The 275,057-nt window shown below is 42.7% G+C and overlaps 1 protein-coding gene across 1 annotated transcript; it reads right to left on the bottom strand.

The window, feature by feature from the left end:
* Nucleotides 1-63,244: 63,244 nt before the first annotated feature.
* On the bottom strand, nt 63,245-246,969 carry dok4 (docking protein 4). The gene is made up of 8 exons (XM_034183934.1): nt 246,807-246,969; nt 157,216-157,323; nt 139,433-139,547; nt 88,335-88,454; nt 76,928-77,117; nt 72,072-72,210; nt 64,213-64,330; nt 63,245-63,767 (listed from the first exon to the last, which is right to left on the bottom strand). The coding sequence occupies exons 1-8, from the start codon at nt 246,870-246,872 to the stop codon at nt 63,622-63,624; spliced, it is 1,002 nt and encodes a 333-aa protein (XP_034039825.1). The 5' UTR covers nt 246,873-246,969; the 3' UTR covers nt 63,245-63,621.
* Between the last annotated feature and the right edge of the window lie 28,088 nt (nt 246,970-275,057).

The following is a 275,057-nucleotide window of genomic DNA, read 5'->3' as shown; positions in this document are numbered from 1 at the left end:
TCCTCATTTGTTTTGTTGTGCATTTTCGATTTTTAAGACATATTGCTTTAAGTTTTCTGTCTTGACCGTTTGATGTCTTCATTGGTCTACCAGTATGTTTGCCTTTAACAACCTTCCCATGTTGTTTGTATTTGGTCCAGAGTTTAGACACAGCTGACTGTGAACAACCAACATCTTTTGCAACATTGCGTGATGATTTACCCTCTTTTAAGAGTTTGATAATCCTCTCCTTTGTTTCAATTGACATCTCTCGTGTTGGAGCCATGATTCATGTTAGTCCACTTGGTGCAACAGCTCTCCAAGGTGTGATCACTCCTTTTTAGATGCAGACTAACGAGTTAGTTTTGGGGATGAAAATTTACAGGGTGATTCCATAATTTATTCCTCAGAATTGAGTGAGTCCATATTTTTTTCCCCTCTGCTTGGTCTAAAAAAGTAACCGTTACTGACTGCCACAATTTTTTTTTCTTGATTTCTTATAGTGTTTCTTAAAGCCAGAAAGTTGCCATGTGAAATGACTTTAGTTTTGTGTCATGTCTGTGATCTGCTTTTTTTCTACAAAATTAAACAACTGAATGAACATCCTCAGAGGCCGGTGATTCCATAATTTTTGCCAGGGGTTGTAACAGAAAGCTCGAACGTGGTTGAACACTAAGATTTCCGAGCTTTCAGAGGTCTGGAAGGCAGCACTCGCAGCGTGTCTGGGGACTTTGTTCAGTGCAGGATGTCCGCTGTGCGAGCAGCTAAACGGGCGCTGAGGACGGAGATAAAGCGGTGGGTCGCGGCTCTGAGTGAGGCCAAGAAACAGCGGCAGTCACTGGTAGTCTCACAGAAGGTAAAACTTCACAGACCAAGACGGAAATAAAGAATCTTTGACGGATCCACGACAGCACCAAACGTCTGAGGCTGAACTCGCGTTTCTGTCACTGCAGAGTCCGAACTAGAAGTCACTCAAACAACACGAACAGCACCTGTATGGCTGGTTTTGTGTGTCCACAGCCGCGCCGAACACGATGTATTGTGTCTCTGACGCGGGGCCACATTGAAGTAAGTTCTACCAGCCGTTTATTAAATATAAATGAAGGTGAAACTAAATCGTACTCATTTTAAAGTGGAATCAGGTCTGCAGCTGAAAAGGAAGGCGGGGACCAGCAACGAGTTCCTCTATTTCATTGGCTGAGAGCTCTTTTCATTGAACGCTTTGATTGGCTCACACAGGTTCAAGCTCGTTATTGGTCACCGCAGTCTTGCTTGAGGTCGGGCGCTAAAGTAGTAAAATATGACGCAATTTTTCTACATCTGGGGACAGACGAGGGCTGTCCCCATCAAAAACATGTCACTTTCTCTGACGTTTTGGCAAATTACACTGCAAACAAAGTGAAAATGCGGTGGAAACAGACGTTGTTGTGGTTTGGTTATGACCCGGAGCTCAAATGTGTCGAGGCACTTGTGCAGGCGAGAGAATGAAGCTCCTCTGGCTAGGTGTGTAGGCTAATGCCGCGTTCAGACTGGATGACACACGAGTGACTGCGGCAACAGGTTGCCATGTAATCCCTATGGAAGGACGCGTTGTGGCGCCACAAAAGTCCAAGCCACGCAATGGACGCGAATGAAGCGATTTGAGCGATTGGCGCGTTGTGGCACGATTATCGCATCGCATTGCATCGCGTCGCGTCGCCCTCTTACCCAAGTTGAAAAATCTGAACTTTTTCATCTTGTCGTGCCGCGATGACCAATCAGGGACTGGATATCAATCAATTCAATCAATTTTATTTATATAGCGCCAAATCACAACAAACAGTTGCCCCCAAGGCGCTTTTATATTGTAAGGCAAGGCCATACAATAATTACGTAAAAAAAACCCCAACGGTCAAAACGACCCCCTGTGAGCAAGCACTTGGCGACAGTGAGAAGGAAAAACTCCCTTTTAACAGGAAGAAACCTCCAGCAGAACCAGGCTCAGGGAGGGGCAGTCTTCTGCTGGGACTGGTTGGGCTGAGGAGGAGAACCAGGAAAAAGACATGCTGTGGAGGGGAGCAGAGATCAATCACTAATGATTAAATGCAGAGTTGTGCATACAGAGCAAAAGAGAAAGAAACACTCAGTGCATCATGGGAACCCCCCGCAGTCTAAGTCTATAGCAGCATAACTAAGGGATGGTCAGGGTCACCTGATCCAGCCCTAACTATAAGTTTTAGCAAAAAGGAAAGTTTTAAGCCTAATCTTAAAAGTAGAGAGGGTGTCTGTTTCCCTGATCTGAATTGGGAGCTGGTTCCACAGGAGAGGAGCCTGAAAGCTGAAGGCTCTGCCTCCCATTCTACTCTTACAAACCCTAGGAACTACAAGTAAGCCTGCAGTCTGAGAGCGAAGCGCTCTATTGGGGTGATATGGTACTATGAGGTCCCTAAGATAAGATGGGACCTGATTATTCAAAACCTTATAAGTAAGAAGAAGAATTTTAAATTCTATTCTAGAATTAACAGGAAGCCAATGAAGAGAGGCCAATATGGGTGAGATATGCTCTCTCCTTCTAGTCCCCGCTAGTACTCTAGCTGCAGCATTTTGAATTAACTGAAGGCTTTTCAGGGAACTTTTAGGACAACCTGATAATAATGAATTACAATAGTCCAGCCTAGAGGAAATAAATGCATGAATTAGTTTTTCAGCATCACTCTGAGACAAGACCTTTCTAATTTTAGAGATATTGCGTAAATGCAAAAAAGCAGTCCTACATATTTGTTTAATATGCGCATTGAATGACATATCCTGATCAAAAATGACTCCAAGATTTCTCACAGTATTACTAGAGGTCAGGGTAATGCCATCCAGAGTAAGGATCTGGTTAGACACCATATTTCTAAGATTTGTGGGGCCAAGTACAATAACTTCAGTTTTATCTGAGTTGCCTTGTCCCGGGTACACGAAGAGGAGGTCAAAACTGCACTGTCGGATCCACCGGAGCCCATCCTGCCTGAGTCCACTATCGTGGCCACCCTCACCTGGGACGTGGAGAAGATCGTCCGGGAGGCCCTGGCACGAAGCCCGGACCCGGGAACTGGACCAAGAAACAAACTATACGTCCCACCAGAGGCCAGGGCTGCGGTCCTGGACTTCTGTCACGGTTCCAAGCTCGCCTGTCATCCGGGGGTGCGAAGGACCGTGGCAGTTGTCCGGCAGCGCTTCTGGTGGGCGTCTATGGAGGCCGACATCCGGGAGTACATCCAGGCCTGCACCACCTGTGCCAGGGGCAAGGCTGACCACAGGAAGTCCCAAGGTCTGCTCCAACCGCTTCCTGTGCCTCATCGCCCCTGGTCCCACATCGGCCTGGATTTTGTCACGGGTCTCCTACTGTCCCAGGGCAACACCACCATCCTCACGATAGTGGACCGATTCTCCAAGGCGGCCCACTTCGTGGCCCTCCCGAAGCTCCCTACGGCCCAGGAGACAGCAGACCTCCTGGTCCACCACGTCGTCCATCTGCATGGGATCCCCACTGATGTAGTCTCGGATCGTGGTCCCCAGTTTTCCTCTCATGTCTGGAGGAGTTTCTGCAGGGAACTGGGGGCCACCGTGAGCCTCTCGTCCGGGTACCATCCACAGACGAACGGACAGCCAGAGCGGGCCAACCAGGAGCTGGAACAGACCCTCCACTGTGTGACATCCGCGCACACGACGGCCTGGAGCAACCACCTGGACTGGATCGAGTATGCGCATAACAGTCAGGTGTCTTCTGCTACCGGCCTCTCCCCATTTGAGGTGTGTTTGGGGTACCAGCCCCCATTATTTCCCGTGGTGGAGGGAGAGGTCGGTGTGCCCTCGGTCCGGGCCCACCTTCGGAGGTGCCGTTGGGTGTGGGGCACTGCCCGTTCTGCCTTGTTGAAGGCCCGGACGAGGGCCAAGACCCATGCAGACCGCCGGCGGTCCCCGGCCCCTGCATACCAGCCCGGGCAGGAGGTGTGGTTGTCAACGAAGAACATCCCACTGCAGGTACAGTCACCGAAATTGATGGACAGGTTCATCGGACCATTTCGCATTCTCAAGGTCCTTAGCCCTGCCGCAGTGAAGCTCCAGCTCCAAGCTGCGGATCCACCCGGTGTTCCACATCTCCAGAATCAAACCGTACCACACCTCACCCCTCTGTGCTCCCGGTCCGGCGCCGCCTCCTGCCCGGTTCATTGAAGGGGAGCCGGCTTGGACAGTGCGCCAGCTCCTGGACGTCTGTCGAATGGGCCGGGGGTTCCAATATCTGGTGGACTGGGAGGGGTATGGACCCGAAGAACGCGTAACAATGAAAATTTAAGCAATGCTGTCTAATAATACTGCCTAAGGGAAACATGTATAAAGTGAATAAAATTGGTCCTAGCACAGAACCTTGTGGAACTCCATAATTAACCTTAGTCTGTGAAGAAGATTCCCCATTTACATGAACAAATTGTAATTTATTAGATAAATATGATTCAACCCACCGCAGCGCAGTGCCTTTAATACCTATGGCATGCTCTAATCTCTGTAATAAAATTTTATGGTCAACAGTATCAAAAGCAGCAACTGAGGTCTAACAGAACAAGCACAGAGATGAGTCCACTGTCTGAGGCCATAAGAAGATCATTTGTAACCTTCACTAATGCTGTTTCTGTACTATGATGAATTCTAAAACCTGACTGAAACTCTTCAAATAGACCATTCCTCTGCAGATGATCAGTTAGCTGTTTTACAACTACCCTTTCAAGAATTTCAAACCTGATATAATGATAGTATACTTTTCATGTAGGTTAAGTTTCTGATAATAATTAGTTAACTTTATTACTGAAAAGGGATAAGATAGCTAGATTATTCTTGATTTATTAATGGGGTCATAGCCTTGTACCTTTGATGTATCTCATATTTGAGACCAATTTGACTATTAATATGGTAATTAGTTAAATTTATTACAGAATAAGGAAAAATAGTTGAATTGTTCTTGATTTATTAATGGGGATTGTAGACTGTACCTTTCTTGTACATGGCAAGTTTCAGATGAGTATGACTAATATTATGGTACGATCTAAAGGTCTTTCGATGAGTAATGTGGAATATTAAACTTCTGGGTCTTGGTTGTGGTGGAGACACACACACACACACACACACACATATATATATACACATATATGTTGTGTGTTGGGGGGTTTGGCTGGACATTTGGGTGCTGTTTTCTTTTCTTTGCTCTCTAGGTGGTATGCAAACTGTTTTTTTCTGTGGAGAAGGTGCTGGCGGAAGAGTCCTTCACCCTCATCAGAACTATTGGCTGCACCTGTGGAGGATGTTCACGTGCACGCCTAACAACTTGCAGCACCTGTGGATGATGCTCACGTGCAGACTTAAAGACTTTCAGCTGAAGCAGATAATGAGATGGCCTTCTGCATTTAAGCCATGAGTGATTTGAGCAGAATTGCCGGGAACTCGACCTTGTGATGTTCGGTTGTGAGACGCTGAGGACCGCGCCAGAGTTTGACACATCGTGCCTGTGAAGGAGGACGGGTGAGGGACACATCAATCAATCAATCAACTTTTTTCTTGTATAGCGCCAAATCACAACAAACAGTTGCCCCAAGGCGCTCCACATTGCAAGGCAAGGCCATACAATAATTATGAAACACAGTCTACGTCTAAAGCAACATAACCAAGGGATGGTCCAGGGTCACCCGATCCAGCCCTAACTATAAGCCTTAGCGAAAAGGAAAGTTTTAAGCCTAATCTTAAAAGTAGAGAGGGTATCTGTCTCCCTGATCTGAATTGGGAGCTGGTTCCACAGGAGAGGAGCCTGAAAGCTGAAGGCTCTGCCTCCCATTCTACTCTTACAAACCCTAGGAACTACAAGTAAGCCCGCAGTCTGAGAGCGAAGCGCTCTAATGGGGTAATATGGTACTATGAGGTCCCTAAGATAAGATGGGACCTGATTATTCAAAACCTTATAAGTAAGAAGAAGAATTTTAAATTCTATTCTAGCATTAACAGGAAGCCAATGAAGAGAGGCCAATATGGGTGAGATATGCTCTCTCCTTCTAGTCCCCATCAGTACTCTAGCTGCAGCATTTTGAATTAACTGAAGGCTTTTTAGGGAACTTTTAGGACAACCTGATAATAATGAATTACAATAGTCCAGCCTAGAGGAAATAAATGCATGAATTAGTTTTTCAGCATCACTCTGAGACAAGACCTTTCTGATTTTAGAGATATTGCGTAAATGCAAAAAGGCAGTCCTACATATTTGTTTAATATGCGCTTTGAATGACATATCCTGATCAAAAATAACTCCAAGATTTCTCACAGTATTACTAGAGATCAGGGAAATGCCATCCAGAGTAACGATCTGGTTAGACACCATGCTTCTAAGATTTGTGGGGCCAAGTACAATAACTTCAGTTTTATCTGAGTTTAAAAGCAGGAAATTAGAGGTCATCCATGTCTTTATGTCTGTAAGACAATCCTGCAGTTTAGCTAATTGGTGCGTATCCTCTGGCTTCATGGATAGATAAAGCTGGGTATCATCTGCGTAACAATGAAAATTTAAGCAATACCGTCTAATAATACTGCCCAAGGGAAGCATGTATAAAGTGAATAAAATTGGTCCTAGCACAGAACCTTGTGGAACTCCATAATTAACTTTAGTCTGTGAAGAAGATTCCCCATTTACATGAACAAACTGTAATCTATTAGACAAATATGATTCAAACCACCGCAGCGCAATGCCTTTAATACCTATGACATGCTCTAATCTCTGTAATAAAATTTTATGGTCAACAGTATCAAAAGCAGCACTGAGGTCCAACAGAACAAGCACAGAGATAAGTCCACTGTCCGAAGCCATAAGAAGATCATTTGTAACCTTCACTAATGCTGTTTCTGTACTATGATGAATTCTAAAACCTGACTGAAACTCTTCAAATAGACCATTCCTCTGCAGGTGATCAGTTAGCTGTTTTACAACTACCCTCTCAAGAATCTTTGAGAGAAAAGGAAGGTTGGAGATTGGCCTATAATTAGCTAAGATAGCTGGGTCAAGTGATGGCTTTTTAAGTAATGGTTTAATTACTGCCACCTTAAAGGCCTGTGGTACATAACCAACTAACAAAGATAGATTGATCATATTTAAGATTGAAGCATTAAATAATGGTAGGACTTCCTTGAGCAGCCTGGCAGGAATGGGGTCTAATAAGCATGTTGATGGTTTGGATGAAGTAACTAATGAAAATAACTCAGACAGAACAATCGGAGAGAAAGAGTCTAACCAAATACCGGCATCACTGAAAGCAGCCAAAGATAACGATACATCTTTGGGATGGTTATGAGTAATTTTTTCTCTAATAGTCAAAATTTTGTTAGCAAAGAAAGTCATGAAGTCATTACTAGTTAAAGTTAATGGAATACTCAGCTCAATAGAGCTCTGACTCTTTGTCAGCCTGGCTACAGTGCTGAAAAGAAACCTGGGGTTGTTCTTATTTTCTTCAATTAGTGATGAGTAGAAAGATGTCCTAGCTTCACGAAGGGCTTTCTTATAGAGCAACAAACTCTTTTTCCAGGCTAAGTGAAGATCTTCTAAATTAGTGAGACGCCATTTCCTCTCCAACTTACGGGTTATCTGCTTTAAGCTACGAGTTTGTGAGTTATACCACGGAGTCAGACACTTCTGATTTAAAGCTCTCTTTTTCAGAGGAGCTACAGCATCCAAAGTTGTCTTCAATGAGGATGTAAAACTATTGACAAGATACTCTAACTCCCTTACAGAGTTTAGGTAGCTACTCTGCTCTGTGTTGGTATATGACATTAGAGAACATAAAGAAGGAATCATATCCTTAAACCTAGTTACAGCGCTTTCTGAAAGACTTCTAGTGTAATGAAACTTATTCCCCACTGCAGGGTAGTCCATCAGGGTAAATGTAAATGTTATTAAAAAATGATCAGACAAAAGGGAGTTTTCAGGGAATACTGTTAAGTCTTCTATTTCCATACCATAAGTCAGAACAAGATCTAAAATATGATTAAAGTGGTGGGTGGACTCATTTACTTTTTGAGCAAAGCCGATAGAGTCTAATAATAGATTAAATGCAGTGTTGAGGCTGTCATTCTCAGCATCTGTGTGGATGTTAAAATCGCCCACTATAATTATCTTATCTGAGCTAAGCACTAAGTCAGACAAAAGGTCTGAAAATTCACAGAGAAACTCACAGTAACGACCAGGTGGACGATAGATAATAACAAATAAAACTGGTTTTTGGGACTTCCAATTTGGATGGACAAGACTAAGATACAAGCTTTCAAATGAATTAAAGCTCTGTCTAGGTTTTTGATTAATTAATAAGCTGGAATGGAAGATTGCTGCTAATCCTCCGCCCCGGCCCGTGCTACGAGCATTCTGACAGTTAGTGTGACTCGGGGGTGTTGACTCATTTAAACTAACATATTCATCCTGCTGTAACCAAGTTTCTGTTAGGCAGAATAAATCAATACGTTGATCAATTATTATATCATTTACCAACAGGGACTTAGAAGAAAGAGACCTAATGTTTAATAGACCACATTTAACTGTTTTAGTCTGTGGTGCAATTGAAGGTGCTATATTATTTTTTCTTTTTGAATTTTTATGCTTAAATAGATTTTTGCTAGTTATTGGTGGTCTGGGAGCAGGCACCGTCTCTACGGGGATGGGGTAATAGGGGGATGGCAGGGGGAGAGAAGCTGCAGAGAGGTGTATAAGACCACAGCTCTGCCTCCTGGTCCCAACGCTAGACAGTCACAGTTTGGAGGATCCCAAAAAATTGGCCAGATTTCTAGAAATGAGAGCTGCTCCCTCTAAAGTGGGATGGATGCCGTCTCTCCTAACAAGACCAGGTTTTCCCCAGAAGCTTTGCCAATTATCAATGAAGCCCACCTCATTTTTTGGACACCACTCAGACAGCCAGCAATTCAAGGAGAACATGCGGCTAAACATGTCACTCCCGGTCTGATTGGGGAGGGGCCCAGAGAAAACAACAGAGTCCGACATTGTTTTTGCAAAGTTACACACCGATTCAATGTTAATTTTAGTGACCTCCGATTGGCGTAACCGAGTGTCATTACTGCCGACGTGAATTACAATCTTACCAAATTTACGCTTAGCCTTAGCCAGCAATTTCAAATGTCCTTCGATGTCGCCTGCTCTGGCCCCCGGAAGACAATTGACAATGGTTGCTGGTGTCGCTAACTTCACATTTCTCAAAACAGAGTCGCCAATAACCAGAGTTTGATCCTCGGCGAGTGTATCGTCGAGTGGGGAAAAACGGTTAGAGATGTGAACGGGTTGACGGTGTACACGGGGCTTCTGTTTAGGGCTACGTTTCCTCCTCACAGTCACCCAGTCAGCCTGCCTTCCCGACTGCACGGGGTCTGCCAGGGGGGAACTAACGGCGGCTAAGCTACCTTGGTCCGCACCGACTACAGGGGCCTGGCTAGCTGTAGAATTTTCCACGGTGCGGAGCCGAGCCTCCAATTCGCCCAGCCTGGCCTCCAAAGCTACGAATAAGCTGCACTTATTACATGTACCGTTACTGCTAAAAGAGGCCGAGGAATAACTAAACATTTCACACCCAGAGCAGAAAAGTACGGGAGAGACAGGAGAAGCCGCCATGCTAAAACGGCTAAGAGCTAGTAGCTACGCTAAGCTAGCGGATTCCCAAACAGGGAATCCGACACTAGACAGGCTGTGGAGCAGCACAGGTAACGCACGACAACAGTGCTAAAATAAAATAAAAATCCACTAGACAGGCTGTGGAGCAGCACAGGTAACGCACAACAACAGTGCTAAAAAATAAAATAAAATAAAAATAAAAATCCACTGGACAGGCTGTGGAGCAGCACAGGCAACGCACGACAACAGTGCTAAAACAAAATAAAAATCCACTAGACAGGCTGTGGAGCAGCACAGGTAACGCACGACAACAGTGCTAAAATAAAATAAAAATCCACTAGACAGGCTGTGGAGCAGCACAGGTAACGCACAACAACAGTGCTAAAAAATAAAATAAAATAAAATAAAAATCCACTGGACAGGCTGTGGAGCAGCACAGGTAACGCACAACAACAGTGCTAAAAAATAAAATAAAAATAAAAATCCACTGGACAGGCTGTGGAGCAGCACAGGCAACGCACGACAACAGTGCTAAAACAAAATAAAAATCCACTAGACAGGCTGTGGAGCAGCACAGGTAACGCACAACAACAGTGCTAAAACAAAATAAAAATCCACTAGACAGGCTGTGGAGCAGCACAGGTAACGCACAACAACAGTGCTAAAACAAAATAAAAATCCACTAGACAGGCTGTGGAGCAGCACAGGTAACGCACGACAACAGTGCTAAAACAAAATAAAAATCCACTAGACAGGCTGTGGAGCAGCACAGGTAACGCACAACAACAGTGCTAAAACAAAATAAAAATCCACTGGACAGGCTGTGGAGCAGCACAGGTAACGCACAACAACAGTGCTAAAACAAAATAAAAATCCACTAGACAGGCTGTGGAGCAGCACAGGTAACGCACAACAACAGTGCTAAAACAAAATAAAAATCCACTAGACAGGCTGTGGAGCAGCACAGGTAACGCACGACAACAGTGCTAAAACAAAATAAAAATCCACTAGACAGGCTGTGGAGCAGCACAGGTAACGCACAACAACAGTGCTAAAACAAAATAAAAATCCACTGGACAGGCTGTGGAGCAGCACAGGTAACGCACAACAACAGTGCTAAAAAATAAAATAAAATAAAAATAAAAATCCACTGGACAGGCTGTGGAGCAGCACAGGCAACGCACGACAACAGTGCTAAAACAAAATAAAAATCCACTAGACAGGCTGTGGAGCAGCACAGGTAACGCACGACAACAGCGCTAAATAAAAATCCACTGGACAGGCTGTGGAGCAGCACAGGTAACGCACGACAACAGCGCCCAAAAAAATAAAATAAAAATCAAAATCCACTGGACAGGCTGTGGAGCAGCACAGGTAACGCACGACAACAGTGCTAAAAAAAAATAAATAAATAAATAAATAAAATAAAATAATAAAATAAAAATCCACTGGACAGGCTGCGGAGCAGCACAGGTAACACACGACAACAGTGGTAAAAAATAAAATAAAAATCCACTAGACAGGCTGTGGAGCAGCACAGGTAACACACGACAACAGTGCCAAAAAAATAAAATCAAAATCAAAATCCACTGGACAGGCTGTGGAGCAGCACAGGCAACGCACGACAACAGTGCTAAAACAAAATAAAAATCCACTAGACAGGCTGTGGAGCAGCACAGGTAACGCACGACAACAGTGCTAAAATAAAATAAAAATCCACTAGACAGGCTGTGGAGCAGCACAGGTAACGCACAACAACAGTGCTAAAAAATAAAATAAAATAAAAATAAAAATCCACTGGACAGGCTGTGGAGCAGCACAGGTAACGCACAACAACAGTGCTAAAAAAATAAAATAAAAATAAAAATCCACTGGACAGGCTGTGGAGCAGCACAGGCAACGCACGACAACAGTGCTAAAACAAAATAAAAATCCACTAGACAGGCTGTGGAGCAGCACAGGTAACGCACGACAACAGCGCTAAATAAAAATCCACTGGACAGGCTGTGGAGCAGCACAGGTAACGCACGACAACAGCGCCCAAAAAAATAAAATAAAAATCAAAATCCACTGGACAGGCTGTGGAGCAGCACAGGTAACGCACGACAACAGTGGTAAAAAATAAAATAAAAATCCACTGGACAGGCTGTGGAGCAGCACAGGTAACGCACGACAACAGTGCTAAAAAATAAAATAAAAATCCACTGGACAGGCTGTGGAGCAGCACAGGTAACGCACGACAACAGTGCTAAAAAAAAAAAATAAATAAAATAAAATAATAAAATAAAAATCCACTGGACAGGCTGCGGAGCAGCACAGGTAACACACGACAACAGTGGTAAAAAAATAAAATAAAAATCCACTGGACAGGCTGTGGAACAGCACAGGTAACGCACGACAACAGTGCTAAAAAATAAAATAAAAATCCACTGAACAGGCTGTGGAGCAGCACAGGTAACACACGACAACAGTGCTAAAAATAAAATAAAAATCCACTGGACAGGCTGTGGAGCAGCACAGGTAACACACGACAACAGTGGTAAAAAATAAAATAAAAATCCACTGGACAGGCTGTGGAGCAGCACAGGTAACGCACGACAACAGTGCTAAAAAATAAAATAAAAATCCACCGGACAGGCTGTGGAGCAGCACAGGTAACGCACGACAACAGTGCTAAAATAAAATAAAAATCCACTAGGCAGGCTGTGGAGCAGCACGACAACAGTGCTAAAAAATAAAATAAAAACGAAAGCGTTAGCAAGCTAGTTAGCTTGCCAACGCTGATGAAGGTTAGCTGATAAAAGAGCTCCGTCGCGATGCTTCGACCGTTAGAGGTCTTCTTTAGGCGTTGGAGCACGGTGAAAAAGTAAAAAAAAGTAAAAAAGTCTTGAAAAAGACTGTTAATTCAAAGAACTCAAACAGCTCAGTTCAAACAGCTAACAGATACAGCAGAACACCGCTGTGCTCCGGAACCAGAAAAAAGCACACCTCTGATGTGTGCTGACACATGCTGTCAGCACACATCAGAGGTGATTATCGTCTGAATAATCGTTAATAGTAATTTGGCGTTTTGTTACGCAGTATATTTGAACATTGATGAGAATTGTGCAGTTTGCGTCTCACTGCCGTGGCGTACGGATTGATGATCCTCCACCTGTTGTGAGAAGCTGCTCATTTACATAAGGCTTAAATTCAGACCTGAATGTGTTGCTGATAGTGTGTGCCTCTGAAGGATATTTGTTGTAGCTCTGACTTACCTCACCTTTTCCGTCCTTCACCTTCCTGTCGTATTCACCTGGGGGGTGTTTGGCAGTGAATCTGAGTCCAGAAGTGCCGGGCTTTGATCCATTTGGGCGCTGGAGAGCGCGCCGTCCTTCACCTTGCCAAGACAGCTGACTATTTATGTTGTACACGGATTATTGCACATGAGGGGGAATAAATTTGTTTCTTGGAACCGCTTTCTGGTTATTTAGCGCTGGGCCATTGTCAGATGCTGGTTCGGTTCTCTGACCCGCGTCAGCACATAACAATATACACATATATATATGTGTGTGTGTGTGTGTGTATTCAATCTCATATTACAGAAGGTATTTTTTTTGTAGAACCCTGCTGGCAGCACTTTAGTATACAGTGGATTGTGGTGTCATTGTTGGCACTATCCATTTTTCAATAGCCAATGAACTGTAGTCGGTGGTGATAGATACACTTGTCTACAGTACCTCCTTTGAAATATCTATCAAGTCCCAAAGCTCCAGTGTCATAAAACAAATTTTCAGTGGTCGAGTGACACAAACAGGGTCCAGTTGGTATTGGAAACTGTTTCAGGTGAGAAAAATCTGATATCTGATCAATTGAGAACTTGAAAAGTACATTACTTAACCCTCTGGGGTCCAAGGGCATTATTGGACAGTTCACTTTCCTGACATAAATGTTTTATTATTGCTGTTAACAGCTCTCCCTGCATCCCACAATCAAGTTTTATGTCTCTTTTTTTCAGGACAACCTGTGCTTTCATAATATATATGCTATAGTTGTGTTTTATAAGTGTATTAAAGGTTTACAATCAGAAATAAGAAAGGAAAAAGTAAACGTAAAATAATTTTCCACCCACATTTATTCAAAACACACAGCAAACTATAATAAACAACTGTTTTGACACTTTATAAAGGTATTTGAGGTCTTGTGTGAAAAACTGTACAAGAAAAAGGTTCAAACAAACACAAATGCACATTTTGAACAATAAATACAAAATGGTCTATGCGTTTTTTTTGTCTTCCTCACAAAGCAATTTCTGTCTGCTATTGCACAAAGGTTACATCACAAACTTCCACTTCTACTGTGTTTTGGAGTGTTCTGTGCTGCTCCTAAAGCAGCTTTAATTCACACTTTGGACTATACTTTGGCTTCTGACAGTCTGAGGAGCGGCCCTCCCCTTGCTCCATTGATATGGTAAACAGTGCTTTATGCCGAGAAAGAAACAGAGTTATCCAGTAACATTCACATGCAAACTAGTGGAGCAATCCTGATAGTTACACACTCCTTGTTTGAGCACGTGAGATTGTCATCAGAGGCTCTCCGTCTGCTTTCACTGATTGCTGTGCGTAATGGCGCAGGGCGCATTGGAGCATTGGATATGTACTCATTGGAGCACCAAGGGGGCTATTCAAACAGGCCAACTAGTAACATATCACTCCTGAAAATGATCTTTGGCTATTCACGTGAGGTAAATCTGCCCTACGATTGGATTTTAGAAAACCATGTGATGGTGAACCAATTCCGATTGGACACTCACATTGCACACGTCATCACACAGCATCTATGAGGAGTACAAAGATGGCTGATGGCTGGCTCGAAAGTCCACTGAGTTAACTTTTCAGCAAAAAAAGTAAGTTTCTATCTCATATCATTAAAAAGTTATTTATAATTTAGTAAAACTTGGTCTAGCCTAGTCTCTTAACCTTTCAAAATTAACCAAATTAACATACCATAAACCACCACACTATTGATATTACCAAATTTACTGAGAACATAAAACCTTTTGGATTTTGAAAATCCTTGATGGAGGGCCCATCAGCAAGAACCTGGTGGCCTGGCTTGCCACAAAGCCTGGTCGGGCACAGCCAAAAAAGGCAACATGGACTTTCCATCTCCATTCTGTGGGCTTACCATTGGGGTCGAGTGCGCTGTCCCATGGATGGCAGTGAACCTCGATGGGCGCGGGTTTGGTCTGTCGCTGGCGACAATATGTGTCCAGGTCTTACAGCACATACTGTTCCCAGGGACAATATGTGTCCAGTGTGTTACTACATACAATCCACTGCCCCAAAGACAATATGTGCCATGAACATTGGTACATATTGTCATGATATGCTGCAACAGTTGTGAGAGCGAGAGAGCAAGTGTGTGAGAGAGAGAAGTCATAATAATTTTGTATTTTATTAATTTCTGTATATAGATGGCTTTGTAGCCATTTTTAAGTATTTGTTTTTATTGTTGTTGTTGTTTGTGTTTCTGTGTTGTCATGGGGACCACAATGGAAATAAGTCTGTACTTTTTCATGCCATCCTCGGCAAGTACATATATGTATATTGTCATTGTTATTTCATATCATGTATTTTGCCAAATCAATCAATCAATCAGAGAGAGAGAGACAGAGAGAGAGAGGGGAAGAAAACTGTGACTGAGTAGGTGCCTTGACACTTGCACGAATTAGACCCGTGCACCTCATGCGTTAAAGCTGCTTTGGATTTGCACGTAAATCTGTGGATCAGTGCAAGAACTGTCAGCACAGCATGAACCCCCGTGTGATTGTTCCACCGGCAACAACCCAAATCATCCTCGTCTGCTCGTACACAACAATATAATATCGAGCACGCTTAATAGAACTTCACAGCAAAAAGCACCTGTTTAAATGTGTGCTGTCACTGGCAGTGGCTATGTAATGTATTTCTCATTTGGAATTGTTCCAGCTGTTGCTTTTTGTTCACTCCAAAGGCTACGATACCGAATATAAAACGAGTATTATAGAAATATATAAATCAGAAGGCAACGTATAGGAGGATTTCCTCACACGTGTCATCGCTCCAAAACAGGCCACAGCCCAGCTCACGCGGAATCTGTCATTCTAACACATGAATGACAAAATTGCACCACCTCATTGGTCCTCAAGTCTCACTTTGGGGATTCCCTCACCGTGCGACTGTCATTTTCTGTTCAACTGCACTTTGGCAAACCCATGATGAGGAAGGGAGGGGCACGAGAGGACTCAGCAACTGCACGCAACGCAAGGTGACTATTTCATCTGAAATTGTCACCGTACTTATGCACAGTGTGAGGTTTCAGGGTCGCTGGCTTGCCGTGTTCTGTCACCGCCATCAGTAGAAGAAGCAGCATCAGTGCTGGCATTTTTGTTATTGTTGAGCCAATATCACCTGAGCGCTTTGAATAATTCACCAACATCTGAGTGCGAAAAGTCATACTGAAACGATGTGGTGTTCTGCAGCCTGCTGCACAGGATCATCTCCACATTATGCATCGCCAGTCAGTACAGGATGGACTGTACTGACTGGCGATGTACTGCTTTACTCGGCCCTGTGCGCACTAGTCGCGAAAAGTCCTGACGCCGTTGAGAGGGCTTGCAAGAAAATAAATGTAACACTTTTCATGAGCTCACAGCAATAAATCGAATCAAACATGGTGTGCACCCACGGGAAGCCTACTTTTTAGACCTCCATGCGGGGCCTGCCCACGTCGTGGGTTAGTGGTCGACATGCAACAGTCTCCGCCGATGGGGTTGCTGGAGACTGGTTTTCGAAGTTAGCTGAAATGCTAATACGCTAATAAAAAAGTTAGTTTCGCTAATTAGCGGTTAGTGAAATTGTGCCCACCACTGCTTAGAATGCAGTTAGACTGCTTTCAGACTGCACTTCGACCGCCTTTCAAGCTTTTTCCACCTTGAACGCACCTCAAGAGTTGGGTGCATGTGCTCTACATTTGGGCTGCCCTTGCGAACAAACCCGACTGTTTGGAATGCACTCAGATAGCTGTCGGAGGTTTTCAAATGCACCTCAACTTTGTCCGTCATTGGGGTTCATTCAGCCTGTAGTGTGACGTGTGTAACACCACTCACCACCGAATGTGCTCAGCTGGTATTATCCTGCTGTTATGTGAATAGAGGCTGTGGCGACTGCACCAAGTGATCAAAAGCTGTAAATAATAATAAAATTGCTAATAAAATAATAATAAATGATAATAAAAAAAGCCCGGTGTGGCTCCATGGAGGAGAAAAAAATACAACAGAAACAAAACTGTGAACAGGACACTCACCCGTTGTAGAGTGATTTCCCACAAGCTGAAATATGTAGTGCCCAGTGGTCCACAGAATCTAAGAGGTCCTGGTTCTCAGAAATGACCAGTATTCATTCACTTCTGTGCACATGGGCTCCTGTTGTGGTCCTCTATATAAAAAATAAAGCTAATCTTAGCTGAAGCGGACAGATGTGTACAGCCCACTGATCATGCATGTTGGCTGTTGAACCGCAGATGCTGGACTCCCTTGACCACTTTTACAAGTGCTGTTCGTTTCCAGTCATCTCTGCTATTTTGGCATGCTACCAGGGCAGCGCATGCATGTCTCCCATGAAGAATGTCAAATCCTCATCTTTGTCTCCAAACACTCACAATGTAGTTTTGTCCATTGTCAACCCCTCACAAAGTTCTCTCACGATTCTTGCACATTATGAGTTAAGGGCATATCTTCAGAAGGCTTCCTGATGCCCATAATGGGTCTGGAAGTGTGTGGGACTGTGTGGTGAGGATTTTTGTTGCCTCGCCAACTTTGAATTTTTCAAAACTCAGTCTAAATGTTTGCATATGTCACGTAAATACTCGCAATTTCCCTTACAAGTGGCCCATCGCAAGCAGTCACAGCCCAGTGGGATTGCACCCTAAGCAGTGAGCACCCTAAGCATAGCTGTACGGTGGGAAGGCCAACATCCTGTACAGCTGATATTGGCCTCTTAGTAACTGTTAGTCTAATATGCATCATCCCTGGTTTTATTATCAAAATGGCATGGGCGGTTTCGCCAGTGTCTTTCCAGTCTGATGTTGAAGGTATTGAGTTTCTCTGTAGATGGAACTTCTTTAGGTAGCCTCTTCCACTCATTATCCACATTATCTGCCTGCTTCAACCTGCCATCGTTTCTCTAAGTGCAGGAAGTGTCCTCAAGTTCAAGTATCTTGTTTCAAAGAAATCTTCTCAATGCTATTTAGAGTCCCCACATAGAAATTTACAAATTTGTACCATGTATAGGGTTCTAGCCACGGTGGGCGGCGCCAGGTGGCCCCACCTGGTACTGCTTTCAAAGAAATCTTCTCAATGTTATTTAGAGTCCCCACATAGAAATTTACAAATTTGTACCATGTATAGGGTTCTAGCCACGGTGGGCAGTGCCAGGCGGCCCCGCCTGGTACTGCAAATTTCCACCCAGCTCTCGGGTTCAAATTGGCTGTGCCATCCAGCACAGAATTTCTGAAAAATGAACAGAAATGTTGCTGAAAATGTACCAATTTGATTGTATTTCAAGCTTATAGTGTCATAGTTTTGCGATTTTGAAACAATAATTAAAGTAATAAGAAAATATTTCTCATTTTCTTCATATCAAATTGCAATCAGCAGAGATCAGAAGTCAGCGCTTTCTGTGGCCACAGAGCTGAGAAGGACAGCAGCTGAAAACAGTCTCTGCTCCACTCTTAACTGAAGAAAAAAAAAAAAACTCTGCCATGAAAATTCTACATTAAATAATCCAGAGGTCTTTCTGTATCTGATGATACATTCGGAAATTTAGAGTTTATTTTACAGTTGAAAGGCTTCACGTTTCCAAAAACCTCAGAATTTCATAAACAGCAGACGCCTGAGTGATCGCAGTGGGAGGGGGAGACAGACAGAAAGAGTGAGAGAGAGCAGAGGAGGAGGAGGGGTGAAGAGGAGGAGGGGCACAACATCAGTGAAAGAGGAAAGTGGAAAAGTGATTCACAAAGTTTTTCATTTAAAAGAGCAGGTTTGACAAATCATTCCAGGTTCAGCTCTTGTTCAAACAAGGCAATTAGGTGTTATATTGTGTAAAAGTACACTCAAGTAATCTCACTCAAACATGTTGCAAAACAACAATAAAAAACAAAACTGTCAGGATGACACAAAAACTGCCTGTTTCACTGGATTAAAAACTACTGTGTCATTTTTGAAGAGAGAAAATGCTATGGCCATTAAATATTAATGTGTTTTTAACATTTTCAATGTTATTTAATGTATTAACTTATTTAACTTATTAACTTAGACTTTGACAGAAACATGCAAAATCTTCTCAATTTGATCTTACAAATATTATAACATAAATTAATAAAATAATTTTTTATTATTCTTGCTTTCAGTGGATCTAAAACCACCCCGAATTAGTTAAAATAAGGCTTGCCAATAATGTTTTAGTAGTATAAAACCCTACAGCTTTGGGGGGCCACTGGTCCAAGGGGCCCACAACTCCCAAAGCTATGAGCCATGATCACAATTTACCCAGCACTAAATAGGTCTGAGCTAGAACCCTGATCATGTCCCCTCTCAGTTGACAAAACAAAAAAGTGAGCAAGTTCAATATCTGCAGCCTTTCCTCATACGATAAATCTTGGAGTCCTAGAACCAATTTTGTGTCACACCACTAGCACCGATAAACTGACGAGCACTGTCAAAAACAAAACAAAACAAAAAAACAATTGTGAACACAAACTGCCCTCACAACTACACTTAACTAAAAAGTGGGCCAATTTACCGAGAGGTATTGACCAGTGGTGGGCACAGTTCTGCTAATCCGCTAACTATCGAACCTAATGTTTTCATTATCGGATTAGCTTTTCAGATAACTTTGAAAACCATTAGCAGACTATCTTCCGATAAATTTTGGTCCAGGTGTGGTGAACAAAGCTTAACAGTTACAAACATGTATGAAGTCTGAAATCAAAGATTTGAGTACTTGTTAAATGTTTTATAGTAGATGTACAGTTCTATCCTCATCAGAAATAGGAAAACTGGTTCTAGGAGAAACCGCTCTATCTTCTGCAAGCAAAGGAGAACTGGTCACAGAAAAGAAAAGAAAAGAAAAGAAAAGAAAAGAAAAAAAAACCAAAAGAAAAAAGATAATTTCTCTTGACTCCATACTGATTCACTAGCAATATCACCCAAGTCATCCAGAGACATACAGTTTTAACTTATGGTTAAAATTTTAATCAAACTAATTTCAGACAAATTATTTAAATTAACATCATGTCTAAAGTTTTATAAAGTGAAAATATCAGATTTATGTTTTAGTTTTAAAGTAATGCACTAATTTTGAAGGTTTTAGTGTGGACATGCTGTGTCCAGGTGCATTATGGGTAACCTCAGTACATTCACGACAGAAGAAATGCATTTGAGATCAGGCTCCACACGGATACAGCATTAAACCCTTTGTATATTGTGCCTAAAACTCTTGTGAATATATTCTCTTGGCTTATAGACGTTTATTGTGTTTTATGTAAAAATGCCAGAAGAAGCCCAGGTTGCTTCTCCATTAATTTCAATTGGAATCATTGTGAGCTGCAATCACACCCTGTTTGCTCTTTAGAGTCCTGCTTATGTCAAACAATGTCTCTCGTCTTTGTTCCAGAGTAATATATATGAAATTTAGTTTGCGTTTGCGACACGGATTATCCGGAATATTTGTTTTGGCAAGTTTTCACAGTCTCTCCTGCCATCTACTGGCCAGTAGTGTTCATGACAGTATGAGCGTCTGGTGTTCTATGAGTTTTCTATTTATTTTGACCCAGTTATATCAGACGGTTGTCTAATCACAACTTGACTTTTTGGCTTTTGCAAATGGCTATTTTTTTTTACAAATAAAAAAGGTATATTTTACAAAAGCACATTTATATATAAACACAAACACCTCACATTAACGTGTTGGTTTTTACATAAAATGAATGAGTCAACCAGTTAGTGTTAGCAGAGGTTCATTTACCCATAATCCCTTTGGCATCTGTGTTTGTTACAAAACTTCAGAATTAGTGCATTATTTAAAATGAAAACATATGTGTTATATTTTAACTTTGTACAAATGACAGAATTGACATTAATGGAGTTATTCTTTTCGGATTAATTTGATGATTTTCAATCAAAACCAGAAGTCAAAACTGCTTTATTTTCCAAGACCTCTGCCTCTGTGGCATTGCTGTATTCTGTTAAGGAATAATGGCTTGTTTTGTGTGTGTAGAGTTGAGCTTAGCTTCTCTCAATTGCTTCACTGCTGCAAAATATGTAGTAAACAGGAGCTTCCAGCAGGGTGCACAAAGGCAGAAGTCCTGACCCATTGTTTGGGTCTGTGGTCATCTTTGACGCTACCAGAAGCGATCGGGGTGTTAAAACTCAAAATCAGCTTGTTAGTAGTTGGCTGCAAGTGTACCGGAAGCAATATTAATGAAAGTTATCAGTCATCGGTTAGCTGTAGCTTCCAATAAATTTTTGGGTGGTTTATCAGTTTAGGTTTATAAAAGATAACTTTTCAGTTAGCTGATTAGCTGTCATTGAAGCTAACTTTTTGGTTAGCTGTGCCCACCACTGGTATTGACATAGTGCCCTTGCAAGTATACTTAGGAAGTAAACTTGAGATTTATTTTGATAATTTTTAAATTTGTTTAGCCAGGGTTGCAGTTCCACTCTGAGCTACTGGTGGTGGTCAGACGACTTTACCTTCTCTTGACAGGAGAGTCCATCTCTCTGTCCAGCCTGGGATGGAAGCTTCAGTGGAGCCGTGGTCAGCACTCCTACCTCACAAAAACAAGGTGTGGGTTCGGTTTGAGTTTGCGGAGTCCTTCCACCAGCAAAACCTGCAGGTTAGGTTCTCCACTTGGATTCACTGTGGATATGTTCACCCAGTTCAATCCCAAACGCCCACATAAGGGTGATTCTTAGACTATGGGCACTTACGTCCTTTGATCATATTGTATGAAAAACAGAAAAAAGGGGAAATTTCACACTTTCATAGTTATCTTTACAATGAAAGTGTGTTAAGAAATTTGTTCTAGTAGTCTATGATGACTTTTTCACCTTTTTTCAGCATCATTATGGGTGATTCTTAGAGTACGGGCACTTATGTCCTTGAATGAAAAACAGAAAAAGGGGAAATTTCACACTTTTATAGTTATCTTTACAATGAAAGTGTGTTAAGAAATTTGTTCTAGTAGTCTATGATGACTTTTTCACCTTTTTTCAGCATCATTATATGCACATATTGCCGTTTTGTGCTTGTCCCACACCCAGACTTTTGATCTTCAATGATAAAAATGAATGGTAAAGAAACATTTTTTGTAATGTTTTAAAATATCTCTGAATAAAATATCAGTAAAATAATCAAAACATAATTGGGGTATTCAATGTCATACAACTGTGATTTTTTTAAACAAAATGTAGTTGTCCCACACTACTGCCGTAATTTCCACAACACTGTAATGTCCCTAAACAGTTTGTATGAAAGATTGTTTGGGTAGTTTCTATGGAGATAAACAGTGACATCAGAGCACATGTATATAGCGCCAAATCACAACAGTTGCCCCAAGGCGCTTTATATTGTAAGGCAATGGTGTGGTGGAAATTACATTTACAAGGCCAATAGTGCCCATAGTTAAAGAATCACCCATAAACCACCTTAATAAGAATACAAGTAGAATTTGATATATTTTATCTGAGCATTGAACTGTGAATCCTTATTTACATGTCAGTAGTTCAGTGTTGAACTGAGAGAAATTTTGTGGTTCAGTGTTACCAGTTTGGACCACCAGTGTTTTGAATAATAACTACATCACTGACATGGTGTCACTGTTGCCCTGACAGTGTGAAAGACCAAAGTTCACATCAACAGACTGAGAGCAACACAGTTAAGTCAGAAATGATCTTTATTTTTCTCCAAAACATGCACTTTGTGGGAAGTCTAAATAGATGAAAACACTAAAGTGAACGATGGGGTACAATCACGAGCACAGGCCAAAATAATCTGCTGCTCTCAAGTCCAAGGGGTTGAAAAGTTGTAAACTGTCACTTCAGTTCCATGCTGTTCTCACAAACAGAGACATGGAAATGTCACTGAAGAATGAGAACAGTTAAAAGAACAGCTGAGAAAGACAGCCGTCATTCCAGACGGTCACTCAACCGTCATTCATGAAGATCATTCAAAATGATCACTCGATAGTCATTCCAGCCAATCACTCAACCGTCATTCAAGAGGATCATTCAAAATGATCACTCAGCAGTCATTCTAGAGTAGGGGTGGCCAAGTTTGGTCCTCGAGAGCCACCTTCCTGACACTCTTAGTTGTCTCCCTGCTCCAACACACCTGAATCCAATGAAAGACATTGGATTCAGGTGTGTTGGAGCAGGGAGACAACTAAGAGTGTCAGGAAGGTGGCTCTCGAGGACCGAACTTGGCCATCCCTGTTCTAGAGGATCACTAAAGTCATTCCAGAGGATCATTCATGATGATCACTCAACGGTCATTCGAGACGATCAATCAACCGTCATTCCAGACAATCATTCAAAGCGATCACTCAGTGGTCATTTGAGACGATCAATCAACCGTCATTCGAGACGATCAATCAACCGTCATTCGAGACGATCAATCAACCGTCATTCGAGATGATCATTCAACCGCCATTCAAGACAATTTGGAGTTACTGATAAGTTCAGGTGAAGCGGCTGCTTCAGAAAAATGGAGTACCACGTCAAATGAGCCACAGCGTTCAAACCGGTGACAGTTTTATAAATAAAAAAGAAAGTATGGCACATGAAGGAAGGAAGAAACGTTTAATAAGTCTAAGGCCAAAGACTCTGTGAGTCAGTGAAGAAGACGATGATGTGAGAGAGAAAACTGACCCACCTTTCGTCAAAAAAGTGACAGCTGCCAATCAAAATCGACTATGTCACTAAGCCCCGCCCCCTCTATGACGTCATAGCCAATCAGAATTGATGACGTCACTATGTCCCGCCCCTAAGCCCCTCCCCTAGTCCCGCCTCCAAGCCCCGCCCCTTATGACGTCACAGCCAATCATAATCGATGACGTCACTATGTCCCGCCCCTAAGCCCCGCCCCTAGTCCCACATCCAAGCCCCCGCCCCTTATGACATCACATCCAATCAGAGTCGATGACGTCAGTATGTCCCGCCCCTGGCTCCTCCCCTAGTCCCGCCCCTGGCTCCTCCCCTAGCCCCACCCCCCCAAGCTCCTCCCCTAACCCCGGCCAAGCACCGCCTCCAAGCCATACCTCCCCTCCCACCCAGGGTCTAATATTTTAATGTCATTTTATTTCATGAATTAAAGAATGATTAAAATACCTAGATCTTTTTAATGTATTAAAGAATTAACTAATTCTGAAATAATTAAACATAAATCAGTGTCTATTATTTAATGCCCCTTTAATATTTTTAATTCTTAAATTATTACGTTTCCTTTTGTTTTTTAATTCGTAAATTAAAGAAGGGAAACAAATAGCCGTCTCTCGGCTGTAAGTCTTTGCAGCAAGACGGTCAAATACCCACGCATAGAGCCGCTCGCGGAAACACGGCTGTAAAACCTGTTGCAGACGCTAACTGTGTCTGTGTGAGTGCGTGTGTGTGTGTGTGGCGGGACACCCGCTGAGCGGAGATGCTGCCCCGAGGTGATGAACCCGAAGAACAATAAACAATGCTCCTTATCACTCACGCCAGATGTTTTCTTTTAAGATATTAGCCGATCGATCATGGGGCGCGGGACACCCGCTGATCGGAGATGCCGCCCCGAGGTGATGAAGGCGGAAAAAAAACAAAGTTTCTTCTCCGTCACTCCCGGCAGGGTGGCTGGGTGTCAGGCCAGATGGTATTTTTAGAGCAAAAGGTGCCAGTAAGTGTTTTTCACAAAAAACCTTGTTTGAAAAACAATTTACCCTTTTCAACAATATTATAGGAAAGAACACAGGCTGTATAAGGTTTAGAATATGTGCTTTATTACATTCATTAAAGTCACACACAGAGAAAAAAGCAATTGTTCATGTTTATTAAACACAGCATACATGAAGGAAAACATTAAGAAAAAAGGTACTTGTTCCAGTTACCTGAAGAAAAAAGCATATGTTCATGGTTATTAAACACAAATTTGGTCCACTTACATGAAGAAAAAAGCATACGTCCATGTTTATTAAAGGGTAACCATCAGGCTGTCGTGGTAAATTAGCTGATAGATGATTATTATGTCTCCAGCTGCGTATAATAAACTCAAGTCTGCTCAAAGCCACTTTTTTAAGGCAACAAGTTCGCATATTTTTTTGTAAAGTCAACTTATTATATTTTACACATTTTGGGATTCAAACATCAAATCCTTATCTCAACACTTCACGGTGACGTTCACATGCCAGCAGCTTGGATGTTAAGTCCTAAATCTAAACATTTTCTTTGCTCACTTGTATCACTGCAAGTTCCTGCTTTACCACCTCATTCTGACCAAGAAACATCTGAAGTGGGTCAAAAAATAACTGAAACTGTTCTTGAAAGCAGCTTTCTCCTGGTTAGTTTTTAATACACCCTGAAGACATCAAGATTCTCTGATCAGATTTCTTGGGAGACTTTCCAAAAGGGAGACATCTATTGTTTTAATATGAAAATCAGCCATCAGCATTTTATGTCAAGTGTTCCCTGAAAATCACAGATAACTGAATGACGGAGAACTGAAGCAACAACTTTGAAGTTTCAAATAAAACAGGGTTCATCAGCATTTTCTGGTTTATCAGAATCTGAATCAGAACAGCTTTTAATGGCCAAGTATCCACAGAATACATGGAATTTGACTTTGGTTTGAGCCGCACTCTCTCTGTACACTGTAAATGCATGCAAACATACAAACGAATTAAGTTAACCAGACTCAGTTTTCAAGCTGTAGCTTCAAGAAAATTAAGTTGACCTGAATATAATGAATGAACAAAACTATTTTGAGAATTAAGCCGTCACTTGCTGGATGCTCACAGTAAATACATTACTGTAATTTATTTTTTTCAGTACAGCAAAATAAACAAGTTACTGTAATCTAGATTTTAAGTGTATTTGAGTACTGCACACTCGCAATAATTAAGGTAATCAAATCTGCTTCAAGACAACATAAATTACTTTGTAAGGCAGCAAGTTTGCATTTTTTGATTATTTTCATTTTTAGTAAAGTCATCTTATTATTTTTTACAGTGTATGGCATGTAGAAATACCCTAAACAGCGAATAATCCGCAGTAAAAAATTGTACAACGTGTTTTTAAAAACCGCTTGTAATAATGAACAAACTAGTTTAGCTAACAACTGCTACAGAAAGGTGAACATTTATTAAAATGAATCTGAAATACACGAGTTGACCAACATCAGGAGGGTAAGAGTTCTAATGTTAAAACTCACTGTTGTTACTCCGCTGTTTTATGATTTGTAAAAAGCTGCACCAGGCACTTGAAAGTTGCACATTTCCGACCAATTCTGTCAAAAACATTAACAGCCTGTGAGCCGACACACTGCTGTCAGTGTGACAAGAGGAAAGTGTGTCATGTAGAATCTGTGCATTTGTTCAGAGCGTATAATTATAAATCTCATGTCCTTTTAACGTGGATAAAGATTTAAATGCGGTTGTTTTGCAGAAGTTCCACTGAAAACACACAGAAGCTGTAATTTTTACAATTCACACGCCGTATCTGTGATAGAAACAGTCGGTGGTCATTTATTGAGAAATCTAACTGGCGGAGGGTTTTACGCTTTAAACGCTTATTTGGTTGTGAAAAGCTCCACAAAAACTTCTACTTTTCGAGCTGATGCTGGCTGTTTGCATAAATTTTTGGCTGAGTGGGGAAACGTCTGACATTATATAGCCAATATGTTTTTTTTCTTACTTTATGGACCTTTAAAAACTTTAGTCATATTACTAAATCACTGTTTTTCTTTTTTTCTTACCTCATGAAGGCGACTCTCTCTCTCTCCGGCTCCCCGTGTCGTCTAATAACCCTCTGGGCTTCATTTGTCTTCTTCTTCTCGTTAAACCAGAATAAACTTTTTATGCATCGCAATTATTCTCTGTCAAAAACATTCATTAATATCAGTCCAAAATATCCTCGAACCTCCGGGCATCTTGCAGGAGCGACGGTCACGTCTCGCCACAAACTGAAAGAAAAGATGCGACTTATTAAATATTTAGCCTACACTTTAAAAAAAAAACGTCATGATGTGATTTTTTTCTTCTTACCGTGTAACACGAGTCCGTCCCCGCGGCGCCCTGTTGACGGTTCGACAGACCTCCGTCGGTTAGAACACACCAGCTCCGCGTTATTAACCTGTATTTTTAATATAAATGAGATTTCAGAGGGTTTACTATCTCTGCTGCTGTGTCTGGGGGAAAAAACTTGATTAAACAGCGTTAAATAAACTCCTAACAGAATATCCACAAACTGTAACACAGACCATACTTATTAATGAAATATTTACACTTTAAAAAGTTTTGAGCTGATTTTCTTACGTCATAAAGGAGAGTCTGTCCCTGGCCTGTCGTGTCTCTAAATGATCCTCTGGGGTTAATTTGTCAGGCCGAATTCTTCTGCTCCATCAGAATAAACTTTTCTCACCGTGGGGCTCTATATCTAACAAAAAAACATCATTTAAAAATGTTTTTACCGCCGAGGATCTTTTTAAAAAAAAAAAAACAGAAGCATTTCTATCAAAAGATTACTTAATTCACTTGCCGTGAAAGACTTTCGCACTCTGAAGAAAAAGAAAACTTCATTCCGAGAGAATGAACGTCTGCTCCGGTCAGCGGCTGGAATGAAGGAAAAACACTGCAGCAGGAGGCGGGACAGAAAACTGGACCAGCCTCCAAAACAAGCTCATTACCCACAGGTATCAGGTTTTATGGTGGACCCAAAAAACACACGTAATCATCGATCAGGGGATTTAACCTGACACCTCGGACCGAGGGACACAGCAGGACCTCAAAAATATTGCTTCAAACGGGACCTGTGACGCTGGCCCGGTTTGTCAAAAGAGGTGCGCTAAACACCCCAAATACACACACACAGGCACACACTTTTAAGAGCAAATATCCCCAGTGAAATAAACTAATGCAGGATGTGGTTGATGGTTGCCTTCTTAGGTGTGAAACCAGACTGCTGTGGTTGCTGAATGGCAAGTAACTGGAAGTGAATCCTGTTATGAAAATCCTTGCATGCATGTACATTTCAAACACCAGTTGGTTTACAGTTGACTGGAGAATCAGTCACAAGAACTCTGGCACCTGAAATGATAAACATTCAAATTGGAGGTTCAGCTTTATAGAAAAGCTTCAAGTAATCAGTCCAATGAGACAGTATAAGCGGTACCTATCAGGGCCAAGCCGCCATCTACCACTCCTGCAGTTGGACATGGTACAGGTTTGTTTGGAGGAATAAAGTGTTTTGATTCCTCTGTAAGCAAACTGGGGAGTCAGTAGCCCACAGATGAGTCTCCTGATCTAAGATTCCTCTGACAAATGTCTCCCTATCTACTCTCAGGGCAATCATAGCCTGTTTTACAGCTTCCATGACCCCTCAGAGTGACATTCAGAGTGCCCTCAGATATGAAACACCTTCTCCTGTGGACACTAGCAACTGCAGTACAATCCTCAGCAACTTTCACTATCTGAACAAGGAAAAACTCCTACAATTCATTGGCATCACCTATTTCAGTCCATGTTTGCAAGTGGTCTAGCCAGATTCCTTGTAGATTTGAGAGAGAGAATCTTGAATCCTTGGCATATTTAATCTTGAGCACTGAGCACACAGGAGTCTACAAGACTTCAAGTGAACCCTCAAGGAAACCACAAAATCTGTAGTTAGAACTCACAAAATGGGCACTTCTGTAGACCCCACAGTTCTGCAGAAGTCTCCAGAATTATTCCATGAGAAATGGTTAATGGACTGCATTTATATAGCGCTTTTCCATCTGCATCAGATGCTCAAAGCACTTTACAATAATGCCTCACATTCACCCCAATGTCAGGGTGCTGCCACACAATGCGCTGCACATAAAAAGTCTCGCTCATTGAGGCATCACGGAACGCAGACTGAGACAACTAACATAACACAAAGAGAATGTTTGAGTGTAATCCTCAGCTTCAAAATATGCTCACTGACAGGTGTGACATCGAACACCATTGGAAGGAAGACACTGGGCTGCCACAGCAGCTGCCACTGGCTCAGTATGCTAACCATGTTGGTGAAGAAACGAAAAGGTGTACCCACCCACTGAGATCTGGCCATTTCAAGGTTGCAGCTGAGGCAGCACAGAAGCTCCACTGGAACAAAACCAAAATGTTTGCCAATCATTTCTCTATAACAGAACATCAATAAAGTCTTGGTATTTTTTAATAAATGATCTATAATTCTTCAAGGCACTTGGCGAATGTGGCCAGAGACTGATGTCTGATGTCATTACTACAGTGTTGATTTTAAACTGCATTTTTATGTTGATATTATTCAACTGTCCAACATAGTTAAATCACTGTATCTTGGTTTTAATAGATGTTTACAACTGGATTGTGCAACACAGGAAAAAGAAATGACATATCACAATCAACAGTGATCTTCCAGGCCACCAGGATCTTGCGATTAGCAACAAGTCAAGTTTATATGTCTTTATTTTATGTTACAGTCATTGTGCATGTAGGAACATGCCCACATGGTAAAAGATAGGAGGTTGACTGGTCCTCGCCTGAATCTATCAGAACCCAAAATTTCAGAACTGAATATGCAGCAGTTTTTACAGAGTTAGGGAAATTTCACGGCCCAACTGAGAAACTGAATGGGGCTGCAAGGCAGGCACAGGAGTGTGTGTATGTCTTTGCAACAGTATATTATTAATCAGATCAGACGACAAATGTGTATATGTGTGTGTGTGGGGGGGGGGGGTTGAAACATTATCTAGTGCTGATAATTAAGCCTTTTAACTTTTGCACTTTTAAAGGTGTACTAACTGGAACTATTTAAATGAATCAATGAACAGTGCAAAGATGTGTGACTTAATCATGCAATCGCTGAATGAACGTTGCCTCTAATACAGCTCCGGGAAGCTGTTGACATCGACAATGAATTCAATTCAAGTCATGTATAGAGCACCACATCAAAATAATACATGTAGTGGCTGCTCCAACACACCACAAACTAAGACATAAACCTTACCCACCCGCTGAGCAAATACACAAGCAACAATTAATTGATCTTGTATGTGGTGCACTACTTCGTTGACTTCATGGTCAGTGAGGTAAGAACACCAAGTCAGCATCTGCTGATAGAGATTCAGTGTTTTTTCACAAGAAAAATATAGCATAAACAACATTTTTAACCTTTGTCCTCTGCCTTTCCACACACAGAGTGAAACTAGCGCAGCATACACTAGTTTCACACCCTCCACCTCCCTTCATCTCTCACTTTCACATGAATTTTCTGAAAAGCACAGTGTCTTACTTTCCTCTCCTGGGTAGAAAAGGTTTAGCCCTCTCTTTCACCCTTTTCCGTTTATGATCTCATTTGACTGTTTAAAGTTTTGACTTGAAGAAAATGTTTCATCTCTCAGTTTCAAATGGTCTGCAACAGAGAGGACTATGTTCTGTTCATATGTGTGGCGCAAAGAGAGAGAACATCATTATCATTATCTACTCCCTAAACTACTCACGCACACACACAAACATGCAGAAAAACCTCCATCTGTCAGGCAAATTTTGTATTCTTTATTTCCTTTTGGATTAAGAAGAAATTAGGATTAGTAGAGGAAAGATAACCAATGGGAGTTTTGCAGCTTGAAACCAAAAGTGTCCTGCAAAACAATTAAAATAATTTCAGTAGCTACACTTTGCACTACTTAAACTGAACAAAATGCATTTGTGTGTTCTCTGGTTACTCTGAAATCATAACTAATTTGCTGCTGCTGTTCTTTGCTGTAAATGCAAACTCCATACTCACCACTCCATCTGTTTCAGGTTAAGGCTCCCAGCAGTTCAGTAGGTATAAACTGTTTGCTTTCCTAAAAGGATTTCTTTTGATTATTTACATGTTTCAGGTGGAGCACAATGGATTTTACCATTTCCTGGTGGGCTAAAGCAAACCTTACCATGGCTGTGAGTCACAATGGGGTCAGACTATTAGCTAGTGCTTCATGTACGTCTGTGCAACAAATGGTTGAATTTTGGGCGACCTCTTTGTAAGACTAATGCAGCAATAATCTTTATAGAACGTTAAGATGAGGACTTTCATTGCTTTGTTCCGAAACGACTGAAGGAAAGGCTGAGTTTTAACAGCAGTGCAAATAAAAGAACATGAAAATAAAGCAGTATGGACTTTAGAGCTGGAACAATTCAGCAATTAACTGTCTACAAACAGAAAAAAAATGATGTGGCTAATTTATTAAGGAAAATTTGTCAACTTTGTACTGCTATGCTTTCTCAAAAATTACTTTCCTTTTATCTGTATTCAACATTTTTTAACTGAACTGGTTTGATTTTGTGACAGCTGATGATATGTTTTTTGGTGCTTTCTTGGCAATTCATACATTTTACAAAAAAAGATGATTTTACATCGAACATAACTTAATTGCAGCCCTATTATTATTTTCTCGGACCAGCAGCATTGTGTTACATATTGTACCTATTACTGGACTGATACAAATAATGCTGTGGAAATGTTGGGCTTTACTTTAGACAGCAAGAGGTTCACAGAAACCCAAACTGAGGAAGGGTTCCAAGGGCCCCCCAACCACCGCACCCACATCACAAGCACATTAGTGCCGCCTCACCCACACATCACTGACAACTTCACCTACACAACACACTGCAATCACAGCAAAAGGCCAACAGGAAATCAAGATGTCTGAAAAATGGGCTGGAGCTTCAGAAGGAGAGAAACACAATCGGAAGCCAGTGGGGGTTTGAGTGGGAGAGGCTGTGGAAGTGGAGGCTTCAAAGACTCCTATCAGCTGACGGAAGATTGGTGTATGTGTGTGTGTCTGCTTGCAGACACACACACACACACACACCTGTAAATTTAAATGGGCACCTTCGCTTTTTGCAAACTTGTTCCATAGTTTCCAGATTACAAGTCTCTTTTTTTTTTTTAAACTAGTTTGGGAGGTCCTGCAACCTATACTCCAGTGCGACTTTTACTCGTATACCAAAAAAAGGAAAAAAAAAAAAAGAAAATCACTCACTTGTCTTCAACCGCTTACTCCAATTAGGGGCTCCAAGATGGGATCGTTGGGGGGTGGAGCCTATACCAGCAGTAACAGGGCGTGCGGCAGGGGGCACCCTGGATAGGACGCCAGTCTGTCGCAGGGCCATATATAGACAGACACACACATTAACATTCGCACGAACACCTACGAACAATTTAAAGTTTCCAATCTACGTAACCTACATGTCTGGATGTGGGAGGAAGCCGGATCACCCAGAGGGAACCCATGCAAACACGGGGAGAACATACACACTCCACAGGTGGGACTCAATCTGTGACCTTCTTGCTGTGAGGCAAGGTTCTGCTAACCACTAATCCACTGTGCTGCCCCCCCAAAAAATCAAGCATTTATTATTACTAATATTAATTATTATAATAACTATTTATATGAGGCACTATACAAAAACTCCAATAATGAAAGAACAAATACCGATGACAAAAAGTACAGGGCACAAAATTTACAAAAAATAAAAAAATTAAAGAGCAGATAATACAAATAAAAAGGTGTGGTTTATTTTCTGAAAATACGCTACACCTGTGAATCGGTGAATGTACTTCCAATGTTTGCACACGCATTTATGTGTGGGAGGGAATTTGTTAACACCCCATTTACACAAAGTCCACGACCCAGTTGCGATTGAAATACGGCCTCTGCTCGCTGTCACTCTCACTAGTGTTGCAGGCTGGTCGCAATGGGGTCTCCATGGTCAGAAAAAAGATCTACCTTGGTGGCCATCACTCCCCATCAGACTCCAACAGGTCCGTGGGCTCTCTGAAATAGACCATCAGCAGCCGGACCACATGGAGTGTCACCTTAGCATCCTGCGAGAACCATCTGAACATCTTTGTCAGCAGTTTTGCTCGAAAGTATTCCACAATAGCTCTTCATATTCTTCCACGGTGAGTTCCAGGAGACGCAGCGCATGAAGGTTTGTGAGAAGCTCAAAACGAGAATAGGTGCCCCTCTTTTGGCTGAATTTTGACTTTTAAGGGGTGAACTTTCCGTTTATGTAGTGACGGAGTTGCTGATTGATGAAAGTAAGCCCTTATTTTAATAAATGTTATAATTAATCATGTAAGTCTCTTTTTTTCCATAGAATTTGTATTGCTGCACCTTAGTTAACTACATCATTTCAATAGGCTATATGTTGTATAGAATAAAGAATACGCATTAAAATTGCTAATCAAGGTTATAGTAAAGACACTGCTTAATCGGCTGTCATGAATACTGACAAGGTATCATAAAGGTAATGGTCGAAGTGAGGATTTGTAAATGTTGCCTCAAACGTCCACGCAGTAATTCAGATATGGCGAAACAAGTGAATGATATAAAATATGTAGAGCTTTGTAATTCAATAAATATTTTTGCTTTGTTGAGGGTACTAGAAATATTTTTAGATATTTTAGCTTGAACATGTTTTATGTGAGGGACAATATTTAAACGCGTGCATACGCGATAAAACTTTAAAGGTATGATCGGGAGGCCGCTCTCAACACATCCGGTCCGTTTTCAGGCAAAAAAAACATTAAAAAATTTTAGGATCAAAGATTAACACAAGCCGTGACAATTTTTAAACGCGTCCACACGCGGTAAAACTTTAAAGGTATGATCGGGAGAGCGTTCTCAACACACCAGAAGCATTTTTTCACAAAAAAACGCGCATAAAAAATTCAAGGTCAAAGGTCAACGCTTCTTTCTGCGCTTAATAACGACATTTTAAATTATCCAAACGCGGTAAAACTTTAAAGGTATGATCGGAAGGCCGCTCTCACACATCCAACCCATTTTCAGGTGAAAAAAAAATTTAAAAAATTTAGGATCAAAGATTAACACTTCTTTCTGTACTTAATAACAATGTTTTAAAGTGTGCAAACGTGATAAAACTTTAAAAGGTATGATCGGGAGGTTGTCCCAAGACAGGGGTTACATTTTCACGTGAAAAAACATAAAAAAAAAATTAGGATCAAAGGTTAACACAAGCTGTCACAGCATTTAAAAGTGTGCGAAGGTCCTTGTAGCTGGATACAGGAGGTATTACCCCTTTTCTTAAGGCAATTACGATATCTTTTCACAAAATCAGAAACCAGATCATCGTTTGCGATAGTATTTTCTGTGTATAAAGACAGCACATCTTGGTATGACGCCCCGGTGGCGCTGATATATATTTAATACACGCAGTGACCTTTATTTTATTTGTAAATATTCACAAAACGGAAACATGGAAATAGAAATGGGAAAAAATATGAGTATGTACATATGTATGTACGGATATATTTAAATCTCTTTGGTGTTAAAGATATGTAGATGTTTTGTTCATGTGGTTTCTGACATGTCTGGAATAAGACAGGCTGAAGCCGGGAAAACTAATTCTCCTGTGAGTAGCGTTTTATTCTTTTAGTGCAACTATTAAAAGGTCCACTATTTCTGTATTATCCGTCATGACTTTGCTATCCATCCACTTTTTTTCATAGTATGGGACCACTACACGCGCGGGTCTGGGGATATTTGCTCTTAAAAGTGTGTGCCTGTGTGTGTGTATTTGGGGTGTTTAGCGCAAAAGGTCGCACCTCTTTTGACAAACCGTACCAGCGTCACAGATCCCGTTTGAAGCAATATTTTTATGAGGTCCTGCTGTGTCCCTGGGTCCGAGGTGTCAGGTTAAATCCCCTGATCGATGATTACGTGTGTTTTTTGGGTCCACCATAAAACCTGATACCTGTGGGTAATGAGCTTGTTTTGGAGGCTGGTCCAGTTTTCTGTCCCGCCTCCTGCTGCAGTGTTTTTCCTTCATTCCAGCCGCTGACCGGAGCAGACGTTCATTCTCTCGGGATGAAGTTTTCTTTTTCTTCAGAGTGCGAAAGTCTTTCACGGCAAGTGAATTAAGTAATCTTTTGATAGAAATGCTTCTGTTTTTTTTTTTTTTAAAAGATCCTCGGCGGTAAAAACATTTTTAAATGATGTTTTTTTGTTAGATATAGAGCCCCACGGTGAGAAAAGTTTATTCTGATGGAGCAGAAGAATTCGGCCTGACAAATTAACCCCCGAGGATCATTTAGAGACACGACAGGCCAGGGACAGACTCTCCTTTATGACGTAAGAAAATCAGCTCATAACTTTTTAAAGTGTAAATATTTCATTAATAAGTATGGTCTGTGTTACAGTTTGTGGATATTCTGTTAGGAGTTTATTTAACGCTGTTTAATCAAGTTTTTTCCCCCAGACACAGCAGCAGAGATAGTAAACCCTCTGAAATCTCATTTATATTAAAAATACAGGTTAATAACGCGGAGCTGGTGTGTTCTAACCGACGGAGGTCTGTCGAACCGTCAACAGGGCGCCGCGGGGACGGACTCGTGTTACACGGTAAGAAGAAAAAAATCACATCATGACGTTTTTTTTTTTAAAGTGTAGGCTAAATATTTAATAAGTCGCATCTTTTCTTTCAGTTTGTGGCGAGACGTGACCGTCGCTCCTGCAAGATGCCCGGAGGTTCGAGGATATTTTGGACTGATATTAATGAATGTTTTTGACAGAGAATAATTGCGATGCATAAAAAGTTTATTCTGGTTTAACGAGAAGAAGAAGACAAATGAAGCCCAGAGGGTTATTAGACGACACGGGGAGCCGGAGAGAGAGAGAGTCGCCTTCATGAGGTAAGAAAAAAAGAAAAACAGTGATTTAGTAATATGACTAAAGTTTTTAAAGGTCCATGAAGTAAGAAAAAAAAACATAATGTCAGACGTTTCCCCACTCAGCCAAAAATTTATGCAAACAGTCAGCATCAGCTCGAAAAGTAGAAGTTTTTGTGGAGCTTTTCACAACCAAATAAGCGTTTAAAGCGTAAAACCCTCCGCCAGTTAGATTTCTCAATAAATGACCACCGACTGTTTCTATCACAGATACGGCGTGTGAATTGTAAAAATTACAGCTTCTGTGTGTTTTCAGTGGAACTTCTGCAAAACAACCGCATTTAAATCTTTATCCACGTTAAAACGACTTGAGATTTATAATTATACGCTCTGAACAAATGCACAGATTCTACATGACACACTTTCCTCTTGTCACACTGACAGCAGTGTGTCGGCTCACAGGCTGTTAATGTTTTTGACAGAATTGGTCGGAAATGTGCAACTTTCAAGTGCCTGGTGCAGCTTTTTACAAATCATAAAACAGCGGAGTAACAACAGCGAGTTTTAACATTAGAACTCTTACCCTCCTGATGTTGGTCAACTCGTGTATTTCAGATTCATTTTAATAAATGTTCACCTTTCTGTAGCAGTTGTTAGCTAAACTAGTTTGTTCATAATTACAAGCGGTTTTTAAAAACACGTACAATTTTTACTGCGGATTATTCGCTGTTTAGGGTATTTCTACATGCCATACACTGTAAAAAATAATAAGATGACTTTACTAAAAATGCAAACTTGCTCCCTTACAAAGTAATTTATGTTGTCTTGAAGCAGATTTGATTACCTTAATTATTGCGAGTGTGCAGTACTCAAATACACTTAAAATCTAGATTACAGTAACTTGTTTATTTTGCTGTACTGAAAAAATTAAATTACAGTAATGTATTTACTGTGAGCATCCAGCAAGTGACGGCTTAATTCTCAAAATAGTTTTGTTCATTCATTATATTCAGGTCAACTTAATTTTCTTGAAGCTACAGCTTGAAAACTGAGTCTGGTTAACTTAATTCGTTTGTATGTTAGCATGCATTTACAGTGTACAGAGAGAGTGCGGCTCAAACCAAAGTCAAATTCCATGTATTCTGTGGATACTTGGCCATTAAAAGCTGTTCTGATTCAGATTCTGATAAACCAGAAAATGCTGATGAACCCTGTTTTATTTGAAACTTCAAAGTTGTTGCTTCAGTTCTCCGTCATTCAGTTATCTGTGATTTTCAGGGAACACTTGACATAAAATGCTGACGGCTGATTTTCATATTAAAACAATACATGTCTCCCTTTTGGAAAGTCTCCCAAGAAATCTGATCAGAGAATCTTGATGTCTTCAGGGTGTATTAAAAACTAACCAGGAGAAAGCTGCTTTCAAGAACAGTTTCAGTTATTTTTTGACCCACTTCAGATGTTTCTTGGTCAGAATGAGGTGGTAAAGCAGGAACTTGCAGTGATACAAGTGAGCAAAGAAAATGTTTAGATTTAGGACTTAACATCCAAGCTGCTGGCATGTGAACGTCACCGTGAAGTGTTGAGATAAGGATTTGATGTTTGAATCCCAAAATGTGTAAAATATAATAAGTTGACTTTACAAAAAAATATGCGAACTTGTTGCCTTAAAAAAGTGGCTTTGAGCAGACTTGAGTTTATTATACGCAGCTGGAGACATAATAATCATCTATCAGCTAATTTACCACGACAGCCTGATGGTTACCCTTTAATAAACATGGACGTATGCTTTTTTCTTCATGTAAGTGGACCAAATTTGTGTTTAATAACCATGAACATATGCTTTTTTCTTCAGGCAACTGGAACAAGTACCTTTTTTCTTAATGTTTTCCTTCATGTATGCTGTGTTTAATAAACATGAACAATTGCTTTTTTCTCTGTGTGTGACTTTAATGAATGTAATAAAGCACATATTCTAAACCTTATACAGCCTGTGTTCTTTCCTATAATATTGTTGAAAAGGGTAAATTGTTTTTCAAACGAGGTTTTTTGTGAAAAACACTTACTGGCACCTTTTGCTCTAAAAATACCATCTGGCCTGACACCCAGCCACCCTGCCGGGAGTGACGGAGAAGAAACTTTGTTTTTTTTCCGCCTTCATCACCTCGGGGCGGCATCTCCGATCAGCGGGTGTCCCGCCACACACACACACACGCACACACGCACACACACACACACGCACTCACACAGACACAGTTAGCGTCTGCAACAGGTTTTACAGCCGTGTTTCCGCGAGCGGCTCTATGCGTGGGTATTTGACCGTCTTGCTGCAAAGACTTACAGCCGAGAGACGGCTATTTGTTTCCCTTCTTTAATTTACGAATTAAAAAACAAAAGGAAACGTAATAATTTAAGAATTAAAAATATTAAAGGGGCATTAAATAATAGACACTGATTTATGTTTAATTATTTCAGAATTAGTTAATTCTTTAATACATTAAAAAGATCTAGGTATTTTAAATCATTCTTTAATTCATGAAATAAAATGACATTAAAATATTAGACCCTGGGTGGGAGGGGAGGTATGGCTTGGAGGCGGTGCTTGGCCGGGGTTAGGGGAGGAGCTTGGGGGGGTGGGGCTAGGGGAGGAGCCAGGGGCGGAACTAGGGGAGGAGCCGGGGGCGGGGCTTAGGGGCGGGACATACTGATGTCATCGACTCTGATTGGATGTGACGTCATAAGGGGGCGGGGCTTAGGGGGCATAGTGACGTCATCGATTATGATTGGCTGTGACGTCACAAGGGGCGGGGCTTAGGGGCGGGACATAGTGACGTCATCAATTCTGATCGGATATGACGTCATATAGGGGGCGGGGCTTAGTGACGTAGTCGATTTTGATTGCCAGCTGTCACTTTTTTGACGAAAGGTGGGTCAGTTTTCTCTCTGATGTGGTAAACATGTACTTGTTGAATCAGTCAGTGACTGTTTGGCCACATCATAACGTACAAAAACACCACAAGTTCCTGCACTGAACGCGTCCCAGTGATCTCTTTCATCAAAAACACTTTCACCACACACTCACACACACCAAATTAAATAAATAACCATATGTACAAAGCTGAAATGCACTGACACACAACATAATGTACAGCCCTGTCACGTCACATGACACAGAAAACATGAGTTCCACATGGATTCCCTCAGTGACCTGGTTACCTCAGATCAACATAGAATCCAGATAAAAGGTATAAAGGTGATGATTACAACATCTGAGAACCCCATCACTCAAACTGCACCGTCACCTGTCCATCCCCGCATGCTGCTCCTGCTCTTTCTTCTTGTTAGTGCACACACCTGTCTTTCTGAAAACTCTTTAGGCTGAAGAGGGAAGTTTGAAGTTATGGAAAAACTTAATGGCCACACTCATTCACAGCAGACTGTTTAACATCAGCCCTGCATTAGTGAAGCTACAACCCCAAACCTGTATCAAGTGGGGAAAAAAGACAAATAGTGATTCTTACATTTACTTTGACTTCTGTTTCACTGCAGACAGCATGAAGCCAAGATATTTCATGTGTTTTTCTGGTCATTTCATTTGTTAATATTCAGCCATGCCTGCATTGAAGACCTACAGCCAAACAACCAAAACAGTGATAAAAGTGAGCCACGGGAGAAAAAAAAAAAAAAAAAAACTGGAATTTTTTGGCAAGGGCCGAAAGCCTGAAGCCCCTGGCAGGGGGATCTGTGGGTTCTCCCCAGGAAAAAAATTGAAATCTTCAATGATCTCAGATGCATTCTGTTGGATTTGCAGGTCTACGAGGTCTATTAGACCTGACGGCGATCTGCACTTCGAGGCGGCAGCGTCTCGCCGTTTCAAGTTGAAAACTTCCACATTTCAGGCTCTGTTGACCCAGTAAGTCGTCAGAGAACAGAGAACTTTCAGAAGAAGTCGGCATGAGGAGTTTATTCGGACATTCCATTGTTAACGGACATTTTGTAATGAAAGAACGTGTGGGCAGAGTTGCATGTCGGGCTGGACCCGACCGCGGGGGGTCACGACAGGAAAAACACCTCCGTTGGAAACCTTAACGGGCAAGTTGGAACATGCCCAAGCTGTTAAACAATTTCTCAGTTACTCACTTGTTGAAAGCCATCAAAAGCCGCCTGAATTTTACAAATGGTTTTCAACACGGAAGTGTTTTTCCTGTCGCGGTGCACACAGATTCGCCGAGTCGTCACGGAAACGACTCGGCGAATTTGCGCGCACGTCTTTCATTACAAAATGTCCTTAAACAGTGGAATGTCCGCATAAAGTCCTCATGCCGGCCTCTTCTGAATCTTCTCTGTTCTCTCACGACGTCCTGGGTGAATTAAGCCTTAAATTAGGATGTTTTCAGGTCGAAACAGGCCGACGACGGTGCCTGGAAGCGCTGCACGACGTCCTGCTCTGTGGGAAGTCCTTACACAGACAGAAACACCCCATAATCTCTCATCAGCCGTTAAACTTTTCACCGAAAACCAGCATAATTTCTTGAATAGTGTCCACTCGGATATTCCTCACAGGTCCAGAAAAAATTTTGATAAAGCAACGCACGCCGTCTCGAGCAGCGTGTGAAACAAAGGAATTCAGCCGAGAGGGCGGGACCACATCTCACTCAAGGCCTGCCCACAGGGAAATGACGTCACTGACACGCGTGAAAAAAACTCACGCATGCGCACAAGGGTTCAAGCATGATTGGTGTAATCGCACGTCATTCAAATCCATATAGTTTTTTTTTTTAAATAAAAAGGTAGGATACTTTTCTGATAGACCTCGTATTTACCCACCAAAAAAATCTCCCGCAAAAAATAACTTTTTGTGGGGTCACATCTTTTTGCACAACTTGTATTGTTCTACCTGTCTTTAATCCAAAAAAACATACATTGTGGCTCAGAAAAGTACACAGTAAAGGAAAAGACAATTCAAAGAACTCAAAAATAATAATTCAAATGAAACAATAGAAGTATTGTTGGCACATTAATGCATCAACTAGTTAAACCTTTACTCACTTCTGAGTTTTCCTAGTTTTAGCAGGAGCTTTGGAGCTATTGATGATCTTTCTTTTCAAATTCTTGGCCACCTTATGTACAGATGTCTGGGTTTCCAGTTGGTTTCCCTGGGACAATCCCAGCTCCTGCCTGCATTCATCTTTCTTTTCTTTGGCTTTTGCCTATTTCTTTTTAAAAATACATATATTTTACAATGGTTGGAGTGGTGGGTTTTGTCTGTCTGTATTTTGTTTGTTTTTGGTGGTTGGTTTTATGTTCCCTGCATTCTCTTGTCCTTTGTCTGGGGTGCTTGGTGTTGGGTCTGTCTTACCTTAAAAAAACAAACAACAACAACAAAAAAAAAAACAACAAAAAACACCATTCTTATCTTTTTCCTTTAACCACTGCCATCTAAACTTGTTCTTCATGCTGTTACCACAACACAGGCTGTTCCCTCTTTTCAAAATTGTGAAATCTGCCATTATGTTTCAGATTTTTTTCACCCCAAAACTTCATAAAGCAAGACTGTGTCCAGAAGAACCATAAAGTACATATTTAGCAGGCTTCATTTTGCATGGAAGCAATTTCAAATAAATTCCTCCCAGATAGATTTTGAAACATAAGAACAAAGATTTACTGGAGTACTAGCTTTTCTGTATAAACGATGACTAAAAAACGTCAGGTCACTGTTCTGGTCCTTTTGCTCGACCCAGTGCCATTTTCTGGTTAACTATAAATCATCTTGTGCAGCAGAACAATATTTCATCAATTTGATTTGTAGTTTCAGTATGGTGCGCAGTTCATGGTAAAATCTGTAATGGCATCACCCACTGGCTGCTGTGTGGACATGTGGCGGTGCATAACAATCCTCCTGTCTTGGTTTCAGCGCACACCAAGCCAGATTATTCTGTCGTAACGGATCAGACACCTCTGTTGCAGTAGACATGCTGAGTGAAACTCTTGTTGGATTTAATGTTGTATGTCAACGGCGTTAGCACTTTTAGCAGCTGTCCGTAGCTTCACCTGTTAGCTCCACTTAAGGTATGATTACTGGAAAAGATAGGCAGCTCATAAATTTTCATGTCTACAACAAAGCAAACTGTTAGGAGAACCAAGGTCCTCAAACACACGAATTCAGGTTAGGTAGTTTGGACTTCAGAGGCGTGTTCGAGCATCTTTCGACACACACAGAGCCAGGCACGTGCCATCCCTTTATGCATTAATGAGTTCTGATTTTCTGATTGGCTGAGAAATGTACATAATGCCAGAAGTATCCTATGAAAAAAATCTTGCAGCCAGCAAAACAAAAATAACCCTTCTACTTCTTCTTTTGAGTTTATTGGCAGCTTGCAAACCAACACGGTGCATTACTGCCACCGTTTGACGTGGAACATGAATGGATTCTGACGTATGTTATCAAAAACAAACCGGAAACGTTCACCACGTAAGTAAAAACTCAGATTTACGTGAATTTCTAGACAACTTTCATCACTGTACAAACAGCTGGGACACTGAAGCATTTACCACTTTTTAATATTGCCATTCCTTCTCACAAGATGTCAGGTGTTATTTTGTCACATTCTTCCTGCAAATGTCTTAAGGTATGCAACAGTACGGGATCCTTGTTGCATTTTCATTTCAAAATTCTTCACATTCTCTAGAGGAAGGGCAGGATTGCAGGCTGGCCAGTCCAGTGCCCTTACCCTCCTCTTCTGCAGCCATGCCTTTGTTACATGTGCAGAATGTGGTTTTTCACTGTATTGTTGAAAAATGCTTGGTCTTGAAGGCAGCATATGTTGCTATAAAATCACATTGTACTTTTCTGCATTAATGCTGCCATCACAGAGTGTAAATGACTTTTGCCAACAGCACTGACACAACCCCAGACCATGACGGACCCTGGCTTTTGGACTTGTAGCTGATAACAGCCTGGATGGTCCTTTTCATCATTAGATCAGGGACCACAGGTCTTAAGGCGCCTTCACACATAACATGAATGAGGCAGAATCAGGCTGAATAGGGGAAAATGCCAAACCTTGTGATATGGTCAGGGGGGACAGACGGTCAGATCGCCATGTATGGATGCTGTACGACCACAGTGACAGGTGTGATACTGCATCTGCACTGGTATGTGCGCTTACAACAGCAGAAGCAATTATATGATATACAAATGTTTATAAATCGAAGAAAATGTATAAGGACAAAATAATGAGAGACTATAGAACAATATAAGAACAATGAATACCATTGAGATGTAAGACAATCATGTAACTGGTAATGATGTTTAATTGATGCATGATGACTTGATGCTGGGATGGCGTCCGTGTTGGAATTGAGGAAACAAATGGATTTCTTTTTGTCTGTTAAAATATTTAGTTCTTGTTATAAGGAGCAGAGAACACAAGAATTATCATCCTTCTGTCCTTCTGTGCTCCGACCCACTGCTTCGTTGGTTCATTGCTTCACTGGTTTTCGCATCTTAAACCCTCTCAAAACGATTTAAAACGTCAATTGTGAGTTACTTTTGTGTGGATTAAAGTCACTAACTGGGACTCTTGCTGCGAGCAAGAAAGGAGAAGCGTCCTCCATTCCGTTCGCACAGCTCCAAACGCTGCGCCGCTCTCTGCTGAGTCAAGTTAGAGTCTGATCGGAATGAATAACTTCAAATTGAGTCACCATTTTAAATCAAATGACATCTTTCCAAACTTTGTAACAGACCACAAACTACAACAGACTAAAAAGTTTTTTTTTTCCTCCTAAAATGAGATGTCCTGCGTTCTTTATGAATTACACTGATGCTGACGTGGAGCACAGCCGGTGTAACAGTATATCTTTCCCCCCTGGATATCTCAAACCCCGACAGGCGACATTCCTACAGGGCAGCAATGATTAACCCAAACTTCGATAAGGCCCAATCATGAGAGAGCAACCTTTAAACCCGACACTTAATGGATGTTTTAAGGTCCCAGATGAAGCAGTTTGATTGATGGTAAATTATATTGCTATTCTTTCTGTATGTATCTATAGCTATCTACAATAGTAATATTTCCTATTCTGAAGTATCTTTAAATCCCCCTTCCAAATATATGGACCTGATTGACAACCTGAAATATGTGATGTGATGGAAAATTGTTGTGTGGGCCGCCAGAAGAGGAGGTACTGCTGGCGGCCCTGCGGGCTTCAGGCACAAGAGGGTGCTGCCGCCACGGACACAGCCGGGAGTGACAGCTGTCACTCATTATTTCCTGACAGCTGTCACTCATTCATGCTTCATCATCTCACTCCATAAAACCCAGACGTCATCTCCACCTCGTCGCCGAGATATCGTACTTCTATGGAGGTAACCTTCTCAGCCTGCAGATTCAGATAAGTGGTTAAACAGACGCTGCACGAGTGTGTGTTAGAGGTGGAGGTGGCATTCCCACCGTAGTTGTTACTGGGTGTACACACACCCACACTTGACTGTCTTTGCTCTTCGCCAGCAGTACCAGATCCGACAGTCGGGGACGGTGATCACCTGGGAATACGGGACTTGGCGGCTCCAGTATTCACCAGGTTCGGTGGCGGCGGAAATCGTGTGGTTCCGGCTCTTCTCAGGACAGACGTCTTCTATCCTCGAGCCTGCCCACACGTCACCTTTGTGGATTGACTGTTATCAGATTCTGAGATTGTCTGTATATTCGTTGTGCACCTTCACAACATTAAATTGTTACTTTTTGGCTCATCTATTGACCGTTCATTTGCGCCCCCTGTTGTGGGTCCGTGTCACTACACTTTCACAACAGAAAATACTCCAATTTAGTTTTGCATAAAATAATCACAGTATATGTATAGAACACACAGTATCATACCATCTTGATTTATAAAGCACTTTACTACAACCAAAGCTGACCCAATGTGCTGTACACTAAAACATACAGTTAAAACATATATTTAAACAAGTTAATAAATAAATATAGGGCACGCACACACAAACACATACACAATAATATGTTTAAGAAACATAATGAAAATGAAGGCCCTATAGTGTCTGACACCTTTCTCAAATCTCTTTTGTGGCAGATAGGAATCAACAGAATAATACAAATATAGCATGAAATTGACAAGTATGTTGATTTGAAACACTGTGATTCTCAATGGACGAGCAGCTCAACAGGGGAAAGAATTAACAAAGATGTCATAAAAATATCAATAAATCATTTTATCCACTAGGGCTATAATCTGAAGTTTGACTGAATTTAGGTGGCATTTGACCTCAACTGAAACACTGAAGGTCAAGGTCAATCATTTATCCCAGGTAATGGCATATAAGCAAGTCCTATCACTATGTGTATGCCAAATTTCAACCAGGAAAGTTATTTAGTTGAATTTAGTGTTTGACCTTCCTGTGACCTTGACCTTGAGCCTTTTGTGTATTGAAAGGTACCTTACTAGGGCTGCTATATGTGACCAGGAAAGTTGTTTAGTTGAATTTAGTGTTTGACATTCCTGTGACCTTGACCTTTGACATTGAGCTTGGTCCTTTTGTGTACTGAAAGGTACCTTGCTAGGGCTGCTATCTGTGAAGTTGCAAGAGTCTGTGATGTAAACTGTGTGCTGCACAGTGAGTTAAAGGTGAAAAATGTAATGATTACAAAAAACAAAACAAAACAAAAAAACCCAAACATACATATTGAAACATTTTGCAAAACTTCGTTTTGGCAAAATTTGGGGGGCGGGCGGGGGGATATCCAGGGTAGGGGGTGAAGATATCCTAGGACAACTCACCCCCCCCAAGGGGGGTATCCTAGGATAAGATAAACTGTTACACCGGCTGTAAGAGCTCAGCTCAGAGGTATGGAGTTGGATTTGTGCCATTAATGTCTGAAAGGAAATGCTTTTGAGAAAAATTACAGATTTTATTTTGTTCAGAGATCAAGGATCCAGTGACCATTTTCATATTTATTTACTTCTCAATAAGTGCTTTGTCAAGGCACTTCCAGGCCAGACGGGATAAATAATCCTCCAATGTTTCCTGAGTCTTTACATTGGATGCACCTTCTAAACCTACAAAGGGAGTTGTTGAGGAACTATCCTAACCAGGTGCCTGAACCACAGCACCTGTCTCCTTTAAACATGAAGGAGCAACAGTTCTACTTTGTGATCTGCAGTGAGTTTCTAATGCTTAGGGTGTGTCCAGTACCTTTATGAAGGAGACCAATTTCAGCTGTGTGTAATCTGAATGTTTCAGTCATGACCCACTGATCCTGACTTCCCAAGAACCAAGCAGAACTTCATCAATCACACGGCAACCATAGCAGCTGTGACTTCAGAGTCTGTCTGCGACAGGGTGACAAGATCCAACAGCCACTAAGACTGAGCACGGTCAAACAAGGACAGGATCACCCAGAACAGGTACCTGACACTGCATGCGCGCGCGCACACACACACACACACACAAACACACACACACACACACACACACCTTGAGTGACAAGTGGTCACATGCCTTCTCCAAACCACAAAGAACATTTAGACTGGAAGAGCAAGTTTCTCTGAGTTGAATATGAGTCTCTTCTCCAGCTTTTGATAGACTGTTGCAAAGATAATTTCAGGGGACCTGCAGCCAGGTTTAGTCCAGACAGGTGTTGCCACATAAAAAGAAGACAGAAAGAAGTCCTGTGTAGGTCCAGAGGCTCTGCTGCTTAACCCTGGATATTGTACCATGAAGCTGATACGACTCTACGACTCCTCCTGGAGGGAATGTTTGTGCATTGCAGGTAACTTCACCATCTGAGGCTGGTACCCACTCACAGCTGGTGGACTGAGACATGGCAGATAAAGTGACAGGTGTGAGGAAATTTGTTCCCCTTGTTCTGTTAACTTTGGGATGTTTTTTCAGCATTTTTTGCACTTCTATTGTCCATGGAAGGACATGAAAACAAATTAAAGCAAATGTCAACAAAAATAAACAACAATACAGTGTGCAGATCCAGAAAGTAACAAGGCAACTTTGTACCCAGTAGCCCCACAGGACTGAGGTCTTAGAAATGAGGAATCTCTGAAAGTCAAGGTCATACAGCCATTATCATATTGCTGCTGTCTAAGGAATCATGAATGGACTAAGTCAGGGGCAGTGATGCCGGTAACGCGTTACTCTAATCTGACCACTTTTTTTAGTAACGAGTAATCTAACGCGTTAATCTTTCCAAATCAGTAATCAGATTAAAGTTACTTCTCCATGTCACTGTGCGTTACTATTATTTTTCATTGTGGGTCGATAGCAGCATTAAACTTGGTCCGTGGGCAGGAGGTTGGGGTTCGACTGAACTGCACACTTTAAGCGAGCTGTGAGCTTTTCATCCGTGTTTTTTTTGCAGCTGCTCGACTTGTCCTCACCTCTTAAAGCGCGGTGATCAGCATACCTGCACTGAGCTTTACAAAGACATTTTTATACTTTTTTCCTCCTTTATTTAGAATTCTGAGCTGAGCCGCTCTGTATCTGGTCATTAAAAACAGCTGATCCTCCACGATGTGTCAACAACTAACACTATTTTCCACTCAAATGCACCTAAACTCTCTTTCTGAGGACCACATGATGTGAAAACGCAATAAAACTTTCTTACCTGTAAATCTGGTCATGTTTTCTGCATAAATAAATGTTATCCATTCTTTGTGCTCAAACGCCAAAGCAGGGGCGAATCCAGATGGAATGGGGGCATGGGGCAAGGATGTGCCCCCCCAACACCCCTAGATTAAAGGTCCAGTTTTGAAGCCGTTTTTTACTACAACTACTAATATTGCTTAAAATAATAATAATTTCGACAAGTAAAATGTTTAGAGAGAATTTAAATGTTAGAAAAATGTTAGAATTTAATAGTTACATTTATAAAAAATGTAGGTTCGAAATTGCAAGTTTTACTGTTACAGTGCTGTCAACAGTTAAATATGAGGTCAAGAAAGAGGTCTTTATTTTACTTTTTATAAAACAAGTATTTATTTTCATTGAAGTCAAGAAAGGGTGACTATAAAGTGAATTTTGGCAAAACAGGTATCATTGTCATGTTGAGGTGGCAGAGGGTTGTTGTCGACAGCTGGGAAAGTAACTAAAAAGTAACTAGTAATCTAACTTAGTTACTTTTACAATTGAGTAATCAGTAAAGTAACTAAGTTACTTTTTCAAGGAGTAATCAGTAATCAGTAATTGGATTACTTTTTCAAAGTAACTGTGGCAACACTGGTCAGGGGTCACTAATCCTTGCTCCGGGACGTCACCTGCCCTGCTCCTGGAGGTCACCAGGTTTTTCATGTCTACATGCTGCAGCCACAACTCATTAGTCCTTTTTCCACATTCACCATTGACAAAAATGACAAACACACCAAAAATACACCCACATACATCAAAACACACGCAAACACATCATCCAGGACCAACAGAGTCAAACAAATAACAAAAATCCTGAGTTGCAGCTCGTGTGTGTGTGTGTGTGTGTGTGTGTTGTACTGCAGTGATGGCAGTCCTGTTCTCCAAAGTTCAGTTGTTGTTGCCACATTTTTCAGATAATCTGAAAATTTTCAAGAACAGTAAGAAAACTAACGCCGACGCGGAGGTTTTCTGATTTTTACAGATGGAGGCGACATTTTCCTATAAATTACCACAGAGGAGCCCCTGGGTGGGGCTCATGGTTTTGTCATGTCCTGCTGTTTTCTGCGCCCCTTTCTTCACCCAAAAACGTTGATGAAACTTTTATTTAGCCAGTCATAAAAACAAGATTCCCATCAAATGGACTCTAAACTTTTCTCAAAGTAAAGTGCTTTTGTGGGTCCAGGTGCCAGCTTTGTGCTTGGCCCCCCATCAGTCCACCCACTTTCCTCATTTCTTCCACCAGAAGGGACTTTAGTGTCACAATAAACCCTAAACCTCTGCCAGGAAAGGTCTTGTATACATCTTTAGCTTCTGGGATCAACTGGTGAAATTATCAAAAGTGATCATCAGTTATCAAGATGTTCCACAGTGAAGCCGTATGAGTGCGTGGAGGACCGTAGTCTTATGTTTCCATTTGCAACTCTTACAGAACAAAATAACTGAAACAATCTGAAAACACTGGAACACGGTCCTTCCATGAAAATGCTCTTAAGACCGATGTCCATTGCCATGATGTGGAGGATTTAATTTCAGACGCTGGTGCAAGAAGAACTTAAATCACAAAATAACATTTCTGAACAAAAGTTCTGAAAAGTTCTGTCAAAGTTTTCAAAACATGCTACAATTTTTTTTTAAAAAGTGGCATAGTAAGGTGTATGTTGCTGTTCCTGCGTAATTTTTGCATCAAAATACCTAGACTTGAGTACATTTTGCATCAAAATACCTGGACCTGTGTACTTTTTGCATCAAAATACCTGGACCTGTGTACATTTTGCATCAAAATACCTAGACTTGAGTACATTTTGCATCAAAATACCTAGACATGAGTACATTTTGCATCAAAATACCTGGACCTGTGTACTTTTTGCATCAAAATACTTAGACTTGAGTACATTTTGCATCAAAATACCTAGACTTGAGTACATTTTGCATCAAAATACCTGGATCTGCGTACTTTTTGCATCAAAATACCTTGACTTTAATTTTAATTTAACCTTTACTTAAAAAGGTTAGGCCCATTGAGATTAAGATCTCTTTTGCAAGGGAGACCTGGGTAATTATAAAGTTTCCAATTCACCTAACCTGCATGTCTTTCAATTTGGGTATGTTTTGCTTTGATATACCTGGACATGGGTACTTTTTGCATCAAAATACCTGGACTTGCTTGCTTTTGTAACAAACTGTCTGGACGTAGGTACAACCCCAGTTCCAATGAAGTTGGGACATTGTGTGAAACGTAAATTAAAAACAGAATACAATGATTTGCAAATCTTCCTCAACCTATATTCAATTGAATACACCACAAAGACAAGATATTTAAGGTTCAAACTGATAGACTTTATTGTTTTTGTGCAAATATTTGCTCATTTTGAAATGGATGCCTGCAACATGTTTCAAAAAAGTTGGGACACGGGCAAACAAAAGACTGGGAAAGTTGATGAATGCTCAAAGAACACCTAATTGGAAACAGGTGAGTATCATGATTGGGTATCAAAGGAGCATCCCCAAAAGGCTCAGCCGTTCACAAGCAAAGATGGGGTGAGGATCACCACTTTTTGAACTGCATGAAAAAAATAGCCCAACAATTTAAGAGCAATGTTTCTCAATGTTCAATTGCAAGGAATTTAGGGATTCCATCATCTACAGTCCATAATATAATCAGAAGATTCAGAAAATCTGGAGAACTTTCTACACATAAGCAGCAAGGACGAAAACTGACATTGACTCAGGCGGCACTGCATTAAAAACTGACATCATTGTTTAAAGGATCTTACCGTGTGGGCTCAGGAACACTTCAGAAAACTATTGTCATTTAACACAGTTCATCGCTACATCTACAAGTGCAAGTTAAAACTCTACCATGCAAAGCGAAAACCATACATCAACAACATCCAGAAACACCGCCACCTTCTCTGGGCCCGCGCTCATTTGAAATGGACAGACGCAAAGTGGAAAAGTGTGCTGTGGTCTGATGAGTCCACATTTCAAATTGTTTTTGGAAATCATGGACGTTGTGTCCTCCGGACAAAAGAGGAAAAGACCATCCAGGTTGTTACCAGCGCAAAGTTCAAAAGCCAGCATCTGTGATGGTATGGGGGTGTGTTAGTGCCCATGGCATGAGTAACTCACACATCTGTGATGGAACCATCAATGCTGAAAGGTACATCCACGTTTTGGAGCTACACATGCTGCCATCCAAGCAACATCTTTTTCAGGGTCGTCCCTGCTTATTTCAGCAAGACAATGCCAAGCCACATTCTGCACATGTTACAACAGCGTGGCTTCATAGTAAAAGAGTAAGGGTACTAGACTGGCCTACATGCAGTCCAGACCTGTCACCCATAGAAAATGTGTGGTGCATTATGAAGCGCAAAATACAACAACGGAGACCCCAGACTGTTGAACAACTGAAGTCGTACATCAAGCAAGAATGGGAAAGAATTCCGCCTACAAAGCTTCAATAATTAGTGTCCTCAGTTCCCAAACGCTTATTGAGTGTTGTTAGAAGGAAAGGTGATGTAACACTAGGGATGGGTCTTGATAAGATTTTATCGGTATCGAGTCTTAAAGTAAATAAATGTGAAATTGGTCACTGGAACCTTAAATTGCGGACATAATAAACTCTACATGGTGGATCCTTGATCTCTATAGACATAAATAGAAATAAACAAAATCAAAAGCATTTAATTTCAGACATTACTGGCATGAATGTTTTTCCGTACATCTGAGCTGAGCTCTTGCAGCTGGCTGTGCTGCATGTCAGGATTTAATTCATAAAGAATGCAGGACATCTCTTTTTGGGAGGAAAAAACGTTTTAGTCTATTGTAGTTTACCGTCTGTATTACAATGTTTGGAAAGAGGCGTCATTTTATTTAAGGCGGCAATTCGCTTTGAAGTTATTAATTCCGACTGGACTCTGTCTCAGCAGAGAGCCGCGCAGCATTTGGAGCTGAGCCAACGGAACGGAGGATGATTCTCGTTTCTTGACCATAAGACAAGAGTCCCGGTTAGTGACTTTAGTCCACACAAAAGTGACTCACAATTAACATATTTTAATGGCTTTGAGAGGGGTTAAGAAGTGGACTTGCCGCTTCTGAAGAGCAGTGAATCAAAGAACCCACGAGCCAGCAGATTGAAGCATTGCTTCATTAGTTCACGCTTCGAAGCGGTGTCGCACTGCAGAAGTGGTTGATTACAAGCCGCTGCAGGGTCTGCAATCAACACAGAGAAATTACCATTTCCCCCCCAAAAAACACCCTCAAAAACAACGGCCACTCTGAAGGACCAATAAGGGAATCGTTAAGCAAAAAAGGCAATTGATGTTGGTGGATCGAATCATTTCTTAACGATACCCAAAAAGAACTGGTTCTCGATACCCAACACAATGGTAAACATACCACTGTCCCAGCTTTTTTGAAACGTGTTGCAGGCATCCATGTCAAAATGAGCAAATGCACAAAACAATTAAAGTTCATCAGTTTGAACACTGAATATCTTGTCTTTGTGGTGTATTCAATTGAATATAGGTTGAAGAGGATTTGCAAATCGTATTCTGTTTTTATTTACATTTTACACAATGTCCCAACTTCAGTGGAATTGGGGTTGTACTTTTTGCATCAAAATACTTGGATGTGGTTATTTTTGTGACAAAATACCTGGATTTGGTTATGTATTGTGACAAAATATCTGGACTTGGGTACTTTTTGCAACAAAACATCTGGAGCTGGGCACTTTTTGCAACAAAATATTTGATCTTCGGTACATTTGTGATAAAAAACCTGGACTTAGGTACTTTTTGCATCAAAATTCCTGGACTTGAGGACTTTTACCACACAAGGCCTTTTATTACTCGTTTTTGTTTGTCAGTTTCGCTGTGTACCTGCCTTGCATGGTTTCATTTTATGCAGAAATATTCCATTAACTCCAATATTACTTATTAAAGTCCAAAATCACTCAGTTAAATCAGAAATTACTGTCCTACATAAAAGAAAACTGAACTTTACCAGTGTCTTTCATGTCATATGTCCCTCATTCTGGAAAGTCCTCCTGCTCAGAAGATTTGCACGAACATCATTTCAGATCAGAAATATACCAACAGAACAAGTGGTATATAACCACTTGTTCTGTTGGTATATATTTTAAATGAACATTTTGATAGCTTGTCACATCACTCATGCTAGCATTTTGATTGGTCACATGTGAACTTAGGAACTTCTTGCTCAAGAATTATTGACTCGAGTTTTTTCTTCATTCACTAATAACAGTATACTGGACTGAGTACTTGTGTTTGGAATTTTTTGGTAGGAAATTATGCTCTGGCCATTATATATTACAGTATGCCAATTCATTTTCTTCAAAAATGTGCCTTTAAGTACTTCTTGCAACCAGGTCTTCAGTTATAGCTTTCATTTGACTGTTCAAACTGACTCAGAACTTCAAATCCAGGAACTAAAAATTCACATCAGTTGTTACCAAAACATAGGGCATGGATCCAGGTGTGGATATACAGTAAAATTAATGTGTTCATCATGTCTGTCAGTTGTTATTTGTGCACGGGTCACTGATAGCACAGTTCACGTGGAGGTGGTGCTGTTATAAAAGTAGAGAGATGGAACGCCAACTTGTGATCTCGGGGGCTGAAGTTGTGCTGCACATGCGCAAGAGGACTTGGGGTTTTTCACTTCCGGTCTCTTGCTCTACAGCCAGCACTTCATTCATAGGTATTATAAACTCCAATATTCTGCTGGGAATTGAAGGTTAAAGGTTTTGATCAATTAATCTGAATAATTTACAGAGCCTTAGATTTTGTAGCTGCCCCGATTATCGCTCACAAAGTCACGCTGCTCTCAAAATGAAATGCATCGTCTTGCTGCAAAGGTTTGCAAACAACCGGTTAGGTTGAAAGATCAACATATAACCCACATATCCCACATGTCTGGAACTATTCAGATAAAATATATCTTATATAAAATATAGATCTTGCAGTCGATTAGCAACAAGACAAGCTTTAAGACGGTTAAAGTCAATTTTATTCAGTCAGCAAAGGGAAGAGGATCACGTCACCCTTTTATATGTTTTTTTTATGTGATTTCATATCCAAAAGACTATCTTATCTTCTTGTCTATTATTTTCTTGTCTGAAACTTCTTGCTAAATTTGTTGTCGTCTTCACTTCGACAGGGATACAGTTGCTATTTATTTTAATTTATTGAAAACGTATTGTTCTCTGTTCAGTTTGTACTTATTTTATCTTATTGGTATCCCAGTGTAAACTGTATGTATATATAAACACTTACTGCTCCTGATGAGATTATACTGTCTTTGCAATCTGTACATGTTTAATCGAGCTCCTCAGTGTTGTCAAGTTTTAGCCTCACATGGACCACAATGGAAATAAGCATTTGTTTTGTGCCATCAGTGTATCATCGATATATTCACCTTTCTGTGTTTACTGTATACTGAAATACTGACGATTTTTGTTTTACTTTAAATACTATTTTATCTAAGGGAACAAGGCTGTCCACATTGCCAGACTGAGAACTGCTGGACTCAGCATCCAACAGTTTGGTAAACACCCGCCGTGCCAGCCACATGGTCAGCTGGTGGTCTCCGGTGACAGCTGTCAGCCGCATCATCTTGTCAGCTGCCATCTGTTAGAATGCTGCCTGTGAGGCCTCACGGTTGATCTCAGATATCCTGGATGTCTTCATGATGCAAGAACTAGCAATGTGTACAGTTCTGAAACTACAAAACTTTTATATCAATTTAAATATAAATTAAATATCATACAAAACTGCTGGGCTTGCTGGTGATTTTCTAGTTTTGGCAGAAGAGCCGGATACTCGTTTCAGATGAGTATCCGGTACGGATAAAGCATTTTTGACGAGCACGAGCGTGATACAAATAAAACTTGTCAATATCTGTGCTCGTGCTCAAGGAAAATCCTGATTGGCTAACTGACTGTCTTCACGCTCTGTGATTGGCCAGTCACTCACAGCGCCCGCCCCTCCCTACACAGACATGTCTCTGCAGCCTCCACACGCACGCACGCGCACACACACACACACACACACACACACACACACACACACACACACACACACACACACACACACACACACACACACACACACACACACACACACACAGGATCTGCTCTCTCTCTCTGCTTGGCTTGACTCAAGCTCACGTTACTGCTCTCTTCGGCATTCCTTAGGTTTTCTTCAATTCGCATCTTTTTCGGTTTGTATGATATTATTTAAAGTTACTTGGTGAACTTGTTTCATATCGTACGCGGTGCATTTGACAGGACAGAGCTGAAAAGGGCTCATGTTGTGTTGTTCACTGCCTCCACTCCGGTCGGGCTTTTTTTTTTTTTTTTTTTTTTAAACTATTTTTTGGTGGCTGGTGCTTTTGAGAAGAATATACAGTGAACAAGGCTGACATATTATTTCCCTGTTTGCCATCACTGGATGTTTGCTTGAATCACCAAGTTCACACAGATTATTAAAAAATAAACAGTCTTCGAACAACCTCTCTCTCTCCCTCTCACTCAGTCACACACACATGCACATGGACACACAAACATGCACAGGCACCTTAATCAACATTGTTTAATTCTGTGTGGAAAAAAAAAAATCGAAAAAACCGCCGCGACGCGCGAAGCCTCTGCTCCTCTTTCCATGACAAAAACTCCTGTTACAGTGGAATGTGCCGTTCATTTCCAAACTGGACGCTGTGTTTTATCCGGGACGTCATCTGACTAGCACAGGAATTGTGAGAAGACGTGGACATCAGCACTTTTTCGGCACATTGAGACAGACGTGCGGAGGAATTCCGCGTGTCGCGGCAGTGCCGCATGGCGCACAGCAACGCCGTGATGAAGCCTCACGGGACATGTTCTGGCATGTCCAGGCACATCCACAATTTCTCAGATAATCACTCGATGGAAAAACCACCGACAGCTGTCTGAACGCCATCTCAAAGCCGTCCTGTGAGACCAAAACGGAGGTTTTCCTTTGTCTCGCTCCATCAGCAAATGTCCAAACTTGCCCTGTGACACGCTGAAACAGAGGTGTTCCTTTATATCGCTTCCAAAGCGAATCGGTCTTTACGCGCGAAGCCTCCGCGCGGCTTTCCATGACAAAATCTCTTGTTAAAAGTGAAATCTGCCGGAAAATGGCTGATGTCCAGCTCTTGTGATAACCAGATAAAGTGCACACGACGGTCTCGGATCCACAGAGCCATCCGTTTAGAAATGATCCGGTGGTTTGTGGCTCTCGATGGCGGCACGGAGCGCGGCGTGCTGAGCGTCCATAAAGCCATCCTTAAAGCTGTAGTAACAGTCCTTATTCTCTGTGAAGCCCGTAAAATTTTCACCGTAAGCCAGATAAATTTTTCTAATGGTTTCCAGCTGCCAATCTCTAACAGTTTCTGAAACAATTCTGATGGAAAAAAGCCCAAATCATTCCGCCATTTCCTGACAATGAAAATCCGCCGAGGGGGCTGGACCACTCCTCACTCAAAGCCTGCTCACAGGCAAATGATGCAACTGACAGGCGTGGAAAAACTCACGCATGCGCACGAGGGTTCAAGCTTGTCTGACCCAATCACACGTGATTCAAATCCATGTTTTTTGAAAAAAAATAATAAGGTCGGATACTTTTCTAATAGACCTCGTACACTTAAGAATATTCATGTTCTGAGTTATTAAAAAAACTTGTTCTGTAAATAGTCCTCTTACTTTGTGATCAAAATCATTGATTTGAATCTAAATTTTAAGGCTGTCCTGTAAATAGTTCCTTTACTATTGTGATCAAAAACATTGAATCTCAATTCTGCGGCTTTTCTGTAAATATTCATTCATACATACATTCATTCTTATTTTTGTGATCAAAATCATTGATTTGAATCTCAATTTTGAGGCTGTTCTGTAAATAGTTTTCAAATAAACAATAAATATAGCAACTTCTGATCAATCCATATCAATTTCAGGCTTAAAATAATGTACAAATTTAAGCACTGCCCATTTCCGACTAAACCACGCCCACTTCTGGTTTAAGCACCGCCCACTCCGAGTACAGATACAGATAATTTAGATGGTTGAACAGATACAGATACAGATAGTGGTGTACTCACTCATCCCTAAAAGAAACTGAAGACAGGTTGTCAGGTCCTTCATGATGCCTCTCATATTTTCTTTGATTTCTGTGGACTGAAATAAATTATGCATATTTCATCGTACTGACTGTGTGATACCTCAGTGATATCAACATAGTTTATGACTGAAAATAAAATGTGAATTGTTCTTAACAATAAGTTTTGTCGTTCAGCAAAATAACATGGTTCTTCTTGAACAATACAAGGATCTCCAAGGTTGATGCCAGCCAGTATTTCTTTGAAATCCTGGGAAAAAATCAGAAATTGCTGCAGTGAGGCTGGCAACCTTCTGATATCACACATGTTGCCGTTGGACTGACTCCCCCCCCCACCATATATATATATATATATATTGAGGTCATTATCGCCGACAATTTTGTTCCTCCCCTTAACGCTGCGGTTTTTTTTTTTTTTTTTTAGCCTTTTATGACTGTTGCTCGTTGCCTTTTATTTTGAAAGCGTCAGTCGGGGGCGAGCTTATGCTGCTGCTTCCTGCTGATAGCTGAGTTCACACAGAAAACGACATGAGGATTGAGAAACGTACAGGCTACGCAATGCACAACAACACAAAATGCAGGAAGACGCCGAACTTTTGAATGGACATTTTCGGTACAAAGTTCTACAGGATCAGGCCCGGATCCAGACCGGCCTGGACCGATGCATTGTTTTTACGCATCGTTCGTCATCGGTCATCGCCCCTCAGCCCCAACCAGTCCCAGCGGAGGACTGCCCCTCCCTGAGCCTGGTTCTGCTGGAGGTTTCTTCCTGTTAAAAGGGAGTTTTTCCTTCCCACTGTGGCCAAGTGCTTGCTCACAGGGGGTCGTTTTGACCGTTGGGGTTTTACATAATTATTGTATGGCCTTGCCTTACAATATAAAGCGCCTTGGGGCAACTGTTTGTTGTGATTTGGCGCTATATATAAAAAAAAAATTGATTGATTGATTGATCGGTAAAAAAAAAAAAAAAATCTTGAATAATCTTGAATAGCCGAATGTGTCCCCGCGGTGAACACAGCTTTTCGGTGGTTTTCATGTCAACCTATAGTCCGTAAATGATACAGATTTTTCTGAGTTTCAGAGTCATACGGACGTACAAATAAAGTCGGATATTCAGGGTTTGGTCTGTAATAAACTATTTCTGCAGCGCGGCTCCACTTTGAAACCATGAACCATTGAAGCAATGCTTCGATCCAGTAGCTCGTTGGTTCTTTGATTCACTGCTCTTCAGAAACGGCAAGCCGCTTCTTAACCCCTCGCAAAGCCATTAAAATATCGTCAGTCACTTTTGTGTGGATTAAAGTCACTAACTGGGACTCTTGTCTTGTTGCTGTCAAGAAACGAGAATCGTCCTCCGTTCCGTGTTCACACAGCTCGAAACGCTGCGCAGCTGAGACAGAGTCCGGTCGGAATTAATAACTTCAAAATGAATCGCCGCTTTAAATAAAATGACACCTCTTTCCAAATGTTAATACAGACAAGAAACTACAATCGACTAAAACTTTTTTTTTTCCGTCCAAAATGAAACGTGCTGTATTTTCTTTTCAAATTACATCCTGAAGTGAAGCACAGCAGCTGTAAGAGCTCAGCTCAGATATATGGAAACACATTCATGCCAATATCTGAAAGGAAATGCTTTTGACAAAAACTACAGATTTTGTTTATTCCTATTTATGTCCAGAGATCAAGGATTCACCATGTAGAGTTCATTATGTACAAAGTTTAAGGATCCAGTGAACAAATTCATATTTATTTACTTTAAGACTCAATAAAATGTTCAATTTCAATTCAGTTTAATCGGCTTATAAAGTGCCAAATCACAACAAAATCTAAATATACTAAAACAAATACATCACAATTGTACACATATCAAATTGTGGTATGTGTACAATTGTGACGTGTTTGTTTTAGTACATTTAGTCATGGACATGAATATTGTTATTTTGATATGAAACAGGATAACAAATGACCTGCCAGTGGTTTTATATTTGATTTCATTAGTGTGTTTCAGTTGAAATTTACATTTTCAAATTTATGCAATGTTCATTTACATTTTCAAATAAAACTATGCTTTTAAGCGTCTTTTGAATTCATTTTTGGGTTTCACATATACCATGCGATTAATCATGATTAATCACAGAAAGTCATTGAGTTAATGCGATTAAGATTTTTTATGTTTGCCCACCCCTAATATATATATATACAGTAGTGTTCAGAATAATAGTAGTGCCATGTGACTAAAAAAGATTAATCCAGGTTTTGAGTATATTTCTTATTGTTACATGGGAAACAAGGTACCAGTAGATTCAGTAGATTCTCACAAATCCAACAAGACCAAGCATTCATGATATGTATACTCATAAGACTATGAAATTGGGCTATTAGTAAAAAAAAAGTAGAAAAGGGGGTGTTCACAATAATAGTAGCATCTGCTGTTGACGCTACAAACTCAAAACTATTATGTTCAAACTGCTTTTTTAGCAATCCTGTGAATCACTAAACTAGTATTTAGTTGTATAACCACAGTTTTTCATGATTTCTTCACATCTGGGAGGCATTCATTTTGTTGGTTTGGAACCAAGATTTTGCTTGTTTACTAGTGTGCTTGGGGTCATTGTCTTGTTGAAACACCCATTTCAAGGGCATGTCCTCTTCAGCATAAGGCAACATGACCTCTTCAAGTATTTTGACATATCCAAACTGATCCATGATACCTGGTATGCGATATATAGGCCCAACACCATAGTAGGAGAAACATGCCCATATCATGATGCTTGCACCACCATGCTTCACTGTCTTCACTGTGAACTGTGGCTTGAATTCAGAGTTTGGGGGTCACCTCACAAACTGTCTGCGGCCCTTGGACCCAAAAATAATTTTACTCTCATCACGCCACAAAATATTCCTCCATTTCTCTTTAGGCCAGTTGATGTGTTCTTTGGCAAATTGTAACCTCTTCTGCACATGTCTTTTATTTAACAGAGGGACTTTGCGGGGGATTCTTGCAAATAAATTAGCTTCACACAGGCGTCTTCTAACTGTCACAGCACTTACAGGTAACTCCAGACTGTCTTTGATCATCCTGGAGCTGATCAATGGGTGAGCCTTTGCCATTCTGGTTATTCTTCTATCCATTTTCATGGTTGTTTTCTGTTTTTTTTTTTGGTTGGTTTCTGGTTTTACTCAAAACCTGGATTAATCTTTTTAGTCACATAGCACTACTATTATTCTGAATGAACACTACTGTGTGTGTGTGTGTGTATATATATATATATATATATATATATATATACGAGGGCTGTCAAAGTATAGGTCCTTTTTATTTTTTTTCAAAAACTATATGGATTTCATTCATATGTTTTTACGTCAGACATGCTTGAACCCTCGTGCACATGCGTGAGTTTTTCCACGCCTGTCGGTGACGTCATTCGCCTGTGAGCACTCCTTGTGGGAGGAGTCGTCCAGCCCCTCGTCGGAATTCCTTTGTCTGAGAAGTTGCTGAGAGACTGGCGCTTTGTTTGATCAAAATTTTTTCTAAACCTGTGAGACACATCGAAGTGGACACGGTTCGAAAAATTAAGCTGGTTTTCAGTGAAAATTTTAACGGCTGATGAGAGATTTTGAGGTGATTCTGTCGCTTTAAGGACTTCCCACGGTGCGAGACGTCGCTCAGCGCTCTCAGCCGCCGTCGTCAGCCTGTTCAAGCTGAAAACCTCCACATTTCAGGCTCTATTGATCCAGGACGTTGTGAGAGAACAGAGAAGTTTCAGAAGAAGTCGGTTTCAGCATTTTATCCGGATATTCCACTGTTAAAGGAGATTTTTTTAATGAAAGACGTGCGGACGGGTCCGCGCGTCGGGACGCAGCCACCGCGACGCTCCGCCACAGGAAAAACACCTCTGTTGAAAGCCTTAAGGACAAGTTGGAACATGTCCTGCCTGTTAAACAATTTCTCATATACTCACTCCACTGAAAGCCATCAAAAGCCGCCTGGATTTTACAAATGGTTATCAACACGGAGGTGTTTTTCCTGTGCCGCCGCACCGCGTCGGTTGCGTCCCGACGCGCGGATCCGTCCGCACGTCTTTCATTAAAAAAATCTCCTTTAACAGTGGAATATCCGGATAAAATGCTGAAACCGACTTCTTCTGAAACTTCTTTGTTCTCTCACGACGTCCTGGATCAATAGAGCCTGAAATGTGGAGGTTTTCAGCTTGAACAGGCTGACGACGGCGGCTGAGAGCGCTGAGCGACGTCTCGCACCGTGGGAAGTCCTTAAAGCGACAGAATCACCTCAAAATCTCTCATCAGCCGTTAAAATTTTCACTGAAAACCAGCTTAATTTTTCGAACCGTGTCCACTTCGATGTGTCTCACAGGTTTAGAAAAAATTTTGATCAAACAACGCGCCAGTCTCTCAGCAACTTCTCAGACAAAGGAATTCCGACGAGGGGCTGGACGACTCCTCCCACAAGGAGTGCTCACAGGCGAATGACGTCACCGACAGGCGTGGAAAAACTCACGCATGCGCACGAGGGTTCAAGCATGTCTGACGTAAAAACATATGAATGAAATCCATATAGTTTTTGAAAAAAATAAAAAGGACCGTTACTTTATTGACAGCCCTTGTATATATATATATAATTTTTTTCAGGCCGTAATTTTTTTTCCAAAATAGAGTTTATTTATGTTTGAGAGGTCACTCTCCCATTTTTGAGGTGCAAATATGCAGATATGACTCAAGAAAATATTTTATATTTAGTTGTAACTTTGTGGAAGAGCCTAAACAGTTGTCATGTGGTAAATGCTCCAAGTGTTATTACTTCAAAGGAATACTATGATTATTTTATGGTGTTTGGTTTTTATTGATTGTCAATTTTAGATGACTTTTACCGTGCTATTTATGAGTTTTATACTGTTATATTTATGAGTTTTATGATGATGCTTTTTTAAAATGATGAATGATGTGTACTTTTATTGTATTTTTATATGTTTTTTTGAATAATTAATGATTATTGACCGTGATTTTCCGCCACAGTTGCTGACAGTCTGCATGCTCTTATCAATATTAGCAAGCTTTGACCTGAATATGATTTAAGATCAACAACTTCATTCAAGTTACACTCTGAACATACTTTGAGGGGATAACTTGCTGAAGCCACAGCAGAAAATGCAAGAAAACACACAGAAACTGTCCTTCACAAGCGCATCTGGTGTTATTGCCGGCAGACGACCTGAAGTGAATTACCCCAACTCTCGCGGCTGAGTGGCTGAAATCTCGAGATCTTGAGTTGACATTCCATCTCTCTATGTCTATGGTGCTGTTAAGGCAGCATGCATCCCAAGTCGCGTCAGCAGTCCTGTACTTAATAACGAATTACCAATCATAGTTTTGGCCACACCGAACGAGTGTCACATGGGTAAGAAAGTCATGCCAGAAAAAAAAGACAGAGTCCCACCGTGTGCTACATACGAGGTCTGTTAGAAAAGTATCCGACCTTTTTATTTTTTTCAAAAACTATATGGATTTGAATCATGTGCGCTTGTATCGGACAAGCTTGAACCTTCGTGCGCATGTGTGAGTTTTTTCACGCCTGTCGGTTGCGTCATTCGCCTGTGGGCAGGCTTTGAGTGAGCAATGTTCCACCCCCCTCATTGGATTTTTATTGTTTAGGAATGGCGGAGTGACTGCCGCTTTGTTCCATGAAAATTTTTTCAGAAACTCTGCCAGACAGCCAGATGGAAACCATTTGGAAGATTCAGATGGCTTTCGGTGAAGATTCTATCGGTATCACACAGATTAAGGACTATTAAAACTGGATTAAAAACCGCCCATGGCAGCAGAGGGCGCACCGCGCCCCGAGCGGCCATCGACAGGCTGGAACGAGCAGATCACTTCCAAATTTAAGGCTCTGTTGATGCAGGACGTCGTGTGACTAGCAGAGAAGTTTCAGAAGAGGTCGGGATCAGCACTTTATTGGCACATTCCACTGTTAAAGGAGATTTTGTAATGAAAGACGTGTGGACAGATTCGCGCGTCGGGAGGCAGCCGCTCATGGCGCTGGACAAACAACACCTCCGTGTTGGAAGTCTCACAGGAGAAGTTGGAACATGCCCAGCTGTTAAACAATTTCTCGGATACTCACTCAACTGAAAAGCCACCGAAAACCATCTGAATCTTACGAATGGTTTCCAACACGGAGGCGTGAAATCCTCCGCACGTCTTTCATTACAAAATCTCCTCTAACTGTGGAATGTGCCGCAAAAGTGCTATGTCCAGCTCTCTTGCCATTTCTGTGGTAGTCACACGATGTCCCGGATCAACACAGCGTTCAGTTTAGAAATGATCTGGTCGTTGCAGCCTGTCGATGACCGCTCAGTGTGCCGCGCGCCCTCCGCCGCTGTGGGCCGTCTTTAAAAAGGTTTTAACACTCCTTAATCTGTGTGACGCCGACAGAATCTTCACCGAAATCCATCTGAATCTTTCAAATGGTTTCCAACTGGCTGTCTCTAACAGTTTCTGAAAAAAATTTCATGGAGCAAAGCGGCAGCCTCTCAGCCATTTCCCTGACAATAAAAATCCGACGAGGGGGGTGGACCAGTGCTCACTCAAAGCCTGCCCACAGGTGAATGACACAACCGACAGGCGTGAAAAAACTCACGCATGCGCACGAAGGTTCAAGCTTGTCTGATGCAAGCGCACATGATTCAAATCCATATCGTTTTTGAAAAAAATAAAAAGGTCGGATAGTTTTCTCACAGACCTCGTATGTGAGCTTAAAACGTTCCCCTTGACACAAACTTAGACAGAAATACATATATCTGAAAAATCCAGAAGGATACATGTAGTTGTCAGGCAACATCTGGGCCGCTATTTATTACTACCAGACAGGTTCCAGGGTAACTAACTAGTACAGTATATCTACAGTGATTAAATCCTTACTTGGGTCTTCTCAGGAGGATGAAGAGTGCAAGGGTCGACTTTCACAGCTGGAGTGTGGGAAGGTCATTCATCGCCCTCTTCTGTTGTATTCCAGGAACTGCACTAAATTAAGGAAGTCCGATATTAATTTTCCAAAAGATCTTCCTACTTTGTGCTTTCAGGAAAGTCTGTGACGCCAGTAGTCCCACTGCTAAAAGTGTTCATGAGCTGCAAAACAAACGGGAAGAGAGTGTGTTTGTTCCAGTTTGGGTTGTATGCGCTTGCATGCATGTCATGTGTGTCACTGTCCAGGATAGGTGGGGTTGTGCGATGGAGAATGTGTGGCTATGTGCGGCTGAGAATGTGCATGTGTGTTTGTCAGTGGAAGCATGGCGTGGCGGTCAGTGGGCAGGCGGGTGGACAGCAGATCGTCTTCAGCCGCGTCACCTGGAGGAGAAGCAGAAACTCGTCACCACACATCTGCAGTGATCAAAGGACACAATAAAGTACGAAAAGCCACTTAAACATCACAAGTAAAAAACCAGCAGCTAGCTGAGCGATGATCTGAATATCTGTGGTCTTCCTGAACCAGTCCCTGAAACCGTCTCTGAGTCCAGCTCTCAGTGACTTTGTTCTGCATTGCTGCTGCCACCATTTTCTTTGTCAGCCAACTTTGATTTGATTATACGGCGTTAAGCTAAAGACATCCAGGTCACACATAAAACCAGGTCACCAAAACAGGCAAATGCCTTATACACAACCTGAATGAGTGTCGCGTTACTTTGATAAACTAACAGAAAACTGAGTTGTTGACAGTGTGTTGTGGTGCAGCTGGAACAAAAGTAGAGACCCTGATACAGGAATAGTTTTTAAGGGTTGCTCTGTGACCTACCATTTCCAGAATCCATGCTGGCCTGGTTCCCGGTGATGTGGTGCCAGTAGGCTGATCGGGGCAGGATGGCGGTGGGGGTGCAGGGATACGAACCAGTCTCAGAGCCCTGAGACATTAACTGGAAGCAACAAAGCCAGCGTTTAGACCATCGTCATTTATATGCTGGTATTTGCCTCTAAACCTCAACAACACTGACATGTACTGACAGGAAGCCATCAGCTCAGCCTCTTTGAATGCTGACGATGTCCAGTAAGCAGGAGTTGTATGTTTCACCATCATCACCAAGTACATTGTTGTGTTTTTGACAACTTTGTCTTCAAATCAACAGCATGAAACAGAGAAGTTGTCGAGTTGTCCTTCAGTCTGCTGGAAGCAAGCCAACCTTGAGGGGTTAAAAATGCAAAAAATGTATTTTAAATGTCTTCAAAAGTGGACCTTTACTCTAATGATCCGAGGAATTTCAAGAACCCCTTTATTTTTTGTGGAGACTGCTACCTGATTGGCCAGTAAGAAGGTCATATCACATCCACTGTTCATCAGAAACAGGACTGGTGTTGAAGTGGTGTGAGATGTTTTTAAAACTTTCGCTATGGCAGCTCTGTGCGTGTGCTGCATCACACTCTGTGCTTCTGAAACAGAGCGAGACTGATGCACACCGTTTATGATCTGTGTGAATAAATTAGGCTTGTTGCATATTTTAAGAGCATTAAATTGTTTTTAAAACCTGCATGCAGTGACGCAGCAGCAACCAGGAGTTTTTTCTAACCACTGACACTGAGTTTATAAAATGAAGCAGAATGAATGCGCACTTCTTTGGTGACTTGGTTGTAATCTGGCTGAATTTATCCTTTTTACACTTTGTGTTAATCGAGGGGTTACTCAGGGAGAATAATGAGGAGTCTTGCTCGCACTGTGAGGGAGCGTCAGCTTTGACATTTTGGCCATGTGGTTAGTTTCTTGGAGGGGCTGGAGATGGTGGTTGCCATCCATGACCCAAGGTGGTTCCATGGGCACACCTGGGCACATGATCGATAAAAAAGCCATCATTTGCCATCGTTATAATGGCTGAAATGTTTTGGTGTTCAGGTTCCACTCTGACCTGCACAGCACAGTGAATGTGTGTCCGTGCACACAGGTGTCTTCGCTGTGATCATGGGAACAGCGCTACTCCAACACATTACAAATAACAGATTACAAAAAACTTTATGTAAAAGTGTGCAATCGAGACATTAAGATGAAATAAGTGCTGAAGCTGCGTGTCCTCTGAGCAGCTTTGTCACGGCCCAGCAGAGGGACAAGTAGTGCAAAACAACTGAGAAAGACAAAGAATCCTGAGCAGACAGGACTGCCCAAATCACTTAAAAAAACAAAACAAAACAGCAAGATCACTAATACAAATACAAATTAGCAAGCAATTTCGAAGGTGGAAATGTTTGTAATTGTACCTCTGTGCATCACCACAGTGGAGCCGAAATTAAACCATCTATATCAACTCAATCAACTTTTTTTTTTATATAGCGCCAAATCACAACAAACAGTTGCCCCAAGGCGCTTTATATTGTAAGGCAAGGCCATACAGTAATTATGAAAAACCCCAACGGTCAAAACGACCCCCTGTGAGCAAGCACTTGGCTACAGTGGGAAGGAAAAACTCCCTTTTAACAGGAAGAAACCTCCAGCAGAACCAGGCTCAGGGAGGGGCAGTCTTCTGCTGGGACTGGTTGGGGCTGAGGGAGAGAACCAGGAAAAAGACATGCTGTGGAGGGGAGCAGAGATCGATCACTAATGATTAAATGCAGAGTGGTGCATACAGAGCAAAAAGAGAAAGAAACAGTGCATCATGGGAACCCCCCAGCAGTCTACGTCTATAGCAGCATAACTAAGGGATGGTTCAGGGTCACCCGATCCAGCCCTAACTATAAGCTTTAGCAAAAAGGAAAGTTTTAAGCCTAATCTTAAAAGTAGAGAGGGTGTCTGTCTCCCTGATCTGAATTGGGAGCTGGTTCCACAGGAGAGGAGCCTGAAAGCTGAAGGCTCTGCCTCCCATTCTACTCTTACAAACCCTAGGAACTACAAGTAAGCCTGCAGTCTGAGAGCGAAGCGCTCTATTGGGGTGATATGGTACTACGAGGTCCCTAAGATAAGATGGGACCTGATTATTCAAAACCTTATAAGTAAGAAGAAGAATTTTAAATTCTATTCTAGAATTAACAGGAAGCCAATGAAGAGAGGCCAACACGGGTGAGATATGCTCTCTCCTGCTAGTCCCCGTCAGTACTCTAGCTGCAGCATTTTGAATTAACTGAAGGCTTTTTAGGGAACTTTTAGGACAACCTGATAATAATGAATTACAATAGTCCAGCCTAGATGAAATAAATGCATGAATTAGTTTTTCAGCATCACTCTGAGACAAGACCTTTCTGATTTTAGAGATATTGCGTAAATGCAAAAAGGCAGTCCTCCTACATATTTGTTTAATATGCGCTTTGAATGACATATCCTGATCAAAAATGACTCCAAGATTTCTCACAGTATCACTAGAGGTCAGGGAAATGCCATCCAGAGTAAAGATCTGGTTAGACACCATGCTTCTAAGATTTGTGGGGCCAAGTACAATAACTTCAGTTTTATCTGAGTTTAAAAGCAGGAAATTAGAGGTCATCCATGTCTTTATGTCTGTAAGACAATCCTGCAGTTTAGCTAATTGGTGTGTGTCCTCTGGCTTCATGGATAGATAAAGCTGGGTATCATCTGCGTAACAATGAAAATTTAAGCAATACCGTCTAATAATACTGCCTAAGGGAAGCATGTATAAAGTGAATAAAATTGGTCCTAGCACAGAACCTTGTGGAACTCCATAATTAACTTTAGTCTGTGAAGAAGATTCCCCATTTACATGAACAAACTGTAATCTATTAGACAAATATGATTCAAACCACCGCAGCGCAGTGCCTTTAATACCTATGACATGCTCTAATCTCTGTAATAAAATTTTATGGTCAACAGTATCAAAAGCAGCACTGAGGTCCAACAGAACAAGCACAGAGATAAGTCCACTGTCCAAAGCCATAAGAAGATCATTTGTAACCTTCACTAATGCTGTTTCTGTACTATGATGAATTCTAAAACCTGACTGAACCTCTTCAAATAGACCATTCCTCTGCAGGTGATCAGTTAGCTGTTTTACAACTACCCTCTCAAGAATCTTTGAGAGAAAAGGAAGGTTGGAGATTGGCCTATAATTAGCTAAGATAGCTGGGTCAAGTGATGGCTTTTTAAGTAATGGTTTAATTACTGCCACCTTAAAAGCCTGTGGTACATAGCCAACTAACAAAGATAAGTTGATCATATTTAAGATTGAAGCATTAAATAATGGTAGGACTTCCTTGAACAGCCTGGCAGGAATGGGGTCTAATAAAAATGTTGATGGTTTGGATGAAGTAACTAATGAAAATAACTCAGACAGAACAATTGGAGAGAAAGAGTCTAACCAAATACCGGCATCACTGAAAGCAGCCAAAGATAACGATACATCTTTGGGATGGTTATGAGTAATTTTTTCTCTAATAGTCAAAATTTTGTTAGCAAAGAAAGTCATGAAGTCATTACTAGTTAAAGTTAATGGAATACTCAGCTCAATAGAGCTCTGACTCTTTGTCAGCCTGGCTACAGTGCTGAAAAGAAACCTGGGGTTGTTCTTATTTTCTTCAATTAGTGATGAGTAGAAAGATGTCCTAGCTTTACGGAGGGCTTTTTTATAGAGCAACAAACTCTTTTTCCAGGCTAAGTGAAGATCTTCTAAATTAGTGAGACGCCATTTCCTCTCCAACTTACGGGTTATCTGCTTTAAGCTATGAGTTTGTGAGTTATACCACGGAGTCAGACACTTCTGATTTAAAGCTCTCTTTTTCAGAGGAGCTACAGCATCCAAAGTTGTCTTCAATGAGGATGTAAAACTATTGACGAGATACTCTAACTCCCTTACAGAGTTTAGGTAGCTACTCTGCTCTGTGTTGGTATATGACATTAGAGAACATAAAGAAGGAATCATATTCTTAAACCTAGTTACAGCTCTTTCTGAAAGACTTCTAGTGTAATGAAACTTATTCCCCACTGCAGGGTAGTCCATCAGGGTAAATGTAAATGTTATTAAAAAATGATCAGACAGAAGGGAGTTTTCAGGGAATACTGTTAAGTCTTCTATTTCCATACCATAAGTCAAAACAAGATCTAAGATATGATTAAAGTGGTGGGTGGACTCATTTACTTTTTGAGCAAAGCCAATAGAGTCTAATAATAGATTAAATGCAGTGTTGAGGCTGTCATTCTCAGCATCTGTGTGGATGTTAAAATCGCCCACTATAATTATCTTATCTGAGCTAAGCACTAAGTCAGACAGAAGGTCTGAAAATTCACAGAGAAACTCACAGTAACGACCAGGTGGACGATAGATAATAACAAATAAAACTGGTTTTTGGGACTTCCAATTTGGATGGAAAAGACTAAGAGACAAGCTTTCAAATGAATTAAAGCCCTGTCTAGGTTTTTGATTAATTAATAAGCTGGAATGGAAGATTGCTGCTAATCCTCCGCCCCGGCCCGTGCTACGAGCATTCTGACAGTTAGTGTGACTCGGGGGTGTTGACTCATTTAAACTAACATATTCATCCTGCTGTAACCAGGTTTCTGTTAGGCAGAATAAATCAATACGTTGATCAATTATTATATCATTTACCAACAGGGACTTAGAAGAGAGAGACCTAATGTTTAATAGACCACATTTAACTGTTTTAGTCTGTGGTGCAGTTGAAGGTGCTATATTATTTTTTCTTTTTGAATTTTTTTGCTTAAATAGATTTTTGCTGGTTATTGGTGGTCTGGGAGCAGGCACCGTCTCTACAGGGATGGGGTAATGAGGGGATGGCAGGGGGAGAGAAGCTGCAGAGAGGTGTATAAGACCACAGCTCTGCCTCCTGGTCCCAACGCTAGACAGTCACAGTTTGGAGGATCCAAGAAAATTGGCCAGATTTCTAGAAATGAGAGCTGCTCCATCTAAAGTGGGATGGATGCCGTCTCTCCTAACAAGACCAGGTTTTCCCCAGAAGCTTTGCCAATTATCTATGAAGCCCACCTCATTTTTTGGACACCACTCAGACAGCCAGCAATTCAAGGAGAACATGCGGCTAAACATGTCACTCCCGGTCCGATTGGGGAGGGGCCCAGAGAAAACAACAGAGTCCGACATTGTTTTTGCAAAGTTACACACCAATTTAATGTTAATTTTAGTGACCTCCGATTGGCGTAACCGAGTGTCATTACTGCCGACGTGAATTACAATCTTACCAAATTTACGCTTAGCCTTAGCCAGCAATTTCAAATTTCCTTCAATGTCGCCTGCTCTGGCCCCCGGAAGACAACTGACAATGGTTGCTGGTGTCGCTAACCTCACATTTCTCAAAACAGAGTCGCCAATAACCAGAGTTTGATCCTCGGCGAGTGTATCGTCGAGTGGGGAAAAACGGTTAGAGATGTGAACGGGTTGACGGTGTACACGGGGCTTCTGTTTAGGGCTACGCTTCCTCCTCACAGTCACCCAGTCAGCCTGCTTTCCCGACTGCCCGGGATCTGCCAGGGGGGAACTAACGGCGGCTAAGCCACCTTGGTCCGCACCGACTACAGGGGCCTGGCTAGCTGTAGAATTTTCCACGGTGCGGAGCCGAGTCTCCAATTCGCCCAGCCTGGCCTCCAAAGCTACAAATAAGCTGCACTTATTACAAGTACCGTTACTGCTAAAGGAGGCCGAGGAACAACTAAACATTTCACAACCAGAGCAGAAAAGTGCGGGAGAGACAGGAGAAGCCGCCATGCTAAATCGGCTAAGAGCTAGTAGCTACGCAACCTAGCGGATTCCTAAAAACACGCAAAGTGAATAATGTGTAAATAATTTAGAGGTGATTCAGCAGAAGGACTGCTTTAGTTAAGGCACCAGACAGGCCATGAAGCAGCACAAGTAATGCACGGCAACAGCGAACGCACGACAACGGTGCAAAAATAAAAAAAAAAATCCACTAGACAGGCTGTGGAGCAGCACAGGTAACGCACGACAACAGTGCTAAAAAATAAAATAAAAATCCACTGGACAGGCTGTGGAGCAGCACAGGTAACGCATGACAACGGTGCTAAAATAAAATAAAAATCCACTAGACAGGCTGTGGAGCAGCACAGGTAACGCACGACAACAGTGCCAAAAAAATAAAATAAAAATCCACTGGACAGGCTGTGGAGCAGCACAGGTAACGCACGACAACAGTGCTAAAATAAAATAAAAATCGACTAGACAGGCTGTGGAGCAGCACAGGTAACGCACGACAACAGTGCTAAAAATAAAATAAAAATCGACTAGACAGGCTGTGGAGCAGCACAGGTAACGCACGACAACGGTGCTAAAATAAAATAAAAAATCCACTAGACAGGCTGTGGAGCAGCACAGGTAACGCACGACAACGGTGCTAAAATAAAATAAAAATCCACTAGACAGGCTGTGGAGCAGCACAGGTAACGCACGACAACAGTGCCAAAACAATAAAATAAAAATCCACTGGACAGGCTGTGGAGCAGCACAGGTAACGCACGACAACAGTGCCAAAACAATAAAATAAAAATCCACTGGACAGGCTGTGGAGCAGCACAGGTAACGCACGACAACAGTGCTAAAATAAAATAAAAATCGACTAGACAGGCTGTGGAGCAGCACAGGTAACGCACGACAACGGTGCTAAAATAAAATAAAAAATCCACTAGACAGGCTGTGGAGCAGCACAGGTAACGCACGACAACGGTGCTAAAATAAAATAAAAAATCCACTAGACAGGCTGTGGAGCAGCACAGGTAACGCACGACAACAGTGCTAAAAAATAAAATAAAAATAAAAACGAAAGCGTTAGCAAGCTAGTTAGCTTGCCAACGCTGATGAAAGTTAGCTGATAAAAGTGCTCCGTCACGACGTTTCGACCGTTAGAGGTCTTCTTTAGGCATTGGAGCACGGTGAAAAAGTAAAAAAAAAAGTAAAAAAGTCTTGAAAAAGACTGTTAGTTCAAAAGACTGTTAGTTCATCTATATGTGAGTGGATAAACTGTGCATTGTGACGCCTTTGTCTGTTGTCACTGCTCGATGATGGAGTGGCACCAAGAAGACTTTACAGAGAAGATAAGTCTAGACTCATGTCTCCCTGCACCAGAATGAAAGTTCAAAGCCTACACTACAAGAATGTCTTCATTGTTTCATTTCAGCTCTGCTGCAGTGGCTCACAAAAACAAAATTACAAAAACAAAGTCACAATCCAAATACTTATGGCCCTGACTGTGTGTGTTGCATTTTTCCCCTCATGATTCTGTGAAGGCTCTCAGTTGTCCAGGTGGTTTCCATAGTAGAGAAGCTTGAATCTTCGACTGGACTGGGTTGCTTGACGCGTGGACGTTTCGCTTCTAATCGTAGAAGCTTCCTCAGCTAAAATTCTCTAGCTTCTACGAAATGTCCTCGCGTCAAGCAACTCAGTCCAGTTGAAGATTCAAGCTTCTCTACTTTCCCCTCATGAACAAAATGAAGTAAGCAAGACAAAAGCACGGGCAAGACAGACAGCAGCAGCTGCACTGCTGTGGACATCTATCAGCTGAGACACTGTGACAGAGATGAGTCGGACCCGAACACAGGCCTAATGAGGCCAGTGGACGTTAAACACACAGACACACAAATCCATAAGTCAGTGACCACTGATGTGCTGCCACGTCTCACCCTCTGGGTGTGTGTGTGTGAGAGAGACATGTGAGCACACAGAAGAAGCAGCAGCAGCAGCTTCTCACCCTGCTGCTTTTCTCCAGCTCCAGCAGGACTTTTTTGTGGTGCTCAGCGATGGCCAGTGTGGAGGAGTGAACCCTCTGGTAGATCTGCTCTCCCTCTCGGGTCTGGAAGGTGTAGAGTCCTTCACCACTGTCACACATCCTGCACACAACAGGAAGTCCACATCAGTGTGAGTGTGGCTTGGACTGGACATAAATACAAGATATAAAACATTGAATCCCAGTCACTGATGCTGGAATTTGAAATGCTCATCCTTTTTTAAACTTAATTTTTATTTACTATTTATCAACAACAGTGTGATGTATACATTTCTGTATCTGTGTACATTTAAATGTACATAAAATGTTAAATGTAAACTCCCAAACATTCAAAGAAAGGGGGGGACGACCCCAGATAATATCGTTGCTTAGCAACTGCAACACAACGTTTAAAAAAAACATGCAATATGTATCAAGAAAGGGTGATAATATGACATGTGTATAGACGGAGCAAAAAGAAAGGATCAGACAGGGACCACAAAGTAACCCTCTCACTCCAAGAAGGATCTGCACCAAGAATCAGCAGGCTTGATGTCTTTAATCTTGTACAAGCAAATACGAAATAAATTTACTAAATTAATCTGACAATAGAAGCAAATGGTCCAGGTGAGTCGCATCAACACAACATACCAGAGACAAACTGACAAAAACCGACAAGGTTAACCAAAGCCACACCTCATCTGGCAGAGACACCTCATCCACAGGCCCTGACCGTCTTTTCTGGAGTATAGTCATAGTTTTTTGCTAGTTTGGGAGGTCCAATATACAACCCCAATTCCATTGAAGTTGGGACATTGAGTAAAATGTAAATAAAAACAGAGTACAATGATTTGCAAATCCTCTTCAACCTATATTCAATTGAATACACCACAAAGACAAGATTTTTCAAAAAAGCCGGGACAGGGGCAACAAAAGACTGGGAAAGTTGATGAATGCTCAAAGAACACCTGTTTAGAACATTCCACAGGTGAACAGGTTATTTTGAAACAGGTGAGTGTTCATGATTGGGTATAAAAGGAGCATCCCCAAAAGGCTCAGCCATTCACAAGCAAAGATGGGGCTAGGATCACCACTTTGTGAACGTGTGTGAAAAAATAGTCCAACAGTTTAAGAACAATGTTTCTCAATGTTCAATTGCAAGGAATTTAGGGATTCCATCATCTACAGTCCATAATATAATCAGAAGATTCAGAGAATCTGGGGAACTTTCTACACGTGAGCGGCAAGGCTGAAAACCAACAATGAATGCCCGTGACCTTCGATCCCTCAGGCGGCACTGCTTTAAAAACCAACATCATTGTGTAAAGGATCTTACTGCGTGGGCTCATGAACACTTCAGAAAACCATTGTAGTTACCACTGTTAAGTCAAAGGAATTGACTGTAGACCTCCGAGACAGGACTGTCTCAAGGCACAAATCTGGTGAAGGGTACAGAAACATTTCTGCTCCTCTGAAGGGCCCACTCAGCACAGTGGTCTCCATCAACCATAAACTGAAGAAGTTCAGATCCACCAGGACTCTTCCTTGCCAACCGTCTAAACTGAGCAATCAGGGGAGAAGGGCCTTAATCAGGGAGGTGACCAAGAACTCGATCGTCACTCTGTCAGAGCTCCAGCATTCCTCTGTGGAGAGAGGAGAAACTTCCAGAAGGACAACCATCTCTGCAGCAATTCACCAATCAGGCCTGTATGGTAGAGTGGCCAAACAGAAGCCACACCTTAGTAAAAGGCACATGGCAGCCTGCCTGGAGTTTGCCAAAAGACACCTGAAGGACTCTCAGAGCATGAGAAACAAAATTCTCTGGTCTTACTGGACAACGATTGAACTCTTTGGCGTGAATGCCAGGCATCATGTTTGGACAAAACCAGGCGCCATCCCTACAGTGAAGCATGGTGGTGGCAGCATCATGCTGTGGGGATGATTTTCAGCAGCAGGAACTGGGAGACTAGTCAGGATTGAGGGAAATATGAATGCAGCAATGTACAGAGACATCCTGGATGAAAACCTGCTCCTGAGTGCTCTTGACCTCAGACTGGGGGATGACAGTTCATCTTTCAGCAGGACAATGACCCTAAGCACACAGCCAAGATATCAAAGAATGGCTTCAGGACAACTCTGTGAATGTCCTTGAGGGGTCCAGCCAGAGCCCAGACCTGAATCTGACTGAACATCTCTGGAGAGATCTGAAAATGGCTGTGCACCGTCGCTCCCCATCCAACCTGATGGAGCTTGAAAGGTGCTGCAAAGAGGAATGGGCAAAACTGCCCAAAGATAGGTGCACCAAGCTTGGGCATCATATTCTAGAAGACCTGAGGCTGTAATTGCTGCCAAAGGTGCATCAACAAAGTATTGAGCAAAGGGTGTGAATACTCATGTACATTTGATTTCTTAGTATTTTATTTTTAATAAATGAGCAAAAATTAGGGAAAATAAATTGTTTTCATGTTGTCATTATGGGGTGTTGTGAGTAGAATTTTGAGAAAAATGCATTTACTCCATTCTGGAATAAGCCTGTAAAATAAAATGTGGAAAAAGTGATATGCTGTGAATACTTTCTGGTTGTACCGCATGTTTTTCTCCTCAAAAGGCATTTTTTTGACATGTGCGACTTACACAAGTGTGAAGAATCCTCTGGAAAATATTTCACTGTTCTGCGCATGTGTGGACTATTGTGCACTGTGGTCTTGTCAGTGCCCAGCTGGGTTACTTTCCTGTTTTTGTTATAATGGTCAGCTAGTGTCTTTTGCTGTTGCTTTGCTTGTGTGCTGCCTTTTGTCTGTGGTGTTCGCATCAGTGGCTTTGATCTGTGGTTTAAACATTTCTTTGTTGCTTCGTTACCTCGTGAGTTTTTATTTCCAGCATTAACCGGCCTTTATTACACCTTTATAGCAGCTGCTAATTAGCCTGGAACTTTAAAAAGGGGACGTCACCTCCACTGAGGCTGTCAATAGGAGGTCAGGTTTGGGACCATGTGCTGGGGTTGCAAGTTGCTACATCCACTATATTACAGAACCACCTTGAGTCCTGGATGGCAACCACCCAGGCAGACAACAGGTCATTTCCCACCTCTCCCTCTGCCACAAGCAGGTGAAATGTGGGGGTCTCCTTAGTCTTTTCCAGCTACTGGAGTCCCCAAAACTGTCTAGATAAGTAAATGTCTCCACAAGTTCAACACTCTACATTTCTGATGGCCTAATCCAGGAAGGCATTGAAACCCTGAATCCATGACAAGCACAAATCCAGACACTGTAATTCCTTACTCAGCTATTTAAGTGCTGTAGGAGCTCCACCAATTCTGAAAAGATTACTGCAGTTGTGAAGTCGAGGTCAGCAAGCCTTTCCTTGCCAACAAAAGCACCAAAGTCACTGGTTTCCACAACCTGATCCAACATTCAATGCATGCAAGTGACAAAAATGTAGGAACCAGAACTCAGCCCTGCGGAACACCAGAATTCACTGATAAGAAGCCAGCGTCTACTCAGGCGTCACACAGCACTCACTGGCATTGGCCAGCAATGCTATGCAGATGGTTGTTAGGGATCACACAAATTCTCAGGATATCCCAATGAGCAGCCCAGGTCAAAACAAATGCTTTCATCAATCAGCACAGGCTGCATTCAATCAGGTTGGAAGGAGTTGATGGTTGACTTCTTGGGTGTGGAGCCAGACTGCTCCTGTGTTCTGTAATGCTGCTGTAGTTGTCATCCAGGCAATCATTTTTTTCCTTTCCAGTGTGAGAAGATAACTTCTGCTCAGTCAGCTGGGATGACACCTGTCTCCTAGATTGGAATAAAGTTTGTTTGCAATGCCAAGAGAACATCAATACAAGTAGTCAAGTTGAAAGAAGTCAGATTTAAGGGCCAGGAACTGGAAGAGCTTGTAGGACTATGACCCCAGACAGACAAGATCAAACCATGTTTTGAAAAATCAGAATCCTTGAACCCACCTTTCTCACTGTTATGATCATCATCCTACAGACGATGAATTTTGGGAAACATCACCCCACGTGTCTATGCCTTCACATCCAGCAGTCCAGTCCAAGTTATACTGGGATGGTGCCATCTGCCATCAAACCACCACAGATGGAGACCACAGACCACAGGAGTTCATCCCTTCTCAGAAAACTCCTTATGCCCCCAAAACAAATTAAACTGCCATTAACAACAGACCCCCCGTGTGTGCAAGTCTCTTTCAGCCGAGTGTGCCAGTGATGGAGTGCAACAGTTCTGCTTTCAGACACGCAAAGAAGACTGATTGTTTGACTGACTGACTGACTGACTGACTGTGTTGCAAAAATCACATCACCTTCATCCTCAGTCTGCATTATGTCACGTAAAGCACCTTTAGCTCAGAACACACAGACAGCACACTATTCCAAACTCATACACTGAGTCAAAATGATTCATTCCTCAGACATGAAAACCAGAGAATCCACGAAACCAAGCGATGTAACGTATCGACTGACTGGAGCACGGCCTCATGGGACGTCTGTGATGAACTCCATTTAAAAATATACAGAGGTGAGACAGGACATCCAACCTACAGCCAGGGGGCGCTCACACACACACAAGCGCATGTGCAGACACAGACACACAGAAACAGAAACACAAGTACACGTGCACACACACACACACACACACACACACACACACACACACACACATAAGCACACACACACACGTGCGCACAGATACACACAAACACACACACAATCAGACACATGCATACAGACACACACTGATCTGACCAATACTGGACAAAGGTCCCCTGTCAACCTTCCTCTGCTTCTCACAGTCACATGACCTCAGTTCTGGACTCACCGTCCAGCTTCAAACGTGAATCGGGTGGCATCACGTCCGTAGCGCCGCAGGGAGCAGAGTGGCCAGGTGACCAGCTTGGTACGTGGGTTGTGAATGTCCCATAAGTAGATGTTCTCATGGGTGATCTGCATCATGCACTCCCCGTAGATGTCCAGGTTGGGACAGGGGAGGATGAAGACGTTAAAACGCTCTGAGGAGAGACGGAAAGGAACAAGAGGAGATAATCTCAGTCACAGATGTACAAAGACTCAGGGTAAAGAGCTCACAAAAAACTGAATTTGATCCTTTGATCCACCTGGGGTAGATTGTGCTGCACTGGCTTTCCTTAGTTAGCTTCTCTGAAAACCTGTAACATATTTTCTGAGTTTCCTATTGTGAAGCTGTCTGTGTGTGGGGTTTATTAGTTTTTGGGGTTGATGTTATCTGTGTGTGTGCCTGCATGATGTGGTGTGTCCGTCTCCTTATGCACTTGTCTCCCCTGTCCCTGCGTGAGCACCTGTTTAATCCTGCTGTGTGTGTTCACCTGCGATTGCCCCGCCATCTGTTTGTCTTTTCTCCTCCGTGTGACCTCTGTCTTTGTCTGGGGTTTTATGAATGATTTGGGCTGTGTAGTTAGCATTTGGAGTTATGGAATTCTTGGTTTTATTCTTTGTGTTTTTGTTTACTTTCCTCTGGGGTTTTTCGTATGTTGAGTCCTCTGTCCATGGGTTTTAGTTATTTGGTAGTTATGTTTATTTCTTGTCAGTGGTTCTTTGGTACTTATGTTTATTCATGTCTGGTCAGTGTTATTTTCCATCTTCCTGCGTTGTTTGAAAAGTTATCAGTTATCTTGAGGTCATGCTTCCTTATGTCATGTCCATTTCTCTCCTCATATTTCCTGCCACTTCCGTTCCGTGACTAATTTGCACCTGCACCTTGTTCTATTTTTAGTACTTAAGTCGCTCTGGTTTTGCTTGCTGTTTGAGGGTTGATTACACATTGTTGCGTCAAGTTCCTTTTGTCTGTGGTTCCTGATAAGTCTGTCCTGGTTAGTACCTGCTTAGTTTTGTCTCACTTTTTGCCAGACCTTCTCCTCACCGTCTCACCTGTTGATTTCCTTCTCTCCCATGTATTGTATGGACTTATTGTATTTTTTTCTTGTTCCCTTCTCAGCACTTTTGTTTGTGGATTTTGTCACCGTTTGGACATTAAAGTTTGGATTTTTTGTACACTCTTCTCTTGTGTTTAACTGCCTTGCATATTGGGGTATTATTTAGTCCTTGCTCCCTCAGCCATAACACTTCCCACCATATTCTAAACCAAACAGATGTCTGTATTCTACTCTGCACAATCATCCCATAAGTGGGTCCAAGTGAGCCATGTGTCCCAGAGTGGAGGAGTCAATGTTTTCTTTTCAGACTTTGCATAAAGTCCAGACATCCTGCAAATGTTCAGTTCTGTAGTCATGTAATGCAAGAATGCACCATGCATGGGCTGTACATATACTGTGAATCCACCCGCGTGTTTTAAAGAGAAAGAGAGAGAGAGAAATGGCACTGGACTTTTGACCAGGTTTTTCAGCAGTCTCTTCCTGCTGCCAATCAGAAAACAGACCATGGAAATAGAGACCTGGAATGGACGTGCGCGTCTCAATCTATTAGCATCGCTCAGGACAGGAAGGCACCATTACTAAGGGTGGAGATGTGCCGATCATCAATAATAAACTGACCACTTTTTTTGCACTAGCATCGCTAATTCTTAACAGATTTTAATAAATGTAGGCTTGTTTTAAAGCCCTTTGAAAGCTCTTTCCAATGAACCTATGCATATGTGGGTGAAAAAAAAATTATGTAAAATGCAGAAATTTGGGGAAATTATGACAAACTGTGCTGCTTTTCTTGCTCTATTGTCACTATTTGTTAACAGATTTTAATAAAAGTAGGCTTGTTTTAAAGCCCTTTAATTGTTCTTTCTAATGAACCCATACATGTTTGGGTAGAAAAAAAATGTTGCCATTCTGTTCACTTACTGTGATGTTTTTTCCTGTCATAATAATTCTCGATGGATTTTTATAAATGAAGCCTTGTACGTTGTATTCAAGCTGATTAAAAGCTCTAACGAACCCATACATGCCTGGATAAAAAATCCTTATGTATTAAAATATAAATCTGAAGTATGCGTTGCCATTGTGCTCATTTACCTTGCTGCTTTTTCCACTGTAATATTATTGCTAGTCTTTTAATGACAACAACATATTTTTACTAACATTTTATTACAAGTAGATATAAAGCCATTCAGAATTTATGACTTTTGACCCTCAGTCCGGGTAAAAAGTACCTCCTCCATCCCCTCCAACCACACTGTTAAAATTTAAATGCCGCCTGTGACCACCATGTACATATCATATTAAACAACTGCAAGTATATATATATACATAAATATATTTAAATATTTTTGTTTCCGTATTTGTATACATGTGAACGCAGCTTAATGAAAGAACTTATGGCGTTGAGTCATAGTCTCAGTATATCGATATTATCAACATATTATTGATATTATCGACATAACGACTTTAAAATAGACATTTGTTTTACATAATTACATTAAGGCTCTTGTACAGTTCATTTTAGTATTCGAGAATTTGTTTTGTAGTTGGTGCAGTAGATGGTGAAGCACTGGCTGCCTTTTTTCCTCTTATTTCACTTCTGTTTAACAGGTGCCTTAACTGGCTCAAGGCGCTCTCTCCACCCTTAGTAATGGCTGCCATGCAGCACGCCGCTAGACACGTGACATCCATTCCAGGCCTGACTCCACCTTGTTTTTGGTCAACACACCCATGGGAGCACAGATGAGAAAAAAACAGCATTCAGTGTATACTACCAATAACACTTGCCCTGTGATCAGCACTAGATTGACAGGTCCGCTACAGTTCCTGTAAGACCTTTACAGTAAATCTGTGGAAAGGCAAAACACAAAAATTTGTTTGATTATGGGGGTTTTGGGATGGATTTGATTACTGGTGTTCCATGTCTGTTCTGCTGTATTCACCCTGTGCTGCTTCTCTGTTTGTCTGCACACTTGCATCTCATTCAATAATCACTTACCTGTTTCCCAGTCAGTCAGTGGTGGGCACAGTTCAGCTAATCCGATAACAGATAATTATTGAAGATAATGTTTTTGCTAGCAGATTAGCTTTTCAGATAATGTTAAAACCATCATCGGACCAATTATCTTCCGATAAATTTAGTTCAGATAACTTTCAGCCCGATAACATTTTTTTTTTTTTTTTTGCTGGTAAAGTGAGCAAAGTTTCACGGTCAATAATGTTTGTAAACCCTAAAATCAAACATTTTAGTCTGTTGTGTGTTTGTAGCAGACTGGCTGCCTGTCGCTTGCTGATGACGTAATCATCAAGCGCAAAATGTGATTGGCTGGTCGATGCAGGGAGTATTGTAGGTTGTGTAGTTCAGGTTCACTTTGGACATTACAGTGAGTCGTCCACTCGACACCAAAACAAAACCGACTAATTTTAACATTATTTTATTTTAGCTCTTTGTGGCTGACAGTATAATTTAATTGCCAAGGCCCGTGAGGGAGAGGAGCCATGGTCAGGCATGTCAACTGTCCGCATGTCCAGAATGCGACATGGATGAGCCGTACATGCACCTCCATGAGATCCCATTTGAGATTCACAAAGGAGATATTTTAATATGCAATGTCTGTGGCACACATTCATCTTGTGAACTACACGTGAACATTGTGCAATCAAACCAAAAGCACCATGCATCCCTGTGAGTCAATGCTTCCCACATCCACGAGGCACTGCGCACACATCTCACCGGGGTGTTATATTCATAATAAACCTTAGATTACAGACACACTGTCATGCTGTCTCATGGGTGACATAATGTATATGAAATATTATGATCGTCATAGCTGTATCACCACGTATGTAAGCACTGCATCACATTAGCACACCATGGTGAGTCAAAGGTTCTGTGTGGCACGCCACAGTGCAGCTATTTGGTGTGTCACAGCTGTGAAACACATATTGTGACATATACACCATCTACCTCTGTACAAGCCATGACGGTGGACCTGCATCGGCAAGTCATCAAGACATAAATAAAAATAAAAACTCACCTTTGTATCACCTCCAGGTGCATCTCACAGTGCAGGGAGAACACCAGCCAGGAGCTGCAGCCTATAAGGAACTCCCTCTCAAACCGGCTGCGTCGTGAGCTGACAACATCAGCTCACAAAACCCTCGTCCACCGCGGAATATATATCCCATATGATGCACAGCCCCTCAGTGTGCCCTGAATTATAACATCGCAGTGCTGTGTCCGTTCGCACAGTGCAGGGGTCTGTCATTTCTGGGACACACATGTTCATTCTGCTGGCACAGAGTCCCGCTGACAGGTATGTATGAGGAGGGAGTGAGGGAGGGAGGCAGTGAGTGGGTGGGTGAGTGATTGACTGACGGAATGCGTTTTACAGCTTTGACACATATGACATGAATCCAGTCCGTACATTGATTATTTTTTGATATCCGGTATCACCAGGTCTTGTGCAAAACACAGACACAGTGCTGGCCCACACCCTCCTCTCCCCATGTTTGCCATCCAGACTTTTAGACATCAGATGGCAATCAACTGCATTCATCCAGCAGTTGGACTGCTTGAAAGCCAAACATCAACAACATCCAGAAACGCCGCCGCCTTCTCTGGGCCGGAGCTCATTTGAAATGGACAGACACAAAGTGGAAAAGTGTGCTGTGGTCTGATGACTCCACATTTCAAATTATTTTTATTTTTTCATGGATGTCGTTTTCTCTGGACAAAAGAGGAAAAAGACCATCCACATTGTTACCAGCACAAAGTTCAAAAGTCACCATCTGTGATGGTATGGGTGTGTGTTAGTGCCCATGGCATGGGAAACTTACACATCTGTGATGGCACCATCAATGATGAAAGGTACATCCAGGTGTTGGAGCAACACATGCTGCCATCCAAGCAACGTCTTTTTCAGGGACATCCCCGCTTATTTCAGCAAGACAATGCCAAGCCACATTCTGCACATGTTACAACAGCGTGGCTTTGTAGTAAAAGAGTGCTGGTACTAGACTGGCCTGCCTGCAGTCCAGACCTGTCACCCATTGAAAATGTGTGGCACATTATGAAGTGCAAAATATGACAACGGAGACCCCCGACTGTTGAACAACTAAAGTTGCACATCAAGTAAGAATGGGAAAGAATTCCACCTACAAAGCTTCAACAGTTGTCCTCAGTTCCCAAACGCTTATTTGAGTGTTGTTAGAAGGAAAGGTGATGTAACACAGTGGTAAATATACCACTGTCCCAGCTTTATTGAAACGTGTTGCAGGCATCCATTTCAAAATGAGCAAATATTTGCACAAAAACAATAAAGTTCATCAGTTTGAACATGAAATATCAATCAATCAATCAACTTTTTTTTTATATAGCGCCAAATCACAACAAACAGTTGCCCCAAGGCGCTAATATCTTGTCTTTGTGGTGTATTCAATTGAATATAGGTTGAAGAGGATTAGCAGATCATTGTACTCTGTTTTTATTTACATTTTACACAACGTCCCAACTTCATTGGAATTGGGGTTGCATTCCCTTCAGGATGAATAAAGTTGATCTTATTCTTATTCAGAGCCAATGCCACACAAGAAAAATCTGAATTTTGAATCTGAATGTGCCTGATTGCCACAGGTAGGAATGACCTCCTGTGGCATTCTGTGGTGCACCTCGGTGGTCTCAGTCTGTGGCTGAAGGTGCTCTGACAGGATGTCAGTGTGGCATGCAGGGGGTGAGAGGTGTTGTCCCAGATGCTGAACAGATTTCTCAACATCCTCCTTTCTGACACCTCCGCCACAGACTCGAGTTCAACTCCCAGGACAAAGGTTTCCCGATGAGCTTGTTGAGTCTGTTTGTGTCAGCTGCCTTCAGCCTGCTGCCCCAGCACACTACAGCGTAGACCACACTGGAGACCACCGAGAGATACAACATCTGCAACATATACTCAACAAAAATATAAACGCAACACTTTTGGTTTTGCTCCCATTTTGTATGAGATGAACTCAAAGATCTAAAACTTTTTCCACATACACAATGTCACCATTTCCCTCAAATATTGTTCACAAACCAGTCTAAATCTGTGATAGTGAGCACTTCTCCTTTGCTGAGATAATCCATCCCACCTCACAGGTGTGCCATATCAGGATGCTGATTAGACACCATGATTAGTGCACAGGTGTGCCTTAGACTGCCCACAATAAAAGGCCACTCTGAAAGGTGCAGTTTTGTTTTATTGGGGGGGGGATACCAGTCAGTATCTGGTGTGACCACCATTTGCCTCATGCAGTGCAACACATCTCCTTCGCATCATCCGTGAAGAGAACTCCTCTCCAACGTGCCACCGCCAGCGAATGTGAGCATGTGCCCACTCAAGTCGGTTACGACGACGAACTGGAGTCAGGTCGAGACCCCGATGAGGACGACGAGCATGCAGATGAGCTTCCCTGAGACGGTTTCTGACAGTTTGTGCAAAAATTCTTTGGTTATGCAAACCGATTGTTCCAGCAGCTGTCCGAGTGGCTGGTCTCAGACGATCTTGGAGGTGAACATGCTGGATGTGGAGGTCGTGGGCTGGTGTGGTTACACGTGGTCTGCGGTTGTGAGGCTGGTTGGATGTACTGCCAAATTCTCTGAAACAACTTTGGTGACGGCTTATGGTAGAGACATGAACATTCAATACACGAGCAACAGCTCTGGTTGACATTCCTGCTGTCAGCATGCCAACTGCACGCTCCCTCAAATCTTGCGACATCTGTGGCATTGTGCTGTGTGATAAAACTGCACCTTTCAGAGTGGCCTTTTATTGTGGGCAGTCTAAGGCACACCTGTGCACTAATCATGGTGTCTAATTAGCATCTTGGTATGGCACACCTGTGAGGTGGGATGGATTATCTCAGCAAAGGAGAAGTGCTCACTATCACAGATTTAGACTGGTTTGTGAACAATATTTGAGAGAAATGGTGATATTGTGTATGTGGAAAAAGTTTTAGATCTTTGAGTTCATCTCATACAAAATGGGAGCAAAACCAAAAGTGTTGCGTTTATATTTTTGTTGAGTATATATTTGCAGACACTGAAAGATCTGAGACTCCTGAGGAAGTACAGTTGGCTTTGGCCTTTCTTATAAACAGCATCTGTGTTTACCATCTAGGGCTGAAACGATTAGTCGAGTAATTTGAATAATTCGATTACAAAAAATGTTTGAGGCAAATTCTGTGCCTCGAAGCTTCGTTTAACGTTGTAGTACATATGCCAGGCCTGTGTGTGGTGCTGTAATGTCCCCAGAAAAACAAACAGAAGAAGCAGAGCAAGCGCTAATCAAATTAGCACAAAAGCTACAGATTTCCAACACGACAAACAGAGGGAGCTAAAGCTTTTTAGGAAAAAGACGGTCCACGCTGATCATCTAAAATAGCTTACTGTGCATTTAAAGCAAAGCAGTGAGTGTTTTTTTTTTTTCGTCCACTGGCCGCTCTACGTGCAGCGTCCGGCTGCTGCCTCTCTCAGCCCGTTGTGAGCGGCTCAGCTCTGCCCTCACACAGCTCCGTCCCGGCCACAGACAGTCTCTGGAAGAAGTCCACTCTTTCTTCTGTGTGACTCGCAATGAGTGTTTCGCTTTTTAATTTTCGCTTTTTTGGGCAACACACAATGCTTCACAAACATGGGAACTCAAATAAAATAATAAAATAATAAAAAAACAGTGACTGCGAGGCTGCATGTTCAACCTCCAGCTGAAAATGAAATGCATTGGTTGAATTGCAGAGAGAGTGTTAAAAAGAAATCCATGCAGGGACCCAGTCTACCACCTTAATAAATAAATAAATGAATAAAAATGGTTAAATTTTACAAGTTGGGGAAAACAAAAAACAGCCACAACCCATCCCCATTTCAGCAAAATGTCAAGACTTTGGCCCGACAGGAAAGATCCAAAACTTGTAAAGATGTGAAAAAATAATTACGCAGGAAAACAGAAAGGGATACACTAAATTTGATAATCTCTGTGATGACGCAGTGACATTGTGCCATTACTTAGGGAGAACCCTGGACTGTAAATGTTTTAAAACGCAAAAGTACTTTTTATCCGATTACTCAATTAATCGCCAAAATAATCGATAGAATACTCAATTACTAAAATAATCGATAGCTGCAGCCCTATTACCATCTAGTCCCATTTTTTTTATGTATGTGGACACCCAGGTAGTTGTAATAATCCACAATGTCCACCTCAGTTCCACTGATGGTAACTGATTTCGGACAGGTCTTCCATCTTCTGAAGTCCACCACCAGCTCCTTCGTCTTAGATAAGTTGAGCTGCAGGTGGTTCAGTCCACACTCAAATGTGTTTACCCATATTTTCTGGCCTGGTACTGCCTCTAAATGTGGGTTCTACATATTTTCTGGCCTGGTATTGACTCTAAATGTGGGTTATACATATTTTCTGGCCTGGTATTGACTCTAAATGTGGGTTATACATATTTTCTGGCCTGGTACTGCCTCTAAATGTGGGTTATACATATTTTCTGGCCTGGTACTGCCTCTAAATGTGAGTTATACATATTCTCTGGCCTGGTACTGACTCTAAATGTAGGTTATACAGTAGTGTTCAGAATAATAGTAGTGCTATGTGACTAAAAAGATTAATCCAGGTTTTGAGTATATTTCTTATTGTTACATGGGAAACAAGGTACCAGTAGATTCAGTAGATTCTCACAAATCCAACAAGACCAAGCATTCATGATATGCACACTCTTAAGGCTATGAAATTTGGCTATTAGTAAAAAATAGAAAAGGGGTTGTTCACAATAACAGTAGCATCTGCTGTTGACGCTACAAACTCAAAACTATTATGTTCAAACTGCTTTTTTAGCAATCCTGTGAATCACTAAACTAGTATTTAGTTGTATAACCACAGTTTTTCATGATTTCTTCACATCTGCGAGGCATTAATTTTGTTGGTTTGGAACCAAGATTTTGCTTGTTTACTAGTGTGCTTGGGGTCATTGTCTTGTTGAAACACCCATTTCAAGGGCATGTCCTCTTCAGCATAAGGCAACATGACCTCTTCAAGTATTTTGACATATCCAAACTGATCCAGGAGAAACATGCCCATATCATGATGCTTGCACCACCATGCTTCACTGTCTTCACTGTGAACTGTGGCTTGAATTCAGAGTTTGGGGGTCGTCTCACAAACTGTCTGTGGCCCTTGGACCCAAAAAGAACAATTTTACTCTCATCAGTCCACAAAATATTCCTCCATTTCTCTTTAGGCCAGCTGATGTGTTCTTTGGCAAATTGTAACCTCTTCTGCACGTGTCTTTTATTTAACAAAGGGACTCTGCAGGGGATTCTTGTAAATAAATTAGCTTCACACAGGCGTCTTCTAACTGTCACAGCACTTACAGGTAACTCCAGACTGACTTTGATCATCCTGGAGCTGATCAATGGGTGAGCCTTTGCCATTCTGGTTACTATTCTATCCATTTTTATGGTTGTTTTCCGTTTTCTTCCACACCTCTCTGTTTTTTGTCCATTTTAAAGCATTGGAGAACATTGTAGATGAACAGCCTATAATTGTTTGCACCTGCGTATAAGTTTTCCCCTCTCCAATCAACTTTTTAATCAAACTACGCTGTTCTTCTGAACAATGTCTTGAACATCTCATTTTCCTCAGGCTTTCAAAGAGAAAAGCATGTTCAATGGGTGCTGGCTTCATCCTTACATAGGGGACACCTGATTCACACCTGTTTTTTCCACAAAATTGACAAACTCACTGACTGAATGCCACACTACTATTATTGTGAACACCCCCTTTTCTACTTTTTTTTTTTACTAATAGCCCGATTTCATAGCCTTAAGAGTGTGCATATCATGAATGTTTGTTCTTGTTGGATTTGTGAGAATCTACTGAATCTACTGGTACCTTGTTTCCCATGTAACAATAAGAAATATACTCAAAACCTGGATTAATCTTTTTAGTCACATAGCACTACTATTATTCTGAACACTACGTATTTTCTGGCCTGGTACTGACTCTAAATGTGGGTTACATGTATTTTCTGGCCTGGTAATGACTCTAAATGTGGGTTATACATATTTTCTGGCATGGTACCGACTCTAAATGTGGGTTATACATATACTCAACAAAAATATAAACGCAACACTTTTGGTTTTGCTCCCATTTTGTATGAGATGAAGTCAAAGATCTAAAACTTTTCCACATACACAATATCACCATTTCCCTTAAATATTGTTCACAAACCAGTCTAAATCTGTGATAGTGAGCACTTCTCCTTTGTTGAGATAATCCATCCCACCTCACAGGTGTGCCATACCAAGATGCTGATTAGACACCATGAATAGTGCACAGGTGTGCCTTAGACTGCCCACAGTAAAAGGCCACTCTGAAAGCTGCAGTTTTATCACACAGCACAATGCCACAGATGTCGCAAGATTTGAGGGAGCGTGCAATTGGCATGCTGACAGCAGGAATGTCAACCAGAGCTGTTGCTCGTGTATTGAATGTTCATTTCTCTACCATAAGCCGTCTCCAAAGGCGTTTCAGAGAATTTGGCAGTACATCCAACCAGCCTCACAACCGCAGACCACGTGTAACCACACCAGCCCAGGACCTCCACATCCAGCATGTTCACCTCCAAGATCATCTGAGACCAGCCACTCGGACAGCTGCTGAAACAATCGGTTTGGATAACCAAAGAATTTCTGCACAAACTGTCAGAAACCGTCTCAGGGAAGCTTATCTGCATGCTCGTCATCCTCATCGGGGTCTCGACCTGACTCCAGTTCATCGTCGTAACCGACTTGAGTGGGCAAATGCTCACATTCGCTGGTGTTTGGCACGTTGGAGAGGTGTTCTCTTCACGGATGATGCAAAGGAGAAGTGTTGCACTGCATGAGGCAAATGGTGGTCACACCAGATACTGACTGGTATCCCCCCCCCTCATGAAACAAAACTGCACCTTTCAGAGGGGCCTTTTACTGTGGGCAGTCTAAGGCACACCTGTGCACTAATCATGGTGTCTAATCAGCATCTTGATATGGCACACCTGTGAGGTGGGATGGATTATCTCAGCAAAGGAGAAGTGCTCACTATCACAGATTTAGACTGGTTTGTGAACAATATTTGAGGGAAATGGTGATATTGTGTATGTGGAAAACGTTTTAGATCTTTGAGCTCATCTCATACAAAATGGGAGCAAAACCAAAAGTGTTGCGTTTATATTTTTGTTGAGTGTATTTTCTGGCATGGTACTCAAAATGTGGAGTACTGCTATTTTCTGGATCCGAGTATATGTAATCACCTGTATGTTCACACTGCACTCCAGCAGCCAGGAGATCAGGCTCACCCATACTGATGTCATTGAGTCGTGTTCCCAGACACTCAATTGACAGCGTCTTGAACCAATCCTCTGCCTCCAGCTCTATAGGAAGAAAGAGACAGACAGAGAATCATTTATCAGCAAGATGAGACGTAGCTGTATTTCTACCATTGTGTGTTGTGTGTTCTGTAATTGTTGACGAAACACCTGTAAAACATTTGTGGCACTGGAGGAGCAACAATGTTTTGGATAAAGAGAATTTCACAGTCTGTAGTCCAGGATTTAAGAGGATCAGGTTGTGGTTGTTTGTTAGGGTTCTCGAAAAGGTCACATCAACCTTGATTCCTCCACAGCAGCTCCCAGGAAAGTCCAAACTTCCACTCAGGGCTTTGCTGATCACTTTCAGAGATCTGCAGTGCTGCCACAGTTACTTTGAAAAAGTAATCCAATTACTGATTACTGATTACTCCTTGAAAATGTAACTTAGTTACTTTACTGATTACTCAATTGTAAAAGTAACTAAGTTAGATTACTAGTCAGTTTTTTAGTTACTTTCCCCAGCTGCCGACAACAACCCTCTGCCACCTCAACATGACAGTGATACTTGTTTTGCCAAAACTCAGTTTATAGTCACCCTTTCTTGACTTCAATGAAAATACTTGTTTGATTAACAGTAAAATAAAGACCTTTCTTGACCTCATATTTAACTGTTGACAGCACTGTAACAGTAAAACTTGCAATTTCTAACCTACATTGTTTATAAATGTAACTATTAAATTCTTTCTAACATTTTTCCAACATTTAAATTCTCTCTAAACATTTTACTTGTCGAAATTATTATTAATATAAGTAGTATTAATACACTCAACAAAAATATAAATGCAACACTTTTGGTTTTGCTCCCATTTTGTATGAGATGAACTCAAAGATCTAAAACTTTTTCCACATACACAATATCACCATTTCCCTCAAATATTGTTCACAAACCAGTCTAAATCTGTGATAGTGAGCACTTCTCCTTTGCTGAGATAATTCATCCCACCTCACAGGTGTGCCATATCAAGATGCTGATTAGACACCATGATTAGTGCACAGGTGTGCCTTAGACTGCCCACAATAAAAGGCCACTCTGAAAGGTGCAGTTTTATCACACAGCACAATGCCACAGATGTCGCAAGATTTGAGGGAGCGTGCAATTGGCATGCTGACAACAGGAATGTCAACCAGAGCTGTTGCTCTGTGCACTGAATGTTCATTTCTCTACCATAAGCCGTCTCCAAAGGCGTTTCAGAGAATTTGGCAGTATATCCAACCAGCCTCACAACCACAGACCACGTGTAACCACACCAGCCCAGGACCTCCACATCCAGCATGTTCACCTCCAAGATCGTCTGAGACCAGCCACTCGGACAGCTGCTGAAACAATCGGTTTGCATAACCAAAGAATTTCTGCACAAACTGACAGAAACCGTCTCAGGGAAGCTCATCTGCATGCTCGTCGTCCTCATCGGGGTCTCGACCTGACTCCAGTTCGTCGTCGTAACTGACTTGAGTGGGCAAATGCTCACATTCGCTGGCGTTTGGCACGTTGGAGAGGTGTTCTCTTCACGGATGAATCCCAGTTCACACTGTCCAGGGCAGATGGCAGACAGCGTGTGTGGCGTCATGTGGGTGAGCGGTTTTCTGATGTCAATGTTGTGGATCGAGTGGCCCATGGTGGCGGTGGGGTTATGGTATGGGCAGGCGTCTGTTATGGACGAAGAACACAGGTGCATTTTATTGATGGCATTTTGAATGCACAGAGATACTGTGACGAGATCCTGAGGCCCATTGTTGTGCCATACATCCAAGAACATCACCTCATGTTGCAGCAGGATAATGCACGGCCCCATGTTGCAAGGATCTGTACACAATTCTTGGAAGCTGAAAATGTCCCAGTTCTTGCATGGCCGGCATACTCACCGGACATGTCACCCATTGAGCATGTTTGGGATGCTCTGGACCGGCGTATACGACAGCGTGTACCAGTTCCTGCCAATATCCAGCAACTTCGCACAGCCATTGAAGAGGAGTGGACCAACATTCCACAGGCCACAATTGACAACCTGATCAACTCTATGCGAAGGAGATGTGTTGCACTGCATGAGGCAAATGGTGGTCACACCAGATACTGACTGGTATCCCCCCCAATAAAACAAAACTGCACCTTTCAGAGTGGCCTTTTATTGTGGACAGTCTAAGGCACACCTGTGCACTAATCATGGTGTCTAATCAGCATCTTGGTATGGCACACCTGTGAGGTGGGATGGATTATGTCAGCAAAGGAGAAGTGCTCACTATCACAGATTTAGACTGGTTTGTGAACAGTATTTGAGGGAAATGGTGATATTGTGTATGTGGAAAAAGTTTTAGATCTTTGAGTTCATCTCATACAAAATGGGAGCAAAACCAAAAGTGTTGCGTTTATATTTTTGTTGAGTGTAGTTGTAGTAAAAAAAAAAGGCTTCAAAACTGGACCTTTAATCTAGGGGTGTTGTGGGGGGGGGCACATCCTTGCCCCATGCCCCCATTCCATCTGGATTCACCCCTGCTTTGGCGTTTGAGCACAAAAAATGGATAACATTTATTTATGCAGAAAACATGACCAGATTTACAGGTAAGAAAGTTTTATTGCGTTTTCACATCATGTGGTCCTCAGAAAGAGAGTTTAGGTGCATTTGAGTGGAAAATAGTGTTAGTTGTTGACGTGTCGCGGAGGATCAGCTGTTTTTAGCTAGCAGACATGGAGCGGCTCAGCTCAGAATTCTAAATAAAGGAGAAAAAGCATAAAAATGTCTTTGTAAAGCTCAGTGCAGGTGTGCTGTTGTCACCGTGCTTTAAGAGGTGAGGATGAGTCGTAGCTGCTGCAGAAAACGGGGGATGAAAAGCTCACAGCTCGCTTAAAGTGGGCAGTTCAGTCGAACTCTGACCCCCTGCCCACGGACCAAGTTTAATGCTGCTATCGACCCACGTGCAAAAATAATAGTCACGCACAGTGACTTGGACAAGTAACTTTAATCTGATTACTGATTTGGAAAGATTAACGCGTTAGATTACTCGTTACTAAAAAAAGTGGTTAGATTAGAGTAACGGCATCACTGGAGATCTGCATGGTCAGACGGCTCCTGCACGAGGTCTTATGATTCAGATCAAAGGTTCAAGCTTCAAGAAAACTTTATTTTTCCCTGAGAGGAAATTCAAGTGTCACAGAGCAGTAAAAACAATATCAGCGCAGTGCAGACGAGCAACAGTGCAGTAGAACACATTATGCTTTTTCCTTTTCCTGTCCTTCTGCCTTCACAGATCATGAAACAAAACAAATTTTAAAATCAGTTACAAGAGCAGAGATGCATATATAAATATACATGTATATACAGTTGTATGCAAAAGTTTGGGCACCCCTGATAATTTTCACGATTTTCCTTTATAAATCATTTGTTGTCTGGATCAGAAATTTCAGTTAAATATATCATATAGCAGAGGAACACACTGATATTTCAGAAGAGAAATGAAGTTTCTAGTATTTACAGAAAGTGTGCAATAATTATTTAAATAAAATTAGGCAGGTGCATAAATTTGGGCAGCCTTGTCATTTTATTGATTTGAAAACATTTACCACTAATTACTGGAACACAAAATTGGTTTGGTAAGCTCACTGACCCTTGACCTCCTTTCACAGGTGAATCCAATCATGGGAAAGGGTATTTAAGATGGCTATTTGCAAATGTTTCCCCTCTTTGCATCTCTTCTAATGAGTGGCAACATGGGAGCCTCTAAACAACTCTCAAATGACCTGAAAACAAAGACTGTTCAACAACATGGTTTAGGGGAAGGATGCAAAAAGCTATCTCAGAGATTTCAGCTGTCAGTTTCCACTGTGAGGAACATAGTGAGGAAATGGAAGACCACAGGCACAGTACTAGTTAAGGTCCAAAGTGGCAGGCCAAAAAATCTCAGATAAGCTGAAGCGAAGGATGGTGAGAACAGTCATAGTCAACCCACAGACCTGCTCCACAGACCTACAACATGAGCTTTCTGCAGATAGTGTCTGTGCATCGTTCAACTATACAGTGCAATTTGCACAAGGAGATGCTGAAATGCAGAGGAAGCCTTTTCTGCATATGAGGTCTATTAGAAAAGTATCTGACCTTATTATTTTTTTTCAAAAACCATATGGATTTGAATCACGTGTGATTGCGTCAGACAAGCTTGAACCCTCGTGCGCATGCGTGAGTTTTTCCACGCCTGTCAGTTGCGTCATTCGCCTGTGAGCAGGCTTTGAGTGAGGAGTGGTCCAGCCCCCTCATCGTTGTTTCATTGCCAGGAAATGGCGGAATGATTTGGGCTTTTTTTCCCATCAGAATTTTTTCAGAAACTGTTAGAGACTGGCAGCTGGAAACCATTAGAAAAATTTATCTGGCTTTCGGTGAAAATGTTACGGGCTTGGTAAGGTAAATTTGGTAAGATTGTAATTCACGTCGGCAGTAATGACACCTGGTTACGCCAATCAGAGGTCACTAAAATTAACATTAAATCGGTGTGTAACTTTGCAAAAACAATGTCGGACTCTGTAGTTTTCTCTGGGCCCCTCCCCAATCGGACCGGGAGTGACATGTTTAGCCGCCTGTTCTCCTTGAATTGCTGGCTGTCTGAGTGGTGTCCAAAAAATGAGGTGGGCTTCATAGATAATTGGCAAAGCTTCTGGGGAAAACCTGGTCTTGTTAGGAGAGACGGCATCCATCCCACTTTGGATGGAGCAGCTCTCATTTCTAGAAATCTGGCCAATTTTCTTAAATCCTCCAAACCGTGACTATCCAGGGTTGGGACCAGGAAGCAGAGTTGTAGTCTTACACACCTCTCTGCAGCTTCTCTCCCCCTGCCATCCCCTCATTACCCCATCCCCGTAGAGACGGTGCCTGCTCCCAGACCACCAACAACCAGCAAAAATCTATTTAAGCATAAAAATTCAAAAAGAAAAAATAATATAGCACCTTCAACTGCACCACAGACTAAAACAGTTAAATGTGGTCTATTAAACATTAGGTCTCTCTCTTCTAAGTCCCTGTTGGTAAATGATATAATAATTGATCAACATATTGATTTATTCTGCCTAACAGAAACCTGGTTACAGCAGGATGAATATGTTAGTTTAAATGAGTCAACACCCCCGAGTCACACTAACTGTCAGAATGCTCGTAGCACGGGCCGAGGAGGAGGATTAGCAGCAATCTTCCATTCCAGCTTATTAATTAATCAAAAACCCAGACAGAGCTTTAATTCATTTGAAAGCTTGTCTCTTAGTCTTGTCCATCCAAATTGGAAGTCCCAAAAACCAGTTTTATTTGTTATTATCTATCGTCCACCTGGTCGTTACTGTGAGTTTCTCTGTGAATTTTCAGACCTTTTGTCTGACTTAGTGCTTAGCTCAGATAAGATAATTATAGTGGGCGATTTTAACATCCACACAGATGCTGAGAATGACAGCCTCAACACTGCATTTAATCTATTATTAGACTCTATTGGCTTTGCTCAAAAAGTAAATGAGTCCACCCACCACTTTAATCATATCTTAGATCTTGTTCTGACTTATGGTATGGAAATAGAAGACTTAACAGTATTCCCTGAAAACTCCCTTCTGTCTGATCATTTCTTAATAACATTTACATTTACTCTGATGGACTACCCAGCAGTGGGGAATAAGTTTCATCACACTAGAAGTCTTTCAGAAAGCGCTGTAACTAGGTTTAAGGATATGATTCCTTCTTTATGTTCTCTAATGCCATATACCAACACAGTGCAGAGTAGCTACCTAAACTCTGTAAGGGAGATAGAGTATCTCGTCAATAGTTTTACATCCTCATTGAAGACAACTTTGGATGCTGTAGCTCCTCTGAAAAAGAGAGCTTTAAATCAGAAGTGCCTGACTCCGTGGTATAACTCACAAACTCGCAGCTTAAAGCAGATAACCCGTAAGTTGGAGAGGAAATGGCGTCTCACTAATTTAGAAGATCTTCACTTAGCCTGGAAAAAGAGTCTGTTCATGACTTTCTTTGCTAACAAAATTTTAACTATTAGAGAAAAAATTACTCATAACCATCCCAAAGACGTATCGTTATCTTTGGCTGCTTTCAGTGATGCCGGTATTTGGTTAGACTCTTTCTCCCCGATTGTTCTGTCTGAGTTATTTTCATTAGTTACTTCATCCAAACCATCAACATGTTTATTAGACCCCATTCCTACCAGGCTGATCAAGGAAGCCCTACCATTATTTAATGCTTCGATCTTAAATATGATCAATCTATCTTTGTTAGTTGGCTATGTACCACAGGCTTTTAAGGTGGCAGTAATTAAACCATTACTTAAAAAGTCATCACTTGACCCAGCTATCTTAGCTAATTATAGGCCAATCTCCAACCTTCCTTTTCTCTCAAAAATTCTTGAAAGGGTAGTTGTAAAACAGCTAACTGATCATCTGCAGAGGAATGGTCTATTTGAAGAGTTTCAGTCAGGTTTTAGAATTCATCATAGTACAGAAACAGCATTAGTGAAGGTTACAAATGATCTTCTTATGGCCTCGGACAGTGGACTCGTCTCTGTCCTTGTTCTGTTGGACCTCAGTGCTGCTTTTGATACTGTTGACCATAAAATTTTATTACAGAGATTAGAGCATTCCATAGGTATTAAAGGCACTGCGCTGCGGTGGTTTGAATCATATTTGTCTAATAGATTACAATTTGTTCATGTAAATGGGGAATCTTCTTCACAGACTAAAGTTAATTATGGAGTTCCACAAGGTTCTGTGCTAGGACCAATTTTATTCACTTTATACATGCTTCCCTTAGGCAGTATTATTAGACGGTATTGCTTAAATTTTCATTGTTACGCAGATGATACCCAGCTTTATCTATCCATGAAGCCAGAGGACACACACCAATTAGCTAAACTGCAGGATTGTCTTACAGACATAAAGACATGGATGACCTCTAATTTCCTGCTTTTAAACTCAGATAAAACTGAAGTTATTGTACTTGGCCCCACAAATCTTAGAAACATGGTGTCTAACCAGATCCTTACTCTGGATGGCATTACCCTGACCTCTAGTAATACTGTGAGAAATCTTGGAGTCATTTTTGATCAGGATATGTCATTCAAAGCGCATATTAAACAAATATGTAGGACTGCTTTTTTGCATTTACGCAATATCTCTAAAATCAGAAAGGTCTTGTCTCAGAGTGATGCTGAAAAACTAATTCATGCATTTATTTCCTCTAGGCTGGACTATTGTAATTCATTATTATCAGGTTGTCCTAAAAGTTCCCTAAAAAGCCTTCAGTTAATTCAAAATGCTGCAGCTAGAGTACTGACGGGGACTAGAAGGAGAGAGCATATCTCACCCATATTGGCCTCTCTTCATTGGCTTCCTGTTAATTCTAGAATAGAATTTAAAATTCTTCTTCTTACTTATAAGGTTTTGAATAATCAGGTCCCATCTTATCTTAGGGACCTCGTAGTACCATATCACCCCAATAGAGCGCTTCGCTCTCAGACTGCAGGCTTACTTGTAGTTCCTAGGGTTTGTAAGAGTAGAATGGGAGGCAGAGCCTTCAGCTTTCAGGCTCCTCTCCTGTGGAACCAGCTCCCAATTCAGATCAGGGAGACAGACACCCTCTCTACTTTTAAGATTAGGCTTAAAACTTTCCTTTTTGCTAAAGCTTATAGTTAGGGCTGGATCAGGTGACCCTGAACCATCCCTTAGTTATGCTGCTATAGACGTAAACTGCTGGGGGGTTCCCATGATGCACTGTTTCTTTCTCTTTTTGCTCTGTATGCACCACTCTGCATTTAATCATTAGTGATCGATCTCTGCTCCCCTCCACAGCATGTCTTTTTCCTGGTTCTCTCCCTCAGCCCCAACCAGTCCCAGCAGAAGACTGCCCCTCCCTGAGCCTGGTTCTGCTGGAGGTTTCTTCCTGTTAAAAGGGAGTTTTTCCTTCCCACTGTAGCCAAGTGCTTGCTCACAGGGGGTCGTTTTGACCGTTGGGGTTTTACATAATTATTGTATGGCCTTGCCTTACAATATAAAGCGCCTTGGGGCAACTGTTTGTTGTGATTTGGCGCTATATAAAAAAATTGATTGATTGATTGATTGATTGGTAGAGAATAAGGAGTGTTACTGTCACTTTAAGGACAGCCCCCAGCGGCTGTGGGGTGCGCCGCGCTCCGAAGCCACCATCGACAGGCTGAACGACCATTTCATTTCTAAACGGATGGCTGTCTGGATCCGTGACCATCGTGTGCCATTTCTCTGGTTATCACAAGAGCTGGACATCAACCATTTTCCGACAGATTTCACTTTTAACAAGAGATTTTGTCATGGAAAGCCGAGCGGAGGCTTCGCTCGTCACGATGGATTCGCTAATGGAGCGAGACAAAGCTACCTCCGTTTTGGTCTCACAGGACGGCTTTGAGATGGCATTCAGACAGCTGTCGGTGAATTTTCCATCGAGTGATTATCCGAGAAATTGTGGATGTGCCTGGACATGCCAGAACATGTCCCGTGAGGTTTCATCACGGCGTTGCTGTACGCCATGCGGCACCGCTGCAATGCGCGGAATTCCTCCGCACGTCTGTCTCAATGTGCCGAAAAACTGCTGATGTCCACGTCTTTTCACAATTCCTGTGCTAGTCAGACGACGTCCCGGATAAAACACAGTGTCCAGTTTGGAAATGAATGGCACATTCCACTGTTACAGGAGTTTTTGTCATGGAAAGAGGAGCGGAGGCTTCGCGCGTTGCGTCGGTGCCGCATGGCACACAGCAATGCCTTGATGAAGCCTCACGGGACATGTTCTGGCATGTCCAGGCACATCCACAATTTCTCTGATAATCACTCGATGGAAAAACCACCGACAGCTGTCTGAACGCCATCTCAAAGCCGTCCTGTGACACCAAAACGGAGGTGGTTTTGTCTCGCTCCAGTCGCGAATCTATCGTGACGCACGAAGCCTCCGTTCGGCTTTCCATGACAAAATCTCTTGTTAAAAGTGAAATCTGCTGGAAAATGGTTGATGTCCAGCTCTTGTGATAACCACAGAAATGGCACACGATGGTCACGGATCCAGACAGCCATCCGTTTAGAAATGAAATGGTCGTTCAGCCTGTCGATGGTGGCTTCGGAGCGCGGCACGCCCCACAGCTGCTGGGGGCCATCCTTAAAGCGACAGTAACACTCCTTATTTTCTACCAAGCCCGTAACATTTTCACCGAAAGCCAGATAAATTTTTCTAATGGTTTCCAGCTGCCAGTCTCTAACAGTTTCTGAAAAAATTCTGATGGAAAAAAAGCCCAAATCATTCCGCCATTTCCTGACAATGAAAATCCGACGAGGGGGCTGGACCACTCCTCACTCAAAGCCTGCTCACAGGCGAATGATGCAACCGACAGGCGTGGAAAAACTCACGCATGCGCACGAGGGTTCAAGCTTGTCTGACGCAATCACACGTGATTCAAATCCATATGGTTTTTGAAAAAAATAATAAGGTTGGATACTTTTCTAATAGACCTCGTACATGCCACAAACAGAGTCCCTTGAGGTATGCTAAATCACATTTGGACAAGCCAGCTTCATTTTGGAATAAGGTGCTGTGGACTGATGAAACGGAGTTATTTGGACATGACAAGGAGTGGCATCCATGGTAGAAAAAGAACACAGCATTCCTAGAAAAACACTTGTTACCTGCAGTAAAACTTGGAGGTGGTTCCATCATGCTGTGGGGCTGTGTGGCCAGTGCAGGTACTAGGAAAGTTGCATTAAAATCCCCAGAAATAATCATCAGTGTTTCAGGGTGCTTTGCTTGCAGCCTTGCTGTGACTGTGTGAATTTTCTGACATGCAGTGGCTGCGTCCACTCTCGGGGGGATGTAAACACAGATGGTGATCATGTGACTAAGCTCCCTCTGTAGATAGTATAGCCACATGCTAACAGCTAGCAGCTCGAGGTCTTGACAGCACAAGACCGTCTTTACAGTGATATTCCTGGGATACACCAGTGGTTAACATGCATAATGAGTACCCCACCTTTGCTTTTTCTGCATGCTTTAGTGTCTCTGTTGGCTCTCAACAGTTTCAGTATATGAGTGAGTGTGTGTGTGTATATGTGTGTGCATACGAGTATGTGTGTGTACATGTATAAGTGTATATGTCTGTGTGTGTACATATGAGTTTATGTACAGTATGTGTTGAGGGGATTTGTGTGCACTTTGTTGACATTGGGGAGTAGTGGTTTTCGCATCTGGGTATCCTGGGGGGCAAAGTTTGTCCTCCTCTGTGCCCTGCAGCTTAGACAGTGGAGCCTGTATTGTGAAGGCAGCCACTGGAATGCTGGGAAAAGAGTCTGAGGGGGTTTGTGAATAATGTGACCTGCTGGTCTGTGTGTCTGCTGCCTGCAGATGTTGGGGAGAGTCGTGACAGTCTTGATGACTTTGGAGCAGACAGTAGACAGTAGAGCCGCCACTGTCTGGGCAAGGAGAAGGGGGATACAAAATTATCTCAATATACAAAATGTGGCTCACAACTTTAAGAAAAGATACTTTACATCCACTTCATCTAAAACCTCCACAGGAAGGAGACAGGAGTCAAACCTCTGACTTCGGTGAAATGGGTCTGTGTCCTGTGGAGAAGGTTTGTGTCTTGTGGAGGAGGTTTGTGTCCTGTGGAGAAGGTGTTACTCCTGCTGTGGAGGTCTGTGCCCTGTGGAGAAGGTCTGGGTCTTGTGGAGGAGGTTTGTGTCCTGTGGAGAAGGTCTGGGTCTTGTGGAGGAGGTCTGTGTCCTGTGGAGAAGGTGTGACTCCTGCTGTGGAGGTTTGTGTCCTGTGGAGGAGGTCTGTGTCTTGTGGAGGAGGTTTGTGTCTTGTGGAGAAGGTGTGACTCCTGCTGTGGAGAAGGTCTGTGCCCTGTGGAGGAGGTTTTGTGTCCTGTGGAGAAGGTCTGTGCCCTGTGGAGGAGGTTTTGTGTCCTGTGGAGAAGGTCTGTGCCCTGTGGAGGAGGTTTTGTGTCCTGTGGAGAAGGTCTGTGTCTTGTGGAGGAGGTTTTGTGTCCTGTGGAGAAGGTCTGTGTCTTGTGGAGGAGGTTTTGTGTCCTGTGGAGAAGGTCTGTGTCTTGTGGAGGAGGTTTTGTGTCCTGTGGAGAAGGTCTGTGTCTTGTGGAGGAGGTTTTGTGTCCTGTGGAGAAGGTCTGTGTCTTGTGGAGGAGGTTTTGTGTCCTGTGGAGAAGGTCTGTGTCTTGTGGAGGAGGTTTGTGTCCTGTGGAGAAGGTCTGTGCCCTGTGGAGAAGGTCTGTGCCCTGTGGAGAAGGTCTGTGCCCTGTGGAGAAGGTCTGTGTCCTGTGGAGGAGGTTTGTGTCCTGTGGAGAAGGTGTGACTCCTGCTGTGGAGGTCTTGGCCCTGTGGAGGAAGTCTGTTTCTTGTGGAGGAGATTTGTGTCTTGTGGAGAAGGTGTGCCTCCTGCTGTGGAGGTCTGTGCCCTGTGGAGGAGGTTTGTGTCCTGTGGATAAGATGTGACTCCTGCTGTGGAGGTCTGTGCCCTGTGGAGGAGGTCTGTGTCTTGTGGAGGAGGTTTGTCTCCTGTGGAGAAGGTGTGACTCCTGCTGTGGAGGTCTGTGTCCTGTGGAGAAGGTGTGACTCCTGCTGTGGAGGTTTGTGCCCTGTGGAGGAGGTTTGTGTCCTGTGGAGAAGGTCTGTGTCCTGTGGAGAAGGTCTGTGTCTTGCAGAGGAGGTTTGTGTCCTGTGGAGAAGGTCTGTGTCTTGCAGAGGAGGTTTGTGTCCTGTGGAAAAGGTGTGACTCCTGCTGTGGAGGTTTGTGTCCTGTGGAGGAGGTTTGTGTTCTGTGGAGAAGGTGTGACTCCTGCTGTGGAGGTTTGTGCCCTGTGGAGGAGGTTTGTGTCCTGTGGAGAAGGTCTGTGTCTTGTGGCAGAGGTTTGTAAGTAATTAAGTAAGTAATGTTTATTTATATAGCACCTTTCACAGACAAGGAAAGTCACAAGGTGCTTCACAAAAGACACATAGATAAAAATTCTGAGAATAAAAGACAATGTACATCACAATAAAATAACTCTAAGACACACACAGTGGTCATAAAACAGACCTCTCACTACTAAGGATTGAATGCCTGGAGAAAGAGAAGGATTATAAGTTTGCTCTTAAAAACATCGACAGAGTCCAGCGAACAAAGAGACAAAGGGAGATCATTCCAGAGCCTCGGTGCAACGGCCTGGAAAGAGCGATCTCCTCGGGTCTTAAAGTGGGTACGAGGGACCCTCAGAAGGTTCTGATCCACTGACCTCAGGCTCCGAGCGGGAGAGTCGGGACATAACAGGTCTCTAATGTAGGAGGGAGCCTGGCCATGCAAAGCTCTAAAAGTCAACACTAGGATCTTAAAATGAAAACGCAACGACACTGGGAGCCAATGAAGAGACTTTAAAATAGGAGAGATATGAGTCCTTCTGCTTGAGCGAGACAGCAGCCTTGCTGCAGAATTTTGGACCTGCTGCAGGCGGGACAGCTCCTTTTTGTTCAGACAGGAAAACAAACTGTTGCAGTAGTCCAAACGAGAAGATACAAAAGCATGAATAATAAACTCAAGATCATCTTTTGAAACAACTGATCTGCATTTGGAAATCTTCCTCAGCTGGTCAAAACAGTTTTTGGTTAGCTGCTTGGAATGATGCTCAAATTACATTTCTTTATCAAAGATAACACCTAGGTTTCTCAGGCTAGATTTTGCAGATGAGCTCAAAAGACCTAAATACTGTTTAATCCCCGGACTGACATCATCGGGGGCAACCACCAGCACCTCGGTTTTATCCGAATTTAACTGCAGCGAATTTGCACCGAGCCATTGTTTAATTTTCTTAAGGCAGTTCAGTAGAGTCCACTTTCTGGATCTCAGGGGCTTTAAATGAGCAGTAAATTTGGATGTCATCAGCAAATAAATGATAAGAAACATCAACGAACTCCTGGATAATCTTTCCCAAGGGGAAAACATACAGCAAAAACAAAATTGGCCCCAAAACAGAACTCTGGGGTACACCACACGTCAAACTGGCAGAGTCAGAAATGATCTGATTTGCAGTGACACTAAAGCTACGACCTGACAATTAAGAGATGAACCACGCTAGAACAGTCCCTGACAAACCAACCGAATTGCATAGTCTTGTTTGCAGGATTTTATGATCGACAGTGTCAAATGCGGAGGAGAGGTCTAATAGGACTAGAACGGTGCATTTTCCACAATCCACACACATCAAAATATCACTAGATACTTTGAGTAGGGCAGTTTCCGTAGAGTGATGCCTGCAGAAACCAGACTGATAGGTGTCAAACATGTTGGAAGTCACTAAGAAGGAAATTAGCTGATCATAAACCACCTTCTCCAAGACTTTGGACAGGAATGGAAGTTTGGAGATAGGTCAGAAGTTTTTCAGATCAGAAGGGTCCAGATTAGACTTTTTGAGAAGTGGTTCCACAAATGCATGTTTAAAAGAGCTGGGAAAAACACCAGAAGACGGAGACATTTATCAACTTGGTAACCGAGGGGCCAATGACAAACACATTAACAAGGAGTCTACACGGTAGAACATCAAAAGGACATAGAGAGGACTTCATCCTGGTTATCAAAGCTGAGATATCAGCCTGTGTTACAGGATTAAAAGAGGACCATGTACGAGGAGCAGGCTCAACAACATCAGGAACACCGTATGTGTGCAAAGGGAGATTAGCTTTGATGTCCTGAATTTTGCAGACAAAAAACTTAAGGAAACCATTGCTGTCAGCTTTTCAGGATACAGGTGTTAATGGAGCAACAGGACACACAATAGAGTTGATAGTGTCAAACAGCACCTGGGTTTTTTTCTTATTTAAGATGATAAGCTGATGAAAATATTCAGATCTGGCATTTTTTTTTATCATTTCATTTAAAGAGGACATAAGTTCCCTGAGGTGCAACCTATGGACCTCAAGTTTAGAAGACTTCCACAAACACTCAGTTTTCCAACATAGTCGCTTCAAATCTCGGATGCAGTCATTAAGCCAAGGATTTATGGTCTTCTTAGTCACCAAGTTGGATTTAAAAGGTGCGACCTCATCCAAAATGGATTCACAATGACCGCTGAAAGTGTGAAGAAAGCTGTCCACATTATGACACTCCATGAACAGCTTAGAGTCAAACCTGGCTGAGAAACCAGCTACAGTGTTCTCAGTGATGATGCGCCTCTGAGACCTAATCTCAGATCGCGCAGGCTCAGGAGTGAAAGAAAAATCAAATAAAACACACCAATGGTCGCTCATGTGAACATCCTCTATACAGAGGTTGGCAACATTAAGGCCAAGAGAGAAAACCAAGTCAAGAGTGTGACCTTTCTGATGTGTGGGAACAGAAACATGCTGCTCAAAATTAAAAGTCTCAGTCAATGTTAAAAGTTCCGTTGCAGTAGAAGAAGTGCTGTCATCAACATGAATATTAAAATCACCAATAATTAAAATGTTTTCCAACTTTATTACTGATGATAAAAAGTCACTAAAATCCTTTAAAAATACAGCAGCGTGTCCAGGAGGGTGATAAATCAGCACACAATAAAGAGAGTCAGCAGAACCAACTTTAAACACCTGTGACTCAAAGGAGGGGAAGGTTTGAGTGTTCATCACTTTGCAAGTGAAGATGCTCCTGAAGACCACCGCGAGACCACCTCCTCGACGAGAGGGGCAGGGTATCCCAAAAACAGAGCATTCATCAGGAGTTCATTTAAATGAATAAACTCCCCTTCTCTCTGAGATGTCTCTGTGAGGAACAAAAAAATCCAAGTTATGCCTGATAAAAAGTTCATTCAGGGAAAAAGATTTGTTTGCAATTGAGCGCACATTCAACAGACCCATCCGAGACGAGGGTGACGTCACAGTCTTCACATCGGCCGGGCACAGCGGGATTGGATGAAGACACGAGACGTGGCTATGCGGTCTCCATTCACATCTGGAAGCCACACGACGGCCGACAGGTGCAGACACTAGAAGACACAAAGGTGAAACTCTCCAGCAGTCCCAACTCCAGCATCCCACTGGCTCCGGAACACCGGCCACGAAGACCGCGGCAGAGGGCAACGAGGATGCACCGACACCACAGCGTGACTCGAGGAGAGGAATCGGCCATAAACACCGGTGATCCAGCATGGCGGTCCGCAGGCGCAAAACCCGTCTGCGCCTCACTTGGACGCCAGATCGGACGCGTCGTTTCATCTGCCTCTTCCTCCTGCCCGGAGCTCGAAACAGCAGCAAGCACTCGGGTGAGTCCGGTGGAAAGATAAACGGTGGAGGAAAAGTTTGACTGTACTTTCCCCAGTCACTAAAAAAGGACTCCATCGACTCTTTTATGGCCAAAAGAGAGCCACGATCGTAACTCCGGAGAGCAGAGACGTGGCCATAAGATACTTGAACTGTTATGACTACATTCAACATAAAAATAAACAATAACAATCTATGAAGGAGGACGAGAGCAGTGGCATTGCCTAGCACAGGCGCCATCTTGTCACCCCAACCTGTGCCCTGTGGAGGAGGTTTGTGTTCTGTGGAGAAGGTCTGTGCCTTGTGGAGGAGGTTTGTGTTCTGTGGAGAAGGTCTGTGCCTTGTGGAGGAGGTTTGTGTCCTGTGGAGAAGGTCTGTGCCTTGTGGAGGAGGTTTGTGTCCTGTGGAGAAGGTGTGACTCCTGCTGTGGAGGTCTGTGCCCTGTGGAGGAGGTTTGTGTCCTGTGGAGAAGGTCTGTGCCCTGTGGAGGAGGTTTGTGTCCTGTGGAGAAGGTGTGACTCCTGCTGTGGAGGTCTGTGCCCTGTGAAGGAGGTTTGTGTCCGGTGGTGGGGTTCTGCGCTGTGGAGGAGGTGTGACTCCTGCTGTGGAGGTTTGTGCCCTGTGGAGGAGGTTTTGTGTCCTGTGGAGAAGGTGTGACTCCTGCTGTGGAGGTTTGTGCCCTGTGGAGAAGGTGTGACTCCTGCTGTGGAGGTTTGTGCCCTGTGGAGAAGGTGTGACTCCTGCTGTGGAGGTTTGTGCCCTGTGGAGAAGGTGTGACTCCTGCTGTGGAGGTTTGTGCCCTGTGGAGAAGGTGTGACTCCTGCTGTGGAGGTTTGTGCCCTGTGGAGAAGGTGTGACTCCTGCTGTGGAGGTTTGTGCCCTGTGGAGGAGGTTTGTGTCCTGTGGAGAAGGTCTGTGCCTTGTGGAGGAGGTTTGTGTCCTGTGGAGAAGGTCTGTGCCTTGTGGAGGAGGTTTGTGTCCTGTGGAGAAGGTGTGACTCCTGCTGTGGAGGTCTGTGCCCTGTGAAGGAGGTTTGTGTCCTGTGGATAAGGTCTGTGTCCTGTGGAGGAGGACTGTGTCCGGTGGTGGGGTTCTGCGCTGTGGAGGAGGTGTGACTCCTGCTGTGGAGGTCTGTGCCCTGTGGAGGAGGTTTGTGTCCTGTGGAGAAGGTCTGTGTCTTGTGGAGGAGGTTTGTGTCCTGTGGAGAAGGTCTGTGTGTTGTGGAGGAGGTTTGTGTCCTGTGGAGAAGGTGTGACTCCTGCTGTGGAGGTTTGTGCCCTGTGGAGAAGGTGTGACTCCTGCTGTGGAGGTTTGTGCCCTGTGGAGAAGGTGTGACTCCTGCTGTGGAGGTTTGTGCCCTGTGGAGAAGGTGTGACTCCTGCTGTGGAGGTTTGTGCCCTGTGGAGAAGGTGTGACTCCTGCTGTGGAGGTTTGTGCCCTGTGGAGAAGGTGTGACTCCTGCTGTGGAGGTTTGTGCCCTGTGGAGAAGGTGTGACTCCTGCTGTGGAGGTTTGTGCCCTGTGGAGGAGGTTTGTGTCCTGTGGAGAAGGTCTGTGCCTTGTGGAGGAGGTTTGTGTCCTGTGGAGAAGGTCTGTGCCTTGTGGAGGAGGTTTGTGTCCTGTGGAGAAGGTGTGACTCCTGCTGTGGAGGTCTGTGCCCTGTGGAGGAGGTTTGTGTCCTGTGGAGAAGGTCTGTGCCCTGTGGAGGAGGTTTGTGTCCTGTGGAGAAGGTGTGACTCCTGCTGTGGAGGTCTGTGCCCTGTGAAGGAGGTTTGTGTCCGGTGGTGGGGTTCTGCGCTTTGGAGGAGGTGTGACTCCTGCTGTGGAGGTTTGTGCCCTGTGGAGGAGGTTTTGTGTCCTGTGGAGAAGGTGTGACTCCTGCTGTGGAGGTTTGTGCCCTGTGGAGAAGGTGTGACTCCTGCTGTGGAGGTTTGTGCCCTGTGGAGAAGGTGTGACTCCTGCTGTGGAGGTTTGTGCCCTGTGGAGGAGGTTTGTGTCCTGTGGAGAAGGTCTGTGCCTTGTGGAGGAGGTTTGTGTCCTGTGGAGAAGGTCTGTGCCTTGTGGAGGAGGTTTGTGTCCTGTGGAGAAGGTGTGACTCCTGCTGTGGAGGTCTGTGCCCTGTGAAGGAGGTTTGTGTCCTGTGGATAAGGTCTGTGTCCTGTGGAGGAGGACTGTGTCCGGTGGTGGGGTTCTGCGCTGTGGAGGAGGTGTGACTCCTGCTGTGGAGGTCTGTGCCCTGTGGAGGAGGTTTGTGTCCTGTGGAGAAGGTCTGTGTCTTGTGGAGGAGGTTTGTGTCCTGTGGAGAAGGTCTGTGTGTTGTGGAGGAGGTTTGTGTCCTGTGGAGAAGGTGTGACTCCTGCTGTGGAGGTTTGTGCCCTGTGGAGGAGGTTTGTGTCCTGTGGAGAAGGTCTGTGTGTTGTGGAGGAGGTTTGTGTCCTGTGGAGGAGTTTTGTGTCCTGTGGAGAAGATGTGACTCCTGCTGTAGAGGTCTGTGCCCTGTGGAGGAGGTTTGTGTCCTGTGGAGAAGGTGTGACTCCTGCTGTGGAGGTCTGTGTCCTGTGGAGAAGGTCTGTGCCCTGTGGAGGAGGACTGTGTCTGGTGGTGGGGTTCTGCGCTGTGGAGGAGGCGTGACTCCTGCTGTGGAGGTCTGTGCCCTGTGGAGGAGGTTTGTGTCCTGTGGAGGAGGTTTGTGTCCTGTGGAGAAGGTGTGACTCCTGCTGTGGAGGTCTGTGCCCTGTGGAGGAGGTTTGTGTCCTGTGGAGAAGGTGTGACTCCTGCTGTGGAGGTCTGTGCCCTGTGAAAGAGGTTTGTGTCCTGTGGAGAAGGTGTGACTCCTGCTGTGGTGGTCTGTGCCCTGTGAAGGAGGTTTGTGTCCTGTGGATAAGGTCTGTGTCCTGTGGAGAAGGTCTGTGCCCTGTGGAGGAGGACTGTGTCCGGTGGTGGGGTTCTGCGCTGTGGAGGAGGTGTGACTCCTGCTGTGGAGGTCTGTGCCCTGTGAAAGAGGTTTGTGTCCTGTGGAGAAGGTGTGACTCCTGCTGTGGTGGTCTGTGCCCTGTGAAGGAGGTTTGTGTCCTGTGGATAAGGTCTGTGTCCTGTGGAGAAGGTCTGTGCCCTGTGGAGGAGGACTGTGTCCGGTGGTGGGGTTCTGCGCTGTGGAGAAGGTGTGACTCCTGCTGTGGAGGTCTGTGCCCTGTGGAGGATGTTTTGTGTCCTGTGGAGAAGGTGTGACTCCTGCTGTGGAGGTTTGTGTCCTGTGGAGAAGGTCTGTGTCTTGTGGAGGAGGTTTGTGTCGTGTGGAGAAGGTCTGTGTCTTGTGGAGGAGGTTTGTGTCGTGTGGAGAAGGTCTGTGTCTTGTGGAGGAGGTTTGTGTCCTGTGGAGAAGGTGTGACTCCTGCTGTAGAGGTTTGTTTCCTGTGGAGGAGGTTTGTGTCCTGTGGAGAAGGTGTGACTCCTGCTGTGGAGGTCTGTGCCCTGTGGAGAAGGTCTGTGCCCTGTGGAGGAGGACTGTGTCCTGTGGTGGGGTTCTGCTCTGTGGAGGAGGTGTGACTCCTGCTGTGGAGGTTTGTGCCCTGTGGAGGAGGTTTGTGTCCTGTGGAGAAGGTCTGTGTCTTGTGGAGGAGGTTTGTGTCCTGTGGAGAAGGTGTGACTCCTGCTGTGAAGGTTTGTGCCCTGTGGAGGAGGTTTGTGTCCTGTGGAGACGGTCTGTGTCTTGTGGAGGAGGTTTGTGTCCTGTGGAGAAGGTGTGACTCCTGCTGTGGAGGTTTGTGCCCTGTGGAGGAGGTTTGTGTCCTGTGGAGAAGGTCTGTGTCTTGTGGAGGAGGTTTGTGTCCTGTGGAGAAGGTCTGTGTCTTGTGGAGGAGGTTTGTGTCCTGTGGAGAAGGTGTGACTCCTGCTGTGAAGGTTTGTGCCCTGTGGAGGAGGTTTGTGTCCTGTGGAGAAGGTCTGTGCCCTGTGGAGGAGGTTTGTGTCCTGTGGAGAAGGTCTGTGTCTTGTGGAGAAGGTCTGTGTCTTGTGGAGGAGGTTTGTGTCCTGTGGAGAAGGTGTGACTCCTGCTGTGGAGGTTTGTGTCCTGTGGAGGAGGTTTGTGTCCTGTGGAGAAGGTCTGTGTGTTGTGGAGGAGGTTTGTGTCCTGTGGAGAAGGTGTGACTCCTGCTGTGGAGGTCTGTGCCCTGTGGAGGAAGTTTGTGTCCTGTGGAGAAGGTCTGTGTGTTGTGGAGGAGGACTGTGTCCGGTGGTGGGGTTCTGCGCTGTGGAGAAGGTGTGACGCCTGCTGTGGAGGTCTGTGCCCTGTGAAGGAGGTTTGTGTCCTGTGGATAAGGTCTGTGTCCTGTGGAGAAGGTCTGTGTCCTGTGGAGAAGGTGTGACTCCTGCTGTGGAGGTCTGTGCCCTGTGGAGGATGTTTTGTGTCCTGTGGAGAAGGTGTGACTCCTGCTGTGGAGGTTTGTGCCCTGTGGAGGAGGTTTGTGTCCTGTGGAGAAGGTCTGTGTCTTGTGGAGGAGGTTTGTGTCGTGTGGAGAAGATCTGTGTCTTGTGGAGGAGGTTTGTGTTGTGTGGAGAAGGTCTGTGTCTTGTGGAGGAGGTTTGTGTCCTGTGGAGAAGGTGTGACTCCTGCTGTAGAGGTTTGTGTCCTGTGGAGGAGGTTTGTGTCCTGTGGAGAAGGTGTGACTCCTGCTGTGGAGGTTTGTGCCCTGTGGAGGAGGTTTGTGTCCTGTGGAGAAGGTCTGTGTCTTGTGGAGGAGGTTTGTGTCCTGTGGAGAAGGTGTGACTCCTGCTGTGAAGGTTTGTGCCCTGTGGAGGAGGTTTGTGTCCTGTGGAGAAGGTCTGTATCTTGTGGAGGAGGTTTGTGTCCTGTGGAGAGGGTGTGACTCCTGCTGTGAAGGTCTGTGTCTTGTGGAGGAGGTTTGTGTCCTGTGGAGAAGGTGTGACTCCTGCTGTGAAGGTTTGTGCCCTGTGGAGGAGGTTTGTGTCCTGTGGAGAAGGTCTGTGTCTTGTGGAGAAGGTCTGTGTGTTGTGGAGGAGGTTTGTGTCCTGTGGAGAAGGTCTGTCCCCTGTGGAGGAGGTTTGTGTCCTGTGGAGAAGGTGTGACTCCTGCTGTGGAGGTCTGTCCCCTGTGGAGGAGGTTTGTGTCCTGTGGAGAAGGTGTGACTCCTGCTGTGGAGGTCTGTCCCCTGTGGAGGAGGTTTGTGTCCTGTGGAGAAGGTGTGACTCCTGCTGTGGAGGTCTGTGCCCTGTGGAGGAGGTTTGTGTCCTGTGGAGAAGGTGTGACTCCTGCTGTGGAGGTCTGTCCCCTGTGGAGGAGGTTTGTGTCCTGTGGAGAAGGTGTGACTCCTGCTGTGGAGGTCTGTCCCCTGTGGAGGAGGTTTGTGTCCTGTGGAGAAGGTGTGACTCCTGCTGTGGAGGTCTGTCCCCTGTGGAGGAGGTTTGTGTCCTGTGGAGAAGGTGTGACTCCTGCTGTGGAGGTCTGTCCCCTGTGGAGGAGGTTTGTGTCCTGTGGAGAAGGTGTGACTCCTGCTGTGGAGGTCTGTGCCCTGTGGAGGAGGTTTGTGTCCTGTGGAGAAGGTCTGTGTGTTGTGGAGGAGGTTTGTGTCCTGTGGAGAAGGTGTGACTCCTGCTGTGGAGGTCTGTGCCCTGTGGAGAAGGTGTGACTCCTGCTGTGGAGGTCTGTGCCCTGTGGAGGAGGTTTGTGTCCTCTGGAGAAGGTCTGTGCCTTGTGGAGGAGGTTTGTGTCCTGTGGAGAAGGTGTGACTCCTGCTGTGGAGGTTTGTGTTTGTGTCCTGTGGAGAAGGTCTGACTCCTGCTGTGGAGGTCTGTGCCCTGTGGAGGAGGTTTGTGTGCTGTGGAGAAGGTGTGACTCCTGCTGTGGAGGTCTGTGCCCTGTGGAGGAGGTTTGTGTCCTGTGGAGAAGGTATGACTCCTGCTGTGGAGGTCTGTGCCCTGTGGAGGAGGTTTTGTGTCCTGTGGATAAGGTCTGTGTCTTGTGGAGGAGGTTTTGTGTCCCGTGGATAAGGTCTGTGTCTTGTGGAGGAGGTTTGTGTCCTGTGGAGGACGACTGTGTCCTGTGGTGGGGTTCTGCGCTGTGGAGAAGGTGTGACTCCTGCTGTGAGGTCTGTGCCCTGTGGAGGAGGTTTTGTGTCCTGTGGATAAGGTCTGTGTCTTGTGGAGGAGGTTTTGTGCCCTGTGGAGGAGGACTGTGTCCTGTGGTGGGGTTCTGCGCTGTGGAGAAGGTGTGACTCCTGCTGTGAGGTCTGTCTCCCGTGGTGGTGGTGGGGGTGTTATAGAATTCTTATAAATTCATATGGTTGTTCATTTCTTCATATGAAATGACTAAACTAGCAGCTAAACAGTGCTGTTCTCAGGCACCAACTTAATGTATTGTCTGCAACTGTGGAAAGTCCTTGCTCTTGCTGACAGACAAAGTGTTTCTATCCAATCCCATCCAGTTTATTTATAGAGCATATTTAAAAACAACAAAGTTGACCAAAGTGCTGTACAATGACATAAAAAAAAATAAAAAAAATAGATTGGCAACAATAAAAGTTTTTAAAAACAATAAAATCATCAACCCTCTAGTCAAAAGCCAAAGAAAACAAGTATGTTTTAAGATGAGATTTAAAAACTAGAGGTGACTCCGCCTGCCTGATACAGAGAGGCAGGTCATTCCACAATCTGGGACCAACAACAGAAAAAGCTCTACACATCTACGTTTGAGCTTTGTCTGAGGAACTACACGCAAAGCTTGATCTCGTGACCTAAGAGAACGTGATGAGGAATAAGACACGAGCAGGTCAGACAGATACCGTGGAGCAAGATCATTAAGACATTTAAAAACAAACAGTGAAGGGAAAAAAGAATGGGCGAAACATGGTCATACCTCCGGGATCCAGTCAAAAGACGGGCTGCAGCATTCTGGACCAGCTGCAGCCGTGCAAGTGAGGCCTGGCTAATACCAGCGTACAGTGCATTACAATAATCCAGCCGAGTCATAACAAAAGCATGGATTAAAATTTATCATATTTATCTAATAGATTACAATTTGTTCATGTAAATGGGGAATCTTCTTCACAGACTAAGGTTAATTATGGAGTTCCACAAGGTTCTGTGCTAGGACCAATTTTATTCACTTTATACATGCTTCCCTTAGGCAGTATTATTAGACGGCATTGCTTAAATTTTCATTGTTACGTAGATGATACCCAGCTTTATCTATCCATGAAGCCAGAGGACACACACCAATTAGCTAAACTGCAGGATTGTCTTACAGACATAAGGACATGGATGACCTCTAATTTCCTGCTTTTAAACTCAGATAAAACTGAAGTTATTGTACTTGGCCCCACAAATCTTAGAAACATGGTGTCTAACCAGATCCTAACTCTGGATGGCATTACCCTGACCTCTAGTAATACTGTGAGAAATCTTGGAGTAATTTTTGATCAGGATATGTCATTCAAAGCGCATATTAAACAAATATGTAAGACTGCTTTTTTGCATTTACGCAATATCTCTAAAATTAGAAAGGTCTTGTCTCAGAGTGATGCTGAAAAACTAATTCATGTATTTATTTCCTCTAGGCTGGACTATTGTAATTCATTATTATCAGGTTGTCCTAAAAGTTCCCTGAAAGGCCTTCAGTTAATTCAAAATGCTGCAGCTAGAGTACTGACGCGGACTAGAAGGAGAGAGCATATCTCACCCATATTGGCCTCTCTTCATTGGCTTCCTGTTAATTCTAGAATAGAATTTAAAATTCTTCTTCTTACTTATAAGGTTTTGAATAATCAGGTCCCTTCTTATCTTAGGGACCTCATAGTACCATATCACCCCAATAGAGCACTTCGCTCTCAGACTGCAGGCTTACTTGTAGTTCCTAGGGTTTGTAAGAGTAGAATGGGAGGCAGAGCCTTCAGCTTTCAGGCTCCTCTCCTGTGGAACCAGCTCCCAATTCGGATCAGGGAGACAGACACCCTCTCTACTTTTAAGATTAGGCTTAAAACTTTCCTTTTTGCTAAAGCTTATAGTTAGGGCTGGATCAGGTGACCCTGAACCATCCCTTAGTTATGCTGCTATAGACTTAGACTGCTGGGGGGTTCCCATAATGCACTGAGTGTTTCTTTCTCTTTTTGCTCTGTATGCACCACTCTGCATTTAATCATTAGTGATTGATCTCTGCTCCCCTCCACAGCATGTCTTTTTCCTGGTTCTCTCCCTCAGCCCCAACCAGTCCCAGCAGAAGACTGCCCCTCCCTGAGCCTGGTTCTGCTGGAGGTTTCTTCCTGTTAAAAAGGAGTTTTTCCTTCCCACTGTCGCCAAGTTCTTGCTCACAGGGGGTCGTTTTGACCATTGGGGTTTTTACGTAATTATTGTATGGCCTTGCCTTACAATATAAAGCGCCTTGGGGCAACTGTTTGTTGTGATTTGGCGGTATATAAATAAAATTGATTGATTGATTGATTAAAATCTCCAAGTGATGCCTTGAAAGTGAGGACTTAATCTTAGCTAGCTGCCTCAGATGAAAGAAACTTGCCTTCACAACAGCACTGATTTGTTTATCAAGCTTAAAATCTTTATCCATTCTCACACCAAGGTTGCAAACCATAGATTTAATACATTGTGTCAATGGCCCAAGGTTTATTGAACCACAACTACCTGATTTACTTGGCCCGACCAGAAGAACTTCAGTTTTCTTTTCATTAAAGAGTAGGAAGTTTGCAGACATCCAGTCTTTAATGTTCTCAATGCACTCCAGAAGATGATTGGCACCAAAAGCATTCTCACACTTTAAGGGCACATAGATTTGACTGTCAGTGAAATGACACCCCAAATCTACGAAAAACTGATCCCAGCGGAAGCAAATACAATGAAAAAAGAAGTGGGCCAAGAATGGACCCTTGTGGTACACCACAAGACAGAGGAGCTGTGGAGGAAACAAAATCTCCAAGTCTTACACAAAAACTCCTATCCGTTAAGTAGGATCTGAACCATTCTGGAGCATAGCCCTGAATGCCGACCACATTCTTAAGGCAATCCAGGAGGATCTCATGATCCACTGTGTCGAACGCAGCAGTCAGATCCAACAACACCAAAACAACAGTGTGACTAGAATTAGTGGACACCAACATGTCATTAAAAACACTCATCAAAGCTGACTCAGTACTATGAAAATTCTTAAAACCAGATTGAAAGACCTCAGGGATCTCATCTCATCCTGGACCAACAGTCCTTTAACATTTTAGAGGAACTTTGCAGCTTATCCTTTTTCCATTTTCGCTCAGCTCTCCTGCACTCGCGTCTTGCAGCACGAGTAGATTAATTTAGCCAGGGCTCAGAACAGGGTCTGGGGCGTCTCATTTTAAATGGAGCCACACGATCGAGAATAGACTCACAGGTAGAGTCAAAGCGTAAGAAAAATTGTTCAACATCACAATCAAAGTAAGAATGGTCCCTGACCAACGGAGAATCGTTAAAAGCCACAGAGAACTGGGCAGCAGTGGTTGAATTAATTACACAACAGCGGCGCGCAGGAGCGCACGGTTTGACAGTGTTGCATAAATAAGGCACGTTATAAAGAACTGCAGCATGGTCAGAAAATACAGCATCACAGACTTCTAAATTACACACGGAAATACCATAAGTTAAAACAAGGTCCAGTGTATGTCCATGTACTTGTGTGGGTCCAGAAACACACTGCACAAAGTTAAAAAAGTCAATAAGCTCCAAAAAGACTGACCATAGGATTATCAGCACAACATACATGAACATTAAAATCACCCACAATCAAAATACGATCAAACAGGCATGATTTTGGCCAAGAAGTTAGAAAAGTCATTTAAGAAGTCTTTGTTGTATTTAGGTGGCCTATAAACAACGGCACACAACACGGGAGGATCAGCAGTCAGAACAAATGCGTTTAGCTCAAAGCTTGATGCTGTAAATGTTGAAGCAAAAGCATTCTGTTTCTACCACAGAATGTTCTGTTCTGATAAACTTGTGTTGACAGTTTCTGGAGACACATTAATCGCTGTGCTTTTCATTCAAGCTGTTAACTGATGTCCCTGTTATTCTGCCTTTAACCGCCTTGTGAAACTCACATGTTGCGCTTTCCCCAGAGCTCAGTGTCTGTAATCACACCCCTTGGGGCGAGTCATACTCCCTGGGCATAAATGTTGCTGGAAACTGTGCGATGGAGCTTCACCCTCACACAGACCCCATACTCTGTGCGACGGTGTGAGCCTTCAAGTTCTTGAATAAAATGATGAAAGACCTTTGGTAGACTTAAGTGTTTATTTCACCGTGATCAACAGGACAGGAGACAATTTCCTCCACAATAATTTGATGTCAAAAGTGGGATGGATTGGAGATTCGTTGGTGCCTCCCAGCCTTGGACGTGGTCGGCCACAGGGACAAAAATTCCTCCTGGACCTTGACAAAGTTCAGAGACGACAGACTGGAAAGATTAGGGAGGTCTCGACTGATCTTGGCTCCATCCAACAAACTCAAAATTACCTGTGACTCAGTGAGGTTTTCATGTCGTTGCCAACTGTGGATGATCTCCTACACTACTTTAAATCCTAGTGAAGTAGGAGTAGTACAAAACTACCCTTTTGTACTAAACAAAAGGGTAGTGTCAGATCTGCGCCAAGATACTCTCGTATTGCAGGTGGCATCTGGTCCAGCTCTCCATCACAAGAGTCCGACCCTCAAGCCCCCACGGGTATTACCTGGCAGGGTTGATCAAAGGCTGTTTAAGCTGGTGGCGAGAAGATTCGTCTAGCTGCTCACTACCTCCATCTGGACGTCCATCCCACTGACGCTGGACTCGCACCCCGACCGAATAGACCTGGGGCCAGGATACAAGCCGGCCACGCCCGTTGACGGCAGCTCTCCTCTAAAGGATTGGGGCACTTGGTAGTTGCTAGATTTAGGTTTTTATTGATCTATACAGCGGATCCCAGGGATGCGTTAATTTCATTAAACTAGACCATCCCTTCAGAACTATTTGCTGTTAAACACCTAGTCACCTTAATTTTTACACCCTGAGAAGATTTAACCTTTGTAGCTAAACAAAAGGTCAATAGTCGGAAAAATCCGTTATTGTTTATCTGACCAAGAAGTAGGTTTGATTGGTGTTTCAAAATGAGGCATAGATATTTAGAAAAATATATGGAAAAAAATAAAAAAGTAAAAAAACAAAACAAAACAAAAACTTGTGTTTTAGCATAAAACACGGTGGAGTAAGGGTCAAAGTAAGGGAAATGAAAACCAGATACAGACCAGTCCATAGAAGTCTTACCGATGTAGACAATTAAATCTCTATAATGGAAATAATGGAAAAGTATGGAAAATCATGAAAAAGGGAACATGAAAAAGGGGTTAAGGAAAGAAAAAGGGTAAAGTGAAATGTATGCATCAATGTGACCCTAATATAATAAAATATTTGAAACACGGGGGGAATTTTAAGTTCTACCACATGCACACTTTTGGCTGGGAAAATAAATGAAGCAAAATATACTCCTAAAACCTCCTCCACCCTCCCGCTGCAGCAGTTAAAAAACCCCGCCCCACCAACACCCCCGGGCACAGGGAGAGCATGCAGGCTCTGTGAAGGAGAAGGAAGGGTAACTCAAAATAAAAAGAATCAACAACAACAAAAACTTCTTAATGACAATTTTGAACTAAATCTAGTACGTGCACACAGCAAGTTCGGTGCTAATGGCATGTACTCTGTACACTGCAAATAAATGATAACTCAAAAACAAGAAACACTATTGTCTTGTTACTCCCCGTATCAAATGAGCATATCACTTGGACGAAGAGGTTAAAATATGGTTAACTTTTATACACCAGGTTAGTGGAAAAACCAGGTGTGTTTTGCTTATTCAATATACCACACTCAGCCACGGCTTCGAGAATGAAAGTGAGTCAAGCTCTTATTCTCAAACAAACATTCCATGATTGTGAGCTTTAAGTGCTTTTTGATGTGTGTGTGTGTGGGGGGGGGGGGGGGGGGGGGGGGGAATGAAAAACCTTACAATTATTCCTGTTACATATAAGCAAAATGCAACCAAAAACATTTAAATGTCATCCTATAAAGCTCAGACCCCCTGGTGTGTTTGAGAGGAGCATTTCTGTCTAAAAATCACCAAAATTACACCAAACCAGAAACTGCAAGAGCTTAAGTTATTGTCATGTTTTTAAATTTCCTACTGTTCCTGAACCAATCAGGAGCATCAAACACTTTGATCAGGGAAAAATAACTTTAAGCTTAAAATCATATTTCATCAAAATAACATCATCTATGCCTACATACATGTGCATATGAACGTACACACACCCGCACATGCACATATACGTGTACATACACACACACAGACGTTGAAGAAAGCTTCAAAGCTTTCATCTGCCAACTCGTCCTCCCCCCTCCTCCTCCTTTTGCCCCCCACTGCTTCAGTAAAAACTGCAGAGACCGTCTTATCGGTCTGTTTTGGGACAATGTGTGATAATATGCACTCCAGGTAGAGAAGCAGGTTATGAATTCCTATAAACGGGGCGGGGGTGTTGTACTTTATGTCAAATCAATGTGAAATTGTCAAAAAATAGGCCCTTCTCCTGAGAAAATATTATGGAATCTACCACAGATGAGATTAAACGTGAAGAAGCCAAAAAATATAGAGCTCCTGGTTCAAGCATTAATACAGAAATGTATAACAGAATTTAAAACAAATCTGATTATACTGTGTTTTTGACTGACAAGATAAAACCCTCATGAGATGGTAAAAAATCACTTCTCTGTGAATGAAACAACAACAAAAAACAAAACACAAAAACAAAAAAAACCAGGAGACTGCAGCTACGAGCACAGGGGTGGACAATCACGTGCCATGAAGGGCTGAGACACTGCAGGTTTTCCTTACTGCCAACCTACCGCATTTCATTAATGATCAGGTGTCTCAGCAGATGATTTCATTGATGATCAGGTGTTTATGTTCAGGGGAGAAGCTCATCAGCAAATCCACCTGCTGAGGTGATTATTTGCAAGGAAAGCCTGCACAGTCTTGTTGCCCACCTCTGTACTAGCAAGAAACAAGCTTCGGGGTAAACTCAACTCCCCTGGAATGACCTCATGTTAATCCCAGAGCTCCTGCTTGCCTCAAGGGTGATATTTTGTTTCTGTGTTCCGAGACTACTTTAAATCTGAAGTAACCCTGCAGGTAGCCGCAGAAGGACACCAAGTCAATAAAAGGAATTGCAACTATGGAAAATGAATGTAACATGCCTAGGATGTAACATTAGTGGAGGAGGGAAACAAAATGATGACCAGCAATGACATAATGCTATGTACGTGTTAACCACTAGATGACAGCAAAACCTTATATATGATAGCTTTAAAGAGGTTTTCATGTTCTTGAAGTGGCTTTCTGTTTAGGCCAAGAATTACAGAGATAATGTTTGTATGCATGATTGTACTGATATCAGCTCCTTGCTACTTCAGCATTACTAAAATCACAGAAGTTTTGACGTGTCAAAGGCTGCAGAACAAAAACTATTTCTTTTGAAAATACAGGCTAATGTAAGTAAATGTGTCAGACTGTCAGTACCAAGGGCGTAGGTTTGGTCTCAGCTTTGGTAGGGACAATACCACACACCCCACCCGGCCCCCCTGCTCACCACCATCACCCCCTAACCCACTCATACCATTAGACGCACAAGTACAGCATAATACATAACATATGACGACATAATGCTGAATAATTTAACACTTTATTTACAATATTAAGTGTGTAGGCAAACAAAGAAATAGCTTAAATAACAAAATTGCACCCAAAATCACGAATCTATTCTATAGGCCTACACCTGAGAGAACAAGACAACAAAAAAAAATACTTGTGGAGCTAACCAAAAAAAAAAAAAAAAAAAAGTTTTTGCAAACAAGATGTATAATCTATTCTCTTCATCAATAATGCAGGTGTAGGTATCTGGCAACCTAATTTGCCAAAAAAAAAAAGGGATTTCCAATGATATATATGGTGTATTACGGTAAACGTAAGCCTGTGATGTCATAACTGTTATATGGCTGGGGGGCCTGGCTGCCTTTTTGTTTCTGTCCTTTGTTTCTCCTTCCAGGTGGCTTGCATTTGGGACTGAGTGGCTGTGTTGCTGAGGTTATCAGGACCTCACCCTGATCACCTGCGGCTCGTCAGGACTCACAGCTGTGGTGCATCTATATGGATTGGAACATGGTGGCATTTAAGACTGGAGTATACAGTGTGTATTTGCCAGAGACTCGACCTTGTGACCAGACGGGTGAGATCGTCGTCTCGGGAGCCATCTCATCATCAGTGGATGCAGAGAACGTCCAGGGTTTGATGCACAGTCTGTGAAAGAGGAGGGGGTGAGGTCTCACGCTCGTCAGCACACTTCCTGAGGTACGTTAGATTTGTGACTAACATTTATACAGTCAGTAAATGTGGTGTCCCTCACACCTTTTTATATTGAGCTGTATGTTAGTCATGTATCGGCTTCCACTGCAGTGGAGTTTTGTGAACTGGATGTTCCATGCCTGCAGGTTGGGAAGTTGATTAGTAATCAAGCCAGGACGTGTTTGCTGTTTGTACACCTTTAAGTGTTCTCTCTGTGTGTAGAGTGTGGACTCACATAATGGTTCCTTCTTTCACAGACTCGGTTTGTTGCGGCCACCTGGGGGGTGTCGGCGGGGTCCTTGGGTCCGAACAGCTTCTGGCTCCGGACCGTTAGCGCTGCTGGGAGCGCACCACGCCAGACCGCACTTTGTTATTTTTGTATCACTGTTATGTATTAAATTCAGTTAGCCTTTGTACCGTGCTCTGCTTATTTCATACTGGGTCCTTCAAACGCTGGTCGGTTCTCCGAGCTGCGTCCGACACATAACAATAACGCAGAGGAAAAACACGGAAGTTTCACACTAGTGCGCCGCTGATTCTCATTACCGTAAGTTCTCATGTAAGCCCTCACTCTGAAAAATTTCAACACTGACAGCAAGCCAAGAACCCGTGCTTTCCAACAGTGTGCTATATGTTGCATATATTACAGTAAAGTGCGTTCGGTGACTTTTGAAACGAGGGAAAAGTATGAAAAAGAGCGCAAAAGTGACAGAAAAGTACAGAGACAGACAGCAAACATAAATGTAGTATTTTTTGAGGAAAAGGCAGGATGTTAGTGTCATTTGTGAAGGTGTGTGTGCGTGTTTGTGTGGGTGTGCAGTTTATTTTAAGTGTGGCGCACAGCATTGTTCGCAACTCCTCCCCCCCGCCCTTCTTGTTTTTCTGCACCGGAGCAGTATTGCCAGATATGAAATATGAAACTATCATACCAAAACCTCAAAATTATCGTATTTTGGGAGAAATTATCGTACACAAACAAAACGCATACAACGTAGCTATTTTAGCGTTTTTTTTTTTAATTTACAAAGAATTTTATGTCACATTTTTAAACAGTAATTATATTAATGGGGAAACTATGGCACAAAAAGAACGCAAATGCACAAGCAAATGCACTACCAGACTGTGAAGTAACACAAACATGTGTTAATTACCAGACTAGAAAGAGTCGAATTCAACCTCGAGGTCGCTGTCGTCATCCGATGCCATGGCCACTTGTGCAGATTTTGTTGAACACAGAAAAAATGTTGACACCTCCATAAGGAACTTGAACTTTTTTTTATTTTTCTTGTATATCTCTTTGCTCTTGTGTTTTGTTCGTTTGTTATTGCCTTTGTTGAAATACAGTTTCAAAAAAAAAAAAAAAAAAGATGTTGGTTGGGGAATCTTCCTGTCCTGTCCTGCAGAGATTGGATGGGAACTCATTACTTTGTATGGGGAGGGGGCGGGCTTTCAAATGACTGTCCCGGCAGCCCAAAGCCAGCAGCAGCCCTGTGTGTGGTGTGTCTTTGATGCCGCCTGAGTGCAACGCCTGCAAAATGATTCTTGGGTGTCAGAGAGAGATGCGTGTTTGGGCAACCAACTGAAATTATTGTACATATTGGGTTTTTTCCCATTATAGATCGCACATCGTACAGATGGCAAAACTATCGTACAAATACGATAATTATCGTACATCTGGCAACACTGCACCGGAGCCACCCATCCTCTGCGCTCCAGGACCTCCCACTTTACAAATTAAGCACTGCCTGCCACGAGATGCGCTTTGTTTACGTCCATGTGAGAAGAACGTGAGCCAATGAAATTGCAACATGGTAACCCTGTCATTCTGGCATGTCGAAAACACAAAATGTGACGACTAAAATTATAGTATCGAGTTCGCAAAAAAATTGTGAATGATTTTGTTATATAAACAAAAATGCTAAATATTGGTAGGGACTATTTTGCCATCCCAAAATATTGGTTGTGACTTGTCCCTATGGTCCATATGCAAACCTACGCCCCTGGTCAGTACAAATAGTTACTTTACGATGAATCTTTCCACTGGCCTTGGGTAGGAAGAAAACCAGTGCAAAAATAAAAAAAACATCTTTATGGAAATTATTTAGATATTTGGCATTACTCTTATAGTGACTGACTCATCTCAAAGTCAGTGAAGAAACCTACGGATCTGTTTATTCCATTAGGGTGGCTGCTCAGGATATCTAATGATGAGTGCTTCACTGTTTGTAAGATTTCTAATCTTGTTGCTATTTCTTCTTCTCTTTTGGTTATGTGTACCTCTAACCACTTGTGTGTGAACAGGCAAGGCAGATATCAAATAGGTCATCATGATGAACAGAATCATCTCTAGTATAGAGCAGTCATATCGATTACATGAAACATAGAAATGACAGTTGTTGTGTATGGTCCATATTACTACATTCCACACCTACAAGCCCAATTGCCACACCTTGGGCAGCCCTTATGGTGGATGAATTAACCATGTTTCTTATGAATAACAGAACTCAGGTGGAATATTATTTTAATTGGGCAAAATCTGTACAGATCAATTTATTTCAATATACTTTGTTTATCCACCGCCAAATCACAACAAAGCTGCCTCAAGGCACTTCACACAAGTAAGGTCCAACCTTACCAACCCAGGGAGCAAGCACACAGGTGACAACTGTAAGGGAAAACTCCCTCTGATGATACTGAGGAAGAAACCTCAAGCGGACCAGACTCAAAGAGGTGACCCGCTGCTTAGGGCATTCTAACAATTAGAAGGTTTTATGAGAGGGAGAATAGATGCATCTTAAGTCTAGACTTGAAAGTCTCTACAGAATCTGACTGTTTTATTGATGAAGGGAGATCATTCCACAAAACAGGTTCCCAATAAGAGACGGCTCTGTGGCCTGCAGACAGTTAACTGAAATGGGCAATTCCAGAAATTTCACTGGAATCGCAACTTGGCCAATGGGATAATGTCTCACCATTACCCCTCTTTGATTCCACAAGCACTGATGTGCATTCAGATAGTTTGATTTGGTTCCTCTGAGCTATACTTGGGTCATGTAAAATAATGGCGGAGGCTGCTTGTGGCTCTAATACAGATTGGAGCAACCATACAGCAAAAATGAAAACAACAAGTTATACAGTGAGGAAAATAAGGAAATTGCGATAGACTTGCATGTCCACTGTGAGAGACATAATCTAAAAAAAAAAATCCGGAAATCACAATGTATGATTTTTTAATAATTTATTTGTATGTTACTGCTGCAAATAAGTATTTGAACACCTGTGAAAGTCAATGTTAACATTTGGTACAGTAGCCTTTGTTTACAATTACAGAGGTCAAGCATTTCCTGTAGTTTTTTTTTTTTTACCAGGTTTGCACACACTGCAGCAGGGATTTTGGTCCACTCCTCCATACAGATCTTCTCTAGATCTTTCAGGTTTGGAGTTTCAGCTGCCTCCAAAGATTTTCTATTGAGTTCAGGTCTGGAGACTGGCCAGGCCACTCCAGGACCTTGAAATGCTTCTTACGGAGTCCCTCATTAGTTGTCCTGGCTGTGTGTTTGGGGTCATTGTCATGCTGGAAGACCCAGCCATGATCCAGCTTCAATGCTCTTACTGAGGGAAGGAGGTTGTTTGCCAAAATGTCGCAATACATGACCCCATCCATCCTCCCTTCAATACGGTGCAGTTATCCTGTCCCCTTTGCAGAAGAGCACCGCCAGAGTATGATGTTTCCACCTCCATGCTTCACGGTTGGGATGGTTTTCTTGGGGCTGTTCTCATCCACTAAACATGGTAAGTGGAGTTGATTCCAAAAAGCTCTATTCTGGTCTCATATGACCACATGACCTTCTCCCATGCCTCCTCTGGATCATCCAGATGGTCACTGGTGAACTTCAAATGGGTCTGGACATGTGCTGGCTTGAGCAGGGGGACCTTGCTGCCCTGCAGGATTTTAAACCATGACAGCATCATGTGTTACTAATGTAATCTTTGTGACTGTGGTCCCAGCTCTCTTCAGGTCATTGACCAGGTCCTCCTGTGTAGTTCTGAGCTTTCTCAGAATCATCCTTACCCCACAAAGTGAGATCTTGCATGGAATCTCAGACCGAGGGAGATTGACAGTCATCTTGTGTTCCTCCACTTTCTAATAAATAATCATAACAGTTGTTGTATTCTACCAAGCTGCTTGCCTGTTGTCCTGTAGTCCATCCCAGCTTTGTGCAGGTCTACAGTTTTGTCCCTGGTGTCCCTTGACAGCTCTTTGGTCTTGGCTATGGTGGACAGGTTGGAGTGTGATTGATTGTGTGAACCGGTGTCTTTTATACAAGTAACAAGTTCAAACAGGTGCAGTTAATACAGGTAAAGAGTGCAGAAAAGAGGGCTTCTTAAAGAAAAATTAACAGGTCTGTGTGAGCCAGAATTTTTGCTGGTTGGGAGGGGCTCAAATACTTATTTGCAGTAGTAACATACAAATAAATAATTTAAAAAATCATACATTGTGATTTCCGGATTTTTTTCAGACCCCTCCATGATTTCTAAGTGGGAGAACTTGCAAAATCGCAAGGTGTTCAAATACTTATTTTCCTTACTGTATATTATACCTTGGAATGGGTACTGAAGAATATAACTGCATTTTCTGCTACTAATTCTTGTGATCATATTGTGTTCATGTATGCTTGCACTGTCCAGATGAACATGTTTAGACTCATATTAGTATAATATCCACTCTATTAGATTTAGGCCTTCTTTGTAAGAGCACATTATGTGCTTAAGATATTGTACTCGTCATTCTACTTTTGACTAATCGCGGGAGTATTGAAACTGCTTATGCGGCCTGTTTAGTATCAGTAGAATGTCTAGAGAAGATGTAGCCTGTCTATATCGTTGCTGTAAAACCAAGTGATGGACCGCAGGCACGTCTGTGCGCACCAGCCTGCTGACATTTAAGACATATGTTATGGCCGGAGATAATCTCACGAAGTGTGTTTATGCCCACATATAGAGTTGTTTTGCAGATTCTCACGGGAACAAAGGAGGAAGCCTGAAGAATGTGGCCGTGGCCTGTCCTGTACAGGCCAGTCAGGGACGGGTGTGATAAAGACACTTGAGGGAAGTGATGTGCTAGTAACCTCTCCTCCCAAGTTAGTCGTCTGGCCACACAACGCAAGGAGAGAAGAATTCGCAGAAGCAGATGGTTCTCACCAACCTTTTGGACCAATGAGAGGAGGGGACAACACCTCAAGAATAGATGAATCATTGTTAGAGCAGGTTATTTAAGTGGATCATAGATAGCATGGGGCACTCTTCTTCTTATCTCTTGCTGAGCGCTAAAGCTATGTCAGGGCTGAGAAGAGGATCCACAGAGCTCTGTGTAAGACTTATGCATATACGCTGATTGACTTTACTACTCAATATTGTTTTAAATAAAACTGTTCTGAACGATAAATCAGGCAGGGTGCAATCTGAACAGACTCTTTTGTCTCGTGGGTTTTTTGTTTCCACCTTCCCTGGGATCAACGGACACGCGGTGACTGGTGGATGAGATCAAGGGTTTTGGGGGACCAGTCTCCAACAGTCCGCACTTCCTACATTAGTCCAACTGAAATTGACAGCTCTCTCCCTGCGGACAGATGTCAGTGTGTTGGGAATGACTGACAGGCCTAACGCAACTGTACAAATGCCTAGCTGCTGGGGATATTCCTGTCCCACCAATATGGGCTGGGAATGTGGTATGCATAGTTGCCTCTGCATACCTGAGGGTTGGTGTGGCAGGTGCCATCTCTCTGATGTGGTCCCAACTATCAAAATTTACACTAATCTCTCTCATCACACTGGCAACCCTTGAGGACATAGGACAGAAACCAAATGAATTAGTAATGTAAAATGAATAATAGGATCAACATTCCCCATGTATGGAGTCGCAGACACTGGTCCTCCATGTTAACGAATTGCCCATAGAACTTGAAAGCTCATGGCCCAGTCACACGATGATTCCTGAACGAAGGGAAAAAAGGAAAAAAGTCACAAATCATCAAGAAAAGGTGGACAAATCAGCTTTGACTTTCTCCTTCACCGAATAGCGTGCGAATCAAGAGCGCAAAAGGAACGAAAGAGGAACAAAAAGAGACCAAAGCTAGCACTGATCTCCATGCTTTAAACAAAACGCACCTGGTGCCACTGATGGAGCAGAGTGTGTTGGCATCCTGCTCTGCTTTCCAGGACTTAGCACTGGGATGGAGCTCTGTAGTGCCTGAGTCCTGGAGAAGCTTTCAAACAGAAGCGTGCGAGCCGACCCACTGTGGAGATCTGTGCGCACATCGGTGGATCCACCTGCTCTTGTTGCTCGTCCAGAACAACAGAGGGATCATCTCCTTCATCATCAGAATCCTCACTGTCTGGTTCAGACTGACGACATGCTGCGCGCTGCATCTTGCTCCAATTAAAAAAAAACAACAAAAAAACAACAAAAAAAAAACAAAAACGCTGATGTGCCATGGTGCTCTGCTGTACACTGTATTACCTTGCTAAGCCACATATATTGATTTATAACAGAAAACTGTTAAAAGGGGGAATAAATATAAGTGTAAAGATGATTGACTATATCAGAGCAGTAAATTGCTCAGTCCGTGTGAACTCCGCACATCAACTCCCCATGTGCGGTTATTTGCACAAGATGCAGCTGATCCACAATGTGAATTCTGCCTTCCAGAACAGCTCTTACATAATTATCTGAATCATCTACCTGTTGCCACATGTACAGAAGGGCTGGATTGTCATTCCTACACTCATATCGTTATATTTAATAAAAAAATAAGTGCACGCAGGAGGTGATCGCTGCTGCCGCCGCTGCATTCAAGCATCGTCGGAAACTACAAAACTTTTTTGTTTCAAATTCAGCAGTTTCTTATGGAAGGAGCGTGGTCTTCATTTTATTTTTGGTAAAATAATTCATTGTATTCACACAAAAGATTAATTCTGGCCTATATAAGGTGCCTGAGCCCAGTGAAGCTGACCCCCCCACCCACATAAAAAAAATACAAACAAACAAGCTGAGTTTGTCCTGTAATTTCCGACAGTTCATGAATGGAGCGGCAGCAGCAGCGCTCAAAAACTGGCTTCTGTGCTGCGTGAAAACATTGACCTGGTCAAACAGTCAAACTAAACGCTAACGTAACAAAAACTAAGCAAAACGACAACAAATAAACTGACAAGAATTACAGCAAAATGAAATATGGATGAATTGAGGTTTTCTGTGGCATTCGTTAAAATTTTTTTGACAGTTTAAAAATCCTGATGAAGCGCCAGCTGCAGGAATGAAGCTGCACAAAGGTTAAACAATTTAATTTAATTTAATTAGTTTATAATGCGCCAAATCACAGCAAAAGCTGTCTCAAGGCGCCTTACATAAAACCAGTCAACATAAAATTGAATAAATAATTAAAAATGAATAAAAAATTCAAATACATAAATAAAAACAGAAGTAAAAGAATAAAACAAATAAAAATAAAAACTATCCATAAGAAAGAGAATAAAAATAGGTTTTGAGTCTTGACTTAAAAATGTCCACAGACTCAGACTGCCTCACGGTCACAGGAAGACTGTTCCACAGGGTGGGTGCACGATACGAAAAGGCTCTTTGACCTGCTGACTTCTTCACCCTGGGAACACAGAGAAGTCCTGCATCCTGCGACCGCAAAGCCCGGGTCGGCACGTAGAGTTCCACCAGATCACCCAGATAAGATGGCGCCAGTCCATGAACAATGCCAACGAAAGTCCAGATTTCTTGTTTCCTTTGGACTTTGTTGCCCTTCATTAAGTGCCATTAACCACACTAGTGGATGCAACAGTGCAGACATTAAAACCTGAACTACAGCTGCTCTGGATAATGATCATACAAAATGTTGGCTCTAGATTTAATACAAGCAGAACAAGGGGGTACCTGTGCTGTAATAGGTGGTACCTATTGTATGTGGGTGCCAGATGTTTCCCTGGGGCAAGTCATGCTCTCTGGGCATAAATGTTTGTGGTAAATGCACAAACCCCCATACTCTGTGCGATGGTGTGAGCCTTCAAGTTCTTGGATAAAATGATGAAAGCTATCGGTAGACTTAAATGTCTATTTCACCATGTTCAACAAGACAGGAGTCCATTTCCATGTGTGTGCCTTGTGGAGATAGTGTGACTCGAGTGGAGGAGAGAGGAGGACCTCCTCCTCCTCCTTAGCAAGCGGAGCAGGACTGTCCAGACTCCCACCGAAAAAGTTACCATAGTATAAAATTAAAACTCCACACACAAAAAAATAAGCAATAATAAATTCAGGGGAAAAAAGTCTCATGCCATTCAAAAGATGACAAATTTAAAATGTTCAGTGTTTTTTTTTCTTTTTAAAACAGTGTCAGTCTGATTGTGAAAGGAAAAAGATCCTGAACTGAATCTGTGAAGTATGAGATTCAAACATTTTGAATGAGACCACTCGCTCACTCATTTTCAATCGCTTATCTGAAACTGGGTCACGGGGCAATAGCTCCAGCAGGGCACCCCAAACTTCATTTTCCTGGGCCACATTAACCACCTCTGACTGGGGGATACTGAGACGTCCTCAGGCCAGTGTGGAGATATAATCTCTCCACACAGTCCTGGGTCTTCACCAAGGTCTCCTCCCAGTTGGACATGCCTGGAATACCTCCCTAGGGAGGCGGTCAGATGCCCGATCCACCTCAGCTGGCTGCTCTCAACGCGACGGAACAATGGCTCTACTCCAAGCTCCTCACGGATGACCAAGCTTCTCACATTATCTTTAAGGGACACATCAGCCACCTTCCTGACGAAATACATTTTGGCCGCTTGATCTAGTTCTTTGATTCATGACCCAACCGTCATGACCATAGGTGAGATTAGGAACAAAGACTGACCAGCAGATTGAGAGCTTCACCTTTTGGCTCAGCTCCGTGTTCATCATAGTACAGTAGAGTAGAGCAAATGCAATACCGTCCCTGCAGCACCGATTCTCCAGCAAATCTCATGCTGCATTATCCCGTCACTCGTGAACAAGACTCTGAGGTACTTCAACTCCTTCACTTGGGGCAAGACCTCATTCCCTACCCAGAGTAGGCAATCCATTGGTTTCCTGCTGAGAACCATGGCCTCAGATTTAAAGGTGCTGATCCTCATTCCAGCCACTTCACACTCGGCTGAGAACTGATCCAGTGAGTGCTGGAGGTCACAGGCTGATGAAGCCAACAGGACCACATCATCTGCAAAAAGCAGTGATGAGACCCTGAGCCCACCAAACTGAAGACCCTCCTCCCTCCATCTATGCCTCGATATCCTGTCCATGAATATCACTAACAGGATTGGTGACAAGGCGCAGCCCTGGTGGAGGCCAACCCCCACCAGAAACGAGTCTGACTTACTGCCAAGCACCCAAACACGCTTTGTGAGTACAGAGATTGGATGGCCCTGAGAAGGGACCCCTTCACTTCATATTCTCGCAGCACCTCCCACAGTATCTCTCAGGGTACCCGATCATATTCCTTCTCCAAGTCCACAAAACTCATGTAGACTGGATGAGCATACTCCCAGGCCCCCTCCAGGTCAGTTCTTCCATGACCAAGATGGAACGCAAATTGTTTCTCTTCAATCCGAGGTTCGACTATCGGCTGAACTCTCCTTTCCAGCACCCTGGAGTAGACTTTACCAGGGAGGCTGAGTAGTAATCACACTATTCAGCCTCCCTGATAAAGTCTATTGGCACACACTCTCTGGTCCTCTTTTTTTAAATATGGGGACCACCACCCCAGTTTGCCACTCCTTAGGCACTGTCCCAGACCTCAACCAATGTTGAAGAGATGTCTCATCCAAGACAGTCCCTTCACACCTTCTTCAGCATTTCTAGACGGATCTCATCAACCCCGGTCCTTGCCACTGCGGAGTTGTTTGAAGACCTCAGTGACTTCCACCAGGGAAATGGATGATGATCGTCCATCAGCTTCCAGTTCTGGCCCTACTATAGAGGGCGCTCCAGTCTGATGCAGGAGTTCCTCAAAGTGTTCCTTCCAGCATCCCCTTACCTCCTCATTTGAGGTAAACAGAGTCCTATCCTTACTGTAGACAGCTTAGATGGTTCCCCGTTTTCCTCTCCTGAGGTGCCTTATGGTCCGCCAGAAGCACCTTGGTGCCGACCCAAAGCTCTTCTCCATGGTTACTCTGAACTCCTCTCACACCGGCTGCTTTGCCTCCCCCGCAACTGCCTCTAGAGCCCTCCAGGATAACATATCCTGGAAGGACTCCTTCTTCAGTTGGACAGCTTTCCTGACCACCCAGCCCAGTCTCACATTTTTTTTCGTGCTCCCATCAAGAAATGAATCAAATTTTCGTGACGGGGTTTTTTTTTTTTTTTTAACTCACTATTACTAACTCTACTCCTTCCCCCAACCCTAACCTTAACCACCCCGACCCCTGCTTCACTTTTAATTCCGTGCAGCCATCATGGAATGTATTAGAATGAATTTGTGCTGCCGTGACGAAAATGAGGCGCTTTTCGTGACAATATCACGAACCAATAGATTAATGTATATTTCATGCTGCTGAATCATGATGTGCCGTGAGACTGGGTTGGACCACCAGTGTCTATCACAGTGTTTGACGGCTTCCGCTCCTTGAGGCACCTAAGACCTTCAGGTCACAGCTCCCCACTGCGGCTTCAAACAATGGAAGCTTTGTGTTGGACGGCGAGGCGGCGTGCCACAAAAACGGTCGGACACCAAATGCAGACTCACAGATATGACGTGGGAATAAAAGGATGATTTTATCATAGAAGCAGGCAAGGGTACGGTATACAAGTAGTCAGGCAGCAATGCAAAAGTACAGACAAGGGGCAGGCAAAAACACAGTCAAAAACATGCAGGTTTCAGAAATATGTAAATCTGAGGCACAAAAAGAGGACTATCCAAATTTACCCCCCCCCCCCCCCCCCCCAAAAAAAAGATCCATGTGAGAGCCAGAAACATAAAATCTCCTTGATACCAAAAAGACTGGTGAAAAGAACAAAATGAGGGGAAAAAACAAAAATTGGCAAAAAGCACAAACTTGTATGGTGAATGAGCACAGAGCAGGGTGGAAACACAAACTGATAAATACCATGTGTACCATGTGATGAGATGGCACTGAACACGTTTCCAGCAGTGCTGTTGCTGATTCTGCTGACCTAGAGCTTACCGGCAGCGAAGAAGCCATGGTGACTCCTTCAGAAGTCTCGGTAGGAGAATGAAGCATGGACTGTGGTGAAAGTTCCAGAGGCAATGGCTTGGTGGGAGCAATTGGCAGCGCCACGGGTAACGTTGCAGGTGCCGCTGGAGATTCTTGTGGTGTGCAGGCCAGCAAACAGTCTGCTGATACGGCTGTTGAACATTCAGGTGGGTGTGCCACTGAGGATTTCTGTGGCGTGCATGCTGGCGAGGAATCTGCTGCAAAATTTCCTGGTGGGCGTGCCGCTGTTGTTCCTTGTGGCATGCACACAGCTGAGCATGGTGACGGTCTAACTTTTCCTGATGGCTTGGCGAGCGGCATTTCAGATGGGAGTGGATCTGATGATCCTGGAGGCTTCACCACCGTCAACGTGTCAGGCAACACAAGAAATCCGGCTTCTGTGGGCGTGGAGTTCATGGGGGCTGTGCGTGGCGGCTGTTTGTGTTCGGGGCTTGCAAGGACCCGGCACCGAAGTTGGGAGTTGCGTAGTTGGCGTTGAAGTGACGTATGGCAGCAAAGGCGGTCCCTCAGCTCAGTGCTGCACTGCTGGCTTTCTGGCTGCCGAGTGCCACGTGCTGGTGTATGCGGAGGAGGTGTGGCCAGTGTGGTTTCTGGAGGCTGTTGAGGGGCCGGTGGTGGAATGGGAGACCGCTGCATAGGACAGAGTAATAGTTTGAAGTTCTGCGGCACAGGCTGCAATTATGTCAGACTCATACAAAAAATCCATGTGGTCCTCGACACACAGAGATACTTAAACTGCATTTTAATGTCTATAAGTTGAGGAAAGGTGAAAAAAAAAAAAACATCTGGTTCGGACAGTAGGGTCCAGTCAAGAGTTGCCAGTACCGGCTGCCTGTCAAGATGATTTGTACAGCCTTGATATTCAAAAAACAAGTCCTGTATGTTGAACAAGAATGTGGCTGCTTTCTGGAGCCCTGGTTCCTCTGACAATGCGTCATCCTCGACGTCTATCCAGCTGGACTCGCTGTCGGCGCACGGGTGTTCGGCCAGCCGGGTGCCTCATGCAGTCAGGGAGTCTCTTCGCCATGTACAGGTTGTCCAGGTCTTCCAAATCTGGGAAGAGGTCATAAAGCCAGGTGTTTGCATCGACCAGATCCCATGCTTGGTCCAGATAATCAAACTTAGCACACAAAGAAAAATGTGAGGTCCAAAAAAAATCTCTTTGATCATGTAAAAGTCCTGAGTCATACTGGAAAAATCCAAGGCAGGATTTGAGTCCACAGTGCCATGTCATGGCCAGTTTGTTCTGTCTGACCGTTTTTGTGGCATGCCGCCACAACAACGGTCAGACACCGAATGCAGACTCACAGACATGAGGTGGGAATAAAAGGATGACTTTATTGTAGAAGTAGGCAAGGGTACGGTACACAGATAGTCAGGCAGCAATGCAAAAGTACAGACAATGGGCAGACAAAAACGCAGTCAAAAAGCAAGTAGGTTTCCAGAAACATGGAGAGACTAATAACCAGGGCTGAGGCAGAGACAAAATCCGAGGCACAAAAAGAGTTTGAAGCACGGCAAAGAAAAAACAGGACTTGGACAAGAAGGCTGGAATGACAGATACAAGAACTAACAAAGTGGCAGGGAAGTAAGGGACTGTGAGGGCTGAAATAACAGGTGGTGTAATTAGTGGAACAAGACGCAGGTGTTAGTGAAGGTTCTGGAAGGAGGTGTGGTCCGGTGAAGAAAAGAAGGGAGAAGAAAGTCAAGAGAGTGGAGTGAGATAAAAGCAAAACAAACTGGGGCAAGATAACTAAGTAACAGAAAAACCAATGGTGCAAAATGTGACATGCTCGACAAATAATTAACGTGAACAAAACCAAAGGAGAAAAACTAGGAAATGATAATCTAATCTAAAAACGAATCTAAAAAGCGGGAAACAAGAAGACCAATGATAATAATCGAACCTAGAACAGAACTGATACTGATTAAAGTATAAAAGTAAATACAATAACCAATAATAAGATGACAACATAAACTATGACTACACTGAAATGAATGAACCGAACGACAAAACCAGAGACAACAGAAATATGCAATCAATAATAAAACAAAGTAACTGATAAACAGAGAATGCAATAAATCACAAACAGAACATAATCAGATAAGAAACACTGAAGATAAATAATAACCAAGACCTGTGACTAAAGCATAATGCAACAAATGTGAAAAACTAAACTAAGACTGAACACAAAGTGAATTATAACAAAGTAAAACTCATGACTACCAGAACACAACCAGATAATAAGACACAGAAGATAAATAAGAAACAAAACCAGAGAATTATGTAACACGAATCAATCAAAACAAACAGGCAAAAAGCTAGGAGAATACAAAATATATACGAGGTCTGTTAGAAAACTATCCGACCTTTTTATTTTTTGCAAAAACCATATGGATTTGAATCACGTGTGATTGCATCAGCCAAGCTTGAACCTTCGTGCGCATGCGTGAGTTTTTTCACGCCTGTCGGTTGCGTCATTCGCCTGTGAGCAGGCTTTGTGTGAGCAGTGGTCCACCCCTCTCGTCGGATTTGTATTGCGAATAAAATGTCTGAACGATTTGGAGCTTTGCTGCATCAAATTTTTCCAGAAACTGTGAGAGACCTCCAGGTGGACACCATTCGGAAAATTCAGATGGCTTTCAGGGACGATTTTATGGGGATTACACAGATTGAGTAGTGCTCCAGCCGGTTTAAAGACCGCCCACAGCGGCTGAGAGCGTGGCACACTCCGAGCGCCAATCGACAGGCTGAAACCCCCGCTGAAACAACCAGATCATTTCCAAAGTGAAGGCTTTGTTGATCCGGGACATCGTCTGACTTCCACAGAAATGGCAGAAGTCGTGGACATCAGCACTTTTTCGGCACATTCCACTGTTACAGGAGTTTTTGTCATGGAAAGAGAAGCGGAGGGATGCGCCACGGAGCTGCTCATGGTGCGGGACAAAAGCACCTCCGTGTTGGTCTCACAGGATGGCTTTCAGACGGCTTTCGGTGGCTTTTCAGTCGTGTGACTATCCGAGAATTTGTGGAAGAGCTGGACATGCCAGAACATGTCCTGTGAGGCTTCATCACGGCATTGCTTTGCGCCATGCGGCTCCGTCCCGACGCGCAAATTTCTCTGCTCCTCTTTCCATGACAAAAACTCCTGTAACAGTGGAATGTGCCGTTCATTTCCAAACTGAACGCTGTGTTGATCCGGGACATTGTCTGACTACCACAGAAATTGCAGAAGACGTGGACATCAGCACTTTTTCGGCACATTGAGATAGACGTGCGGAGAAATTCGCGCATCGGGACGGAGCCGCATGGCGCAAAGCAACGCCGTGATGAAGCCTCACATGTTCTGGCATGTCCAGCTCATCCACAATTTCTCGGATAGTCACACGACTGAAAAGCCACTGAAAGCCGTCTGAAAGCCATCTGAAAGCCGACCTGTGAGACCAACACGGAGGTGCTTTTGTCCCGCGCCATGAGCGGCCCCCGTGGCGCATCCCTCTGCTTCTCTTTCCATGAAAAAAACTCCTGTTAACAGTGGAATGTGCCGAAAAAGTGCTGATGTCCACGTCTTCTGCCATTTCTGTGGAAGTCAAACGATGTCCCGGATCAACAAAGCCTTCACTTTGGAAATGATCTGGTTGTTTCAGCGTGGTTTCAGGCTGTCGATCGGCACTCGGAGTGCGCCGTGCTCTCAGCTGCTGTGGGCGGTCTTTAAACCGGCTGGAGCACTCCTTAATCCGTGTAATCCCCATAAAATCGTCCCTGAAAGCATCTGAATTTTCCGAATGGTGTCCACCTGGAGGTCTCTCACAGTTTCTGGAAAAATTTGATGCAGCAAAGCTCCAAATCGTTCAGACATTTTATTCGCAATAAAAATCCGACGAGAGGGGTGGACCACTCCTCACACAAAGCCTGCTCACAGGTGAATGACGCAACCAACAGGTGTGAAAAAACTTACACATGCGCACGAAGGTTCAAGCTTGGCTGATGCAATCACACGTGATTCAAATCCATATGGTTTTTGCAAAAAATAAAAAGGTCGGATAGTTTTCTAACAGACCTCATATATTTAAAATATAGCAAGTGTCACCAACCCTGTTCTTGAAGAGCCCCTGGCGTGCAAGTTTTCCACATCTACCTACTCAAGTCAAACCTGATTTTTTAAAAGTGGTGTTTTCCAGCTATTGATTGGCTGAGCATACCTGATAGAGTTAATTGCCTGGAAGTGGAACAGGGAGAGTTAGAAAACATGCAGGGCAGGGGCCCTCCAGGAACAGGGCTAGGTACAGCTGAAATATACTGTATTTGCTGTCTTTCTGATGCCTGATTCTGTTTTTTCTCTCTGAAGTTCGGCTCCATCCAGAGATGGGTGTGGTGTCTTCTTCTGCAACCCTCACATCCAGTGCACCGGCAAAATTTCCTCTATGTTCGTTTTGTGAATTGTTTTGTAATTTGTGTTAGTAGCATGGCCCAAGCAGAGGGTCACCCCTTTGAGTCTGGTCTGCTTGAGGTTTCTTCATCAAATCATCAGAGAGAGTTTTTCCTTACCACTGTCACCTGTGAATTGAATTGAAAACTGTACTGAAAATTGATTTATTTTGTGAGCCTTTTTATGCTTTTGGTTTCAATTATCTCATTTTTATTTGCCAGAAATTGTCGTTTATTTTTGTATTCCATATGTTACTGTATGTTAGTGGTGTTTTTTACTTGGATTTGTTATTGACAGAAAATATATAAAAAATGTCACTGTAGAGCAGAGGTCTCAAACCGGTTCCAGAAAGGGCCGAGGGGGGCAGGTTTTCTGTGCAACCACCCACTCCAGCAGGTGATTTCACTGATTAACATCACTTTGAGCAGGTGAAATCAGTTAATCAGTGAAATCACCTGCTGGAGTGGGTGGTTGCACAGAAAGCCTGCACCCTCTCGGCCCTTTCTGGAACCGTTTTGAGACCTCTGCTGTAGAGTAACAAAAAGGTTTACTGAAAACTTTATGGCTAGTATTTCCCAACACAGATGTTTAAAACTATATGATCAAGTTTTATAGTTTTCTTTGTGTTTTCTTTTTCTTTTAAAAGAGAAGTAAATGTATATTGTAAATGTATACACCTAGGTACCCTCAGAAGCCCTGAGGAGAGTTGCATAGGTAGAGCTGATGCATGAAGTTGCTGTACTGAAAATTAATTCATTTTGTGCAGACTGACCGTCAAAATAAACCTGCTCCACTGACAAGAACCCCCTGGTTACCATCCGATACATCTACACAACAACGCAGAAAGTATCTTTGTCCTCCTCTATATGAATGAATTTATTTGAATGAATGAATTTTTTTTTATTCGCCACACAGATGAACAACAATAAAGACAAGAACCAAACATAAAAAAAGAACAACTTACAGAGAACCTGTGTGGTCGAAAGCGTGAAGGCAGAAGCAAAGCTTATAAATACCCTCCCCTTATAAAAAATAAAGTATGTATACATACATATAAATATATAACAATAGAAAACAAATGTGTGAACAATGTAACTTAATCAATCAATAAAATTTTAAAACACAACCAAACAAGCAATAGTGCACAATCCCAAGCACAACGACAAAAATGGAAAACCTCATTCTTAAAGCTGTAACAGGTAAATATATTCTTTTTGTAAAGCCTTTTAAAGCCAACTAATGTACCAAGTATTTTAATATCATCAGGACAATTATTCCAAATATTAACACCCCTAATGGAAACACAATGACTTTTTACAGTAGTTTGGATCTTGAATTTCTAACTAACTAACTAACTAATAATGTTCCTCTCAAACTGTAGCCAGAGTTCCTCATTTTAAACAGATCCTGAACATGTTGTGACTTTATACATTTGTATTGTGATGTAATCAATCAAGTCCCAGAACTTTAAAATTTGTAAACAAGCAAATAATGGATTTGTTGGCTCACGATATGGTTTATTACTGATAATTCTTATAGCTTTCTTTTGCAACAGAAATATTGGATTAGTATTAGTTTTATATGTATTTCCTCAAACCTGAAAATCAACAATAAGGATAATATTAAAGCAAACAGAGCTCTGGTATTGGAATAGCATCGGTATCGGGAGATATCCAAATTCAGGTATCGAGATTGGATTGTAAGTGAAAAAATGTGGATCGTGAAATCCCTTTTACTGGTTGCACATGTAGCGGTTGTACTCTCTTTTGCCTTTTGTGCCTCTGTTGTGACTCCTCCCCTTCGCTCCCCTCGGGACTCTCTGGCATGGGAGGCTGACACTCTGACCAGTTAGCTAAAAACCTGTGTTCTAGCCTGAGTGGCCAGAGTATCCTTTAGCTGTCGGGGAAGTGAGGCATAGTGACTAACGGCTGAGTGGATCCTTGTTATTTGATTGGTGGCTTGTATGTCAGATGACATGGATTATTCATACCATTTGCCATTGTGTTTCAATGACCGTGCAATAGTCTTTTTGAGCGTGCAATTTTGGTGTTATATGAAATGTGCTATTGCATTCCCTGACCACCATGCATGCTCACTTTAACAGGGCGGTGGTAAGCTAAACATAGCAGAGTTTGTTTAGCCCGATAACCAGCCCTCAACTGGGCCAGATACTGGCCTCTCTCTGCTAGCCTGTGATTGGTTGGCGGCCAAGACGCTGACGTCGGCCCATGCATCACCCTCACATTGATGTGGCACAAGCGCTGCTCTCCTATTGGTCATTTAGGAGAGGGAATTCCAGCGCTGCTCTCCTATTGGTCATATAGGAGTGGGAAATCTCAATCCAAAATGGAGGTCAGTATCTGGCCCAATTCATAGCCGGGCCGGTTGTCGGGCTACGTTTGTTTTGCTGGCGGACGATGATTTCAAGGAGCTACTTGACGCTGCTAATTCTTCTAACACACACACGCACACACATAAAAACAAATCCACAAAGACGTAAGCCGTCTGGAGGTATGAAGAGCTGTCAGGATAAAGGTAGGATGAAAAGCTGGAAAAACTGACAATTTTTCGCTGGAGAGAGGAAGTCAGTGGATGGCATCACGGACTACTGAGAACAATTTTGGACTCGTATTTAAAGTTCGTGTTGGATTGTTAAGCACCAGTGAGGAACACCAAAATGTAAGTCCCTTTTCTGTTGTTTATAATTTTTTAAAATATCAAATGATAAGGATCTATTTTCACCGTTATGTAAAACAAATAATGAATGTTTTTCCATTCTTTCATTGGAACGAATATTTATTTTGGTGAAAGATGGAACGTACCATTCAACTTGGCTTTGCCTCGTTGAATGGTATGTTCCATCTTTCACCTAAATATTTATACCACTGAACTCATAAACATTCATTATCCATCCATCCGTCCATCCATTTTCTTCCGCTTCATCTGAGGTCAGGTCGCGGGGGCAGCAGCTCAAGCAAAGCCGCCCAGACCTCCTGATCTACACACACCTCCCCCAGCTCCTCCGGGGGAACCCCGAGGCTTTCCCAAGCCAGCTGTGAGACATAGTCCCTCCAGCGTGTCCTGGGTCTTCCCCGGGGCCTCCTCCCGATGGGACATGCCCGAAACACCTCTCCAACAAGGCGTCCAGGGGCCACCTCAGCTGGCTCCTTTTGACGTGGAGGAGCAGCAGCTCGACTCCAGGCTCCTCCCAAGTGACCGAGCTCCAAACCCTATCTCTAAGGGAGCACCCAGCCACCCTGCGGAGGAAACTCATCTCGGCCGCTTGTACTCGCGATCTTTCAGTCATGAGCCAAATCTCATGACCATAGGTGAGGGTTGGAACATAGATCGATCAGTAAATAAAGAGCTTTGCCCCCCTGCTCAGCTCTCTCTTCACCACGACGGTCCGATACAGCGACCGCATCACTGCAGATGCTGCACCGATCCGTCTGTCCATCTCACGCTCCATCTGTCCCTCTCTTGTGAACAAGACCCCGAGATACTTAAACTCCTCCACTTGAGGCAAGGACACTCCACCGACTTGAAGAGGGCAAAGCACCTTTTTCCGGTCGAGAACCATGGCCTCAGATTTGGAGGTGCTGATTTTCATCCAGGACACTTCACACTCGGCTGAAAACCGCTCCAGTGCGCGGTGAAGGTCGTGATTTGATGAAGCCAACAGAACCACATCGTCCGCAAACAGCAGAGATGAGATTCTGTGGTTCCAAAACTGGACCCCCTCCACACCCCGACTGCGCCTAGAAATTCTGTCCATAAAGCTAATGAACAGAACCGGTGACAAAGGGCAGCCTCGAGGGATGCCGACGTGCACTGGAAACAGGCCTGACTTACTACCGCCAATGCGAACCAAGCTCCTGCTGCGGTCGTACAGGGACCGGATAGCCCTTAACAAAGGACCCCGGACCCCGTACTCCCTGGAGCACCCCCCACAGGGTGCCTCAAGGGACACGGTCGCCTTCTCCAGATCCACAAAACACATGTGGACTGGCTGGGTGAACTCCCATGAACCCTCAAGCACCCGATGGAGGGTGTAGAGCTGGTCCAGTGTGCCGCGAGCAGGAAGAAAACCACACTGCTCCTCCTGAATCCAAGGTTCGACTATTGGTTTAATTCTCCTCTCCAGTACTCTGGAATAGACCTTACCGGGGAGGCTGAGGAGTGTGATCCCCTGTAGTTAGAACACACCCTCCGGTCCCCCTTCTCAAACAGAGGGACCACCACCCCGGTCTGCCATTCTAGAGGCACTGTCCCCGACCGCCACGCGATGTTGCAGAGATGTGTCAACCAAGACAGTTCCACAACATCCAGAGACTTAAGGTACTCCGGACGGATTTCATCCACCCCAGGAGCCTTGCCACTGAGGAGCTTTCTGACCACCTCGTTGACTTTGGGCTGGGTGATGGATGAGTCCGCCTCTGAGTCCCCAGTCTCTACTTCCTCTTTGGAAAACATTACGATGGGATTGAGAAGATCCCTGACGTATTCCTTCCACTGCCTGACAACATGCACAGTTAGGGTCAACAGCTCCCCACCCGCACTGTAGACAGTGTTGGTGGAGAGCTGCTTCCGCCTCCAGAGGCGTCGGACGGTTTGCCAGAATTCCTTCGATGCTGACCGATAGTCCTCCTCCATGGCCTCCCCGAACTCCTCCTAGACCCGAGTTTTTGCCTCTGCGACAGCACAGGCTGCAGCACACTTGGCCTGTCGATACCTGTCAGCTGCCTCCGGAGTCCCACCTGCCAACAAAGACAAGTAAGACTCCTTCTGTAGCTTGATGGCATCCCTTACTTCCGGCGTCCACCACAGGGTTCGGGGATTGCCGCCGCGACAGGCATCAGAGACCCTGCACCCACAGCTGCGAGCGGCCGCATCAACAATGGAGATGGAGAACATGGTCCACTCAGACTCCATGTCTCCAACCTCCTCCGGGATCTGAGAGAAGCTCTCCCAAAGGTGGGAGTTGAAGACCTCGCTGACAGAGGGTTCCGCCAGCTGTTCTCAGCAGACCCTCACGATACGTTTGGGCCTGCCAGGTCTGACCTGCTTCCTCCCCTCCCAGCGGATCCAGCTCACCACCAGGTAGTGATCAGTCGACAGCTCAGCCCCCTCTTCACCCGAGTGTCCGAGACACGTGGTTGAAGGTCAGATGATACGACTACAAAGTCGATCATCGATCTCCGGCTCAGGCTATCCTGGTGCCACGTGCACTTATGGACACCCTTGTGCTCGAACATGGTGTTCGTGATGGACAAACTGTGGCTTGCACAGAAGTCCAACAACTGAAAACCACTTGGGTTCAGATCGGGGAGGTTGTGCTTCCCGATCACCCCGCTCCAGGTCTCACTGTCGCCACCCACGTGGGTGTTAAAGTCCCCCAGGAGAACAATGGAGTCCCCAGTCGGAGCACTATCTAGTACCCCTCCCAGGGACTCCAAGAAGGTCGGGTACTCTGTACTGCCGCTCGGCCTGTAGGCTGAGACAACCTGTAGGTGAGGGTCTTGACTATATTCACATGTTCACATCTTTGGACTGAAGCACATTTACTGTTGCACTACTCAAGTGTCTGTTCAGACTTTACCTGACTCACAGGTGAACATGCGAGACGTGTCATCTGTAAACACAATGGCCACGGCCTGTCGCTTGGTATCCCGTGGTAACCGTGTGATGGTCTTGACATTACTGATCTCTGTCACCTGTGGAAAATGTTCAAGGAAAAACATAATCAAGTTACTGTGACTACTTCATAACAATAACGAGGTCACACAAAATTGAGTGAGAATCACAGAAACTTGTAATGGAGTGTGAAGAGACCTCCACCCATCTGTGTGTCTCTCTAAAGTTGGACTCTGTCACAGCACAATATAGATACAATCATAACTGGAATTTCTAAATTATCAGCTTCAGGTCAGACCTGAAGCATTACATTGTACACATGGTCCAATGGGACCACCTTCAGTCCTAACTGCAAACAACCCAAGTAGAAGAGTTGTCGTCCTGTTGATGCCTTCTGTGGCATCAACAGGAAATCCAAATTAATACATCTGACATATCACAAGACCCGAGGAAAAAGGTAACTTTACATTGAAATGTTAATCCCTCTTTTGTTTTGCACCTTTAATAAATTTATTGCACAGACATCTGTGTTGCACTGGCGTTCTTTATTTTCCTCAAGTTTCATCCTGACCTGCTTGCAGTGAATTGTGCTTGGCAGAAGTGTGGAGAACCTTTCCTTTATTGCTTGGATATCTCAAGACTCCTTTTTATGAAACACTTTTGGCTTGATTTTCTAATTTTACTCAAAAATAAACAGATAAATCTCTTAAGCATCAATACCTATGGACATTTGTGACGCGCTCAGACAAATGGTGCCCATGTGACACAAGACAATTCCAATGAAGTTGGGACGTTGTGTAAAATGTAAATAAAAACAGAATATAATGATTTGCAAATCCTCTTCAACCTATATTCAATTGAATACACCATAAAGACAAGATATTTAATGTTCAAACTGATCAACTGTGTTGTTTTTGTGCAAATATTTGCTCATTTTGAAATGGATACGGGCCCCGTCGCTTATGTGTAGAAAGTTCTCCAGATACTTTGAATCCTTCTGATTATATTATGAACTGTAGATGATGGAATCCCTAAATTCCTTGCAATTGAATGTTGAGAAACATTGTTCTTAAAGTGTTGGGCTATTTTTTCATGCAGTTGTTCACAAAGTGGTGATCCTCGCCCCAACTTTGCTTGTGAATGGCTGAGCCTTTTGGGGATGCTCATTTTATACCCAATCATGACACTCACAAATGTACAACCTGGTTTCCGCCCGAGGTTCTCTGACCCCAGGTTCAGGCACTGGGTTAATTACCCATGGGGTCTCATGCCTTATGGCCCTCCTGGTTGTCACCCGGGTCCCTGTTTGCCCGCCTCCTTGGAGTTTCCCCCACGCCCTCCCAGTGTTGGTTTCTTTTGCTGCGGCGGTCCGGTGACCTCAGCTTGGGGGGAGGGTACTGTCAGGGATTGAGCCAGGTCAGGGTGCTGAGCCCTTGTTTTTCCCTTTTCATGGTTTCCCATCTGCTGCGGCTTTGATTTATTAATATTTATTTTCATCATGATTTATTCTGTCATGTTTTTCTTGTCACTTTGTTCTTATGATTCACTAGTTATTTTATTTTCATCATATGGTTGTTCTCTGTTTTGTCATTGTTTTCTTTGTTACTTTTCACTTTGGTTATAATATTTGTTGTACTGTTATGTCAGGATTTGTTTTGGTTATTGTTTGTTCACTGCTTCTTCTTATGGTTTGTCTTACTGAATTGTTTTCTTTAGCCAGTTTATGTTTAATGTAATTTTAGTATTTTGCTCCATGTCTCATGTTCTAGTCCGTGTTGCCAGTTCTTGTTTAGTTTATTCCTCATGTTCATGTTTGATTCCTGTTCAGTAATATTATATTCAGTTGTAGCTTTGTACTTATTTCTGTTTCACTCCACATCCTGCACCTGCATTCCTGTCTTCATCTCTCACAGCCAGTTGATTATGTTTTCTCTGCACCCCCTCTCTCACTTTAACGCTGTCTGCTTTGTGTTTTCATTTAGTCACACTCTTGACACCTGTTCACAAATCATCTTCTGTTCACTCCACCTTGTGTTGTCCTCCCTCACTGTCTTGCACAATGTAGTATCTTCGTTCTCTGGCCACACCCCCTTGATTGTTCCTCGTGCACTTTGTTAACTCCTGTCTTATTTAATCTCCACCCAGCCACCACACCCTTGCTTGTTTGTTGTCTTTGCACACTTACCAGCTCTGTATCTAGTCCCGTTTCTGATTCGCCGTGTATCCAGACCCTGCTTTGTGTTTTTTGACTGCGCCTTTTGCCTCATCCATGATGTCTGTGTCTGCTCATGCCTTTGAACCCTGCTTCCCACCCGGAAGCGAACATTTGTGAACATCAAACAAACATTCATAGAATGTTCATTTACTGTTCAGCAAGTTTGCAAACATTCATATAATGTTTGTGATGTTTGTCTGATGTTTGCATGGAAGAGAACATTAGACAAACATGTAAGCAAGCATTTGCAAAAATCAATCAAATGTTCATAGAATGTATGCTTAATGTTCAGTGTGTTTGCGAACATTCACATAATGTTCATGGTGTATGTGCAAATTGCCTCTAAACAAAAATATATATATTCTAAAATTTTGTAAAATTTCATATACAGGAAACAATAAATATTTTGCCTACAGAAAGTTAATGTTGGACTCCATTTAAATCATGTATGCAAACATAGGTAGAATGAACAGGAAATAATTTAAGCACTCTACCATGGTAACCAAGAATTTGTCAATTTATGATTTATTCAGGCCTACCGAATATAGAATTTCAAGATTACTGTGATAAACTGACAGAAAACATGTCTTGGGCAACTTGCATAAACATGCAATCTGTTGGAATATAATTTTTGCAAAATAATTTAAGTCACTGTACTACAGACTGTGATTGTCAGCTACCAAAAATATTTTTTTTTTATGGAAACAGATTGCAATGCCAGCTTATTAGAAGACCCACAGACCTGAGTTATATACATTTTGCCAAATTTTATAAAAGCATAATATCTTTAACATTTTTGTAAATAAGGAAAATATATAAAGGTATTAAAAATTGATTTACAAAATAATGTTTTCAACATGCATGAGCAAGAAACACTGATATTTAAATAAAACAGCTCATAGACAAATAATATTTTTTACAGGTCATTTAATTGCAAACATGTAAGCGAACATTTGCGAGCAAATGTTCATAGAATGTTTGCTTATTGTTCAGCAAGTTTGAGAACGTTCATGTAATGTTCACGATGTTTGTGTGATGTTTGCATGGAAGTGAACATTTGCAAACATGTACGTATCAAACGTTCATAGAGTGTTTGTTTATATTTGGTTGCCATAGCGGAGCTTCTTTTTTTTTTTTGGCTGTGTTTTCATTTGGTTGCGTCATGATAATTAGCAGAGCCTTGATATGTGGTGATTTGCAGAGCATTTTTTGTTGTGTTGTGCAGAGCTTTTTTTCTTTTTGTTGCATTTATGTACGGAGGCAGCTGTCGCTGTGCATGCAACTCGTAAACCTCACTGCACAACAACTCAAAAGGATTCTCTGGTCACAAAACAACAGCCTTGAGTTGTAGCCTTCTGGTTAGAGAGTACACCTTGTATGCAGAAGATTGGGAGTTCGCGTCCCGAGGGGAGAAAGTGGGCGGAGGTAAAGTGCAGCCTTTATATTTGGTTGTGTAATTTGCTGGGTGCTTTTTTTGTATTTTATTTTTTTATTGTGTTTATATGATCGTTATGTTTGTGTAATGTTTGGAAGCGAACATTTGCATGTATCAAACATTGAATGTTTGTCTATTTAGTTGCCTTAATTTGCAGAGAATTTTTTGTGTTTGTTGGTTGCGTCATGGTAATTTGCAGAGCGTTTTTTGTGTTTATATTTGGCTGCATTAATTTGTCGAGCGGTTTTTTCCCTTCTTTTTTGTGTGTAATCAAGAAGTTTGTTGGTCGCACGCGACTCCACGCAAGCCCAGTGTACCTTAAAATCTCACAGCACAGATCTGTGCTGTGAGATTTTGCGTGATTTGCGCGAGATTTGAGACCTGAACGGCACATGAGTACGGCCTTCGTTGGTTTCCCATCGCCATTTTGCGGTTTGGGAGCTTGGAGAGAGGTGCGCTAATTTGTGAATTCAAATCTATCACCATCAGGTAAGAAATTTCTATTGCAACGCTTTCAAACATACTGCAAAAATTATCTGAACGTCGTGGTTATATGCAGGTCTCCATATTATACTTATTGTCGTTTTTACGTTATAACTGTGATGTTTTCTTTTTGAACTGATCTGATTGCGCCTTTCCATTGATTTACCATCTTTAATTTCTTAAGAATTACACTTTGGACTTACATAACGATGAAAAAGCATGTATATGTTATGCTCACGACATAGTTGACCTGTCTAAAAGTTTGGATATAGGTCTGTATTTAGCAACAACTTGTTTATCTGATCAACCCACGGCCTGGATGGCGTGGCACAAACCTTAATTATTGTCATCTCCAAACAACGTGAAACCATTGCCGCGAGTCATGCAGTTCGTGGCTTGTTAATAAATAAATTTGAAGTTCGAATAATACTTGACATTTTACATTTATTATGCTGGACCGAAAAAAAACGCAGTAGGCCTGAAAAAATCCCCAGATCGAGGCCTTCAATTCCCATTCACCCTACTGACGTATCCCATAATCCCTTGCGTGCCAGAGTCTCGCTGCAATCAAACATATAGAGAATCCACATGATGACAATTGTAAATGAATATTATACTACAAAAATGTAATTTTTTTTCTGCTTTTCATTACGTTAATAAGAGACTGCATGCATGATACCCTGAAAACTTGCTAAGACAATTATAACGTGTACTGAGGCCATCTTACAAAAACAATCAATCAATCAATCAATTTTTTTATATAGCGCCAAATCACAACAAACAGTTGCCCCAAGGCGCTTTATATTGTAAGGCAAGGCCATACAATAATTATGTAAAACCCCAACGGTCAAAACGACCCCCTGTGAGCAAGCACTTGGCTACAGTGGGAAGGAAAAACTCCCTTTTAACAGGAAGAAACCTCCAGCAGAACCAGGCTCAGGGAGGGGCAGTCTTCTGCTGGGACTGGTTGGGGCTGAGGGAGAGAACCAGGAAAAAGACATGCTGTGGAGGGGAGCAGAGATCGATCACTAATGATTAAATGCAGAGTGGTGCATACAGAGCAAAAAGAGAAAGAAACAGTGCATCATGGGAACCCCCCAGCAGTCTACGTCTATAGCAGCATAACTAAGGGATGGTTCAGGGTCACCTGATCCAGCCCTAACTATAAGCTTTAGCAAAAAGGAAAGTTTTAAGCCTAATCTTAAAAGTAGAGAGGGTGTCTGTCTCCCTGATCTGAATTGGGAGCTGGTTCCACAGGAGAGGAGCCTGAAAGCTGAAGGCTCTGCCTCCCATTCTACTCTTACAAACCCTAGGAACTACAAGTAAGCCTGCAGTCTGAGAGCGAAGCGCTCTATTGGGGTGATATGGTACTACGAGGTCCCTAAGATAAGATGGGACCTGATTATTCAAAACCTTATAAGAAGAAGAATTTTAAATTCTATTCTAGAATTAACAGGAAGCCAATGAAGAGAGGCCAATATGGGTGAGATATGCTCTCTCCTTCTAGTCCCCGTCAGTACTCTAGCTGCAGCATTTTGAATTAACTGAAGGCTTTTTAGGGAACTTTTAGGACAACCTGATAATAATGAATTACAATAGTCCAGCCTAGAGGAAATAAATGCATGAATTAGTTTTTCAGCATCACTCTGAGACAAGACCTTTCTGATTTTAGAGATATTGCGTAAATGCGAAAAAGCAGTCCTACATATTTGTTTAATATGCGCTTTGAATGACATATCCTGATCAAAAATGACTCCAAGATTTCTCACAGTATTACTAGAGGTCAGAGTAATGCCATCCAGAGTAAGGATCTGGTTAGACACCATGTTTCTAAGATTTGTGGGGCCAAGTACAATAACTTCAGTTTTATCTGAGTTTAAAAGCAGGAAATTAGAGGTCATCCATGTCTTTATGTCTGTAAGACAATCCTGCAGTTTAGCTAATTGGTGTGTGTCCTCTGGCTTCATGGATAGATAAAGCTGGGTATCATTTGCGTAACAATGAAAATTTAAGCAATACCGTCTAATAATACTGCCTAAGGGAAGCATGTATAAAGTGAATAAAATTGGTCCTAGCACAGAACCTTGTGGAACTCCATAATTAACTTTAGTCTGTGAAGAAGATTCCCCATTTACATCAACAAATTGTAATCTATTAGACAAATATGATTCAAACCACCGCAGCGCAGTGCCTTTAATACCTATGGCATGCTCTAATCTCTGTAATAAAATTTTATGGTCAACAGTATCAAAAGCAGCACTGAGGTCTAACAGAACAAGCACAGAGATGAGTCCACTGTCCGAGGCCATAAGAAGATCATTTGTAACCTTCACTAATGCTGTTTCTGTACTATGATGAATTCTAAAACCTGACTGAAACTCTTCAAATAGACCATTCCTCTGCAGATGATCAGTTAGCTGTTTTACAACTACCCTTTCAAGAATTTTTGAGAGAAAAGGAAGGTTGGAGATTGGCCTATAATTAGCTAAGATAGCTGGGTCAAGTGATGGCTTTTTAAGTAATGGTTTAATTACTGCCACCTTAAAAGCCTGTGGTACATAGCCAACTAACAAAGATAGATTGATCAAATTTAAGATCGAAGCATTAAATAATGGTAGGGCTTCCTTGAGCAGCCTGGTAGGAATGGGGTCTAATAAACATGTTGATGGTTTGGATGAAGTAATTAATGAAAATAACTCAGACAGAACAATTGGAGAGAAAGAGTCTAACCAAATACCGGCATCACTGAAAGCAGCCAAAGATAACGATACGTCTTTGGGATGGTTATGAGTAATTTTTTCTCTAATAGTTAAAATTTTGTTAGCAAAGAAAGTCATGAAGTCATTACTAGTTAAAGTTAATGGAATACTCAGCTCAATAGAGCTCTGACTCTTTGTCAGCCTGGCTACAGTGCTGAAAAGAAACCTGGGGTTGTTCTTATTTTCTTCAATTAGTGATGAGTAGAAAGATGTCCTAGCTTTACGGAGGGCTTTTTTTTTATAGAGCAACAGACTCTTTTTCCAGGCTAAGTGAAGATCTTCTAAATTAGTGAGACGCCATTTCCTCTCCAACTTACGGGTTATCTGCTTTAAGTTTGAGTTTGAGAGTTATACCACGGAGTCAGACACTTCTGATTTAAAGCTCTCTTTTTCAGAGGAGCTACAGTATCCAAAGTTGTCTTCAATGAGGATGTAAAACTATTGACGAGATACTCTATCTCCCTTACAGAGATTAGGTAGCTACTCTGCACTGTGTTGGTATATGGCATTAGAGAACATAAAGAAGGAATCATATCCTTAAACCTAGTTACAGCGCTTTCTGAAAGACTTCTAGTGTAATGAAACTTATTCCCCACTGCTGGGTAGTCCATCAGAGTAAATGTAAATGTTATTAAGAAATGATCAGACAGAAGGGAGTTTTCAGGGAATACTGTTAAGTCTTCTATTTCCATACCATAAGTCAGAACAAGATCTAAGATATGATTAAAGTGGTGGGTGGACTCATTTACTTTTTGAGCAAAGCCAATAGAGTCTAATAATAGATTAAATGCAGTGTTGAGGCTGTCATTCTCAGCATCTGTGTGGATGTTAAAATCGCCCACTATAATTATCTTATCTGAGCTAAGCACTAAGTCAGACAAAAGGTCTGAAAATTCACAGAGAAACTCACAGTAACGACCAGGTGGACGATAGATAATAACAAATAAAACTGGTTTTTGGGACTTCCAATTTGGATGGACAAGACTAAGAGACAAGCTTTCAAATGAATTAAAGCTCTGTCTGGGTTTTTGATTAATTAATAAGCTGGAATGGAAGATTGCTGCTAATCCTCCGCCCCGGCCCGTGCTACGAGCATTCTGACAGTTAGTGTGACTCGGGGGTGTTGACTCATTTAAACTAACATATTCATCCTGCTGTAACCAGGTTTCTGTAAGGCAGAATAAATCAATATGTTGATCAATTATTATATCATTTACTAACAGGGACTTAGAAGAGAGAGACCTAATGTTTAACAGACCACATTTAACTGTTTTAGTCTGTGGTGCAGTTGAAGGTGCTATATTATTTTTTCTTTTTGAATTTTTATGCTTAAATAGATTTTTGCTGGTTATTGGTAGTCTGGGAGCAGGCACCGTCTCTACGGGGATGGGGTAATGAGGGGATGGCAGGGGGAGAGAAGCTGCAGAGAGGTGTGTAAGACTACAACTCTGCTTCCTGGTCCCAACCCTGGATAGTCACGGTTTGGAGGATTTAAGAAAATTGGCCAGATTTCTAGAAATGAGAGCTGCTCCATCCAAAGTGGGATGGATGCCGTCTCTCCTAACAAGACCAGGTTTTCCCCAGAAGCTTTGCCAATTATCTATGAAGCCCACCTCATTTTTTGGACACCACTCAGACAGCCAGCAATTCAAGGAGAACATGCGGCTAAACATGTCACTCCCGGTCCGATTGGGGAGGGGCCCAGAGAAAACTACAGAGTCCGACATTGTTTTTGCAAAGTTACACACCGATTTAATGTTAATTTTAGTGACCTCCGATTGGCGTAACCGGGTGTCATTACTGCCGACGTGAATTACAATCTTACCAAATTTACGCTTAGCCTTAGCCAGAAGTTTCAAATTTCCTTCAATGTCGCCTGCTCTGGCCCCCGGAAGACAATTGACTATGGTTGCTGGTGTCGCTAACTTCACATTTCTCAAAACAGAGTCGCCAATAACCAGAGTTTGATCCTCGGTGGGTGTGTCGTCGAGTGGGGAAAAACGGTTAGAAATGTGAACGGGTTGGCGGTGTACACAGGGCTTCTGTTTAGGGCTACGCTTCCTCCTCACAGTCACCCAGTCGGCCTGCTTTCCCGGCTGCTCGGGATCTGCCAGGGGGTAACTAACGGCGGCTAAGCTACCTTGGTCCGCACCGACTACAGGGGCCTGGCTAGCTGTAGAATTTTCCACGGTGCGGAGCCGAGTCTCCAATTCGCCCAGCCTGGCCTCCAAAGCTACGAATAAGCTACACTTATTACAAGTACCATTACTGCTAAAGGAGGCCGAGGAATAACTAAACATTTCACACCCAGAGCAGAAAAGTGCGGGAGAGACAGGAGAAGCCGCCATGCTAAATCGGCTAAGAGCTAGTAGCTACGCTAAGCTAGCGGATTCCTAAAAACACGCAAAGTGAATAATGTGTAAATAATTTAGAGGTGATTCAGCAGAAGGAGTGCTTTAGTTAAGGCACGTAAAGATTACACTGGGAAACAAATCGTAATCTAGATAACTAGATCAATCTAACTGCGCAGATTAAATAGCTAACAGATACAGAAAAACACTGCTGTGCTCCGGAACAGGAAGTGATACAATACCGCAGTGAGAGCCAACCACCAGTAGAGGAGAAAAACAAAAGCTAAACAGTTAAATAGAAGTAATTATTTGGAGTCAGTCTGGTTCACTCTGCTCCATTTTGTTACATTTTACCCCATTTTGTGATTATCAGTCTCCATTTCACCCATTTCATATTTTAGTATGGCCCAGACGAAATACCTGATGGTAGGGTGTAGGACCAGCTATAAAGACGGGGGATACAGAACTTCCAATGCATTCTAAACAAGAATAATAGACAAATATGACATTTATGTTGTAATATTTGTAATATCAAAGTTCTTTTTTGCATGTTTCTGTCAAAATCTAAGTTAATATCATGTTGCACATTAATTGTTTTGTCTTTTTCAATATTTTTTTGCATTAAAAAAACAAAACAATATAACCCCCAATTGTTTTATTTCAACAGAGCTGAACTTGTATTAATTAATCGAGGAAAACGGACATCTGGGACATTGGTCACGTGATCTGAAGCGCACCCTAGTCACCATTTTAAAGTAAGTGAAAACAAAGCAAACCTCTGTCTTTTGTAGCATTTGGAGTGGTTCTGATCCAGTAAATGTGCTCGCTATATATATGTACATAGATATATATCTATGTACATAACGTTTTATGACCATAATTAAAATTTATATGCTGTCTGTTACTAGGCGTTCAGGAAATTGAAGTTCAAATAACATGTTAGTGCACAGAAAGAGACTTTGTGAAAATAAGTTTGATTCAGTTGTGTTTTTGCATTGCCACAACTGTTTTATATTTCTGTGTGAATATTTAATTATTGATTGTAACTTTGATTACTGCCATAGGTTTTGCATGTGTAATTATTTCAACATGTTTGTTTGCTCTTTACAAATGCGACCAGTAATTATAATTTTTTGGGTTATTGTTTATTTTTCTTTTCAAAAGTAACCATGCCTGCTGTCATAAGAGCTGCCACATCAGTGATTCCATCCGACCAACCGGTTGAGCGTGAGCCAAACTCCGTGACGGCAGTTCAGTCACACCAACAGCCCGATCAGTCTAAATCGGAAAGTAGTAGTGAATCCACAGGTTTGTATTTTGTTTAAATGAGATTGTACAGCGACTTACTTTTAATATTGAGTGTTTATTTTCTTTTGGCATAGAAACATCAGCTAGTCTTGACTGAGAATTGACACCTTCTGAACATGTGCCTGGCAGCTGTGTGAAGACGCATGTCCTGCAGACAGCAGTAGTTGACAAATTCTCTACAGGATGCTCAAGAGCAGGGGTGGGCAACTTGTTCCAGAAAGGGCCAAGAGGGTGCAGGTTTTCTTTGCAGCCACTGACTCCACCAGGTGATTTCACTGATTAACTGATTCCATCTGCTCAAAGTGATATTAATCAGTGAAATCACCTGGTGGAGTCAGTGGCTGCAAAGAAAACCTGCACCCTCTTGGCCCATTCTGGAACAAGTTGCCTACCCCTGCTCTAGAGTCTACAAGTTTTCATATAATGTAGACTGAAATAATTTGTATTGGTGTAGTAACTCTGGGGTGATCATAATACAGAGGTTTAGTGATTATGCATCTTGCACATTCTCTTGTCTAGCCAATTAGTGGTTGTGTTTCCATATGTTTGTAATTTTCCTGGAAATAGTGATTATATATATGTCACTGGTTTTGTTTTTTGAAGGTTTGTCATCTGCAAAAAACCTGCAGCTGAGCTTACGGCATATCATCATTTGGCAAGTGTTTCTACTGCAGATGCACAGCTGTCTGAGATTCCTCGTGTTAAGTTGACGCCAACAGAAGGACTTGGGAGCATCATGCAGATGCTGGGCATATTGATGGTATGTTGAATTTACTCAAGTTTTACCTTTTTATATTATACAATTATAAAGGGAGCTGTGGTGGCCCATAACTTCATAACATTTAGTCAAAGATAGTCCAAACTATACCTTTTTGGAATCTTTATGGTCGGACGAATAATGTGGTATAGTTTTCAATATGATTGGAGCATCTTTTGATTTTGATCCCTTTGTAATTCTTCACTGACCCCTACCTGACTGCCTATTGAAAAATCGAGTGGATACTCTGCTTTTTTCAAAAGAGTAATGTCTAAGGACTATTTGTGTTGAATTTGGTGCTTGTATCACCATTTGAAAGATTCCCCTGTAAATATTCTCTAATCTGCTGCACTATTTGCTCTCCTCCTCTTCCTGTTCCTCAAACATTTTATTTAGGCCAAAAATATAAAAATTCCCTTGGAAATCCATGTTTTATCACGTTTCTGTTATTCACCTGTCAAAACACAGCTGATCTGCGCCAAATGATTTGTGAGTTGCTGTGGTGCCGACCACAACGGAGTGATATTACACTGACTTAACTTGCTGAACTACGTGTGCATATTCACAAAATAATGCACGCCAGTTAGACAAGTAATTCTCACTGACCATGGTGTGTGTGTGTGTGTGTGTGTGTGTGTGTGTGTGTGTGTGTGTGTGTGTGTGTGTGTGTGTGTGTATATATATATATATATATATATATATATATATATATATATATATATATATATATATATATATACACACACACACACACACACACAAAACTGTATACTCTCTCTAGGGCAAAAAAAAAGTGACCTGTCCCAACTAAAAACTGATTTTGTTGTAGATTGGGGGGGGGGGGGGGGGTGTGTGTGAATGGGAACTTCTGTATTAAGGTAGTAATATTTGTGTGCACATTTTATGTTCCAGGAGAAGCAGAATGACCTCATCTGCAAAGTTGATGCATTGCTCACACAAAGTGTCCGTTCCCGAACATACCAGGAGAGGGAACTTGATGATGAGGATGCTACTGAGATGATTGTTAGAAGAATGTCCAGCTCTAATCCGGAAATGTGAGCTACAACAAATTACAAGCAGTGCCTGGAAGTCTTGGGCCTTCCTGTAAAGTCACTTGAAGAAGTGAGTTAATACATTTTACATTTGTCTGATCCTCTTCACTTCAACAAAATTTTGTTTTATTTTTTTTAGAGTATATTATGAAACAACATGCTGTATTTATGGCATATACCACTTCTGAGTTTTCTCCATTGTGGTAGCTGATAACTACATAACTTGAGAAAATTCTGCAACCAGTATAAACAGCTTGATAAAAATATAGGGCCTGTACAATAGGTTGTTGGGTTGAGAATACCAATTATGACCATGCTGCTCAAATTGTATAGTATCTTAATAGTAAAATGTGTGTCATTTCTTATGACTAACAATGACAATTTTCAACTTGCAGCTGAAGAGTGCCAATGAGAAACTTGATGGTGAGGACAAGGGAGCCAGGCGCCGAAGGAATGCCCTCATCAACGCTTTGACTGCATATATGCCCCTGGAATTGGACATGGGAAGAATACTATAACCAGCATTGTCAGGGACTGCTTGTATGCTATAGCCCCAGTTTATCTCTGGCAGTGCTTCAGCAGTCAGGGAAAGTCGGGAACTGCCAAAGGCAGCCTTGCCAGGGATCTTCCACAAATTTATAGGGTTGTCATGGCAGCTGTAATAGCTATTACATCAATGGACAGTAACACTATAATTTCTACAATTAGTACTGTGATCCGAAGCTGTCCCAACAGAGCAGAATCAAGGAAGTATAGACAAGACCATCCTGAACTTTTTCCTGACCAGCAAAAGTTGGAGAATAAAACAACTGAGGACACCATAATCAACCCAGCCATTGCCATCAGCTCTGTCAATGGTAGGCCTCTCTACTCTGGTGAGTACGCTGAGGAGGACATTCCGGCCTCATCTCCAGAGTGCTCTACCAGACAACAGCCTCTTTTTCCATTAATGAATCTTCAGAAGACACATGGAGTTCTGTCTGCACCCGGGGTGTCGTCTTCTGAATCTGAATCTGAAGAGGTACTGGAGGTGGATTATTTAGATGACTGTGATGACAGCCAATCAGAGTAGAGATGCACCATGACATCAGGTCATGGCAGAATTCCAAACTGTAGGGTGTCAGATCAGTGCCAAAACCACATATAAAAAAAAAAAAAAAAAAAAAAAAAAAAACAACCACCATAGTGCCATAAGTTACCATTTCCCTCGGTCGAGGAGCAGTTTCCCCACATGGAGATACGCCTTTTTTTTCTTTTCTTTTTGTTTTTTGCAGACTCCGTTAAAATGTGGTGAATGTTTCAATGTCACAGATAATATAATAAAGCATAATGCTCATTTCCATTGTGTTGTATCTGACTGCCATACTGTTTTCAACTTTTGTATGTAATAAAACTTGCAGTATTTTTTTTTTCACTTTTTTAAATTTTTTTTCCTCTGGAAATATTGCTTGCAGTGTGTTATAACTTAAGTTTCATGTCTGCATGAAAAGATTTGGGGTGGTTTGTTTCATTTAATTTCCAAGTCATCGGAATAAAACACTGAATTTTGAAACATTCATAGTTTGTTTTACTTCACTTTTTGGTTTTCAATATAGAGAGTAAACCTTTCATACAATCAAATTGTAGGCCAATGCCTGCATGTAAATGTATAATGTTGGCATATATAACATACAAACATGAACAGCTGAAGTGGGACTGCTTAAGCTGAACATTACAGAAATTTTCATTGATTGCAATTAATGAAAATTTCTGTAATGTTCAGCTGAAGCAGGACATGTCCAGCTTGCAATTAGTGAACATATAATGTTCATATATGAACATTATATGAACATTATACAAATGTCCACAAACATATGAACAGTTGAAGAACATTTGTATAATGTTCATATAATGTTTGCATACAAAAATGTTACATGAACATTATACAGATGTTCACTGAATGTTCTGCTTCAGCTGTCCATACGATGTTTGCGAACATTTGTGAACATTTGTATAATGTTCATATAATGTTATGTGCAAACATTACCTGTCCTCATTCTTTGTTCATCTGATGTTCATGCAGTTTTCATGGCATGTTTGCAAACGTTTGCATGCAAACGTTATATGAGCATTCAAAAAACGTTTGGTTTCCGGGTGAGTTGCCCATGACTGCGTTTTTGCCTGACCCTGTTTGTGCTTCTGCCTCACCGACTGATCACCTGTGTACCGAACCAGAGCCTGTATTAAAGACTATGATTTCTTCTACATCCAAGCCTAGTTCGAGAGTTTGCATTTTGGGTCCTGACACTTCGGGTGCCTGGCACCCGCCGTGCCTGACAGAGAGGGAGGAGAGAGAAGAGAGAGAGATAGGAGGAAAAAGTGTTAGCAGACGCTACAGCTGTAAAAAAGCAGCAAAACAATTTTAATCAACAATCATCTTCACCACACAGCCTCAGTGAAACAGTAAAGTTTTTTTTCATCCAGGATTCATCTTTAAAAGAGCAGACTTACTCCTTTACTTCTTCCAGAATTATTTTTTTTCATTTTCTTTTTATTATTGTTGTTTCTGCACCAATGACACCAGATCAAATTACTTGTATGTGAGAACTTACTTGGCAATAAATTTGATTCTGATTTGACAATCAAATCAGTCCAGATTTAGCTCTTGTTCAAACAAGACAATTAGGGGTTATATTGTTTGTTTGTTTTTTTAAATAAGTATGCAATTCCACTCAAAAATGTTGAAAAAACCTAAACTGTCAACATGACAGAAAAAACTCTGCACAGGTACAGTGTGTCATTTTTAAAGAAGACAGCAAATGTTATGTCCATCAAATATTAATGTGTTTTTAAACTTTTCAATGTCATTTATTTTCTTAACATAGACAGAAAAATACAAAAAGAAGTCGGGATTTTCCTTCAATTGCGGACCAGTAAGGCATTTTTAAATGTCGAAATAAAATAATTTGATTTGCTTTATAAAATACATACTGGCAAATGATCGTGCATTGAAGAGTGATGAATTCAGAAAACACACAGAAGAGAAGCAGATCTATATTGGCATTTACCAATTATTTAAATTTTTTCCCCAATTATGAACAATCACAGGAGAGAAACATTATGAGCTATGTCTTGGTTAACGGATTAAAAGGCTAGGAGCTATGCATGCAATATGTAATAAAATGTATTTTTTGGAAATTCAATTTTACCACCCACACAGGAGAGAAGCAATTTATGAAAAAGTGTAATTTCAGTACTTCCAGAGTAGTATGCCCCCAGACACCCCTAGCTGACATGCACCATTGGTGTATGTATCGCGTGCCTTCGGCACGCTTCACGTGACTCACGCCTGCGGCGCTCACTTATCCAGACAACCAGCTTTTCCTATGGAACAAGTAAACCGCCAGGGTTACTTGTCCTATGAACAAGTACACCAAAAAGCTTAATGTCAATGCCTGAACATGGTACCTGCAATTCCTGGCAACTGGTCACCAACAGTAACATGATTCACTGCAACACGTGGCCACCATTTTTTCCCTTGTCACAAGGAGCCTGCTGTTCTATTTTTATTCTACTGTGACTGGTGTATTAGGAAAAAAAAAACATCATGGGAATCCCATTCCAAACCTCCTGTGATAGCCCTAAGCAAAACTATAACAGCACAACAAAATCTCATTGAATGGGATTCAATGTACAATAAGTTTGTTAATGCGTATAAAACGAACAATAAAGCAGTTTAAAACTGATTGAACTGAATGTTTTAAAACAGAAAGATAATGTTAATTTAGAAAAAAAACTGTTGGATTCACTGCTTTAAAAGGTGATTTTTTTTGTAAAATACAACAGCTTTATACAGCAAGGTTTAAAAGCATTTGCATGTTTTTATTGTATGTATTTTTTTAAACTGGATTTTCTGGCAACTGCAGTTGCCAGTTTTGTTTTGCTTTTGTTTTTTTAAACAGTGTAGACTCCAAGACCTTCCTCTCCACCTCATTCATGCAAATACTGAACAGAGAAGAAGCTAAAACACATCCCTGGACAGATTTCAGAATTCACTCAGGAATATCAAAAAGTCATAGAATTGAGCTCAGGAAATGGAGACATCCAAACTCAATGTTCCTTGGTGACATTGTAAGTCACATGAATAGGTAATAAAAGAACATTTGGAACTATTTGGAAGACACCTTATCAAAGCCAATGTGCCCTCAGAGCACTGCAGCCATCGATTATTTTAGTAATCAAGTATTCTATCGATTATTCACCAGAATAATCGAGTAATCGGATAAAAAGTAATTTTGCATTTTTAAACAACATTGATAGTCCAGGGCTCTCCCTAAGCAATGTCGCTGTGCCATCACATAGATTGTCAAATTTAGTGTATCCCTTTCTATTTTCCTGGGTAATTATTTATTACCCACGAATAATGTAATATTCCTGGGTAATTATTTATTTTTTCACGTCTTTACAAGTTTTAGAATTTTCATGGTGTCAGGAGCTGAGCACTCTCCTGACACCGGACGGTAAGCGCAGACAGGTGGTGTAATCCTCAGTCAGTCAGGCTGCACGTGAACGTGAGCACAGCCTGTGAAAAACTGGTCTCCGGAGTGCAGCTTTTCCACAAAAGTCACACTGATAAATCCGCTCTGCACCCTGTCAATGAAAACTTGACTTAAAGTAAACGGAGAATGGAGCGCAGCCGGTGGACCAAACCGTGTGTTTTAAAAATAAGTAAACGCACTGCTTTTCTTTAAATGCGCAGTAAGTATATTTCAGATGATCAGCGTGGACCCTCTTTCTCTTAAAACACTTTATTTTACACTTTATTTATTTGACGTTGCAGAGTTGTAGCTTTTGGTGCTACAATGATTAGCTCTTACACGGCTTATGCGCATGCTGTAGTCTTCTTCTGTTTATTTCTGGAGATGTTACACCGCCACACACAGGCCTGGCATATTTACTACAACATTAAACAGAGCTTCAAGGCACAGAATTTGCCTTGAACATTTTTTGTAATCGAATTAGTTACTCGACTCATCCTTTCAGCCTTATTTGGGCCTCACTTTTACTCCCACACAACTCCAACTGACTCCAACTGTGATGACTCTTAAAGGACGCATGAAGACAACAATGTGGATTTCAGAACATTGTCCTACAGGTCATCAATGTCTTGACTAGGTTTGGTGGTTAACCTGACAGTAATAACTGACAACTTCTGTAAAACAGCCACACATCAGGTTTGCCACCACCTCCTGGTTTAGAAATTGGGACTCAGTTTTTTTCTTTTTAACTTACACCTCCTGTTGAAGAACAGTGTTGTGTGAAACAAAGAACTGTTGCTTGCTGCTGAGCTCTGATGCAAAAATATGCATCTGGTGGTTGTTAGTTTCGTAGTTGTGGGTGCACACACACCTTAGGACAGGCTCTGATGTAGGCCGACTTCTCATCAGGATATTTCTCCAGACGCCGAGGTCCTTTACTGGATGACTTCTTGAACACCAGCCAACAGCGCCGATAGATCTGGAAGATGTACACAAAAATACAGGACATAAGCTCAAAGTTACTTTGATATCTGTTTTACTGTTCATGGTGGCTCGATGGAACTAGAACAGGCTGGAACTAGAATCCGATGGCCCTTCCTCTTCACACAGCAGTAAAAGGGGTACTGATTGCAGGGAGACCAATGAGGCCCTGAGGAAAGGAACTTCTCTCCCTTAATCATCAGAGACCAGAATATGTGCTACAAGAACTACCAAAACCCTGAAAACCTGGCAGTATCTTGTTTTCAGTTTTCAGGTATCTTGTTTTCAGTTTTGCAAATGCCTTTTTTTTTTAAACAAATGAAAAAAAAATAAATTTTAGAAATACACATTTATTTGTAAAACATTTTTTCCTCATTTTTATTTTACATGTAATGAATCAACCAATCAGTGATCGGAAGGAAGCAAGGTTTACCCATAATGCATTTTGGCATCTCTGTGTGTTAATGTTCAAAACTTCAGAATTAGTGCATTATTTTATAATTAAAAGATATGTGTGATATTTTCATGTTGTACAAATGACAGACTTGACATTAATGTACTTAAACTATCCGGATTAATTTGGTTTGTAAATCAAAACCATAAGTCAAACATGGTTTCCTTTTCAGGACGTCTGCCTCACGACTGGACCACTGTATGCTGTGAATGGAAAATGACTCTTTCCTACAGCAGTGGGCAGAGTGCACAAAGACTGGCTCATTGGTTGTGTTGGGTTTGCGATCGTCTTTGATTCTAATCAGAAGCATTGGCAGTACTTAAACTCAAAACCGGCTTGTCAGAAGCTGAGAGTGTACCTAAGACAATACTGAAAGTTAACAGTTAGCTGTAGCTTCTACTAAATTTTTTAGTGGTTTATTGATTTGGCGTTTTAAAAGCTAACTTTCCAGTTAGCTGATTAGCAGTTATTGAAGCTAACTTTTTAGTTAGCTGTGCCCACCACTGGAAAAATCCAATTAACACACCTGGAATTCTGCCCAATACTCTGATTTCTTAAGTACATGAAACCATTAATCTGATTTATTTAATCGTTTTACATCTGTGCATGTGTAAAAGCAACTTTCACTCAGGGGGATGGACTGCTGTCTCACTGGGCCTCATGACATCTTTCATCAGATCACAAAGTTCTGGAAGTCTGTTGTGTGTCCAAAAAAATTGTGTCCTTGAACGTTCCTATGTGTTGTTTCAGTGTTCTAAAGAGCAAATTTCTCGGTGATGAACAGATGGAGAGCAAAGTCTATGCTTTTTCTTTAAGAACTGCTCTTTCTTCTTTCTCCACTTTGAAAGAAATCCATCTTATGAACTGAAATCATGTAAACCCGGTTTTTCTGGTTATCGGATTACTGAAGTGCATGTTAACGCGTGAGATCAGATTATTACAGTTATCTGATTACTAACAGTTACCTGATTATTACAGTCATGTAAACGTGCTCATTGCCCACGGGTGCACAATCCACCATGAAAAATTCAGTAACAGCATGTATGTCACAATTTTCTTAATGACTACTGCATGTTACACTGAAAACGGCTCTGCACATGCCTGAAATTGGAGGTGAAAACCGTTTGGACTCGTGATAACTAAGAAATAAAGAATGATTCTCAGACCAGTTTCACTTTGGTATCTTGCTTGTTATTGAAATAATCGTGCTGTAGGCAAAACCTTTCATAATAAAATTGTGCCACTGTCCAAATATATATGACCTGAATGCAAATGCTTCACTTGATTTTATATAAAATGAGTCATGTTTTACAAATAAACAGTAAAACATCAGTCCAGTCAATCTACCTGTTGAAGTATACGTACAGTCTGGTGGTCCTCCAACAGGCTATTGCATAGCTTGCAATATGAAACCTTACCTCTAGGTGTCACTGAAACCACCTTCAGCATCACTAAATGCCTTTTTAAAAAGTTTTTAAAAGTCTTGTATGGAAACGCATAGAACGGGTTCAGAAATTGGCACTGGCTGTGAACCACCACTGACACTGTGCCCATGGACAAGGGCTGCATGTCTGTTTGATGGGGTCCAGAACCAGTGATGGGGACCTGATGTGTTGCCTCTCAATAAAAGGATGTCTGTATAAATGACTGAATGACTGCCCTGTGACAGCTTTGGGATCAAACTGTAAAACCTAACAGACTATACTGCATGTTGATGGTTCCTGCTTTTGGACATTGACCAGCCTGCTTGTGTACACCCCCGCCCACCTTTTGTTTTCTTTGACATTATCTGCATTCAGCGCAGCCTCCTCATCCTTCATCATCATCTTTTGTTCTGAAGTGATCATCTGTCAGCAGACACACCGGCCAAAAATGACATTAAAGAGAAGAGACTGAGGGGTGGCAGACAAAGTCTTTATAGTTCCTCCTCACAGCTTCAAAGACAAAACTGATGAGAAACCGTTTGGAGCCACTGTAATCCCCAAGGGGCCCACAAACATGAAGGAAGAGGAAAAGCATGTTGATTCGCCAATCTCACTGTTAGCACAACCTTGAACTGTGCTGTAGCACCGGCAGCAGAGTCAAACAGATCATCTGAAATAATGATGTTTTCTTCCTCAAACAATTTTCAACTTCCATCTGTGGTCACAGGTGTTGATTTTTCAATGCCCACAGAACTTTACCGACACTATAAAAAGAAGATGCAAGTCGTATTTGGAAGAATAAAATATGCAACAGTAGTAGTTATGTCTGCATTCTGATGAAGGCCGTAAAATGGTCGACATGTTGTGAGTTTGTGACCACAGAGTGCATATATCCTGGACAAACCCTGCCTGACATCACCCATACCTTTTCTGTACAGACCCAGAAGAGCCATATTAAAACTGTTTTTTGATTTATTTATTTATTTATTTTTTTAGCTGTTTTTGGATCTGGGTGAATGAAGCTGGAAGACGGGGTGTCTATGAGTTACGGACAAGCTAACAGACTAACCCTGGTTCAGGTGTTTATCATATTTTTGGGGACTGGGCAGTGGTTCTCATAATGGTTTGCTTTTTAAATTATGACTCACTTATTTCCTCAGTAATCATGGATTAACTGGACCTTAATGTCATCAAGCTACCGATAGCTGCTAAAAGTACTAACACCATCGGCATCCAAAAAGAAATGACACGAAAATTTCATTGAGGGATAGACTGGCATGCTGACATCTCAGATGATGCATTAGGAGACTTAACCATGCAACAAGTCACATTATTACAGATATTTGTAATAAAATGCTCAAAGAACAGACACAGTCCTCCAGAACAGCCAGCAGCTACAGCCAGTGCCGTCTGTCTGGCCGACACTCTGAGTCTGAACTCTTGGCTCAGCAAAACTGTTGTGCCCTTAATTATGGAAAAAACGTCTTATATTGAGAGGTCAGAAAAAAAAATCACCCCTGTACAGTTGTCAAGGAGGAGTAAAATAGCTACAGAAACCAAAATCCATTTTTTGTACCAGACTGTAAACCCTTGAGATGACTCATCTGTATCCTTGAGCATGACACCTTGTCTCAGTTCATCGGGTGTAAATGGGCACAAGTCTCGGCTGGGGAGGAACCTGTGATGGATGAGTGTCCCATCTGGGAGCAGTCATCGATTCTCAGTCGCTTCATTCTCCACAACCTGGAGATAAGCACTGACTCGATGGACTGCGAGGCACAGCAAGTGTTACTGTGGTATTTATTTATCGCAGTGCACACATCTGTCTCAATGTGCCGGAAAAGTGCTGATGCTCACGTCTTTTCACAATTCCTGTGCTAGTCAGACGACGTCCCGGATAAAACACAGCGTCCAGTTTGGAAATGAACGGCACATTCCACTGTTACAGGAGTTTTTGTCATGGAAAGAGGAGCGGAGGCTTTGCGCGTTGCGGCGGTGCTGCATGGCGCACAGCAACGCCGTGATGAAGCCTCACGGGACATGTTCTGGCATGTCCAGGCACATCCACAATTTCTCGGATAATCACTCGATGGAAAAACCACCGACAGCTGTCTGAACGCCATCTCAAAGCCGTCCTGTGAGACCAAAACGGAGGTGGTTTTGTCTCACTCCAGTAGCGAATCCATCGGGACGCGCGAAGCCTCCGCTCGGCTTTCCATGACAAAATCTCTTGTTAAAAGTGAAATCTGCCGGAAAATCATTGATGTCCAGCTCTTGTGATAACCAGAGAAATGGCACACGATGGTCACGGATCCAGACAGCCATCCGTTTAGAAATGAAATGGTCGTTCAGCCTGTCGATGGCGGCTTCGGAGTGCGGCGCGCCCCACAGCCGCTGGGGGCCATCCTTAAAGCAACAGTAACACTCCTTATTCTCTACCAAGCCCATAACATTTTCACCGAAAGCCAGATAAATTTTTCGAATGGTTTCCAGGTGCCAGTCTCTAACAGTTTCTGAAAAAATTCTGATGGAAAAAAAGCCCAAATCATTCCGCCATTTCTTGACAATGAAAATCCGCCGAGGGGGTGGACCACTCCTCACTCAAAGCCTGCTCACAGGCGAATGACGCAACCGACAGGCGTGGAAAAACTCACGCAATGCGCACGAGGGTTCAAGCTTGTCTGACACAATCACACGTGATTCAAATCCATGTGGTTTTTGAAAAAAATAAGGTCAGATACTTTTCTAATAGACCTCATAAATACAATTCTCTCTTCAAAATAATCTACACTAATGTATTTGTCCCACCATGAGGCACACGGCATCATGATGAAACACGTGATCCTTCAAGAATCACTATCCAGGGAGCATCTACCGATCAGGTTTTGAAGTGCGAGCTGTTGACGTTCACACAGTGATGTTGTCCGGTACAATCACAGTCTGATGTGTGGCCAGCGAGCAGCTCCACCAGAGCTTTTAGGAATTAATAGCTGCACTTATGGCCATATAGAATGCCTCATAGAGTTAGGGTTTATTACCACTGTTCCACTCCCAGGAGTGAGGCTAATGTGTGTGTGTGTGTGTGTGTGTGTGTGTGTGTGTGTGTGTGTGTGTGTGTGTGTGAATGCACATAATTGAGAAATTATTGATCAGAAAATTTCACACAAAGTAGCATGGCATTATGACTAGGATGCATGTGAAATTTTCTCAATGCATGTGATACTGACGTGTGTTTGACAGAAAGTTAATCCAGTGGTAAACGAGGATCCTCCACAGAGGCCGAGTATCAGTGACAACTAGTCGTCACCTTCGGTCGCTAGTTAGCACTGAAGTCTCACAACCAGTAAAACACATAACAGCAAACGGCCTTTCACAATGAATGCTCAAATAAAACGGCAACATTCTTGTCAACTCAATGCACAATTACAGCATACTGAAGTAAGAACAAATAGAATAAAGTCATTCAGCAAATTCAAAAACAGTATTCCAGCCCGCTGAAAATAATACGGGTACATCCTGCAAATTATTTTACACTGTCCCACAATTGGCATATGATAAAAATTTAAGTAACTGAAGCAGAGTGGGAGGTAGTGCTTTTAACCAAGACTGTGTTATCATTTTCCTCACCACCAGTAAACAAATCTGAAGTAACTGAAATGCCCTTTTCTTCAAACCACCCATTAGAGTCAACCCTATAATATAATATTTTGGATCAAGCAGTAAGTTTGTATGACTCGAATCTCTGCTTGAATCCCTTGCCAGTAAGATTTCAGGGAGAAACAGTCCCAAAAAAGTCGTCACCAATTTGTTTTCAATCCCTCCAACACAGATTAGTTTTAGTGTCATCATTTTTAAAAATATTGGAAGGTGTCCTAAAGAATCTCAACTTAACTTTCCAAGTGACTCCTTCCATGTTGGACTGCTAGTGATTTTATGGCCTCTTTCACATCCCATTCTTCAACCTCAGTAATTGTGTTTGCCTCTAACTCCCACTTCACCTTCAAGTCCAATGAATTATCAGACAGGTGAGATTGTAAGTGCTTATACATACTCAATATTATTTTAACCTTGGAGTGTGAAAAGGAGTGTGAAACCTTACTTTTTTTCTTCAATAACCTTAATCAAAAAGTGCTCAATTGGAGTAGGCTGTTGTTTCAAGGTACCCCATTCTGCACATGACAATATCTGGTATTTGTAAATACTGAAAAAAAAAGTCACTATAACCTAAACCAAATTTATCCTGCAACTGTTGAAAAGAGTTTAAAATAAAGGTGCACCAATTTTCTTCCTCACCTGCGCCCACACTTGTGTACACATCATCCACTCATATTTATTTATTTCTCCATTTCTTTTGTTCTAAAAAAGGCGCGGTCTCCAGTGGGACAATTTGGGAAGCATGGTTTTGTACATTTTTAGACTTTACAGTTTTTGTTTCATTCTGTCAAACTGCATTAAAAGAGTGGACCCAATATTCACCCCAAAACCTAAAATTTGAATCAGAAAAAAATTTTTTTTTTTGTTTTTTTTATTGTGAAAACCTGAAATATGTTTAATGAACAATTTTCATAACTTAGAATGTAAATATGAATTGTAAATTTCAAAAACATGTCAAAGTGTAACATAAATGAAGTTATATACAACAATTCACATTGAAATGCAGGAAACACTTCAGGCATTTTTTACATGCAATACGATGCCATACAAATTATATTTGTGCCACTCAGAAAAACAATTCCTGTTCAATGCAGAAGCTCCAACAATTTGTACAGATATTCCACCTCAATATCGATGTGTATATTTCCCCAATTCCTGATTTTTGTAGCATTTTTATTATTGGTATTGCTACAGACTGTCCTGGCTGTATTAATGGTCAAAAAACAAAAACAAAAAACAAAACAAAATAAAAAGGTGTTTTGGGCTTTTGGGGGGTTAAGTCTCTACCTGAGCTCATGTGTCTCCACCCTGCTGGGCTCTAGGACTTGGAGCTGGAGCAAAATGCATGAGTCCCGGAGAAAATGGAACGAAAAGCACGCGGTCCAATCCACTGTGTAAATCTGTGCGCACAGATTGGTGGATCCACCTGCTGTCGTTTGTCTAAACCAGAACAATAAAGTGCACTTCGTCATCAGACTGATCACTCATCAGACTGATGACGTGCTCCACACTTGCAGTTAAAAAATAAAGAGACTCGACGCACTGCTCCAAGACACCTGATTATTTTGACGCACTAAATGAATAAAAAAACTACACCACACACCAACTACACACATCACACACAATAAAACACACTCCAAGCACGGCAAATATCACCGCTTTCAAAAGTGTTTGTATCTGCATTTTGCTCCACATTAAACCACAATTTTCTTTTCTTAGCAATCAAATTATATGGACTGGGGATCATTGTTTATTAGGTAATATATTTTACACCAGTGATTGTGTATCTGTAAAATTGTGTATCTTTTTTAGTTGTTTGCTGTCGCAGACAGAGACACACGGAAGAAGAGTCCCGTTCGCAAAACACGTGCGCGCGCACACACACACACACACACACACACACACACACACACACACACACACACACACACACACACACACACACACACACACACACACACACACACACACACACACACACACACACACACACGTGGGGTCTGTGTATTGTCATCAAACCCACATGATGTTGTGGACCAGGATTAGTTAGTTCTTGAGTTTTCCACCAATGTTAACACCCCTCTCTCCTGCTGCAGTTGAGGGAGTCGTATTTCATGCCATCCTTCTTGCTCCTGCAGCTGAATCAGGAAAGCAGTTGTTTTTGCTGCAGCTGTTTGCAAAACGCACAGCGAATATGAGAATATTATCCCCAATAAACACGTGTAAATTATTAATCATAATTCAAGTTATATTTTGCCTATTAACAAAATTTAAAAAGTGGTGTGGAGGTTTAAGTCTCCGCATTCAACATGCATTCAAACAGACAGAGTGGAGTAGATTGTGTGCTCCGTCCATTTGAGGGCACGTCATTTGACTCCAGAGGGTTAATCCAATTTGTTTCTACATCCTAAGATACCCATTCTACTCATCCATGTATCTGTGCTGCCCAATAATATATTAAGTTGGGCAAACCTAGACCTCCATTTTTTTTTGTGGACTACATAATAATTTCATTCAGACTCTAGGCTTCCTCCCTTGAATACAATGAAGACATCATTTTGTCAAACATTTTAAAGGTAGAGGGTGGGATTCTAATAGGCAGGGCCTGAAAAAGATACAACAGACGAGGAAGGAGATTCATCCTGACTGTTTCTATTCTCCCAATTAGGGATAATGGAAGAATTTCCCAACAAGCCAAATCAGATTTTATTGTCAGAATCAGTTTCCCATAGTTTTCAACATACAATTGTGAGGTTTGTGGTGTAATCATTGTGCCTAAATACTTAAATCTTTGGGTGGACCAATTAAACAAAGCAACTTTATCCAATTCTCTCAGCCTGTCACCAACCGGCATCATTGCTTGCCACTTCATTGACCTTACAGCCTAATGCCTTTCTAAAGTCCCCCAGGCAATCGAAAAGTGCAGGAACAGAGGTCAGCAGGTTGGTAATATACAGTATCACATCATGAGCATAGAGCAAGATCTTGTAGTCTATTCCACCCACTGATACATGTTCCATGCTTATAGCAAATAATAAAGGAGAAAGCGGACACTCCTGCCTGGTTCCTCACTGAAACCTTTGTCATGAGAGTGGCTGGTTTCTGTCAGACAGCTGAACCCTTTGAAGCTCAACCAAGACCAACAGAGGAATGCCGTTGGCCCATTTGACAGTGGCATGTCGTGGGGTTTCAGTCAGGGCCTTCAATAGACAACAGTCAGCTATAACTTATGTAAACAATATCCATGCTGTGTAGGACAACGCAATGGCCACACTTCACTCCATGCCACAGGCATGCAACAATATCATCCTGACTACCAGGTATATCTCCTGACTACCTCCCTGGTAGTCTTGTTGTCCCAAAAAGATGACACAGTCAATAAGACACTTCAAGATGTAGTGGCTCTTCTTTACCTTCTCCTTGTGAACGCTGGTCTCCCGTTTCCACTGCTCATCCAGCTGCAAATCAACTCGATATTTACCCAGTATTTTCAAATGAAATACACACGTGATATGCTGCTCAGAGTTTTGGTGTTTAAGCGCTGCCATTGTGAAGCTGTTCAAACTGCTAAAACCAGTGTAATTCCATGTCCCCCTATTGTACCATAACAAAAACAAAAGTGGATGGATAACAAATTTCATGATGGATAATATAGCAATAGTGGATTTTTTAATAGTTGCATTGAAAGAATAAAACACCACTTAACTAGTTACAGAAGAGTTGGTTTTCCACTGCAATGACAATATTTTTTACACATAGCTATGTGAGCTTCAGGCTAATATTTGTTATAAAGCATGCAGCAACAACGCCTAAGGACACAAACACTGTTGTGGTCAACCTTTGCCCTTGCCTTGTCTCTCCTCTTGTGTGTTGTTTGTCTGTTTTCCCTCCAGGTGGCGTGCTGCAGAGCCGAGCTGCACTTGAAACTCATCATCTCCTCGCACCTGAGATTCATGAGCATGAGCGGGTTACTTAAACCCCAGCTTTGAGCTCAGTCTTTGTCAGATTCTTCTATGACCTTGCCTACGCCAGAATCTACCTTGACTTTGCTACCTGCCAGATACTACTTTGAGATACCGCTACTTCAACTCTGATGCTTCCATGCGCCCTGTCTTCTGAGAGATTCCCTGAGATGCCTTTGTGCCACGTCTGAGCTTCCTGCAGCTCCTCTCAAGGGTAACCTGGCACCTTTATTTTCCGTAATAGAGCTCTTTGACATGTGGTGTTTCCGGATGCCTTCCTGCGTGGCTTCCACACTGCAGCGTCCCCTGGCTTCCATGCCACTACCTGCACTACATGTTACTTTGGAACTCGCAGCGGTGCCACTGCTCATCTGCATTCTGCCTCAGGGCTTCCTGCCGTCTCTGAGTTTGTGAGATTCCACCTCTCATTCTGCTCCTTTCAGTGACTGTGCATTTCCAAGAACAGTATGAACTGTTATACAGAACTACTAAGAATTTCCAAGACATTCCTAAAGCCAAATTAAACATCATAAGACACGCTGCTGCTGACCTCTGTGAATAATTCTGGAACTGTGAACATTCTTGCATTATGCCTTCCTGTGAACATTCTGTTGTTTAAAGGCTTCTGGTGTTACGAGTGCAATCACTCACCTTTGTTCTCCTCGTTTCTCAGAACGTTCCTCCCTCCTCAGCTCTGAGCATCTCACCTGGCTCTGGTTCATGTACCACACTCCTGGGTTTCATTCCCACTCACTAACTCTCAAGCCTGGCTCCATGTGCACTGCAGCTCCCGGCTTTCCACCGCTACAAGCGGGCCCTGTGTCGGCTCTGCAGGCACCGGCTCCAGCACTATTTACTCTTTTGTAAATCCATGATTATAAATAAGTCTCCTTTCATTCACTCCTGTCTCGTCCTTGCTCCCAGCATTTGAGTCCATCGCCTGAACTGGTCCGGTCCCATCTGGAACTCTAACCACAACAAGTCTTCTTCTTTGTGTTTTGGCTGTTCGCGTTAGGGGTCGCCACAGCAGATCAATCGTTTCCATCTCACCTCTGTATCTTCCTCTGTCACACCAACCACCTGCATGTCCTCTCTTAGCACATCCATGAACCTCCTCTTTGGCCTCCCTCTTCTCCTCATGCCTGGTGGCTCCATCCTCAGCATCCTTCTCCCTATATACCCTGTGTCCCTCCTCTGCACATGTCCAAACCATCTCAATCTCACCTCTCTGACTTTGTCCCCAAACCGTCCCACCTGAGCTGTCCCTCTGATAAGTTAATTCCTAATCTTGTCCATTCTTGTCACTCCCAAAGAGAATCTCAACATCTTCAGCTCTGCCACCTCCAGCTCTGCCTCCTGCCTTTTTGTTAGTGCCACAGTCTCTAAACCATACAACATAGCTGGTCTCACTACTGTCTTGTAAACTTTCCCCTTCAATCTTGCTGATTTGCTTGCCTCTACTGGTGGTTGGCTCTCACTGCGGTATTGTATCACTTCCTGTTCCGGAGCACAGCGGTGTTTTTCTGTATCTGTTAGCTGTTTAATCTGCGCAGTTAGATTGATCTAGTTATCTAGATTACGATTTGTTTCCCAGTGTAATCTTTACGTGCCTTAACTAAAGCACTCCTTCTGCTGAATCACCTCTAAATTATTTACACATTAATTCACTTTGCGTGTTTTAGGAATCCGCTAGCTTAGCGTAGCTACTAGCTCTTAGCCGATTTAGCATGGCGGCTTCTCCTGTCTCCCCCGCACTTTTCTGCTCTGGGTGTGAAATGTTTACTTATTCCTCGCCTCCTTTAGCAGTAACGGTACTTGTAATAAGTGTAGCTTATTCGTAGCTTTGGAGGCCAGGCTGGGCGAATTGGAGACTCGGCTCCGCACCGTGGAAAATTCTACAGCTAGCCAGGCCCCTGTAGTCGGTGCGGACCAAGGTAGCTTAGCCGCCGTTAGTTCCCCCCTGGCAGATCCCGAGCAGCCGGGAAAGCAGGCCGACTGGTGGACTGTGAGGAGGAAGCGTAGCCCTAAACAGAAGCCCCGTGTACACCGCCAACCCTTCACATCTCTAACCGTTTTCCCCACTCGACGACACACCCGCCGAGGATCAAACTCTGGTTATTGGCGACTCTGTTTTGAGAAATGTGAAGTTAGCGACACCAGCAACCATAGTCAATTGTCTTCCGGGGCCAGAGCAGGCGACATTGAAGGAAATTTGAAACTGCTGGTTAAGGCTAAGCGTAATTTGGTAAGATTGTAATTCACGTCGGCAGTAATGACACCCGGTTACGCCAATCGGAGGTCACTAAAATTAACATTAAATCGGTGTGTAACTTTGCAAAAACAATGTCGGACTCTGTAGTTTTCTCTGGGCCCCTCCCCAATCGGACCGGGAGTGACATGTTTAGCCGCATGTTCTCCTTGAATTGCTGGCTGTCTGAGTGGTGTCCAAAAAATGAGGTGGGCTTCATAGATAATTGGCAAAGCTTCTGGGGAAAACCTGGTCTTGTTAGGAGAGACGGCATCCATCCCACTTTGGATGGAGCAGCTCTCATTTCTAGAAATCTGGCTAATTTTCTTAAATCCTCCAAACCGTGACTATCCAGGGTTGGGACCAGGAAGCAGAGTTGTAGTCTTACACACCTCTCTGCAGCTTCTCTCCCCCTGCCATCCCCCTCATTACCCCATCCCCGTAGAGACGGTGCCTGCTCCCAGACTACCAATACCAGCAAAAATCTATTTAAGCATAAAAATTCAAAAAGAAAAAATAATATAGCACCTTCAACTGCACCACAGACTGAAACAGTTAAATGTGGTCTATTAACATTAGGTCTCTCTCTTCTAAGTCCCTGTTGGTAAATGATATAATATTGATCAACATATTGATTTATTCTGCCTAACAGAAACCTGGTTACAGCAGGATGAATATGTTAGTTTAAATGAGTCAACACCCCCGAGTCACACTAACTGTGCAGAATGCTCGTAGCACGGGCCGGGGGCGGTGGATTAGCAGCAATCTTCCATTCCAGCTTATTAATTAATCAAAAACCCAGACAGAGCTTAATTCATTTGAAAGCTTGTCTCTTAGGTCTTGTCCATACCAAATTGGAAGTCCCAAAAAACCAGTTTTATTTGTTATTATCTATCGTCCACCTGGTCGTTACTGTGAGTTTCTCTGTGAATTTTCAGACCTTTTGTCTGACTTAGTGCTTAGCTCAGATAAGATAATTATAGTGGGCGATTTTAACATCCACACAGATGCTGAGAATGACAGCCTCAACACTGCATTTAATCTATTATTAGACTCTATTGGCTTTGCTCAAAAAGTAAATGAGTCCACCCACCACTTTAATCATATCTTAGATCTTGTTCTGACTTATGGTATGGAAATAGAAGACTTAACAGTATTCCCTGAAAACTCCCTTCTGTCTGATCATTTTTTAATAACATTTACATTTACTCTGATGGACTACCCAGCAGTAGGGAATAAGTTTCATTACACTAGAAGTCTTTCAGAAAGCGCTGTAACTAGGTTTAAGGATATGATTCCTTCTTTATGTTCTCTAATGCCATATAACAACACAGTGCAGAGTAGCTACCTAAACTCTGTAAGGGAGATAGAGTATCTCGTCAATAGTTTTACATCCTCATTGAAGACAGCTTTGGATGCTGTAGCTCCTCTGAAAAAGAGAGCTTTAAATCAGAAGTGTCTGACTCCATGGTATAACTCTCAAACTCGTAGCTTAAAGCAGATAACCCGTAAGTTGGAGAGGAAATGGCGTCTCACTAATTTAGAAGATCTTCACTTAGCCTGGAAAAAGAGTCTGTTGCTCTATAAAAAAGCCCTCCGTAAAGCTAGGACATCTTTCTACTCATCACTAATTGAAGAAAATAAGAACAACCCCAGGTTTCTTTTCAGCACTGTAGCCAGGCTGACAAAGAGTCAGAGCTCTATTGAGCTGAGTATTCCATTAACTTTAACTAGTAATGAGTTCATGACTTTCTTTGCTAACAAAATTTTAACTATTAGAGAAAAAATTACTCATAACCATCCAAAGACGTATCGTTATCTTTGGCTGCTTTCAGTGATGCCGGTATTTGGTTAGACTCTTTCTCTCCGATTGTTCTGTCTGAGTTATTTTCATTAGTTACTTCATCCAAACCATCAACATGTTTATTAGGCCCCATTCCTACCAGGCTGCTCAAGGAAGCCCTACCATTATTTAATGCTTCGATCTTAAATATGATCAATCTATCTTTGTTAGTTGGCTATGTACCACAGGCTTTTAAGGTGGCAGTAATTAAACCATTACTTAAAAAGCCATCACTTGACCCAGTTATCTTAGCTAATTATAGGCCAATCTCCAACCTTCCTTTCTCTCAAAAATTCTTGAAAGGGTAGTTGTAAACAGCTAACTGATCATCTGCAGAGGAATGGTCTATTTGAAGAGTTTCAGTCAGGTTTTAGAATTCATCATAGTACAGAAACAGCATTAGTGAAGGTTACAAATGATCTTCTTATGGCCTCGGACAGTGGACTCATCTCTGTGCTTGTTCTGTTAGACCTCAGTGCTGCTTTTGATACTGTTGACCATAAATTTTATTACAGAGATAGAGCATGCCATAGGTATTAAAGACACTGCGCTGCGGTGGTTTGAATCATATTTGTCTAATAGATTGCAATTTGTTCATGTAAATGGGGAATCTTCTTCACAGACTAAGTTAATTATGGAGTTCCACAAGGTTCTGTGCTAGGACCAATTTTATTCACTTTATATATGCTTCCCTTAGGCAGTATTATTAGACGGTATTGCTTAAATTTTCATTGTTACGCAGATGATACCCAGCTTTATCTATCCATGAAGCCAGACGACACACACCAATTAGCTAAACTGCAGGATTGTCTTACAGACATAAAGACATGGATGACCTCTAATTTCCTGCTTTTAAACTCAGATAAAACTGAAGTTATTGTACTTGCCCCACAAATCTTAGAAACATGGTGTCTAACCAGATCCTTACTGTGGATGGCATTACCCTGACCTCTAGTAATACTGTGAGAAATCTTGGAGTCATTTTTGATCAGGATATGTCATTCAAAGCGCATATTAAACAAATATGTAGGACTGCTTTTTTGCATTTACGCAATATCTCTAAAATCAGAAAGGTCTTGTCTCAGAGTGATGCTGAAAAACTAATTCATGCATTTATTTCCTCTAGGCTGGACTATTGTAATTCATTATTATCAGGTTGTCCTAAAAGTTCCCTAAAAAGCCTTCAGTTAATTCAAAATGCTGCAGCTAGAGTACTGACGGGGACTAGAAGGAGAGAGCATATCTCACCCATATTGGCCTCTCTTCATTGGCTTCCTGTTAATTCTAGAATAGAATTTAAAATTCTTCTTCTTACTTATAAGGTTTTGAATAATCAGGTCCCATCTTATCTTAGGGACCTCGTAGTACCATATCACCCCAATAGAGCACTTCGCTCTCAGACTGCAGGCTTACTTGTAGTTCCTAGGGTTTGTAAGAGTAGAATGGGAGGCAGAGCCTTCAGCTTTCAGGCTCCTCTCCTGTGGAACCAGCTCCCAATTCAGATCAGGGAGACAGACACCCTCTCTACTTTTAAGATTAGGCTTAAAACTTTCCTTTTTGCTAAAGCTTATAGTTAGGGCTGGATCAGGTGACCCTGAACCATCCCTTAGTTATGCTGCTATAGACGTAGACTGCTGGGGGGTTCCCATGATGCACTGTTTTCTTTCTCTTTTTGCTCTGTATGCACCACTCTGCATTTAATCATTAGTGATCGATCTCTGCTCCCCTCCACAGCATGTCTTTTTCCTGGTTCTCTCCCTCAGCCCCAACCAGTCCCAGCAGAAGACTGCCCCTCCCTGAGCCTGGTTCTGCTGGAGGTTTCTTCCTGTTAAAAGGGAGTTTTTCCTTCCCACTGTAGCCAAGTGCTTGCTCACAGGGGGTCGTTTTGACCGTTGGGGTTTTACATAATTATTGTATGGCCTTGCCTTACAATATAAAGCGCCTTGGGGCAACTGTTTGTTGTGATTTGGCGCTATATAAAAAAAATTGATTGATTGATTGATTGATTGATATTCTTCGGTCACAAATCACTCCTGCCACCTTTCTCCACCCACTCCACCCTGCCTGCACTCTCTTCTTCACCTCTTTACTACACTCTCCATTACTTTGAACAGTTGACCCCAAATATTTAAAGTCATCTACTTTCACCACTTCTATTCCTTGTAACTGCACTATTCCACTGGGCTCCCTCCCATTCACACACAGGTACTCAGACTTGCTTCTACTGACTTTCATTCCACTTCTCTCCAAAGCATATCTCCACTTCTCCAGACTAGACTCAACTTGCTCTCTACTCTCACTACAGATCACAATGTCATCTGCAAACATCATAGTCCATGGGGACTCCTCTCTGATCTCATCCGTCAACCTGTCCCTCACCACTGCAAACAAGAAAGGACTCAGAGCTGATCCTTGGTGTAATCCCACCTCCACCTTGAATGAGTCTGTCATTCCGACTGCGCATCTCACCGCTGTCACACTATTCTTGTACATGTCCTGCACTACTCTAACATACTTCTCTGCCACTCCAGACTTCCTCATACAATACCACAACTCTTCTCTTGGCACCCTATCATAAGCTTTTTCTAAGTCCACAAACACACAATATAACTCTTTCTGTCCTTCTCTGTACTTCTCCAACAGTATTCTCAGAGCAAACATTGCATCTGTAGTGCTCTTTCTCGGCATGAAACCATATTGCTGCTCACAGATCTTCACCTGTTTTCTAAGCCTAGCTTCTACTACTCTTTCCTATAACTTCATGCTGTGGCTGATCAGCTTTATGCCTCTGTAGTTACTGCAGCTCTGCACATCACCATTGTTCTTGAAAATAGGAACCAGCACACTTTGTCTCCACTCCTCAGGCATCCTCTCATTCTTTTTCCTGGTTCTCTCCCTCGGCCCCAACCAGTCCCAGCGGAAGACTGCCCCTCCCTGAGCCTGGTTCTGCTGGAGGTTTCTTCCTGTTAAAGGGGAGTTTTTCCTTCCCACTGTGGCCAGGTGCTTGCTCACAGGGGGTCGTTTTGACCGTTGGGGTTTTATGTAATTATTGTATGGCCTTGCCTTGCAATATAAAGCGCCTTGGGGCAACTGTTTGTTGTGATTTGGCGCTATATAAAAAAATTGATTGATTGATTGATCCTCTCACTTTCCAAGATTTTATTAAACAATCTGGTTAGAAACTCTACTGCCATCTCTCCTAGACATTTCTATGCCTCCACTGGAATGTCATCTGGACCAACTGCCTTTCCACTCTTCATAGCAGCCCTCACTTCTTCCTTGCTAATCTCTTGTACTTCCTGATTTACCCTCACCACATCATCCAGCCTTTTCTCTCGCTCATTTTCTTTATTCATCAGCTCTTCAAAATATTCCCTCCATCTTCTCAGCACACACTCCTCACTTGTCGGCACATTACCATGTGCATCTTTTACCACCCTAACCTGCTGCACATCCTTTCCAGCTCTGTCCCTTTGTCTGGCCAATCGGTACAAGTCCTTTTCTCCTTCCTTACTATTCAACTTCTTGTACAGCTTGCAATATGCCTTTTCCTTCACTTTTGCCACTTCTCTTTTCGCCTTATGCTGCATCTCCTTGTACTCCTGTCTACTTTCTTCATCTCTGACTATCCCAAAACTTTTTCGCCAACCTCTTTCTCCTTATGCTTTCCTGGACCTCTTCATTCTACCACCAAGTCTCCTTGTCTTCCTTCCACTGTCCAGATGTCATACCCAGTACTGTCTGAGCTGTCTCCCTCACCACATCTGCAGTACTTTTCCAGTTGTCCAAAATTGCTTCCTCTCCAATCAGTGCTTCTCTTGCCTGCTCACTAAATTTAACACAACAGTCTTACTCCATCAGCTACCACCATGTGATCCTTTGTTGAGCTCTCACTCTTCATCTTCTTTACCTCTAAAGTCATCCTACTAACAACCATCCTATGCTGTCTAGCGACACTCTCTCCTGCCACCACCGTACAGTCTGTGATTTCTTTTAGCTTGTATCTCCTATAAAGAATGTAGTCCACCTGTGTGCACCTTCCTCCACTCTTATATGTTACCCTGTGCTCCTCCCTTTTCTTAAAGTAGGTATTCACCACAGCCATTTACATCCTTTTTGCAAAATCAACTACCATCTGTCCTTCCCCATTCCTATCCTTAATACCATATCTACCCATTACTTCCTCATCACCTCTGTTCCCTTCACCAACATGCCCATTGAAGTCCGCTCCTATCACCACTCTTTCATGCTTGGGCACACTCTCCACCACCTCATCTAACACACTCCAGAAATCTTCTTTCTCCTTCATCTCGCAACCCACCTGTGGGGCATATGCACTGATGATATTCATCATCACCCCTTCAATTTCCAACTTCACACTCATCACTCTGTCAGACACTCGCTTAACCTCCAACGCACTTTTAACATACTCTTCCTTTAAAATGACCCCAACACCATTTCTCTTCCTGTCCTCACCATGGTACAACAACTTGTACCCACCGCCGATGCTCCTGCTCTTACTTTCCTTCCACTTGGTCTCTTGCACACGCAATATGTCTACCTTTCTCCTCTCCATCATATCAGCCAGCTCTCTCCCTTTACCAGTCATACTACCAACATTCAAAGTCCCCACTCTAATTTCCACCCTTCTAGTTTTCTTCTTCTCCCACTGTTTGTGGCAACACTTTCCTCCTCTTCTTCATCGTCTTTGCCTAGCAGTAGCCCAATTTCCACCGGCACCCTGTTGGGCAACAGCACCAGTGGCGGACGTTGTTAACCCGGGCCGCGACCGATCCAGTATGGGAATTCGATTCTTAGTCTGCATAGTTGGGTAGGCTTGTTTTACGCCGGATTCCCTTCCTGACGCAACCCTCCTCATTTATCCAGGCTTGGGACCGGCACTCAGAATGTACTGGCTGCACACCCCATGTGGCTGAGTTAACTCTAACCACAAGAAGTACACCTAATAAATGTATTAAAATAATTCATCCAACACAAAACAACATGTGGCTACACACAAGTCACTTATTATTATTATTATTATTATTTTCATCTTTGCCTATATGCTGGAATAGGGGATAGAGCTCTTTAAATTATTTTTCATTACTTTCCATTTCAGTCATACTCACAGGTGAAATGTTCATCCACAGCCTTTGAACTGGCGATTTGCACAGTTTACAGCCCTGAAGGTTTTAAACGAATATGAAGGTATTTTTTTTTTTTTTGGCAAAATTACAAAGAATAAAATTGCGTGCGCCTGGTTAAAGATTGGTAGAAAAGACCATTCAGGAACCTGGACATGCAAGTGGTAATACGGTAGCTGATTTGCTTCAAAAATATTGGCCAATGAGCTATCCAGTGTTGTATACAGATCAGTACCCCAGAGTAGTAAGCACACGGAGTCCTCCATTGTTTGTGTTTGTGTCGCGTATAAATTGATGTCACAGTAGTTTTGCGCAGCTGTGCTCTGACGACCTCGCCCACATTGAGGAGGGCGAGGTCTCCATTTTCCAACTGTAATGGAAAATGACGCGTCTGGAACCAAACCAAGTACAGCCGAGTTGAGCCAAGCAGAGTTGTGCTACATCTGTGAAATGGAAAAGGGGATAATCATCGGCAAAAGATTTGAAACCGGGGTCAAATTTTTGAATTGTTCAAAATTTCATCACGATTCGATTAAAATGATCTCTAGTGCGTGGTGACTTCCGGGCGTTCATAATCTTTACAGTTTCAATCATCTTGCATTGTGGTAAGAATTGGAAGCAGAAGCAGTGTTTGTGGCAGTTCTGGCCGAGGGAACAGCTTCTCACTTTCCTTTTCAGGCGGGTTGCCAGGTCTGCACATTATAAGCCAGCCAGTTGTCAGATCAGCATTTTTTACAACCAGCCTGCACTTTATAAGCCAGCCCATTCAGCCATTTCATCCCATTTTTGCACTTTTCTGGATCCTGGGTGATCATAGTAGAACAGCGTCCTGTGCGATAGGGGTGTTACTATGACACAGCAGGTGGCTATGTGTTGGACTGCCATTACGCAGAGCGAGGTTTGATTGGAGTTTTAGGCTATTTGTGTACTTGGAAAACACACTTCATCTGCATTTCCCAGTTCACTCATTTTTAATTGGGTACCGCCTTGGCTGAGCAAGTGACCTACGAGAGGCTGGTGTCCCATCGACAGAACAGGAAGAAAAAGAAGCTTCATTGTAATTTACGCCACCAGGGGTCAATACATGTTACGAAAAAGACAAATAAATGAAACATACACAGACACTAGAATAAAATATTGATATGTATAATAAACTAATTTCATGCCTGATTTTTTTATATCAGTGGAGACACCCACATTAAAGGGCCTCATACAATAGGACATATCACTTTCTAAATGCCTAGTACCTGTAAAATATTTGCACAATGCAATATTTCCCAACTTGCCAGAGTGTATCCCATTTAGGTGTAAACACAAGAATAGTTTTCTGTTTATCATCCAAATCATGAAAGTTGGGAATCAACATTTCTTCAAATAGACAAACAATACTTTCTTCTCTCTATGATACCTTTTACATGTTGTCAGAAAATGAACTTCATCTTTAATCCCCTGACACAAATTGCAAATATCAGTCTTAGGGTAAGTATACCCACCTGCATTTTGCTATTTAAATGGAAGGAAATACTGTCACAAAGCCAGGCCCTGTGCACAAAGGTTAACTTTACAGAGGGAGCTGGGATGGGTGGAAGTGGGGGGAACACAGAGAGAGAGAGAGAGAGAGAGAGAGAGAGAGAGAGCATTTGACTAAAATATAAGCTTTTCTCCTCCCTCTACCTGTTTATGTTTGATCATTTTGACAGATTCCTTTGGATTGGATGTGTTGGACGCACTGAATGGGGCAGGGGGTGGAGATTCCTACAATCGCCATCTTGGAATCAGGAAAAAGCAAAACAATGCCTGCCGGTCATAAACACAATATTAAGAAAAAAAAGCAGAAGAACAAGTGATGGACATCACCATGCTGGGAGAACACTTATTTCAGCAACTGTTCAGAGTGACGCTGTGCCGAGGGGGAACTGATCAGACAGGGGGACCGATCAGACCGCGACACCGGGCAGAGCGAGTCACAGCAAGCAGTGTTCAGGCCACAGACCTGGGCACAGCAAGTCACAGCAGCCGGTGTTCAGGCCACAGACCCAGGCCGAGCGAGTCACAGCAAGCAGTGTTCAGGCAACAGACCCGGGAAGAGCGAGTCACAGCAGCCGGTGTTCAGGCCACAGACCGGGGCAGAGCGAGTTACAGCAGCCGGTGTTCAGGCCACAGACCCGGGCAGAGCGAGTCACAACAAGCAGTGTTCAGGCAACAGACCCGGGCAGAGCGAGTCACAGCAGTCGGTGTTCAGGCCACAGACCGGGGCAGAGCGAGTCACAGCAGCCGGTGTTCAGGCAACAGACCCGGGCAGAGCGAGTCACAGCAGCCGGTCTTCAGGCCACAGACCAGGGCAGAGCGAGTCACAGCAGCCGGTGTTCAAGCCACAGACCCGGGCAGAGCGAGTCACAGCAAATAAAACATAGAAACAAGAAATGAAACATAACAGCGCCAACCCTGGGCTAGTGTACAGGCTGCGTTGAAAATGTTAAAAACACATTAATATTTAATGGACCCAGCACTCTCTCTTTCTCTTTCTCTATGTCTCTCTCCGTCCCCCTACCTCTGATCGCTCATGCGTCTGCTGTTTTTCAAACTCAGAACTTTTTGGAAACACAAAGCCTTTCTACTATAAATTTATGAATGTATAATCACTTAAAGACCTCTGGATTATTATTATTATGTTGGTTTTTCATAGCGATTCTTTTTTTCCTTCTTCAGTTCAGAGTGGAGCAGAGACGCTGTTTTCAGCTGCTGCCGTTCACAGCGCTGTTGCCACAGAATGTGCTGACTCTCTGATCCCTGCTGTTTGCGATTTAGTAAGAAGAAAATGAGAAATAGATTTCTTATTACTTTAATTATTGGTTTAAAATTGCAAAACTATGACACTATAAGCTTGAATTATGATATCAAATTGGTACATTTTCAATTTTCCTGGTCGCAATTTTTGGAATTTGGCCTCCAAATGCGGCATGAACATAGTGATAGACCTTGCCCATAAGCAATTACCTGGAATAAGCGATTGACCTTGACCTTCAGGGTTGTCCTTGAGGCCAAAGTCACCTAAATAAGGTCAAACTTCAGATTACAGCAAAACATGTCATGTAATGCATCAAAATAAAGGGCTTGAGGAGAGGATGCAGAATATAGCAGAGGTTGTAAGTTATGATGTCATTTGATGATGTCATCATCCAAAAAACATAAAAAAAATCTTTGATTAAGTGTTTTGTTAACTCGGTGTGCAGCACACAGATTACATCGCAGACTCCTGCACCTTCAAATATAGCAGCCCCAGAAAGGTAGCTTTCAGAACACAAAAAGATCAAGCTCAAGGTCAAAGGTCAAGGTCACAGCAAGGTCAAACACTAAATTCAACGAAACAACTTTCCTGGTCGCAAATTTTGAAGTTTTGCCTCTACATTTGGCATGAACATAGTGATAGGCTTTACCTTTAAGCCATAATTTGGGATAAGTGATTGACCTTGACCTTCAGGATTTCACTTGAGGTCAAAGGTTGCCTAAATTAGGTCAAACTTCAGATTACAGTAAGACATGTCATGTAATACACCACATTAAAGGGCACGATGAGAGGACTGAGAATATAGCAAAGGTTTTAAGGTATGTTTCTGTGTAGGCTCTCAGTTGTCCAGGTGGTTTCCACAGTAGAGAAGCTTGAATCTTCGACTGGACTGGGTTGCTTGACGCGAGGACGTTTTGCTTCAAATCGCAGAAGCTTCCACAGCTAAAATTCTTGCTCTGGTAGTCTGACTTCTGTCTTGACTCTTGTAGAGAAGAATAAACAAAAGCCACAAAAGCTGGAGTTTTAAACCTAACCAGACCCCTCCTACCGAGAGGCAGACTGCTTTGGGCTAGTGACTAAACAACAGTTCTAAACAGAGCTTAGCTCTGAACAGTGCTAAGCCTCCTCCGTCCAACATCACAGGAGAAGAACGGAAAGCTTTATCAGCACTGCAGAAGGACCAAAGCATCCTTATCCTGCCAGCGGATAAAGGCAAATGCACGGTGGTCCTGAACACATCAGACTAAGAGGCCAAGATCAACAACTTGCTCAGTGACTCCAATACATACGAACGTCTGAAGAGAGACCCCACAAGCGGCTATAAGAAGAAAATCATTAGCTACCTCCAAAACCTGGAGAAAGAGGGACTCATCAACAGGCAGGCATACTACAGACTACCCTGGGGACGCCACTCCATGCATCTATGGACTGCCCAAAATCCACAAAAAGGACGTGCCACTCAGGTCTATTGTATGTAGCACAGATTCCATCATGTACAATTTGGCCAAGCACCTCAAGTGGATTTTGGCTCCTCTAGTGGGTAACTCAGACCACCATGTGGAGAACACACAAGATTTTGTGAACAAGATCAAGGACCTGCAGCTGGAGGCAGATGAAACTATGGTGTCATTTGATGTCACATCGTTGTTCACCTGCATCCCCACCGCTGAGGCCGTCTCAGCTATGAGGCAGAGACTGCTGGAGGATGTGTCTCTACTTGAAAGGACCAAACTCACACCAGACCACATCTGTCAATTCTTGGAGATCTGTCTTAACACTACGTATTTCCTGTTTAGGGGAAAATACTACAGGCAGATTCATGGTTGTGCGATGGGGTCTCCGGTATCCCCCATTGTGGCCAATCTGTACATGGAGCGAGTGGAGAAGACAGCCTTGACGTCTTTCACAGGCATCTCTCCCAGTCACTGGTTCAGATATGTCGATGACACATGGGTTAAAATCAAGCAACAGGAGGTTGAGGACTTTACAGAACACATCAACTCGGTGGACTCCAATATCAAGTTCACACGTGAGGATGCCAGAAACAACCATTTAGCCTTCTTGGACTGTGATGTTACAACTGGAGAGAACAGGCAGCTCCAGACAGGGGTTTACAGAAAACCCACTCACACTGACCAATATCTGCTCTTTGGCTCAAACCACCCCCTTGAACACAAGCTCGGGGTGATCAGGACTCTTCAACACAGAGCCCTACAGGTGCCCACAACTGCATAGGGAAGGTCTAAAGAACAACAACTGGTCCGGAAAGACCTCACAGTATGTGGGTACCCACGATGGTCCCTGGACAAAGTGCAGAAGTCCCAGAGAACAAAGAGACCAGATAGACAGGAGGCAAGAAGAAGAGGAGTGTCTCTCTCTTATTTAGCAGGAGTAGGAGAAAAACTACAGAGGATCTTCAGACAGCACAAAATCCCAGTTTACTTTAAATCGGTTAACACTTTGCGACAGAAATTAGTTCACCCTAAGGACAAGATCCCTATTTACAAACAGAGCAATGTAGTGTATTATATCAGATGTCAGGAAAACTGTAATGAACACTACATAGGTGAGACTAAGCAACCTTTACACAAAAGGCTATACCAGCACCGCAGAGAGGGCGCCAGTGGACCTCAGTCTGCAGTTCATCTCCACCTTAAAGACTAACCACACGTTTGAGGACAAGGAAGTTAAAATCTTAGCCAGAGAGAAGAAATGGTTTGAGAGAGCGGTCAAGGAGGTATTCTATGTGAAACAGTTGAAACCCAGCCTTAACCAGGGAGGGGGTCTGAGACACGCTTTGTCCCCTGTTTACAATGGGGTACTCAGGTCAAAGCAGTTTCAGTCTTTTGTTCATGGTAATGAGTCATTCACGTCATCAGGAGAGTCGTCAAGGGAGCCATCAGGAGAGGCATCCGTCCTATCATTAAGAGGGACAGCTGCCCTGTCATTAGGAGGGTGCTAACTAGAGCACAATAAGTGCTAATTAGAACTATTGTTTAGTCACTAGCCGATAGCAGTCTGCCTCTCGGTAGGAGGGGTCTGGTTAGGTTTAAAACTCCAGCTTTTGTGGCTTCTGTTTATTCTTCTCTACAAGAGTCAAGACAGAAGTCAGACTACCAGAGCAAGAATTTTAGCTGAGGAAGCTTCTGTGATTTGAAGCGAAACATCCTCACGTCAAGCAACCCAGTCCAGTCGAAGATTCAAGCTTCTCTACTATATTTTAAGGTATGATGTAATTGGATGATGTGATCATGAAATAAACATGAAAATTGTGATTTTTTAAGGGTTTCCTTGTCATGGTCTGCCTCTGTCTAGGGGTAGGACTGATCTGATCCCGGATCGATATCAGGTTCCAATACAGATGTAATTCACCTATCGGAAAATACCGATCCAACCTGCAACATTTTCTGTTCTGATACCAGAGAAGAGCCACTGTGAATCCTCTCAACTGCTGTTTGCTCTCTACTTGTTTACTGCCGAGCAGGAGGAGGAGGGATTTTTCTGAAGCTGGGCTGTTTAAGAGAGCTCCCTTCTGCAGTGTTCTGGCTGCGGTTAGCGGCAAATTTCTGCCGGGCTCTCGGCTTCAAACTGTCTGTTTGTCAAGCGTGGATTTTCTGAAAAAATTAACTGAATTGTTACTGAAAATGTGTGCTAATAAGTTAGCCGCTTCACTGTCCAGAGGCTGTAAAACACCAGCTCAGCGTGCAGCCGAGGAGGACAGCGAACAGAGAGCGACGATGATATTTATTTTACAGTTGAAAGGCTTCATATTTAACAAAAGTTCAAAGTTTGCGCAGCACTTAAACAACAAGAAAGAAAGAAAGAGCGCGATGGAGGGAGAGAGAAAGCGAGCGAGAGATAGAAAGAGAGAGCGAGAGACAGAGAGAGAGAGAGAAAGGGAGACAGCCAGAGAGAGAGAAAGGGAGAGAGACAGAGGGGGAGATGGAGAGAGAATGCTGTCTTTTCTCTTTACGTCTATAAAAATAAGTCTATAAAAGTCTATAAAAAATAAAAGTACTTAATTCTTTCACCAAAACATCAAATCTAGGCTTTTATCTTAGACGCACCTTCTGGCAAATTTTAGCTGAACTTTCAGGTCTCCTTTTTAAGAAAGTCCTCATATAAAATCAATAATAATAATAAGAATAATATTAAAGCAAACAGAGCTCTAGTACTGGATCGGAAAAGTATCGGTATCGGCAGATATCCAAATTCAGGTATCGGATCCGAAGTGAAAAATTGTGGCTCGGTGCATCCCTACCTCTGTCTGCCTCGCTCCTTTTTTAACCTTGTGTGTAGATTGTTAGTTTTTCCCCCAGATGGCATGCTGCAGAGCCGAGGAACGCCTGCTGCTCATCACCGCCACACAGCTGACATGCATGAGTGACTCATCAGCAGTGGACTACTTAAATGCAGGCTTTCAGCTTATTCACTGCCAGATTCTTGGTTTTCCATGCCATGAATCCAGATTCTTGCATTGCATCCTGCATGAACTTCCATGACCTTGACCTCGTCTTTCCTGCTGCTTCCATGCACTCAGACGTCAGAGCTTTCAGCAGCTCGTTTCAAGGTAACCTGGCCAACTCTAATTCCCGTATTACAGTTTGTTGATTTCTCTGGTGCTTCCAGACACTCTCCTGCGCGGCTTCCATTTTGCATATGCTGTGTCACTGTGGAATTCTTCAGCTCTCAGCTTGGGACTGCGACAAGGGCGGTCGCATCTCCTCCACTCTCCCTTATCTCTGTTCTCTGCCTTTAACCTTCAAGTCCCTATTTCACCAGACTGTGAATTCCTCAAATCATATTGGATACTGGATCTATTGGACTACTATTGGATTAACCATGGAATTGATCAGCTGGTCTCTGAACGCTATTGACACCATTTTTTCCTACAAGAAGGTCAGGACCGGGGGATCCTACCTGCCCAGATGGAACGTATCCTGCGGGCTATGTCCTCAACTCCTGGGGGTCTTGGCGTGTTGCATGCTTGGCGGCTTTCTCCATTGAGGACGTCGAGGATTTATTCATTTTTGGTCTTATGGTAGCAGGGCTGGTACTTTTTGGCTTATGTGCTGCCCTCATCTACCGGAAAATTGGCAAGACGGCGGTATCAAGAACCACGGCCCCTCGCTTGTCAGTCATGATTAACGAGGTTGGCAAGGCAGTGCATTCTCAGACTGCGATGACTCTTGAACTCAGATGCAAATTGGATCACATCTTGGAGCAGATGCGTGCCTTGCAGTTGGAGTGAAGATTTCAGAGACCGGTGAACATTCTTAATTCATAATTGGGATTTGGTTGTGCACGTGGAACTGTTAAAAAGTGATTTCACTGCTGCAACAATAACATTACAGGCTTATCAAGCTGAAGGTCAAATTGCCCGACTGTTTCCTCCTAAGGGATTTGTTTTGGCCTGGGGAACATTGGCTGTTTCTTATCTCATCTCACAAAGACAATAAACTGCTTTTCACAGGACTGAAGCATGTTCCATTCCCTCCCCCCCACCCCCTCCTTCCCCATCAACACCCACCCTTTCCGGCACCTGCTTCTCGTCATCCCGTTTCCCTTCGGCGGGGGCGGTGCAGTTTTAGCTGCAAGCCCACATCCCCCCCAAGCTGATGTTGGCAGCGCAACTCAGAGTTGCTGCGTGGCCTTCACCCACTTGCCTCAATTCGGATAACGGACTTCTTCAAACTTAGTGCACATAAACAATGTCAAATGCGTATGTGTTGCCTTTAATTCTGATGTGTGCCATTATTATGGTAAACAAGTAATAATTGTGGACTAATTGCTGTCTGAGGTAACTGGAGTGTAAACGTAATTTCTCCATTGTGAGATCAATAAAGTATCTATCTATCTATCTATCTACAGAGCGCATGGCTCTGCCATGCGTAAGTTAAGTTCCTTCATGTTCTGTGAGACCCCACTCTCACACTGTTCCTGTCAGTGGCTGTTTCCACGAACTAGCTCAAAGAACTGTTCAAAGAACTATTTCCAAGAACTGTTTTCCTAGAACTGTATGAACTCTGATATTGAACCACTAAGAACTTTCCAAGTCATTTTTAAAGTAAAATCCTGCTTAACTGGAACTGCGTCCAGAAGCGCAGCACTTGACCTCTGAAGATACTCATGAACTATGACAGATTTCTGATCAGCAAACCTTATTTCCTAGACTGACGACAGTAGCGACTTGATGACAAGTGGCAATGCGTGTTCCTGGCGGTGCGTCGCACTAGCTTGGTTTTTGTGATGCTTCTCATTGAAAATAATGATGCCGCCAGATAAACCAGATTGTGGCTGGTTTAAGGTGCTAATGGTTTCTGATGCTAGAAGATATCAATATGCACAGCAACTCTACATTCAAGCACACCTCATTTTGACACCATCCACAGGACCACATGTGGTGTTGTTATTGAGAGGATGCAGTTGCTGGACATAGAAATAACTAATGTGTCAGGTGCTGGGCCCTTCGAGTGAGTTCTGCACAGGTCGGAAGTTAACACTGTTAAAGAGCATGTCCCGTATGTCAAAATCCTCATAAAGGCAGATTGTTCATCAATATTCATGTCCAGCTGGGGTATTCTTAAGCAAGTCTTTGAACAGCTACCTGTTCATTTATTGCCAAGCACGGGGAATAATAAAAGAGGAGAATTTCCAGCATACTTTGTTGAGGTTGCACTTTTACATGATGTGGAGGTTGTTTATATTCTACACTGGTGTGACAGAGCTCAGGACTGAATTTCTCAGTCTCTCTCAGTATGACCCCTGAGACTCCACTAAGCTGTTGTAAACAACTGAGGGGCTGGTGGGGGGGCTGTACGGGGCTGGCATATGAATAAAAGTCTGCGTGTTCTTCTGCGCAGAAAACTATTAGGCTCACATCGGTTGAAAACCAACAACGATCCTCAACGGAATGCAGTGTTTTCCAAAGGTTTGACTCAGAGGCACATAGTGATAGTGAGGGTTTAAACACAAGACTGCACATACAGGTAGGTGATTAAAAATACAACTGTAAATGAGTGGACAAACACAATGGTTGCAGGTGCGTCCACGTATATGCACTGGAAGCTCTAATTAAATCATTAACACTCAATCATACTCTGTGGTGTGTGAAAAAAAAATGCACACTTGGGACCACCGTGGCTGATAACTCTAGTGTTCCATCCTCCCAGGACAGATCCAGAGTGATAAATTCAAACATCAACTGAAGGTGTTGTGGCGGCACATAGTGACCCAACAACTCACTAAAACACATTTGGGTCTGTGTTACACCTGAACTAGCACATTGTCTGTGGATATCCATGGGCTGTAGTTTGGGTAGTTTTTATAAAATAGGTAGCTGACATTTTTCAAGCGTGGTAATAAATTCTGCAGTTTCTGTAATAAGTTGGAATGGTATGCGAGTCCAGAATTTTCTTGTAACCTTAGACCTCAGACGTCAACAGTTTTTAGAAGAACTCAAACCCTTTTATTTCCTGTTAATTTTGTAATTTTTATGTTAATTTATTGCTTTAATGTATTTATAAACTGTTTAAGTTATTATTATTATATGCATACTATCATTATTGTCAGGATGTGAGGTTGCTCTGTTTTGCCTGGTTTGATTGTTCTTTTGTTTGTTTCTTCTTTTGTGTGGTCTTTTTCTGTATCTCTCTTGGTGGGTGTGTCTCTGCCTTCTGGACCACGCCCTGTTCTGGGCTCCTCCCCACGCACCTGCTGTCTATCTTCTGCTAATCACCTGGATATATATACTGCTCATTTTGCTCTGTTTCCTTGCCAGATTGATGCACCCTGTGCCTTCTCTCCAGCCTTTGATTCCGTGTTCTGCCCGCCTCAGAGTGTCCTCGACCTCCAGCCTGTTTATTCTGAGCTCGTCTTAGCCTGATGTTTTTGGTTCTGTCGCTGTGTTTTTTGGACTGCCTTTTTGTGTACCGACCCTTGCTGAATCCTCCACTAAAGACTACCAACCAGAGCTACCCGTGTGAGCCTTGCATTTGTGTCCAAGCCAATCATCCCGACAGATCAATCTGGCTAACAATGGACACAGCAGGCTCAGATCCCTTTCAGCTAGCGGTGCGTCACCACAGTCAGCAGCTTGCACAACAGGAAGACAGACTTGAAGCACTTAGCTCCGGGTTTAGCGAACTTGCTAAACGGCAGGGCGCCTTTATGTCTTCCATCACTGAGCAGATGAGTCGGTTACTGACACAACGCAGCCCTCAGGCATCGTCGGATGCAGCCACCACTGGTTCTGGTCCACCTCCACCAGCACCCACAGCCACCTCACCCGTATCTGCATCAACCCCGGTGGTGTGTAACCAGCTGTCTCAACCCGAACGCTTTTCTGGCGAGACCGGAGACGTCCGACCGTTCATTACGCAGTGTGAACTCCATTTTGAACTGATGTCAGCCATGTTTCCTACCGATAGAGCCAAGATCACTTATATAATCACTCACCTGACCGGACGTGCGGCGACCTGGGCCACCGCTGAGTGGGGTTGCCAGTCACCAGTTTGTGCTTCTCTCTCAGCCTTCACCACCGCCCTTGAACAGGTTTTTCAGCACACGGCTCCTGGTCGTGAGGCAGCGCGCTCGCTTATGAGGCTAAGGCAGGGCAGCCGCCGGGTCACCGATTACGCCATTGACTTCCGCATTCTTGCGGCCAAGAGTGAATGGAACCCGTCGGCTCTGCTTGATGTCTTCTTCCTGGGTCTGTCCGCTGACATTCAAGACCAACTCGTAGCAGTGGATTTACCAGAAGATTTGGATAGTCTTATTGCACTGGCAATCCGTACGGACCGTCGTCTGCAGGACCGCCCACGACAAGGAAGCCGCTACCCGGAACAACATGCCGACACGCCTCCTAACCGACCTTCCTCCTCCACCCACGCTCGGCTCGACCCTCCTCCCCTCAGTGCTGAGGAACCCATGCAGCTGGGACACACACATCTTTCCCTTGCGGAGAAACAGCACCGCCATGAGGGTGGACTCTGTTTTTACTGTGGACAGTCTGGACATATGATTTCTAATTGTCAAGCCAGGGGTGCCACCGTGCGGTCAAAAGCAGAAGTGCGGGTGAGTCTTAATTCCATTTCAACCATTTCGCCTCAGAACATTATTCCAGCTAAATTAGTATCCGACCACTCCACTATTACTGTATCAGCTTTTGTTGACTCTGGTTCTGATGCTAATCTAATCTTATCCTCTCTCGCTAGGTCCCTTCACCTTAAGACGTATAAGGTCTCTCGTCCACTGGTGGTACATGCCGTGGACGGTCATGTTATGGGCCAAATTACACACCGCACTCAGTCGATTACAATGATAGTATCTCACATACACTCTGAATCCATCAGTTTTCATGTACTGGATAAGATGACTCACCCAATCATTCTGGGACACCCCTGGTTACAACGTCATGGGCCCAACTTTGATTGAAGTGTGAAATTGTTTCATGGAGCATGTTACAACGTCTGTCTGAAGAACAGCATTTGCGTTTCTCAGGGGTCCAATCCTGATCTCACCGGGGTTCCTGAATGTTATCATGATCTGGCAGCTGTTTTCAGTAAAGCCAAGGCGAAATCGTTGCCTCCACATCGCGATTACGATTGCGCTATCGAGCTCCATCCCGGGGCAACTCTATTCTCTTTCAGCTCTGGAGCGCAATGCTATGAACGAATATATTCAAGAATCCTTGGCGGCAGGGTTGATACGTCCTTCTTCATCCCCCGCCGGGACGGGTTTTTTCTTCGTTGAAAAGAAGGATAAGATGCTCCGCCCCTGTATCGATTACCGGGGCTTAAATGACATAACTATTAAAAACCGTTATCCGCTCCCGTTAATCACCTCCGCGTTTGAGTCATTAGAAGGAGCCACAATCTTTACCAAACTCGATCTGCGAAATGCCTACCACCTAGTCAGGATAAAACAAGGAGATAAATGGAAGACAGCCTTTAACACCCCCTTGGGGCATTATGAATATCTCGTCATGCCCTTCGGACTCACAAATGCACCTGCCATGTTCCAGAATCAGGTCAATGATGTGTTACGGGATTTTCTCAACAAATTTATCTTTGTTTACCTAGACGACATTCTGATATTTTCCCATGATTTTGCCACGCACAAACACCATGTCCGTATGGTCTTACAGACCTTGTTACAAAACAACCTTTTTGTGAAGGCCGAAAAATGCGAATTCCACAGATCCACGATTTCTTTTCTCTGTTTCGTGATCTCCGCAGGTGAAATCAAAATGGATCCTGCTAAAGTGGTGGCGGTTCAGGAGTGGGCAGCACCCACATCCCGCAAGGAGGTTCAGCAATTTTTGGGTTTTGCCAACTACTATCGCAAATTTATCCGGGGCTTTAGTTCTATCGCAGCACCCCTGCATGTCACGACCTCAACCCTCCACTCGTTCAACTGGACGCCAGAGTGTGAGGAGGCATTTGGAGTCCTAAAGAATCGCTTTACCACGGCCCCCGTGCTGCTTCTCCCTGACCCCGCTCGGCAGTTTGTGGTTGAGGTCAATGCCTCCAATGTGGGGGTGGGGGCAGTCTTTTCTCAGCGAAATCCCGCAGACAACCGGCTACATCCATGTGCCTTTTTGTCTAAGAAACCGTCCACAACGGAACGGAATTACGGCATCGGCGACCGCGAACTGTTAGCGGTAAAAGTGGCCTTGGAGGAGTGGCGGCACTGGCTAGAGGGGGCACAATACCCATTTGTGGTCTACACAGACCATAAAAATCTTGAATACCTCCGCACCGCAAAACGCCTTAACTTTCGTCAGGCCCGTTGGTCCATTTTTTTCAGTCGTTTCAATTTCACCTTGTCCTACCGTCCGGGCTCTAAAAATGGTAAACCGGATGCTTTATCTCGTCAGGGGGAGCCTGTTGATGCGTCCGTACAGCCGGAGTCGATTCTGCCCTCCTCCTGTTTTGTGGCCACCCTTACTTGGGACATCGAGTCACGTATAAGATCCGCTGTAGGGGATGCACCTATTCCCACTGGGTGTCCACGAGGGAAGCTTTTCGTTCCTCCGGCCCTCAGGGGTGAAACCATTCGCTGGTGCCACGACACTCGTATGTTTTGTCACCCGGGTAGTAGGAAGACCCTTTACCTTGTGCAGCGGAGATTCTGGTGGCCTGGCATAGTCAAAGACGTCTCAGAATATGTATCTGCCTGTCAAGTTTGTGCTATACACAAATCGTCCAATCAACAGCCCGCTGGCGCCATACTGCCGTTACCAATGCCGGTTCATCCATGGCCTCACATCTCGATGGATTTTGTAACTGGGTTTCCTCCTTCCAAGGGACATACGGTGGTCCTGACCATTGTTGACCGCTTATCTAAAATGGTCCATTTTATACCTTTGAGCAAACTCCCGTCGGCTAAAGAAACTGCTGTGGTAATGTTGAATCACATCTTCAAGCTACATGGGTTGCCTCAGGATATAGTATCTGACCGGGGCCCACAGTTCATGTCCCATTTTTGGAGGGAGTTTTGCTGTCTCCTCGGGGTCACCTCCAGCTTAACCTCGGGCTACCACCCACAGGCCAATGGGCAGGTGGAGCGGATTAATCAGGAGTTGGAGAAAGGGCTTCGGTTGCTAGCGTCACGTCATCCCGCTTCCTGGGCCAATCAACTCTCTTGGGTGGAACTCGCACACAACTGTTTGCCCTCCGCTTCCACTGGTTACTCTCCATTCCACGTGGTCTTCGGTCATCAGCCCGCGCTCTTCTCTTCTGTCGACCTTAACTCCCCGGTTCCTTCGGTGCTTAGCCCGATCCTCCTTTGCCAACGTACCTGGAAGCGGGCTCGGGCTCTTCTGTTGCATTCTGCGGTCTCTTATAAAGCCTCCGCTGACCGTAAACGGTCTGCGGCTCCTTCTTACGCCGTGTGCCAGAAGGTATGGTTATCGACCCGTCATCTGTCCCTTAGGGGCATGCCCCAGAAACTGGCTCCCCGGTTTGTTGGACCATTCCTGATCTCCAGGGTCATCAATCCTGTCTCAGTCCGTCTTCGTCTCCCCCGGTCCATGCGTGTCCATCCCATGTTTCACATCAGTTGTGTCAAACCCGTCCGGTCGAGCGTTTTGTGTGTGAGGTTGCTCTGTTTTGCCTGGTTTTGTTTTTTCTGTTTGATTGTTCTTTTGTTTGTTTCTTCTTTTGTGTGGTCTTTTTCTGTGTCTCTCTTGGTGGGTGTGTCTCTGCCTTCTGGACCACGCCCTGTTCTGGACTCCTCCCCGCACACCTGCTGTCTATCTTCTGCTAATCACCTGGATATATATACTGCTCATTTTGCTGTTTCCTTGCCAGATTGATGCGCCCTGTGCCTTCTCTCCAGCCTTTGATTCCATGTTCTGCCCGCCTCATAGTGTCCTCGACCTCCAGCCTGTTTATTCTGACCTCGTCTTAGCCTGATGTTTTTGGTTCTGTCGCTGTGTTTTTTTGGACTACCTTTTTGTGTACCAACCCTTGCTGAATCCTCCACTAAAGACTACCAACCAGAGCTACCCGTGTGAGCCTTGCATTTGTGTCCAAGCCAATCATCCCGACAATTATTATCTATATTATAACAGCGAAGTGGCCTGTGTGTGTGTGTGTGTGTGTGTGTGTGTGTGTGTGTGTGTGTGTGTGTGTGTGTGTGTGTGTGTGTGTGTGTGTGTGTGTGTGTGTGTGTGTGTGTGTGTGGCTTCGATCATGCAAAAACCAAGGACAGCTGACATTTGCCATTTGGTATGCTTATGTATTTTACATCAAGGATGAATGCTGCAAAAACAGAAAGTTGATAGGACAAATATTTTTAGAGAAATTATCAATTTTAGGTAACCAATAAACAATGGATTCTGTGCTGCAATGTACGATGAGAGTTTGGGGTTTTGAGATTTTAAATGTTGTTGTGGTTTATGTTAGTTTAACAGTGTTGTTAGTGTTATTGATGTATTGTGTTTTTGCTGCTCAATTGGTTTAGTCAGTTTAGATAAGTCTCATGTTGCTATTACCATGAGTGACTTAAGTTTCATGTTGGTACCATGAGTATAATGTTGAGTGGTTTTATTATTTTCACCCACTGTCTTTGTTTGTCAAATTAAAACCATCTGTTTACAGCAACTGTGCATGTGTGTTGCTAACTACTGGACTCACGCCATTCCAGCATGGGGCGGTAAGTCATCTTTATATTAAGAGTATGAGTACGATGAGTGATCAATGTAAGTTCAATGTAAGTACATATGTAATGGAGGCCAGCAGGTTAGTAAACCTCACTTCCAACAGCTCAAAAGGATTCTCTGGTGGCCTGGGTTTTAGCCTTCTGGTTAGAGAGTCCGACTCCCGTGCGATCATGAGTTCGCATCCAGAGGGGAGCGAATGGGTGGAGTCATAACAACACAACGCAGAGTGCAGCCGCTACACATAATATAACTGTAAATATGTTACAAATACAAGGTTAACACAAGAAAGTGAAAACACTTATTTCCATTGTGGTCCATTAAAAAAAATCTAATGACAAAACAGAAGTAGAAATAAAATAATAGTGCATATGATAACAAGAACTTAAACAATTTACAAATACATTAAGACAGTAAATTAACATTAAAAAATACATAATTAGCAGGAAATAGAAGGGCTGTGTTCTTCTTATGAAAACTGTTGAGGTCTAAGGTTCTAAACATTCTGGACTCAGACACCATTCCAACCCATAATACAAGCTTTGCTTAATTTATTACCGCCATTACCACAAAAATGTCAGCTACCTATTTTATAAACACTACACAATCTAGGGCCCGTGGATCCCCACGGGCAACACACTAATTATTATTGTTATTATTATTATTATCAGTATTTTTATTTTATTTTTTATTACTTCTATCTTGTCATTTGATTTGATTTGAGCACAGACAGAAGGACAATGGGCGCATAGCAATTGCAATACCCGAAGGACATATTTGATGGCCTCAGGTAAAAACATATTTCACAAGAACACATTACAGGCCTTTCTGCTTCAACCCTCTTTACTGGAATTAAGACAAGCATTCTGAGTAAACTGGCTGCACACCCCACGTGGCTGATCAATTTCAGTATTAAATTCATATGCAAAAATTAATCAAACATTAAATTATAGATAACATGCACACAAAAGGCGGCAGAGAACCACATGTAAGGGTAAATACAAAGTTCTTTATTTGATGTTCTCAGTGACCAAAACGTCCAAATCCATGAAGGGTAACACACCGAAGAAAGTGTGTAAAACAGGCAAGAAGTCAATACACAGGAAGCTAGCATACCAGGCAATAGAATGCCTGGAGAAGGCTAAAGGCCCAGTCACACGGCACTTAACGAAGGGCAATGAAGCCCAAATGAAACAAGAAATCTGGACTTTCGTTGATTTCGTTGGCATCGTTTAACCATCGCGCAGTTTTGTTCCTGCAGCTGGCGCTTCCTCAGGATTTTTAAACTGTTGAAAAATTTGAACGAATACCGCCTTAAACCTCAATTCATCCATATTTTGTTTTGCTGTAGTTCTTGACGGTTTATCGTTTGCTTAGTTTTGTAACATTAGCGTTTAGTTTGACTTCAGTGGAGCAGCTGAATGTTTTCACACTGTACAGAAGCCGGTTTATGAGCGCTTTTGTGGAGAACAGATGCATCTCCTTCGCAGTGGTGCTGGTGTGTGCGGCTTCTGCCACTCTGTATGATGTAGCGAGTGCGGCCGCAGTCATGTGGTAGTGCTGGCCGGCCAGGAAGAATTTGACGGGCTCTCCACCAGTGCATGGCAGTCTGTGATCGTGGTGTTGTTCCAGCGCTGCGCGTACCAGAGGAGAGAGTTGCTGCACAAAAAGTCAGATCGGAGATGCAGCATTCTGTCCATGAACTCTGAAGGGCTTGCTGTCTTCCAGCCGGTGCAGAGACAAGAGCATGCTGGCCCTCAGTCTAACAGTTCAAACATTTTTTAGAAAGTGATTGTTGATGGCTGTGTATTTGCTTGCAGCGGGGCGGCTTTGCACAACTGGACTACAGAACCTCTCAGTGACAAAGATACACACTCCACTTCCGGTGGATTTATGTGCTATACAAGGTCTATCCGAACAGGTTGCCCAAAACCACTAATGAGATTCTTGTCCTGATCCACATCTCTCAGGCACGCCTCGGTGAAAGCCTGCATGTGTGTTTTCCTAAAATCCCAAATCCATCTGGCATAAGCTTACAGTTCATCCATCTTATGATGCACAGACTCAACATTTGAAAGACAGATTTTTGGAAGCAGTGAAAGTTTATGTCTGTTACTTATGACGTATTTCCACAGTTTGCTGCATATTGCCTCAACAGTTTTTAAATGTAGTTCCACAGTTTTGAAACCACCACAATGCAGCCATAATGGCGGCACGGTGGATTAGTGGTTAGCACTGGTGCCTCACAGCAAGAAGGTCATGGGATTGCTTCCCGCCCTTTCTGTGTGGAGTTTGGTTGCTCTACCCGAGTCTGTGTGAGTTTCCCCCGGGGACTCCGGTTTCCTCCCACAATCAAAACAAGCTTATTTAGGGTCTGCTCCTTTCTCTACCCCTGACCAAGGCAGCATCTCTACATCTGGACTTGGTCCCTAGGCACCAGACTGGGGCAGGCCACTGATCATAGTTGTTGGATTGTGTCCAACTGTATTTAGGATGGGTTAAATGCAGAGGACAAATTTCATTGTATATATGTACAATGACAATAAAGGCTCAATTCAATTTATTTAATATATATAAACTGTTCAGGGGTCTGATCAACCCTGGCTGGGTCGCAGGAGGGAGGGTGTATGATATTGAAAGACCCGGAACATGAGCTCCGGAACAGCTGTTGGGGCAGAAGCGCAATGGGTGGCTGGTTTGCTCCAAGGAAGAGGTAGACCAGTTCCTGGAAAGCAACCTGAGCGACCCTGAAAAAGAGCGTGAGCTATGGCCTCAAAGTGCTTTGTTGGACATGCCATCTCCCACTGTTGATTTCATCACCTCTGAGCCCACTTGGAAGGACATCCAAGATGTAGTGACTGCAACCAGAGCAAGATCGGCTCCAGGATCCAGTGGAGTACCCTACAAGGTGTACAAATGCTACCCGGACCTTCTTGGAATTCTCTGGAAGATCCTGCGTGTGATCTGGCGCAGAGGAGCTGTTGCAGACCAGCGGAGGCTGGATACCCAAGGAGGAGAATTCCACCAAGCTAGAGCAGTTCAGAACAATCTTGCTCCTTAGTGTGGAGGGGAAGGTTTTCTTCAGCATCCTTTCCAGAAGGCTGACAGACTTCCTCCTTAAGAATAGTTACTTTGACACTTCGGTCCAGAAAGGTGGGATTCCAGGGGTATCAGGATGCCTTGAACACACCGGGGTTGTCACCCAGCTAATTAGGGAGGCACAGGAAGGTAAGGGAGACCTTGTGGTGCTTTGGCTGGCTTTGGCTGGTGGTGCTGGAGAGGAAGGTTTCCTGGCCAGAGATCTGGCGGGCAGGACCCCAGCGCATCAGCTTCATGGTTTGAGCTGCTTATGATGTCCTGCCCAGCCCATCCAATCTCCACCTCTTGGGCATGGGTGACTCTCCAGCTTGTGCGCTGTGCTCCAGGAGAGGCTCTCTGGAACACATTCTGAGCAGCTGATCGATAGCCTTGGGAGAGGGCCGACACGACCAGGTGCTGAAGTACTAGTGCAGAGACTCTCTCTAAAGCAGTGGATAAAAACTACAGCACCAAGCAACAACTGGGCAAAAGGAGCATCACCTTCGTCAGGGCTGGAGAGCAGCCACAGTCACACCCCAAACCTGTAGCCGGACTTCTCACCTCAGTTGTTGACTGGGATCTACGAGTGGATTTGGACAAACAGCTCAAGTTCCCAGACCATGTCGCAACAAGTGCTTTGAGGCCAGACATCGTGCTCTCATCAGTTTCCTCAAGGCAGGTGCTATTGATTGAGCTGACAATTCGCTGGGAGGATCGCATAGAGGAGATATACTCTATTGATCTCACAGTGGAGACATAATGTTTATACTCCAGTTACCTCAGACAGCAATTAGTCCACAATTATTACTTGTTTACCGTAATAATGGCACACATCAGAATTAAAGACAGCACATACACATTTGACATTGTTTATGTACACTAAGTTTGAAGAAGGCCGTTATCCGAATTGAGGCAAGTGGGTGAAGGCCACGCAGCAACCCTGAGATGCACTGAACGGAGGCCAGCTGCAGCTAAAACTGCACCACCCCTGTAGAAGGGGAAAGGAATGATGTGGGCACATGCCAGAGTGGGGGATGTTTGAGGGGGGAGGGAATGGAGCATGCTTCAGTCCTGTGAAAACAGTTTGTCATTGGGAGTTGAGATAAGAAACAGCCAAATGTTCCCCAGGCTGAAGAAATTCCTCTGGAGGGAAAACAGTCGGGCAATTTGACCTTCAGGCTTGATAAGCCTGTAATGTTGTGGTTTGAGCAGTGAAAAACACTTAAAAGTTCCACTTGAACAACCAAATCCCAATTCTGAATTAAGAATATTCACCGGCCTCTGAAATCTTCACTCCAACTGCAAGGCACGCATCTGCTCCAAGATGTCATCCAATTTGCGGCTGAGTTCCAGAGTCATCGCAGTCTGAGAATGCACTGCCTTGCCAACCTCGTTAATCATGACAGAAAAGCGAGGGGACATGGTTCTTGATGCCACCGTCTTGCCAGTTTTCACGTAGATCAGGGCAGCACATAAGCCAAAAAGTACCAGCCCTGCTACCATGAGACCAAAAATGAATAAATCCTCGACGTCCTCAACAGAGAAAGGCGCAAAGCATGCCACAGGCCAAGAACTCCAGGAGTTGAGAACATAGCCCGCAGGATACGTTCCATCTGGGCAGGTAGGATCCCCCGGTGCTGACCTCCTTGTAGAAAAAATGTGTCAATAGTGTTCAAAGACTAGCTGATCAATTCCATGGTTAATCCAATAGTAGTCCAATAGATCCAGTATCCAATATAATTTGAGGAATTCACAGTCTGGTGAAGTAGGGACTTGAAGGTTAAAGTAGAGAACAGAGATAAGGGAGAGTGGAGGAGATGCGACCGCCCTCGTCCGAATCCCAAGCTGTTGAGGATGCAAATGAGTGTAAGCGATCAAAGTACCAGGAGCTGGTCGAGCAATGCCAAAGAAGAGGCTGGAAAGCACACTGCGAGCCCACTGAAGTGGGGTGTAAGGTTTTCCTGGCCTCTCACTATGCAAGGTGTACTCGCTCCTTGGCATCACAGGGGCTGCAAAACAGAAAGCCATTAAGTCCACCATGGAGGCAGCAGAGAGAGCCTCCAGATGGCTTTGGATCAGGAGGAGCGATCTCTGGGCAAATGCTACTGGGACACAAGCCAGGGTCTGATCAACCCTGGCTGGGTCGCTGGAGGGAGGGCGTATGATGTTACAAGACCTGAAATGTCCAATGAGCTCCGGAACATCACTGAAGATGTGTCCCAGTGCATCTCAGGATGTATCTTTTAGTTAGTTAGTGCCTAAAGCCCCGTTTACACATAGACAGTAAGAGCTCCTGGAAGCGTCCTGGAAGAGTTTTTGGCCATCTTAAGGATCACACGGCGTTGTTAACGCCGGCACTAGGGGGCGTGGCTTAGTTCCACCTTTACCGGGAATCGTCGAAAAAATTATTCAACACGTTGAATAATTCCGGGAGCGCTCCCGGAGAATTCGCGTGACGACGGAGACAACGCGAACAACGGCGTTTGATACTTTTTAATCGCCGTTTCATCCTGCCCCTTCCTGTAGTGCTGCAGTTTACACCGCCGTAATTGGCGGCTGGCGTGTAAAACGGCGATAGAGCCCACATCGGCGTCCTCAAGGGCATTTTAACCGGCGACAGAGGCAGACAAAACGGCGGCGCTAGCGGACAGTATGCCATTCTAAACGCCACCTCCCGGTTAACGGCATTCCAAACAGCCGATAGGCGGTGGTCAATATAAAAATGCTAGCGTGCTGCATGCAGGCCTCTCACTCGCGGCCAGATCCAGATATTTTTGCAGAGAAGCTCCAGTATGCCTCCTTAAAGAAAATTGGCAGTGGCAAGGACTTACCAAGAGGTCTGGTTCAGAAGCAGAGGGTAGCCCTGTGGTGGAGACGGAGCAACACGTTGAGGAGGGGAAAAGGAGAAGAAAAGGCTGAGTATGATCTCCCTCCCCCTGCAGTGACAGAGGCATGTATTCCTGCTGCTTCAGCCTATTATACTCTGGGGGCGGTGCCTATATGCAAAAGTTCCTGGAGTAACGCAGGATATGCCTGGATAAATCCAGCGGTACACAGGGCATTATCGGCGGCAGCAGAACACCGCCGTTCTCACGCGCATCTTAACCTGTGACTGTAAAGGATAGAGCTGGGTATTAACCCCCGTTACCTCACGTGTGCCGGATGCTACGGCGTCAAAACGCCGCTTTATTCTGCGGATTTAGTGGCGTTTTAACTGCGTATTTGCGGCTAGTACGGTGGTCAAAACGCCAGCGAAATGCTCCGCCCCTTTCCACTGCGAAAACAGCCGGAACTACTGCGAACTTCGGTCTACGTACTATCCGCCGACAAAACCGTCTATGTGTAAACCATGCTTAATCACGACAAAGCTGCTTCAAGGTGCTTCACACAAATAAGGTCTATTCTTACCAGCCCCAAGAGCAAGCACACAGGTGACAGTGGTAAGGAAAAATTCCCTCTGATGATTTGAGGAAGAAACCTCAAGCAGACCAGACTCAAAGGGGTGACCCTCTGCTTGGACCATGCTCCCAACACAACTGACAAGACAAATATACAAGAAATTTTGGGAGTCCATGTTGGTGTCCAGAACGAGAGAGTGGCTGGGGAGGGGAGGGGAAGGGGGGTTGGGTTCAAAGATCCCATCCATTTCATGACCACTACAGAAGAAGACACCCACTCCCACTTGTGGATGGAGTCGCACCTTGGACAGAGAGAGAAAAAAAAAAAAACAGAATCAGGCGGCAGAAAGACAACAAAGCAGGATTTAAAAAAAAGAACTGAAAGTTCAGTTACAATTTGCCAGAAGGTACATCTGAGATGCAAGCCTAGATTTGACGTTTTGGTGAAAGAAAACCCTCCTCTATACCACTTCACCATGAAGCTGTATAACTGGTGATGCAAATGCAAAACATGCACTATGCACAATTTCTCCAGTCACAACCAGAGAAGCCTGGGTTTTCTGGGTGTGGAGGCTTTCCTCACTCTTCTCCTTCTTGCACACTCAATTTTTGAGAACTGTTTGCTCCATACAGAATTACCATAGAGTGCCATACTGTTTGTATTTCTTCATAATTTACATAAATAAATTCCAAGACATTCAGTGACTTGGAAATTTTCATGTATTCATCCCCTGACTTGTCTGAAGAAAACTAGCAATAAAGCTAATTATTTACAGTTATTATACCAAAGGCGCCCATTACTTATGCAACCATCATCTTGACTTATCATTTTTATTAATTTATATCAAGTTGTAGAGATTTGTTTTCAGTTTAAGTTCAAGGAACATAATTTTTCAAATTTTTATATTGCGAAACCTGATTTAGTTTTTGTATTTGAAATGGCATAAAAAAATTAAAATGCATGAAATACCAAGGGGACAAATACTTTTGCAAGCCACTGTAAATGGCTCAAAAGTGCAGTGGCTCAAAAAGATTATTCTCAGTCAAGCGGTCCACAAACTGCAGTTAAACTACTTTTCCAAAGTGATAGATTTGATATCGACCTATAGCTTTTTCAATACACTAGGGCAAAGATTAGATTTCTTAAGTAATGGTTTAATCACTGCATATTGAAAACATCTAGTAACAGATCCAGATGTTAATGACAGATTAATAATTTCCAACACAGTCGGCCCAAGAGTGGGTCACAGGTCCTTAAACAGTTTTGTTTGTATAGGATCTAATAAGCAGGTTGTGTTTTAGTAAATGTTACAAAGCTCTTCTTCTTCTTCTTCTTCCATATAGGACTGCTCAAAAAATCAGCACTTTCTGCAGATGGTTGTAGAGAAAGACGTTCACAGCTACAGTTCTATGTAAAAGTTTGGGCACCCCTGATGATTTCCATGATTTTCCTTTATAAATCATTGGTTGTTTGGATCAGCAATTGCAGTTAAATATATCATATAGCAGACAAACACAGTGATATTTGAGAAGTGAAATGAAGTTTATAGAATTTACAGAAAGTGTGCAATAATCCTTTAAACAAAATTAGGCAGGTGCATAAATTCGGGCATCCCGACAGAAAAAAATACATCAGTATTTAGTAGATCCTCCTTTTGTAGAAATTACAGCCTCTAAACACTTCCTATAGCTTCCAATGAGAGTCTGGATTCTAGCTGAAGGTATTTTGGTCCATTCGTCTTTACAAAACATCTCAGGTTCAGTCAGGTTTGTTGGTTTCCAAGCATGGACAGACTGCTTAAAATCACATCACAGATTTTCAATAATATTCAGGTCTGGGGACTGAGATGGCCATTCCAGAACATTGTATTTGTTCCTCTGCATGACTGCCTTAGTAGATTTTCAGCAGTGTTTAGGGTTGCTGTATTCTTGAAAGATCCAGCCCAGGCGCAACTTCAACTTTGTCATTGATTCTTGAACAATGTTCTCAAGAATCTGCTGATTTTGACTGGAATCCATGTGACTTTCAACTTTAACAAGATCCCCAGTACCTGCACTGGCCACACGGCCACACAGCATGATGGAACCCCCTCCAAATTTTACTGTAGGCACTAAGTGCTTTTCTTGGAATGCTGTGTTCTTTTTCTGCAATGCATACCTCCTATTGTTATGTCCAAATAACTCTTAGTTTCATCAGCCCACAGCACCTTATTCCAAAATGTAGCTGGCTTGTCCAAATGTGCTACAGCATACCTCAAGCGACTCTGTGGCGTGTACGCAGAAAAGGCTTCCTCTACATTACTCTCTCATACAGCATCTCCTTGTGCAAAGTGTGCTGTATAGTTGAACGATGCAAAGAGACACTATCTACAGCAAGATCATGTTGCAGGTCTTTGGAGCAGGTCTGTGGGTTGACTATGACTGTTCTCACCATCCTTCACTTCAGCTTATCTGAGATTTTTCTTGGCCTGCCACTTCAGGCCTTAACTAGGATATGTTGAAATCCAAGTGTCTCAGCTTCACTGGGGGCTTGACACCAGTTATGAAAATTTCACCACCACAAGCTGCACCACCTCAGCTGCAGTATCACACTTAGAGTGTGTGTGTGTGTGTGTGTGTGTGTGCGTGTGTGTGTGTGTGTGGGGGGGGGGGGGGGGGGGGGGGGGAATTATAGGTCAAACAAAAAAATAGGTTTCCCTGCAGGTGCTTGGAACAGCGCTGCTTTGCTTGGACACCTAATAATAATAATCTATATTATAATAGCCATGTGGCCTCTATATGCTTTGTCGTCATTATTATTTGTATTTGTGATGTAAAGCAGTGGCTGTCCCAAAACCTCCTCTACCTGAATGATGGTAAAACTGAGACCATTGTGTTTGGACGTTCTGGCATGCCAAATGCGGTAACACCAAACTTTGGTGCTCTGGATAATTATGTAAAACCAGCTGCCAAGAATTTGAGTGATATTTGACAGTTGTTTAAGGTTCGATCAACAGATAAACTATGCTGTCAAAGCAAGTTTTTTGCAGCTTCGTCCTCCTGCTAAAGTAAAACGCTTCTTCAGTAGACGGGATCTTGAGATGGCCATTCATGCTTTCATCAGCTCCAGATTTGATTATTTTAATGCACTTTATTCTAGCATTAACCAGTCTTCTCTTGCACACCTCTAATTGGTGCAGAATGCTGCAGCTCGTCTTCTAACAAACACTTTTAGACGTGAGCATATTACATAGTATGTCTGTCCTGTACTCACTCCACTGGCTTCCAGTTCATTTTAGAATTGATTTTAAGATTTTAATGTTTGTTTTTAAAGCTATTTTGTCCTTGCACCTCCCTACTTGTCTGAAATTTTAACTTTGCGCACTTACAGTAGGACATTACGGCCATCTGGCCAGCTTTATTTAGATGTTCTGAGGTCAAAATGTAAATTCTGGGGTGATCGTGTTTTTGCGGTAGCTGGCCCGAGACTGTGGAACAAGCTAAGTATGGACTTACGCATCATTCCTGACCTAGCACTTTTTAAATCTAAGTAAAAGACTTATTTATTTAAACTGGCTTTTAACACCTAGTGGGGAGGTGACATGTCCTGTTTTTATGTACAGTTTTAAATTTATTGTATGTGTGTGATTTTTGTGAATCTGTGTTTAAGCACTTTGGACACCATTTGGTGCTGTAAAGCGCTTATAAATAAATGTTGACTGATTGAACAATACTACTAATAATAATTATAATAATGATAACAAAAGTGTGTATATGATAAAACAAACCTCAACACTTTATAAATGCATTAAGATAGTAAATTAACATAAAAAAAATTATGTAATTAACAGTAAATAAAAAAGGTTGGTTTCTTTTTCAGGCTCCGGCTCAGGCTCCGGGAAGAAGCCTGAGCTTGTGCGGGAGGTTGAGAGATACCGACTAGAGACAGTAGGGCTCACTTCCATGCACAGCTTGGGCTCTGGTACCCAACTCCTGGAGAGGGGCTGGACGCTTCATTTTTCTGGCGTTGCACACGGGAAGAGGCGGAGAGCTGGGGTCGCATTGCTTATTGCTCCCCAGCTCAGTCGGCATGTGTTGGAGTTCACTCCAGTGAACGAGAGGGTCGCGTCCCTACGCCTTCGGGTCGAGGACAGGTCTCTCACCGTTGTCTCAGCCTACGGGCCGAGCGGTAGTGCAGAGTACCCGACCTTCCTGGAGTCCCTGGGAGGGGTACTACACAGCGCTCCGACTGGGGACTCCATTGTTCTCCTGGGGGATTTCAACGCCCACGTGGGCGGCGACAGTAAGACCTGGTGGGGGGTGATCGGGAAGCACGGCCTCCCCGATCTGAACCCGAGTGGTGTTCAGTTGTTGGACTTCTGACCTAGTCACAGTTTGTCCATCACGAACACCATGTTCGAGCACAAGGGTGTCCATAAGTGCATGTGGCACCAGGACACCCTGAGCCGAAAGTCGATGATTGACTTTGTAGTCGTATCATCTGACCTTCGGCCACGTGTCTTGGACACTCGAGTGAAGAGAGGGGCAGAGTTGTCGTCCGATCACCACCTGGTGGTGAGTTGGAACCGCTGGGAGGGGAGGAAGCCGGTCAGACCTGGCAGGCCCAAACGTATCATGAGGGTCTGCTGGGAACGACTGGCGGAACCCTCTGTCAGCGAGGTCTTCAAGTCCCATCTCCGGGAGAGCTTCTCCTAGATCCCGGGGGAGGTTGGAGACATGGAGTCCGAGTGGACCATGTTCTGCACCTCCATTGTCGATGCGGCCGCTCGTAGCTGTGGTCACAAGGTCTCTGGTGCCTGTCGCAGAGGCAATCCCCGAACCCGGTGATGGACGCCAGAAGTAAGGGATGCCGTCAAGCTGAAGGAGTCCTATTTATCTTTGTTGGTAGGTGGGGCCCCGGAGGCAGCTGACAGGTACCGGCAGGCCAAGCGTGCCGCAGCCCGTGCAGTCGCAGAGGCAAAAACTCGGGTCTGGGAGGAGTTCGGGGAGGCCATGGAGGAGGACTATCGGTCGGCCCCGAAGAGATTCTGGCAAACCGTCCGACGCCTCAGGAGGCGGAAGCAGCTCTCCACGAGCACTGTTTACGGTGCGGGTGGGGAGCTGTTGACCCTGACTGGGGATGTTGTCGGGTGGTGGAAGGAATGCTTCGAGGATCTCCTCAATCCCATTGTTACGTCTTCCGAAGAGGAAGCAGAGACTGGGGACTCGGAGGCAGACTCATCCATTACCCAGGCCGAAGTCACTGAGGTGGTTAGAAAGCTCCTCGGTGGCAAGGCTCCTGGGGTGGATGAAATCCGTCCTGAGTACCTTAAGTCTCTGGATGTTGTGGGACTGTCTTGGCTGACACGCCTCTGCAACATCGCGTGGCAATCGGGGACAGTGCCTCTGGATTGGCAGACCGGGGTGGTGGTCCCTCTGTTTAAGGGGGACCGGAGTGTGTGTTCCAACTATAGGGGGATCACACTCCTCAGCCTCCCCGGTAAGGTCTATTCCAGAGTACTGGAGAGGAGAATTCGACCGATGGTCGAACCTCGGATTCAGGAGGAGCAGTGTGGTTTTCGTCCTGGTCGCGGCACACTGGACCAGCTCTAAACGCTTCATCGGGTGCTCGAGGGTTCATGGGAGTTCGCCCAACCAGTCCACATGTATTTTGTGGATCTGGAGAAGGCGTTCGACCGTGTCCCTCGGGGCGCCCTGAGGCGGGTGCTCCGGGAGAACGGGGTCCGGGGTCCTTTGCTAAGGGCTATCCGGTCCCTGTATGACCGCAGCAGGAGCTTGGTTCGCATTGCCGGTAGTAAGTCAAACCTGTTTCCAGTGCATGTTGGCTTCCGCCAGGGCTGCCCTTTGTCACCGGTTCTGTTCATTATTTTTATGGACAGAATTTCTAGGCGCAGCCAGGGTGTAGAGGGGGTCTGGTATGGAAACCACAGAATCTCATCTCTGCTGTTTGCGAACGATGTGGTTCTGTTGGCTTTGTCAAATCAGGACCTTCAGCGTGCACTGGGGCGGTTTGCAGCCGAGTGTGAGGCGTCCGGGATGAAAATCAGCACCTCCAAATCCGAGGCCATGGTTCTTGACCGGAAAAAGGTGCTTTGCCCTCTTCAGGTCGGTGGAGTGTCCTTGCCTCAAGTGGAGGAGTTTAAGTATCTCGGGGTCTTGTTCATGAGTGAAGGACGGATGGAGCGTGAGATCGATAGACGGATCGGTGCAGCATCTGCAGTGATGCGGTCGCTGTATTGGACTGTCGTGGTTAAGAGAGAGCTGAGTAGGGGGGCAAAGCTCTCAATTTACCGATCAATCTACGTTCCGATCCTCACCTGTGGTCATGAGATTTGGCTCATGACCGAAAGAACAAGATCACGAGTACAAGCGGCCGAGATGAGTTTCCTCCGCAGGGTGGCTGGGCGCTCCCTTAGAGATAGGGTGAGGAGCTCGGTCACTCGGGAGGAGCTCGGAGTCGAGCCTCTGCTCCTCCACGTCGAAAGGAGTCAGCTGAGGTGGCTCGGGCATCTTTTCCGGATGCCCCCTGGACGCCTCGCTGGAGAGGTGTTCCAGGCACGTCCCATTGGGAGGAGGCCCCGGGGAAGACCCAGGACATGCTGGAGGGATACATCTCTCGGCTGGCTTGGGAATGCCTTGGGGTTCCCCTGGAGCAGCTGGGGGAGGTGTGTGTGGATCGGGAGGTCTGGGCGGCTTTGCTTGAGTTGCTGCCCCCGCAACCCAACTCCGGATAAAGTGGAAGAAAATGGATGGGTTTCTTTTTCAATACACAGCTGGGGTCTAAGGTTCTAAAAATATTCTGGACTCACATGCCTTTCCAACTCATTATAGAAACTTTGCACAATTTATTACCACCCTTGAAAAATGTCAGCTAACTGTTTCATAAACACTACCCAATCGAGAGCCCGTGGATCCCCACGAGCAACACGCTAGTAATAATAATTAATAATGTTTAGCTCTGACCATAAATGGCTCACCTTTCACATTCATGACATTCTCACAAATAAAGCCCTGCTCATGAGAAATTGTGTGTGTGTGTGTGTGTGTGTGTGTGTGTGTGTGTGTGTGTGTGTGTGTGTGTGTGTGTGTGTGTGTGTGTGTGTGTGTGTGTGTGTGTGTGTGTGTAGCTGGAAATCTCTTCAACAAGGATTAATGATGCTCCATGTAGAAATATAGAAAGGGGGGGCACATGTAATTAAGGAAGTGAAATGACGGTTTGTTGGACTGTTGCAGTTTAGACAGGTGGGGACTCTGCATGACTCTGGAGGTTTTCCTAGACAGGTTCCTTGAGTGGGTTCATGAGTGGGTGAGCTGCAGAGGTGGGATCTTGTTGAATGTAAAACAAGATGTTTGGAGGTGCTGAAAAAATATATATATGAATGTTAATTTCTCTTAAAAATACATACAACCTAAACAAATGCCTGTATAATGTTATTTGTTGTTGTCCACCACAATGACATCGAAATGAAACAATTAAGTTGCCCTGTGCCTGTTCTTTATCACTGTTTTTCTACCATCGACTCACGGCTGCCACCATGACAATCTATATTTACTCAGAACAGTGAGATGGTTTCTATTGTTCAAAAACATGCCGCATCCCTACCAGATCATATAATATCACTCCTCCTTCTTGTGCTCCTTGTGAGTATTCTCTGTGACAAACAAAACTGCTTTTATCTCCTGCTTGTTGTTTTTGGACCCATGTTACCACTTTTAGACACTGTATAGTGGGGTAAAAAAGTATTTAGTCAGTTCCTGATTGTGCAAGTTCTCCTACTTAGAAAGATGAGAGATGTGTGTAATTTTCAACATAGGTACACTTCAAGTATGACAGACAAAATAAGAAAAAAAAAATCCAGAAAATCACATTGTAGGATTTTTAAAGAATTTAATTGTAAACCATGGTGGATCATAAGAATTTGGTCACCCACAAACAAGCAAGATTTCTGGTTCTCACAGACCTGTAACTTCTTTAAGAAGCTCTTCTGTCCTCCACCTGTTACCTGTATTAATGGCACCTGTTGGAACTCATTATCTGTATAAAAGACACCTATCCACAGCCTCAAACAGTCAGACTCCAAACTCAACCATGGCCAAGACCAAAGAGCTGTCTAAGGACACCAGAAAGAAAATTGTAAATGTGCACCAGGCTGGGAAGAGTGAATCTACAATAGTCAAGCAGGTTGGTGTGAATAAATCAACTGTGGGAGCAATTGTAAGAAAATGGAAGACATACAAGACCACTGATAATCTCCCTCGTTCTGGGGCTCCACGCAAGATGTCATCCTGTGGGGTCAAAATGATCATGAAAACGGTGAACAAAAATCCCAGAACTACATGGAGGGACTGATGAATGACCTGCAGAGAGCTGGGACCAAAGTAACAAAGGCTACACACTACGCAGAGAGGGACTCTAATCCTGCAGTGCCAGGCGTGTCTCCCTGTTTAAGCCAGTACGTGCCCAGGCCCGTCTGAAGTTTGCCAGAGAGCATATGGATGATCCAGAAGAGGACTGGGAGAATATCATGTGGTCAGATGAAACCAAAATAGAACATTTTGGTAAAAACTCAACTCATTGTGTTTGGAGGAAGAAGATTGCTGAGTTGCATTCCAAGAACACCATATCTACTGTGAAGCATGGGGGTGGAAACATCATGCTATGGGGCTGTTTTTCTGCAAAGGGGACAGGACGACTGATCCGTGTTAAGGGAAGAATGAACGTGGCCATGTATCATGAGATTTTAAGCCAAAACCTCCTTCCATCAGTGAGAGCATTGAAGATGCAATGTAGCTGGGTCTTCCAGCATGACAATGATCCCAAACACACCGCTCAGGCAACGAAGGAGTGGCTCCGTAAAAAGCATTTCAATGGTCCTGGAGTGGCCAAGCCAGTCTCCAGACCTCAACCCCATAGAAAATTTGTTGAGGGAGTTGAAAGCCCACGTTGCCCAGCGACAGCCCCAAAACATCACTGCTCTAGAGGAGATCTGCATGGAGGAATGGGCCAAAATACCAGCTACAGTGTGTGCAAACCTGGTGAAGACTTACAGGAAATGTTTGACCTCTGTAATTGCCAACAAAGATTATGTTACAAAGTATTGAGTTGAACTTTTATTATTGATCAAATACTTATTTTCCACCATAATTTACAAATACATTCTTTAAAAATCCTACAATGTGATTTCCTTTTTTTGTCTCTCACAGTTGAAGTGTACCTATGGTGAAAATTACAGACCTCTCATCTTTCTAAGTAGGAGAACTTGCACAATCAGGGACTGACTAAATACTTTTTTGCCCCACTGTAGCTTTCTTCTGCTGGGTTGCCAGTTAGTTAGATACCCAAAGGGGGCATGCTTTAGTATGTCAATAGTGGCATTGTACATCATAGTGACTGACTGTAAAGTTTTTGAACACGTTCAAACAAAATTGTGATTTTGTGACTTGTCATAAACCACAAAAGTAAATACTCAGAATATCTGTGCAGGAATACAAGGATTTCAAAGACTCTAAAAACAAAAACAAAATGAGTGAGAGACCCGTCTGAAGGTCCTAGAACAACTGCCAAGACACTAGTGAAGGACTTAGCCAAGACAGGAACTGTAGTCTCAAAGAAGACAATCACTGGAACCCTGGACTGGAACAGACCAAGAAAAACTTGATTTCTGCAGAACAGACACCTTCACGCCAGACTGAAGTATGACAACAACAACCTAGAGAAAGATTATGCACACTTGAAATGTGTCTATTGGCCATCTGTTACTGTATTTCTTTGTAACTCTAATATGTTTGGCATTTTTCCTCTAATACTCTGTAAAGGTTAGCAAGAAATAAACACATCTAAATCTAAAAATGCTGTTTTTGTAACCAGATAACACATTTGAAATGATTTACAAAAGATCTTTTGGAGAGGTTAGCATGCTAACTACCGAAACAGGGACATCACTGTGAAAGACACTGGACTGAAAGAGTTTAAATTAACTTGGGTTCTGTCAAGCGGTCAAGCATGAAGTAAACACTCACAGTGACAGTGTCAGGTTTCACCGTCTTTTATCTAAAACTCACAGTGACAGTGTCGGGTTTCCCCATTTTTTTTAAATTTAAAACTCAGTGATGTGTCGGGTTTCCCCATCTTTTATCAAAAACTCACAGTGATGGTGTCGGGTTTCCCCGTCTTTTATCAAAAACTCACAATGACAGTGTCGGGTTTCCTTGTTTTTTATCTGAATCTCACAATGACAGTGTCAGGTTTCCCCGTCTTTTATCTAAAAGTCACAGTGACAGTGTCGGGTTTCCCCGTCTTTTATCAAAAACTCACCGTGAAGTGTCGGGTTTCCCCGTCTTTTATAAAAAACTCACAGTGAAGTGTCAGGTTTCCTCATCCTTTATCAAAAACTCACAGTGACAGTGTCGGATTTGCCCATCTTTTATCTAAAACTCACAGTGTCGGGTTTCCCCGTCTTTTATCTAAAACTCAGTGACGGTGTCGGGTTTCCGTGTCTTTTATCTAAAACTCACAGTGACGGGTTTCCGTGTCTATTATCAAGAACTCACAGTGACGGGTTTTCCCGTCTTATCAAAAACTCACCGTGAAGTGTCGGGTTTCCCCGTCTTTTATCAAAAACTCACCGTGAAGTGTCGGGTTTCCCCATTTTTTTTTTATCTAAAACTCAGTGACGGTGTCGGGTTTCCCCATCTTTTATCAAAAGCTCACAGTGACAGTGTCGGGTTTCCTTGCTTTTTTATCTGAAACTCACAATGACAGTGTCAGGTTTCCCCGTCTTTTATCAAAAACTCACAGTGAAGTGTCGGGTTTCCTCGTCTTTTATCAAAACTCACAGTGACAGTGTCGGGTTTCCTTGTTTTTTTATCTGAAACTCACAATGACAGTGTCGGGTTTCCCCGTCTTTTATCAAAAACTCACCGTGAAGTGTCGGGTTTCCCCGTCTTTTATCAAAAACTCACAGTGAAGTGTCAGGTTTCCTCGTCTTTTATCAAAAACTCACAGTGAAGTGTCAGGTTTCCCCGTCTTTTAGCAAAAACTCACAGTGACAGTGTCAGGTTTCCCCATCTTTTATCTAAAACTCACAGTGTCGGGTTTCCCCATCTTTTATCAAAAACTCACAGTGACAGTGTCGGGTTTCCCCATTTTTTTTTTTTTATCTAAAACTCAGTGACGGTGTCGGGTTTCCCCTTCTTTTATCAAAAACGCACAGTGACATTGTCGGGTTTCCCCTTCTTTTATCAAAAACTCACAGTGACAGTGTCGGATTTGCCCATCTTTTATCTAAAACTCACAGTGTCGGGTTTCCCCGTCTTTTATCTAAAACTCAGTGACGGTGTCGGGTTTCCGTGTCTTTTATCTAAAACTCACAGTGACGGGTTTCCGTGTCTATTATCAAGAACTCACAGTGACGGGTTTTCCCGTCTTATCAAAAACTCACCGTGAAGTGTCAGGTTTCCCCGTCTTTTATCAAAAACTCACCGTGAAGTGTCGGGTTTCCCCATTTTTTTTTTATCTAAAACTCAGTGACGGTGTCGGGTTTCCCCATCTTTTATCAAAAGCTCACAGTGACAGTGTCGGGTTTCCTTGCTTTTTTATCTGAAACTCACAATGACAGTGTCAGGTTTCCCCGTCTTTTATCAAAAACTCACAGTGAAGTGTCGGGTTTCCTCGTCTTTTATCAAAACTCACAGTGACAGTGTCGGGTTTCCTTGTTTTTTTATCTGAAACTCACAATGACAGTGTCGGGTTTCCCCGTCTTTTATCAAAAACTCACCGTGAAGTGTCGGGTTTCCCCGTCTTTTATCAAAAACTCACAGTGAAGTGTCAGGTTTCCTCGTCTTTTATCAAAAACTCACAGTGAAGTGTCAGGTTTCCCCGTCTTTTATCAAAAACTCACAGTGACAGTGTCAGGTTTCCCCATCTTTTATCTAAAACTCACAGTGACAGTGTCAGGTTTCCCCATCTTTTATCTAAAACTCACAGTGTCGGGTTTCCCCATCTTTTATCAAAAACTCACAGTGACAGTGTCGGGTTTCCCCATTTTTTTTTTTTATCTAAAACTCAGTGACGGTGTCGGGTTTCCCCTTCTTTTATCAAAAACGCACAGTGACATTGTCGGGTTTCCTCGTCTTTTATCAAACACTCACAGTGACGTGTTGGGTTTCCCCGTCTTTTATCAAACACTCACAGTGACGTGTCAGGTTTCCCGGTTGTTTATCAAATACTCACAGTGACGTGTCGGGTTTCCTCCTCTTTTATCAAAAACTCACCGTGACAGTGTCGGGTTTCCCCGTCTTTTATCTAAAACTCACAGTGACGGTGTCAGGTTTCCCCATTTTTTTTTATCTTAAACTCACAATGACAGTGTCAGGTTTCCCCGTCTTTTATCAAAAACTCACAGTGAAGTGTCAGGTTTCCCCATCTTTTATCTAAAAGTCACAGTGACAGTGTCAGGTTTCCCCGTCTTTTATCTAAAACTCAAAGTGACAGTGTCGGGTTTCCCCGTCTTTTATCAAAAACTCACAGTGACAGTGTAGGGTTTCCTTGTTTTTTTATCTGAAACTCACAATGATAGTGTCGGGTTTCTCCGTCTTTTATCCGAAACTCACAGTGACAGTGTCGGGTTTCCCCGTCTTTTATCAAAAATTCACCGTGAAGTGTCGGGTTTCCCCGTCTTTTATCAAAAACTCACAGTGAAGTGTCAGGTTTCCTCGTCTTTTATCAAAAACTCACAGTGACAGTGTCGGGTTTCCCCATCTTTTATCAAAAACTCACAGTGACAGTGTGGGGTTTTCCCGTCTTTTATCAAAAACTCACAGTGACTGTGTCGGGTTTCCCCGTCTTTTATCAAAAACTCACAGCGACAGTGTCGGGTTTCCCCGTCTTTTATCTAAAACTCACAGCGACAGTGTTGGGTTTCCTCGTCTTTTATCAAAAACTCACAGTGAAGTGTCGGGTTTCCCGGTTGTTTATCAAACACTCACAGTGACGTGTTGGGTTTCCTCGTCTTTTATCAAAAACTCACAGCGACATTGTCGGGTTTCCGCATCTTTTATCAAAAACTCACAGTGACGGTGTCGGGTTTCCTGTATTTTTTTTTTTTTATCAAAAACTCACAGTGACAGTGTCGGGTTTCCCCATCTTTTATCTAAAACTCAGTGACAGTGTCTGGTTTCCCTGTCTTTTATCAAAAACTCATAGTGAAGTGTCGGTTTCCTCGTCTTTTATCAAAAACTCAGTGACATGTCGGGTTTCCCCATCTTTTATCTAAAACTCACAGTGACAGTGTCGGGTTTCCCTGTTTTTTTAATCTAAAACTCACAGTGACGGTGTCGGGTTTCCCCATCTTTTATCAAAAACTCACAGTGACGGTGTCGGGTTTCCCCATCTTTTATCTAAAACTCACAGTGACAGTGTCAGGTTTCCCCGTCTTTTATCTAAAACTCACAGTGACAGTGTCAGGTTTCCCCGTCTTTTATCTAAAACTCACAGTGACAGTGTCGGGTTTCCCCATCTTTTATCAAAAACTCAGTGACAGTGTCGGGTTTCTCCGTCTTTTATCAAAAACTCAGTGGCAGTGTTGGGTTTCCCCGTCATCCTCATTTGCCACCGTGCTCATTAACACTAACAACAGGCTGGCCATACCCTAGACACCAAAAGCACTTGGCACACCCTGCCAAGTGCTTTTCACCCTAATTTGTAGTTGATATGATCATACTGTAAAATTCATTCTACTGTCCGATGGGTAATGTGCGTGTGCATGTTCCCATGAGGTGCTCCAATTCTCATGGGCAGAAGAACTGGTTGGCATCTTTAAAAAATGGCCCCATCCTATCCTTCTTGGTCTCTAACCTGCAACAAACCGACAAACTGCACAAAAAACAACTGGTGTTTTTCCCCACATATTCTGAGTCACAACCAACAAACTCCTTTTTCTAAAATCCTTTCAAATCATGCTTGCACTTCAGTTCTTTGGGAGTTGGATTTTTAGGACTGTACAGCACAGGACTGCATTTGTGCACCTCTCAGCAAAGACAAGAAGGCAGCGAGACATCTCGCTTATGTCACTCTTATTAGCTGTGCCACAGTGTGACAGCTCCATAAAAATGTTAGGTTCGAGTTCTTCTTACAAGTGGGGTAAGTGGGGGTGTTGACTTTCTTGCCAGACATGACTCTTTACCTGCCCTGGTCAATCCAGAATGCCTAAATGTGGGGCCTTAAAATTACACATTCCACAATCCACCATCAGCACACATCTCAAAACCTCAGACAGACATTAAACCAATGAAAACGTCAGCTAAACTGGAGTCTTGTTGAACAGCAGTGCTGCTGTGTCCCAGATATGTTGCTAAAAACCATCCAAGACTGCACAACCCATGTCACGGCCAACGGCAGCACACCGGCACTAAAGCAGCATGTGCGAGTGTGATTATTCACAATGTTTGCTGAGCATGCACACACTTTACTGCAACAGATTGTCTTCCTGCTTACTTATGCAGTTTCAAATATTCAGTAGCAGGAAATGCCAAGTCTATACGGGTCTTCAGTCCCTGTACTTTGTTGCTGTTGATGCCTTGATGGAAGTTACTGAAGCAGACACAAAGCTTCCCTCATTATGTTTTAAATAACGGCTGAGTGGATCCTTGTCATTTGATTTGTACTTTGTATGTCATGTGAGATGGATTATTTGTCTCATTTGTGTTGTGTTGCATTTCATGTGCAAATTTGGTTCCATATGTTTTGTACCATTGCACGCTTTGCCTCGAATGGTATGTTTCATCTTTCACCTCTGTGGCTTCAACTCCCACACAGGATGGTAAGCTGCACCAAAAACCCTCACCTCCTCCTGTCAGATGAAACATCTTTGAGCACAGTAAATGAATGTGCAGTTATCACACCTGTGGGAAGATCATATCCCACTCCAACAGGCAGCAGAAAACTTTGATCTGACAGTCGCTTCACGTCACGGAACTCCACAGTCCTTTCTGCTTGAACATTTCTTCTTCCTACACAATAGCTGCAACAGCACTGGTGTCGCAGACTGAACAGTCCCCCTTAAAAATCAATCCCCCTGCCTTCACTGCACACGCATCATTTCAGAGCATCAGCAGTGATTCCCAAATTATCACTTCGTGTCTGCTTAAAAATGACTTTAGAATGATGTTAGAGGATTTACTTTGTCATCCCATGGTTAATAATCACATTATTCCCTTTGATCGCTTTGAGTGTAGCGAGTCATAGAATCAGACTCTGATCGCTCACCTGTCTTTTATGATGAAATAATGCTGAATTCACATGGAAATGATTGTTGTACAAAAGTTTCAGATATCTGTCACTGAGATAGATGATGACTGAAGTGCAGTTTTAAGCAGTGAAGACAGGGGGACCAATTTTTAGGGGAGACCGGTGGATCTGCGACACCGACTTTGGAATTACCACTTTCATGTTCTCAACAGTAAAGTGGTAATTCCACTTTAGTCAGTTCGGAAATTCGGAAAACGGACTGTTTCAAGTTTAGTGCTGCACATAAACAATGTCAAATTTATGTGTGTTGTCTTAATTCTGATGTGTGCCATTATTACAGTAAACAAGTAATAATTGTGGCTTAATTGCTGTATCTTGTCTGTGGCAATTTGAGTGTAGACATAATATCATTGTTGCTGCACTTGTAATGACAATGACAATAAAGCTCATCCATCCATCCATCCATCCAACAAGGACTTCAATCTGTTCACAACATGGAAAGCTGTGTGTCTCACTTCATTCTGTTGCTTCCCCTCAGGACGCAAACTCACGATCTCCAGCATGGGAGGTGGAGGCTCTGACCAGAAGGCTAACACCTGGGCCCTGGCCTCTGTTGCCACAGTGTCCTTTGGCTGTCGGGGGAGTGAGAGTTTACTGACACACACATGCACAACGACTCCTGCTGGCCGCTGTCACAAAAGCAAGTGTGACGGCGGCCAGCAGGAGTCGCTGTGCATGTGGTATAGTGTTAATTCTGTCACCTATTTTTCAATTTAGTCTTAGTCTTGTGTCAAAGTTCATTCTTAGTCTTAGTCACATTTTAGTCGACTAAAAATCTCAACATTTTAGTCTAGTTTTAGTCAAACAAGAACTAAAGGTATTTTAGTCAAATTTTAGTCAAAACATTTTAGTCTTTTTCCATTTATTTCAGAGATCATTTTTGGTTATTCATTCCACTTGACTTTTGTTCCACAACTGAAATATTGTTTAAGTGTGTGGAATAACAAACATCTTGAATGAATTGAATGGATGAATCTTCAATGCAACTTTGCTAAAATTGTCTTCTTTGTTGATTCAGTACACATTTACAAATGATGCACTTGTTCTGATGTTTTATATTTATTATAGAAACTCCAACAAAATAAAATAAAATAAAAATTGTGTTAAATAAAACGACTCTTACAGCCGAGCAGATTCAGAGGGATATAAAGGTAAAATGTTACTTTGCCCCGATCTCCCCTACAATACTCCCGCCTGGAGTGCTGAGACTTTGACAGAGGGATAAGTTCTCCCTGATGGAACGGCGGATGTCTCATTTTGGGGAAAAACAGCTTTGGTCCGTTGTAGTATGCTGTCTGTTTTACAACATTTGGAAAGAGGTGTCATTTGATTTAAAATGGCAATTCGCTTTGAAGTTATTGATCCCTGAATGAATCAATAACTTCCTTCCACCTTTACTCGACAGAGAGCCACAGAAAATCCCACAACACACACAGACACGGAGCAGATGATATTATCATTATTATTATTATTATTACTACTAGTTTCATGAGGGACACTAACTTTAGTTTATGAACCAGAGAAGCGGGAGATATTAATGTTCCAGTCCACAACAGAGAACCGTGTCGTTGGCTGCCCCACAAAAAAGGCACGTTAATGACAAACGAATTAAAAACTGTCTGTGTGAAGTGGTGGACGATTCTCACAGAAAAAAAGTCCTGTTTAGACTTTAATCAGCAGAAAAGGTGAGTCACGACCAACATCTTTAATTGTGGACACGGTGCTTCTGATCAGAACCAGCAAGTCCACAATCAACACAAAGAAATGATTATTTTCCCCTTACACACCCTCAAAAACAACGTAATGGTCCAACTGCAGTGTAATATTTTATTATAACAACGTAACAGACCGTTACGCTGTTATAATGCTGGTGAGAACCTTGTATCGTAGCCATAATATGTTAAACTAAAACTATCAGTGGGCACAGCGAGATGATACATAACGTAGCGTACAGTACAGTAAAATAACTGCTGGCACAAACACATGACAGCTGGACTGGATGTTGCATTTCTTCTTGTATAGTAGACAAAAATGAGGAGGGAGTTTTTTTTTTTATTTATTGCAAAACAATTTCGTCTCCTTTTTATTCGTCAACAATAACGCACATTTACACAGTTTTAATCAGTGTTTAGAACATTAGTGCCGTCTCATCATCGTCTCGTCTTAGTCATGGGTAAACGTCACCTGTGCAACTTCATCACTGCGACATCACCTGTGCAACTTCATCACTGCAACATCACTTGTTAGCAAATGCATGAAGTAGGGTCTCAGCATTAGCCTTTGACAAGATAGGATGAATCTTCATTACATTTTGCAGGTGGAATAAAGCAGTCTTTGTAATATCTCTAATGTGGAGGTCAAAGGACAGCATAGGATCAAAAATTACCGTAAGGTTCCTCACTTTGTCAGTGTGATGTATGACACACGAACCTAGGCTAAGCGTTAGCTGGTCAAATTGATGCTGATGTCTCACTGGATCAAGAACCATCATTTCAGTCTTATCAGACTTTGAAAGTAGGAACTTGTTGACATCCAGCCTTGCATCCACTGATGCAAGGCAACCTTCTAAGGATTTATGTGGATGAGATTACCAACAGTTAACGGCATGTATAACTGAGTATCATCAGCATAGCAGTGAAAGGGAGAAAAGCAGGGTGCCTAAGACAGACCCCTGTGGAACCCCAAGCTTCATGTCAATAAGGTTAGAGGTAGTGTTACTGTACAAAATACAGTGAGAACGACTCGTCAGGCATGACGTCAACCATGCAAGGGCACTCCCAGTAATCCCAAAAAGATTCTACAGCCTATCGAGTAGAATATGATGATCCACGGTATCAAAAGCAGCACTGAGATCCAACAGCACCAGAACCGTAGTGGTATCTGAATCCATTGCAAGCAGAAGATCATTCACCACTTTAGTGAGAGCTCTCTCTGTGGAATGATATTTTCTAAAAGCAAAACTGCAGTGGCTCAAAAAGATTATTCTCAGTAAGGTGGTCCACAAGCTGCCATGAAACCACTTTTTCCAGAATTTTAAAGCAAAATGATAGATTTGATATCGGCCTATAGTTTTTCTATACACTAGGGCAGTGATTCTCAACCGGGGTGCCGCGGCACCCTAGGGTGCCGTGATCGATCGTCAGGGGTGCCGTGGGTATTTTTCATATTCGCGATTACCGTGAATTATTTATTTTATCCACAAAGCATAAAACGACTCAGAATCTGACGTCATTGTGCTGCAGCCTCGCTCTCGTCTTAAGGCGGGACAATAACAAGGAGGCTGACGGCCAATTAAAACAGTGCCGTCTCCTTCAAAAGCCGTCTAAAATGCGGAGCTGTCGGTGTGTGTGTCTGTGCCTGTGTGCGCGCGCGCGCGGAGTTAACAGGCTGCAGACTGCAAGGGAGGGGAGGGGGTGGGTGAGGGAGGGGAGGGTGAGGGAGGGGAGGGGGTGGGTGAGGGAGGGGAGGGTGAGGGAGGGGAGGGGGTGGGTGAGGGAGATTCCTGAATGCAGGCGCGACACGTTCAGTGCGCAGCGAGCGCGGAGCAGAGAGAGGATTTTAAATGGAGTGAACATGTTAACAAAACGAAAACGTGAAGCTTTTACTTCTCTCTGAACTTTCTCTAAAGGTGTGATTCTGCCGTTACCGTCCTGTTCACACCATGTGCGCGTCGTATGCTGAATTTATGAGATCATGAGATGAAATAAACGGTCAAATATCTTTAAAAACATATTTAAAAAATGAGACTATATGAATGAACTGAGATACACACACAAAAAAAATGTTCAGACGCACAGATCACAAAAAACAGGTGAGAACTCTGAACTTTAACAGCTGTTACTTTCCAAAGGTATTTATTTGTTCAGTCTTGAGCTTAATGTAGTGTTCAAGCACAAAACGTGACTGATGAGGAGAAACAATTTCAGAAATGCAACAGAAACAACCACAAATCAGAAAAAGTTGGGACTGTATGTAAAATGAAGATAAAAATAAAAATGTTGCACCATTCCCAGTTTCTCCACTCACAGAAGCCAAACGTTCTTCCAGAGTTGTGTAATTATACTACAACAGTAGAATATAAAGAAGGGGAAAAAAAGAAAAAAAAAATAGACAATATATTCGTCAATCGCAATTATGTGTCTGACAATTAATTGTGTCCAGAAATTTCTAATCGTGACAGCCCTACTTGAGATCAGAGCGCAAAATGCTTGAGGATTTTCGAAATGCGATGTTTTCTGTATCAATTTTCTATTGCGATAATTGGGTTTTGCGCAAAACCAGAGGTAATAGAATTATAATATTATTTTAGTTGGTGGTGTGCTGCAGGATTTTGTAAATATAAAAAGGGTGCCGCGACTCAAAAAAGGTTGAAAAACACTGCACTAGGGATTTCTTAAGTAATGGTTTAATCACTGCAGATTTGAAACATTTAGGAATATACCTCTTGCCGTATGCTTGAGGTCATGCAAGTAATCATTGAACCAAATTGATTGTGTTTTGGGGGTGTGTGGTTTTAATAAAGGTGGCGCAATCATGTCGAGTGTAGTTTTGAGCACTGAGTTTAAACTATCCACAAGACTGTCTACTGATTGGGCATTTTCCAGATGTGAAGCTAAGATATCAGGCAGTCTAGTTTCGAGTTCAGTTTTAGTTGAGGAGTTGATGCGTCACTGCAGTGATAAATAAGGTTGTTGTTCCACTAAACACAGCAGCAAAACTATAAACATAATAAGTGAGTGATCAGAGACCACCGACACAAGAGGCACGATGTCAATATTTGTGACAGTAATACCATGTGCGTGAACCAAATCCAGGGTATTTCCACTAATGTGTGTCGAGTCCTAAATGCATTGCTGAAATCCTAATGTATCCACAATTTCCATAAATGATTTGCAGAGGGGATCGGAAAGCTTATTTATATCAATGTTGAAGTCACCAATAATCAGAATGTTATCTGCACTGGTTGACAAGTTAGAGATGAACGCACCAAATTCATCTAAGAATTCAGAGTATGGGCCAGGGGGCCTATATACAGTGACAAAGTAATACGGCTGATTTTTATTCTTCTGACCTTGGCAATACATAGCATCATGGTCAGAGCAGAGAATCAGATGATCAAATCAGTTACATTTGTGACCCCCAACAGCTAATAAGCTAAACCAAGATTTATAAATAAGAGCAACACCCCCACCTTGTACAGTATGTACTGAACAGTTTGCCCTTAATATCAGAGTTACAGTTGTATGCAAAAGTTTGGGCACCCCTGATGATTTTCATGATTTTCCTTTATAAATCATTGGTTGTTTGGATCAGCAATTTCAGTTAAATATATCATATAGCAGACAAACACAGTGATATTTGAGAAGCGAAATTAAAAGTTTATAGGATTTACAAAAAGTGTGTAATAATTCTTTAAACAAAATTAGACTGGTGCATAAATTTGGGCATCCCAACAGAAAAAAAATACATCAGTATTTAGAAGATCCTCCTTTTGCAGAAATAACAGCCTCTAAACGCTTCCTATAGCTTCCAATGAGAGTCTGGATTCTGGATGAAGGTATTTTGGACCATTCTTTACAAAACATCTCAGGTTTGTTAAAATCACACCATAGATTTTTAAGAATATTCAGGTCTGGGGACTGAGAAGGCCATTCCAGAACATTGTACTTGTTCCTCTGCATGAATGCCTTAGTAGATTTTGAGCAGTGTTTAGGGTCGTTGTCTTGTTGAAAGATTCAGCCCACAACTTCAACCCTCAACTGTAACAAGATTCTCAGTACCTGCACTGGCCACACAGCCCCACAGCATGATGGAACCACCTCCAAATTTTACGGTTGATATTAAGTGTTTTTCTTGGAATGCTGTGTTCTTTTTCAGCCCGTTGTTATGTCCAAATAACTCAATTTTTTATTTTCATCAGTCCACAGCACCTTATTCCAAAATGAAGCTGGCATATCAAAATGTGCTTTAGCATACCTCAAGCGACTCTGTGGCGTGTAAGCAGAAAAGGCTTCCTCTGCATTACAGCATCATACAGCATTACTTTGTGCAAAGTGTGCTGTATAGTTGAACGATGAACAGAGACACTATCTGCAGCAAGATCATGTTGTAGGTCTTTGGAGCAGGTCTGTGGGTTGACTATGACTGTTCTCACTGTCCTTCTCTTCAGCTTATATGAGATTTTTCTTGGCCTGCCACTTCAGGCCTTTACTAGTACTGTGCCTGTAGTCTTCCATTTCCAACACTATGTTCCTCACAGTGGAAACTAACAGCTGAAATCTCTGAGATAGCTTTTTGTATCCTTCCATCATGTAAACATCATGGTTTACATGATGTTGAACAATCTTTGTTTTCAGGTTATTTGAGAGTTGTTTAGAGGCTCCCATGTTGCCACTCATTAGAAAAGATGCAAAGAGGGGAAACATTTGCAAATGGCCACCTTAAATACCCTTTCTCATGATTGGATTCACCTGTGTAAGGAGGTCAAGGGTCAATGAGCTTACCAAACCAATTTTGTGTTTCAATAATTAGTGCTAAATGTATTCAAATCAATAACATGAAAAGGGTGCCCAAATTTATGCACCTGCCCAATTTTGTTTAAATAATTATTGCACACTTCCTGTAAATACTAGAAACTTCATTCCACTTCTCAAAAATTAGTGTGTTCATCTGTTATATGATATATTTAACTGAAATTTCTGATCTAGACAACCGATTATTTATAAAGGAAAATCATGAAAATTATCAGGGGTGCCCAAAATTTTGCATGTAACTGTAACTGTATTTAAATCACCAATAAATGCATTCAATTTACAACTGAAATTACTGACAATATTCTGCACCATTGGATTACTCCTGTTGGTATCAATTTTTTTTACCCTAAATAATCTAACATTTGTACATGGCTGACCATGTCTCACCATTAACCAAAAACCCAGGATCAGAAGCTAAATCAAAAGAATTATTATGAAAAGTGATACTCTTACTCTTGGTACCATTGAATGTTATACAAATATTATCAGCATATTGCTCACAAATTGATATCATGTGACACACTGCAGCCTGACAAGGTGACAATAAAATTACATCATCAGCATATCCTACTGCTCCACAGAATGTACTGCCTACATAGCAGCCAGACCCACCAGCTTCTAACTGGTTAAGCATACCATCTAGATAAACAGAGAACAAAGTTGGGCCAAGGAATCAACCTTGCTTCACACCATTACTGTCTCAAAACCACTCAGAGAAAACATTACCATACCTAACACACATTCTTTGCTTAATATACAGAGTTTTATTAAGTCTGATGTAAAGTGGTTTTACATTTTTATCCAACAGAAGGTGGAAAAGCCGAGCATATTTAATTCTATCAAATGCCTTAGTGGCGACAATCCGTAAACTACGCCACCGTTATTGATGTAATAACCTATAGTCTCGAATATAACAGAGGCTGCGAGTGCTGTAGAGTGTTTACATTTGAAACCAAACTGAAGATTACTTGTACAGAGTTTCTGTTGCTCTCTTCTAAGCACAAGTACATCAAATACCTTACATAATGCACTTTGTAGGCATATAGCATGAAAATTAACTGATAACATCACTTGTATGTCACGTGATGTTATCAGCTACATATGCGCTTATTTTTAGGAATTGGTAACATAACACTGCAGAGCATATCAGATAGTGACACCCCATGAATAAGCATAGCATTAAATAAGCGCAAAAGTAAACTATAGACTTTGGTGGTACCATTTATAATATGATCAGAAAATAAACCAATTCTACCATGAGATTTATATTTTTTAAAGTTATGAATAGCTTTAACAATCTCATCTTGACTAAACAAACTCAGCATAGTATTGTCCTTGGACAAGCTCTGTACCTTAACATTAATACATCTGTTAATGGTACTCATTCTCACTTTATCAAACAATACACTGTTATACAGCTGGTCATATTTGTTAGCAAAGAGGTTTGCAATATCCTGTTCACCTTTAACACTATCGACTGACAAAGGCAAAGCTTTATTTTTGCCTTTGAATTTTCTAACCTCATTCCACAGATACCGATGTTGACTTTTCTCAATGGGCTGGGCCATTCTCTCCGATCCAATAACATCTTCTTTCTCCTTAACTCTTTTAACAGCAAGATGATACTCCTTTCTCGACAGTTTTATAGCCTCAAAGAGTGTACCAGAATTAGGACTTCCTGCACTTTTCCACTGACAGTGATGAAACATTGCTAGCTCCTTTTTAGGAGCCACATATTCAATCCAACCAGGTACAACATCATTGTTACCCTGTCTACCACCTTTACAAACAGATAAAGCTCTCTTAACAGCTTCAATACAACAGTGATTGATAATATCATTGTAAACGTTTTCTAACTCAGTGGTATGCTGCTTACAGATAACATCTCTACATTGAAGTGCCTCCTCAGGTACAACAACACTATCAAGTAGTTCATCTAATGCATCCTTGTACTGCTCAATATCAGAGTTTTGCTTTGTACCAAGAAACACTTGAACATTTACCTTTGCTGTGAGAGCTTACATACTCATCACCTGATATCAAATTGAGAAACAATGGCTAAGTGATCAGAAGAATTATTAACAGAATCACATGTATAGTATTTTGTAAGGCACTCAAGCAAATTATTACTGACAGTAGAATGATCAATAAGTGATCTAGCACCAGTACTATTTTCAAAAGAATACCAAACAGTCCAACGGAGACTCTTGATACAAGGAACAAGCACTTCAGAATCACAAAAATTGATCATTTCACTTGTAAAGCCATTGTCCCTGACAATGGCTAAATAATGTGCATTATGTTCACGAAACAAAGTTGAGACTTCAGCTAAAACGTCCTACATAATACTCAAGTTAGCACCATAAGTTCTCAAGTCACTGGGCATGTAAACTGTGCACAGCAAATCACATCACCATCAAGTTTTACCTTGACAGCTGAAAGTCTTGACGAGGTGGTCTCCGCACTTGTAACCTTGTGGCAGATATCGCTCCTCCAGATGATGTGGTACCACCATGCAGACAATCCACTTCTCAGTACACTGGGACCCATAGCACTACTGGCAGCAAAGTCAAGAGGGCACAAGGCAATCTTATCGAATCGGTGAAACTGAGATTCATATAGCCAGTGCTCTTATACACACAAAAAGTCACATGAATTAAATCGTTCTTCCACATAGAGCATATGAGGTCTGTGAGAAAAGTATCCGACCTTTTAATTTTTTCCAAAAACCATATGGATTTGAATCACGTGTGATTGCATCAGCCAAGCTTGAACCTTCGTGGACATGGGTGAGTTTTTTCACACCTGTCGGTTGCGTCATTCGCCTGTGAGCAGGCTTTGTGTGAGCACTGGTCCAGCCCTCTCGTCGTTTTTTTATTGCGAATAAATGTCTGAACGATTTGGAGCTTTGCTGTATCAATTTTTTTCCAGAAACTGTGAGAGACCTCCAGGTGGACACCGTTCGGAAAATTAATATGGCTTTCAGGGACGATTTTATGGGGATTACACAGATTAAAGAGTGATCCAGACGGTTTAAAGACCACCCACAACTGATCGGAGTGCGCCGCGCTTGACAGGCTCCAACCCCGCTGGAACAACCAGATCATTTCCAACGTGAAGGCTTTGTTGATCCGGGACGTCGTCTGACTTTCACAAAAAGGCAGAAGGCGTGGACATCAGCACTTTTTCGGCACATTCCACTGTTACAGGAGTTTTTTTCATGGAAAGAAAAGCGGAAGGACGCGCCATGGAGCCGTTCATTACGTGGCACAAAACCACCTCCGTGTTGGTCTCACAGGACGGCTTTCAGGTGGATTTCAGACGGCTGTCGGTTGCTTTTCAGTCGTGTGATTATCCGAGAAATTGAGCATGAGCTGGACATGCCCCAACATGTCCTGTGAGGCTTCATCACGGCGTTGCTTTGCGCCATGCGGCTCCACCGCGATGCGCGGAACTCCTCCGCACGTCTGTCTCAATGTGCCAAAAAAGTGCCGATGTCCACGTCTTTTCACAATTCCTGTGCTAGTCAGACGACATACTGGATCAAGACAGTGTCCAGTTTAGAAATGAACGGCACATTCCACTGTTACAGGAGTTTTTGTCATGGAAAGAGGAGCGGAGTTCCGCGCGTCGCGGTGGAGCCGGTGGAGCACATTAGAGGCATTGACTTCCAACACAAACTGATGAGTGGGGTCAGGAAGGAGCAGCATGGGGGCCGCGGTGAAGCAATTCTTCGGGACTCCAAACACCTCATTGCAGTCCAGCGTCCAAACGAACAGATGGTGAAACGAGGTGACAACATGTAGAGGAGCTACGACTGTACTGAAGTTATGAATAAACTTTCAGTAGAAATTAGCAAAAACAAGAAACTGCTATACTTCTTTGCGAGATGTAGGAATGACCCAGTCACGCATCGCTGAAACTTTCTCAGGATCCATCCTAACTTCCCCTTCCAAGATAACAAATCCTAGAAAGGACACAGTGGGTCTATGGAACTCGCACTTCTCTGCCTTTACAAAAAGGTCATTTTGTAGCAGCGTTTGTCAAACGGTATGAACGTGTCGGGTGTGTGTTGCCAGATCAGGGGATTTTGTTCACATATTCCCGTAACATGTGGTGAACTAGATTTGGAACACGACAGGTGCGTTCATGAGTCTAAACGGGATCACTAGGTACTCATAGTGTCCGGAAGCCATGTTAAAGGCCGTTTTCCATTTGTCACCTTCCCTTATTCAAATCAAATGACATGTGATCCGAGTTTGGTGAAAACTGTAGCACCATCTAACAATTCAAAAGCAGAGGAGATTAATGGTAATGGATAGGAAATCTTCACTGTGATGTCATTAAGACTGTGGTATTCAGTGCAGGGACAGCGAGATTTATCTTTCTTCTCAACAAAGAAGAACCCCACCTCTGTGGGCAAAGACAATGGCTGAATCAAACTGGCTGTCATGGACTCCTGGATGTACTCATTCATTGTGTGGCGCTCAGGTGCCGACAGAGAAAAGAGTTTTCCATGTGGCAGGCTTGCCCTGGGGAGAAGCTCAATTGTGCAATCATACTCTCGATGAGGAGGTAATGATTTAGCTTTAGCCTTACTAAAAACAGCTGCGAGGTCATGGTAGCACTCCGGATTGAAAGATCTGGATTGAATGATCCAGATTGAAACTCTGCGGGGTGCATTCAGGTTTCAGCAAACATAATTTATTACAGGCTGGGCTCCAGTAATTTTGGCCTTAAACCAATTGAAATTAGGCCCGTGTCATTGTAGACAGGGGTGCCCCAGAATGATCGAGTGAGTCATATTTTCCATTACGTGAAAACTGATTGATTACCTCACATGTGAGAAATAAACAATTTGAGCGACTGAATGCGGTGAGTAATTCGGCCCAGTATGTGGCCATCCACAGCACGTACCACCAGAGGGCGTAAAAATCTATACGTCTTAAGGTGAATGGACCTGACAAAAGAAGACAAAATCAAATTGGCATCAGAACCGGAATCAATAAAAGCCAAAACAGCAATGGTGGAGTGATCAGAAATTAAATTGGCTGGGATAATATTTTGAGCCGGAACAGAGGAAATGGAACTGAGACTCACCCTTACTCTGATCTTGACCGTGCGGTGGCACCCCTGCCCTGACAATTGGCTATTAAATGTCCTGACTGTCCACAGTAAAAGCAGAGGCCGTCCTCATAGCGGCGCTGTCGCTCTGACTAGCATGGGCTCTTCTGTGCTGTGCAGAAATGTATCAGGCCGAGCGTGAGTGGAGGACGTGGAATGGCTGATCGGTGATCTGGATAACGACTCCCACAGCTAGGACGGTCTAACAGACGCTTGTCGGTGCGGATGGCCAGCGCAATCAGCTTGTCCAGGTCCCCCGGGAAGTCCATAACGATGAGTTGATCCTGGATATCGGTCGACAGGCGCTGGAAGATGTTGAGTAGTGCGGCAGGGTTCCATTGAATTTTCGCTGCCAGGATACAGATGTCAGTGGCACAGTCGGTGAATCGGCCGCTTTAGCCTCATGAGAGAGCGTGCTGCTTCACATCCTGGAGCCAAGTGCTGGAATGCTTACTGGAGAGCTGTGGTGAACACCAGGAGAGAAGCACAGATGGATGATTGACGGATGGATTGATTCTCCCTCAGCCCCAACCAGTCCCAGCAGAAGACTGCCCCTCCCTGAGCCTGGTTCTGCTGGAGGTTTCTTCCTGTTAAAAGGGAGTTTTTCCTTCCCACTGTAGCCAAGTGCTTGCTCACAGGGGGTCGTTTTGACCGTTGGGGTTTTACATAATTATTGTATGGCCTTGCCTTACAATATAAAGCGCCTTGGGGCAACTGTTTGTTGTGATTTGGCGCTATATAAAAAAAAATTGATTGATTGATTGATTGATTGACCCCACTCAGCTGTTGCCCATGCAGCTGCTCAACCAGACAGGTGAGTTATTATCTATGCTATCTTTGTTCTATTGGACGGAAACATAGATGACTCAAAATGTAAGTCACACTGAGTGATAAAAGGTCTGACGTCACTGGTGTTGCCTGAGAAGCATTCAGGACGTGACAACTGGTTGTAAACTACAGGCGCAAGTTCGGAAGACAGCGAGGCTGCTGACGGCCCCGGTGGTGGTATGTTGGGCTTACCAGTGGCCGCGTTCGATGTAGCCTGAGAATCGAGTCTAGTCAGTAGTTGGCTCAACTGTGTGCTGACAGACGACATGAATGCATCCTGACGTTTAGCAAGCGTAGAGAGCTGGTCTTCCTGTTGGGTGAGCTGCTGACTGTGATGGCATACTGCCAGCTGGAACGGGTCTTAGCCTGCTGTGTCCATCGCTGGCCAGATTGATCTGACAGGTGGGTTTGTTAAGACACAAATGCGAGGCTCACACAAACAGCTCTGGTTGTAGAAAGACTTTAGTGGTGAGGATAGCAGTGGTTTTTGTTTTTTTGCACTGCCTTCCCGGCAGTGCAAAAAACACAGCAGCAGTACAATAATCATCAGGCTTAGGCAAAGTCAGAACAAACAGGCAGGAGGTCGAGAACACAACAAGGCACGCAGGACTATAGAACACAAGATAGAGAGCTGGAGAGAAGGCACAAGGTGCATTAATCTGGCAAAAAACAACCGAGAGAGAGAGAGAGAAAGAGAGAGCGCAAGCGAGAGAGAGAGAGAGAGAGAGAGAGAGGCACTCCTCACCAAGAACCAATGGACAAAGAGGAGAGACAGCAACAGACAGACCCAAGCAGAAAAACCCTAACAAGAAAATGAACACACCAAAAAGCAATGTATGAGCAAAAACAAAAACAAAAAACAAAATGGACCAAAAACAAAACAGAAAACCAGACATAATATCAAACCCTGACACAAGGTATATACAATCAAATAGAGAAGGATTTTGAGCGTTGATCAAATCTTCCAAATTCATTTCAAGCCCAAATAAAAATAATTAAAATGGATGTCCCTTAGCATGGCCTTGGCTCGTGTTAATTTTCTATGGGTCACTCTCACAGCAGCCAAGAAGATGCTGGCCCTCAGGTGGAAACCGCCACATTCCCTGGCTTGACATGCAGTGGGCCAATTCATTTCTTGAAATTGTCCTGATGGAGTGGTCTGTTGCAGCACCCGTATGCATGGAGCCAAACAAGTGACTCTGCAGGCCTGGGAGGCAGCACACAGTTTAGTTAAAGAAAGGGTGCAGCATGGCTGACCTTCACAATTTCAATTTAATTACCTTATAATGTGCCAAATCAAAGTAAAAGCCATCTCAAGGCGCCTTACATGGAGCAATTCATCATAAAATTTAAATAAATAAATAAATTCAAAATGTATAAAAAATTTCAAATACATAATTAGTAAAAGAATAAAACAGATAAAAAATAAAAACTATTCATAAGAAAAAGAATAAAAATAGGTTTTCAGTCTTGACTTAAAAATGTCCACGGACTCTGACTGCCTCACAATCGCAGGAAGACTGTTCCACAGGGTGGGTGCATGATAAGAAAAGGCTCTTTGACCTGCTGACTTCTTCACCCTGGGAACACAGAGAACTCCTGTATCCTGCGACCGCAAAGCCCGGGTCGGCACATAAAGTTCCACCAGATCAGCCAGATAAGATGGCGCCAGTCCATGAACAACTTTATAAGTCAACAAAACCTTATAATCTGCTCTCACAGAGACAGGGAGTCAGTGCAAAGATGCCAAAATGGGTGTGATATGTTCAGACCTTCTGCTACGTGTCAAAAGTCTGGCAGCAGCGTTCTGAACCAGCTGAAGACCCCTAATGCTGGACTGCGGTAACCCTGAAAATAGAACATTACAATAATCTAATCTAGAAGAAACAAAAGCATGAATCAGGGTCTCAGCATCAGCCACAGACAGGATGGGGCGGATCCTCGCTATATTTATGTTACACATTTATTGGGGAAAGAGATCCTGGGGGGGTTCATGGGGAGTCGCCTTAGGGAGGGGGTGGGGGTTATATGGGTTCTAATATTATGTCCCTACAAATGTGGAAATGACGGTTCCTGTTTGCAGTCACTGGGCCTCATGTATCAACGTTGCGTACGGCGATATTTGAGCGTATATGGGGTGTACGCCAAAACGGCTGCGCTACTTGGCATTTATCAGTGTGGTCGTTGGCGTATGCTGCACTGAAAATATACACCAGGTCGAGAGGTGGCGTAAATTATACACCAAAATGAACCAGCGCTGGAATCCATATAAAAATGAAGATGATCAACATGATAAACACTGCCATTATACAAATCAATGTATATGTTACATAAATAACACTTTCCTGATTATACTACATAATAATCAATACAAATCCCGCCTTTGTGGGATTGTTATGGCGCACGATCTGTGGACACAGCGCTGTCTTTGCAGTCAGCGCTGTCAGCGCTCTGGCTCCAGACTTCGAGCCTGGAGCCAGAGCAGCGCTGAGCTTAACTTCATGTGGTGTGATTGTTTTAGAATCTGAAATTGATAATAACTGTAGTTTCGTCATTTTCATCATTCCCTTAATTCGCCCGTGCTGCAACCAGGTTTTGTCATCTCCATTCGGTTGTCACAATAAAATAAATACAGAAAAACATTTAAAAAATAAAGCAATCTGACAGGTTAGGCATGTCTTATTAATTGAGCGAGCAAATATCCACATGTCAAGAATTATTGACATGTGAAAAGAGAATACAGTGGTCCCTCGCTATAATGCCGTTCACCTGTCGTGGCCTCGGAGTCTCGCGGTGTATTTAGTCCAATTTTGCATGCTTTTTTTTTTTTTTTTTTTACAGTGTTCTGTGTTCTGCGTATCTGTTTATAAGAATCTTGTTGCTCAGAAGAGAAAAGAGCGCCAACAACTACTCATAACTGTGTTTGCCACACGGAAACAAACACCTGCTGCAGCAAGATGTGAGTGGGAAAAGGCGCAGCGTCAGGACACAGAGGAGCGATCTGTGAAATACTGGTCAGTCACTATTAATAATTTCTTATGTGTCCGACCTCGTTCGTTGATCGTTAAAATTAATTCGTTAGTTCTAAAAGCCATCATAATTATTTATAGGAAAACGTTCTATTTTTATTTCTCAAACAAATGTCTGGGCCTGAAAACAGTTTGGTATTATTTTCCTACTAAGGTTTGAACTTTGAGAGTGTTTACACACGAGAGAAAAGTGAGAAAATGTTCATGCCTGATTGAGAAAGTGTATAAACTGTGTAGTGAGGGGTTTTACAGCTTTGAAACATCTATAATAATTGCAAAAAATAACGCTGACTACGTCGCGGTTTCGCGTATTATGGGCTATTTTTTAGAACATAACTCCAGCGATTAATGACGGACCACTGTAACACTTTATTGATTATATACTATAAAACAATTAATACGACGGCCACTTTTGACACTCTACTGGCACGCGTCGTGATTGGTGGAGTTCTTTTTCATTGCCGTCTTCCCGGCTTCCATGTCGTAAAATGAGGGTGTGTCTGAAGCGGAGTCTGAATATTTATGGGCGTGTTTATTATAATTACGATCGTTTACACCTGCCACATTTATCAAGATCACGTCAGGCGTACGCCAGAAATGGGCAGGTGCGCACTGCTTGATACATGTCACGGCGACTTTGGTGTATTTCAAGTTTATGCCGTAAATTTATGCCACAAGTGCGCAACATTGATACATGAGGCCCACTATGTGGAAAAGAAAGCGGGGGAGGAAAAAGCTATATATATGTATATTACATTTTTCAATAAAAAAAAAATGATCAGAAAAAAAACATACCCACTGAAGTCCACTCCTATCACCACTCTTTCATGCTTGGGCACACTCTCCACCACCTCATCTAACTCACTCCAGAAATCTTCTTTCTCCTTCATCTCACCACCTAACTGTGGGGCAAATCCACTGATGATATCCATCATCACCCCTTCAATTTCCAACTTCACACTCATCACCCTGTCAGACACTCACTTAACCTTCAACACGCCCTTAACATACTCTTCCTTTAAACACATATTAGTAGCCATTGTTAAACTGACCCATGGTGTCAGTGACAGGATGTCTGAAGTTCTGTGCTCCGGTAGTTTTTGTGTACACTACACATGGTCATGCCCGAGTCCAGCTGGACCGCAAAAGACTGTATCAGGCACTCGCCAGTGGGCCGGCCCTGGCCACAGCCCAGAGCCCTCACAGTAGTCAAATGAATTGGATGTTGGGGCTGGATCATGCCAGGAGTGGTCCAGAGTGCCTCATGTGACTATGACCTTAATTTCACACATTGCAGTTGATGAACTAGACAGGCTGACAGCTCTCAGACTGTTCCAGAATGTCCAGATGGCCAGTCCACCCATGGCCCTGGGACAACCTTGGTCTCTCAACAAGTCTTTTAACAGGATACATGGCTGCAGATAATGGATGCATGAATTGGCATATTTAAATCACTGGCTAAAGAATGTGATGGCAGCATTGCTATCTATTAACATGTGTCACAAAAGGGCTTGAAGTCATGCTAAGTGTGAGGGAGGATGAGGAAGGTGTGAAGAGGTGACACTTAAAGCCTCAGTCTCACCAAATAATAAAGCCATGAATAATGAGCCACGTATGGATTTGCAAGAAATTTCAGTGATTATGTGAATAATGATCCATGTATAAATCTATCACATATCCGCTACGAAGAAGCCTCTATGTGCCTCTAAGTACCTCACTTGTGCCATGTATCAGCCTCTAATGAGCCACGACTGACCTGTCATTTGAGCCCCGTCCAGCCTCAAATGGCTCGTGTCGCCACATATGATCCATGAAGCGCCATGTAACGCAACGTTAGCGCACAATTAGGCATGGGTTTGGTCGAAACCTCCACCCCTGCCACACTTGGTCCCTTTAAAGTGTGGGTTTTCAATTCACAACATATATTCAAGATGTCACATTTTTTTAAATGCAGTCCAAAAAAAAAGACACTCCTGCACAATCCAGCCTGTGTAGGCTGCAGTTCACATGTGTTCCAGAGTCATTAAATGCGCATCTTCGGCTTTATTTCTTCCGCGGCTTACCGGTGATCCAACGTTTAACTTTGTGTTTGTCCGTTATTGTCTCCAAAATCGCTCTTTTTCATGTTCGCATTCTGCATAAATGCTAGTTTCATTTTGATACCTGTGATCCAACTTTCAACTTTGTGTTCATCTGTTATATTGTCTGCAGAATCACTCTTTTGTGAGCTGGCGTTCTGCGTAAATGCTAATCTTGAGTGCGAGTCATTGCCTCAGTGCGCAAACAGCAGAGCTCATCTAATCCATTATAACAAGATGTTAAATCTATCATAAATATACCTTTACAGCAGCTTATATAGAAGGAATGAACATGCAACTGTTTTACCAAGCTATTACAATAAAAACATTACAAATATTTACCACTTAAGCTGTTCCAAATATGTTCTGCAACTCAGAACACAAGACAGAGAGCAGAAAAAAGGATCCAGATGAAGCAGTCCTCCATGATTCCATAAGTGATCAGAGGTATTTTCAATTGCCAAGCTCTGACAGAAAATGATTAATCCGCTACAAAATTCTTATTTTATATACAGCTTCCAGCGCACAAAGTGCGCAAGAGGCAGAGCCAAAATAGCCTGTCCTCATAGAAGCCAGGTGCTCATTTAATGGTCTTTTAACAGCCTCGTCCTCACAATAAACATGCCTCTAAAATCCTCATTTGTCCTTGTACACAAACTGCCCCACACTGTTGTTGCTAAATTTTGAACTTCTTGAAATTAGAGCCACGCCTCATTAGCCGAATATTCTGCTTCTAAGAGTCTCTCAGTGTCAGGGTTTGAGGTTGTTTAGTTATCTCTTTTTATGTTCTCTGGTCTGTTTGTTATTTTTGCTCAGTCATTGGTTTTGTATGGTTATTCTCTTGCTGGGTTTTCCTGCTTGGGTCTTCCTGTCGCTATCCCTCATCTGTCTCTTGGTTCTTGGTGGTGGGTGTTTCTCTCCCTCTCTGGCCACACCCTTATTCTGGTGCTTTCCATGCACACCTGTTCCTGATTTGCTGCTCATCACCTGGGGTTATATACGATCACTGAGTTTGTTAGTCCTTCGCCAGATTGTTGTGCCTTGTGCCACTTTTCAGCTCTGTACCTGCGTTCCTTCGTCCTGCCTGCCTCCTTGTGTGTTCCTGACCTTCAGTCTGTTACTACAACCACACCTTAAGCCTGATGCTTCTTGTACTGCTGTTTTTTCTGGACTGCCTACTTGTGTACTGACCTCTGCTATCCGCCCAAGTAAAGCCTTTTTACAATCAGAGCTGTTTGTTTGAGCCATGCAGTTGTGTCAAACAATTCCTAACCATCCGGCCTGATACTCAGAGCCATTATTCTCCCACAAGTGTTGAATAACTGGACTCGTACAAAAAAAAAAAAAAAAAAATTCCACGTGGCTCATTATTCATCCTTCATTATTCAATGGGACCAGGGCTTAATGCTACAAAGCCCAGTATTATTCATCTCACTGGTAAAATGGTTTATTTTAAGCTGAGAACTTCTAAAGCAGAAAACCAGGAATAGAGTTGTATGGGAACACTTGGGTTCTGGTTCAGCTGGAAGGTACTTAAAGTTCCTACACTGGGACTCTGCATGTCTGCTGCTTTTCCTATGGCTCTTTCTGAGATAAATGAAGCACGGTGTTGTCGGATTATCTGAAGTTCTCTGAGGAGAACAACTGGGTAAGCACTTTCTGCCCAAAGGAACCACAGAACTCTTTGTTTGTTTTTCATTTCTGAATGGCTTTTTGCAGCTTGTGTTATAAAGTGCTAACCCTCTTGAGTAAAACCTTCACTGAATACTGTTTTACTTTACATGCAAATGTGTCCAAGTTACTAAGAAATGAGGCATTCTGTTCTGTGCGTTGTATCTGAAATATACACTGCCATCCACGTTGCCCTACAGCACGCAGGTGACTATTGCGACACGCGTTGCCCAACTGCATTCAGACAGCCGTAGCGACACTCATTGCTCGACAGCACGCAGGCAAACCAGTGAAAGAATCAGGCTGTTTGAATGTACACAGCCTCCAACAATTACAAATAATGGCAAGATCCAGAATCGCAGAGACACTTACAGTGAGGAAAGTAAGTATTTGAACACCCTGTGATTTTTGCAAGTTCTCCCACTTAAAATCATGGAGGGGTCTGAAATTTTTATCTTAGGTGCATGTCCACTGTGAGAGACATAATCTAAAAAAAAAAATATGGAAATCACAATGTATGATTTTTTTAATAATTTATTTGTATGTTACTGCTGCAAATAAGTATTTGAACACCTGTGAAAAATCAATGTTAATATGTGGTACAGTAGCCTTTGTTTGCAGTTACAGAGGTCAAATGTTTCCTGTAGTTTTTCACCAGGTTTGCACACACTGCAGCAGGGATTTTGGTCCACTCCTCCATACAGATCCTCTCTAGATCTTTCAGGTTTGGAGTTTCAGCTCCCTCCAAAGATTTTCTATTGAGTTCAGGTCTGGAGACTGGCCAGGCCACTCCAGGACCTTGAAATGCTTCTTACGGAGCCCCTCCTTAGCTGCCCTGGCTGTGTTTGGGGTCATTGTCATGCTGGAAGACCCAGCCATGACCCATCTTCAATGCTCTTACTGAGGGAAGGAGGTTGTTTGCCAAAATGTCGCAATACATGACCCCATCCATCCTCCCTTCAATACAGTGCAGTCGTCCTGTCCCCTTTGCAGAAGACCACCCCCAGAGTATGATGTTTCCACCCCCATGCTTCACGGCTGGGATGGTTTTCTTGGGGTTGTTCTCATCCACTAAATATGGTAAGTGGAGTTGATTCCAAAAAGCTCTATTCTGGTTTCATCTGACCACATGGCCTTCTCCCATGCCTCCTCTGGATCATCCAGATGGTCACTGATGAACTTCAAATGGGCCTGGACATGTGCTGGCTTGAGCAGGGAGACCTCGCTGCCCTGCAGGGTTTTAAACCATGACAGCATCATGTGTTACTAATGTAATCTTTGTGACTGTGGTCACAGCTCTCTTCAGGTCATTGACCAGGTCCTCCTGTGTAGTTCTGAGCTTTCTCAGAATCATCAGAGTCATCTTGTGTTTCTTCCACTTTCTAATAAATAATCATAACAGTTGTTGTCTTCTACCAAGCTGCTTGCCTGTTGTCCTGTAGTCCATCCCAGCTTTGTGCAGGTCTACAGTTTTGTCCCTGGTGTCCTTAGACAGCTCTTTGGTCTTGGCTATGGTGGACAGGTTGGAGTGTGATTGATTGAGTGCATGAACAGGTGCCTTTTATACAGGTAACAAGTTCAAACAGGTGCAATTAATACAGGTAAAGAGTGCAGAATAAGAGGGCTTCTTAAAGAAAAATTAACAGGTCTGTGTGAAACAGAATTCTTGCTGGTTGGTAGGTGTTCAAATACTTATTTGCAGCAGTAACATACAAATAAATTATTAAAAAAATCATACATTGTGATTTCCGGATTTTTTTTTTTTTTTTTTAGATTATGTCTCTCACAGTGGACATGCACCTAAGATGAAAATTTCAGACCCCTCCATGATTTCTAAGTGGGAGAACTTGCAAAATCGCAGGGTGTTCAAATACTTATTTTCCTCACTGTACCTGTTAAATGTTTTGTAGTAGATCCACAGTTCTATTCTCCATAAATAGAGGAGAGCTAGGTCTAAAAAAAAACCTGCTCTATCCTCTGAAGGCAAAGGAAACTGGCCACAGAAAAGAAAAAAGCTCATTTCTTTTGACCCCATACTGATACCCTGGCAATATCACCCAAGTCATCCAGAGGCATACAGTTTAAACTTATGGTTAAAATTTTAACCAAACTAATTTCGGACAAGTTATTTAAATTTATGTCACATCTGAAGTTTTATAAGGTGAAAATATCAGATATATGTTTTAGTTTTAAAGTAATGCACTAATTTTGAAGGTTTTAGTGTGGACATGCTGTGCCCAGCAGTGTATTATGGGTAATGTCAGTACATTCACGACAGAAGAAATGCATTTGAGATGCTCTGATCAGGCTCCACACTGACAACAGCATTAAACTCTTTGTATATTGTGCCTAAAACTCTCGTGAATATATTTTCTGGGTTTATAGACATTGTTATTGTGTTTGTTTTATATAAAAATGCCAGAAAAAGCTCAGGTTGCTTCTCATTATTTTCAATTGGAATCATTGCAATCAATTCCTGTTTGCTATTTAGAGTCCTGCTCATGTCAAACACTGTCTGCCGTCTTTGTTCCAGAGTAATCTTAAACGTAGCAGACACGGATTATTATCTGGAATTTTGTTTTGGCAAGTTTCCACGGTCTCTACTGTCATCTACTGGCCAGTAGTGTTCATGGCAGTATTCGCCCTAAGTACTGAGCGTTCTATTTATTTTGACACCCGTTATATCAGACAGTTATCTAATTACAACTTCGCTTTTTTTCTTTTTTTTTTTGAAAATGCCTTTTTTTTTTTACAAATAAAAAAATGCCATATTTTACAAAAGTACATTTAATTGTAAACACCAACACATGACACACCTCACATTAACATGTTGGTTTACATAGAATGAATGAGTCAACCAATCAGTGTTAACAGAGGCACATTTTATATCCCTTTGGCATCTCTCTGTGTTTGTTACAAAACTTCAGAATTAGTCCATTATGCAACATTAAAAGATATATGTTATATTTTAACTTTGTACAAATGACAGAATTGGCATTAATGGAGTTATTCTCTCTGTATTAATTTTATTTATATACCAAACCATAAGTCAGCACTGCTTTATTTTCCAAGACCTCCGCCTCACGGCAACACTGTTATTGAGTAGAGAGTTGAGCTTCGCTGCTCCTCTCAACTGCTTCACTGCTGGAAGCTATGTAATACACAGGTGCTTCCAGCAGTGGGCAGGGCGCACAAAGACATAAGTGCTGACTCATTGTTTGGGTCTGTAGTTGCCTTTGGTGATTCCAGAAGCGATTGTAGTGTTAAAATCCAAAGGTAGTTGCAAGTGTAACAGAGACAATACTGGAAGTTATTGGTTATCGGTTATCTGTAGCTTTCGATAATTTTTTTAGCTTTATAATAAATAACTTTTCAGTTAGCTGATTATCAAACCCAATTTTTTGTTTAGCTGTGCCCACCACTATATATATATATATATATATATATATATATATATGTGTGTGTGTGTGTGTGTGTGTGTGTGTGTGTGTGTGTGTGTGTGTGTGTATGTATGTATGTATGTATGTATGTATGTGTATCACCTGAACCTGACACTGACACACACACACACACACACACACACACACACACACACACACACACACACACACACACACACACACACACACACACACACACACACACACACACACACACACACACAGTGGTGGGCACATCTAACCAAAAAGTTAGCTTTGCTAACAGTTAATCCCCTAACTGAAAAGTTATCTTTCACAAAGCTAAACCTAAAAAATTTTGCGGAAGTTACAGGTAAAAGCTAAACTGATAACTTTCAGTATTGATTTCAGTACACTAGCAGCTACTGACAACAATGAGCCAGCGCTTCTGTGTCAGATTAGCTTTCTGTCACCAAAAGAGACCTGGTGACAAAAAAGAGGAGGAGGAGAAATAATGATAAAGACAATTTCTATTTATACCATACAGACTCACCAGCATATCACGCAAGTCATCAACGGGCATACAGTTTTAACTTATGTTTAAAATTTTAACCAAACTAAATCCAGACAAGTTATTTAAATTAACATCACGTCTGGCGTTTTATAAAGTGAAAATATCACCTATATGTTTTAGTTTTAAAATAATGCACTAATTTTGAAGGCTTTAGTGTTTGGACAGACACACATGCTACAGTGCATTGTGGGTAAAGTTTCATGACAGGAGAATTGCATTGAGACGCTCTGATCAGGCTGCACTTTAACCGCTGCACATGGACAACAGCATTAAACTCTTTGTATATTGTGCCTAAAACTCTCATGAATATATTCTCTGGGTTTATAGACGTTATTGTGTTTGTTTTATGTAAACATGTCAGAAACTCAGGATGCGTGAGCTGCAATCATTTCCTGTTCATGTCATTCTGGCGGAAAGTGAAGTTTGCTCTTTAATGCCCTGCTTATTGTCCTTTAGAACACTGTTTGTCCTCTTTGTTCCAGAGTAATATATATATAAGATGTCTGAAATTCGGTTTGCGTTTATTAAATTCCACACAGATTAAACGTAGCAGACACGGATTATTTGGAATATTTGTTTTAGCAAGTTCATGGTCTTTACTCCCAACTACTGGCCAGTAGATGGCAGTGTTCATAGCAGTATGATATTCACCCTATTGAGAGATCCCATAATCATTTGCGTGCCAGAGAGTTGCTGCAGCCTCTTATTAAAGTGATGAAAAGCATAAAAAAAAAAATTTACATTTTGGTTGTATAATGTTCATTTACAATCGTCATGTTGCATTCTTTGTGCTGTTTAGACCGCAGCAACTCTCTGGTGCGCAAAGGATTATGGTGTATCTCAACAGATGGCAGTAGAGACCCTGAAAACTTTAACAAATATTCCAAATAATCCATGTCTGCTACATGTAATGGATTTTTGTACAAATTAAAAAAACATCCTCCAGTCTTCTTTTCTGTCCGGCTGCTCCCATTATGGCCCAGTCACACGGCATACATCGATTCTTGAACGAAGGGAAAAAAGTTTTAAAAAAGTCACAAATCATTGAGAAAAGGTGGATGAAAGAGCTTTATCACTGAATAGCCTGCGAAGCAAGAGCGCAAAAGGGACAAAAGAGGAACTACACAAAACCAAAACCAACGTTGATCTCGCCGCTTTAAACGAAACGTGCCTAGAGCCACAGCTGGAGCAGTGTGTGTCTGCATCTCTGAGTTCCAGGACTCTGCGATGGGATGGAGCTCATAGTGCCTGGGTCTTGGAGAAAGTGCAAACAGAAGCTGTGGAGATCTGTGTACACGTTGTGGTTCCACCTGCTCTGATTCCTCGTCCAGAACAAAAGAGGGATCATCTCCATCATCAGAACCCTCACTGTCTGACAACACGCTGGGCACTCCAACTTGCTCAGAACAGTAAATTGATCAGTCCGTGTGAACGTGCATCGACACCCCATGTGCGGTTATTCCACCAGCTGCAGCTGATCCATAATGTGAATTCCACCTTCCAGAACAGCTCTTAAACTCTTATAATCATATAGTCATTTGAATTATCTACCTGTTGCCACATGTACATAAGGGCTGGATTGTCATTCCTACACTCATATTGTTATTTTTAATAAAAAATAATAAGCGCACACAGGAGCTGCCGCTGTGTTCCAGTACCATCGGAAATTACACAACTTTTTTGGTGTTTCAAATTCAGCAGCTGCTTGGGGCAAAATAATTAATTGTATCCACACAAAAGATTCATTCTGGCCTATTTAAGGTGCCTGAGTACAGTGAAGCTGACCCCCCACCCAGATAAAAAAAATCCTAGCAAACAGGCTGAGTTTGCCCTGTAATTTCCGATGACACATGAACGCAGTGGCAGCAGTAGTGCTCAAATGGCTTCTGTACTGTGTGAAAACATTCAGCTGGTCCAACAAAGTCAAACTAAATGCTAACGTTACAAAAACTAAGCAAATGATTAAAACACGTAAAGAACAGCAAAACGAAATACGGACGAATTGAGGTTTTCGTTACCCTTCGTTTAAATTTTTCGACAGTTTAAAAATCCTGACGAAGCGCCAGCTGCAGGAACGAAGCTGAGTGAAGGTTCAACGATGCCAACGAAAGTCAATGAAAGTCCAGATTTCTTGTTTCGTTAGGGCTTGCTCTAACGTTGCCCTTCGTTAAGTGCCGTGTGACTGGGCCATTAGGGGTCACCACAGCAGATCGATCATTTCCATCTCACCCTGTCTTCTGTGTCGTCCTCTGTAACACCAACCACCTGCATGTCTTCCCTCAGCGCATCCATAAACCTCCTCTTTGACCTCCCTCTTCTTCTGATGCCTGGTGGCTCCATCCTCAGCATCCTTCTCCCTGTGTACCCTGGGTCCCTCCTCTGCACTTTGTCTCCAAACCGTTCCACCTGAGCTGTCCCTCTGATATATTCATTCCTAATCTTGTCCATTCTCGTCACTCCCAGAGAGAATCACAACATCTTCAGCTCTGCCTCCTGTCTTTTTGTTAGTGCCACCATCTCTAAGCTGTACAACATAGTTGGTCTCACTACGGTCTTGTGAACTTTCCCCTTCACTCATGCAGATATTGTTCGGTCATAGATCACTCCTGCCACCCTTCTCCAACCACTCCACTCTGCCTGCACTCTCTTCTTCACCTCTCTACCACACTCTCCATTACTTTGGAGATCATCATCCTCATACAGTAAACAGTAGAAAAAAAGTCAATAATTTGATATGCCTGATTAAGACGGGGGGGGGCTGTCTGTGTTTCTCTCAGCCTTTTCTCCTTTTCAAAGATAAGCAAACATCCATTGGATCACAGCTGATAACTGGTGTGTAATAAAGTTCACTTAACCCTTTATCTACGGCGATGGCGCCCACGCCATATTTTCCATATGCGTATTTTTTTTTACCGTAACTCTGCCATAGTTTGTCCAATCCGAATGATTCAAAGTGTATTGTTAAGCTAACACCAAGGGCTTTCCAATGATATATGGTGTATTACGGTAAACGTAAGGCTGTGACGTCATAACACAGAGGAAAAACACGGACGTTTCACACTAGTGCGCCGCTGATTCTCATTACCGTAAATTCTCATGTAAGCCCTCAATTCATTCATTCATTTCATTTATTTATTTATTTCATTCATTTAAAAGAAAAAAAAAACAAAAAACAGAAAAGCAGAAATAAAGCAATCTGAAAAATTTCAATACTGACAGCAAGCCAAGAACCCGTGCTTTCCAACAGTATGCTATATGTTGCATATATTATGGTAATGTGCGTTCGGTGACTTTTGAAACAAGGGAAAAGTATGAAAAAGAGCGCAAAAGTGATAGAAAAGTACAAAGACAGACAGCAAACATAAATGTAGTAATTTTTGAGGAAAAGGCAGGGTGTTAGTGTCATTTGTGAAGGTGTGTGTGCGTGTTTGTGTGGGTGTGATGGCGCCATCAGCCACAAGCCACTGCCCGGTGGCAACAATCAGAAACCCAACTTGCCAGCGATCCACAAAGGGGCGGCGTTCTTGCAAGGTTTGCAAGAGGTCAACCTGCTGGATGTGCAAACTTTGTAAAATTGGCCTCTGTCTTCAGCCAGACAGAAACTGTTACAAACAGTACCACACTGACAATGGACTGATGTAGTTTAGATCTAATTTTGATTCTTGGTTATATATTTGTACATAGTCTGACACTTTATTGTTTTATTCATATTGTATAATTTTGCACAAAATGAGTGATCAAATGAGTGATTTATTACACATTTTAATAATACAGATAATTGATATATTTATATATAGTTTTGCACTTTGTTGTTATTCATATTGTTTGGTTCTGCAATTTAAAATTGGTTACTTTTTGCATATTTTCGCCTTGTAAAATGTTTACTTTTGCACTGTTTCTGAGTTCTAGACACACAAAATTAATTATTTTGATTGTAAACACTTACAGCTTCCTGTTAAAAATGTGAAATCCAAACTTCCTTTACATAATCATTTTTCACTAAAAAAAACTGAAAAAAATCAAGTTCGTTTTTGTGTTTTTTCCTCATTTTAAATGCTAAAACTTACAAATAATGTGTATAAATAGTTAATCAGGTGTAATATAACTGAAATTCAGGTACTCTTGGAAAAGGGTACCAAAGCACACAAACACAGAACATTATTTCTTAATTTTATTGCTATAATAAAAAATTATAACCAATCGTCCATTTATAGCCTCAGTAGGTAAAGGGTTAAACAGCACTTAAACAGCATGTCGTATTTTGACAACAAACACATCCTGTACAAACACATACACTAACTGTAAGAAAGCCCCAAGAGGCTCACGCTCTGAAGGATCAATGATCCAACTGCCCCTTTTCACCGGCATTTCACAAAGTGCAGCTCCATGAGCGGGAATACGAGGACCAAGCGCCAACATGCCTCTCTGTCACCGAGACACAAAGCAGCTCATGAAACATTCGGACAACGTAGAGCTCAGTGGAAGTGTTTGTATGGGGTTAGGCTTGTAGACATCAGTTTAATGTGACAGAACGTTCTGAGTCTCTCCCATTTCATTCAGATTACACATACATATACGCACGCACGCGTACACACACACACACACACACACACACACACACACACACACACACACACACACACACACACACACACACAGCTGTGGAGTAGTGATAGTGGAGGAGATTCATTTAAAGTGAGCTGGAGAACAAAACTCGTCAGATTGATTGGTGTCCCATTTTCCTAAAGTGAGTCACCCAAAATGCTGAATTTCACTGCCCACACATTTGACGGTGACTCATTCTGCCTCACATTAGTGTGTTCACTGTGTAATTTATGCAGCTCAGTGCACACAGAACAGGTGATGGAGACTTTAAATCTGTTCAACAGGAAGTGAACTGATTTAAACAAGCAGGCTGAGGGTATTGAGCAAACCATGATAAACATAACCATCATCATCACCAACACCATCATCATAAGCACCAACACCATCATCAATTCAATTCAATCAATTTTTTTTTTTTTTTTATATAGCGCCAAATCACAACAAACAGTTGCCCCAAGGCGCTTTATATTGTAAGGCAAGGCCATACAATAATGATGTAAAACCCCAACGGTCAAAACGACCCCCTGTGAGCAAGCACTTGGCTACAGTGGGAAGGAAAAACTCCCTTTTAACAGGAAGAAACCTCCAGCAGAACCAGGCTCAGGGAGGGGCAGTCTTCTGCTGGGACTGGTTGGGGCTGAGGGAGAGAACCAGGAAAAAGATATGCTGTGGAGGGGAGCAGAGATCGATCACTAATGATTAAATGCAGAGTGGTGCATACAGAGCAAAAAGAGAAAGAAACAGTGCATCATGGGAACCCCCCAGCAGTCTACGTCTATAGCAGCATAACTAAGGGATGGTTCAGGGTCACCTGATCCAGCCCTAACTATAAGCTTTAGCAAAAAGGAAAGTTTTAAGCCTAATCTTAAAAGTAGAGAGGGTGTCTGTTTCCCTGATCTGAATTGGGAGCTGGTTCCACAGGAGAGGAGCCTGAAAGCTGAAGGCTCTGCCTCCCATTCTACTCTTACAAACCCTAGGAACTACAAGTAAGCCTGCAGTCTGAGAGCGAAGCGCTCTATTGGGGTGATATGGTACTACGAGGTCCCTAAGATAAGATGGGACCTGATTATTCAAAACCTTATAAGTAAGAAGAAGAATTTTAAATTCTATTCTAGAATTAACAGGAAGCCAATGAAGAGAGGCCAATATGGGTGAGATATGCTCTCTCCTTCTAGTCCCCGTCAGCACTCTAGCTGCAGCATTTTGAATTAACTGAAGGCTTTTTAGGGAACTTTTAGGACAACCTGATAATAATGAATTACAATAGTCCAGCCTAGAGGAAATAAATGCATGAATTAGTTTTTCAGCATCACTCTGAGACAAGATCTTTCTGATTTTAGAGATATTGCGTAAATGCAAAAAAGCAGTCCTACATATTTGTTTAATATGCGCTTTGAATTACATATCCTGATCAAAAATGACTCCAAGATTTCTCACAGTATTACTAGAGGTCAGGGTAATGCCATCCAGAGTAAGGATCTGGTTAGACACCATGTTTCTAAGATTTGTGGGGCCAAGTACAATAACTTCAGTTTTATCTGAGTTTAAAAGCAGGAAATTAGAGGTCATCCATGTCTTTATGTCTGTAAGACAATCCTGCAGTTTAGCTAATTGGTGTGTGTCCTCTGGCTTCATGGATAGATAAAGCTGGGTATCATCTGCGTAACAATGAAAATTTAAGCAATACCGTCTAATAATACTGCCTAAGGGAAGCATATATAAAGTGAATAAAATTGGTCCTAGCACAGAACCTTGTGGAACTCCATAATTAACTTTAGTCTGTGAAGAAGATTCCCCATTTACATGAACAAATTGTAATCTATTAGACAAATATGATTCAAACCACCGCAGCGCAGTGCCTTTAATACCTATGGCATGCTCTAATCTCTGTAATAAAATTTTATGGTCAACAGTATCAAAAGCAGCACTGAGGTCTAACAGAACAAGCACAGAGATGAGTCCACTGTCCGAGGCCATAAGAAGATCATTTGTAACCTTCACTAATGCTGTTTCTGTACTATGATGAATTCTAAAACCTGACTGAAACTCTTCAAATAGACCATTCCTCTGCAGATGATCAGTTAGCTGTTTTACAACTACCCTTTCAAGAATTTTTGAGAGAAAAGGAAGGTTGGAGATTGGCCTATAATTAGCTAAGATAGCTGGGTCAAGTGATGGCTTTTTAAGTAATGGTTTAATTACTGCCACCTTAAAAGCCTGTGGTACATAGCCAACTAACAAAGATAGATTGATCATATTTAAGATCGAAGCATTAAATAATGGTAGGGCTTCCTTGAGCAGCCTGGTAGGAATGGGGTCTAATAAACATGTTGATGGTTTGGATGAAGTAACTAATGAAAATAACTCAGACAGAACAATCGGAGAGAAAGAGTCTAACCAAATACCGGCATCACTGAAAGCAGCCAAAGATAACGATACGTCTTTGGGATGGTTATGAGTAATTTTTTCTCTAATAGTTAAAATTTTGTTAGCAAAGAAAGTCATGAACTCATTACTAGTTAAAGATAATGGAATACTCAGCTCAATAGAGCTCTGACTCTTTGTCAGCCTGGCTACAGTGCTGAAAAGAAACCTGGGGTTGTTCTTATTTTCTTCAATTAGTGATGAGTAGAAAGATGTCCTAGCTTTACGGAGGGCTTTTTTATAGAGCAACAGACTCTTTTTCCAGGCTAAGTGAAGATCTTCTAAATTAGTGAGACGCCATTTCCTCTCCAACTTACGGGTTATCTGCTTTAAGCTACGAGTTTGAGAGTTATACCATGGAGTCAGACACTTCTGATTTAAAGCTCTCTTTTTCAGAGGAGCTACAGCATCCAAAGTTGTCTTCAATGAGGATGTAAAACTATTGACGAGATACTCTATCTCCCTTACAGAGTTTAGGTAGCTACTCTGCACTGTGTTGTTATATGGCATTAGAGAACATAAAGAAGGAATCATATCCTTAAACCTAGTTACAGCGCTTTCTGAAAGACTTCTAGTGTAATGAAACTTATTCCCTACTGCTGGGTAGTCCATCAGAGTAAATGTAAATGTTATTAAAAAATGATCAGACAGAAGGGAGTTTTCAGGGAATACTGTTAAGTCTTCTATTTCCATACCATAAGTCAGAACAAGATCTAAGATATGATTAAAGTGGTGGGTGGACTCATTTACTTTTTGAGCAAAGCCAATAGAGTCTAATAATAGATTAAATGCAGTGTTGAGGCTGTCATTCTCAGCATCTGTGTGGATGTTAAAATCGCCCACTATAATTATCTTATCTGAGCTAAGCACTAAGTCAGACAAAAGGTCTGAAAATTCACAGAGAAACTCACAGTAACGACCAGGTGGACGATAGATAATAACAAATAAAACTGGTTTTTGGGACTTCCAATTTGGATGGACAAGACTAAGAGACAAGCTTTCAAATGAATTAAAGCTCTGTCTGGGTTTTTGATTAATTAATAAGCTGGAATGGAAGATTGCTGCTAATCCTCCGCCCCGGCCCGTGCTACGAGCATTCTGACAGTTAGTGTGACTCGGGGGTGTTGACTCATTTAAACTAACATATTTATCCTGCTGTAACCAGGTTTCTGTTAGGCATCATCAACACTATCATCTTCATGAAGACCATCATCATAACCATCATCATCATGAACCCCATCATCATCAATACCATTGTCAACACCATCACCACCATCATCACCACCATCGTCATCATCATCAATACCATTGTCAACACCATCACCACCATCATCACCACCATCGTCATCATCATCAATACCATTGTCAACACCATCACCACCATCATCACCACCATCGTCATCATCATCAATACCACTGTCACCACCATCACCACCATCATCACCACCATCGTCATCATCATCAATACCATTGTCAACACCATCACCACCATCATCACCACCATCGTCATCATCATCAATACCATTGTCAACACCATCACCACCATCATCACCACCATCGTCATCATCATCAATACCATTGTCAACACCACCACCACCATCATCATCATCATTGTTGCCATCACCAAAGCCATCACTGTGATCACCGCTTCCCTCACCATAGTCATCATTGTAGCATCAGCATCGCCATCACTATCATCATCACCTTCAAAGCCATCATCACCATCATCTCCATTGTCATCATCACAATCAACACCATCTTCATGATCATCATCATCACCACCATCATCATCAGTACCGATACCATGGTCATCATAGCCACAATCATTGGCATCACCATCATCATCCTTGACATCATCATAATACTTCAGATCACTGTATTTTTTTTCATTTTTCTACTAAATTTGCCCGTTTTTCTTTTTTTTTTTTGCTTTGTTTGCTTGATGTGTGACGTGTCTCTAGGGTTTTTCCCATATGAATGAGGACACTACTGCAAACAAAATCTAACTTTGGTTATGAATAAAGTAACGAACTTTAGCTTGAACCAATATCATCCTCATGGCATCAACATCACCATCACATTATCAACACCATCATCATCACACCAACAACACTTACACCATCATCATCAAATCATCAATGCCATCATCATCACATCAAGACAATCATCACTATCGGCATCATTGCCATTGGCATCTCAATCACCAACATTGTCATCATCATCACCATTATCATTATCACCATCTCTGTCATCATCACTAGCATCATCTCACCACTGACACCACCATCATCATCATAATCCTCAAAATTACTCTATTTATTATTTTCTTTGTTCTTGTCAAGATTGCTTGATGTGTGACATGTGCCTCTGAGTTTTTTTCCCATATGAACGTATGAGGACATGACTGCAAACAAAATCTACCTCTGCGTACCAACAAAGTAACTTGAACCATCGTCATCCTCGTGGTGTCTTCATTACCACCACCATAATCATCACCAAAGATATAATATTCTTCAATGAGGAACATACTGTGTGCAGCTGAAGTGCGCACACACACACACACACACACACACACACACACACACACACACACACACACACACACACACGCACACACACACACACAGACTGAGAAAGAGTAAAGGGTTTTCCTGTCGATGTTCTGAAGATGTGTAAAATCATTTTTGCACATAGGTTTCAAACTGGCCTATGGCGTTTCAGACATCAGACAGGACACAATACATGTACTCACCCCTAACTTGCGGCTGCGCATGCGCACGTAGCCCTGCTTGACAATGTCATTGAAGTTGGAGGCCATCTTTGCAGAGGGGGATCCTGCTGGGCGCTGCCGTGGAGACCATTCAACTCTTTAAAAATCCCTTTTCATATGAGCAGCGCTTCCATCCTCTTTGTCCTATTCAGCATTTACTTTTGACCTCCCTCTGACTCTTGTTTCTGCCCTCAGTGGTGTTTCTCCTTTTCGGTGGAGCTGCCCTCCTCCTCGGCTGCTCCAATCATCTTCCTCCCTTCCTCTTCATCCTCTCCTGCTCTGCTCGTCTCCCTGCCGCTTCACCTTCTTATTTGCACTTTTTTGTGTCTTCTTACTGCTGTTGTTCTTTTCATTGACACCATTTGTCTTCCATGCAGCCTTCACACAGCTCGTCCCTCATCTCTCTAAGAAATGGAGAGACAAAGTGAAGGACGGGTGAAATGATATTTATTATTCATTGAGGCACAAACAGCACAACAGGACCGTCCATTATTCATGTTAGTGGCACACGTTACTGAGGGCATGCACACAGGCCTGTCCACACATTTGCTCCGCGAATTGTGAATTTTTTTTCTTCTTCTTAATGAGTGTCCACGGGACACCCTCGACCTTGGTAGCTGCTTGAAGACTGTGAGCTCAATTTCTCTCAAACTGAACATGAACTGCCTGTTTCAGATTTTGTCAAATGTTATAGAAGATTGTTTCTTGTATAATAATGAGACAAAACACAGCAATATTAAAACAGTTATTGAAAACAGCAGACTACCACTGAAGTCCAAAAAATAAATTAGGGATGCACTGATCCACATTTTTTCACTTCTGATAGAATCCAGATACCTGAATTTGGACATCTGCTGATACTGATACTATTCTGATACCAGAGTTTGTGTTAAAAGTATTATTATCATTGTTGACTTTATACTTTTATTCTGTATCCCCAGTTACACAGCTTCATGATGAAATGGTATAGAGGAGGATTTTCTTAAAAAGAAGACCTGAAAGTTCAGCTACAGCCCTAGTGGGGTCCAGGGGCAATGCCCTGGCAGGGGTCGAGGGGGCTGGGCCCCCTGAAGCTATAGGGTTTTATACCTCTAAAACATTATTGGCAAGCCCCATTTTTAATGGTTTTAGATGCATTGAAAGCAAGAATAATAGACAAAAATTTACTTTTATGTTGTAATATTTGTAATACAAGTATCAGATAGATAAATACTTTATTAATCCCCTCATGGAGAAATTCACTTCTCATTCAGTAGCAAATACGGATTGAAAGACAAGGGACAATGAATATATAAAAACTCTAAAAGCCCAAGGCTCAACGCCCCCCCCCCCCCCCCCCCACACACACACACACATACATTTAAATCAACAATGTTCCTTATAAAATCAAATAGCAGCAGGAATGAAGGATGTTCTAAAACAGAGTCTCATGCAGAGGGTGTTTGGCGTTACTGAGGATTGCTTGCATTTTTCTCCCCATGCACCGCTCCACCACTGTCCCCACGGTGTCCAGTGACCCCCCTCCCCCCATCACTGACCCCGCCCTCTTGACCGACCAGCTTGTCTAACCTATTATAGTTTTTGACAGAGATGTTATTGCCCCAGCAGAGAGCAGCATAGAAAAGGACAGCTGCAACAACAGATCGATAAAACAGACATTTAGTTACACACATTAAAGGACCTCAGCCTCCTCAGCCTCAAATGTTTCCTGTTTCAGTGAGGCTGTGTGGTGAAAATGATCGTTTACGATCATCAGTGGTGGACACAGCTAACCGAAAAGGTAGCTTCGATAACCATTAAAGTGTACCAGTATTAGTCATAAATATAACGTTAGTCATGCTATCTATTACCCAGAAACACAATACTCGCATATTCAGTAAAAATTGACACCATAAAAGACGCATACTGAATAATTTTATCACACCAATAACCGCTCGGAGAGAACCAATGGAGAGCAGCCATTGCCGTCCGGAAGTGACGTACAGTCGTTTCCGGGTAAGTGCATCTGCGTCTCATTTAGTCTAGATCCGCGGTGCATACAGTGTTCAATAAGCGAAATCGTGGCTTATCACTTCGATGAAGTTGTTGTAAACGGCTACCTGTATGAACCGGAGAGGGAGGAGGAGGATTCAGGGGATGAGTCCTCACATTCCAGTCATTCTGAGGAGGAAAATACAGCCAGAGATGCGTGTGACGGCAGGTCCAAAATGGCTAGCACTCCATGGTGCCAATGTGTGCACTGCTCTGTCATGCGAGCAAACATGGAGTCATAGTGTTGCAAAGAGCATGAACTCATTGCAGACCGCTTATTAGATGGATGCATATTGTAACTTCAACTCCTAATTTTCACGAATGTACAGTAGTGTTCAGAATAATAGCAGTGCTATGTGACTAAAAAGATTAATCCAGATTTTGAGTATACGAGGTCTGTTAGAAAAGTATCGGACCTTTTTATTTTTTTCAAAAACCATATGGATTTGAATCACGTGTGATTGCATCAGCCAAGCTTGAACCTTCATGCGCATACGTGACTTTTTTCACGCCTGTCGGTTGCATCATCCGCCGCGACGCACGGGATTCCTCCACTCCTCTTTCCATGACAAAAACTCCTGTAACAGTGGAATGTGCCGTTCATTTCTAAACTGGATGCTGTCTTGATCCGGTATGGCATCTGACTAGCACAGGAATTGCGGAAGACGTGGACATCAGCACTTTTTCGGCACATTGAGACAGACGTGCGGAGGAATTCCGCGTGTCGCGGCTGAGCCGCATGACGCAAAGCAACGCCGTGATGAAGCCTCACAGGACATGTTGGGGCATGTCCAGCTCATGCTCAATTTCTCGGATATTCACACGACTGAAAAGCAACCGGAAGCCGTCTGAAAGCCACCTGAAAGCCGTCCTGAGAGACCAACACGGAGGTGGTTTTGTCCCGCGCCATGAGCTGCACGGTGGCGCATTCATCCGCTTCTTTTTCCATGAAAAAAACTCCTGTAACAGTGGAATGAGCTGAAAAAGTGCTGATGTTCACGCCTTCTGCCTTTTTCTGAAAGTCAGACGACGTCCCGGATCAACAAAGCCTTCACATTGGAAATGATCTGGTTGTTTCAGCGGGGTTTGAGCCTGTCGATCGGCGCTCGGAGCGCGACACGCTCTCAGACGCTGTGGGCGGTCTTTAAACCGGCTGGAGCACTCCTTAATCTGTGTAATCCCCATAAAATCGTCCCTGAAAGCCATCTAAACTTTCCGAATGGTGTCCACCTGGAGGTCTCTCACAGTTTCAGGAAAAAATTGATGCAGTAAAGCTCCAAATCATTCCGCCATTTCCTTAATGACGAGAGGGGTGGACCAGTGCTCACTCAAAGCCTGCTCACAGGCGAATGATGCAACCGACAGGCGTGAAAAAACTCACGCATGCGCACGAAGGTTCAAGCTTGGCTGATGCAATCACACGTGATTCAAATCCATATGGTTTTTGAAAAAAATAAAAAGGTCCGATACTTTTCTAACAGACCTCGTATTTCTTATTGTTACATGGGAAACAAGGTACCAGTAGATTCAGTAGATTCTCACAAATCCAACAAGACCAAGCATTCATGATATGCACACCCTTAAGGCTATGAAATTGGGTTATTAGTAAAAAAAAAAAAAAGTAGAAAAGGGGGTGTTCTCAATAATAGTAGTGTGGCATTCAGTCAGTGAGTTCGTCAATTTTGTGGAACAAACAGGTGTGAATCAGGTGTCCCCTATGTAAGGATGAAGCCAGCACCTGTTGAACATGCTTTTCTCTTTGAAAGCCTGAGGAAAATGGGACGTTCAAGACATAGTTCAGAAGACCAGCGTAGTTTCATTAAAAAGTTGATTGGAGAAGGAAAAACTTATATGCAGGTGCAAAAACTTATAGGCTGTTCATCTACAATGATCTCCAATGCTTTAAAATGGACAAAAAAAAAACAGACGCGTGGAAGAAAATGGAAAACAACCATCAAAATGGATAGAAGAATAACCAGAATGGCAAAGGCTCACCGATTGATCAGCTCCAGGATGATCAAAGACACTCTGGAGTTACCTGTAAGTGCTGTGACAGTTAGAAGACACCTGTGTGAAGCTAATTTATTTGCAAGAATCCCCCACAAAGTCCCTCTGTTAAATAAAAGACGTGCAGAAGAGGTTACAATTTGCAAAAGAACACAACTGGCCTAAAGAGAAACGGAGGAATATTTTGTGGACTGATGAGAGTAAAATTGTTCTTTTTGGGTCCAAGGGCCGCAGAGTTTGTGAGACAACCCCCAAACTCTGAATTCAAGCCACAGTTCACAGTGAAGACAGTGAAGCATGGTGGTGCAAGCATCATGATATGGGCATGTTTCTCCTACTATGGTGTTGGGCCTACATATCGCATACCAGGCATCATGGATCAGTTTGGATATGTCAAAATACTTGAAGGGCATGTCCTCTTATGCTGAAGAGGACATGCCCTTGAAATGGGTGTTTCAACAAGACAAAGACCCCAAGCACACTAGTAAATGGGCAAAATCTTGGTTCCAAACCAACAAAATTAATGCCTCGCAGATGTCAAGAAATCATGAAAAACTGTGGTTATACAACTAAATACTAGTTTAGTGATTCACAGGATTGCTAAAAAAGCAGTTTGAACATAATAGTTTTGAGTTTGTAGCATCAACAGCAGATGTTACTATTATTGTGAACACCCCCTTTTCTACTTTTTTTTTTTTTAACTAATAGCCCAATTTCATAGCCTTAAGAGTGTGCATATCATGAATGCTTGGTCTTGTTGGATTTGTGAGAATCTACTGAATCTACTGGTACCTTGTTTCCCATGTAACAATAAGAAATATACTCAAAACCTGGATTAATCTTTTTAGTCACATAGCACTACTATTATTCTGAACACTACTGTATACTGCACAAACCGTCCATGGAAATGGCCTTTATTGAAGGCATGATCCTCAGGTACCTCCGTGGACCAGCACCTGAAGGAGAGCTGAGGAACAGGCAAGTTCCGAGTCAATTAACTTCAGAACACGTTGAATAAATCTTGATATACTAGATGTTTAAAAATTTAATAATTTATTTAATTATGTTGACTTGGTCGCGCCCACGTCTCTGCCAGTTTACTTCTGCATCGGGTCTGTTGCTGGTGTGAAACTCCGTGGCTGTCTGCGCATTTTACCATAGAGATACATTGTGTACTATGTGGGAGTGGTATTTGTTCTTTGTTCTTGAGTTCCAGATTCAAGCAATTATTTGTTTGAATTTCGTTATATTTCTGTTGTTGGCTTTTATATCACCTGAGAGCGATATAAAACCATATTAGCAGCAGCAGTACTGGCATCTCGGCCGTACCTACACGAAGCTGGACAATGGAAAAATGATCCCACACAATGGCCCACTGTTCAGTGAATATCTTGATATTTAATCCTACCTCATAGACACACCAGGTATTTTTGTATTTTATATAACTTATGTTGCGTATGCATTGTGAATTGCTGGTCTGCACCAGGATGGGGGGCCAGCTACTGATTATTTTCCCCAAAGTAACGCATGATCGTTGTGATGCATAATCTTCTTCGTGTTTCATGATGGATTTTAATATTCTTTCTCACTTTGTTGGTACAACCCAATGGCCCGCATTGCGGAGCCATTAAAAAATAAAACAATGGTGGAAAAAAAAAACTTGCATCATTTTACATTGTCCACTATTGATTGTTCCATCACCTCATGGAGTTTATGAGGGCTACAAAGAAATGAGGAGAAGCCAGAACCATTGAGGATTATATGGATGAACTGTACATGTTACATTTTCAAAGTTAATTTTGTAATTCAAATTTTTTGGCTGATTTTATCACATGGTTAATAAACAGCATATGCAATACTGCCTTTGTGTGTGCTGGCTGTGCATTTGGTCTGTATCTTATATTGCCTTTTTTCCAAATATCCAAGTATTGTCAGGAGGGTCAAGCAGTAAGACAAAGGTTTTGGTTAACATGCACTGATCTAAAACCTGTAAAGACTAATTCATATTTATGTCAAATCTTGATGCATGTTTATTCACACGGTGGTGGTGCCGGAATCGGTGCAATATTTTTAGCTGATGGTCTTTTTATATCGGTAAGGTAATTTCTTGTTCTTTGACCTGAATAACCAGAACAATTAAATCTTTCATGTGTTCATGTTTAGTGGGCTCATACAGTAGTGTTCAGAATAATAGTAGTGCTATGTGACTAAAAAGATTAATCCAGGTTTTGAGTATATTTCTTATTGTTACATGGGAAACAAGGTACCAGTAGATTCAGTAGATTCTCACAAATCCAACAAGACCAAGCATTCATGATATGCACACTCTTAAGGCTATGAAATTGGGTTATTAGTAAAAAAGTAGAAAAGGGGGTGTTCACAATAATAGTAGCATCTGCTGTTGACGCTACAAACTCAAAACTATTATGTTCAAACTGCTTTTTTAACAATCCTGTGAATCACTAAACTAGTATTTAGTTGTATAACCACAGTTTTTCATGATTTCTTCACATCTGCGAGGCATTAATTTTGTTGGTATGGAGCCAAGATTTTGCTCGTTTACTAATGTGCTTGGGGTCGTTGTCTTGTTGAAACACCCATTTCAAGGGCATGTCCTCTTCAGCATAAGGCAACATGACCTCTTCAAGTTTTTTGACATATCCACACTGATCCATGATACCTGGTATGCGATATATAGGCCCAACACCATAGTAGGAGAAACATGCCCATATCATGATGCTTGCACCACCATGCTTCATTGTCTTCACTGTGAACTGTGGCTTGAATTCAGAGTTTGGGGGTCGTCTCACAAACTGTCTGCGGCCCTTGGACCCAAAAAGAACAATTTTACTCTCATCAGTCCACAAAATATTCCTCCATTTCTCTTTAGGCCAGTTGATGTATTCTTTAGCAAACTGTAACCTCTTCTGCACATGTATTTTATTTAACAGGGGGACTTTGCGGGGGATTCTTGCAAATAAACTAGCTTCACACAGGCGTCTTCTAACTGTCACAGCACTTACAGGTAACTCCAGACTGTCTTTGATCATCCTGGAGCTGATCAATGGGTGAGCCTTTGCCATTCTGGTTATTCTTCTATCCATTTTGATGATTGTTTTCCATTTTCTTCCACGTGTCTCTGTTTTTTTTTTTTTGTCTATTTTAAAGCATTGGAGATCATTGTAGATGAACAGCCTATAATTTATTGCACCTGCATATAAGTTTTCCCCTCTCCAATCAACTTTTTAATAAAATTACACTGTTCTTCTGAACAATGTCTTGAACGTCCCATTTTCCTCAGGCTTTCAAAGAGAAAAGCATGTTCAACAGGTGCTGGCTTCATCCTTACATAGGGGACACCTGATTCACACCTGTTTGTTCCACAAAATTGAAGAACTCACTGACTGAATGCCACACTACTATTATTGTGAACACCCCCTTTTCTACTTTCTTTTTTTTTTTTTACTAATAACCAAATTTCATAGCCTTAAGAGTGTGCATATCATGAATGTTTGGTCTTGTTGGATTTATGAGAAACTACTGAATCTACTGGTACCTTGTTTCCCATGTAACAATAAGAAATATACTCAAATATACTCTATCTTTTTAGTCACATAGCACTACTATTATACTGAACACTACTGTATGTCTTTCTTGCTACCCAGCTATGAGATTGTTTTTTCCAGACTTGCCTAAATTTGGGTTTGCCAACCTGACTGCTGTCTTTGTGTGACTGCTTGATCACAGTCTGTTTCCTACCAACATTTGCATTTGTGGTCTAATGCTGCAAGTTTCACCCTAGCAGACATGCAAAGGTAATCAAACTCTTGTCTCTTTGGGCAGTATACCAGCAGCTTGGAATGGAAGTTCTTCAAGCTGCCTGTATGGCAAAATAAGCAAAGCTGCATCATGTCATGTAATAATTTGATGTTATTTTATTATATCCTTCAGTGCTAATAATGTACCCCCTTTAACCCACCGTTTTCATTTCTGTTGTGCTGGTGTTAGTGGTTCATGCAAGCACAGATTTACATATTTGTTACCAGACCATTTGTGTTTGCCAGCAATACAGTAGGTTATTCTGGTAAACAGCTCTATGAGTTTGTCTGGATTGCCATCACACTGACATGCACGGAACCACATATGGTTAATTAATGATGCTTTGTGTCCATGGAGAAAGTGTAGAATGTCTTTTTTGTTTTATCAGCTCTTTAAGCTTTTTCTTTAAGCTATTAGCCATGTGATAAACACCAGATTGATGATTGATGCTGAATTTTGGAGTATACTCTTTCATTTGTGCTGTAATACCTGCATGTCTGTTTGTCCCAATGGTTTCTACTCCAATACCCTGATCAAGGAGGCGGTCTAATGATTTGCAGAATACCAGATTTTCCATGGCCTGGGAACTAGTTGTTTGTGTAACCTGGACATGTTCAAAATCTACAATTTTCTGAGTAGTACTATGCATAAATGAATAAGTACATTATTTTGCACAGAATCCTGGACTGTCATATCTGCCATCTCCTGCCAAAGTCAATGATTGGCTTTCAGTGGTCAGCATTCTGAGATGCTCTGTTTATTCTTGTGTCCATTTTTCACCAATCGCAGGAATAAGCAATTTTGTTTGAGATTCATGTTTTTTCACAAATGAAAGGGACATTTAAATAATGAACTCTGCTGTAAGACAAACCAGAGAATAGGATGCAGGCACTCACAACAATATTACCAACAGAGACTTTAGATCTGCCCTCATCTAAAAAAAGGATGTGCAGACCATATGACCTTTCGGGATGATTACATAAATACTTTGTAAATGACATTACAACCTTGGATGACCTTTGTAATGCCATTTACTGGATTGTTGCATTCTTTACATTTTTGTGAGATTAATTAACTGTGTTAGACAAGTGTGAAAAACCAAATATTTATTCTCACCTCTATATTGTGATGTATTATCATGAAGTTTAAAACTTTGGGCATCAGCATCACTGTTATTGCAATAATCATCAGAACTGATGTCAAGGTTGGGATACCATGAGGTGTCCATTGTTGTGTTATGGTCTGGTGAGTCAGGGACTGGACTCTTAGAGGGTGGATTCACTGATGTATGCTCATGTATTGTAGAGTCACTAAAAGAATGAGGGATATGTGAAAGAAATGTATGTTAGTGTGTCATTTGAATGCTTGCCACTACTTGATGCGGGTGTAACAGGTGTATTCTTGACTGGGGTGGATGTAAGTGGGGTGTTTTGTTCTGTACTGTGATAATTGTCATCATGTGTTATTTTCTTTGTATCTGCTGTCTTTGAAAAGTGGACAGATGTATCCTTCTCCAACATTATGACTCTGGCCTCACATGTATGCACCACTCTGCATTTAATCATTAGTGATTGATCTCTGCTCCCCTCCACAGCATGTCTTTTTCCTGGTTCTCTCCCTCAGCCCCAACCAGTCCCAGCAGAAGACTGCCCCTCCCTGAGCCTGGTTCTGCTGGAGGTTTCTTCCTGTTAAAAGGGAGTTTTTCCTTCCCACTGTCGCCAAGTGCTTGCTCACAGGGGGTCGTTTTGACCGTTGGGGTTTTTACGTAATTATTGTATGGCCTTGCCTTACAATATAAAGCGCCTTGGGGCAACTGTTTGTTGTGATTTGGCGCTATATAAATAAAATTGATTGATTGATTGACATGGATACAGAAGGACTGGGTCAGTCTGGCACACTGCATGGCAGACCTGTTGAAAGAAAAATGAAATTTCATGCATTAGAACTTCATTGAAATACAGAATTTCAATAGTAAACTAAAACTGACAATAGGGTTTCCATCAAGTGGCACCACTGCCAAGTAATGATAAATTAAGTTCAGGAAGAATGTTTACAATTATTGGGTTACTCTTTTGGTCGCTATCTGAGAGAGACCACAGGAATTATATATTTCGTACTGCCCTGTCCATCATTAGATGTAGCACTGTATTGGATGCATAGATTACTTGGTCCACATAAATTCTTAGGAACATTATAATGCTTATCTTATCATAATCTGGAAATAAACCAGTTAGATTTGTCTCGCACAAAACTGTCTGCTTGTTTCATGACATTGTATAGACAGTAAGGAGCACATTCTTCAGCTTGTGGCCTTTACTTTATTAACCCTCTGGAGTCTGGGGTATAATCTCACCTGTGCACCTTTACAGTTTTTCTTCCATTCTGACATTGTATATGTAAAGACTGTAAAACCATGAAATTTGAATAGGAAAAAATATTTTTTTTACATTGAAAACCACAAGCATCTTTAACAAACCATTTTTATAACATAGAACGCAAATATAAATTTTAAATTTCAAAAATGTGTAAAAATATAGCAAAAACAACATTATATACATGTATTAAAATGCAGGAGTGCTTCAGGCATGTTTTGGACAGCAATTTGCATGCAATAAGATGCCACAAAAATTATATTTGTGGCACTCAGATAAACAATTCCTGCCCAAAGCAAGACTTCCCTGACAAGTATTGCTTGGCTTTGGAAATGGCCTGATACTTTGTCATTACTGCTGCTGGCCACTTGGAGGCATTGTTTGGCTCTGGTGGCTTTTTTCCCTCAAGAACAATCCCACGTGAGGTCCACCACCAACAATCCATGTGCACGCACGTCCCTCCGCAATCATATATGTGGGTTTATGATCAATTCTGGTTTGGTTTAGAGTGTGCATTTAACAATAAATCATAAAGGGACAGTCGTGGTTTCTTTCCCATTAAAACTGCTGCAACCAGAGAAGAGGAAAGACAGCAAGAAGTCCGTTTGCGCACGTGTTGGATGAGCGCACGAACAGAGAACCGTTCCACACACATTTACCATAACAATAACGCAGCAAAAATCAGAAAATGGGAATTTTGACAGGGATCGGTGCTGAACAACTCCAGAGGGTTAAATGACTGTGTTTATACACTCAACAAAAATATAAATGCAACACTTTTGGTTTTGCTCCCATTTTGTATGAGATGAACTGAAAGATCTAAAACTTTTTCCACATACAATATCACCATTTCCCTCAAATATTGTTCACAAACCAGTCTAAATCTGTGATAGTGAGCACTTCTCCTTTGCTGAGATAATCCATCCCACCTCACAGGTGTGCCATATCAAGATGCTGATTAGACACCATGATTAGTGCACAGGTGTGCCTTAGACTGTCCACAATAAAAGGCCACTTTGAAAGGTGCAGTTTTGTTTTATTGGGGGGGGATACTAGTCAGTATCTGGTGTGACCACCATTTGCCTCATGCAGTGCAACACATCTCCTTCGTATAGAGTTGATCAGGTTGTCAATTGTGGCCTGTGGAATGTTGGTCCACTCCTCTTCAATGGCTGTGCGAAGTTGCTGGATATTGGCAGGAACTGGTACACGCTGTCGTATACGCCGGTCCAGAGCATCCCAAACATGCTCAATGGGTGACATGTCCGGTGAGTATGCCGGCCATGCAAGAACTGAGACATTTTCAGCTTTCAAGAATTGTGTACAGATCCTTGCAACATGGGGCCGTGCATTATCCTGCTGCAACATGAGGTGATGTTCTTGGATGTATGGCACAACAGTGGGCCTCAGGATCTCGTCACGGTATCTCTGTGCATTCAAAATGCCATCAATAAAATGCACCTGTGTTTTTCATCCATAACAGACGCCTGCCCATACCATAACCCCACCGCCACCATGGGCCACTCGATCCACAACATTGACATCAGAAAACCGCTCACCCACACTACGCCACACACGCTGTTTGCCATCTGCCCCGAACAATGTGAAACGGGTTTCATCAGTGAAGAGAATACCTCTCCAACGTGCCAAAGGCCAGCGAATGTGAGCATTTGCCCACTCAAGTCGGTTACGACGACGAACTGGAGTCAGGTCGAGACACCGATGAGGACGACGGGCATGCAGATGAGCTTCCCTGAGACGGTTTCTGACAGTTTGTGCAGAAATTCTTTGGTTATGCAAACCAATTGTTTCAGCAGCTGTCCGAGTGGCTGGTCTCAGACGATCTTGGAGGTGAACATGCTGGATGTGGAGGTCCTGGGCTGGTGTGGTTACACGTGGTCTGCGGTTGTGAGGCTGGTTGGATGAACTGCCAAATTCTCTGAAACACCTTTGGAGACGGCTTATGGTAGAGAAATGAACATTCAATACACGAGCAACAGCTCTGGTTGACATTCCTACTGTCAGCATGCCAATTGCATGCTCCCTCAAATCTTGCAACATCTGTGGCATTGTGCTGTGTGATAAAACTGCACCTTTCAGAGTGGCCTTTTATTGTGGGCAGTCTAAGGCACACCTGTGCACTAATCATGGTGTCTAATCAGCATCTTGATATGGCACACCTGTGAGATGGGATGGATTATCTCAGCAAAGGAGAAGTGCTCACTATCACAGATTTAGCCTGGTTTGTGAACAATATTTGAGGGAAATGGTGATATTGTGTATGTGGAAAAAGTTTTAGATCTTTGAGTTCATCTCATACAAAATGGGAGCAAAACCAAAAGTGTTGCGTTTATATTTTTGTTGAGTGTATTAAAACATATATTAAACTATTAAAACAATTGGTGTACTTATTATATAAAACCACAAGTTTAGTATCTTACCTTTGATGTATTCCATTTGATCAGATGCTTTTCTTGACTGTTGTCATTCCTGACACTTCTGTGCACGAATTGCATCGGAACCGTGTCTGGTTTTAAGTGTACATGCTTGGCCTTCGTGCCCAACAGTTCTGCCTGCATAGCCGCAGGTAGTAGCTTGCCGTGAAGTGGTCACTGAATTCCGTCCTAACGGGAAGGTTTTCAGTGTATGACCCGTACCGAGGTTGTGTAGCCAACGTTTGACTTTTGCGTGCCGAAACTGCCATCCGTTGGTTTCGGCACGCAAAAGAAATGTTTGCCTGGGTTTTTCCAATTGTTGTTGGTATGACCGTATGCTTTGCACTCTGCCATTGTCCTCAGTGCTGGCCGACAAGTCCACTTCTTCTTCTTGTTTTGCATTCACTGGCAGACAACACATGATGGCACCCGACCAATCCACTGCAACCCAGCCAATCGCAAGTTCACTTTTTTTGGAAAATCCGTGCTGGGTGGCATAGCCAATATGAAGCCGAGAGCCAGGTAGAAATTTGCCACCCACCATGGCTAGAACCCAGCTCCTCACTTGCGGAAGAGAGCTCTATCAAACAGAGGTCTCAGTTCAGAACTCTCCCCGTTCCCTCCCAGCACTTGCAGCAAGCAGCACTTGAAAGATGTGGCTCTTCTCCTGTATTGGAAAACTCCACAGCTTGTATCGGAAATTTCCAATACGTGAATTACGTTGGCATAGGAAGCCAATACTATTATTGGATCGGATTGGCCCCATCCTTAAAATAAATAACACATTGCATAAATTACATTAAAGTCACATGACAGAACAACCAATAAATTCATCCAGTGCAATATGACCACTGGAACTAGATGAACAGAGGTGTGTTTTAAAGATGGATTACAAAGACTGCGAAAAGAGGAAGCCCAAAAGCCTGCAGGTTATTAGTTTACCTTTGGAACACAGAGTGAGCCAGCACTTTGAGAATGCAGAGCACAGATAGGATTCACAAGCCACCACTGTGATCGCCTTCTAAGTGATGCTGACTGGGCTGCTATAATGATATATTTACCCAATACGTACAAGCTAGACCAGGGGTTCCCAATGTTTTTTGAACCAAGATCTACTTTTAAAGTTGACAGCATATCAAGATCTACCAAGCCATATCAAAAGCCAAAATTTATTGTGCATCATTATAACATAATTTTCTAACACAAAGATAAGGTTTTAACAATAATACATTATATTGAAGTAAATGTGCATGGTCAGGGTTCTCCACAGACAATGGAATAACGGCGCTGTGCCATTATACTCATCACAGTGCCGTTATTCTGCAGCATCATCTCACTATGTTTTTTTTTTTTTTTTGCATTTGACAATTTATTCATCAACCTTGTGAGTCACCTTTCTGCTGATTAAAGTCACTAACCAGGACTCGTCTACTGTTGCAACAAGAAATGAGAATCGTCTGTTACAGACTGCGCATCTCTCCTCTCCTCCGGGCTGCAGCTCCCTGCCAAGCTGAAAGTATGGTCCCTCATGTAAAAGAAAAATATTAATATCCTTTGTGGGTCGTTTTTGTTTTGAAGCACCTTCCCTCCAAATGCTGTCATTTTCTGCCGCTGACACTGTTACCAACTGTGTGTCTCCTCTCCTCTGAGCCGCAGATCCAACTGATGAGACGCTCCCTCTCCCTCTGTCCGCTCGACCCAGCTGCTCTTCTGGCCCGGTTCTGACTGTCCAGATGTTCGCTTGCTTCGGGCTGTCTGCTGGCGCATGTTCCCGTAGAAAATCGCTAACATATACAAACTCTCTTACTATGAGAAAACAATAAGATGACTACTCAAAGAAATTATCCTGATACTGGTAGCCATGTGAAAGCATGAGAGACTTCATCAAGGAGGCGGCCTAATGATTTGCAAAATCCCAGTTTTTCCCTGGCCTTGGAACTAGTTGTTTGTGTAACCTGGACACACAGTCACCAACACGGAAATGGTGCCGCTATTGCCATGACAACACGCCCTGGACAACCTCCTTGATTGATTTTATTTAGTAAGTTCAATGCAAGTACAAAATATAATTAGAAATACATTAAAAACAGATGGATGACACAAGAAAGTGAAAACACTTATTTCCATTTCCAAAAGAAGAATTGACATTACTGCCTGAGCATTCTTTAAACAAATCTATGATTTTAATGTACATATAACTGTTTTAGTTTAAATACGTAAATGTTGTGAGCTCATGATTTGGGTGTTATTGTGAGCTCAAGTACTGGATTGTTCAATATTTTGTAAACATGTATGTCACAGATAAATATACCATGGTCTAAATAAGTTCATTCCAGAGCTGTTTTGTATATTTGGAGTGTAGATTATGTATTGTGCAATAAATGACATTCTTTCATAAGAAGAATTTGGTGTTGGAGATTTTCTGATATCTCTTAAGTTGCATATTTAGAGAAGGCTAAAGGCTGAAGTTGCAGGAAATGGTCTCCATAAGTCATAGCAACTGACAGATGATGCTTATAATCTACCAAACTATCCTGTCTTGTCTAGCAGAAGACCTCCAGCTTCAACAATCACCATTTATCCTTCAATCTATTACAACCCCAATTCCAATGAAGTTGGGACGTTGTGTAAAATGTAAATTAAAACAGAATACAATGATTTGCAAATCCTCTTCAACCTATATTCAATTGAATACACCACAAAGACACGATATTTAATGTTCAAACTGATAAACTTTGTTTTTCTGCAAATATTTGCTCATTTTGAAATGAGCAAATATTTGATTTTGCCTGTAACACATTTTAAAAAAATGTTTACCACTGTGTTACATCAACTTTCCTTCTAACAACAATCAATAAGCATTTCGGAACTGAGGACACTAATTGTGAATGTCATGATTGGGTATAAAAGGAGCATCTCCAAAAGGCTCAGATGGGGTGAGGACCACCATTCTGTGAACTGTGTGGAAAAAATTGTCCAACAGTTTAAGAAGAATGTTTCTTAACATTGAATTGCAAGGAATTTAGGGATTCCATCATCTGCAATCCATAATATAATCAGAAGATTCAGAGAATCTGGAGAACTTTCTACACGTAACCGCCCGTGACCTTCGATCTCTCAGACTGCACTGCATCAAAACCCAACATCACTGTGTAAAGGCTCTTACCGCATGGGCTCAGAAACACTTCAGAAAACCACTGTCAGTTAACACAGTTCATCGCTACATCTACAAGTGCAAGTTAAAACTCTACCATGCAAAGCGAAAGCCATACATCAACAACATCCAGAAACGCCGCCGCTTTCTCTGAGCTCATCTGAAATGGACAGACGCAAAGTGGAAAAGTGTGCAGTGGTCTGATGAGTCCACATTTCAAATTGATTTGGAAATCATGGACGTCATATCCTCCGGACAAAAGAGGAAAAAGACCATCCAGATTGTTACCAGCACAAAGTTCAAAAGCCAGCATCTGTGATGGTATAGTGGTGTGTTAGTGCCCATGGCAGGGACAACTTACACATCTGTGATAATACTATCAATGCTGAAAGGTACATCCAGGTTTTGGAGCGACACATGCTGCCATCCAACAACGTCTTTTTCAGGGACGTCCCTGCTTATTTCATCAAGACAATGCCAAGCCACATTCTGCACGTTACAACAGCGTGGCTTCGTGGTAAAAGAGTGCGGGAACTAGACTGGCCTGCCTGCAGTCCAAACCTGTCACCCCTTGAAAATGTGTGGCTAATTATGAAGCACAAAATACGAGAATGGAGACCCCGGACTCTTGAACAAATGAAGTTGTACATCAAGCAAGAATGGGAAAGAATTCCACCTACAAAGCCTCAACAATTCGTGTCCTCAGTTCCCAAACCCTTAATGAGTGTTGTTAGAAGGAAAGGTGATGTAACACAGTCGTAAACATACCACTGTTCCAACTTTTTTGAAACGTGTTGCAGGTATCCATTTCAAAATTAGCAAATATTTGCACAAAAACAATAAAGTTTATCAGTCTGAACATTAAATATCTTGTCTTTGTGGTGTATTTAATTTAATATAGGTTGAATAGGATTTGAAAATCATTGTATTCTGTTTTTATTTACATTTAAACAACGTCCCAACTTCATTGGAATTGGTGTTGTACACTTCGGCCCTAGAAACCACAAATCTCCACTCAACCAGGAATCTGTGGCACTGGTTAAGACTAAAATATGCTGGTCATACAAAAAAACAAAAAACAACAACAACAACAAAACCCCCGAATCCAGCAGACAAATGTGCTCTGTTAAAATTATCAGGGAGACTGCCCAGTTTGACCACATGTCTCAAGAGTGCAAGTCCAGGAAGGCTGTGGGGGACGCTAAGTAACAGACGTGTGGTAGTGAGCCCCGTCTCAACCGGTTCTTTAAAAGACTCCTAAACTTGAAAAACTATGATTTAAGTCTTTATGAAGAGTTATGAGTGGGTCATAAAAAAGACGCGTACAGAAAAATGCGACTAAAGCAAGAACTGACAAAGAAATGTTGAAGAATGAAGAAATACGGATGGAGGAAGAGGACGATGAGCTAATTGCTAACAAGCTAGCAATGGGTACAAACGATCATTCTACAATTGCCAAAGAACTCTCTGAAGAGTTCAAGAGCTTTAAAAAGGACGTAAGAGGCATTCTTGGATATGAAGGTGGAAATGGCAAAGACATTGAGGGAAGAGCTTGCTTTGTTTAAAAAGGAGGCTAACGACGAGCTAATGGAGCAGGTAACTACATTAGCATCACACATCAAAGCCATAGCCAAAGCACTAGATCGCATCATGGAAATGGAAGCAAGTGGCCCAGTAGTGAAAGAAGCCCTGATGAACCTACTAAAAGAGCAGCACAAACTACATGAAGAGGTGACTGACCTGGAGAGCAGGTCAAGAAAAAACAACATCCGTATTCATGGGATACCTGAAAATGCAGAATGTGAGCTACAGCTACCTGATAACATGGCACCTTGGATAAGTAAATAAAATTCAAAATTAAGGAAAAGAAAAACCAGATTGAGGAAATATACCATCAAGAAATCCAAAAAAAAAAAAAAAAATTATTCACTAAACAGAATTATTATGAAGGAGGAACATATGAAACAACTGCCCTATAAACTGAAAAAGCAAAGGTCAGAAAATACCATTTATAAAATAAAAGACACCAAAACGAAAGTAGTATACACTCAATTGGATAAAATTAGAGATTGTTTTAAAGATTATTATGAAAAATTGTATTCACAACCCCTATAGACAACGACCAAAAAATGGACAGCCTACTGAAATCATGAAATTTACCAACTCTTTCAAAAGAGGAAAATAGGGGCCTAACGAAAGAAATTACAAAATAAGAAATTCAACTGGTTATCAGTAAGCTTAAAGTGGATATGACACTTAAAGACAACATAGTCTTATTACATGTAACAAAGGTTATATAATTCGGTCAACCTAAGCGGTTTGGGAAAATTGACGCGATTCTCCCGTTATATATAACATTTGAACGTCCCGCCACTGAAAAATGTGCACGCCCGTGACCAGCTTCCCGCTGAGCACCAAGCGTGAAATACATCACTACGTGTAGACTGTATTGGCTTGCGCATCTGGCGGCTGTTGTTTACACTTTTTTTTAGCAGCAGAAACTTTGATTAAACACAGCTCTCAGGGACTTGTTTGTCGATATGCCTGACCAGTGTGTCCCAGCATATTGCACAAACACAAGGGCGAAAGATTTTAGCCTTTTCAAGTCCAGGCAGACTGATCGAAAGCCGCGGTGTTGTGTGATGCACAAAATGTCAGCCTGCCGCTCGCTCCGTTCGCACACACGCAATAGCTCCAGACAGCAGACACTTTCCTCTACCGTCTCCATGTTCTCGCACCGCTCACAGGAACACATAAAATGTCAACACCAAATAATATGTTCACAATAATCTTGAAATGGTCAAGGAACGTACGTAGTAAACACGGCGGCGGCATGTAAACACGGTGGCGGCATGTTCACTGTTGTTTTCGGCGATCTTTTTTGAAACTTTCGCCATTTATTTCCTATTCTTTCGTGAAAATAACATAACTAAACATGGATGAATGCAATGCCAGGCACTCGAAAACGGCAAAAACCCGAAGGTAATGACGGTGGTCCGCAAGTAATAGCTACACTATCACGGCTCCAGAACAATAACAAAGGCAGTAAACAGATCCTCGAATCGAAAATGCTATACAGTGGTCCCTCGCTATAATGCGGTTCACCTTTTGCGGCCTCGCAGTTTTGCGGATTTTTTTGTGCAATTTTGCATGCTTGTGTTTTTTTGTTTTTTTTTAACAGCGCATTGTGTTCTGCGTCCTTATCAGGCGGGCCGGTCATGGCACTGGTCGGCATCACCGCGATTGCTCTCACTGCCTCCGATGGCTCCGGGTCACTCACACCGCCCTCCTGTCTGCTGTGCGGAGCTGCGCCAAATCTGGCGTATAAAGTGTGTAGTGAGGAGTTTTACAGCCTTAAAACATCTATAATAATTGCAAAAAATACCGCTGACTACTTTGCGGATTTTGCTTATCGCGGGTTATTTTTTAGAACGTAACTCCCACGATAAACGAGGGACCACTGTAATTAGAGTGTTATAAACAGCAGCAACAAAAATCAAAGCCTACTTTACCATTCCATATTCTGCAGCCTTTCAAAATCCATCGGAATTGGCACGTCTCTTGCCTCTGCTTCGGCTCCGCCATAAACACCTGTCGGCATTATTTTCGCTGCCAGAATGCTCCTGGTTTGAATGTTCGTCCGAAAGATACGGCTCCAATCTGTAGGGTCTAATCACTGTTGCGACATCCTCAGGATCCGAGTCAGAAATAATCCACACTTGAAGAGGAGTCAGAAAAGTTCTTGATCTCGTCACTGTCCATGCTGAGGTCCATCTGTTCCTGTTGTTAATCTAACAGACGAAGACGGGTCTCTACATGCTGTGACGTCACGGCATCACGTGACCGCTGATGGAACGCTACCAGCAAGAAACTTTTCAAGAAACACACTTTTGAGAAACTGTACAAACTTTATTTCTCAGTGATAATAATTAAAACCACTTTCAACTTACTATACTGTATGTATATTTTGATATTTATATCAGTTTTACCTAATTTTTTAGGTGTCATATCCACTTTAAAACTAATAAGGCTCCTGGCCCAGATGAATTTACAGCAGAGTGGTACAAAAAAACTCAGGGATGTGCTGATTCCGATTCTCCATAAAACTTAACTGGATTGTGAGTAATGGTGAAACTCCCCTGTTGTGGAGGGAGGCAATAATCTCAGTTATACCTAAAGAGGGAAAAGATAAATCAGACTGTTCTAACTATAGACCATTAAGTGTTCTAAATTTAGATTATAAGATATTCACTTCCATTCTAGTAAGGGGAATAGATAAAGTCTTACCAAGAATTATTCATTTAGACCAAACTGGTTTTGTTAAAGCTTGTCAAACTCATGATAATATTAGAAGATCCTTACAAATTATTAGATATATAAATTTGAATAAAGTACAATCTGTGTCCAAACTTTCTGCATCCAAACTCAATATAGTTTGGATGCAGAAAAAGCCTTCGACTCGGTGAGATGGGACTTTTTATTCAAAGTTATGGAAAAGTTTGGATTTGATGACTTGATTCTAAGAACATTAAAGGCTTTATACAAATGAACCTACAGAAATGGTACACTTTCTGACACTTTTGACTTGGAAAGATCAACAAGACAAGGATGTAGTCTCAGTCCACTCTTTGCAATATTTATTGAACCATTAGCTCAGTATATTCGACAAAATAATAACATAAAGGGTATTCAAATGGTAACAAGTGAAGACAAATTGGCCTTGTTCGCAGATGATGTGTTGGTTTATTTGTCAAATCCCACAGAGTCGATTCCAGAGTAGTTTACAATTTTGCAAGAATATGGCTTATACTCTGATTACAAACTAAATGCACAAAAAACCCAAGCCCTCCCCAATATTTTAAACAATTGTACAGATTAGATTGGAACAAGAAGTACACTCAACAAAAATATAAACGCAACACTTTTGGTTTTGCTCCCATTTTGTATGAGATGAACTCAAAGACCTAAAACTTTTTCCACATACACAATATCACCATTTCCCTCAAATATTGTTCACAAACCAGTCTAAATCTGTGATAGTGAGCACTTCTCCTTTGCTGAGATAGTCCATCCCACCTCACAGGTGTGTCATACCAAGATGCTGATTAGACACCATGATTAGTGCACAGGTGTGCCTTAGACTGTCCACAATAAAAGGTCACTCTGAAAGGTGCAGTTTTGTTTTATTGGGGGGGATACCAGTCAGTATCTGGTGTGACCACCATTTGCCTCATGCAGTGCAACACATCTTCACATAGAGTTGATCAGGTTGTCAATTGTGGCCTGTGGAATGTTGGTCCACTCCTCTTCAATGGCTGTGCGAAGTTGCTGGATACTGGCAGGAACTGGTACACGCTGTCGTATACGCCGGTCCAGAGCATCCCAAACATGCTCAATGGGTGACATGTCCGGTGAGTATGCCGGCCATGCAAGAACTGGGACATTTTCAGCTTCCAAGAATTGTGTACAGATCCTTGCAACATGGGGCCGTGCATTATCCTGCTGCAACATGAGGTGATGTTCTTGGATGTATGGCACAACAACGGGCCTCAGGATCTCATCACGGTATCTCTGTGCATTCAAAATGCCATCAATAAAATGCACCTGTATTCTTCGTCCATAACAGATGCCTGCCCATACCATAACCCCACCGCCACCATGGGCCACTCGATCCACAACACTGACATCAGAAAACCGCTCACCCACACTACGCCACACACGCTGTCTGCCATCTGCCCTGGACAGTGTGAACCGGGATTCATCCGTGAAGAGAACACCTCTCCAACGTGCCAAACGCCAGCGAATGTGAGCATTTGCCCACTCAAGTCGGTTACAACGACGAACTGGAGTCAGGTCGAGACCCCGATGAGGACGACGAGCATGCAGATGAGCTTCCCTGAGACGGTTTCTGACAGTTTGTGCAGAAATTCTTTGGTTATGCAAACCGATTGTTTCAGCAGCTGTCCGAGTGGCTGGTCTCAGACGATCTTGGAGGTGAACATGCTGGATGTGGAGGTCCTGGGCTGATGTGGTTACACGTGGTCTGCGGTTGTGAGGCTGGTTGGATGTACTGCCAAATTCTCCGAAACGCCTTTGGAGACGGCTTATGGTAGAGAAATGAACATTCAATACACAAGCAACAGCTCTGGTTGACATTCCTGCTGATTTAGACTGGTTTGTGAACAATATTTGAGGGAAATGGTGATATTGTGTATGTGGAAAAAGTTTTAGATCTTTGAGTTCATCTCATACAAAATGGGAGCAAAACCAAAAGTGTTGCGTTTATATTTTTGTTGAGTATATATAAAATATTTGGGTATACACATACCTATAAACCTGTCTGACATAGAAAAAATTTACTATTTTACATTAAAGAAAGAAATAACGAAGGATTTTAATAGATGGAATTTGCTTTTTTGAGCATTACCTCTAGAGTAGAAACTATAAAAATGAATATTCTACCAAGAATGTTGTATATATTTCAGTCAATTCCTACTGAGAAGCCGGATCACTACTTTGTGGAATGGGATAAAATTATATCCAGATTTGTATGGGCAGGCAAAAAGCCAAGAGTAAAATTTAAAATCCTGCAACTTTCAAAAGAGGGCGGAGGTTTGGCACTTCCATGTCTCTATGATTATTATAGAGCGACTCGATTGCGTCCACTCGTGGCCTGGTGCAAGCCCAGTTATAAAGCTAAATGAAAGGAGACAGAGTGTGGTTTGTCAGATAAACTTCCCATTAACATACTCATTGGTGATCCCTCAATGAAAAATGTTTTGAATGACATCAGCAATCCTTTAATTAAAAGCTCTATCAAGGCATGGAGTGATATCATAAAAAGGTACCAATTATGTGAAAAAGCAGAATTTTTCAAATGGTCTGCATATGACTCAGAATTTGAACCAGGTAATACTGACTCAAGGTTTAAGATATGGCGTAAATCCGGTCTTACTACATACGAGTATGTAGTACTTACATACGAGTATGTAGTACTTACTACATACGAGTACTTACTTACGAGTACTTACTACATGAGTACTTACTACATACGAGTTGAGTATGTAGTACTTACTACATACGAGTCTTACTCGTACTACTCCTTGTTTAAAGAAGGGAAAATGATGAGCTTTCAGGACCTTAAAGACAAGTTTGAATTGACTAACCAGGACCATTTTAGATATTTACAAATTACAGATTTTGTTTCAAAAAAAATTTATACAACAACCAACTTTTCCCGGAGGAGAAATTCTTGAAATTTTCCAAAATGCATACAAAGATGCTCCTTATCAAAAAGTTATAGCAAAAATAAAAAAAAAGTTATATCAAAAATATATACTTGCATTCAAAACTGTAAAGCTCATAATTCATTACACATCAAAGCAAGATGGGAGATGGAAGCCAACCTAACCCTAACAGCAGAGGATTGGGAAGTGATTTGTAAACAGTGGTCTGTCACAAGCGCTCCCTCATGGAGGGAGTTCTGCGACTCGCTATTTCTGTACACCAGCTCAAAAAGCTAGATATTCAGATCAAACGGATTGTTGGAGATTATGCGGACAGCCTCTCGCAAATCATTTCCACATTTTCTGGGATTGCCCATTGATAGCTCCTTTTTGGAAAGAGGTACATAAGGTCCTGGAAGCAGCAAGAAGGACCTTGCTGCCCTGCAGGATTTTAAACCATGACAGCATCATGTGTTACTAATGTAATCTTTGTGACTGTGGTCCCAGCTGTCTTCAGGTCATTGACCAGGTCCTCCTGTGTAGTTGTGAGCTTTCTCAGAATCATCCTTACCCCACAAAGTGAGATCTTACATGGAATCCCAGACCGAGGGAGATTGACAGTCATCTTGTGTTTCTTCCACTTTCTAGTAAATAATCATAACAGTTGTTGTCTTCTACCAAGCTGCTTGCCTGTTGTCCTGTAGTCCATCCCAGCCTTGTGCAGGTCTACAGTTTTGTCCCTGGTGTCCTTAGACAGCTCTTTGGTCTTGGCTATGTTGGACAGGTTGGAGTGTGATTGATTGAGTGTGTGAACAGGTGTCTTTTATACAGGTAACAATTTCAAACAGGTGCAATTAATACAGGTAAAGAGTGCAGAATAAGAGGGCTTCTTAAAGAAAAATTAACAGGTCTGTTAGAGCCAGAATTCTTGCTGGTTGGTAGGTGTTCAAATACTTATTTGCAGCAGTAACATACGAATAAACTATTAAAAAAAAAAAAAAAATCATATATTGTGATTTCCGGATTTTTTTTTTTTTTTTTTTTTTTTTTTTTTAAGATTGTGTCTCTCACAGTGGACATGCACCTAAGATGAAAATTTCAGACCCCTCCATGATTTATAAGTAGGAGAACTTGCAAAACCGCAGGGTGTTCATATACTTATTTTCCTCATTGTATAAGAGATGTACTTTCTCTGAAAGCTGCCTTATACTTGATGAGAGTTTTGCTAGTGGCTGTCAAGAAGTGTATAACCCATAAATTGGCTAAAGAAGGAAACTCCCACTATTGATGACTGGATTGACTTGGTATATGAAATTTTTGCTTTGGAAAGAATAACCTTTAAATGGAAGTTAAAAATTTATATCTTTGATGAATATTGGTCAAAATGGTTAAAGTACATACTAGATTTGTATGAGTGCGATATTGTTTATCTACCTAATGAATATTTGAATTTCTGTTCTTGTTTGTATACAAAAAAGGTTTGGAAAAATAAAATATAAATGACAAAAAAAAAAAAAAAAAGAGTGAGAGTCCAGAACACCAGCAATCTACGACCCAGATCTGTTAACACTGAGGGTTGGATGAGAACAGGACACATGACCAAACATCGTGATGGTGCTCGCATCATCAGTGATGTCATCCAAAACCTCCCCTTCAGTCTCATGCCTCATTTTACCTTCACACATGAACAAGATGATCAGGAAGTTTCATTCCATTCTTTGGGGCGATATGTTGACCCCACCTGGAGTGATTAACTCCAGTGGTTTCACAGTCCAACCTTTAGGGTCACAAATTCTCAGCACAGCTGCTTCACTTGTCAGGAGAAATTGTGTCGTCCCCCCCCAGCTGTATTCCAAAGTCACACAAACCGTGATGTTCAAAATGAAAATTATTAACTAACACAAACGTGCACGAACGCTATGTACTATATTTATGGAAATCTATCATTTTAATTTGTAATAACAGAATTTGATGCTTTGGCAAAAATGTATTCTGCATCAATAAAACTTTCTCAGTGTGTGTGTGTGTGTGTGTGTGTGTGTGTGTGTGTGTGTGTGTGTGTGTGTGTGTGTGTGTGTGTGTGTGTGTGTGTGTGTGTGTGTGTGTGTGTGTGTGTTTGAGAACGGCTCTCACAGGATCTGGTAGTAAATCTCCTTGACAACAGTGTAAGACAGACATTAAAATTTAACTCAGGGATCATTAATACAAACACACTCTGAGGAACTCAGCAGAACAACAGACAAGAGAACAAACTGATTAATATTAAATGTGGCTAAGCTCAGCGGCTTTGGAACAAAAAGTCTTCAACACTGAAGTGAAACTCACTACATTAAATTGACAGACTTGCCACTGATTTCTACTTGCATTAAATGTTTGTTGGATGAATAAATGCTGTGTAGTCCAAGTACGGCAATCAGGATTCATCTGAACTTGATTCAGTAAAGTCTGTATTTCCGGTGGACTCCTTGTTGCATTCTGTCTCACTGTGTCCAACCTTCAATTAAGATCAAAGTGGAACAGAATGGAACTGTAAAAACAAAAACAAACAAACCACTCACAGTGATCCTGTATCAGGCTGAGTGGACAGAGACGTCTCGACACAAACACAAGACTCAAACTCACAGCTCTGAATTTTAAGATTGTTTACTGGTTGAAAAAGCAGGGTCCAGTACACAAAAAGGCAGTCCAAGATCAGCAAACAAATCAGGAACATCAGGTGATAAGGCATGGTCGAAAAACAGGCAGGTGGTCAAAAAACACAAGGTGGCAACAGGACTAGAAAAACACATGAACAGAGCTGAAAGCGATGGAATGAAGTACAACGATGTGGTGAGGAACTAGTGCAACCAGTGAAGCTTATATACACTCTGGTGATGAGCTACAGATTAGAAACAAGTGTGTGGAAAGCTCCAGAACAGGGTGTGGACAAGACAGTGTGCACCGCCCACCACCAAGCAACAAGACAGACAGACAGAGACAGAGAAAGACAAAGCCCAAGCAGGAAAAACCCAGCAAGAGAAGTGACACACAGAAAAACCAAATCAAGACTAAACTAAGCAGAACAAAACAGAACAAGGATGATACAAAAACTCCAAATCATTACATCCTGATATTTACTACAATTTTTATTTCATTGCTGAAATATGAAACCTAAGATATTTCATGTTTTTTTTTCTCGTCAGCTTTATTTCATTTGTTAACTAGAGCAACGTGGTCGTAGAGCGCAAACTTCTGCCAACACTAGTTCAGAAAGTTAGAAAGTTCAATGTAAACCCCCTTCACACCTGTGTAGAGTTGCATTATGCTGCATATCTAGTATGCAGGAATGGCTGCGTAAGTTGTGCACAGGGGTGAGAAGCTTGGCTCCATGACGCTGTTTTTACAGACTGCTTCCACACGCAGATGAACTTGATACATTGGATAAAGTCAGAATACATTATTTCCGGGAGTTAATGGACTTTATTTAATGTGCAACAATCGTGAAAGAACTTAAAGGCGGAAGCTGCAGCCAGCAATTGCACATGCGATCCGTGAGGAGTCATTTGAGCGCCTTGGGGCAACTGTTTGTTGTGATTTGGCGCTATACAAGAAAAAAGTTGATTGATTGATTGATTGATTTGGACGTGGACATGCCCTCTCACTGACTCTCCGTCTGTGAGAGGTCATTTGGACGTGGACATGCCCTCTCACTGATTCTCCGTCTGTGAGGAGTCATTTGGACGTGGACATGCCCTCTCACTGACTCTCCGTCTGTGAGGAGTCATTTGGACGTGGACATGCCCTCTCACTGACTCTCCGTCTGTGAGGAGTCATTTGGACGTGGACATGCCCTCTCACTGACTCTCCGTCTGTGAGGAGTCATTTGGACGTGGACATGCCCTCTCACTGACTCTCCGTCTGTGAGGAGTCATTTAGACGTGGACATGCCCTCTCACTGACTCTCCGTCTGTGAGGAGTCATTTGGACGTGGACATGCCCTCTCACTGACTCTCCGTCTGTGAGGAGTCATTTAGACGTGGACATGCCCTCTCACTGACTCTCCGTCTGTGAGGAGTCATTTAGACGTGGACATGCCCTCTCACTGACTCTCCATCTGTGAGAGGTCATTTGGACGTGGACATGCCCTCTCACTGATTCTCCGTCTGTGAGAGGTCATTTGGACGTGGACATGCCCTCTCACTGATTCTCCGTCTGTGAGAGGTCATTTGGACGTGGACATGCCCTCTCACTGATTCTCCGTCTGCGAGGAGTCATTTGGACGTGGACATGCCCTCTCACTGATTCTCCGTCTGCGAGGAGTCATTTAGACGTGGACATGCCCTCTCACTGACTCTCCGTCTGCGAGGAGTCATTTGGACGTGGACATGCCCTCTCACTGATTCTCCGTCTGCGAGGAGTCATTTAGACGTGGACATGCCCTCTCACTGACTCTCCGTCTGCGAGGAGTCATTTGGACGTGGACATGCCCTCTCACTGACTCTCCGTCTGCGAGGAGTCATTTGGACATGGACATGCCCTCTCACTGACTCTCCGTCTGCGAGGAGTCATTTGGACGTGGACATGCCCTCTCACTGACTCTCCGTCTGTGAGGAGTCATTTGGACGTGGACATGCCCTCTCACTGTCTCTCCGTCTGTGAGGAGTCATTTGGATGTGGAAGCTTGGCCCGCCTCTTGTTCCGTGGTTTTGAAGCTTCACTGCCAGCAAAGTTCAGCAGGATGAATAAAATATAGCAATGCAGGTATGAACTGATAAAAAAACCTAAAAGGATCTTTCGCCTTGCCGTAGGGTTGTGTCAGCCCCAACCAGTCCCAGCAGAAGACTGCCCCTCCCTGAGCCTGGTTCTGCTGGAGGTTTCTTCCTGTTAAAAGGGAGTTTTCCTTCCCACTGTCGCCAAGTGCTTGCTCCTAGGGGGTCGTTTTGACCATTGGGGTTTTTCTGTAATTATTGTATGGCTTTTGCCTTACAATATAAAGCGCCTTGGGGCGACTGTTTGTTGTGATTTGGCGCTATATAAATAAAATTGATTTGATTTGAGTACAAATGCAGAGGTATGGTGTACAGTAGGGCAGTGTTGCATAGACTTACATACAGTAGCAGAGTGTTGCATAGAGCACTGCGTCCAATGCTTTATGCTGAAATTCTGCAAAAAAAATTAAACGTGTTTTTTCGGTCCATGTCGCAGACCCC

Source organism: Thalassophryne amazonica, chromosome 2, assembly GCF_902500255.1.
Source record: "Thalassophryne amazonica chromosome 2, fThaAma1.1, whole genome shotgun sequence".
NCBI classification, from domain to species: domain Eukaryota; kingdom Metazoa; phylum Chordata; class Actinopteri; order Batrachoidiformes; family Batrachoididae; genus Thalassophryne; species Thalassophryne amazonica.
Note: the sequence above shows the minus strand (reverse complement) of the source record. Positions and strands in the feature narration are given on the sequence as shown.

Coding starts and splice junctions, on each gene's coding strand:
- dok4 (XM_034183934.1), bottom strand. CDS start 246,872: ATGGCCTCCAACTTCAATGACATTGTCAAGCAGGGCTACGTGCGCATG. Junction 77,118..88,334: donor AGTGCAGTGTGAACATACAG/GTGATTACATAT, acceptor GTCTCTCCTCAG/AGCGTTTTAACGTCTTCATC. Junction 64,331..72,071: donor AGCTGGAGAAAAGCAGCAGG/GTGAGAAGCTGC, acceptor TGTTGCTTCCAG/TTAATGTCTCAGGGCTCTGA.